This window comes from Mesocricetus auratus, unplaced genomic scaffold (assembly GCF_017639785.1).
Source record: "Mesocricetus auratus isolate SY011 unplaced genomic scaffold, BCM_Maur_2.0 Super-Scaffold_100026, whole genome shotgun sequence".
NCBI classification, from domain to species: domain Eukaryota; kingdom Metazoa; phylum Chordata; class Mammalia; order Rodentia; family Cricetidae; genus Mesocricetus; species Mesocricetus auratus.
The window spans coordinates 9,042,264-9,330,621 of record NW_024429207.1 but is presented as its reverse complement, the minus strand read 5'-3'; the positions used below and the strand labels follow the sequence as shown (position 1 = coordinate 9,330,621).

The 288,358-nt window shown below is 41.9% G+C and overlaps 1 protein-coding gene, 1 long non-coding RNA gene, 1 other non-coding gene and 1 pseudogene across 12 annotated transcripts; 3 read left to right on the top strand and 1 right to left on the bottom strand.

Annotated features, from left to right (window-relative positions):
• Positions 1 to 25,112: 25,112 nt before the first annotated feature.
• On the top strand, positions 25,113 to 26,397 carry LOC121134116. The gene is made up of 2 exons (XR_005871137.1): positions 25,113 to 25,297; positions 26,219 to 26,397. It is a non-coding gene; the product is annotated as an uncharacterized LOC121134116 (long non-coding RNA).
• A 40,042-nt stretch (positions 26,398 to 66,439) lies between these two features.
• LOC121134197 lies at positions 66,440 to 66,541 on the bottom strand. The gene has a single exon (XR_005871237.1). It is a non-coding gene; the product is annotated as a U6 spliceosomal RNA (small nuclear RNA).
• Positions 66,542 to 140,445: 73,904 nt separating this feature from the next.
• LOC101827115 lies at positions 140,446 to 141,440 on the top strand (annotated as a pseudogene).
• Positions 141,441 to 168,402: 26,962 nt separating this feature from the next.
• Fat1 (FAT atypical cadherin 1) lies at positions 168,403 to 284,158 on the top strand. 10 transcript variants are annotated; one of them, XR_005871179.1, is made up of 31 exons: positions 168,406 to 168,760; positions 183,924 to 187,209; positions 220,985 to 221,299; positions 239,975 to 240,036; positions 241,882 to 242,211; positions 242,517 to 242,727; positions 244,150 to 244,218; positions 245,065 to 245,204; positions 249,907 to 250,182; positions 250,321 to 250,531; positions 255,392 to 259,459; positions 260,088 to 260,284; positions 261,941 to 262,094; positions 262,623 to 262,856; positions 263,968 to 264,357; positions 265,739 to 265,953; positions 266,243 to 266,380; positions 267,477 to 267,620; positions 268,143 to 268,340; positions 268,697 to 269,498; positions 270,091 to 270,222; positions 271,504 to 271,661; positions 272,264 to 272,726; positions 273,625 to 273,778; positions 273,942 to 274,052; positions 275,670 to 276,301; positions 276,997 to 277,134; positions 277,650 to 277,702; positions 279,592 to 279,651; positions 281,774 to 281,809; positions 282,701 to 282,747. XR_005871179.1 is itself a non-coding variant. In XM_040731891.1 (31 exons), exons 3-31 carry the CDS (start codon positions 183,942 to 183,944, stop codon positions 283,327 to 283,329), a joined length of 13,935 nt encoding a protein of 4,644 aa, XP_040587825.1. In that variant the 5' UTR covers positions 168,408 to 168,760; positions 169,370 to 169,459; positions 183,924 to 183,941; the 3' UTR covers positions 283,330 to 284,158. The 10 variants fall into 10 exon arrangements, 9 of the variants coding, with proteins under 9 accessions (XP_040587830.1, XP_040587825.1, XP_040587823.1 ...); XM_040731891.1 differs by lacking the exon at positions 277,650 to 277,702 and adding an exon at positions 169,370 to 169,459 and having other exon boundaries at positions 168,408 to 168,760; positions 282,701 to 284,158; XM_040731889.1 differs by lacking the exon at positions 277,650 to 277,702 and having other exon boundaries at positions 168,408 to 168,760; positions 282,701 to 284,158.
• Positions 284,159 to 288,358: the final 4,200 nt, after the last annotated feature.

The window sequence follows — 288,358 nt, the reverse complement described above, 5'->3', positions numbered from 1 at the left end:
GCCAATTGGCAGGAAGGACCAATTGGATGATTCTCAAGCTTTACTCTGTAACTGAAGCTGTATAGTTCTCTGAGAACGGAGTTGTCCCTTCTTGTAAGGCTTCTTCAGATTCAAAGGTGTGATGAGCTGGATCAGGGTTTGTGTATGCCTGTGAGCTCAGCAACTGGGGTGCAGAGGAATGAGTATAGCAAGATCAAGGTTGGCTTGAGCAACTTAGTTAACGCTGTCTGAAAAATAAATGAAGAGGAGGCTCAGCAAGATAGCTCAGCAGTTGTAAGCATTGTCCCCACAGCCGGGACATACAAAGTTAACTTTGCTGCTAACTAGCTATGTGACTCAGGTGAAGTCAGGCACTTGGATCTCTTGAGTGTTGTTGATTGGGCCTCTTGAAAACTGAAAGCTATACTGAATCAACACTTCTTGGCTCACACTGAGAACATAGTATAATTAAGAAATAAAAAGAACTGGAAGGATTTCTGTGTGTACATGCGCACACACACACAAGCAGGCACACTGAAGTGAGCACACACACATATATATATCCATCATCTTCCACAGTGCCTGTCACAAGGCTTCAGGAAGGAAAAAGATGAAGAGTTGGCAGCCAATCTCCTAAAAAGTTTGGGACATGGTTTTTACATCTCATCCTCATTGTCATTTCCACCACTTCTTAGTAGATGGCCTCCAGATTACACCAAACTACCTGAACAGAGAGAGAGAGAGAGAGAGAGAGAGAGAGAGAGAGAGAGAGAGAGAGAGAGAGAGAGAGAGAGATGATTAGGACTCATTGGATTTGCAAAACATATCTAATGACTTGTTTCCAGAGCCAGGTTACCTTCACCTCAAAGTAATATAATTAGGGAAATTACAGGTCTCCTTGTGAGATGTTTTAAGATTGAGGTAAACTAAGGGAGGGACACCATAAGAAAATGAAAAGTTTGTGATTAAAAGGGGGGCTTGTGGGTAAGCACAGAGGGAGAAGGTTTACATGTAAAATTCATGACAGCCTGTTAATTGTACAAATTTGTATGTTTTTAGGATTCCATACTTTTAAGTGTGTGACATTACGACAGGCTTCATCTTATTGTTTTACTGTGTAATTTGGCAAGAGAATGCTCACACCAAAACAAACAACTCTGCATGAAAGTGCTTTAATGACACTGCAGCAGTTTCCCTTTGCAAACATATAATCAACGACACTAGTCTTGCAGATGAGGTAACTTCCTACGCCACTTACACTTTGACTCCACTCTAACCAGATTCTGGAAATCACTGTAAGAACCCCAAAAAGACAACTTGGAATAATCCTGTGTGATAATCCACTTGGACTTCACATTCCACCTCTTACCTCATGCTCACACAACAAACTTTGTTTCACTCACTCATAAAAGAATTGTAAAGTAAAAATGGGCTGCCCTTGGAAATAGAGCATTCATATAAAAAGCAGAAGAGTAAAATATTCCTTCAGTAAACACTGAGAGCCTATATTATGGCAGGAACTGGATTAAGCAGTAGAAATACCCAAATCGAATAGCACAGAGCCTTGAGAAGGAAGGCGCGTGTGCTTCAGCAAAAATTATAGGCAAATAAATCACCATCTCCATGGAAGGAAGCTGTCCTCAGATGGCAATGTGGAGGCATCTAGGAGCAGCCTTTTTAAATTCAAGAAGTGGGCAAAGAAGATCTTCCCAAATGCATAATCCTGAAATAACTTTTGAAGACTATGTAGAAGTCAACAAGCTACCAAAGGAAGGGGTGGGGGAGAAAAGAGAATAAGACATTTTTAATGGGAAAAAGCAACAGATGCAGTATTTTCATTGTAAAGACAGTAGACTAGTAGGATAATGGAAACTCGCTAGGGAGAGGGGCGAGGTGTCCATCCAGTTGCATGAAACTCTCGGGTCCCAGGCTAAGGAATTAGGACTTGCTTGAGCAAGCTATAAGGAGATGATTCTTTAAAGGAGGCAATTGTATAACTGGGCAAATACTTTGCATCAGTGGTTCTGGCAGAGACCAATTTGTGTGATTAGAAACAAGGAGTTGAATGAGGTGGCTAATGGAATTGTTCAAGAAAAAGTGTGAGATTTTGGCAAAAAAAAAAAAAGATGCTCCAAGAGAGGAGAGGTGAGATGCTGATTGGGAACTCTTTAGGAGGTGAGATGTAAAGGCACTCATGACTAGGCAAATGTGAGAGGTGAGATAACAGGAAAAATAAGGATATCATCCAGGATTCTGGCTTAATCGGTTGTTGAGTAGTGGTACTAAATAAGAGTCATCCGTTTTCTGGAACTTAAACGTGGTATCATATCTCATCATTAATATATGCAATTATTATTTGTGAGTTGAAAATAAAGTACATACAATACACAGTGGGGATAACATTAGAGGCAATAGCTGCAAGGAAATAGAAGAGCACTGAATTAAAACGTCAATAAAGGAAGAGCCTTGGGATAGGAAATAATTTAGCTAACATAGGAAGTGGGGAGAAAATTTAAACAGATACATTAGCTCTAACTTCTACACAGACCCTGTTTTAACTAGGAAAATGATTAACATGTACATAAAACATGAAAATCCAAAATGAATGAACATCAGCAGAGCAGTGGGGGACACTAAGAACTCGGTGGGTAATGGAAGAAGCCATGGAAGAAAATTTACAGAAGGCTGACATTACAGGGTGTTCCTCTGGGCAGCAATCAGGAAAAGACTAAGGCATCTATCTGGTCAGCTTGCAAAGTCCCAAGATTGACACTGAAGATACTCCAAGAACACAGCTGCCAACTCAATCTACATTTAAGATCATCATCAGTAAAATCTGACCACAGCATAGAAGTGTCCTTAGAGAAGAACAACAAATGTAATCTGGAAATTCAGCACATTGGCCTGACAAGATGGCTCAGCAAGTAAAGGCTATTGCCAGCAAGCCTGATGACTTCAGTTAAATCCCAGAACCCACACAATGGAAGAAGAGAACCAACTCCAAGTCCCTTCATTTTCACACAGGCACTGAGGCAAGTACACACACACACACACACACACACACACACACACACACACACACAGAAAATATAATGGTAGGAATAATGAAAATCCCAATATAATGAGTGGGTGATGAAGCAAAGAAATGTAGAAGGCTAAATATATACTTTAAAAGAGAGGAATGAAAATGAAGTTAGATTACTATTGAAGAGTGCCAATGTCTTTGTAAGAGTTCCAGAACAAAAGAAATTGGAAAATGGAGTTGGGAAAAATCATTAGATGACTAAGAAAATTTCCCCAGAGCTAAATAGAAAAACCCAACAAGTGCCAAGTTCAGTGAAAGGATACAGAAGCACACATGTGCATCTCATTGGTCAGTGTAAGGAGGATGAAGGGCTCTTCTCAATGGTGGAAAGGAAAAGCAGGTCATTTATGAAGGGTTGGGGATCTAAACAGTTCTCAATTTCCCAACAAAACTCTAAGGAAAAATAATTTCCAACCAATCATTCTAAACCTGGCCAGACTATCAAGTAAATACAAGAGTAATATTTTCAGGTATGTGAAATTTCTCAAAAAGTGACAACTAAGAAGTAGGCACAGGGACCAACCAGGCCAGAAGGGAGCAGCCCTGACAGAAACCCTCTTTTAAAGAAAGGGAAATTAGCAGTGACGGTATTGAAGAGAAAGATTTCCACACGCTAGAAAAGCTTACAAGAAACCAAACGCATTAGCAGTCCCAGGGACTAGAAGCACAATACCATCACCTCCAGGTATGTTTGGCTGTGTCTCCCAGAAGTTCATGAGCTGCAAACTTAGTGCCCATGCTCACATTGCTAGTAGATGCAGATTCAACCTTCAAGAGGTAATTAGGGTTAGAGAAGGCAATGAGGTTAGGACCCCTGTGATGAGAATAATGGCAAGAAGAAAAGAGACCTGAATGTGTGTGTGTTCCTCTACTCTTGACACATGATGCCTCGTGCTAAAATACAATGCTACCAACCTCCAGAGTGGTGACCAATCTCTTTATGTGGTACTCAGCTAGGATGTATCGTGGTGGCAAAAGGAAACAGGATAGGCCCTCTCCTACCCCACTCCTTGGTGCAGGAGAAATGAGCTCCTAACACCAACAATAGGAGAGAAGATCAACCCCGGTGTGATTAAAACAGTTAGCCCAAGAAAGCGCAGTGCACACCAGTGTCATTGGAGAAGCAGCCCTGTGTAGAGAGAACAGCAGGAGCCATGGTAGGCAGGTTTTGTGGCATCACAATAGTGCAGTGATCCTTGATCCCGAGGGAGAGGGCATTGCACTTGTTTGTACAGTATGCACAGGTTGGAAAAGAACTGAAATCATTGTTCACACTTAGACAAGAAAGGCAGCTGGTTCCCGTGTTAGGGGCTGTCTTTTGGCTAAGAGACCTTATCCATTGGGTCAGGGATTGGGAGGGAGGAATTCATAATTAAGCTGTTGGTGGCCTTCCTGGTCCCACCAATGTTCAGCCAGAACATAACTGTGGGCCTTAAAGCCTGACACTATAGTGTTCAGGAAGAAAAATTAATTACATTGTACCTATGGCTTTGCCATGATTAGCATTTACCTCCCATGGTATATCAGGGTTATCTAGCCTGCAGGAGGTAGGAAGTAACAGAAAATATGGCCTGTGTGGAGGAAATGAGTTTTGACCCCAATTGAAATTGGATAAAGGAGACAAGTAACTGCATCAGCATGTTATTTAGAAAGACAAACGTAAGTGCCCAAAACTCAGCTAAACCCTGGAACTTAAAGAGGAGACAATTGGGAGCTGTGATTTCTCATACCCATGTGGGATTTTTAATCTAATTTTACAGCATTAATGAACCCAAAGTGTGGCTTATAAGAGAGACCACTGAGACTTTCTTTTTAGTATATAAAAGGGTAGCTCTGGGAGTAAAGACACAGAGCAGTAGTCGTTACTAGCCTCTACTGTCAGCCACCTACCTAGACATCTCTAAGCCTGAGATGCATCAATTCTGAAGAGGGATGGCAAGTGTACATCTTATCCCATGACCCTTCAGTGAAAAGCAAATAACATATAAATAAAAGACTTAGCACACATTGAGCATGCGGCTGAAATTAGGGAATGGACAGCTTTGGTTTTCTCAGTGGAGAAGTGTATTCATCCGTTTTCTGTTACTGTAACAAAATGCCTGGAACAACCTATATAAAGGAAGAAAAGGGTTTGTTGGCTCAGGTTTAAGGGGTCTCCACTTGCCCCCATTGCTCTGAGACAGGGATGAGTCACCGCATTGCAGAAATCTATGACAGAACGGTGAGCCGTTTCGTCTCATGGCAGCCCAGGACACATGATGAGAGAGGAGGGAGCACGGGGGTCACGGTTCTCCTCCGAAGGTTGTGCATACCTTTAGTGACCTAACTTCCTTCCACTGGACTCCACCTCTCAAAAGATTCCTCTAGCTCCCAGTAATTTCAGCCCTTGGGAACGAAGGCTTTGCAAGCATGCACCTTTGGGAGGGACTACAGCTCCAAACCCCAGGAAGCAAGTCTTACAGCAAGGGATGGGTGAGAGTTTGAGGAATGAGAAAATCACCAAGAAGAGCTGTGAGAGGCATGGAATCGAAGCCAGAAAACTCTCAGTGGAGGTCTGGCTGAGGTGAGACAAGAATTCACTGCAGCTCCAGATGCCTGGGCATGTCTGCATCGCTCGCAGGTGAAGGATCCAGAATTTGGATAGGTCTTGGGCTGGATTTTTGCTTAGCAGAGAGAATAGTAAGCAAGAGTGATGGAATTGATGGGCTGGAGAATTCAGGTTGGAAATCTGGCCTGCTGAGATCCTCTGGGCTTAGAGGCTTCCTACAACAGAGGATAGCTGGGAATTAAGTGACAGCATGACCAGAGAAGAAAATGGGCCAGTTCAGGAAGGAGACCAGACAGGAAGGGGCATATGGGATTTTCTGAATTTCATAACTCACTGATGAAGAGAAACTCATACCGTAAAGAATAAACTGTTTTCTTTCATATTCTCAACTAAGAAAGATAAGAGATGGGAAAGAAAACCTGACTTCTGTTTAATATTTAGTATTTATCTGGATTGTGACGTATCTTCTACATAATAATTTCAATTACTGCCTCACAGCAACTGTGCACAGTGGGAGACAGCGTTTGTTTTATTTAGTTAAGACACAGGCCTTATTAGGTCAAGCTAGCCTTGCACATGTGATCCGATTGCCATAGCTTCCAAGCTCAGGGATTATGGGTACATGCCATTGTACCCAACTGAAAATAATCCTGTTCTCTGAAGAGTAAATTGTGACTCAGTTGACTGACTCCAAAGTTAAGGTGAGTTCCATAACTTCAGCTGAAGGTGTGCTCTAAGGGTAGCTGGTCCCACAGCAGCTAGGGGTGGGCACTTGGATAGAATTTCATTTTCTGGTACTCTAGCTCCTAAACTATTGATGGACTGGGCTAATTCCCTAAGATGCTTTCAGAATGAATGCACCATATTTTAAGTAACAAAATCTGTGAACATCATCTTCTGATTCGTCAGTGGAGATGACAGCATCTACTCACTACATTACATCCTTGGGGAATCATTGTGAAGAATGGAAAACATAAAGCACATAAATGTGGGGAAGGAGAGGATTAAAATCATAGGGGAGACAGGAGACTGGGACTTAGATAACACCCAGTGAACATCTACCTGCCTTTCACTTACTAAACACAAACTTTGGGCAGCTCATCAACCCTTTCTTTGACCCCAGGTTCCTTATTTGAAAATGGAATTAGAAGTGAGACTGCCTTAGAGAACTTTGAGAACTAGCTGAATGAACATTATTAGATGGTGAGAATTGGGAGTTTAGACACAGAAATAATAAAAAACAAAGAAAGCATCATGGTACCACCACATCAGCACAGGGATGCTATATTTAGGTTTTCCTGGAGGAAAATGAAATATTTTCTTCTTTGGACTATTGTGGTACAATCTAATGTTCCAGAAGCTGACCTTTATCCTTAAACAACATGCCTTCCCTCCCAAAACACCAAATCCTTCTCCTGTCTTGCACTACACATCTCCGGCCCAGTAACACAACTCCTGGTGCTGAAGGAAACCCTGGGATCAGAAACCCAAACTCCCAGGCAAAGCACTCCAGCTTTCTCTACTCCTCCCTCTTTAATCTCGCTGAGGGTCCTCCTAGCTCACTGAAAAAAAATCTGCCTTATACTTTTTCCCTGCTGTACCCAAGAGAATGCTACCAGAGGATATCATAAGGGAATCAGGGCTATTCTGAAAAAGATGAAGAATTCAGTTACAGAAAGTAGAGTAGAACTTCACTTGTGGACAGCTAGGTGAAGGTCTCCACCACGGAGTTCATATGACCCAGTGCTCAGAAGAAAAATACCCATGAGTAGATGGATGGGTGTAGGGGACTATGAACGTGGATAGATGAGTGTTGAGGCCTGAGAATTTGGATAGGTGGGTGTTGGAGACTGGAAATTTAGATAGGTAGGTCTTGGGGTCTGTGAACTTGAATAGGTAGGTGTTACAGACTAGAAACTTGGATAGGTGGGTGTTGGGGCCTGGGAAATCGGATAAGTGGATTTGGGGAACTGGGAGCTCGGATAGAAAGTATTTAGAAGACCACGAGAAACAAAAATAAACCACAGTGGGCACTAACCTGTAATGGCGAGGGCAGGGGAACCCTAACATGTGACAGACAAATCCAGTAAGTGAGGAAAAACCAAAGAATAAATGGGCCGTGCAGAGGGGAAAAGTTCTCAAGACAGAAATCTTCGAGCCAAAGTCTTCCTGTAGCCATTATCTAATTCATACATCCTCTGAGGGCTGATGTGCGATGCAGCTAATACACCCTCTCGGTTACTAGTGAGTACGTCCTAGGTAAGGATAAGCGACTTAGATGCTATGGAAACAAGAAGACAGGTAGAAGGAGGAGTGACAGGAAGGTGAGGGGTTAGTCACAGGGCAAGAAGCATCCTTCTGACACTGCCCACCACAATTCTGCAAGGCATATGCATCCCATTCTCTAATCACAGACAAACCAATGCTCGCGCTTCCTAGAAGCCTGTTTGCTGCTTCCTAGAAGCCTGTTGTCTCCCATGAGATGACCGCCTCCATCCAGTGTTGTTAAATGTCTAAAGTTTACCCAGTAAAGAGACATGAACCTTGAGTCAACAGTCCCACGTGGAGTTTATTGGTAAATGGGAAAGAAAGAGGGGTGAGAGGGAACCAACCGGGCAGAGCAGAGAGAGAGAGAGAGGGTAGTGGCCACGGAGCTTAAAAAAGGGGGAGTCGCCCGACGGTGGTGGCGCATGCCTTTAATCCCAGCACTCAGGAGACAGAAACAGGCGGATCTCTGTGAGTTCGAGGCCGGGCTGGACCGGCAGCCTCCAAAACAATACAGAGAAACTCTGTCTCGTAAAAACCAAAAAAAAAAAGGGGGGAGGGGATGTCGCACATGCGCACTGAGTCCTGTAATGAGAGAGATAGTGATGATGTAGTGTGCCCCACTGGTCGTCAGGGGCCGGGGTTAGTATAATGCCCGAGTTCCCTGCATCCAGCACCTTCAAAGCCACCATCTTGGCTAGAGTGAAATAGTGTGAAAAGCAGGCTAAAACATAGGATAGAATAGAGGGCAGACACAGAAGACCATTGTGAAAGCCATACTTGAATCTTAAGTGTGTAAATGAATGAATTTTCAACTTGAGATATTCATAAATGTTGTACATCTTGAAAGAATTATAAACTACTAGAGCTATAATCCTGCTTCAGAAATCTATTTTGATAAATAGTTTGGGATATTTGAAAATATATTACCTTTAAATTGGGTTAAAAGTATTTTCCGATCCTTAACCAAGATTATTTTATTTGTGACAGAGGAAATCCACCCAGTGTAGAAAGGGAGTGGTTTTGCCTGGATCCCCAGCAATGAGCATTGTAAATACTGATCTGTAGAGTGCTTGCTGCTAACTGAAGTCTCGGGGCATCTGTTTGGTTGTTGAGTTCCTTAATTGCTAAAATCTTGTTTTGAATCAGGTGGAATATGTGTTTGTTGCCCTGTGGTTCTATTTGTCTGTTTTCCTTTCGATTTTTTCCCAAAGAAAATGCAGGATATTTGTGTCGGAAGTTCAACACGAAATGATTTTAAGGTAAGAAATCCGATGAACAATTCGTCTAGTGAATGCCGAGCTGAGCTTTATTAATGGAACCGCACTGTATGCAGGGAGGTCCCCATATATGTTACCTCCTCCAAGATGCATGGAATGCTCATTGCGGGTTTTGCAATTGTGTTCTAACAATTGTGTCTAGTTTCAGAGATTCATTTTCTAGCACTCACATCCTTGATCATTATAATTGCATTCCGTATCTCCAAGACTGCCAGATTCATAATAAAAATAGGGGGAGTGTGTCTAGAGACTCTTAAAAAAAAACGATGGAAGAAAGCCCAGAAGCAATGTGCCTCTTAGGATGCCTCCTGAGCCTAACTGCTGTGTAATCAGGGCCACAACCAAATGGCAGTAAGACTTGAAAAATCGACCTGATGTGAGAAGGCATGTCAAATGGAGTATTCCTTTGTCATCTAGAGAACATTGATCGTTTTCCCTTGTTGGGATGCCATAAAGGTCTCCTCTCTTCTTCACACATGAACTCTCCATTTGGAAGAAAATGGCTTCACCCTTTAGAACTTCACCTTTTAGGTTGTAAATCACAGTGACTGAAGAGGAGTCCTGGTCCTCTCTGCATGCCCAGACTAGATTTTATCAGGAAACATTTCATCACATTCTTTTCCTGTCATTAGAGTCAATTATCGTGTATATTTATGCATTCCTTTGTATGAAAGTACAGTTTGGGCCTGAAAAGAGTCTGAGCAAAAGGGCATTTTTAATTAGACAGCCCCTGTGCCTCCTGACTCATAAGTGGCTACATCAAATTACATAGATCTGTCCAGCTCACAAAAGCCCGTCTCTGGTACTTGGCAAGACTCAGATAATAAGGCTGACGAGTCAACGGCATTCCATGCGACCTCACTCATTTCCAGCCAAACACCCAGCTGAGCTTGGCTCCCACGGATTATTATCGGTAATGATGGTTAAGGCAAAAATTGTATGGGCGCAGCACCCTGAGCTTCCATTTTGGCAGTTGGAGTAATCTTGTTGTGACTCGTAAACTTTGCATTCAGTATGCAGGGTGAGTTGGTTTTTTTTTCTTTGCATAAATTATATTCAGAGTCAAATGGCATGTTGTAAATCTAATGGTTTCATGGGTGTCAGCTCGAAGTTTGAACTGAGCCTTCCAAAAGAGAAAAAAAATGAAGTGAGCATTTCTAAATTTCCAGGTAAAAGAAAAAGTAAATGTGTTCCTTCACAATCGAAGGAAGAACTTTCTGGTGGCTTTCAAAACCTGTATGTTGTGAGGACTTTTTTTTTTTCCTTCAGCTACAGTATATGAACCGTCTTCTTCAAAGGAGTGTGTCTACTCTTTGAGACAGAGCCCACCTACTAATATTGAAGCTGAAAGGGACTCTGAAAAAAAAACTCAACTCTTGTCACACTTCCTGGCAGTTAGGGAGTGTGGACACATGGCTCCTCCTGAGGAACTTCACACTCCCTGACTTTGAACCAGCGACTGATGACCTGAAGGAGCAGAGCCGGTTTAAATCAGAAGGGGGAAGGCTAACAAGGAGCAAACGGCTGCTTCATGGCATCTGTCCTCAAAGGCAGCCATTTCTTTCAGTATCCCATCTTGGGAACACTAGCAACACAAACCATATTGTGTATTTTGATTAGAGTTGGTTGCAAAACTTTTTTGGACCTCCCTGACTGCAGACCTGGAACACACAGGAAGGGGCTGTGTCTGTGAGCTCCCCTAAACCTCTGTTCTTGCCAGATAAAGGCGAATCCCCAGAAACTGTTGTCTGCATCTTCAATAGCTCAAACATCCCCCTGTAAAGAAATGTTGCTATGAGTTGGGTACAGTGTTGCGCTCTTCATCATCAGGTGTCTCTCAGTAACAGAATCTTAGTTACACTTTTCTGTAAACTCTAATAAACATATCATTTCATCACTGTTAGTAGCACATGTCTGTGAAGACAGCGACTTCATTTAAAGCCCAACTGAAGAAAAGTTACTTTTTAATCTAGAAGCATTCCAATTATAATGAGAGCCAAAACAAGAGTGGCAGCTGCTCCTATTTGCATTCAGCCGCAGGAAGTAAGAGAGTATCTTCTCTTCCCTCTCAGGGGCCCCCATAACTGAGGGCATAAGACTAGGCTGACGATAGGCAGGTTAGCAAAAGAAAAGACACACAAGCTTATCATCATGACACAGAGTGCTATAGGAAACTGAGCATCCAATAACCCAATGAGATTCAGAGGTTTATACACGTTCCTTATTAGGGACCAGGAAGGAACGGCTGTAAGAAATTTTAGAGGAAGAATAGATCCATTTCCAAAGGAAGGTATGTGGACCTAAGTAGAAGAGAATAAATCTGGGATAAGGCTCGCTGGGGCTCTGTGTACTAGGTTCATTCCACTCTTCTACAAGCTTGTTGTCTTTGTGTTGTGAGCTTATGAGGAGGGTACTCACAACAGTTGCTCTTCTTCCGTCCAAAAGCAGAATTATGTTGAGAAATAACAATATAAGGAAATTTGAAAATCACTAAAAGGGGTAAGATGTGCTATCCAAAGCTGGTATATTTGGTACCATTTACACAACATGATTTGCATGGTAATATTATAAAATTAAGCTCTCATTTGTAACTCAAAAAGATCAAAATTTAATGTTTTCAGCAGAAAATATCAAAGGATATCTTTGTGACTTTATCTGAGGGAGTGTTTATAAAGTACAAACAACACTGAGATAGGCATTGTTACTGAGGTGCACTGGAAAACAAGGAAATGAAATTTAACACAAGAAATACTATATTTATCTCATCAGATTGACAACACATAATTTATACTACAAACTATCAATAAACATATTGATCAAGAGGAATTGGTAGAGGCAAACTGACAGAAGTACTCTAGTAATGCCTACTGAAATAGAAGACGCCAAAACTCAAGGAATCTGCTTCCCATTACGTTACCTAAAGAAACTTTTCCAGATATACACAAGGAGAAAGATCAAAAGTGGCTATTGCAGCAACCTTTTTTAATAGTCAAAATTGAAAAAATGCATGCTCAACAAGTGAAAATCAATCAATAATAATAATTTACAAATGGAATATTACATATTAATAACAAAATAAACTAGAGGCACACACATATATAAACTAGAGCATTGCTGTATCTCAAAAATAACGATTCTTCTCAGCCTGGACTCTTAGCGGAGGGACTAGACCCTGCCCTGAACGAAATGACAGACTCTGGAGATTCCAGAGCCTCACCCACCCTGAAGAATGGAGTGGGGATTGGGTGGGGGCTGGGAGGGACTGGGAGGGGGTCGGGGGAGGAGGGGAGGAAAAGGGAGCTGGGATTGATATGTGAAGCAAGCTTGTTTCTAATTTAAATTTAAAAAAGAAACAAACATGCACTGGTGTATGTAGTATAATAACTGTAAACATACAAAATTTGAGTGACATGCAAAAGAATACTACATGTTCTTTATAATCTGTGTTCACATAATAGAAGTTGAAAGCGTCGAACTGATCATCAACTTCTTCACAGTTTGGACAGGAAATAGAATAGGAAAAGGCACACAAGTACATGACCCTATTAGTCAGAGTCTTGCTACTTTAAACTTAAAAAATATTACATCCAAAATGGAACAAAACCTGTCACTGATTTTTAAGAACGATACCTACATGTTAGCCTTGAACTCACAGTCTTCCAGGGCCAGACACTCATGTGCTGGACTTATATGCATGTTCTAAAAAAGCATGGCTAAAATCAACCTTTTAAGGGAAAGAAATTCCAAAAACCAAAGAAGAGAAGGACAGTGTAAGCTTGTCTCATCTGTGAGTCAACCTAGAGAGTTGTATTTTTTACTATAGGTAGTCTAAAATACCTATGGAATTTTTCAAACCTAGCAAGTCATGAATTTGGCTTCTTAAGAATTCTTTAACTTGATTTTTATCTGCCTTTTTACAAATGTTTCTTTGGTTTACCTGGATTCTGACTGCTCCTAAAGACGTTGATGGAAGAAATTTCAACGTCCTAAAGGTTGCAATTTTTGAGTCAAAGATGTCTTAAGACAGTCTTACTTATTCCTCATTTAAAAAAACCTTTGAAAGACTCTTTTGAAGTTTTCACTCTACTCATTATGCACAGTGTACATTAGACAAGGATGCAATTAGAAAGCTGGTAGCTGCTTTCAGATCATAGCTCTGCTATTCCTAAAAGCAACTCTTGTCACATAAAGATGGTCTCAGTCATTCTCAGTGCAGCCATTCAGACAGCAGCCCAGGTCACATTTAAGTACACAAATACATTTGGAAAATGATGTTGTAGAATCCATGCCTTTTTGCAAAGTCAACATGATGCTGATGCGTGACAATGTTAATAGGAGAATGACATTTGGGTTTTGCCACTAACTGCCTCTCTAAGCTCTTCTGTTTAACAACAAAGTCTCATATTTTTCTACTAAAAACAATTGCAGCAAAAAAATTGCAATGAAAAAAAGAACAAACAAACAACTGCACTGATGTTAATAATAACTCAGTGTATCCAGCAGGATTCCCACAGTTACTCAAGATCAACAGAGTCAACTCGCAACTAAGCCTCTAAGACAAGCCATACATATGTCACCTAAAGCTAACAATGAAATGCCAACTCATTGCAAAGTCTCCCAAATTTGAATACATTTCATTAATATTACCAACAGTTTCCAAGATAAAATCGGAAAGATAACCAATAATGAGTTCCTGGAGACCAGAGGCCACATTCAGTTCTCAGTACTAGGACCAGATTCTTAGGGTTCAATTTTCTGGGTTCTGGGAAGTAAGAAACCATACGAAAGATGATTTTCTAAGCAATTCTAGAGAGCTAGGTTGACACTCAGATAAGAATTAAGTACATCACCTATGAGTATAGTTTTGAGACACAAAAGAACTGTAGTAGAAGAACCAACAGGTTGCATAATAATAAGACACGTTGAGGGGGGATAACATCAAATGATCCATGGGCAGTAATCCTGAGCAGTAGCTGGTTATTCAAATAGTAAACCAATGTACCAGAGAAGGAGTAACCTTCTAAAAGTCTGTTTGCATATCTTTGGTATTTTAGCCACACACTATCAACAACATATTCATTTTAAATTTTAAGTTTTCATTTGGATGTTTTTCTTCCAATAAGGTGTTTTTTCCTAAAGAAATAAGAATGTAAAAGAAAAGGAAGATGAAGATTTGGGACTACTGAGAACAGAGAACAAAAGATGTCAAATACTGAATCAAATGATTTTTTTGATTCAGAAAACAAACAGGGACAATAAAGCCAGAATTTTAGGACAATGGAACAATGACTCTTAGGTTACTGATGTCATAGTTTACATTTGTGATAAGCAACAGAAGCAAGAATTATCAAGGAAGAAGTCTACAAGGTAACATTTTTGCAGTCACATTAAAGTACCTGAAAGTCATCAATAGAGCCTCCCTGGTCCTCACTCTACTCCCCTCTCCAATCTCTTCTCTTCATTTCCTCAAATACATCTCTCCCAAATTAGGGTCCTGTACTTCCTGCTTCCTTTACCTACAGTTGTATCCACATAATGCTTTAAGTGACTAACACTTTACATCCAGGCTTCAGCACACAATGTCACTGCTGCAGTGAGCACCTTTATAAATACTCACTGTCACTAAAATAACTCAATAAAGAACCCTTTGTCTTCTTTGTAACATGCAACGTTTTATGAAAGTATGTGACTTACACATTTTTCTTATTTTTTAACCTTTGTTCACTAAGAATTGCTAAAATTTCAGGAGTTATATTGGCCTTTCTAGAAACCATTCTTGGCACATCATAAGCTCTAAACGTGTTCATAGATGAATAAATATGCAATAAAATAATTTACTGTGAATAAATTAATAAGTGAAAGGTTGAAACTCTGTGTGATAATCCCAAACATCATTTTAGAAAGCATACTCTTTAACACGAGAAGAGTAGCACATATGATGAAGTATACATTGCACTAAGGACGCAGCGTCCTTTAATTGCTTTCTTTCCAGAGACCTCAGAAAGATGTACAGTCTGTATGGGTTTGCTAAGAGTAACAATGGATACAATGATAGATGTATTAAAGTTCAGAAACAGAAATCATCACAGATACATTAAGCAAAGAGGCATTTGAAGCCTAGATATCAGTTGCCACAAACTCATCAAAATGACTAAAGGAATGGGAGTCTATACTGAGCTTCCAGCCATAGCATGTATCGTACTACTAAGTAAACATTTTAGAAGAACCATTATTTTATCAGTTTCTAGAAAGGAAACTATTAGGGCATTGATGGTAGAATCTGTGGGTTCAAGAACGCATTATCAAAACTGTATTCCAGGGATCAGGAAACCATCATAATCTCAGCCATTACTGGTGGTTGCATGCTGGCTGTCCGACTTAGTATTAACTATCAACATGACCTAACCTAGAATCACCTAAACGGAGTCTCGATTGAATAACTGCCTTTATCATTTTTGTCTGTGGATGTGTCTTGTGTGGGGTTATCTTGATTGCAAAAGGATACAAGAGGCCCCAGAGCACTGGGTGTAATTTCATGGGTAGACAGTTCTGAGCTATAAAACAAAGATAGCAAAATATGAGCCTGAGAGAGTGTCAGCAAGCAGTCCTCCTCCATGATTACTACTTCAGACTCCTGCTTTTTCCTCAACAATGATCTGTCACCTGCAAGTGTAAGCCAAATAAACACTTTGTCCCCTGAGTTGCCTTTGGCTAAAATGCCTTATCACAGAAACTGAAAGTAGAACACTAGAACATTGACCTGTCAAGTTCAGTCACCTCTGATGTAAGAGCCTCTCAACACCCACAGATTTCTAAAACCAAGCATCATCGTTTCTGGTTTCTGTTCCCATAGCAATGATGCACAACCAACAAAACATATGGCACCCAACAATAACCTAATCGTTCTTTTTGCTTACTCTGTGTGTACGCTGCATGATTCTGCTCAATGCTGGTTGGGGACTAGCTGGTCTACGGCAGTTGAGATGATGTATGTGTTTTTCCTGTGGCCAGTGCAGGCTGGGTTCCAAAAGCAAAAACAAATCTAAAAATGTGCAGGATTTTTTGAGGTCTAGGCACAGGACAGGCGCACTATCAGCCCACACCATTCTGTGAACTAAAGCAAGTCCCACAGACAGGCCACAATTAAAGAGTGGAAAACACCCCCCCATCCCTGTTGGGAACAACTGGAAAATCACATTGGAAAAGGAGTATCTATTCATTAAAGCCATCAAATGGACAGGCCACCACATACACCAAGAACTCAGAAGTGGCCACACAACATGAGAATTTTTCTTATTATTGTATTCTACATGATTTTACCCTTCCAAATACTATATGATTATTGCAAAGTCACATAAACCTGATTTGAATTCAAAACCATAGGTGTCAGATACCTTACAGAATGCAGCTTTTATCTTCAAGTTTTCATAGCACACCATAGAAGATTCTCTAGAAGATGGCAGAGGACCTTAAGTGAAAACTGATCATATTCAAAATAACAGCTAATACCTGTCAAGCACTCACTAGGCACTTCAAAACCTACTAAGCAACTTACAATCCTTGTCCCCCTACAACAAAACTCTTTTTCTATCCTCTCCCCTGTGAATTCTGCCTTGACTCCCTGGGAGAACTACATATTAACTCTCCATTTCTGAATATTACTGACCTAGACCTTGCTCACTTATTCCAGAAATCTCCAGTCTTTAAAAAATATTGGAAACAATACTGGTTAAGACCCACAAGATCTGTACTGTCTCGCAGACATTCTCTTTCCACTGTCTGTAGTTTTGAAATGCATCCAAGAGCATCCCTTCAGGCCTTTAGAGTAATTTGCCTTCCTGAGCATCCAGGGGAAGATGAAATTAGTCTGATTGTGTCTGATCTGTCATGCTAGCCGTTTGTTGACCAAATCAGTGCACTGCCTGGAATTCCAGCAGCAACTGGAAATGTGCATCTAACATGAATTAGCTTGCACCAAGTTACATCTTGGGAGCATGCCTAGAATTGTTGGAGCCTTGATATTTGCCTTTTTTGTTGAAAGCAGATGTTCACCACGGCACCCTTCACAGTGAGCTGACAAACCAGCTTGCCTGACAATTTTATAGCGTGATTTTTGTGGTTTCACTCTCTTGGAGTATTAATTCTGACTTTATAACAAATAGCTTTCCCTGTCTACTCATTAGCAGCCCTTTGTCTCTTCCTGGTAAGTGCATTTATCTTGTTTTTTTTTCTAAGTAGTACACATTATTTTCTCATATCCCCTTCCTTAAGTCATATAGCTATATAATTGACTATAATAATAATCCTAGGCCTAATGTATACTCATAAAGCAATTTTTGCTTTTCCATCCTTTCTACCATGAGTTTAGATTTATTTCCTATGAGGGGAAATGATGTTCTTTTATGTGTCCTTTGATTTGTATTTGAATACCAAAAAAAGAAAAGACAATAAACTTGAGAAATCAAAACGCCCAGTTTCTGGTTGAAATAGTTCAGCTAACTCTACAAAAATTGTAACTCCACACAAATATTGAAGTTGCTTCTTTAATCAAGACTTCACAAGATAATAGTTGGAGCTGGATTCCAGAAATCCCCCAAATAATTATTTTCTGATTATGATCTTACAAGTACAAAGAAGAACTCTGTCAAAGAAACTCAGGGGACAACATGGTAAAAGCAGAATTCTAAAGGCCAAGGGAAGATTGCTACTGTCCTCAGTACATGCAAATAAACTTGCATGCATATGTGTGCCCTCTCTCTCTCTCTCTCTCTCTCTCTCTCTCTCTCTCGTGTATGTACACACACATTAATTTTATATATACTCATACAGACACATACACTCTCTCTTCAAGCAGGCCACTTTTGCTGCTGCTGATTTCTTTCAACAGCATCAGTTTAGCTGGTTCAGCAGCATAAAAGCTTAGATGGCGCTGTGTTGCTCTAGCTGCTCTGAGAAGATGAAGACATCCTGAATGAGTTAAAGCACTGAACCCAGGCACTAGGTCCTGTCAAGTAACTTTTCTACTGACCTTGGTTTTTTTCCCACACATTTTCGGTTATTAAACATTGCATGGTTTTAAAGCAAAATATTTAAATTTAAATTATTCTTCTGTATTCTACACTTAATTTTAATATTCAGCTACCACGTGTGAATGCTTTCTTTGTAGTTGTCATTTTGGAGGTTATTTTATCATGAATACAAACCCACATGCTCTGAACATGTGATGCCATCGATGTGCACGCTACTAAAGGGAACACAAATATGACAGCCAGAGTTAATCTCTCTCTGAAACAGCAATGTGCATCATCTCTCTTCTATACCAATTAAAGAACTGAAGAACACGGGACAAACAGAAATGATACGCAAAAACAGCAGTCTTATCTGTTCTTATTTCAGCCATCCCCTGCATCATCAACATGACCACCTTCAGCTCCAACTCACCTCTGAGAGCCCCATAGAGCACTATCTATCCTAAAGCATTATGGGGAGGAGAATTGATATCTTCCATAAATAATCTCTCAGGGAGAAAACACAAGAATGTCTCTGTTATGGCAGAGGGAAGATAATTTACTGAGGGCGGGAGCTCATATAAAATAAGGGAAAACACAAGAGAAATGAAGCAGGCAGCGGTGGGCAGAGTCACATAGTAGAAATGCTAAAGGGTGCCAGTTTGGTCTCTGTGTGCATGGGAGGCTGAGTCTTGGGCTTGTCGCATGAAAGCTGAACTCCAGACTGATAAAATCATGAAAGGCAACATGATTCTAGATAATAGCAGAGAGAGAATAAAAATGGCTTTGCACCTTCTGGGGACTCATTTTCTAGAAAAGGTGGAAAGCTATTCCCGACAAAGACAAAGACAAAGTCCTCTATATGAGACTGCGGACTTTCTGGATTCTAGATATACTTGTGTGAGTTTCAAACTAAATACCAACAAACGCACATGAAAAAATTACCTTGAAATCAACAGGCATTGAAAACTTAGACTTTGAAGCTCTTTGGGTATCAGATTGTTGGAAGCAAATTTTTTCAAACCTGTTTTGAGGCCTAATAAGCGGGACAGAGTGATGTGTGTCTGTTGTCTCATCTACTCTAAGATCATTTAATTTGAGAGTTTGAGACTCAACATAGTAAGAGCTTGTCTCAAAATAGGCGAAAAGGAGGAAAGGAGGGAGGGAGGAGAGGCAGGAGTTGGGGAAGAAGGGAAAGGAGGAGGGGAAAGAAAAACGGGGAAGAGTGGGAGGAAGGGTGAGAAGAAGAGAGGGGAGAGAAAGAAACAAAAGAAAATATTGAAATTTCTGGAGGTTTGTTTTGAAAATAAAAATAAATAAACTGTTAAAGACACAAGAAAATTTGTAAAAAGTTTGGACACAAGATTTTTCCAAAGACAGATTGAAGAATATACAGTCCTAAATATATTGAGATCAGTGAACTGATGGGTGAAAAAATTCTTAGGAATTATTCGGAATACAGAAAAATATTTATAGAGATAGAAGCAAAAAAAAGAGGCTTAAACAGAGGAAGGATAGAATCAAGAAGTCTAAACAAACCTAACTACAGGAAGAGAACAAACTGGTAGTCAGCTCAAGAACAATAGTGATAACAAAACCTACAACATCTTCCCAGTAAGAAATAAATAAAAGCCCAAATTCAATGCCTTAAGATAATCAGTAAACAAAGAGAAAAATGTTTCAATCTAGAATTGTATTATCTCCCTCAAATACTTGTTATTAATAAAGTGATTCTTTGTGAGACTATTAACCAGTAGTAAAAACAGCCCAGTTGAAATGAGAAAAGTCTATGGATGGGAACCCTACATAAGAGAATATCCAAGTACTCAATAAGAATACATGAAGCTGTTCAAGAGCCTTTAGGCAGCAGAATACAAATACATGCTGTGTGGAGTCCTTCTGCATCCCTATCAGACTGGCCAAACCTAACAAAGTAGACAATGCCAAGTGTTGGCAAGAGTGAGAACACAATTTAAACTCTTGTTTATTGCATCTACAAATGTAAATTCCTGTAGCAAATTTGGAATGCTGTTTGGCTGCATCTACTACAGCTAAACATGTATATATGCCTCCTGTGAACCAGTAATTTCACGCCTACCAATATACCCCACAGCATACAAGGCTTATGTTCTCTACAAGAAATACACAAAGAAGTTCTTAGCAGATTTATTCATAAAGCCTGCAAACTATGAGCCATCCCAAATTCATAAACGACATAGAAGTAAATTATGGATGATCATACAATGCAACACTGTAGAACAATGGAAACAGACTGAGCTACAACCACATGCCACAGCAAGAATGAACCTTACAAAAGTTGAACAAAGGAGGCTGTAGTAGTCTTCCCTCATCCTCAGGGGTACGTTCCAGGACATTCCACAGATGTTAGAAATAGGAATAATACCAAACATTCTGCTTTCTCCTGTGTATATACAACTGTGACAAACATAAAATTATAAATTAAGGACAATAAGAGATTTTCAACAATAATTAAGAAAAATTATGTATTTCAGTAAAAGCTATGATGGGTGAGTCTCTCTCACAGTTCCTCTCTCCTTCCTTCACAAAGTGTTACATTTACTGTTTTATATTATGAGACACAGTTGACTACAGTTAACCAAAGTCACAGACAGTGAAACACTACTGTCCAAAAAGTACTGTGCATAGGTAACAATTTCATTACTATGAAGGTGATAAACTAATTTATACAAATAGACACCCAAATAGTACTTTGTGGAAGAAAACAATGGGAGAAAACAGAAGTCTGAAAAGGTGTTTGACATTTTTATACTTTGATGTAGGAGTCTGCATTTCTTTATTTGTGTAAGTATATCTATTTGCACACGTGAAATTTATTTGGCTGAATATCTTCAATGTGTACCTTACTATATTTGAGTTTTATATTAATAACCATATTGTTTGAAACAACACATGGTATTTTTAGATTTGTCTTATTCACAGATCATTGTTTTAGAATTTCAGACATGAATACATTGTATTTATTTTATTTACACCACCTCAATTTCTCCTGTGCTCCTACCACCATCACTTCTATCACAAAACTCTGAGGGCCATATCTTCTTTCATAATTTTATATGCATATGTACATACTGGCACACACACACACACACATGCGCACACACACACAAAATCTACTGAGTCAGATTAGTGCTGCTTGCATACACATGGTCTTAGGGCTGTCCACTTAGGCTTGGGTGATCAGTGATGGGCTTTATCCCTAAGGAAAGCCGATTCTTCCTCCCTCAGCAGCCATTGATTGAATGTGGCTCTTGCTAGACACGGGGACCTTGTGAACCTTTCCTCTGGCCATGTTAGAATGTTGATTGGTGTGGTCTGATGTAAAACGTGTATAGGAAATCATGTTGTTGAGATCTCAAGACTATAAAATCCCTAACACATAGAGAAGACGCTGTCTCAAAGCAGTCCTTCTGGTCCTTCTGGTCCTCTGGCTCTTACAATTTTTTGCGCTTTCTTCCACAGTGTTTCCTGAAGTTTGAGTAAGGGGACTAGATGATAGATGTCCCATTTGGGGTTGAGCACTCCACAGCTGCTTGTTGTTGTACATGGTGGGAAGATATATTGTTGTGATTGGTTTAATAAAGAGCTGAACAGGAGGTATAGGTGGATTTAAATGCAGGGAAAGAAAGGAAGAGGAGGCAGAAGAAGCCAGGAGACATGGAGGGGAAGGAAGAGATACAAGATGGAAGAGAGGTAATGCCACATGACAGAAACAAAAATTAATATAAGTGGATTGATTTAAGTTATAAGAATTCATTATTAACAAGCCTAAGCTATAGGCCAAGCTTTCTTAATTAATGAGAAGTCTCTATGTCATTATTTGGGAGCTGACTGATAGGACAGAAAAAAAAATTCATTGCAGTCACTTGTTCTAAATACTTTGACCAGCTGTGATTCTGTGTAATTGTTTTTCTTTGTGGCAAAAAGTTTATTTTATGATAAGTGAGAACAGCTTTTGTCTATGGGTAAGGATAAGTATTTAGGAGGAAATTACATACTATATCAATTTAACAAAATTGTAATAATATGTTTTCCTTTAGGGTCTATTTCCTCTCTATCCATGACTTCTTGGCTAGGTTTACAGTACTAGGCATGTGTTTTCTTCTGTTGACTGGATTTTAAGTCTACCAGACAGCTAGCTGTTGGTTAAATCTAATATATTAGTGCCATTGTGGCATTGGGCGCATCTTGCCAGGACATTCATTACCATATTTCAAAAGACTTACAAATGGGTGGAACTAATAACTTTTCTCCCCTGGCAGCTTACATAGCACTTTATGACACAATGAGAGCTAGGTCCCAGGGAGGAGGCTTTCAGATCAGTAACAGCTTGGTTTTTCCAAGCCCTGTGAGTGAAGTGCCTAGTGTTTCAGGAATGGAGTCTTATCTCCAAGTTCTGGAAAGCAATCAACAGCAATGCAATATTTTCACATTTCTAAGGAGAAAATACCATGGATTTGTGTGAAAAATACGACAATAATCTAAAGAAAGTTTAAAAAAATCATAAAAATGAATCAAAGATTCAGTGGTTAAAGACATAAATGGAAGCAAAGACCTCAAATTATGTAAATAAATATTGTTTCTATAAAACTGATCCAAATTTGTAAACTGGTAAAATTATAATAAGCTGGCACAAAATTTACCATGGGGTGATCTGAATTAAAATTTTTTGTAATCTTAGTATTGTCTTACAAAGAGATTAATGTATTACACATAATAAATTAATGAATTTTGATTAAATGATAATCACTAGACTGAAAGAAATAAAAAACTTAATTATCAAACAAAACTCAATTAATGTTGGTTAAAAGAGCATAAAAGATGAAGGAGATTTTGAAAGCCCACAAGAGACTAGAAACAAGTCCCAAACTGTCCATAATGGAAACAAATGCAAATAAATTTAATGTGGCAGTTAAATCAACTGGGAAAGAGTCAAGCATCTAATGACATTCAAATCTTCAAATACTAAAAGAAAAATACATATCATTAAAATAATAAACTAAAGATCATTTAAGCCAATGATAGAAAAAATAAACATAAAATAAAAATAAAAATTAGCCTTTTGGCTCAGATCAAATGTAAAAGACTCTCTTGAGAAAGAAAAGGTCATTATAATATAATATATATATTATTTCTGTAGCATGTATCCTACAACAATGTGAACATATATGTAGATACTATATATGTATCAAACAACAGTGTGAATATATGTGTATATAATGTGCGTATACATATATTACATGTATATTATATACACATACATATATATTATATTATAAAGACTACAAAATGCTAGAGCTTTGGCTTGTACTTTCTAACTCCGGGTAACACCCTCAGTCCCTGACAACTAGAACATTTCAACATGGTCTTGGATATTAGGTAATACTTGCTGTTTGAGAACCAGACTGATTCAACCTAAAAATAATGTATTTTCAACATGAAGTGAGAAATACAGCCTCGCCACAGTTGAGGGCTAAACTTCCAATTTACAAGCACAAAAAAAAAATGTCTTGTGGGTTATTTGTGTGGGGGCAAGGGTTGTTTGTTTTTCATAAAAGTTGAACAGCTTGCAAACCTGATCAGGAAAAAATGGGGGATAATTTACTTCCATTCCTGGAGCCTCAGAAGGCAGCTAGAGATCCCCACCCAGAAGAAAAGCTAAGAAATAGATTCTGAGGGCACTGAATCTTCTGCTATATAATTCCCCTGACAGTAAATGAGAAAGCTTCCGAAACTGCTAAGAAGTTCCCAAAGACCCTTTTTTTTTCCTGTGGCACCATCCAGAGGAAACCTAGGGAGAGGAGAAAACAGTGTCTATTACATTACAACCCGGGTAGAAGCCAACAGGGAAAGGCATCAGCTTTTATGGGTGAAGTGATGCTGTATGTCCAACATCTGAGGAGAGATAAAAGGGGACATAATCTAGAGCAGCTAAGCACTTCTCCCAAACAACAGACACACAAGGGAGAGTCCTCAACGTGCCTAGATTTTATCCTAGTTCTCAAATATTAATAGATCCACTTGTGTAATCATGATTGATTGCCCAATAACTAATGCTGTGTCTATGAAAATTAATTTTTTATCATCTATAGCTCACATAAGGTGATTGTGTATCTTCTTACTATTATCAGAGGAAACACAGCTAATCACTGGAGTGTTTAACTGTAGAAAAGGAATGTACTGGAATACTGGTGGAAGTTATTGCTCATAGGAAACAGACCTAATAGGAAACAAGGTGAAAAGGATGTATGTAAGCTAAAAGCACCTGTTTCTAGTCACACCACTTTCCAGGAATTCACTGATTACCCATGCCATTGAAAAGAGGATGTTTGTTTGTCTTCTATGTTACTGAGCTGGTCTCTTCACAGATGCACTCATCTGCATTAAGCCTTTTTCATTCATTCATTTATTCAACAAACACTAGTTCTGTACCATTTGCTAGGTACTGAGGAAGCAGTCAAGAACCTCCACCCTCACAGGGATTACAATACATTAGGAAAGGCGAGAAGCAGGCCAGCAAGTATAGCTCGGGTTTCATGCTTCCTACTACCACTAATTAAATAATGTGTATAATGGAGGGATGGGCAGCTACTGCGTAGCACTACTATTTTTTTTTAAAGCACATATATAGGGATTAGCATATTAGCATGGGAAAGGCATTCTTACAAAAATGGAGTCACATGTACAAAAAAAGAAGACACATAAACATGGAAAGATGTGAGAAGCTGTTGTGTACCAGTGTCCTCTGAGATATTCCAAAAATATTTCATCCTGCATGGAAGCTCATTAAGGTAGAAGCTAAACAACTCAAAATAGCTTCAGGAAGTCCCTAAAACTGACCAGATTCACTAGACCCCTCCCTCCCAGGAATAAACAATAGATTGCTGAGAGTGCCTCTCAGGTGAGACTTCATCCAGCTGAGCTGTTTGGAAGAGGCTCAAACCATCTGAGCTACCTGAGCTGCTGCAGACTGTAGAGTGTGCTCCAGGTTCCCAGCTTTTGTGAATGGTCACCCATTCAGGGGTGGACTTTGGTGATACAGCTATGTTTGAGTCATTTCTCCTCCTATAAATAACTCATCGCCTGCAGTCCTGTAAGTAACACCAATAAAACTCATTGGTTAACCAACTTACTTTGGTGGTATCTGTATGTTGGTCTGGCATGGGCATCCATGGGTAAATAGATGTGTGTGTTACATCTCCCCAACAAAAGTCTTGTCACATATCAGAAAGATAGAGCTGAGGCAATAGATTTATGATGAATGGGGTAAGAATTAGAATGTTAGATATTGGCCACAGGAGCTTTGAAAGATAAGCTCCTCCTCCAGTCTGGAAACCAAAATCTCCCCACAATGTGGACCACGTTCCTCTCTGAAAGCTCTCTCAGAGTCCCTTTATGCCTCTCCAGAGGTGGGTGAGGGAACTGTGAAGACCTTTCATTCTCCTCTGCAGGCATGAAGCTAGAAGCTGTGCCTCGCCCACAATTTCTTCAGTTGCCTTGGCACTACTTTTTCTACAGCATTCTACATATGAGCATCGGCTATACTTTCCTCCATTGTTTCCCTACAACTTCTCCATCCATGCCTCAGGCCGAACAGCCTGCCTGTCTGCATGCCTTCCTGCCTGCCTTCCTTCCTTCCTTCCTTCCTTCCTGTATGCTCTTCTCCAAACCCTGAATTCCAACTATAATTTGCATATATTAATTAACCAAATTCTTAAATTATTGGGAATAAAAGAAATTTGGAAGCCAGGAGTGGTAACTGAGACCTGGAATCCCAGCACCTGTGAGATGCCAGCACCGGGAAGGTTGCAGCAGAACATTGCTGTAAGTTTGAGGACCTGGGCCACATAGTAAGTGAGTCCCTGGGGCAGCAAAGGGGAGATGCTGTTTCAAAAAAAAGATATTTCGAAGCTTTATTTTCTTCTCACTAAACCCTGGCTTCAAAGGGTCTATGTTGCTTCAGGTGCCAAGAATTGAGCTTTGTGAGTTAAACTGCCTTAAATCTTTGTTCTAGGCAGACTTGTCCTCTCATCCATGGAGCAAGATCACTCAGGGCTTGGCCATAGGTGGAAAGCTGGAAGAGAACATGGCATCACAGAAGAAATTGCACTGACGTAGTGTCTTAAATGTTGCCCCCAGACCTACCTGTAACTTTCCTTGGTATTATAAATGAGTAAAGAAAGCTCTCATGGCTCCTGTCTCACCAGGCTGTTCTTTCTTTGAGCCCGGGATCCCAGCCTGCACTTGGTCACAGATTTCCATGCTATTGTTGTATCATAACTGTTTTTAAATTTTTGCAACCAGAGGAGGATGTCAACATCTTTCTTCACAGGAAAAGAGATGATTGTAATGGGGTACTTTTATTTAGGAGCAGAGCAGAATGGCTTGTCTGTTTCCATGAGTCACACACAAATGAGAAATTTAAGACTACATAAGCAAATATTTTCATTACTCAAAGAAGACATATTTTCCTTGCAGGAGTTCAGCTTACAGATTTAGAGAGTCATAAAAGAGCTACTGGTATTATTTACATCACTAACACAGATATTCCCACTTTAAAAGGTGGCATTCATAATTATTAGAAGCCTGACTTCCCTATCTTCTTTAATGAATCGCATAATACTCTCATGATTTACATGTGTCTGCATGCAGCAAGTCGGGGACTCATGTATCTTATGGCTGGTTCTCTTAGTGTAAATCAGGAAATCATCCTCCAGCTCACACAAATTACTGGGCTAAGCAATGAGACTCTAACAGATTGGCAAAGAAGTGATGCCAAAAGGCATCTCCTACAAGAGATAAACAACTAGTAAATATAAGAGGAATTTTTTGTACTACAAAGAGAAAACAAAAAGACCCATGATATGGGCTATTTATGATAATTAAGAAAAACTTGAAATGACAAAGCCCAATTATAATAAAGTTGAATGAAAGCATAAGATTTCTATATTGTTGGTAACACTATAAATCAATGCAGCAGCTTTACAAAACAATTTGGAAACATACTTTAAGATCTTATGATATTCATACATCTCGGCCAGTTACTGCCAACCTTGGGAATGTGTTTTAATGAAATTAGCTGAAATCAATTAAGGTACTAAGACACTAATTTAGAGTTGGCAGAGGCTTTCTTGAAAGGGCCAGATACTAAATATTTTAAGCTTTCTGTCACATCTATTCAAGTATGGTGTAAAAACAATAAATGGTGCATAAATCAGTGTGTATGATTGTGTTACATTGATTTAATTGGTGTGTTTGTTTATTTTTTATTTTTATTAGCCTTTGTGGAGACAGGGTCTCGCTATGTAGCCAGCTTCCCTCAAATTCACAATCTTACCTCAGCTTTCATGATATTAGTATTATAGGCAAGAGTTACCAGGTTTAACCCAATAAATTTGTATTTGCAAAACTACAAGACTTGATGAATGACTCAAACCCAACAATATGAGATTATTTATCAGTGACAAATAAGTAAAGGGAGGAAAATCTAAAAGATTCAAAATCAGAAAAGAAGTAGTTTTATAAATTATGGCAATCAACACAATGGTTTGTTAAGTAGCCATTTAGAAAGGAATAATTGTGAAAATGTCAATAGAGTGGGAATTACAAAAACAAAACAAGATTCAAGTTTTATATATTAAATGAGATTATAAATATATAAAACACTCTGTTACTGCAGAAGAAAACAAAAGGAAAGGGGAATATACAAAACATAAAATAATGTTTTGCCATAAAAGGAACTATTTTGACATTCTTGTTTTCCTTGCTATTCAGAGTGACTTGAGTGTAGTATGGTCATTGAGTGCTGATAAATACATTGAATTGCTGTGCTCACAGAACACCTGATTTTCATTAGAAAAAGTGCAGGAGAAGTGAGGTAGAGGATCCCAGGACTTCTACGGTTCTAGGGTGAGCACACGCAGTTTTGTGTCACTGGTGAGCTACTAGCCTTCATCCATCATCTTGCAATGTAAATTGGCAATATTGACCAGAGATAATAAGATGAAAAAATATTTGCATGATTTAAACGAGTCAATATTCACTGCCATCAAATTAACTCAAAGATCTATGGAATTAATGGCAAATTATCCTTGTCACCACAAACAAAGATGGTCCAGGTAGTGTGCATTAAGTCCTTGCTAGTAGCCCTTTTTAAAATAAAATTGATATAAATCAGGAATGGTGTCCATTCATAAAGTCACATTCATAAATGTATATGCCACCACGTGCTACTTAATACAATAACCCCTTCATCCTCTCGACACTCATCCCCTGAAACCACAATAATACTGAAGCTAGCAGATATTTTACCCTATACTGTGCATACATATCTGTGATATGGTTTAATCTATGAATTAACACAGTAATTCACAAAAAAATAACTAACAATGAAAGAGAACAACAGTTGACTCACTCTCCAAGATAAATATTAAGGGGCTGTATTAGTCAGGGTTCCCCAGTGGAACAGAACCAATAGAATGAATAAATACTACAAAGAGCAGCTATTAGACTGGCTCATATGGTAGGTTCCAGATAGCCAAATGATGGCCACGTGTATGCTGCAGAGGCTTGGAAACCTGTTAGCTGATTAATCCACTTCAGTAGTTTCAACCTAGCATTCAAGAAGTGGGATTTTCTTGAAGTACCACTGTTCTTACATTCACTTTGGAAGGCCAACAAAGCTGGATTCTGATGGTAGCAAAGGCTAGCAGCAGCAACAGCAGAATGGACAAAGACAGACTCACTAGTTGGAAGTGAAGGCAGGCAAGCATGACCTTTTTATACCTATCTAGACTGCAGTTGGAAGATGCTGTCTACTCCATAGGAGAAAGATTCATCTTCAGTTAATCCTTTCTGGACGTGACATCATAGATATGACTAGATGATGCCTGGTCCAAACCAAGTTGACAAGCCATCTTAAGCATCACAGTGGCCAACAGGTGATTAATAGGCACAGTGTGATAATACTGAGCAAGCGGAGAATTGACATCCTGGGTGAGATAAAGCAGGATGCTATGGATCAGGGCATAATGGGTGTACAGGTTTGAATGAGAATTGCCACCATAGGCTCATATATTTAGTTAGTGGACTGTTTAGGAAGCATTAGGAGGTGTGGCTTAATTGGAAGACGTATGTCAATGATGGTGGGCTTTGAAGTGTCAAAAACCCATGCCCAGTCCAGTCCACCTCTTTTCCTGGCCCTGCCTATTAATCAGTATGTAAGCTCTCACCTACTGATTCAGTACCAAGTGTGCTTGCCTGCTGACAAGGTTCCTGGTGTGATGGTCATGGACTTTACCCTCTGAAACTGTAAGCCAGATCCTCATCAAAAGGCTTACTTTAAAGTAGCCCTGCAGCTCATGCTGGAGAGGAGGTAGGACAAGAGGAACACCCCTCCACTGCTGGTCGGAGTGCACACTTGTACAGCAGCCACCTTAGAAGTCAGTGGGGTGCTTTCTCAGAAAACTGGAAATTAATCTGCCATAAGACCCAGCTATACCACTCTTGGGCATATACCCAAAGGATGCTCAATCATACCACAAGGACACTTGCTCAACTGTGTTCATAGCAACTTTATTTGTAATAGCCAAAACCTGAAAACAACCTAGATGTCCCTAAGTGGAGGAATAGATAAAGAAAAGTTTAGTATTACATTTACACTAAAGTATAATAGGACCTTGGGAGGGGGTATAAAGGCAGGCCTAACTTTCTTATTAGAGTCTGCACCATGCTCTGCCACTCACTGACGCCCAGTGCCTGAGTTGGTGCTGTGTATTCTCACCCCTTCCCCCAAGAGGTGCCTGAGCAGAGTAACCTACAACATCTGGTACCTAAACATGAGACTCATGGATCCCATGCTGGCACGGGTCTCGGCCCGCTTAAATCAGGGTGGTTTTTTTTTTTCATTGCCATGGCTGTTTTTTTTGTTTGGGCCTGAATCTTTGCCTGTTGTTGCGGGTGGTACATCATTGCACCCTTGCGGTGCATTTCAGCACACCCCCTTCAGGGACTTGTTCGGTGAGTTGGTCCCTGCATGCTTCATGTTTTTGGTCCTCATGAAGGTGAGCGTGGAGACCCTCCTTCTTTTCTGTCTTTTCCTTTGTGTCTGTCTGGTACCCCTGGTGCACTAGGTAGGAACATCTATTTCACTTAGGTCTGACACACTTGCTGTGTTTGTTCTAGTCTGTCTTTGTCTGTTTTAAACATTGTTGAAGACAAACATGGTATGTACTTACTCATAAGTAGATGCTACAATTCACAGACCCAGAGAGACTAGTTAACAAAGGGAGTTCATGGGGGGAATGACCGAATATCCCTGGGAAGGAGAAATAGAAGAGATTTCATGGGTGGACTGAGGGTGGGTGGGGATGGGAACCTGAGCAATTGGTTCTAGGGATGGAGGGAGCGTACTAAAAGAAGCTCCTAGAAAGGTGGGACGTTTCTGTGGTCAGGTAAAAACCTGGCTCAAGGGAATCTCAAAGGAATCTACAAGGATGACCCCAGCTAACACTCCTAGAAGTAGTGAATGTGTAGCCAGAACTGGCCATCTCCTGGGATCAGATTGGTGCCTAGTCCAATTATCATGAAAGAGGCTTCATCCAGCAACTGATAGAAACAGATGCAGACCCACAACCAAACAGTAAGCCTAGTTCCTGGAATCCTACAGAAGAGGACAGTCAAGGACACCACAAGAAAACTCTCAGAATCTTCCTGGTAGCATGAGTTGCAATAGGTCTTAATAATAAAAGCCCAGAGTCAGATATTAGGGGGCGAAACGTGAAAGATCAGAGAAGCAGAGCAGCCAGTCACTAGAGTTCTTACCTCTATGACATTCTCAGACTGAAAAATGAAAACTGGTCTCCTGCCTCCTCCTGCCTTATCACTTCCTCTGTCTGGCCAGCCATATCATGTCCTGTCTGTATGCACAGACCTCCAGACTTCTATGGTTAACTAGTCGCTAGCTCCGCCCTCTAATCGTCAGGCAAGCTTTATTTGTCAAAGTATAAACAAGATATCACTACAAACCTGGGTTCATAGGGCCTCACAGAGACTGAACTGACAGCCAGGGAGCCTGCTCAGGACTGCATGTATGTTATAGTTGTATAGCTTGGTCTTTCTAACAGTGGAGATAGGGGCCATCTCCAACTCTTTTTAGAGGCTTTTAGAACCCTACTCCTCCTACTGGGCCACCTTACCCACCCTAATACGTGGAGAGGTGCTTAGTCTTACTACAACTTGATATGCCATTTTTTTGATACTCATGTGAGACCTACCATTTCCTAAAAAGAAAAGGAAGAGGAGTGGGTTTTGAGGATACGAACAAAAGGGTGGGAGGAGCTGGGAAGACAACCAGCTAGGATTTGGTGTGTGTGTGTGTGTGTGTGTGTGTGTGTGTGTGTGTGTGTGTGTATCAGTCATGATGTCTCTTCATAGCAGTTGTAACCCCTAACTAAGACAATGAGCTACTTAAAAATATTGACTGATTTATAGAATATTCCACTTAAAATCTCTCACACTGCAGTTGACCACGGATAACAAAACTTTGGAAAGAGAAACCTGAGCTAAGGGGAAACTGCTACTCTCTATTTGTGGCACTCCATTTTTCTACAGAACTCGGTGTAAGAACATACAAGAGACTATAAGAATTCTTGATTTTCTGTCACATATTAAAATCTATACAACCAGTCTAAATCTATTGTTTAATGGTTAAGAATGCATATATGGGTTTAGACAAGCTATGATCAAATTCCAACATTTACTTACCAAGTATGTGAACTTTGGCAAATGTATAAAGTGCTATATGTCTGTTTCCTCCTTTGCCTAACAGATATGTTAGCAAACTTATCTTCTAGACTTGTTGTAAAGGTTAAATAAGCTACAGCATGTACACTCTTCAGAACGTGGCTTAGTGTGCCCTATGACATGAAGAACTCCACCACTTTTGCAAATATTCAGTAATCTGTTACTATAGTCTACTCTGTCTCCCTGTTTCTTTTTTCCAAACACCATGGCACATAGAATTCACCACAATACTCTGTTTACATTAGTTTTTCCTCGGGCATCACATTAAAATTTAATTCAACTTCCTAAGTAGACAATGATGATTCAATATCACATCTCACAAATTCCACACCAGTATAAGAAACTCAGTAGGAGAACATCAGGTTTGCTCCAGTAATAATCTTAATTTCCTGTTCTTCCACAATGCAATACAGACAGTCAGCCCAGTCAGTATCTATAAAACCCTGCCAATTAGATAGCAAAAGCCATCTTAGGCTTTCAGGGGCACTATGTGAGAGATGGAAGGTCTTCTCCAGATCACCTTTAAGATGGAACTAGAAAAGTTGTCTTGGGATTTATACTAACTTACACTGTGAAAGTAAAAATTTTACCAAGCAGCACAATGGACATCCCATTTCCTATCATAAGCTGTACTAGGCTTCAGTGTGATTTTTCAACAGCTGTTGTCAACGCTTACTTTTACTACCCAAGTGTTGTAAATTGAACAAACTCTTATATATATATATATATATATCAGTCACAGACCAAAGAAATTGAGAAGTCATGACAGGTAAATAATACAGATAAGTGGGTAATAGCATGCTTTATTTGATGTCATTCGTCATAGTAAACATGTTTCTATTTCTCTGGCCTATCCTAACCTGCAGTTTACACTTGCTGATACTCCTGTAGAGTATAAAATAAAAGTTTTTCAGCTGTGTCTATCAGTATTCTGCAAATGGTGTGTATGTGTGTGTGTGTGTGTGAGAGAGAGAGAGAGAGAGAGAGAGAGAGAGAGAGAGAGAGAGAGAGAGAGAGAGAATATCCATGGAATTGTTGGATAGTCCATCTGACCCCATACTTGTAATTCTCATGCCTCAGCATCCTGAGAGCGGGTATCCCAGATGAGTACCACCAACCCCAGCTTCTCACATGGTGATGATGTCAGGAAGGCCTCAGGACCCTCCTCAGAAGATAGATGACCTGATGAGCTCAGCAGTAAGTCTCATTTGGAATGTCAGTCACAAGAATTTGGTAAAGATATTTCCAAATACAGACCCAGAGACAGACACAGTAAGAGGTTTTGGAATATGAATCAAACACCAGTGACTCTCGTCATAGTCAAAAGGTTGTGGGTATGTTCATTGGTGGATCGTTTGCCTAGCTTGTGTAATGCCTGGGACTGCTAAATAAGGAAACATTTTTTAAAAAGATATTTCCATAGAAAGCATAACAAACTCCTAAGCCCCAGTCTTGGAATCTGCAAGGAGAAATCCAAAATTGGGCCCAGGAATCTGAATATTATCAGACATCCAAGATGTCTTTAATAAAGTGTATCACTGACCACACTTTTATAAAGATCAGGTCAGCAGTGCTCCCATTTCCACAGACTCTTCTCACAGTACCGCCAGCATGGACTCCTGTGTGGACAACACTTTGTAATAGATGATTGTGATAGAGTCCACAAAAGCCTGGATAAAAGGGAGTCAGGCATTTATTGGAGAATTACTCACAAATGGCAAAGCAGGGTAGAGAACCGCTGAGGTCTTCTGCCCTTAGACGCTGCAAGCTGCCATGAGCTCAGTGACCACTACCCGAGAGAGAGAGAGAGAGAGAGAGAGAGAGAGAGAGAGAGAGAGAGAGAGAGAGAGAGAGAGAGAGAGAGAGAGCTTATTTCCAGTCCCCACATAGCACCTGAAACTCTCAGAAGGGGGTCAGTACCTCAAAGACTATTGGTTGAAAGAGTTCCCACAGCAACAATTTGGGGTTAGGGTCTAGCATAGGCCTTGCTGACCATTCTGTGATCCAAACACCTAGACCAGTACTTCTCAACTTGTAGGTCATGACCCCTTTGGCAGGCCAGGGACTATGTCACAGGGGTCACCTAAGACCATCAAAAACAGATTTACATTATGATTCATAACAGTAGCAAAATTACAGTTACGAAGTAGCAATGAAAATGCTTTAATGGTTGGGGGGTCACCACACCATGAGGAACTGTGTTAAAGAATAGAAGCATTAGGAAGGCTGAGAACCACTGACTTAGACTTTCCAAGACTTTGTCATCTTATGACTTGCCGGTTGCCTCGTTTCTCCACACAGCAACCTATGTTCTCTCTTATTACAGTTTCTGTGGGACATGTCATGCTTCCAGCTTCGAGAATGGAAGCCTATTGTCTTAATGGGTGAGCAAAGTGGGCCCATTCATTAATCACAGACTAATCCAAAAGGAAATGTGACACCTGACCTAAGTCCGACCAATAGGAGCCAGGAAAGCTCACTTCTGGAATTGTGACTTAGATATCACGGATGCATACAGACTCTTTTTCCTGCTGAAACAAATGGTGAGGACCTGTCCACCCTTGTGGGAAGCTTGCAGTGTAAGATTCTAATCCATATTGGGGAAATAAGGCTGAGAAGAGAGAGTTCCAGGCCTTGTGACAGAATCTAATCCCTGGATAAAGTCTCTCTTTTTACAAAGAACATCAGTGTTGCAAGCTCCAAATTCCTGTTCTTACTTTCTTGAGTCTGTTTTCTTTATGTATAACCCAAAGCACTTTAACTGACACAGCTGTGAAGTGAGAATATTTCATAGAAATCCTATTGTTTTGATGTCTTCTAAAAAAGAAAAAAAGCAATGATCTGTAACATTTTTTAACTTAAATAATTAGATTGATTTAAGTGACATCAAAACATCTGGAAAATGGTGTGGACACAAATTCACTAGAGAGCCATATTTTTTGCTAACTAATTGAGAAATTAATCACTGGCAAGTCTTTGGTAAATGTCTCCTGAATAGCTTTTAATTTACATGAGAGTTAAAAGAGGGGAAATGGTGAGTAATTTACTAGCATGTTCTATGATTCTCTAAGGACAACCGGATTCTTGAATTCTGGTATCTTTCAACTTCTGGTCATGACCTGGAAAAAAATGAGAAGATAAGGGGCAGCTACTGCCCATCTGAACTGTCTGAGTCACAGAGCTCAACATTAACGATGCCCTCTTTAAGAAAAAAGAGTTATCCAAGAGATCTTCCAAGAGGAATAAAGTGGGCTCTATCCCCTTCAATTTTAATATATGTCTTTTTGGTTCAACTCTATCTAAGTCTAATGTCTCTTACTATATATTCCTGAGGAACTGAAGAGACGACTCGGTTGCGAAGAGCACATACCTGTTGGGAGATATTTAATCACACTGTGAACCCTGAGTTTTCCTGTATATTAATTAAAGAAAATCAACCTTTTTTTGACTGAGTCAGGAGGCAGAGCCAGCAACTAGTTGACAGAAAGTAAAAGAGAGACAGAATGAGACTAAAAGATGGATGGAGATGAACAGGAAGTAGTAAGGAGGGATTTTGAACGGTGCAATCATTTTTGATTTGGCAGAACAGTAAGATTGTAAGGAGAGATCTTACATACCTGTGACCACACCCAAACAGGCTTAGTCAGTGCTACCAGTACATAAGATCTCTCCCTACTTAGGATGCTCTCTTTTGGTGCAAAAAAGAAGGTCAGCTAGTTGCTCCTCAACTTCTCTGAGCTAGCAAGTTTTCACCCCATCCTCTGACCCCCAAGTCTTATTGATAAATACAATGGTAGAGATTTAGTTAAAACTACATTTGTTGGCAGAAAGCAGACCTAGTGGGATGCAAAATCCCCTCTGGGCTGCCCCAAAGATGGATGGAGATGAACAAGAATAATTGCTGAGCCACAATTATTGTCTAAAATAGCAGTATATTCAGGTGCCAGAGATTAAACAACACATACTACTTTTACAAAAGACCTGAGGAGTTCATATACTAGCACTCACATCCGACAGTTGACCATTGCCTATAACTGCTCCAGGGGGATCTGAAGTTTTCAGGCTCCGCCTACATGCACATATCCACAAAGATGCACATGGAAGTGATTACAAATGGAATATATCTTTTATTAAAAGTGGATAACATTTAGAAATAAACAGCACATTCTGATTTTTCAGATTGTATACCATGTTGAACAGATTTAATCTATGTTCTTGGAAAATAACAATGAATTAAAGATAATAATCATGCTTCCACACATGTAAATTAATATATGATTATTTATTCTGTGATATATTCTGATCTATCCCATTGAATTCATCAGAATTGCAAGTACCCAGATTTAAAATCATCAATAAAAAAAATCTATTGGATAAAATGGCGAGACAGAGCCAGGCACACAGGTAGATCCTATAAAAACTTACATTTTCACCTCTGTAAATCATAATTTCAGTGTTTGCAGCATTTTGAGTGCAGACACCATAGGCAGTAATAACTGGCTTAAATGCCTTTACGGTACAGTTGTTTGCAACAATGCCTTCATTCATAAGTCTCAGAGGATGAAATGACAGCCACAAGTGCCTTGAAAGAATGAGTACCCCTCTTTACATTGTCCCACAGGTTAACTCCCAGGGTGCTCTCAGCCTCACAACAGTAATGGGAGATGGAAGCATTATACTCAACATGATTACATAAGGCCCAAGGAACCACAGACACTTCCGGGTTTTCTCATCAGGGGATCCATATTCAAACTGTGGTGTGAAACCGTTCTTTGTGTTGCAGTGACTTTGTCAGATTAGTTTTAAAAGTTTTTAAATGTCTTATTTGGTTATTGGTCAGACTAAAGGTAAATAAAAAAAGATGGAAAGCCAGAACAGCAGAATTAAAGTCCAGTTATGCTAGGAAAAGCTGCAATGGGGAAGACCATAAGTTAAGATGTTTTTTTGGTTTCGCATAACAGGAAACCAACCCAAACTGGCTTAAAGGTAGATGGAATATCACAGCTATGCACTTAGGAAGTCCAGAGGTGGATACAGCCTTAAACATGTATAAATCCAGGAGTAAATGTGCTCAGAACTCCACTTCTGTTTCTTTCAACTATGCTTATCTCTACTTGTCGTATTGTAGGCAGACTCCGCCTATGTGTTTGTTGTCACACAAAAATGACCTCACTAATCCCCATTTGCGCCACAACCTATCACAGTGGAATTGGAAATCCCCATTAGAATTAGAATCAATCTTTGAAGAAAGGCAATCATTTATGTCCATCCCTGAATCAATATTTGGCAGTACTATTGCTAGACTTGGTTATGTGTTCACTCATGATGGCTGGTGTAGCCACTTTCTTTCTGTGTCTCTGTTTGGATTTCCTGCTTGGCACTATTCTGCCTGGCCATTGGCCAAAACAGCTTTATTCATCAACCAATAAAAGCAACACATATTTGCGACACACAGAATGACATCCCACATCATAGGTCAGTCCGGCTTACATTTCCATCTGGACCACTAAGAAGGAAAAGGTAGGAGGAGGAGGATGGGAAATGATGATACACAGAAGTAAACTATAGCTCTGCTGATCATTATTGACCACTTTGTACAGTCTCCACAAAACATAGGCCTTAAATTAAAGATTATTAGAGTAAAAAGATGGACCCTCCAGGCTCCTGGTAAGTTTATATTTGTGGAAACTGTAAGCACATCAGTCATCATTGAAAGATCACTCCCTGAAGGAAAGCAAGGGGGGCAATTTGTATGCCATGCTTCCCATGTAGACTGATAACTTCTGACTTTCTGAAAATGTTAAGATCGTGTACATAATAAAGTTATGAGTTTGGAGAGTGTAATGCTTAAGTAGAAGATAACTTAGGTGATTGACTTCATATTCCAAGCTTAGGAAGAAAGGCTACTTAAATTTGATAATGTGGAGCAAAAATTTCCCTCCCAGGAGATTTTATCACCACTGTTTAATTTCTGACTAAGGTTCTCATTGATGTACTGGCACAATTTAAAAACAGTCTTCCTATTTTAAATTCCATTTAAGAATGGAAATTACAAAGAATGGCATTTCAGTATCAGTATTACCCCTCAACTACCTCTCTTCGATAAACACAAACGCTCAGGATGCTTAGTCTCATAACCAAGTGGTTTATTATTGTTTTCTGTGATGGAGTTTAAGACCTGATTTCACTACGTAATCAAGTCTGTCCTAAGGTCATGAGTTTCCAGCCTCATTCTCCCAGGTACTGGGGTTATGGGCAGGCATCACCACACCCAATAGATTGTTCTAGTCATCTTTAAAACCTCTTTGGACAGAGAAGTATTTCTTGACACATTTTCCAAATTTATGCAAAAATAGCCTGTGGGAAAACACTGTGATATTATTGGAACTAACGCAGTTCCAACCAGCCAAAGAGGGGAAAGAAAGGGGCTATTCTTGAAGCACTTTCTATAAATTTTAACAAAATTATACATTCAGAATTTACACACAGGCTCAAATATTCACACTAAACAGAACTTTTTTGGCTGGCAAAACAGGACTTCTTATTTTTGACAAGGTGGAGGGGAAAATAAAAGAAATCCAGAACCTAAAAATAGTAATTCTTCTTGCCAAACAAAGGTTGGAATCTGTGTCTTCTGGCTGCTGTGTGGCCTTCATGTCGTTGTGAAGAATTTATCCAGAAGGAAAAAATGAGTTAGAGACCAAAAAATAACTATAGAAACCATTAAAAACAAAACATAATACTTGACTATAAATTTAAAGTTACCATTATCACATGTGCCACATGACAGAGAAAACATGAGCTAAAAATTAGGATGGAAAATATAACAATAATTTTACAGAAGGTGAAAGTCTCAGAAATGGGTTATAATTTTGGTTGAATTTAGAACATGGCCAGAATCACCAATCTCTATGAAAGGCATTTCTTCAGTGAGGGTCCTGGCCAATAAGATACAATTTATTTCACAGCCTTTCAAATCCACTTCCTGAGGTCTTTAGAGCACTTTCTATTATTTCTAGGAAATAACAGAAAACTGTCTTTGAATGTTCACTCTGTCTTCACTACACAGGATGAAGGGATCCACACAATTGCTTTCAACCCTTTGTTTCTGCCCTAAACCCGAGCTGAAATTACAGGGCAGTCATTTCTCTTTGTATTGAAGCTTACTCTCCCACCCATAAATCCCTTCTTGGTACCTGATATTATCAATTCACTGAACCTGTTTTGCAATATAAACTTTCCCTTCCCTTTAACTCTCCTTGGTATAGGAGCTTAAAATAACTGTTTTTAGCACAGTTTTAAAATATGACTTGCCTGACACTGCCTTGCAAGCACGTTCTTAATAAACAGTGTCACGTTTTTATGTAAGCAGAAACAGGAATCCAGTATTCTGTTTTGGTTGGAATATGAAAGGTGCCCCCACAGGATCAAGTATTCAGTGCTTGGTCTGCTGCTATTTTGGGAAATTGCAATCTCTAGGAAGCAAGGACCTACGGAAGCAAGCAGATCAGTAGGTGAGTATTTTTGAAGGCCATACATGGTCTCTAGTCTTTGTCCCTGCCGCCCCCATCTCCCCATCCTCCTGCCCCTGCCTCTAGCCCCCCCCCAACACTTTATGTCTACCACAAACTGAGAAGTCCTACAACAGTTTCCATTGTCCTGGTGTTCTACCTCACCAGGGAGCCATACTCAATGGAACAAACACAATGGCCTGCAGTCTGGGAAACCATGAGCAAAATGCATCATCCCTCCTTTCAGTCCAGGCATTCTGCCCGAGGAACAAGAAGAGGAACTGGCCTGGTTTGGTTTCTGGTGCTAGGATGATGACCATGACCAAAAGCAACTTGTGGAGGAAAGAGTTCATTTGATTTACATGTCCTGATCACAGATTGAGGAAAGCCTAGGCAGGAACTCAAGCAGAGCCAGGAACCATGGAGGAAATCTACTTACTAGCTTGCTCAGCTCTTTTTCCTATGTATCCCAGGAGCACTTGAATAGGCATGGCAGCACCCACAGTGGGTTGCCCCCCACATCAATTAGCAATTAAGAAAACAACACACAGACATATCCACAGGCCAGTGCAGCAGAGGAAATTCTTCATTTGAGGTTCCCCTATCTTACCTGGTGATACTAGCTTGTGTCAATTTAACAAGAAATAGCCAACACAGATTCCATTTGTCACTGAACCTATTTAGTCTAGAAAATATCTTCTCACTGAGCTTTATTTAAAGCTCAAAATTTTAGTTAACTTCTTTACTATTCGTGATGTTTTCTAATCAAGTAAGAATTCCATATACCCTTATATACTAGCCAGGCAAACTAAAATATAACTAGAGTAGATTATAAAACATTAATAGCAATTCAACAAGGTGTTCACAGCAAAGCATTTTGATCTTTGATTTCAACTTATCTGGGGATGTACTTTCAAGATTGTAACATACAATAAAATGGGTGTAAAAGACGCTGTGACTCAGTTTTACTACAGGGTGGTAGACCAGTTCTACCAATGTCATTTAGAAGCTAATCCCGTGCTACCTGGGCAAGAAATTATCTTCCATGTCTGGGCTACAAGAGACTCCAGTTGGTCTGGGCACATCTAAGAAACTGTTAAATCTGGGCACAAAGATTCCCAAGACTCTTGGGAAAACTACCTCACTTTGAAGCCCAGCTTACTCTTAGAACAAAAAGTGGAGAGAGTAATTTGTCTTACTAGATCTTTACCCTCAAACACTATGTATTTTGGAGTTCTAAAGGACATTGGTTGTGAAGGGCAGTGGAGCAGTTGCCTAGAACTGTGGGGGCATCTGAGGAAGAGGCCTGCTGGAATAGCTGCTGAGAAAAATTCCGGTCTGGCGTCAATGCCAAAAATTATTGCATTTCTCCAAAGCTACCAAGAGTCATTTTTCTTCTGGCTCCTGTGACCATGTAATTGATTAGATTTCCCTCTTCTTATTGACTGTTAAGAGGACTAGAATCCACTTCTGTTACTGGCACTCTTACAGACCTGGTACCATAAAAAAGTCGGCAGATAAAAATTAACCAAAGAGTTGAATTAAGGGGAATGGTGGATCTTTTGTTGTATTTCTGAGCTTTATTCTTTATAGAAGTCAAAAGTGAAGTAGAAAGAGCAATCCAGAGTGATGTAACTATAATGCCAGATCCCAAAGGGCTTGTGTTAAGCACCAAAGAGCATGAGTACCCACCAGAAAAGCTGCCATGGATATGGAAGGCAGAAAATAAGTCCACAACCAAGAGAGGAAAGAAAATGGGAGGATCTCTTGCATGATGCAGAGATATCAAAGATCTACATACCTTTAGCCTAAAGAAAAATGAAAACGAAACCAATCTTACAGAAACAGCACCCCCAAAGTGTCCCTTTAAATTTTAAAGAGAAAAATACTGAGAAATTATGAAGTCCAAATCCATCTACCTGTTTAATTCGGAACATGTAAAGCAGAGAATTTTATTTCAATTTGTCCAGCCACAGAGCTGGACATCATCTAGAAGTTAATATATTTCCTTCAAAAAGAACCTGACTTCACATGAACCACATAAGAGGGGGAGGAGCTAAAACATAAGATAGAAACAGCAAAGACAACAGAAAAGAAACTCAAAGATGATAGATGTTGAAATTCTTAAATACAGAATAAAACAGAACTGTATTTCTCACCTTAACAAAATAAGAGATTTGATAATAGGAGTCCAAACATGATAGCATTTTTTAATTATCAAGTGTAGTTTTTAAATTATAAACTCAGGACTGGAGAGATGTCTCAGTGGCTAAGATTTCTTCTTGTTACTCTACAAGACTCCAGTTTGGTTCTCAACACCCATGTCAGAAACCTCCTATAACTCTTACACCAGGTACTCCAGCACTGTTTTCTGGCCTCTGTGGCCTTGTGCATATGTGTGACATGCATTCATACATCCTTAAAAAGAGATTGAACACTCAGTAAATGGATTACATAGAATATATAGATGAAAAAATAAAACACCAACTCCCTATCTCATCCCCTTTATGCACCCCAGGGAGGATAAGGCCTTCCATGGGGGATCTTCAAAGTCTGTCACATCATTTGGAACAGGGCCAAGGCCCTCCCCCAGTGTGTTTAGGCTGAAAGAGTATCCCTGTATGTGGAATGGGCTCCCAAAATCCATTCCTACACTAGGGATAAATACTGATCAACTGCCAGTGGCCCCATAGATTATCCAGGCCTCCAAACTGACACCCATTTTCAGGGGGCCTAGATTGGTCCTATGCTGGTTTCCTAGATGTCAGTCTGGGGTCCATGAACTCCCCATTGTGCAGGACAGCAAACATGTTTCTGTGGGTTTCTCAAGCCTGGTCTTGACCCCTTTGCTCATCACTCCTCCCTCTCTGCAACTGGATTCCAGGAGTTGTGCTCAGTGTTTAGCTTTTGGTGTCTGCTTCTACTTCCATCTGCTACTGGATAAAGGCTCTAGGATGGCATATAAGGTAGTCATCAATCTCATTATAGGGGAGGGGTATTTAAAGTAACCTCTCCACTATTGCTTAGATTGTTAGTTGTGGTCATCCTTGTAGATCTCTGGACATTTCCCTAGTGCCAGATTTCTCTTTTAACCTATAATGGCTCCCTCTATTATCGTATCTCTTTTCTTGCTCTCCTCTATTCTTCCTCAAACTCAATCTTCCTGCTCCCTCATGTCCTACTTCCCCCTCCTCTTCTCCACTTCTCCTTCTCCTAACTCTCTCTCCCCTTCCCCCATGTTCCCAATTTGCTCAGGAGATACCAAATCTAGTGCTTTCCATATTTGCATGGGTGTAGGCTGTCCATTGCAGCAGGGGCAATTTACTATGGGCCACACCCCTGAAGAAAATGGACTCTCCTTCTGGAAGTCTTCATGTGCCAGTAGCCCCTCAGATAGGAGTGGGGCCGCCTGCACCTCTCTCCAGTCCACAGTGAAAGGTTGACTGGCTTGATCATATTTGGGCAATCATAGCTATTGTGAATTCATGTATGCAACAGCCATACCATGTCCAAAAGATGCTATTTCTCAACATCCCTCCTTGTACTCTGACTCTTGCAATCTGTCTGTTCTTACCGAACACTTTGAAACTGCTAGGAGAGAAGGTAGCTACAAGTGACACCATACAGTCACAATTAAAGACTTTCTCAATAGGACTCCATTCACTTAGGAATTAATATCAACAAGGGACAAATGAAAAGTCATGAAAATAAAAGTGTCTGTATGACAAAGGAAACAGTCAACTGAATGATGCAACACAAAGTGAGAGAAAGCCTTCACCAGCTTCACGTCTAACAGAAGGTGAATATCTAGAATCTCCCCACACCTCTCCCACGAGGTCAGAAAAGTACTAAGTAGAAAGGTTGACATACTCTTTCTTATTTGCTTTTTGTTGTCCTGTGACCTCTGAATTCTCCCTGACCTTTGCCCCATGCCGAGTATCCCTTCCACCTGCTCCCAGAGCACTGCCCTTTCTCTTCTGTATTCTTCTACGATGCTCAATGTTGAACTGTGTGGTCCCGCCACACCTCACACATTCTTAGAATATATGAACTTTCTAACCAGTTTCTGTGTCCTCGGAGTCTATTCCTGATATAGAGTTCAATGTGTTCTAAATGATGTGTAGCCATTGGTCCAGGTGAAACATCCCCCTTCTGGAGGCAAGCGAGAGATGTAATAAGACTTAGAAAGCCCATGGAACAAGACTCTGGAAGCTCAGGAAAACACACAAGGGCCCTCGCTGGGGTGCCATAAGCAGTAGACAGTTTCTGGGGGCAGGGATAGTCTCTTTGGTGGAGCCGCTTGCAAGTTGTGCAGGGAGCTCAAGGGATGCAGCTTTTGAGGGTCATTGCTCAGACTGGGGTGGACTTTTCAGGAATAAATCACCCATGCTCATGTAGGTTTATGTCTCACCACGCTTCTGTAAGTAACCCCAATAAATGCATAGGTCCACCAAGCTGGTTGGGCAGAATTCCTTCCTTGGGCTTTTACTAGTGCTCTGTCTGGGGTGAACACATATTTGTTCACAACTCTGCAGGAATAGTTATTCAACATAGAATTTTTAAATCCCAGCTCTCATGCTCATTCACTCTCATGTACACATGCGTGTGCACACATATACACATGTGCACACATGTGTGTGTGCATGCACACACACACTCCTACTATTAAAAGGCTGTTGCTACAAAACTTGGAATGCTGCTGGTTTTCATAGACAAAGTAAGATGAAAATGCATTTAACTGGAAGCAAAATTCAAAAAGTCTAAAGAGCAGCACAAAATGTTATAGTCAAGAGAAGAGAACTATGCTTTAACGTTCACATCCATTATGCTCGTACTCCTATCTTGCTTTCAATAATTATTTCACTAAAAACTCATTTTTGCTTTTAGAATGACTTCGGAATAATCTCTCACCACCCCTTCTTTGGGAGGGCTGTTGAGAATGTGTAGAACCCCCACTTTCCTATCTTAACTCCCCTGGGGGCTTCCCAGTTTTTCACAGCCAGATGTCTTCTGCCTTCTTGGATTCACACCACATTAATGTTCCCATCAGCTGGTGCCATCATTCAGTCCACAGTTTCCCCTGCAATGAGCATGTACCAGATTCCACGTTAAATGAAAGCAGAATATAAGGAAAGCCACTGATATTCTGACATGTGATTTTGATGCCAAGAACAATTAGAAAAAATAAATGCCACAGTGACTATTCCTGTTATCCAACATGAACCCTGTGTACAGCAGTGTAACCAGTTACGTCTGTATTTTATTACTTTTCTAATAAGTCTTCACTTTGACATAGTTCAAAGTTTGAAAAAGTTGTAAAAGTATTATGCAACTTAATGGATACTACACTATTCTTGTATATTGTATGGTTAGATCTGCTTCATGTTTGATTCCCCCCTCCAAATAGATATCAAAATCATCTGAGATGAAGTTGTAGTACTAATACCCCCTTACATATTTTTTTTTGTTTTTTCAAGACAGGGTTTCCCTGTATCGTTTTGCAGGCTGTCCTGGAACTCGCTCTGTAGACCAGGCTAGCCTCGAACTCACAGAGATCCACCTGTCTCTGCCTCCTGAGTGCTGGGATTAAAGGCGTGTGCCACCAATGCCCGGCCATCCCCTTACTTTTAAATACTTCCAGCCTGTGTCTCTTAGGAGCACAATGTTATCTTACATAACTGCAGCACAATTATTAAAAACTAGAAGTGTAATACAGATCTATTATTATTGATTATCCATATTTGAAATTCAGCAGTTGCCCAAATAATGTTCATTGTAGCACTCCCTCAAGTCCAGGGTCTAATTAAGTCAAGGGAAAATATTGCATGTGATGATGTGATGGCAATGTCTGGTTGTCTTGTTCATTTAGAAATAGCTATTTTACATTTCTTTGAGGTTCACCATAGTGTTTTAGTTTGTCTGTTTGCTTGATTTTAGCAAAGGCAGTTATTTTGTATAATACCCCTCACATTTAGTTTTTCTGTTTTTCATAAGTAGATTAAGGATATGCACAAGGGCAGATTTGTCCCAGAGGGATACATATTAACTTAGGAGACAGCTGTTTTCAATTTGGAGCATTACCAGGTAGAGATGTATATATTTAATCATATCAGAAAATCAAGAGATGAAAACGCAAGTGGATGTTTATAAAAGCATACAAAACATGAGCCAAATCTGATAAACCCATAACATACGGACAGCAAACACCACAGGCGATGGTTAATAGGTATGGCTAACCTGACAGAATCACCTAGGCCCCAAGTCTCTAGGCACAGCTGTAAAGGATTATCTATACCAGATTAACCTGGGAGCAAGCCTGTGAAGGTTTATCTTGAGTGGGTTAAATACGATAGGAAGAGTGACCCTGAGTGGGCAGCACCATTGCTATGGGCTGGAATCCTGGACTTAATCAACAGGAAAATGTGAGCTAAGTATAAACAAGCATTACTTCCCACTCCCTAACTGCAGAAGAAATGTGACCAGGTGCCTCAAACTACTACCTGCAGGAGTTCCCTGCCATGATCCACGGTACCCTCAATGCGAGCCAAAAGAAACCCTTTCTCTCTTAAGTTGCCTTTGTTGGGGGAGTTTTGTCACAGCAACTGGAAAACTAACTGATACAAAAATACCACACCCTTTGACAAAAAGCAAGAAAATATGTGACATGTTAAAAATAGAACGAAAGAAATTGCTACAGGGAACTTGAGAAATTTGGAACATGTTTCAGAGAGAGAATAATAAATTCAAGTGATAAATCTTAATCATCTTACATTTTCTTCCAGGACATCACTGATAATTATGTTAATAAATCACAACTGCTCACGACAATAGAAAATTTGATCTGCCTCTGGAAAAATAGGAAAAGAACTTCTGTGTTAGTTTCCTTTAGCTCAACAGGTTTAAACTTCAAAGGGGTTGAAGACTATGTTCTTACACCATAACCTCTACAAACAAAACAAAAATACATGTAGATAGTGTGGGTGAGATGTCTAAGTGTATAGAGTGCTTGCTACCCATGACCTCGGTTCCAATCCCAGAAGCACACTGGAAGAAGAGATCCAATTCCAACCAATTGTCCTCGGACCTCTAAAGGCATGTTGTATCTCGGACCTCTAAAGGCATGTTGTATCTTGGACCTCTAAAGGCATGTTGTATCATGTGGGCAAACCCCCATCACACACACAAACAGGTAAGTTTAAAAAGTTTAAAAAACAGAGTTTCAAATACATGCAAGTAATTTTATGAAAACGCCATGAGTACATTTACATATGTCTGATTAACAGTCTAAATATACATAGATTAGCAATCTACACAACAGACTTTTTTGTCTCATGTCACCCTGTTTAGACATTTTTGTCTTCCTGGTCTTTTACTTGTATAGTACCGTTTCTGATTTTGTGTTCTTATGGTGTATGTGTATTTCCTGTACTTTCTCTTGATTATTTTCTTATTCTGATTTGTTTTCTTTTTTGTTCACCTGTTTGTTTTCTAAAGAAGAGAAAAAGAGGGCACAGAGTTGGCTGGAAGGGAAGGTGGTGACGGTTTGGAGGACTTGGGGGAGAAGTAACAGTGAGTGAGTGAGTGAGTGAGTGAGTGATGAGAATACATTGTGTGAAAAAACCATTTATTTTTAATTAAAAATAAAATAAATAAAAGTTTGCACATATATTCAAAGCAGAAAGTGTGATGTTCGTTTTCGTAATAAAGGTCACAGTCAGCAAAACACTGACTCAGCTCCAGTCCTCACTTGTTGCCCCTCCCCATTGAAAGTTTCCGTGTTTAACAGGCAGCATTCGGATTGTAGAATGCTACTCTGAAATCTCCTGCAGTAGTTTCACCCCATCCCTGCAATTGGATACGGCACAATGCTATTTAGAGTGAAGCAGAAGGGAAATTCAAGACATTACAATGTGCAAACTATAATTTCAGCATCAATTTTCAGAAATTGTTCTTTTAGAGAAAAAAAAAGTAACTTCCCTAGAAGGTTCAGCGTTGTGCTATTTTTATGCCTCTCCCTAGGCATGCAAACTAAAAAGCCTGAATCCGCACTGAGAAATGAGTTTCTGTTTTGTTCTCTTGAGAGCTCAGTTTGCTTCCCACTCATGTGTGAAGGATCTACCACCAACACACATTGCTCCCTCTTTGGGCATGGTGCTGTGATGGCAGAATATCGAGTTACACCTTGTTCCCTTTGCCCTCATCATTCTTAGAGACTCTTCAGGCTAACTCCTGTGCAACGCAGCATTTTAAACTGTACTTGTGTTGATGGCTTTGGTGTCTCGGTGAAGAATGCCTGATAGAAGCAACAGAAAGAAAGAAAGAAAGAAAGAAAGAAAGAAAGAAAGAAAGAAAGAAAGAAAGAAAGAAAGACTTATCTTAGCTCATGGTTACAAGGGCTCAGTTTGTCACGGCCAAGAAGATAATAGAGAGCAGAGCAGATGATGGAGGCTGGAGCGTGTGATGGAGCAGAAATTGAGACAGGAGCCAAGGAGCCAAATGCAACCTTCAACGTCATATCCTTAGGAACAAACTTCCATTAGCTACTCCCTGCTTTTTAAAAGATTGATGGGCTCCCACAATGTGAGCTGAGGATCATACACTCAAAGGTGAGGCTGTAGAGAAGACTTCAGATTCAACCTGGCACACCCCATCACCTCAGCTGACTCCTTGTTCCTAGGAGTTGTAAAAATAAACATGAATGGCTATGTAAAACTGCTGCTATAAAATATTATGGTATTCCCAAAGACTCTGTGTGAGAAATCATTTCAAACACGCTTGTAGAAACAGCACAATGAATGTCACCTGCTTGCGTGAGAACCTCAGATCCATCCCCAAAGCACGTGTAAAACCCCAGGTGTGCAGTCACCTGCTTGCATTCCAGCACTGAGGATATGAAAGCCATGGATTCCTGGGGCTTGTTGGGCAGCTTGCCTTGCTTCCAGGCAAACTCTAGGCAAGCAAAATACTCCTCTCAAAAAACAGGGCAAGTTGCTTCTGAATATTAACACCCAAGAATGACCTCTGACTTCCATTATTCAACTTACATCCATGCACACACACACACACACACACACACACACACACCATTATGATTCCTTTTCCAATCAGAATTATTATCAAGAACACAAGAACAATCAAAGCTGGCAGAGATGCAGGAGTGAAGGGACCCTTCTTCACTGCTGGTGGGAACACAAACTAGCTTATCCACTATGGGAATCAGGTGGGAAATTCCCTAAATAACTAAAAATTATTTAGTGATTCGATTATCACGTGATTCAACTACACTACTCCTGGGTCTGTATCAATCAGATTCTAAATCAGCAAACCATAGAGATCGCGCGTGCGCATTTTTATCATCATGTTTTAGGATTCCACCAGTGGATGACGGCAAGAAGTGGAACATTATTCAACCACAAAGAAAACTGGTTTTGTCACTTGTGGGTAAAGGGAAGGTGCTAGAGGTCACCGTGTTAAATGTGATAAGCCAGACTCAGAAGGACAAACTACATTTTCTCTCATATTGAGAATCCAGATTTATTTAGAAGAAAAAAAATAAAGAAAAGACATAAAAGTAGGAGAATTAGTCGAGCGTTGGTGGCACATGCCTTTAATCCCGGCACTCAGGAGGCAGAGGCAGGCGGATCGCTGTGAGTTTGAAGCCAGCCTGGTCTACAGAGCGAGTTCCGGGACAGCCTCCAAAACAACGCAGAGAAACCCTGCCTCGAAAAACAAAACCAAAACAAAAAAAGTAGGAGAACTTTATAGAAGATGGTCAGGAGGAAGGATGAGGGGGGCGAATAAGGCGGGGGCGAATAAGATCAAATTAAATATATATGCACCTTGAAAATAGCTCTAGGAAGTCCATTATTTTATACAACTAATGCACACTAAGAAAGAAGAAAGAAATGCAGCATTGGGCGGGGCGGGGCTGTTCCAGGGGCTGTGGTGGAAATATCTGTGTACATGTTCCTGGTCGAGACTCCTGGACTTTTAATTCGAAAAGAAATAGATTTTGAAAATAAAGTAGTCCTTTCTTGGAAATCCTCGAACGCCCTTCCAGCCTTAGGCTTCTGCCACTAGTATAACAACAGGTATAAATCACAAAGGTTTCCCAAGGTGAGGCGGTGGCTGCTGGGCAGGAAGTTCCAGGCATGTGTCTGTGTTTTCCTCTTTGCCTCTCAGGGCAAAGGAAGGATCCCAGACCTCCACCCATTCACTTTCCCTTTCCACCGGGTTTCCTAGTTCTCCCAGCTGAGCATTCCCTTGCTCCCCTACAAGTGCTCCCCTACAGCTGAAAGCTGAGGTGGCCATGGCCTTAGCTTTACAGCCCCTGGCTTCTGAGAAGATAAGAAAGCATTGCCGCTGCTTCTCCGCCATACCAAATGACTTTATCGCATGGAAGAAGTGAGTGGATTCCTCAAAGGCACTTAGTAAATCATTGGCAGAGGAAGCAGTAACTGACTTTTGGACCCTGCCTGCCCTTCACATTCATGAGAGAGCGGACTGAATCCACAGCCAAACCATTTTCCAGGGGGACCGCCCGGGCAGGACCAGCTAGTCCCAATGGAGGGCGGCTTACTGGAGCCCCACAGACACCTTACCAAGGAGCCTGCTTAGCTAGGAAGGCTCACGAGAAAGCTTTGATTTTTCTATCTGTGGCAAAACCAGGAAGTTGACAGTGTAGCAGTTGCGTCTCCTGCCTAGGGGAGATGAAGCGAAGGGTAAAGGCCCTAGCAGCAGCTGCGAGGTCTTAAAAGAAAACGACAATGGGAAGCACTTTGGCTGTTTTCTCCTTTTGATTTCATGTTTTAATAAAGAAATGCTGATGCTCCTATTGGGGGAAATGAGTTTTCTTGAGGGAGGAGGGAGAAAGGGAGAGAGGGAGAGATTACTCAGGTTATGAACTTTGACTAGTTCCCATACTGTAGCAGAGACTAATTGGAAAGAAAATTAAATTGCATGCGGCATGCAGGGAGATAAAATAACTAAGTCCTGCACCTGGGAGCATAGTTGAATGGCGGAACTTGAGCATAGCCTCGGGCTTGATCTCACTCCCACACTCCCAAACAGACACCCAAACACTGGATGTCTGCATTAAAATCTGTGATTCTGGGAGGTCAGCTGTGTCGAATGGAAATGATGATGACATGCTCTCCCTGCAACAGCCTGCTCTGCCCGGTCATGAAAATAGCACTTAGCTTAAACACCCCGTGTGACAGCAAATCTTTGTGCCTCGAATCTAAGGAACACCTTATAGCTGCTAGTTATAGCAGTGCTTTTCAACCTGTGGGTCATGACCCCTTTGGGAATTGAGCAACTCTTTCACGGGGTTTATATATCTTATATGTACATCCCAAATCATAATAGTAGAAAAACCGCAGTTACGAGGTAGCAACAAAATAATTTTGGGGCTGGGGGTTGCCACAACATGAGGAACTGTATTAAAAGGTCCCAGTATTAGGAAGGTGGAGAACCACTGTGCTGTATGATAAGAACAATCCTAGCTTTTCCAATCAAAACGTAAGCCTATGAAATCAGTGAAAGACAGCAGCTGGTTGAACTTCTGGTCTGAACTCCAAGGGAAAGAAAGAAAACTTAAGACAATGAAGGACGGCTTTGAAGTTCCTGTTTCATTATTAACCTAAGGGACAGCTTGGATCTCTAGCATATTTTAACTAATCCAGGTTCTTAAGAAGGTTTGGATGCGGTTCAGGCATGGCAAGCCCTCTAAGCTTAACATTTCCACAGCTGACAAGATTTGCTGCTTGGTGAGTCAGGCATTAGAAATGTCTACAGAATGGGGCAGAAAAAAAAAAGCTCTTTCCTTGTCCCAGCCTCCTGGGTGACACAGATCTTGGAGGACCTGATTTGTAATAAAGAGACTGTTTCAGTGTTGTTGTGGCTATCATCCTGAAGCCAAGTTCTGAGCAAAATTAAGCAAGCAAAAGTCACCAGGCAGAGGGAGCCTCCAGCCGTCTGGATCAATTCTCTTTCACCAAACCCTTCCATGGAGGTCAGGTTATAACAAGAAAAGTAAAACATCGAAGAGAGTTTGGTGGATGTGTTCTAGTATGCTAAGGCAAGTGAAAATCATGCAGCAGTCAAGAATTAGTAAAATTGTATGTGTCAACATGAAAAATAATCTGGACACATCATTAAGAAAACAGGGATAAGTTCAGATTTGTGAGAACAGAAGCCATCTGTGTGCAAAATACTATGCTGTGTGTGTGTGTGTGTGTGTGTGTGTGTGTGCAGAGCATCACACTCACTGTGTAGGAGTCTGCACTAGTGATACTTATCCCATGTTGAGCAGGACCAGTCCTTGTGGAGGGTGTTCCCACGCTTTGTGAAATGCTTCTTGGGGCTCTGGACTAATCCACAAAGAACCAGTAGCAAGAGTTTTCCATGACTCCCGATAGCTCCCCAAGATGTGACTATCAAAATTTCTCTCGATATTGTCTAATGGCCCTTGAGAGGCAAAAGCTTGCCCTTTTGAGACCCCTCGCTCTGAGGACTGAAGCTGGGGGAGGAGGAGTTGTTTTTATTTTCTTTCTCCTTTCCTCTGGAGTCCTTGACTTATTTTTTTGTCTTCATGTTTGAGTTCCCCATGAACATTCTTAGATTAAAAAAAGAAAATTAGTTTGCAGATGTTTTGAAGGGAAAAGGTTTACAGATCCACCCCATAATTCGTTATGAAACCTGAAAAAACTGAACTGTATATCTGTAAAACAAAATTTCTCAGTAAATTCGTGCTGCCATTTTGATGGATTTCATGGCTACATGTAGTATATTTACTCTAAAGAGCTTAAGGCTGTGTGGAGAAAAAAAAAGTCAGAATACGTATTCTTTTTATAGCCCCCCCAAAAAATAACAGCAGCAGAAATGTTGGGGATGATGGGGGAAGTGGCAGCCAAAATCAAGATATTTAGCTAAAGCAACTGGTATTCAAATCCAAGATTATGGGGGTTTCAGGGGGGGTTGTTTGTTTGTTTGTTTGTTTGTTTGTTGGGTTTTGTTTTTTGTTTTTTTGCCCTGGCAGAGGCAGCTCTTAGTAGAATGCCCTACATGTGAGGTGTCCCTGCAGTCTCCTTCCACCATTTCCTCTAGAATTGGTTCATTTGCCTGTTTACTGGGCCTATGATGGACAGCTTTCAGAGACTGAATTCTTTGGGAAAGGAGAGGCCTTGACAGTTGTGATACAGATTAAACTGCATAATTCAGCTATGGAAGACTTCTTGCGGGCCAGCTTGTTAAAGACCAATGTGTCTGGTTCTGGCTATAGCTTAAGAACAACGCCTGCAAGATTATCCCACCACCGCAGCATCCTGGGAGTCCAAGGGCAAGGCCAGCCGCCCCCCACACACACACACATGCACACACACAGATGAAGAGGCATGAAACCCCAGGAGTCCTCTGTGTTGTCTCACTGTGGGAAGAGAAACTCCCTAGGACAGGAAAAACTCTTCAGAGTGAAAGGGGACAAACTAAGGGTAGAGCAAACAACATCAAGGAGGGGTTAGAGAATGTAGGGAGGGAAGAGAGGAACGGAGGAGGGAAAGAAAAAAACAAGGCAGAGGCAGGGCAAGAAACACATAAATACCAAAAGAGAACATGGACAACGTCTCAGACAGCTTTTGCTCAGCAGGGCAGCCGGAGTGAGAACTTAGGGCAGAGAGGAAGATGGACTGAGGAAGAACCCAGAGAAAGGGTGTTTCCTTAAGCACACAGTCGTGGTCGGTGGTGGGGACGGCTTCGTGAAGGATTGTTCCTGGGGCTCAGAGATACGCGTAAGTGTTTCTGCCCTCTCTAAAGGTAGTCTTTGTCCTCCTTAAGTTACCATAGTTTAATTTCACCGTGTTTACCCATGACTCAGCCTTACTGTCACATGTTTCCTGCTTCTGCTCCTGGAGGGTTGGTCCCTAGCTGTGCAGGGCTTCTGGCTCTACGCCCTTTCTGAGAGAGTAAGTTCCCTTCCCAACTCCATAAAAGATAATGTCATAGATGCGCGCTCTGTGTGTGGCCCTGGAGCCCCTCCAGCCACAGTATAAAAACAGCAGCCAGAAACTGGAAACAAAAATGGATAATAAACTTCAGGGTTGGTGTTAGGACTCAAGATGGCTGCATCCTCCTGGGACAGAGAGGGATGAACGAATGCTAAGGGGCCCCAAAGGGAATAAGACATCATTTGCTCACACTGCTCGTCTTTGGGCCAAAAGCATAAGGCAGCTACAGGGCTGAGTTTTGAAAATGCTTTTCCTGCCATTTAGAAAAGCATCCCCATTAAGAATTAACCATTAAAAAATAAATAAAATCCCCATCTTTCTAGTATTATGAGTGGCAATATTTAAGTGATTTCCCTAAGGCTGAGATATTAAAAATTATGAACTAGCAACCAGCAGGCTTCCTTCTGTATAACCTTTCAGAGCAGTGGCTCCTAATCTGGAAATTGGCACTGCATGAGATGTTTTATCTAAGAGTTACATGGAAATTCGGGGTTCACTGCCTGTGAAGCTGCACAGGCTGCTGGGAATATCAAGCACCTCTGATTCTGCTTCATGTCGTATGAATGTAATATGATATCACTGGCTAGCTCAAGGATTTTTTATTTACATAAAGGGAGAGGGGGAGAAAAAGAGGAGAAAGAAAAGAACAGCTCTAGACCTAAATTCTTAATGGGCCTTAGATTTCTCAACTGTAAATTGGGTACACCCCTCTTCCCATGACCACCAGGATAATCTACATAAGCATTCAAGTTTCATAGTGTAGAATAAGGAATGTTTCTTGAGTATATACTTATATCCTAGAGACTATTCTAGTTATTTTTTAAGGATTCATTTTTAACTTACGAACATTATCCCCCGGTGTAGTGTAAGGAAATCGAGGCATAGATGAGTTTATATCGAATACCCAAGTAGCCTGCGTGCTTCAACAATGCTGCTTCCAGAAGACACGAGTTATTAAATGAAAATTTCAATGTCCGTCATAGGTTACCTCCCTGAGTTATTGGTCAGAGAGACCTCAAAACAATATGGGTTTGTTACCAATGTGCTTGGCTGCTTAGCTTCCTCTCTACTGAATAGTTTTCAAAGTCCTGAAAAGTGCTATGTAGGCTACTGGCACGCAAAAACATCAGTGTCCTTACCCAGTGCTAGACCCTGAAGGCTATAATACCAACTTGGCAGATGTAATAGCGGCATGACAATTATAGGTGTACCCAACTACTTTGGAATGCATTTGAGGGCCATTACTCAAGAGGGGGTTCAAGTCTGATACTGTAAAACTTGGTCAAAGGCTTGTGGCTGGGAAAGTCATAGGCCCTACCTTAAGTCTACTACTGTTGTTTTGCTAAGTGCTCATGTGGTCAAATTGCGTTCTAAATGTGTACGCTTTTACCCCTAGACTACTGCTGTTCTCAGCTTTGGTGGGAGAAGCTTCCCTTTGCAGTAGTGTTTAATGGAGAGCCTGAAACGTGATCAATAAGTGACTTTTCAGTGTCCACCCCTCAAGAAGGGTGCTGTGAGTGAGTGACCACACACTTGAGTGCAAGCAGCATATGGTTTTTATTTTAATAGAATTCTATGCTATCAGTGCAAATCCAATGTTACACTTAATGCCAAGGTACACTTACATGCCATCATATTCATCCAATATAAAATATATCTTTAGATTTGTAAGTGCACTCCAAAATCTTTTACTTGACCACTGACCTGATTTGAACTCTTGTTAATTTTTGCATTTGTTTATGTGCAACTATACCCAAATGTATCTTATCAAGCATAAGAAATGTTTTATACTTCCTTTGAGATTTAAGCCAAATCAAATGACTATATGCAACACAAATAAGGAATAAAAAACTGTCACATAATCTTTGCACAATATGGACTTTAGCACAAAATTATGCAAGCACATGATAATTCTGCTCCTTATCCTTAGAGATAGTCCTTACAAATCTTCTTGGAAAAAGTTTTTTGAAAATAATGTACTTGTAACTACAGCCAATTAGAATCCAATTAGCTTCAGTGCACGGCCATTTTCAATTGTCCAACAGCAAGTTATTCATTTTATGGATTAACAATATTCCTTGTTCTACTACTTTCTCATTTTATGCTTCCCTGCACCTCTTCCTTTAGCCTTGTACCTGTTCATTAACATGTGAAGATAAGAGACTGAAAAAAAATAGCAGTTGAGAGAGAACTCAATGGAGCTCTTGAACCTGTTAAGAGTCCTTACGCAACTTTACTCATAGAAAGTGGATAATTCAACGACTACAAGAAGTTTCACATATCACAATGAAATATTGATTCATCTGAAACCCTTAAAGCTAGAAACATCCTTGGATACCACCAATTGCTACAGGCATACTTACCTGTGATGTAAAATGGGACCCAGACAGGGTAAGTGACTTGCCAGTGTCACTGAGTTAGAGGCTATCACAGTTATGATTCGAGAATGGACTCTGTGTCTCAGAATAGTCTTTCTGTGTCTCCAATGTACTTTTTATTCACACACATGTTTTTCAAGAGCATTTTTGTTTCTTTGCTTTATCATTCCAGTGAGGAACTGAGTGGTTTCATGAAAAGCAAACACAGTAATAATTTCAATGAATCAAACTGAATGACCATCTTGACAACCTTTCTCACCAGTAAGATCAGTATTTAACTGCTGAATTTAACATCTTTTCAGTCTCTGTAACAAATAGGGGAAACATCATACAAGGTTGCCAATGGATTACTAGTGAGTGATTAGTACACAGGTAAACTATTTGAGTGATTGTTTGTTTTGAGATAGGAAAGGGAAGGTAGGAAAGAAAAAGTGAGCAAAAATAGCAAGTAGATATTAATTTTATTATAAAGACTCAATTCATACTTCATTGCCATAATATTTTAGTAACATAGTTGAAAACTACTTTCATTCCTGGCTTCTTAGTGATTTTCAAGAAGCTCTACCATATATAACCATGACTTCCCTGACTTCCTTGAAATTAAAAAGACTGTCTAATAAATTACAGACTGATGATCCGACTGATATGCTTACAAACTATTATTTATATGAATATTCAACTTCACAACAAAATTAGTTTCCCAAGGCCAGCCATTGATTTATTTCTGCATTAGAGGGTGTATGTAAATAATTCAATATTTTAAAAAATGCTTGCAAAGTTCAAGAAAGATAAATGATTAAGATAATTTAATGTAGTTTATACTTAGAATTAGACAAGCAAATACAGACTACCCCATATATTATACCTGCAGTTCAGTGATAATACTTTTCCAGTGTATTTTCCTTCGTGGCCTGTCCTTGATCTATTTATTCACTTTTAAAGCTTAGAAATTCAATCCACTAGGATCTATAATTTTAGCAAATATTTTACAAGTAAAAATCTCTACATTTGCCTTCAGTTGCCAATTTTAGCAACATTTACTCAAACATATGCCTTGAAAACTTAACAGCAACTATTTCTTATCATACATATGAAAAGTACCATTAAAAATTAAAAAACTACAATTTCTTACAAATAACAGTAAATTAATTAGAGGCTCAGACAAGAATATTCAAAAAACCTTTTCCTAATATTTTCTGTACATTTGATTTTACTACACAAATGTCTTCTTTAAAAGATACCAGTGTTGCTATGCAAATGATTCTTTTTCCTGATTTCTTAAGCTCCCTCAAATTTGCATATAAGCTAAATAGATGAGCACTTTGAATAAGAAGAAACATAAATGCAGAAACAATTACAGTAACACTTTGAGTGTTTATCTTTGAAAAATACAATGTCTAAATATTTAAATATTTAGGCATTGTTCGCATAAGTTCAAAGTCTGGTATTTACATAGTTTAGTAAGATATATTTGAGAACATTTATGTTAGACATTCTGTGGGAATTGTTCTTCTAGAGCTCATCTCTGATGTGCACAAAGGAGCAATATTTTGAAACAGAATAGGTACTGGCCATGTCCAGAGTCACACTGCTGAGGATATCTCCTGCATTGCTTGTTTATTCTCACAGCTCCATGAGATAATTCGTCTTATCCAACTTGTGTTTCTGAAGAATGAAGTTGACCAATTTACCAAGATCTAATACTTAATATATGACTAACTGGGATATGAGGCATCTCTTTCCACGGCTAATATAAAGGCAGAGGGAATGAATGCTCTGTGCACCTTTTGATGGTTCCACTAAAGTAGATCTGCAACAAACAAAATAACTGGAGAAGAGGTTGACATGCACAAGGGGTGTCATGGAAGTGTGAGTACCTAACAATCTAAAGAGATTTAGAAGCTTGTATATGCTTCCTAGGGGACAAGGAACCAGACTAATAACAGCAATCCCAAGAAAAAGTAAAAGATGCTTAGGTGAGATGTATTGGACCAAAGAAGAGATGGTACGTGTCAGAGTCTAAGTCAGTGGTTCTCAACCTGTAGGTCATGACCTCTTTGGGGGTTGAAAGACACTTTCATTGGTGTCACCTAAGACCATCCTGCATATCAGATATTTACCTTACTATTCATAACAGTAGCAAAATTCAGTTATGAAGTAGCAACAAAACTAATTTTATGGTTCTTCATGTTCAGTACAACATGACGAACCCTATTAAAGATTGAAGCATTAGGAAGGTTGAGACTCACTAGTGAGTAATTTCTAGGTACACTGTACTTTCCAGTGTTCATTCCTATGATAGGAGGCGATCTTCACCCATGGACAAGACAGCTGGGGATTGAGCAATTCCTGGAGGATCTGGCCTTCGGGTAGAAAGAACAGAGACCTCTCATCCCTACACCACTGTTCCCTATGAATTTTCAGTTTTAAGTCAAATGGTTTTTTTTTTGGTTTTGGTTTTGGTTTTTGGTTTTTGGTTTTTACGAAACAAGGTTTCTCTGTGTTGTTTTGGAGGCTGTCGGTCCAGCCCAGCCTCAAACTCACAGAGATCCACCTGCCTCTGCCTCCCGAGTGCTGGGATTAAAGGTGTGCACCACCACCACCCGGCTTAAGTCAAATGTTTTATGGTATCATTTCCTGAGTCCCAAAAGAAGATAACAAACTTCCTTTGACAGTAAACATATAGTCTCAGTCTAAAGGTCACTGCCTAAGTACAATCTGAAGACCAAAATTCTTAGGCTTTGCAAACTAGAGGAAGGAAATGGAAGGGCTTGTTTTCTACAGAATGGGGGTGGGGGGGACAACTGTCTCCTAAAATGGCAAGATTTTCAAATAAGAGTTTCCGTGTTAGTAATTTGGTTTTTAGCTTCACAATGTAATCTTTGAAGTCAAGAACTCAGTCAGCTAATAAAATTTCATAAGCACAATACTAAGAAAAAAATGGTTAAGCTGATTAATTCAATGAGGTAAGTCAAGCTTTTCAAATTAAGCAAGTTCAATATTTCAAATTAAATGGTCAAAGAAGAAGGGGAATCAATTGTGTCAAATGCTGGATGTAAGTCAAGCAAGATGAGGGCTAAACATTGAATGCTGGGACTTAGCAGCATGGAAGTCACAAGACTTTGTTCTGGTGTTCCTGTGGAGAACAGAGATCAGAATGACATTGGGGAGGGGGTGGAAAAGAAGCTCTCTCTGTCTCTCTCTCTCTGTCTCTCTCTGTCTCTCTCTGTCTCTCTCTCTCTGTCTCTCTCTGTCTCTCTCCCCCCTCTCTCTCTCACACACACTCTCTTTCTGTCTGTCTCTCTCTCTCTGTCTCTCTGTCTCTCTGTGTCTCTCTGTCTCTCTCTCCCCCCCTCTCTCTCTCTCTCTCACACACACACACACTCTCTCTCTCTGTCTCTCTGTCTCTGTCTCTGTCTCTGTCTCTGTCTCTGTCTCTCTCTCTCTCTCTCTCTCTCTCTCTCTCTCTCTCTCTCTCTCTCTCTCTCCAGTCTTTCAAGGAGTTTCAGTAGTCAAGGAAGTCAAGGGAAAACTAACAGTAGAAGTAGAACAAAGCCTAGAGAAATGCATTAGTTTGTGTGTGCTACACTGTGAACCGTGAATGTCCAGTCAAACCCCATGTGTGAAAATCTTGGTTCTCAGATGCCACTGTGAGTGAGTCAGTGGAGCATTTTATACGTGGAGTCCAACGGAGGTCTTTAGGCATCAGGGAACCATGCCTCTTAAGACTGTCAGGACTTACTCTCTGCCATTCTTTCTTAGTTTTTTGGCAAGTTAGTCATTTTCCCCACCTAGTCACTCTTTTTTTTTAACTAATGAGTTTATTGAACTTAATTACTGAACATTTTTAAGGAGATACTTACAGGAGTTTGGATATTGTGGTGGTTAGAATCAAAATAGCTCCTATAGTCTCATAGGCTATTAGGCTATGTGGCCTTGTTGGATAGCTGTGGTCTTGTTGGAGGAAGAGTGTCATAGTTATTTCCTGCTGCCTGCTGATCTGGATGTAGAACTCTCAACTCTTACTGTAGCACCACATCTCCCTGCATGCCACCATGTCCCACCATGACAACAACGAATTCAACCTTCTGAAACTGTAAGCCAAGCCCCAGGAAATGTTTTCCTTTATAAGAGTTGCCATAGTAATGTTGTCTCTTCACAGCAAGAGAAACTCTAAATAAGGCAGAGACCCAAAAGCAGCCACACAGAAATGCCTCCACCAACTATCTGCAATGGCTCTCCCATAGCTGCATATGTGAACCCCAACTTCTTTCTGCTTTTCCACTGCCCATATACTCTGGCATTACATTACATTTCTGAGTTTACAAAGTTGATAGCACTCAAGGTATATTCCCACCTTTTTTCTCTCTTTTTTATTAATTTATATTTTACATTCCCCCGTCCTCCTTCCCTCCAACTCCCTCCACTCCCCCCTCCTTCCATCTTCTCAATGGAGAGGGTACGGCCTCCCATAGTAAGTCTACTAAGTCGGTCCTGTCACCTCTCCACCCCCACACCCCTGTGTCTAGGCTGGGCAAGGTATCTCCCCATATAGAATGGGCTCCACTAAGTCAGTTTGTACATCAGTGTTAGATCTTGGACCCACTACCAGCGGCATCATATATTGTCTAAGTCACACCATTGTCACCCATATTAAGGGAGTCTAGTTTGGTCTTATGCAGATTCCCCATTTGTCAAACCTGAGTTAGTGATCCCTTACTAGATTGAGTCAGCTGATTCTGTGGGTTTCCCCATCATGGTCTTGACTCCTTTGTTCATATTATCACTCCTCCCTCACTCTGATTGTACTCCAGGAGCTTGATCCATTGGTTAATTGTGGATTTCTGCATCTGCTTCCATCTGTTTCTGGAAGAGGTTTCAAGCTCCTCTGGGGTTATGGATTGTAGGCTGGGTATCTTTTGCTTTATTTCTGGTATCCACTTATGAGTAAGTACATACTATATTTGTCTTTCTAGTTTTGGGTTACCTTTTGTAATTCTGCACATTTGCTTGTGAAATTTACCACCTAGTCACTTTAAACATGTGCCCCCACCATAATCAAGTGCCTTACCAAAGTTTCAAACCATGGTGACCATCTAATCATGACTAGAAACTCTAACAACACTGTAGGCTTTCAAACCTTTTCGCTTCATAAGTTAATGATCTTAAGTATTTTGTTTCAGAAGTGGAAAGCTGACTAACAGCTTAAAAGTGTAAGAAATTGCCTTTTTAATGAGAATGAACCATGGAGAAGGAAAATTAAAGATGCAGCGAGAGGTGGTGACTGTTGAACATCATGGTATACAATGATTCTCCAGTTTCCCTATCAAATTACCACATGCCTACTGGCCCAAGATAACACAGGGTGATGTTCTCAAATTTTCTGTAAATCCATAATATTTCAAGAGGCTTGGCTGATTCCTCTGTTTAAGATATCGGAATGCCAAAATCAAGGTGCTTCTGACTCTGTACTCTCAAGTGAACAAACCACTGCCAATCTCACTCAGGCTGTTGGTGGAGTTCTAGTTCTCGTGGATCCTCACTTCCAAGCTGATGGACTTCCAGGAGGCTTCCTCAGCTCCTTGCCATGTTTCTCTTCATGTTAACCAGCAGCAGCATGCCAGTCCCTTTACCAAACCTTCCTGGTGCCTATATAAGCTCTCCTTTCCAGCAGAGAGAATTCTCTAAGGTTTAAAATGATAAGATCAAACCCATATACATAGTCCAAGACACTCTCACAAAAGCACATGGGAAACAAAGCCATTAGAAATAAGTAAAACCTGGGAAAGGGGTAGATGAGGTTTGGGAATGGAGAAGGTATAAAACAAGTGGGTTAGGTAATGTATTATGTACTGTCCTTATCATTCTACAGAAGCCTAACAAGAACAAATGAAAGGAGGAGAGAGGCGTGTTCTGGTTCACAGTTCAAGAGGACACGCCCATCATTGAAGGGAAGTGGCAGCTGGAGCAGTGGGAGCTTGCATCTCCTGCATCACCAATGCCAAACAAAAGGCAAAGAGAATTAAAGTCAGAAGTGGCATTGGGCTATACCCTGCTAATGGCCAGAGTTCTCTAAGACACTCCATCTAAGGCCTCACACTCTCTCAAAACAGCTACATGGGCACCAAGGGCTCATATACATAATATTTATTCTCTAAATCACAGCAGGAAGTAAGCGTATTAAATGTAATGTCACATCCAGGAAGGATGCAGATTTACCTGATGCTCAACCCCAAGAATTTCAGGAGAACTTAGGAGAGTCAGAACAGGAGATAAGTTTGTTAGTAGCTAGAACAAGAATAGGGGGGTAGCAGTGTGAAGGGATATTGAAGACTTGGAAATGGAAGGAATATATCAAATGTGGTGAAGAAAGAAATCTAAGCTGGGACAGTCTGGATACTTCCAGAAATGAGGGTAGTGACGGCAGAGAATAGATTCTGTGGAGTTTGGGCATAGCTATCAGGTCAATATTTAACATGCTGTGTTTGGAAGAATGATGAGGTACATGTCAGCGAAGCAGAGATGAGAGCTGCGATATCTAGCTGAGATATTGACGAGGCTCAGACATGCAAACTAGGACACTTCTGAGATGGTAGAAACTGTTCAGAACTGGGAAAGAAAACAGAGACACTTTCTAAGCTGTATGACTGATAGAGCTACCAAACAGACATCAGAAAACAGACTGTGGCCATGGACACTAGATGACAATAATAGATAATGGGAAGTTCCACCCAGTGAACACTTACTCAGGGAAGGCTAACTTAGTCACTTTCATCCTTTGCTGTAAAATGGCAGTGCTAGAATTGAAACCCAGTGGTTTTGAACACCCAATGTCGGGCTTCTTCTCCTCCATACAAGAGTTAACTGAAGAAGAAAAAAATGGATAGAACCCATTTCCTTCATACTGTGACTCTCCCATTCATCTCTTTAAAAAAAACAAATTCCATTAGTAAGACATCACCAGTTTGAGATATTATTGACAAACATCAAAGGGGCTAATTGAAATTCTGTGTACTCAATCAGTAGTGAATAAAGTCACAAATGTACAAGCTGGAATACCCAGCTATCATTTCTACCCCACATGTATTCTGGGCTCTGATTCTACATAGTGTTTTTGTGGGGGGTGTTTTGGTTTTGGTTTGGGGGTTTTGGGGGTAGTTTTTGTTTTGTTTTGTTTTTTGTTTGTTTGTTTTTTGGCAAGAAGAGGGAAATGACGAAATGACATAGTCAATGCTTTCAGTCCTGAATTCCATCCACCAGCCATTTCGTGTTCTCACAGCAGCCTGCATCAGGCATAATAATAAGCAATCACTTTGACACAGAAAGCATAAAAGTTTTGCTTTCTGTGGTCCTAAGAAGTGTCACAGGCAGAAAAATGGTTTGTTTTGATTTCCTAGGGATGGGCACTAACTACTAAGCCATTATTCATAAAAAAGCACGAAATTGGAATTGGGAACTTGCAAAGCCCATGCCAGCTGTGACATCACAATTTCAAACCTTCTGAGTGTGGGCAGCCTAACTGATTCCTCACTGATTTCGCCAGCTGGCTTTCATCATGCAGCCAGCGCCCTCCTTCATGTTCGGCTGCTACCCCCCACGCTCCCGCTCCCCGGTCCTTTTCTCCTTCTGTAGCAATGCCTGCCAGCAAGAATCTCACCAGTTTGCTTCTGTGTTCATGTTCTCTGCCCCTACCCATCTCAAGGGCAGATGTTTGTCTGACATAATACTGTTTCAGTCTTGTTGATGTATGGGAAACACATGGAGCTCAATACATTTGCCAAACAGAATGTTGACTGCTTTATAGTGTGTGTGTGTGTGTGTGTGTGTGTGTGTGTGTGTTTTAGCTACTAACCTACCTGCATTTGATGATCTCACCTGATAGCCCTAGTTTCTTACAACAATCTTTAGAGTATTTTACCCCTCACCCACAAGCATCTCAGAGGCCATGGCTAAATTAGTTTCATGTGATGGGCAGAGGCCTCTCCCATCACCCAGACGAAAGTGGTACCTCTGTACCATATCTGTCTATAAGACTCATGAATCTTGGTCACTCTTGAGTACACATTGGAAATTTGCTATATCCCACTAATTTGAGAATGCAAACTGCCTCTGTAGGAGTCTATTCTGTCATCATTATTTTTTGGTCAGTGGAGAAAGAAAAGCAGAAGGGTGTGATGATAATGCAGACAGCCAATTGTCTAAATGACCAGCTTAATCTAAAATTGATTGTAAAATCTTACACATACTATTAATGCTTTTCCTAAGAACGAACTCATTTCCTAGGTATTGTGTTTGTATTATATAACCGTAAACTCTGCTCTTCCAGTAGTCTAGCATTTCTGTTCTCTCCTAATTCATGTAATCTAATTTCCAGATAAAACTAATACCATAGCAATTAAAAAGAAAACACAAATTAAAATCCACAATGCTCTACCAAGTGCATGATTGCAATGTATTATTTATAATGTCCTGTAGCTTGCAAAGCACTAATGTATATTGCCATCATCAGAGCTGTTTGCCATCTTCTGAGTAAGCTAATATTCACATTTTACAGCTGACAAACCAAAGTGAGGGGAGTTAAGAAAAGTACCCAACCTTGTATCACGGTGTTATATAAAACTGTATTAATTAACAGTAGCCAACCATTTTTAACCTGTAATTTCACAGGGCTGGAGTTGGTAAGTGATAACCAGAACCCAGGTCTGAGTTTCTTCATCTCACACCTCTATGCTTGGATTCTAAGTAAACGTGATTTTTTAACGCTACAATAAAAATAAGAATTAGATGAGTGCTATAAAGCACTTAAAATAATATTGCTGGCAAGTTGTGGCTTCAAATGAACTTCCAAATAAACTGGATTATAGAGCTGTGAATTAAACCTTCCATGTTCACAAGGTAGGTAGTAACAGCAAAGGAAGTAAAACAAAAATATAGCAGTATATAGGCTTCATAAAGCAGCCAAAATTCTGAGTTCAAGTAGGATAGAAGCAGCAAAATTCATGACTCACTCTCTCATAGAAATGGCACCTACATAATGGGATTTGGGCCCCTAGATCTGCAAATAGAATGTCCGCATTGTGTGGAGAAGAGGCATAGTTACTGAGTTGCTGAAAAATTGAGTTTATTAGTTGTTTTTATGTTGGCCTTCTAGTATCCATGATTTGCACCTTTAGTAGTAAAAAGCAGTAAACTAAAGGTTAGTTTTATTTCAATTCCTGAGATGTGCCATTGTTTTACAATTGCACTACTGCAGTTTTCTGTTATTGTAATTCACTCATCAACTTGGAAAGTAGGTACACACAGGAAGGATGTATAAAACTCGTAAATGAGACGCATAAATACGGTAATACACATGAGGTATTCTTCCTGCACAGCCTGGGCTACAATGATATGATTGAGATTCAACTGTTTCTGGAAGACAAAAACAGAATCTCTTCTATGTCACTGCCCAGTAACGGTTTTAAGTCTAATGCTAAGTCTTTATAAAAAAGATGACGTCATTTCACATCCCTGAGACAGAAACAGCCATTAAGCAATTTAAGTTAAATTTAATAATGAACAAAGTGGGTGGTGTTTAAGGGAATTCTCTGTTGTCTTTGAATGATCACTGCTACTTTTAAAATTGAAGACAGAAAACTAGAAAACAGCCTGTCTAGGTTCATTCTCATTTTTGCAAAGGGAGCACAGCTCACCATTAGACAAAAGCAAAGGAATGTCACTTTATCCTCAGGTGTGAAAGCTTATCTGTCAGCTCCCTGCATTAACAGTTTCCTTCATCACAACTTGTTCCAACTGAGCAGGTAGTAATAACCCAAATTGAGTTGTTAGGGCCCATTTTCTCTCCTTGCCCCACAAACACAGGGAAGAGAACTTTCTGCGCGTCATGGAGTCAGAGCGAGAGGTTTGATGCATGTCATTACGGAACACTGCAGTGCTAGATTAAACATCAGCATCCCTCCTAAGAATGAGCAACTAACCTTGGAAGAAAGAACAAAGAAATGCTTTAAGGTCAAAGCAAATTTAAAAATAAGAGCCCTTGGAGGTAACGAAACAAGTAGTTGAACTGGCAAGTCTGATAGTCGCAAGAGACCTTGAACTTTGGCTTCAGTTCTGAATAGGGTCTGGGGTACTTGCAAACCACCATAGCCTGGAAGACTATTGTAACAATAGCGGGATAAAGTAATAGATGGCCAGAAAGATACTGTATAGCCATAGACAAATTTATTCTCCATTTTAGTTATCCATGATCAAAAAAGAGAGAACGCAGTACGAGAGTTCAGGGCTGGAAAAAATCAAGTTGCTCAGAGAGTTTATGTGAACTTGGAACCTGAAATATCATTGATTTTGCGTCCCTGAACATCACAAATCAATTTCATTTTTGATTAAACAATGCACACAAGGAATAAAAGAACACAAAACGCTAGTGAACTGGTTGATGATTTTCACGAGCAAAACAAAAACAGCACTGGCAGCAAGCTGTGAGCCTTTCAGGGGCTAACTTCTCACCTCTGTACCCCTCAGTGAGTTGTCATTATCTGTCAAAAAAAGTTTGTGACTTTCCACTCCCTTTCCTTGTGCAGGAACTATGTTAATCTTCTCTGTACCATTCCAATTTTAGTATATGTGCTGCTGAAGTAAGCATGTGACCTTACTCATACATATATATATATAGGTATATGTATATGTATATGTATGTATATATAGGCAATTTTATACATAGATACAATGTATTTAGGTAATATCAACCCCTTCCAACTATTCCCAGATCCCCATGCACCGACACCATCTCCTCCTCTTCCTCCTCTCTCTCCTTTTCTTCCACTTTTTCTCCCTTCTTCTATAGTCTGCCTTAAATGAATTAGAACCATCCACATGTATATGAGTCTATATGTGTATGGCTGTGTATTGTAGAATAGACAACCTACCATAGGCCATGCCCACAAGGATAACTGACTCTCCCCTCCCTTTGTAGCCCTTATCTTCCCAAAGATCCTCAGTTAGGGTTGGAACCTAAGGATCTGCTCCGAAATCTATGATGGGGTATTAACTGGGTTGATACAACAGATCTTACACAGGCAACCACAGCTGCCGTGAGTTCATTGGCACAATGGACCCATCGTATCCAGAAGACATGGCTACTTCTGAAGCATGTTATCAGTGAAAGTGCACAGTATTAACTCTCTTGAACCAGGCTTCTTCCTCTATATTTTCTTCACTACATGCATCAAAGTGGCTCGTATCTGTTCTCATTGTGATTTAGTTTGCCACTGAGCAAACATATCATAAAATTTTTGGCCATTGTACTGTTGATTTGGGCTCATTTCAGGTATGGGTCTAGTGTCTATGCTTTGATGAATGCATTCATGCTTATCTCTTGTTCTCATGAAAGGGACTGATGATGGGTTGTGGGAAACACAAACACCTTTGTAAGTTAGTGCTCTACCAACATACTCTCAGTCAGCAAGGTAAAGAGATCCTCCTCATTCTATAGCCTAGCTAAAGCCCAGTGCTTTTCACCTGTTCTATGTTAGTTGCTTTGATAAATAGCGGATATTTTCAATTTATACTATAATCCTGCTTGATAGTGCATCCAGATATCTGGAATAAGCAAAACAGATACTTACTGAAGAAACATGTTCTTCACTCAGTCAACAACTGGAAGAAACCTAAAGGAATTATTTTTGTGCCAGAGTATTGTCAGATGAATATATATATATATATATATTTATATAATAAACAGTGATGGGTTGGTAAATTGGAACTTTGAGGTATGGCAACTAACCTTTCCTGTGGCATTAGCTAATTGCCACAGTCTTTAGTGAATGCTACTGTTTGCAGGCTGCCAGGAGGACTTTTCTGAACACAAATGTGAGAAGAGATGTGAGCTCTCAGGAACCCTGTGAACTGGCTCCCGATCACACGTGACAATGCCAATGCTCAATAGTTTAGCCTGAGAAAAGCTACATGAAGTCATCAAGTTCACCATCGTGGTGGATGAAATGGTTAGTCTCCACCGTCAATGGACTGCGATTGGGGATACTTAGGAACTAGAAAAGCATAGTTCTGGGCATGTCTTTGGAGGTGTTTCCAGAGACAACTAACATGTAGAACAGCTGGAAGGGAACCGTATGAATGCACATAGCCCCTTCCAGTAGGTTTGGGGCCTGATAGAATATAAGTACAAAAGACAGAGCAAGCCCCCTTCTCCCTGAGCAAGTGAGTCTCTGAGCACTTAAGTACCTGAGACTCTGCTGTCTTCAGACCTCTAATGTGAATTCCCACCAGCAACTCCCAGGAAGCTGTCAGGCCTTCAGCCTCACACTGCTGGGACATCATGGTTTGTTCCGGGTCCTCTAGCTTCTTGAACTGAGTAGAAACTCAGGAGGGTCTCTGAATTACCAAACATGTTAGCAGCCATTGTTACACTAATCAGTCTCCAATGAATCTGTGTGTGCATGTGGTGTGTGTGTGTGTGTGTGTGTGTGTGTGTGTGTGTGTGTGTGTGTGTTCTGTTCCTCTAGAGAACCCTGACCATGTGCATCCCTGGGAACTGGGGATTAGTCACCAGTCCAATCAGGCACAGTTACAAAAGATCAGCCATACAGACAAAGTGCAATGAACCGCCACAACACAAACTACACTTTCTCATTACAACTCAATAAAGATAGGAACCAGTAACAACAGAAAGGACTGAAATCACAGCCTTCGAAATTGTGAACTGATATCATTTCCCCTTAAGTGTTGCTTCTGCTCTATCAGAAAAAAGTTTACTAAATATCAGACTGAACAAAGTGGAATCTACCATGAATGTAATTTATTCTTCTCTGCTTGGAGATGCTGGAGATCAAACTAGCCTCATGAGTGCTAGATACTCACCACTGAGATACACCATCCCCTCATCCAAGATTCTATGATTTTGACCCCTTGGCGGCTTTGTTATGATATGCCTGTATTGATATGCCTGTGTTATTTTATATAATCTGACTATCCTTTGAATGATGACTCATATATATACTATAACTACTTCTCAAAACAAAATATAAATTAATATTTTAAGCTGGAAGTCTTGGTATTGACTTTAGAAAGGAGAGTAAGAACAAAACATATAACATTGGATAAAAGAATCTATTTTCCTAGGAGAGATCCTACCATTATTATTTTGCTAGTGGCCATGGTATCAAACTGCCCTCTGAGCACTTATCTTTTTTATATGCATAGACTAGTGTAGCTCTCAACACTTACCAGGAAAACTTCTTTATGGTGTAATGATGATTAATACAGAGACTCATATCTGGCCAAAGTGCAGAGAATAATAGACTACGGAAGTGTTCAGCCTAAAGTAGGATATCTATATCACCTCCCCTCCTCCCAGGGCTCAGGGATCATCACAGTAGAGAGTAGAAAGACTGTAAGAGCCCGAGGTTGCAGGGGACCATGTGAAACACATTCTTTGGTACATGATAGAGCCACAGTGTATAAGAACTCACAACAGCTGTGGCTCCATGTACAAGATCTACACAAGTCACCCAGGTTCCCAACATGGATTGAGGGTATGGGAGGACAATGTAGTCCCACCCTTAGTTAATGAGCTGTAGGCAGCTGATAGCTACTCAGGGAGGAATAGTTGATTTTCCTCAGGGAAGTGGCCACTGCCAGATTTGCCCATGCGCCAGCAAATAGCCTTACACCCTTAGTACCCATGTACTAATAGCACTGAAAGGACTGACTCGGTATGTTAAAAGAGTGTGCATGAAGTTGGAAGGAAGACGTGATAGGGGAGTATTGGAAGAATTAGAAGGGGGTGGGACATAGATTTATTAGAAAACATATTATATACAAGTATGAAATTCTCAAACAATAGAAAGAGGATCTTTTCCTTTGCTCAGTTATCCTCATTTCTCCTTTTATCATATTTTTCCCATGTTGTTAATAAAAGCAGTTCTGTTTTCTCAGAAGCACCCTACAGATAGTTTTGGTGCAGCATACTTCCTTGAAAGATTAAACGGTAAAGTTCATGGTCCCTGCCTAATCACAGGAAAAGTGAAGTTACAACTTCTCTAAACATGTCACCTTTTTTAGTTCAAGTAATTCAGTTGTCTCACACCTCTAGATCCATTATTTTCATTCTTTTGTTCACTCAATACATATTTAAATTATATGAACTTTGTGCTCATATGGTCATTGAAGATACAATAAAAATACAGGGAGTGGAGAGATAACTAAGTCATTTAAGAGCCCTGACTGCTTTTCTAAAGGACCTGGGTTTGATTCCCAGCACCTACATGCTGAGTCACAACTGTCTGTAATTCCAATTCCAGGCAGGAGTCTAATGTCCTCTTCTACACTCATTCGGCACCACATACAAATTGTAAACATACAAATATGCAAGCAAAAATATACATACAATACAATAAATAACTAAATGTTCTTTCAAAAAAGAAAGACATGTAATTCTAACTATCAGTTCACTTTGTAGCAAGAAAACACATTCATACATAATGTGTCAAGTAAATATTTATCTAATTAACTAGACATACGACATGTCCCATAAATTCCTTTGTTTTCATGAAAATATGCAATATAGAAAAACAGTACATGTATTCTATTAAAATTGGTACTAAATCTGTACTTACACAGAACTCAGCAGTGTCTTCATACAAAACAACTGATCCCTTTAGTTTCAAAATATAACTTAGCCCAGAATAAATCTGAAACCTGTGCTGGCTTAAAACAAGTGGAGAAAATGTTTCCTTTATAGAACATACATTACAACAGCTTTTTGAAATACGATCAGCTAACTTTATAAGTAAAAATGAAGTGCCCAGAAAAACAAATGATCCATTCTACTCAGAAATGGACTGCGCCTTTGTGACAGTTGTTAGATGGTGGCATAATCCCTCTAGCAAAAACACCAAAGGGTTGCTCTTCCCTCCAAAAGGAAAAAAAAATCAGCTTGCACATAGTGTTTAGTCGACTATGACCTATTTGTGTAGCGTAATTCCCAAGATATTCAGCTCACAAATGGGACCACTTGCTGGATCTGCTGGTTGGAGCCAGTCTTTTAAATGTTGAAGAAGGAAGGCCTCTGGGGGGTTTATATAAAAGAGAGAGACAGAATCCAATCCTTCATAGTATGCTGGCAGCCTGCCAAGGTGTGCTAGAGGAATTCAAAAACACAGATCCTGGAATGCAAACCCATCTGGGGAGCTGGCCCGTGACAGAGGAGAAATCTTGGGGAGCTGCTGTTGCCACCGGCCGGGTACACTGCTCACACTGACACTGAACCACCCGGTAGGGAGCAGATACTGCATCGTTGTCATTTTGACTACAAGACATCCTTGTTTCAGACACTGGGAGGGAGGAACAGGGCTGAAAAATGGTCTATCTCTTGCCTAGAAACATAAGCAAATGATTTATCTTAATTATTTTTAGATTGCAATATGTTGCCTCATATGTCAAATGTACATTAAAGAGCAATTAGCTGAAATGTCAGCATTAAACGATTCACTACTTAGCATTTCAAAGTCGAAGCAAAAACTGATGAAAGCAAGAATCAGTGTACACCAGTGTGAAAAGATGAAAAGTTTCGGTAACTGTAGACACTTGTCTCTGATCTGAATTTGGGATGAACACGTCTCAAATGAGGCCCAGTAACAAAGCATGAGTGTGTAGTGTGTGTGTGTGTGCGTGCATTCCTGCAACTGTGGGCACATGCATATACTCACACATAGACAGCACACTCCACTGTCATCCCCAAATTAAGACCCATAAGTCAAATGTGGTCCACCACCTATTTTTATACAGATGTTTTATGGATACGTGGCCATGCCCATTCATTTATGAATTGTAATGTGTTCAGACTATTATGATAGAGTGGAATAGTTGTCATAGAGTCCACATGTTTTATATACCATAAAACATTTTTCCTTTCCATAGAAAAACGAAGAGTGGGGATGTTTGCTTATAAAACGAAGCTTGGAAAGTGCTTATTATTCTACCAGGTTCACTCTTGACACAAATGCAAGTGCTTCACAGAAGGAGAGTCCTCACCAGACTAGAGACTAGTGGTAAGACTGCTTAATATGGGATTAAAGGCTGTGAGAAGACTGTTAGGAACAGTTTCTAACCCTCACGAAGAGTCCAGATGTGTTTATTCGTATCATGCTAGAATATACCATGAATCCAAGGCACTGGGTAGACTATTAGAAGAGTGTTGTATTGGAAGGGACTAGGGAGTGGAAAGTCCAGTAAATAACAATAGACAGCCTTCCAGAAGAAAAGAGTAATAATCTTGAAGGAAAGAAACACAAAGTACCATAATAAATTCCCCCAAATGATGTTTTTCAATGAAATGAAAAACTATTGAGTATTTGTGAGACACTAATATACATTTCATTTCACTTAATCCTTGAAAATAAGAGATAAAAGGGAAATACTGAAAAATGAACAAATGATGGGCCAAGTAATTGCATGTGTAAGAAAGCATAAAGACACAGGTTACAAAGCACAGTAAACACCAAGTCCAAGAGACAGGAGCAATGATACTAACGTTAATTGCTGCCTTAGTTAGGGTTGCTGTTGCTGTAAAGAGACACTAAGACCATGCAACTCTTACAAAGAAACCATTTGATTGGGGTGGCTTACAGTTTCAGAGGTTCAGTCCATTATGATCATGGAGAGAAACATAGCGGCATACAGGCAGATGTGGTTCTGGAGCTGAGAGCTACAGCTTGACTCAGCAGCAACAAGAAGTCAACTGACTGTCACACTGAGAGATGCTTGAGAAAAACAGACCTCGGAGCTCTCCCCCACAGTGACACACTTCCCCCAACAAGGCCACACCTCCTAATAGTGCCACTCCCTTTGGGGGCCATTTTCTTTCAAACCACCACAATTGCCCTCACCATTTTTGTCAACATTGCACCAGAGGTGCCAGCTACTGCAATAATTCAAAAATGAAAATACATCTAAATAAAAAGCAGGAAGGAAATCTCTACTTATGGATGACAAAATTGTCCATGTGAAAAAATGGAAATTCCCCCCTCCCAAAAAAGTCACTGGAACTAATAAATTATTTCAGAGAGGTTTTAAGAAAAAACATGACCAGTAAACAAAAGCCAATTATAGTCATATATGTTGATGATAAGCAACTGGAAGCTAAAATCTAATAAGTAAAATATTAAAAAATATGACACACTCCAGGATAAACATCTGCACAGCAAATGTCAGCTGAGAGCAATCTCCAGGCTTCTCAGATATTATACTGTAGAAGCAGGATGACATTGGCATCAAGATAAATATGTAGACCAACGGAGCAGAGTAGAAGGAAAAACAGACCACCATGGACAACCATTTTAGGAGGATGTTAAGGCAACTTAGTAGAGGAAGGTCTTTATAATGAACAGTTTCAGAACAAGTCATAACGCACATGCAATGAAAGACTTTAATCATACATTGTACCATGTTAAAATTAACATAAAATATTGTGGATCTAAGAGGAAAACCAAAACCTATAAAACTTCTAGAAGAAGCATCAATTAGAAAAAAATCTTTGTAACTTTAGACAAAACTTCATTGGGTCTGTTGTTGTTGTTTGTTTTGTTTTTGCTTTTTCTTTGTTTGTTAGTTTTTGAATCATAGTTTCTTTGTATAGCTTTGGCTATCCTGGAATTTGCTCTGTAGACAAGATTGGTCCCGAACCAGGCTGCTCTCAACTCGGAGATCCTATTGCCTCTGTCTCCTGTGTGGCATGCACCACCACCATCTGGCATACTTTAGAAAAATTTTCTTACAAAAACGCATACATACACACACTGACCAATGTGATCATACTGAAATTAAATTTAAAAGTCTTTGAACTTATGAAAGATGCCAATGATTAAGCATAAAAACAAGCTTAAAAATATTTGCAGGGCTGTGTCAGAGAGAGAACTCATACCTAAACTATGTGAAGAATTCTAAAAGTCCAATAAGAAAGTAAACAGTTGAAAAAAATTACAAAAACTTTCCACAGATGCCTCATCAGAAATGTATAGGTGGCATAATAATCATATGAATAAAAGCGTTCTTAGTAATTAAGAAAATGCTGTTATTTTTACATTAAAACTCCATTGAGAGACTAGTCATATCAATTGATATGAATAAAATTGGAAAGATTGGGCATTTTAACTAATTATAAGGGTGCAGAGGACCTGAAACTCACACATAATTTGTGGGAATGTAAATGTTTCTATTACTTTGAAAAACTTGGTTGTTGGTTTTTTTTGTTTTGGTTTGTTTTGTTTTTTGTTTTTGTTTTGTTGTTGTTGTTGATGTTGTTTTTTCCTAACAAGTTCAACTATCTTATCATTTGACCCTAGGAATTTCTCAACAAGAAATAAAACCACAGGTTCATATAAAGACTTATACCCAAATATTCTTAGCAAGTTTTCAGTAAGGTCTCCAAAGATGGAGGTCAAGTAAATTTCCACCAGTGGTTTGTTGGATAATCAGTGGCCTTTCCATTAAGTGGCATATAACACAGAAACAAGACTTAGTGAATTACTGATAGTGGTGGTTTGAATGATAACTGTCTCCCACAGGCTCACATATTTGAACACTGTGGTCCCTGGTTAGTAGTGTTGTTTGGAAAGGATTTGGAACATTTGAAATGGGAAGTTTGCTAGAGGAAGAATTTCACAGAAGGCTGGCTTTGAGGGTGTGCCTTGTCCCTTTTCCAGTTAGCTCTCTCTGTTTGCTGTTGAAGGTAAGAGCTATCAGCTTTATCTGCTTCTTACTTCAGCCACCTGTTGTCATGCCTTCCCTGCCATTTTGGACTAACTCTCTGGAACTGTAAGCCCAAACAAACTTACCCTTCCATAAGCCACTTTGGGTCGTGGAATTTGAATCACAGAGTCAAAAAGTACTGAAAACACTCAGCAAGTATTAACTTCACTATCATTGTGTTAAGGGAAAGGAGTTCAACAAAACAGAGTACACTCTTGCTCATTCTAATTACATAAAACTCTGTAAAATGCTAAGATGCACTGAAATTCACTAATCAGTGGGTCCTCAGAAGAGGACAAGCCAAGAAGTGAATGAGAGCTGCCAGGGAAGGACTTGGGAAAGACAAGAGGAAGTTTTGTGGGTAAAGTATCTTCACACTTATTTGGTGGTGCCTTATGTATTTCACAATGAATCAAGCTGGATAATTTATAGATGAGCATCTTAATGACAGTGTGTGCACAGTGTACATTACCCCTAAATGAGGCAGCTCTAAAGGAGAATATTTGAAGACGTACATCACAAAAATCAATTTCATTTGGAGCCAAGTTGATTCCAACATACATCAATATTTATTGACCCTTCAGGCAATTTTTTGGATCTTACTATAGTTAACCACCATAGCATACCATATGAAACAGGAACTACTGACTTCACCTGATAAATAAGAAAACCAAGTTGAGTGTTCAGTAATTCCCGAGGTGACACGCAGCAGCATGTAGCAACTTGCTTTTGAATTCTGAGCCCCAACACAATCTCCAACAGGCTCTGCCTTGACAATAATCTCATTTTAAGGAACAATTATCAAGTAATACATTAACTTAATACCCATCTTAAGTTGCACTAACCTCTCAAGCCACCTAAAGCACACTTAATTACTAACATTTACAAATCAAACCTACTTCATACAAGTATTTGCCATCATATAAAAGTCCTACCTAGAGTGTTTTAGGAAATGAATGGCTTTGGTTTTCTTGCCCTAAATACTAAAATACAACTAGATGTTTATGTACAAGAGACTGAAGTCAGAACCCTGTCCTATGCCACATATAAAAATTAACTCAAAGTGGACTGAATCTAAATAAAAGAGCTGAAACTACAAATCACTTATTAAACAAAGATTTGATCTTCATCGCTTTAAATTTGACAATGAGCCCCTCACTGTGGCACCACCTTAAGCCTACTTTATAGGACTGTTTCTCATGGTCTGACATCCTGCTGTATAGGAAGGTGCTAGGATGAAATTTGTTAGTACTTATAGTTACTTAGCAAAAAAAATGACTGCTATGTGAGCCAATGTGCCCTTTTCTTTAAAGGATGCTGTTGTTTCTTTTAAAAGACAATCTTTTTTTCGATTTTTTAAGACAATCTTCCTTTAAAAGAAATTGGTGAGCCATTCAGAATGATTATGATTCAATTACCTTTGACTTAAAGGGGTATTCAAAATATAAGGTTTATACTGTCTCTTATTTTGCCGTTCAATCTGTCACATCAGTCACAGAACCACAAACTGAAATTCTATGTCAAATGAGTTATTACTTCCAAATCACAGAAAGTTTGCAAATTGCACCATGTGTTCCCACATTATTTTATTTAAATAAATGAAATCTTCTAAAAACTCTGCCAAGCTCACCATGGTGTTTAGGATTATGGATTTCCATGGATTTCATTAACTGACAATTTTGCAAAGGAACAAAAACATGATTTGTTTCCCTACTTTACAAGAAAAGGGACAAGAATAGACACACAGTGTTTATTTTTTTCACTCTTTATGGTTTACTTAAATATATCTAACATCTCTCAACAGAATTCTTTTATATTCAGTTTGAAAGCTTCAGTCTTTCTAGAATCCAACAATATTTATTTACTTTCATCAAGACCACCTCCTGGGATACTAGTTCTGATCCCTATGGATAGAGTTCTAAACTCTAGAATATTCCAAAAAGATGCCCTCTTTGACTAACAGATTAAGCCAGAGACAGCAGCCCTATTTCCCAGTCCTTTCATTTTCTGTTAGTTTTGACTGTCACACTTTGTGATTATGGTCTATGACTACACCCTCTATGGCATCTAAAAAACCCCACTAGACAATAAGTACTGGTTGCATTCCTATCAGACAGGTGTGTTTGTATGAGTATCTATATTTTGTGACACTGAAATAGACACAGAACTTAAGTGACACAGCTATAAGTCTGCAAATAGGCATGGATTCAGATACATGCATGAATACAGCTGCCTCTACCTGTAATTTGACAGACCAAGAGCAGAATTTATATTTCCTAAATTAGACAAAAAGCACAGCCATCATGGCCAACCTCTCTTCAAGTGTAGGAATTTGCTCCTTAGTGTCCCTGACTGTGGCTGGAATACTTCTAATCACAGTGCACATGATCTCAAACAATACATTGTACTTTCTTGGGCAACTAAAATTTATAAGAAGTTAATCATTGTAGCTAGGGTAAAAAAGATTTCCATGCAATCTACCCACTGGCCTTAGATCAATCAGCTGAGGCTAAAATGTCTGTTTTTTTAATGGGAAAAGGAAAGAAGCATACTAATGGGGGAAAGTATTTTTTAAAAAAAAGCATGTAGTTCAGTGATATGACCACTGGGCAAACTAATTATTAGTGGGTTGTGAATTAATTTGAGCAGGTTCTTCAAGAGACTAATAATGAGATGAACATATTTTGTTCAACTGGCTGTGTCAGTTTCTGGGCACAGGACCTCATGTATAAGTAAAATTATTTGACTAGTCAAGGGTTACAAGGTGACATGCTTTCTAGAGACAGAAGCACATCAATGAATAGATGACAAGAAAGAACACTGGTGACAGTAACAAACCAAAGAATCACATGTTCACATTAGGCTTGAAAATAATCCCGCCCAACAAACACACCCTCATTCTCAATCTGGATCTCAGGTTGATGGTTTCTTCCCTTAGGCTAGATAGTCTTTCAACACAACACCAATAACATATACAAGTTTGAGGTCAAGTGGTCCCTTACCACGTTGTTTTCTGGAAAGCCTGCTGCTTTCTGTCTGTATTCTGAGACATGATGTTATTCTTCTTTCCCAGCATTCTCTCTGCTCAGTAAACCCTGCCTAACTATTGGCTGTTTAGCTTTTAATTAAACCAACCACAGTTAACATATCTTCACACAGTGTAAAGGAATATTCCACAACACACCCTCACAATAAACACATATATACACACACATACATGCATACACACACAATGTTTGTATGACAAATTGTTATGCTCTCAAGTCAGTGAGTAGTCTATAAATGTTAGCTCCTGTGTTTTATGACCATTTTATTTATTTGTTAAATTCATTGTGAAAAACAGTAAATGTAGACAACTCTTATTTATCAGGAAAAATATAGAAATTATTTTTTAAGAAGTCTGGTGGGCTTCCGGTAACACTGTACTTTGGAGAACTGAATGACACAAGGTCATTCTCTGCCCTGAGCAGATCAACCCTTGTGTAAAAGACAATTTATTGTAGCTCAGTTTTCCAATCTAGAAGTCTGATGCTTATCATGCTTAAAACATAGAATTGATGTGAGAACACACACTGAGATTGTATTCACTTTATAAAGTATAAATAATTATATAATAGGAGATGTAATTACATTTATTGACAATCTCAGATTCTGAGATGTAGTAGTTGTAAAAGGCCAGTGTTACTACTGCAAAGGTAGAAAAAGAAAAATACATTTTAAAAAATAATATGTCCTTAAAGATAACAGAGAGCTTTGGAAACTATAGAGTAGAATAAAGCTAAAACTCCAGTTAGACAGAAAACTTCTGAAAGGAACTGGTCATGAACAGCCATTTTTCCCCTAGGGACAGTTGGTGAGTCTAGGCCACTTACACACAGAGGTTGGTCCAATCCCAGATCATTATCATGAAAAACAAAACCCAGGAAAACATTTAACTACAACAGAAAGATAGAGGACACATTACAAGCCTGGAGAGCCTCATACCTTGAATTTCCACCTCCTGGAACATTTATGGGGTTTGTAGGTTCTGCAATAGGTTGTCAATCTAAGCCAGAAGTTCCTAAAAGTCAAGGTAAGATTCCCTGCCACCTCTTAGCATTCAAGAAGTTCATTTGTCAAGAAAGAGGTTCCCTCAATCCCATGAACAAGACATTTGCTAGTTTCCTTTAAGACTCTTAGTTGGCTCTTGAAGGTGCCTGGGAAAGGTGGCTGGTGAGCTTATCTGGGAACTTTCAAGACACAGACTTGCAACTTTCAGTATTTGAGGAATGAAAAAGATTATTAATGAACTTTCAGTCAAATACCATGAGGACTGCTATTGTGCTTTGGCTGTGAAGTGTAGTCAAAGAGGCTCATGTGCTAGCTTATTGATTCCTAGCTGCTGACTCTGTTGAGAGGTGATTGGATCATGAGGACACCAAATCCTCTGTTGACAAGCCTCTACTTACCCAGGCTGGAAGAAGTGCCCTGGGCATGCCTTTGAAGCCTATATCTTGTCTTCATCCATTGCTCTCTGCTTCCTGGTTGTCTAGAAGGGAGAACCCTTCCCTGTCAAATGCTTCCAATGCCAGGATGTTAGGAACACACTTATGAAACTGTGAACTGAAACAAATGTTTCTTCACCTAAGTTATCTCAGTATCTTATCTGAGTGGAGGAAAGGTTGACCAATCTGACTGCATTCAAAGAACAACAGCCAGTAAGGTAGAGAGTGAACCAATGCTACCATTCAGGTGTAACTCGTTTCAATCTCTGACAACGTCAGTAGTGATCACCATGCACCTTATCTCTCTGTCTGCACATTGGTGGAAGACTAAGTCGTATGGAACTTTGTGACTGCTTTGCTTAACGTGTACACTGTAAGTCAAAACTTACTAGCTGTGATGGTCAAAATTCATTGGCAATTTGACAGGTATCACCTAGGAGATGGGCCCTGTAAGGCATTATGTTGAGTAGATTTAATGATGACGTTGGCACATTTTAGCTGTGAGGAAGACTATTCCCTGAACAGGGACCTCAGAATACATAAAATAGAGAATGCAAGCTGAATACAGCCATACATTCATGCTCTCTGCTCCCTGACTATGTATGTCATACAATCAGTTGCTCCAAACTCCTACTGCTCTGTGATCCAGAGTAAACCTTCTATTCTCTAAGTTGCTTTTGTTAGGGCAAAAGCAAAAGCAATTATGACACTAGGTATAAATGGATCAAAGAAATATGACCATGATCAAGTAGGAAAACTAGGAAAATCAATAAATTCCCATGGACAATTTAAATATTAGAGTTAGTAAATTCTTATACAGAATGCATAACAATGAATGAAGGAATATACAAACAGAAGCACAAAGATATACACATCACAAAGGTGACATTACACTCTATTGCAGGATTATTTAAAATTACTAAACTGGAAACCAGGTGAATAAATGGACTGTGATGCATTCAAACAATAAAATGCATTCAGCAATAACAAGCACTGTAAAGCTACTCATAATGATGTATATGAATCTAGTAAGTGAAATACCAAATGAGGAGAAAGTCAAGTTCAAAAATTCAAAGATGATTTTTATAAAATCAAATTAAGTTTACCATTTAGGTTGGGAGTCTAGATCAGTGATAGAACATGAAGCTAAATGTATAAAGATCTGGGACCACTAAAAGGGACAGGAATTTAGAAATAAGGATAATTGTCATAGCATGGATGAGAGAATTGCCTAGGATGAAAGAGGAGCAGAGTGAACCATGTTGGGGATGCTGGTGGGGAGGGTGTCTGACTGTTTAATATAAGTTTTCCTTGAGAATTTGATCCATGAATAGTGTATTTCTATCATTTGCATCAGCACCCACTCCAACTCCTCCTGTACCCCTTCACTTCCTCCCAAACTGATGGCCTTTTCTTCTATGTTATTCATGTTACATATCTATTTACATATGTTACATTTAAATACAGCCTGCTGAATCCATTCAGTGTCACTCGTAAATTCATGTGTTTAGGACTGATCACTTAGGGATGGATAATCTATCAGGGGCTCATCCCTAGGGAAACTGACTCTCCCTATCTTGTCTAGGAGTGAAACCTTCTGAGATTTTACGAAACCACACTGACAGGTCAATTGGCATTGTCCTTATGCAGGTTTTTGTTTTTGTTTTTAGCTAACCACAATGTTGAGATTTCAAGAGTACAGTTTTCCTATTATTGTCTAGAAAACATTATCTAGTCTCATCCTCTGGCTCTTACAATTTTTCTGCTCCCTTTTCTGTGGTATTCCCTGTGCCTTAGGTAGAGGGTTTCCATTGTACAGGTTGTGCATGGCCACCTCACCGCCAGTTATTTTCTGCATTGTGGTTTTTTGGTCTTTACTGGAAAAGAAAAAAAGAATATCTTTGATGAGGCCTAAGAGCTACACTTATCTGCAGGTATAAGAAAAAGTATTTAGAATGCAGTTAGAAATTATATTGTTTAATAAAATGGCAGAACTAGAGTACCTTCTGGAGTCTATGATGTCTCCATTGGAAGTTGGGTAGGTTTACCATGCCAGGCAGGAATTCCCTCTTTCAGAGTGGACCTTAAGTTCACTAGACAGCCATTGGTTGCTCCCAAAATGAAAGTGCCACTGTTGCAGCATTGTGCATAGTTGCTAGACCAGACATTACTGCAGTTCACAGAACTTAAAGATTCCTAGGACTCTCAATAACTTAGCTTTTCCCTCTTGATAGTTGCACTGCAGTAGTGTTTCTGAGAGCCTCTGGAATGTACTTCCAAGCCAGTTCCTGTCTAACTCCTCCGAGTCCTTCATGCGAAGTGTGTGTTTTCCACAGAAATCGGGTCTTGCTTTTCAAGTTCCGAGAAGCGATGCAACTGTGTCTTACGAGACAGGGTTTCTCTGTATTGTTTCGGAGGCTATCGGTCCAGCCCGGCCTCGAACTCACAGAGATCTGCCTGCCTCTGCCTCCCGAATGCTGGGATTAAAGGCGTGCGCCACCACCGCCCGGCTGCAACTGTTTCTTGATGATCTTGGAGAATACCACAGTAAAAACCGAAAACTTGTCCCTCTGCCTGTATTCAACATGAAATTCAATACAGAGTGTAATGGCATCTTGCCTTGAGTTTTGTTTTTTAACTAAAAAGTAACCCATTTACTTGTCCACAGAAATCCCCAAGCTAATCATATAAAGCACATCACCACACAGCCTATCTACTGACAACCTGAGAGTATTCTGGGAACAAGTTCAGCTGGTCCAGTTTTCCACAGACAGCATCAGAGACCTCATTCTACCACAGTCTGTCATTCTCCCTATCACAGTCTTGCCTCCCTCTTAGTTCTTGGTTGTTATTAGTTTTAAATTGCACACAATTCTTCCTTTCCCAACGAGTACTTCCAGTAGCAAAGCATTTCTTTGTGCAGGTGCTCCTTCAAAACACTCAAAAAAATTGAGGGAAACCCCCACTCACATGCTCGTGTGCTTGGTAAGATCTGGAGCGTGGGCAGCAAGACGTGTTCTCCACAGTGTTTTCTCAGCCATTTTGTCTGGCAGATCCTCAGCTATAATCCTCAGCTAATAGGCTCCAACTGAAACCCAGTCATTCGGAACATCATAAAAGGATGCTGCTGCCCCCCGTTGTAGCTGGCTTCCTCTGAATCTGTAAGACCTTGTTGATATTCCATCGGAAATCCCTTCTGGGGGCCTTAGAAGGATTTCCAGGGTCAAAACTTCACTTAGTCACTCTGGTATGACAGCATGGTTATAGAGGAGATGCGTGGTCACTGTGGCGATTGTTGAATTGTATACCCGGAGACAACACATACACACATATAAAAGAGATCCATGCAGCTGGGCAAACTGGCACACACCTGTAATTCCCCATATTTGGGAAGTAGAGATAAGAGCATGCCAGCCCAGGTGGCATAACAAGACCCTGTCTCAGACAGTAGCAGAAGCAACAACAGATATTTAGTCAAAACAATCAGAATGGCAGCCCCTTCCTAGTGTTATTACCATGGTACATCTTTTTCCAGAAAGCCCCTAATGTACTTCAAAAATTATGTACTGCATCTTTAATTCAAAATATTAACACATGTGCTTCCATGAAACAATACACAGTATGTTTATGAGTCATTTTTCTTTGTCAGAGTGACCAAAATGTCTTACTTATGTATTGTGGAATCTGCATTTTATTAGTAGGGTCCTCGTCAGGAATTTCTTAGAAAAAAAACCCAGTGCCCTGCCTCTTTTTGTTCTAAAGTTGAAGATCATTTATGAGCCCATGGATTTAAAGGTCATCAAATCTAAGACCACGCAAATGAGCACAGCGAGGCAGACATTTTCCCAGAACAAGTAGATGCGATGAGATCAGGTTCTCACAAGCAAGAAGGGGCTCCAGGAACACGCACGTGGTTGTACCTTCCCTGCCAGATAAAAACAGTTTTTAAAGCCAGATTCCATCCTGAACTGAAGTTTAAGGAATCTTACCAATGTGCACTTGTTCATGACTGGGTAATCAGGGTAATTTTTCCGTCCATTGCAAAAGCACTGCAGTTTAGGATCTAAATGCCGAAACCATTGTACTTCCCTGTCGCCGCCACAGGGACACGTCTGGGACAACAGTCGCTCCTTCATCTGTCACTCCGTGGGAGGATCGTTAGCCCAGTTCATAAACAGCAGTTATTATCAGTTCCTTTTCTTCCTTCTGGATAAAAAGGAATCATTTATCTGGGTCGTCAATCTTAAAAGTTTTCAAATGTCAAGCTTAGGAAGTCACGCCTCATTGAGGGGAAAAAGGCATACTGTGAGAGCTTTCCCTGTGTCTCAAAAGTCCTGTTTCACCATGAGTCAGAGCAAAATGGCTGTGGACTGTCGAGCAGTCTCTAATGCTTGACATTTCATGGGCTTCTGGAAGACAGAGGGCCAGGGATAGATGGTTTCCAGAATGTTTGCCAGTTACATTTGCAACATTAGAGAAACAGTTTTGACAGCATTCCTAGAAATGTCCTCTGGAAACGAGTCTAAATTTAGAAGAAATAGTTTTGCTAGCCTGTTAAACAGTAGCTTTACAATAATGAGTTGCATATAAATCTCCCAGTTTGGGTTAATCACAACTAATTATGAAAGAAAATGCACCCTTTACATGTCCACCCACTGAATTCGCAATGTGCACCACTGTCAATTTTTTAAATCCAATTTTAAAAAGCCACTTAGATTTAACTTCTGCCTGATTGTTCTGATGCCAACACTTCATCTTACCAAAATGCTAAATGCCTAGTTTTGGAAATTATCTCTTTATAACAGTCATTTGGATTTGCAAGTTATATTAAAAATGTGATATTTAGAAAGATTTTTGCAACTGTGGAGTCATCTCTGTAAGCACTACTTTATGCAATTGGATAATCCATGTTATAGCAAAAATTAATTACAAACAAGTGTGAGAGACACAGAACGCATTAAAATCTCAGTCAACAGACAGCTTAAACAGCTGCTTCTGGGTGCAAAGTTCCAGTGAATATAAGATTTTTGTTGTTTTATCGAAGCAAAGTAACTGCAAAGTCCATGTTTAATGTCACAATTAATGATTAATTTCTAAATGAAAAATCTTTCCTGTTCCCTCCTTTCTGTTCCCCTCCCCGCTTCAGTAGCTCTTTAACTTTGAAGTGGTCGATCTATAAAGCCAAGGGGGAGAAAAGCACAAAGCCTCCTTCGAGTGCCAAACTTCCTTCTGGAAGATTTCTTTTGTTCCACGCAGGACAATCCATCCTTACCCCTCATTAGTTCTAATAAACTCAGACAGGTGGCTGGCTTTCTCAAAAGACTTGCTTTAAAACTGCAACAAAACTTATGTCCACACACATCAGATGAAGAGCAGAATTTAGCTACCTTCTGTTGAACTCAATTAGTATGGGCTGCCAGCTTCGATTATTGGAAGGAGAAGAAAAGAAAAGGAAAACTTCTTTAATAGTCAGATGCACTTGCCTTGAATTGCTCTGGTCAGCAAGCTGACTTACAGGCTGTCTAATCTACTGTCCTTACAAATAAAGTTTTATTGGAACACAGCAAAGCTTGTTTGTTTGCATATTTTCTAAGGATGCCTCCTGCTACAGTTACAGCATTGAGCAGCTACTGACATAATTCAAATGGCCTACAAAGTGTAATATATGCACTGGATGGACTTTTACAGGTTTGCCAACTCCTGAGGACATGTACACCTCCACCCTTCCTATTTTCACTTCTGTGGAAGTAGCCAACATTGTGGGGAAAGAAAATGTGGCACAATTGATAGTAACATCTTGTTGGTGGTAATGACATTCACTTACTCCTAATTTTAAAAAAGAAAAGGCAAATAATTTCATCCAGGACTTTTAAAAGATACACTTGTATGCAAATTGACATGGTTTTAGTTTTGCTATGGCCTCAGAGGGCATTTAAAAATTCTCCCAGTTGAAAATCACATCATACTCAGCTAAGGAAATTTGTTGCTTTGATACGTGTGGTTTTCTCTTTAATTGCTGCAGGGATTCGAATTGCAGGTGAAATCAGACGTTAAAATTCTGAGCCTTTTGCAAACTTGTCATTATGCATGCTATAGGCAAGTTAGTAATTTAGTTATGCCAATGATTGCGATAAGATACATCATTGCTGCATTATAATGCATAAACAGGTTTTATGTTCTTCTGCATAACATTAGAAACTCAAATTTATGGAGTCACGGGGATGTTATCATCATCCAGTTTTTAAATAAGGTAGCGAATGGTGATTTATGTCACATTTAAAGAACTTTCCTTGTCAAGGTGCTCACTGATCCATGGCATATAATTTGGATAAATGATAGGAGACTTGGATGAGGTCATTAGGGATTGTTTGCATTCATGGTTTCTTAAAAAGTTGTTTGTTGCTGCTGTTATTAATCTCAGGTGGCACTCACATATTCTTTCTCAATAAATTATGGTTGTTTGGAATATCCACTCAAACAGTATTCACATCAATACTTTTAAAATTATATATCTGCGAAGACCTAGGCGTTGTGTATTGTGTGACAAAACAACAGACAAAAAGTTTCGAGTGTCCTAGGTAATGAAAGCAATTTCATTTCAGAAGAAGCCTTGCTCAAAAGCAATGTTCTTTTTTTTTTTTTTTCAACCTGCATCTGTTTGGATTGGATATAACTACTGGCTCAGAAACAAAAGGAGCAAAGGAGCATATTACCTGCACACACTGGGGCTGTATCTCCCCAAGTCCACATTGGCATTTCCTTACCAAATAAATGTCAGGAGGACAAAATAAAGTGGGACTCATAAAGGCAATGTTAGGCAGCTATAATGTGTTTGCCTTATTTGGCTCTAAATTCAAATGAACAGTTAAAAATATATCCATGACCTTTAAGAGATATTTACAGATTCAGCCTTTCCTGGATGCACGACGAAAGAACTGCTGTTAACTTTTGAACACTACCAAGGACCGTTGGTGTCGCAATTCTGCTGTGTCTATGTTGTTATTGTGAGTGACTCTTTGGCCTTGCGGATTCTGCTGAAGTCTTGAAGATGAAGTGGGTGATACTGGGGATTTGCTTCAGTACAGTAAAGGCAACCAAACACAATGGTGCCTGCTCACAGCCTGCTTACGTGGTATTCATCAGAAGATAAATATTAACAGCAAGGCCTGGTGGAGCATGTCGGCTATCCCAGCACCCAAGAAGTTAGACTCAGTGGTTGTGAGTTCAAAGCCAGCCTGGGCTACAGAAGAAGAGAACTTGTGTCAAAAGAGGAAAGAGGGGAAGGAAATGAAGACAAGACTGAGAGGAAAGGAGGGAGGATGGAGAGTAGAGAAGAGGCAAGGAAGAGAGGATGAAAACTTACAATTAAAAAGAAGGGGCTTGAGCAGGAGAAATGACTCGGTGATTGAGAACACTACTGCACTTCCAGGGGATCCAGCTCAGTTCCCAGCACCCATGCAGTGGCTCACAATCATCTTTAACTGCAGCTCAAGGGATCTGATGCTGTCTGCTGTCTTTGCCAACACTGCACACACACACACACACACACACACACACACACACACACACACACACACCAAGCACAGATGTGCATGCAGGCCAAATATCCATAAAATAGAAATAAATAAAGTCTCAAAACATGTTAAGGTAATAAAGGATGTGGAAATAGCTCCTGTAAGTAAAGTGCTTGTACAAGGCCCTGGGTTCAATCCTCAGAATCTATAGAAGTAACTATCCCAGAACAGGCAGATTCCTGGGACTTGATGACCAGCTGGCATAGCCCACTTGATGAGTTCTATGCAGTCTCAGGACAAGTTGAATGCATCCATGGGATAATACCCAAAACTTTCCTCTGGAGCCCCTACACATGTATGCACATGTGCACACATGTACACACACACACACACAAAGAGAAAGAATGAGGGAAAATAATGTAAGCAAGATGGTCATGAAATTGGAATGTCATTAAGTGACAGGTACATTGGGGCTCCATATGCAATCTCTACTTTTGTACATATTTAAATTCTCCACAATAAAAAGTTTAAAATATATGTGTGATACAATATAGAACAAAGACTTTTTTGTCACTAATGCCACCAGTTATGGCTAAAAAGGAATAGCCAAAGAAAAGATTGTAGCTATAGAATTAACTTCAATACTAGCTCAAAAGAAAAATTGAGCTACGAGGTTAATAGCAATAATAGGGAATGAAAATCAAAATATAAATTTTGCTTAAAGCTCAAAAAGTAGAGACTAGCCAAACCAAATGATATGGGACTATAATCCTAACTGTTCAAGAGGCTGAGGCAGGAGGACCACAAGTTCAAGGCCAGGCTGGGTTGCAGACTGGGTATAAACCAACCTGGCCAATCTAATGAGATGATGTCACACAGTTCAAAGGTAAAAACAAGGTTGGAGTATAACTCAGCTGTAGAAAGCTTGGAAGCGTGCCTGGGGCTCTATGGGTGTGGTAGAAGGAGGAAATGAGGTTCAAGGTGCAGGCTTATCTTTTTCATCCAGTATGACTTTGTATTTTGCCTTGGAAACTCCAAATCCTTCACATAACTTTTGTTCAAATAGAACTTGTCCACACGTGTGTGCCCGTGTGTGTGTGTGTGTGTGTGTGTGTGCACACTCAGGCACATGCATGCACATGCACTTATGTGCCTGTAGTTAGCTAGAGTTCAAGTTCAGATGGACTCAGCTCTATGTCTTCATTTTCCTGTTCTTCCTCAAGAGGGAGAGAGCGTCAAAGCCGCCAAAAGTGACTTAATGTCGTTCTTTGCACCACTTCCCATGCTTAAGTGTTCTTCTCAAACATATGAAGTTTTTTAACCACACTCCTCTTTGAAACAGATTGTTTAGACTTACCTACTGTGTAGGCTCTCATTTGCCTCAGACAGTTGCAGGGTGTGGGGTCTGTAATGAGCCATACACACACACACACACACACACACACACACACACACCACCACCACCACCACCACCACCACCACCACCACCACCACCAAAAATGATTTTAAAAAAAACACCTTGGCATTAACAATTCAACTTTTGTTCGACACTGTCAACTGCGCTAAAAGGGAATCTTTTAAATTCTCTCCTGAAACTGAACTATGAACCACGTGTGGTGATATGTACCTGTAATCCCAGAACTCAGGAGGCAGAGCAGGAGAATGGCTGCTGGACCTCTACCATCCGTCTCCAGAGTGCATTCCAGGCCAGCTAGAGCTACACAGAGAGAAAATGTCTCCAAGTAAATAAATAGTATAAATTGAATTATGGCAGATTGAACACATGCAAAGCAATAAGAAGCCCATGGACTTTGCCCCAGAAGGAAATGAACAGGAATACAGTTTTATCATGCTTTTCTTTTCCAGTTATTTATCCCCTCTTGTGAGTACAGTTTTTGGACGTCTCTATTAATTGTCTGACCATAACTTTTATTAAGTTGTAAATGCCCTTCCATAAAGAAACCGTGTGAGTTAACCCAAGCGCAAACCCTTGCATCACGCAGCTGGGCCACCATCTGCTCCCCTCTTCTACCTCTGACACCAGTCAGGTCCCCGTTCTCCTTTCACTCCGTCGGAATTTCCCAGAAATGCTGGAGGCCTGCCTTCCCTCCTCCGAAATCTCTCCCCGTGCTGTTTTCCACAAGAATCCTGAAGTGACTCTTTTCACAAACCTGCCACCATGTCCCCACCCTGAGGCACCTGAGGCAGCAGACACTCTACCTCATCTGCAGGCTCCTCCGCAGGAGACATGCCAAATCCTATCCCAGGAGCCGCCATATTTCTTGCCTCTCTGAAGGCTCATATCCCTCTCTCCCTGAAGTGCCATATAGTAGTACACACTCACGCATGCATTCACACACATTCGCATAAGCTCTGCTTCACATATACATGGTAACCCTTTGATGTCTAGCACAGAAACAACATCCACTGGTCCAGGAGATTGTTTCCATCATCCACAGAACATGCCCGTGCTTGCTGATACATCTCACTACTTGGTAATTTGCTGGTTAAATGTCAGCTTGCTATTTTATGAGTTCGGTAATCCCAGCAGCTGTATTTACCTTTATGTCTCTAGTCCCCAGCCAGCATGCGGTGCACAGGAAACCTTCAGTAAGTGTTTGTTGACTGAATACATGAATAATTGAATGTTGTAGTTTAGGAAACCCCTTGCTGATACATTCTGCAATGGCTTAATCAATTATTTGATGAATGTCACGTCTTCTGTGTATTAACTCTATGTGGGATTCAAACTAAGCAAGGAATGGTTAAGCATCCAGACTTTGGGAGGGAAAATAACTAACATGCATGTGTTGTTACAGTGTTCCAAAAACAAAGCAGAGAAACGTAAGTCATGTATGAAAAGCAAACAAGTTGTTCCACAAATTGTATGAGGAATAAGAGATTTCATGAAGAATTTGTCAAGCTTTTTAGTGAAAAATGGAAGAAAATTACAGTCATTTCATCTTCTTAAAAGATTCATTTCTTTTTATTTTATGAGTGTTAGCCTGTGTGTGTGTATATATGTGTGTGTGTGTGTGTGTGTGTGTGTGTGTATGAGCCATGTGTGTACAGTACCTATGAAGACCAGAAGAGGGCATCAGATCCCCTGAATCTGAAGTTACATGCAGTTATGAGCCCATGTAAGTACAGGGAACTCAACCTGGATCCTCTGCAAGTACAACAAATGCTATTAACTGCCCAGTCCTCTTTTTCAGTCCCATATGGAAAAAAAATGAACCTTAAAAAAAACCTAAAAATATACCAAATGAAGTGACTATTTTTGAGTGAATCACTTACTACTTATATACTAATAAACAACTTGAAATGGAGAGGTGTGGTGGGGATCATTGTTCCACAGGGTTTGGTCTGGTACTAGCTGTCTCTCTAGCTTTGTGCTTGTGATAAGGCAGAATAGGATAATCAACAGTGTATGATGGAACAAAACTGCTTACCTCATTAAAGCCAGCAAACGCAGAGAAACTTCAGGGAATTGGGTGCCAGTATCTCCTCCAAGGGTATACTCAATGACTGGATTCCCTCCCAGTAAGCCCCACCTCTTGAAGATATTAAGGTTCTAATTTTGCAATATTTCTATTAATTGGGGTCCCCACCTCTAAAACATGAACCTGGGGAACACACATTCACCCACAAATAGTACTTTTTACTTCCCTTTCAGCTAATGTTCAAAATTGTCATTCTTAAAATGAGAAATAGGATGATTAAAAAAATACCACGTTTGGACTGTAGCAATGGCTCAGTGGTTAAGAGCACTGTCTGCTCTTGCACAGGACTACAGCTGAGGTTTTCAGTCCCTAGCAACCACGTGGCACTTTACAACTGTCTGTAACTCTGATTCAAGGCACCTATTGCCCTCTTCAGACTCCCTTGACCACTGTGTGCATGCAATACACACACGTACACACAAGCAAGCTCTCATGAACATAAAACAAATGAGCAACTCTTGAAGAATAGTAAGAATGCTGCTTTCCAATTGTCTTATTTTACAGGGAAAAAGAATTAGAACCCAAGTCGTCTTCCTCCAACTCTACAATGTGTTTCCACCATAATATTCTGCCTCAGATTCTGAAAGCTAAGGACTGTGATTCCATGAGGCACCTCACGCTGGGATGGTACCTAACAGCAATGTAGAGACAGTGTGGAACAAGGGATATCACCTTTTTAATTAAAGCAGAGCATCTCAAGGGCCCACGGTGGGTGCTGACATGGTGTGACTTCTTTTCAGTGCTAAGAATGTCAAAGTGACAAATGCAATGAGATACAGGTAATTGTGGTATAACTACAGATGTCTACAGATTGTGCTTTGAGTTGTTGTCAGTCTAGACACTGACCCTAAAATGTGAATGGAGAAAAGAAATTGAAAGGCAAAATCTTGCTGATACATGACTGACGTACTACTATAAACTCACTTCAAAATTTCCTCTTTTTTGTATTGCTATATTTTATGTGCTATTTATAGGGGAAAATAAAGATGAATACAAAACTATATATTACATGAGACAATAAAATCACTTCAAAACTATTTGAAGTGCAAATAATACGTAATGTTTTATGTGTCTCTCTCCAGACTTTTAAGCATTTGACATATTACAGGTTCATCCTTACAGAAAATAAGGGGTGATTTTATATAATACAATTTTAGCTAAGGTTTGCATTGGTAAATGAACCTGATATAAGTATAATTTGTTCAATCATTCAAAGATATTATTTAGTATCTCCCATGCATAAGACACAGAGTTGTATTAACAAAGTAAGCACCATACATCTGAAACCACGTGACTATTGTGATTAGATAGGCTCTTTCTGCCTGCCATGCTTATGAGCTACTTTTATATTTATGAATAATATTTGAACTCCTTTCCACATCCAGCAATTGCAAAACTATGTGTTTTTGTCTTTTTCACCATGTGTCACAGTAAATGAGGTGGAGAGAAGGTCTAGCATCACCCTAATGGGATGCCTGAGGCCAAAAGTCCCCATTTATCTCTCTCAGGTGGTTGGATGTTTCGAGGGATATGATAAAGACAGGAGAGACAAACATCTTCCTAGCCAATCACAATCAACCACTGTGGAGCTTCCCCCAGGACCCCAGAGCTGTTTGATTCCTATTTAAATGATAGTTTGAAAATTGGGAAACCATCAAAAACTCTGTTTAACTGGCCAAGTCACATCTAGGCTCATCATCTGTTCATCTCGACTCCAGATAAGATGAAAACTGCAAGACAGCAAACCAAATAGGCTTCTTTTCTGGAATTTGACCCAAATGGTGACAAACTTTGGAATAAAAGTACTGAAGTGCTGGTATATTGCCCTTGCACTGAGGGTAAAAAGGATACAATATTAACTGCTGAGAAGAAACATGGAAGGTGGTGACTTATCACCTGTTTGATGTGAGAAACGCCTGTCTTGTCCTTGAAAACATCTCTATTCTGTTGCTGAGTATGTTGTTTTTCTTTTTCCTGGAAATCTGGAAAAATGTTGTGACTCACTTACAATTTTTGCCCCTGATGACTGTTTCCAGACTTTAGATCTGATAATTAGTAAAATGTTAACTATAAATCTAGGGCTTAACCTAGAGTCACCAATAGGTAAAGCTTTGTGGAATAAGCTTTTGAAAAGAAAAGGGAATCATAATAGCAACATTCATATTACAAAAACCAAAAAGAAGAGAACGTTGCAGCCAGGCCTAAAGGCGAAGTGGGAAACCCCTGAGTGGGGGATCTCGGGTCAAAGCCAGGCTGCTATACACAGAAAGGCTTGTCTCACCACAGCAATGAACGCATTCTAGCCAGAGCAGATCAGGGAAAACTATCAAAATAAGGGACAGTTTTTCAAGGTCAAAATGCTTTTAAAATACATTATGTTTTTCCTTTTCTTACTTTCGAGGGGCCATGGTAGGGGAAACAGGAGTTTGAGAGAGGCAAGGAGGGCACAAATGGGAAAGGTATATCGTCTCTTTTTGTTTGTTTGTTTGTTTGTTTTGTTTTTTCGAGACAGGGTTTCTCTGTGGCTTTGGAGGCTGTCCTGGAACTCACTTGGTAGTCCAGGCTGGTCTCGAACTCACAGAGATCCCCTGCCTCTGCCTCCCGAGTGCCGGGATTAAAGGCGTGCGCCACCAGGCTCGCTCCCTGGAAAGCAGTTTGGCTTTCAGGTAGTGACCACGCTTTGCAGAAACCCAACTGTCCTCCTAAGACGCTCAGCTCAGGATTAAGTCCACAGTCACACCACTGTCCGGCACCTCACTACCTCAGATAATGAGAATCAAGTGAATTCAGTCTAAAGCTGCATCCCAGCCTTTGCCCAGCTGTGCTGTCCTGGAGGTGTTTAATCTCTTTGTGTTTTGTTTTCATTGGGAATAAAAGAGAGGTGACAGCAGGACCTCCTCAGGTGGCTTTGGAGAGGAAAGGCTACTCTGGTATAGTGCATAGTAGACTGGCAGCTGGTTAAAAAAAATAAGAGTGATAATAGGAGACACATTTACAAGAGTTGATAGAAGGACAGCCAGTCACAGCAATCTGCTCCTGTGCTCTGATCACACACACACACACACACACACACACACACACACATACACGCACGCACGCACGCACGTACTTTAAGTTTTAAAGGTATTGTAGAAATCCCTAAACGTATTTCCGTAGTATTTGTTCTAGCATGCTGTTCGTTTTCTTTAGAGAAATGATACGATGCAGGCTTTTTGGGACTCACGGAGAGTGTGCTCCACACAGTGTGACTGTCTCAAGACCACACTGGAAGAAATAGAGCCATTTAGCACACTGTTGTCCTCAGTTACTGTTCTAAGGAAAAGAGCTGGCTATATTTAATTGCCAGATGTAGGCTAAGCGTTTCAGTTAGAAATGCCACCTGTGACACTATAATGTTTATAAAATTGCTATCAGACCTCCCTAGAAATCAGTTTTAAGCTTGTACAAGATCTCAGAGCAACAGAATCATGACATGTGGAGCCAATGAAGAAAAAACTGTGAACCTGGAGGGTTAAATGAATAAATCCAGGCTACATTGGCCCAATTTCCACAGTCAATCAGATTTTGCCATTTTAGAATCAATGTACTTTTCTACCATTATTAAAACAATAAGTAACACCCACAAAGAAAAGCAAAGAGTGTGCCTTAAAAATCTAGTTTTATAAAACAAGAAATAAAATATTGTTATTTGCAAAGTTCTGGCAACTATTTGGCTCACATGATTCTTGATGCTGGAGATTCTGATACTTCCCGGAGGAGAATTTAATCGATTTATAAAATAAATTAATGCTCCATTACCCCTCCCTCCCATCTCCCAACAATTGGTCGTGTATTCAAGTCAAGTCATAGACAGAAGATACAACGGAATCAGGCAAATCCGGGCCTCACATTTCTGAGCTTCTATTCCTTCTCTCAAATAATTGCGATACTGCTCCCTCCCTCATAGCCCTTATCTGAGGACTAAATGCAATTAGGTCCGTGAATGCCCATCTCAGATCATATGTAGCATTCAACAGGATAAAGAGGAGAAGCAGAAGCAGTAAAATCTGCAACTGTGAAGTGCGTGAATTAAACAGTCCGTGGCATCAGGAATGATGGCTTCATTCATCATCCTCACAAGCGGTTTGGTGCTGCCAGTGAATCAAATAATGTGTGTAGAAAGATGGCCTCATTAGGGACACTCTTGCTAGCAATATGGAAATAATTGCAGTCTGCTGACAAAGCATAATTGACTGGTTCCGCTGTTACTTAATTCTTTAATTCTTATTTTTCTGGACTTTGCTTTTTGCCTTATTGATTGATAGCTATTTTTTGGTTCCTTTTCTTATCGCGACAACCAAATGCAAAACCAAAAGCAATTTAAGAGGAAGGGTTTATTTGGCATCACTAGTTGAGTGGGGGGAAACAGTCCATACTGAGGTGGTGGGGAAGGCATGGTGAGAGCTGGAAGTATGGTGGTGGGTCCACTCCAAAGAGGCTGAGCGATGACATGGCCGCCTCATGTCTCAGAGATCGAGCAGGAGATCACTGGGGCCAGAAGTAGCCATGGGGCTATGAACGTCAGTTCCCAATCCCCAGATACTCACCTCCTCCAACCACCTACCACCTCCCAAGACTTCCCAACCTCCCAGTACAGTGTCACTGATGGGGACCAAGTGTTCAAATGCGTGTATCTGTGGAGGTCAATTCATATTGAAATTTAACAAGCTCCTTTCCATATATATATATATATATATATATATATATATATATATATATATATACCATCACCCTCAAAGCAGTTATATGCTCAGGACCCAAAGGCCATTTCCCTTTCTTCCTATATGGCATTCAGCTAATAGTTTAATTTTTAGAAGGAGAGTTGTGATCTCTCCATTTCATGGATTTCCAAACACACTTCCTTAAAATTTAGTGTTCTTGGAATTTGATAAAACAGCAGAATCAGTTTTCTCCGTACTTCGCCAGGCAAGCAAAGAATTCTCTGACCTTCTTCTAAATTAGTTCATAAGAAGCTCCTGGGAGAGATGCTGTCCCCACAACCTGAAAATAAAATGTTCCTATCTCTGCAGACATGCAGACATAGAGAAGAATCTGAACAAATATTTTGATGATACCCTCAAGTTTATGACCAATCATGACCATTTTATGTAGCCTGTGACCAATCATAACCCATTGATTCAATCACATTTCTGCACAGGATCTGCTAATCATCCAATTTAGTATGGAAGAACTCCTGTCTTTGCATCTGCACTTCTGAAGACCTGTGTCACATGAAACACAATACTCTGCTCATGTTTATATGTAGTCTATAACAATAAGGAAAGACCTCTTCAATAAATTAACAATGATCATGAAAGACATTAATATTTTCCCTTATATGAATTTTAAGGGGACATCATAGTGTACTTCCTCTCCCACACTAAGAAACAATAACACATGGAAAGCATACTTACATTATTTTTCACACAGTTAATATTGTAGTGCCCAAATTCTGAAACCCCGAAATCACTAAGAGGCCCATTTCGATACAAAAGCAAAGAGTCTTTTATTGTAGTTGTTTAACGAGATAACCCCATTAGCTCCAGCCCTTCATCCCTCCACCACAGCGGATGACTGGAGAAAAGACCCTGAGAGGCAGGGATCTTATAGGGCAGCGTAAGGGTAGTGTCTAGGTGTACGCAACAGTCTCAGGATTGGTTTGCTTCCAGGCTTGGGTGACCTGCCCTGTGTTGTTCCGGCAGTCGCTATGCTCTGCATGTCACTGTTGGGCACTTATACATAAATCACACCCAGAGCCCTAAAGCACAGCCCTGCCAGCTAACTTCTACTTGGTTCCTTGCCACAAGGGTATCTGACCTCCTAGTAAGTAGGACAGGAGGAGCAAAGTCAGGTGAGCACATGTTAGCCTGTCATGGCTGCTAAAACAGGGGGCTGGTCCCTTCAAATATTAGTATAGTATGAACCCATTTTGAAGTTGAGCAATGCTAAACCTAGGATTCAACATCTCTGGGAGACTAATAAGACCAGCATCCCATATTTCTATGTAAATCACAGACTAAATGCTTCCTTAAGTCTCACCCACCTTAAGGAATGAGAGACTTAAACATAAGCCTTTAATGAAAAGATGGTGGAGTAGGTGGTAGGGATCATTCCACTTACAGGAAAGTTTCCATCAACCACATGTTCTTCAGCACAGCATGGACCCATGTCTAAATTCTAGAAGAAGGAGCTACACGAAAAACAAGAGTAAAACGCAAAAGACCCATCTGATACACAACCCCCAAGAACAGATGAACTAGGAAACAGCAAGGCTTTGTCATTTCTGCAGGAGCACAGCTCAAGTTAGACATCAGAATTATGGATGCAGGCGCCTGAGGGTTAGCAGCTGGACCAGTATCTGCCATCCTCCATGAGAAGCTCTTTGGGCAGGGGCAATCCCTCCAGTGTGCCACTCAGTCAAACTCCTTCGGCAGAGTAAAGCATCATAAAGAGGAAAAACCACTGAAGGAACAAGACTGAAACATATCCTGGAATTTCCACGTAGAGCATTCCCCAAGTCAATACATAAGATCTGAACTGGCTAGGGTTTCCACAGAGTATGCCAAGGAGCCAGGGAAACACTTCTGATTCTGTTACGACAGTCATATTCTTTTCTCTAGGCATGATGGAAAACAGTGAAGGAGGATCAAGTGAACATCTTATTTCAGGAGACTGTAGCTCAACTTTTTAAAACCATTTCCTTGATAGTAAACCATAGCTTCTGCAGTGGATGTGAGCGGTAGAGGGCTTGCCTTGTGTGCACAAGGTTCTGAAGCCCATTCCAACATGGCAAATAATAATAATAAGTGGCTCAAATGGCTCAAATATCCAAAAGTAATCTTGTCTCTATGCCAGAGAGAAGTATTTTATAGTCCAACCAAAGAAAGTAAGTCCAAGGACTACAACAGGCTGCATTTCTTTCAAATTGCCCTTTCCAGGTGCTGTCAAAGCAGACAGGGAGGGTGAAGACATGTGCCTCCCACCTGTAATCCCAAAACTTGAGGTGGAGGCTAGATGATAGAAGCATGATCCATGCCAGTCTGGCCAAAGTGAGTTCCAGGCCAACCAAGACTGCAAAGTGAGATCCTGTTTCAAAAAGTAAACACTAAACAAAATTAAAAAAACCAAAAAGCAGTTTTGTCATGAACATAAACACAAGACATAAATACATGGGCTCATGGTTTCAGATGCCAGCTGAAACTCATAGCTGTTAAACAGTGAACAAATCCTATAACTTCCTGTGTCTCACTGTCCTCACTTATAAAATGATGATGACAAATATAAAATGTCTCGTGGTGGTTTGGTGAGGGTTTAAAAAACTGAATGTACTTAATGTACTTAAAGCAATGCCAGATACCTGTCAGAACTTAGCCAAGGGGAAATGAACTAATATGTAACTGAATATGATTGTTCTGTAGATGTTTATAGAGTACACATAAATGCAAAACTCTTGATACTAACAATATAGGAGAGAATAAAACATGCATGATTACCTTTCCTAAGGTGTGGATATTTTAAACATTCTCAATACCCAAACACTCATAGATAACGCATTTAAAAACCGGGCCGTGGTGGCACATGCCTTTAATCCCAGCATTTGGGAGGTCAAGGCAGGGGGATCTCTGAGTTTAGACCAGTCTGCTCTACAGAGTTAGTTCCAGGACAGTCAAAGCCACACAAAGAAACCTTGTCTTAAAAAACCCAAAATAACAACAACAACAATAATAGTAACAACAACAACAAGTTTCCACTCTGGGACTGAAAAGAAGGTTCAGCAGTTTAAAGTGCTGCTGGATTCCCAGCTCCCATGTTGGGCAGCTCACAATCCCCTATAAGGCTAGCTCCAGATCTGATGCATTATCTGATATCAATGGGCATCTGTATGCATATACACAGTACAGAATACACCACACGCGCGCGAGTGCATGCTCACACACACACACACACACACACACACACACACGATCAGCTCATAGTTTCTCAGCGCTGCAAACACTAATAATAATAATTAGAATTCTGCCCTAATTTATACACTTTTTGTAAACACTGAAATAAATGTTTCCAACACTATATTTTAAGGAATTTATGCATGGTTCATCAGAGCAACTAAGTATCTATAACATGTTAACACACAAATAGTCTTCACATTGTGATAAAATAAAACAATGGTTAATTCATTTTAGAAATCAGATAAAGTGACGTTTCCTGCCATTCTGATTTTCATGAGTTGATAATAAACTTAGTCTTTGGAAAAGTACAAATAACCTTAAAGTATTAAACTATACTCAGAGAATAGTGCTGTACAGTAAGTAAATCTCACTTTGGAAGATAAATTTGAAGTAGTACTAACTCACTGGAATTGAGGGGGAAAAAGAATCTGTGAGTTTCCACCATTCAGATAATCTTAAAAGTTTCGAGACATAATAAATCTCAAAATATGAATTGTAGCATGAATTCCAGTTTATTTTAATAATAAAAAAACAGAGATAAGCAGGGCAGTGGTGGTGCACATCTTTAATCCCAGCACTCGAGAGGCAGAGGCAGGCGGATCTCTGTGAGTTCTAGACTAGCCTGGTCTACAAGAGTTCCAGGACAGCCTCCAAAGCCACAGTGAAATCCTGTCTCAAAAAAGAAAAAGAAAAAAAAAAAACCAGAGACAGATATTGGGGTTAATGCAGAAGATCAGAGAAGCAAAGTGGCCAGCCACTAACTTTTACCTTTACCTCAGACCCAAATGGTCCATCCTCATGAATCCTGCATCCGTCTGACCCAAACCTCATACTGCAATGAAAATGCCCGACTCCTCCCACCTTACATTCCTCTCTAGTGCTGGGATTAAACGCATGGTATCCCAAGTACTGAGATCACCTTTGTGTGAGTTCTGTTTCTTTTAGACTGGTCCAGTTTCCTGTAATTCAGGGTGGCCTCAAACTACTGGAGATCTGTCTGCCTTTGTTTCCTGAGAGCTGTGATTAAAGGTGTGTACCACTACTGCCTGGCCTCTATGGCTGTGACTAGCTTTGCACTCTGGTCTTCAGGCAAGCTTTATTTGCGATACCATAAACAAAATAGCACCACAGTGAATGACCAATGTTAAGATAATTTCCACCCCTGACAACCTAGATCAACATCTTCAAAACTGATCGTGCTACATCACCTAGAAGCTCAGTGACTTGGCCATCATTTTCTGACTGGAGCAGACATCTCCTCAGACTCTAAAATATGTATGTGACAATTTTAATACATGTGGCTTTATTGAAAATGCATCTACGTACTATTAAATAGGAAACATGTTCATTTAAAGACTATCTGTGTTTGCAATACTGAAGTCTGAGGTGCTGCATTTCTCTTGGGGCCTCTCCCAACACACTACATCAGCACTTCCTCAGGAGTTGACCCTCTGTGAGATCTTGAGTGTTCTCACTGGGAAGGGGCAAAGGATACCAGGGAAGCCTTTACATTTCATTTTCCAAGAACTCAGGGATAAATTGAAAGTTTAGTTCATTTAAGTCCTGTCTATGCTATCAACAACTCTCTCTCTCTCTCTCTCCTCTCTCTCTCTCTCTCTCTCTCTCTCTCTCCTCTCTCTCTCTCTCTCTCTCTCTCTCTCTCTCTCTCGGTTTCTTTGTTTTCTTTTTATTGGCCTCCTTGTTATGGATTTAGCTATTCAAAGTAATACAAAGTGCTATCAAATTCCTTCTGGAAAAACTGAGCTCAGAAGTCATACTTGGATAGATTATATTACAGCCAATTAAAATTCTTCCCCAGTACCAGGGGTGTAGCTCAGTGGCTGGAGTGCTTAACTAGCATTCTTGAGACCCTGGTTTTGACCCTCACCACTTTTGGGGAAGAAAACAATTCTTCCCCAAGATCAGGTAATCAATATGTTTATCCTGGTCTTACTATGGCTCCTGGTTCTGCTAAACATGGAAGCAGACTGTGTCTGACAGTCTCCTGGCCTCCACATATGTAAATACAGTGTTCTACTCTGTGGAAACTTTCGGGAAGAAACTAATCTCTGTACTGTGTGGTTATATATGAGAACTACTACATTTAAACTACAGAACTACTGTCAAGCAAATTGTTCATTCCTTAAACCAAACCATTCCTATTGCCTGAAAAGCCATTTTAAAAGAAATGTCCTGGATTGGTGAGGTCATAAGCAAACAGGAATTCTGTGTACTTCAAGATGTCAACTACCACAATCTTTCAGAAGTAGTACATACCTGCACATTTCACTAGGGCTTGGCACCCGACAGACCCAAGTCCTGCTTCCGCTTGTCTTACATAGCGATTGTATGACTTTGGGCCAGGATTAGCTCTTTTAAAGCTTATATCCATCATCTCTAAATAGATATAACGATAGTAATGAATTTATACTGTTAAGAAGACGGAGATACAGAGTTAAACACACATTATTGCTTTTGTTTTGGTTTTGATTGTTTGGAGTTATGTTTGTTTTTCGTTTGTTTGTTTGTTTGTTTGTTTTTGTTTTGCACTCTCATCCCATCACTGTGTATCCCAGACTGACCTGGAATGATGGTTTCTCCTGCCACATCCTCCCAGGGCCAGGTACCATGCTGAACTTGATTATCCCTTTTAGTACTGTGACTTGCCAGTCTAAAGCATTTGCTTCTAACCAGGAATTCCACTTTTAGAAATTCAGCCTTAGGAAATAATTACTGACCTCCACAATGATTTAACTACTGGAACATTGCAGAATTCCAGAGTTCTAATTCTGAACACCAGTGTGTGCCTTGAGTCCTCCAGCCAGAGACAGTTTGAGGTACAAACTGTCTCCATAGCGACCCTAGACCAGATGTGCTATACCTTAGCCTTTCTAAATGAAATAAAGGGCTTAGAAGTGTGATTTTGAGAATATGACTCTTTTGATGACGTAATGATTTTAATTATGAGAACGATAACTATGAGGAATGCTGGGAATTTAGGGAACAGAAACATGTTTAAAGTAATCTTGAAAGTTTTATGTAAGCTGTAAGTTGGAGGGGCTTTCTCATCTCCAGTGAAGAAATGCTCTCCGATGACAACAATAAATTAATACGATCAGCCCCAGGGCAATGTTTACTTGGTGAGACTCCCTAAGCCCTCTGTATTAAAACCCACTAGCTTGTTTGATAAACACACAGATTCCTATGTCTAGAAAAGCTGCTAACTCAGAGAGTCCTGGACAGGGAAGCACAAGCCTCCACTTTTCTTAAAGCTCCAGGAGTTGGGCAGGCTAAAATCAAGTTCCTTTTAACCGAGATGAGGGTTCGGAGTCCACCCAGGAAAGCAGCCATGGTTCTGCCCAGAGATGGCTTGGCTGAGTTTGGAAAGAAAAGCTAAGCAGGAGATGATATCTTCAAAGGAAAGTCTAAGACTCCATTATTTTAGCTCACTTTTCTGGCTCGTAAGAATATACCAGGTCATTTTAAATGTGCCATCCACATCTGTGTCTGTTTCTAATCACGGGCATTTAAAGGATTTCATTGCTGGGTTTTATCACAAAGAACATACACACAGCCATTCCATTCTTTGACGGGCACTTTCTTATAAACTCTTACATCCCTGACAAAGCACAACAGCTGTCCAGCCTAGCTCTTGCAAGGGTCGCATTTCTCTCCACTCCGTTCATTGGAGTAAGCCTTGAATTTATTGTCACAGATGAAAGCAGCTGAAAGATGGGCTTTCGGAGGCAAATACCGCCTGCTCGAAGGCAAATGTCCTGTAGAAAAAAAAGGAATCTCATGAGATTTCTTCCTGGATTGTCAATTGCTTCTCAGTTAGGTTGAAGAATGTGATTGTTTACTAACTTTCACATCAGCTTTCAAAAAGTCCAATTGCAAAAATAAGGCATGGGCAGCATTTCAGTTGCCTGAAATCTAGGATCCTGTCGATAGCAAGAAGAAACAGAACTGCTCCTCCATGGCAAATCCCATAGACAGTGCCTCATAAATCAAGTGTTTAAGGATGACAAATGACAGCAGCTCAAGAAACTTCTGGGAGATGACCAAGAAGGATGTAGTAGTTCCAGAATACATGAAGCTTCTTTTTGTGTGTATATGTTTGTGTTCATGCATGTGCAGATACACAGATGTGTGTGGTTGCATGTGTGTGTGTGTGGATAAAAGTCAAAGTCAAAGAACAACGTCAGGAGGTATCTGCCTTGTTTTTGGTCACAGAGTTTTTATTTAGGATCTGGGGCTTGCTCATTAAGCCAAGCTGGTAGCTGGTGAGTCACATGGGTCTGCCTGTCTCCAACAATGCAGTACTGGGATTCCAAGTGTGTACCACCATGTCCAGAATTTTTAGACATGGATTCTGGGATATTGAACTCAAGTGTTCATGCTTATAAAACAAGCACTTTCCAAATTGAGCCCAACCCTTGTAAATTTTCATAATTGATTATTGATATTATATGTGTATATGTAGATATACATACATCATGTAATTGATATATGTTCAATATTGTATGTCTTAGTCTATGAATAAGGATGTGTGTACATATCTTATTATTCCACATCTGTTAAATGGAGATGACAGCTCAGTTGGTAAAGCACCTAGTGCACAAGGTCCTCAGTTTGATCCCCATCACCCACATGACAAAGCAGACATGGTGGCAGGTACAGCACTGGGAGGTAGAAACAGGAGGATCATTGAGAATACCTAACCGTCCAGCCTGCCAAGTCACTAAGTCCCAGGGATGACCTTTTCCCAAATAATACGAAGGATGGAACCTGAGGAACCACATCCACTGTTGACATCTAACCTCACACTCCGGCACACACACACAGGCTTGCACACACATACATATGTACCTAATCACATGCACCTGCACACACACACAGGGGTTCACATTAATTATAAAAATAAAATTTATTAATCAAAGTATTTCTTTTAAATTATAATATCTAAAAACCTGTAAGTCTGAAATATGAATCTGCATTTCTTATTCATGGTTAACTAGGAACAGACAAGTTCTATCCATCTATCTTACATCTGGTCTTTTCTTTTTTTTTTTTTTTTTTCATCTGCATGCTTCCGCAAACTCCTCACATGTAAACAGGCAAGACCTTCTGATGGGATTTCTCAGCAATGGAATTTCCTCTCTTCCCAGTAACCTATCCTGTCCACATACTTTTCAGGCTGCCATCCCCAATGTTTTATAAAGGACAATAAGTTTCTGTCCAGTGTTTACTTCTCTCTTCCACAAGGGTAGGAGGCCAGATTTTTAGCCTAAGCGAGTAGAGTTACTGCCAGGGGTCAGAGAAGTAGAGGAAAAGGACGATCCCCCACAAGACCATGAACCTAGGAACACTGGGCAGAGGGCCTGAGAGGGTGGGAGATGGGAGCTGGAGTTAAGAAGTCGGGTGGCATGTCCTTAGTGCTGGCTGAGAAACGACAGCCAAAGCTGGACAGAGAGTTCCTTCAACCTCAGACCCCTAGTACCTGCGCGCAGAGCTCTGTGCAATCACCCAAGGAGGTGGGGAAGGAACATTTGCCCTGTGTTCCTACCCCATAGTCTGGGCACTCTGTGCAAGATGGTTTGTTCTCAAAGACTTCATTGGCCTAATAACCTACAGTCTTCATTTATTAATTTAAAATGGAATGAATTTTAGTGTTCAGTGTGAAATGTAAGAATTATATATATATATATTTACACTGACATACATACATTTTCTATAAATACTTCATTAGAGCCTGTCTTGATTTAATTAAGAAGAATATCTGTTGCCAAACACAAAATAGGAACTGAAATAGTAGCCCAAGAGGTAAGGAATGAAGAAGGACAAGCCAAAGGTGTATGCACAAGCTTACTTAACTGATTTAGGCTTACCCAGTGCCTGCCTCTTGCTGATGGAAACAGTCAATATACATACATATATATGTATGTATGTATATATATATATATGTATAAAATTAGGCATGGCTGAGAACACAGTTCATTGACCTGAATTCTACCTAGCATTGAACGGGTGTGACTGATAGATACCTCTACTCTCCTGGATTGCTACATCCACTAACTCAGAAACCTACGACAAACACCCACATAATCAGAGACTGTATGATAGTTATCTGGAGACTCTTGTATCTTTGTCCTTCCCGCTTACCTCTGTACCTCCAGCCACCTCATTAATATTTACCCAATCCCAAGCCAGGATTCCTACTGAACTTTTCTTTTTTTATCCTTTTCCTCCTCCCTCCTCCCCCTCAAGAAATTAATTCTCACGGTTTCATTTATAATCTTTATATCCCAAGTACCCTAACCTGAGTCTTCCTCCAGGAACTCTGTCTTGCATTCAAGAGCCTAATATTCAATTTACACTTCACACACATTCTTGTTCATCCAGCAGTTGCATCAAACATCTACTGCTCACCCTCCACTGAAGGCTGTGCTCTCCTGCTGAGAATATGAAAATGCTGCCACAATCACCTAGATTAGAAAGCCAGGAATTAGGCTGGCCTTTTCAGTTCCATTCACATGGGCTCTCTCTCTCCTGTCATTAGTCCTGCCATTCTAAAATAACAAATAACTCTCCGTTCTATGGCTTTTAGCTTCTTTCTCAGGGCAAAAAAAATCATCTTTTTCCTTCACTGAAGCTTCCAACTGGTGTTGCCCTGTTTTGTTCTGTTTTCTTTAACTTCCAGTGTAAAGATCCAGAATGTTCTTTTGAGAAATGTAAACCTCACCAAGCCAATGTCCTACATAATGCTCTACGATAATGTGGCACTGCTTTCCGGTTACTCACAGGTCCAAATGTGAAATCCCCAGTGTTTCATGAAAAAGGGACTACACTTATCAGAACATTGGATAAAAAGGAGGTGGTGAAGCTGAATACACAGAAATGTGGATAAAAACAGAGAGCGCCAGGGTAGAGGGCTGGAGAAAATGGGAGAGTAGGCATCCAATGGCACAGAGTTACAATTAGAGAAAATAACCAGTGTAGGGAACTATTGAAATGAACACCATGAGGGTGATGTTATTCTGTTTCACCAATGGCTGAAGATGTAGGAAGAGAATCAATTGCTAAGTGCTAATGTTGATAAAGGCCCATTGTAGATGTGGCAATTTGATGTAACTATTTCATTATATGTATTGACATCCAAACATCATGTCATAAACCTTAACTATGCGCAATGATAAAAAAATAAAATATAATGTGGATACACAAAATGATAGTATTTTGTTTTCCAAAACCAGGAAGTCCTTTTATCCATAGCACTTGAATAAATGTGGAAATCTTGTGGTGATGGAAATAAATCAGACACAGAAAAATAAATGTTATACAATTTTGAATATTTTGCATGGACTCTAAAGCAACCATACCCATAGAAACAGGGAATAGAATTGTGGGAAGAAGCAGAATTGGAGGGGAAATGGGAAGATGTTGATCAAAGAGTATGAAGTCTCAGTTAGACAGAAGACACAAGTTCAGGAGATTAATTGTACAGCATGATGATTGCAGTTAATGATGTGCTGCAACCAGAAAAATTACTTTAAGACAAAAAAAGATAAGTATGTAAGATGTTAGGTATGCTAGTTTCCTTTTTTATCATTTCACAACACACACACACACACACAGACACACACACACATATATATATATATACAAACATCATGTCATATACTGTAAATATATACAGTCTTTCTTTAATGACAGTACCTTAATAAAATATGGCACGTTTGGGAAATGTGGTTTCCCCAGGTCTCAGGCTAGTAACATCCCTACAAATGGCTAACTTCTTTTCCAAATCCCCATATCCATCTATCATTTTAACAGAACCTAGAGTCTGTTAGTACAGCAATATGAATGGCTAAAATAGAATAGATATATGACCTAGATTTGCACAGTAAAAGTCTTAGGTTTGCTACTGCTGAGAGATGGTTCAGTGGTAAAGAACACTTGCTGTTGTGGCAGAGGACCCAAGTCTGGTACCCAGGACCCATGTCAAGCAGCTCAAAATCCCCAGTAACTCCAGCCCTAAGGGACCCAATTCCCTCTTCTACTCTCCATGGATACCTATACAGACATCCAGACACATACACACATGCACATAAATAAAAATAAATCTTTTTTTAAAGTCTACTGGAAGTCTCCTAGTGATTTTTTCCAAATGATTGATCTGATTTTTTTGTTTTGATTTGTTTTGTTTTTAGTGATGCTAGGGATTGGGCCCTTCCAACCCCAGAGAATATTGTTTAAGGAAAAAATTCAGTTGGTATATCTTAGTCCTTTGACCCATTGTCTTTACATCATCTCTCTATTTGGGTTTTTGGGTGATGTCTAAATATATAGTAGAAACAAGTTTTAGGGTTAAGGAAAAAAATGATATTACCATGGTGGAACAAATCCTGATGTATTAAAAGGAGAGCCTCGTAACTCTATAAAGCTCATGGTCTTGTTCATACTTTGTGTCTCCTGCAGTGTCAGACACAAATAGAAACAGTAACTGTGGAGTGAATGAATTAACATGTGGATGAAAAAAGGAAAGGGAGAAAAGGAAGACATGACTGACAGTGATAACCACGAACATGAGCTTCCTTCCAACCTAAGTTTCTTCCTTCCTTGAAACCTTGTGTGTTTTAAAGGTTCTGTGAGTCTGTAACTGTAAATACCAGTCTGTGGACATCTAATATTCTCTCATTAATTACCTCATGTGAAATTTAAGATGGTTCAAAATAAATGAATTTCATAAATAGGGAAGAACGTGGGTCATTAATATTCATGCTCAAATTAGTTATTATCAAATTGGATTTTCTATTCATAGTTTGCTTACAGGACCTTGGGATAGTGGGACCAGGACTGCAGACAGATGTTCACAGGGAAAGCAAAATCAGTTGTGAGAATGGAGTTGATGGGCAAAGTCTATTCTGCAATATACAAAGTGTCCCAGTAGTGTTATCTTTCCTACCCTCCGACTGGACAGCTCTCCAAAGGCCTCTGGGCATAATTTTGTTATTCTCCTTTACATCTGAAACTGTCCCAATATTGACACAGCCACAGAGAGGCAGTATCATTTGTGTTAACTGAAATAGAGAGTTAAGCCCACGTGAACCCTGACATGGGACAGGGATGGTGGTGACGTAAGCTCTAGTCGAAGCACTCTTGCTTGCAGTCAGCCTCAGCAGTGATTGAGCCATATAGAAACTTCACATTATGATTATAGTCAGAAATACACTTCTCAGATTTCGAGAAGCCCTGGACTACTGTGCCTGCATGGTCAGGCTTGGACCAAGACCAGTTTCTTGGCTTGTAGACGCTTATCTTCTTGATGCACCTGTGACTGGTGAAAAGAGAGACAAGGGACTTCTTTGGATTCTCTTTCAGAAGCCACCATGTGCTTATTGAGAATTGAACTTGAGACCTATGGAGGAGCAGGCAGTGTCCTTAACTACTGAGCCATCTCTCCAGACCCTTGGATTCTCTTTCATAAAAGCAGGAATTCCATTTCTGAGCCCTATTCTTATGCCCTAGTCACCTGCAAGTTGTTCCACCTTCTACATCTGTGATATATGTGGTAGAATGTTAATATATGGATGATGGATGGGGAGGACAGGAGACTTTTGAGGCTATAACCATCAACCTGTGGGTTGCAACCCCTTTGGCAGTTGCATATCAGATACCTACATTGCAATTTACAACATTAGCAAAATTACAGCTATGAAGTAGAAATGAAATGATTTTATGGTTGTGGTCACCAGAACATGAAGAACTATATTAAAGAGTCACAGCATTTGGCAAGGTTCAGAACCCCTGGACTATAAACATATGGACAGGGGGGAAATGAAAAACACAAAGGTATTGTCTCCTGAAGGATATTATTTAACACTTTTACAAAGTCAAGGAAAGAACGAAGCATCACATGAAATTTCAAGGAAAAGCGGGTGCTCATGAACTTCTTTAACAATGTGTGCCATTGCCTGGAATCCCAACTCAGGAGGCTGAAGCAGGGGGATTGTAAGTTGGAGTCCAGTCTGGGCTAAATTGCATAGCCCTGTCTCAAAAAGGAAACAGACAATAAAAGCAACAGCGACAGACCAGAACTCACTTGTCACAGAGTAGGTAAATAATTGGAAAGAACCAAGAAAGGAAAAAAATGATATGTGCCTTTTCTAGCCCTTTGATGCTTAATGTTTACATTTTCAAAAAGTCAAAATATATAAAAAGCAAACACTACTCTGTTCCAATAGCTAAAAGTTGCCAGTGTCTCAAAGAACACATTGAGGAGTTGACAGTTGACACAGCATTGCTCTAGGCATCAGACATCAGCCAAAGTCAATAAGACATAAATTAATGGGAATTAGAGATTTTTGAAAGTACTTCTGTTTGGCTTTAATGAACGGAAAATTCTGAATTCAGATAATTGAATTTTAAAAGATGTGCTGTTTCTCTTGTTGTTTGTTCTTGCTAATGAAAGGAATCTCACCAATGTTCTTCATGTCTTGAGTGGATGCAGCCCTTAGCATACCATGTTAAATACTGCGGTCTGTGACTCAAAAGAGACGTGTAGGAACAACTCTCTCTTCAACAATTGAAGCACTGTGGGTAGGAAAGGGGACAGGAACAGACAAGACAAGCGAGGGATGACATTTCTGTTCTTTCGGGGGAAAATAAACAGTTTAGATTAGGTAGGGACAAAGATTGAGAATGTACTGAAGGATGAATAGAAGACCAAAAGAGGCTGGGATAAACATGTGCTCAGAGAGGAAAATTCACCAGTAACCCAGCCCCAGCACATCCTCGGGAGGTGTCAGATCGCCAACAGGCAAAGCCTCAGAAAACTCTTTCCTGTGCCTTTGCCTGAAGGCGATTGTAAAACCCTGGGGTGGGGGAAGGGATAAGGATGCTGGGTTGTACACATGTAGCCATCAAGAGAGTTGCAGCTGGCTTCTCCATGTGTAGCCACCAAGAAAAAAAGGCAATAAAAAATCTCCTAAGGGTAGTTTGCAAATGCTTTTCCGCTTTCCCACCCGAAGCATGCACAGTCTACGTTGACTTCCAAGAGGGGTTCCAACAACTGAAGAAGATACTCATTGATGGAGTCACTTCAGCAACAGACAGAGTAGGTGTAAGATCATCAACACATGTTAGGTCCAGAATAAGGTATGGGCACTATACTTTCAAAACACTAACTCAAGAAACAGTACATCCTAAGAAAGTCATAGGCTTGTGTAAATAGAAGACCCAAGGAAAGGCCAGCGCTCTCTTTCTCTCTCTCTCTCTCTCTCTCTCTCTCTCTCTCTCTCTCTCTCTCTCTCTCTCTCTCTCTCTCTCTTCAGATCAGATTCTGGCTCTAGCAAGGAGCACAAGTCTGCTTGGTCCCAATGAGCCAGTTTCCTTAGATAAGCATTGGACACATGACCAGGCTCTGAGGGAGTAAAAAGAATTTACCAGCAATGAAGTTTCTCCATGCCAGGAAGCAGGCTGTCTTCCCCCATTTCCCCAAACTCCTCTTGGTCTAACCCAGCCCCTTAGGAACGTTAGTCTCATGTCTACTGCCCTCCCTAGTAACCTTTCTCTTCTGTAACCTAAGAAATGGGCGAGAAACTTAATAAAACTAAGGTTAGGCAGCAGGTCTTGGGCAGGAGGTAGCTAAAGCAGTTGCCATTTCATTTGCCTTGTCATCTTTCCCAAGAAGAAGAGTGATTAAGTCATATGGCATTAGATTGGGCATGCACCTTAAACAATGGTGCAAAGTTCAGCAGAGTCATTGTAATTATTAGTCTCATCTATGAGGCATTTCCTGGTCGCTTGAGCCAAAGTTGGCCTTTCCCTAGTAATTACACCTCAGGATTTTAAAACTACTTTTACTGCAGCCCTTAATGAGTAGAAATAAAATGATTCATTTTGCATGTCTGTCTTCTCTCTCAAGGCTTTTTGAATTATAAGACGTCCATGCGAGATCTTATGTCTTTTACATATCCCCTGTGTCTCTGAGTCTGTAAGTGTAAGTACTTGTTTGGCATTTTCCATGTATGTATGTATGTATGTATGTATGTATGTATGTATATGTATGTATGTATAATCAATGATATAGCTATGTATGCTTTGCAATCAGAACCAATATATTGGAAAACTTCCTGAAAGTGACCCTGTCACATTTTTGTCCTCAAATATTGGAATACCTCCAAATTAGAAAACAAAGGAATTTTCAGCAACCTCAGCCACAAGGGAAATGCCATTTAAAATTTCACTGAGATTCTGCTTCATCCCTGTCACAATCACTGTCATCAAGGAAGTAAATGATATCAAATGCTGATGGGGGCTCAATTATTTTTCATTATGTGAACTAGTGAAACCATTATATAAGTCAGTTTGGAAATCTCTCTCACACACACACACACAGAAAGAGAGAGAGAAAGAGAGGGGGGGGAGGAGAGAGAGAGAGCTAACAAATACTCCACCTATGCCACTCATGGATTTTATTGTAGATAGCTTTAACTATCAACATAAGATAGCCTAGAGTTACATGAGCCTCAATCAAAGGATTTCCCAGGTCAGAATGTTGGGAATACATCTATGGAGGATTTTCTTGTTTGTTAATTGGAGTAGAAGGGCCCAGTCAACTGTAGGCAGCATTATTCCCTAAGCAGGTGGTCCTAGACTACAGAAGACTAGCTAAGCAGGAGCCTTGCATAAGCCAGCAAGCTGCAATATAGCACACAGTTTGTTTCAATTCCTGCTTGAGTTTCTTCCCTAACTTCCCTCAGTGATGGATTCTGGAAGTGCAAATGCAGTAAATCTTTTCCGGCTTTAAGTGACCTTTGGTCCCTGTTTTATCACAGCGACTGGAAATGAACTAGAACAGCTATATACTCAATGGTTCTAACTCAGACACCACAGAGGCACTTGGACATCCATGTTTATTGCTGCACTTTTCACAGTTGCTAAGAAATTCAGCCCAGATGCCTATCGATAGATGAATAGTAAAGAAAATGGGAAATGTGGGGGGGGGGGAGAAAGAAGGATGGAAGGGTGAGAAGGAGGTCAAGAAGCAAGAGAGGGAGGAAGGATGGGAAGGAGGGAGGGAGAAAAGGAAGGAGGGAAGGAAGGAAGGAAGGAAGGAAGGAAGGAAGGAAGGAAGGAAGGAAGGAAGGAAGGAAAGAATAATCCTCCAAACAAGTCTAAAAATGGAAAGGTAAGCAGCTTAGGAGTGGTTTAAAGCCAATCGTGGTCCCCAAGGGCAGTATCTGAGTGTTTCGTCTAGAATGAGAGAATGTGATGATGAGGATGATATGAGGAGGAGGAGGAGGAGGAGGAGGAGGAGGAGGAGGAGGAGGAGGAGGAGGAGGAGGAGGGAGAACTGTTAGTAAGGTAGGACTGCACAGCTTGGGATTCAGAGCCTGGTGGAATATCAAGGGGAGAGCTGTGGGTTGCCTGAAGGAGAAGGTAGAATCTAAGGTTAGAGCAAGCCTGAAAGGATGCTGATGGGAGGCCGGGTGTGGACAGTGAGGAGAGGAAGCCGCTCCTATCTAAGCTACTGGGGGAAAGTCGTCACTCTGCAAAGCAGCACTCCGAACCCTTTCCTGAATGCATCTCAGGGTCTTGGTTCCCATTATTTTCTCTAACCTCCTTTCACTTCGCTGGTTTAATACATCTGTTGACTTGTGACCTTAAAGAGCTGTTGGGGGCTGGAGAGATGGCTCAGCGGTTAAAGGCTAGGCTCACAACCAAAAATATAAGAGCTGTTGGGGGGGAGCCTTATTTGGAGCCACTGGACGACAGAGGTGGCCAGATACCTGCCTGCTGCTTCCCAGTGAGTATTTCTTTCCTGGTGCTGCTAGTCTGAAGAATTAAGCAAAGAACTACAGAGGAGAGCAAAGGAGGGCCTTCCAGAGAGCAGCGATTCACAAAGGAAGATTCCAGCAAATGCAAAGCCTGGTACAGAAAGCGCACAAGGGGGAGGCAGCCAGAGGCAGGGAGCACAATCACCTGGGCTCAAGGCGCACAGAAGACATAAAAACCATAGTCCTGGGGTCTGCTTGAAAGAGGGTGGTACTGGGTCCCCCGCACCTGGGTTTGTGTCTACCAGAGAGAAAGACTGAAATGGGCGTGAGGAAGGGCAAGAAACTCGCAAGAGTCCTGTGCCCACATCCGTCCTACACACTTAACTATAACTCAATAGCAGTGCTTTTAGTCCGAGTTTCAAGGGTTAAATATGTTTCATTTTATTCTTTTAAAGTCTATAAATAAAATTATAAGTCTATTGTAGCAATATCTACTCATTCTGACCAAAAACACATCATTATTTCATTGTGGAAGATAGGAATCTGCAACTATTTTTGTGTGAAGTAAACCTGTTAGTAAAAATAATTATAGATAAAGCCCTCTGTCTTTGACAGGATGGATCTGGCATTTAATTCTGAAGCCCCTCAGCAGAGATCAGAGCGCCCTGTTTTCTCTGGGTTTGTAGCTCTTATTCATCCCAAGAGAATGCTAATGGCGGTATTTTTATATGTCAATTTGCCTCTATATGTCAATTTGCCTCTATATGTCAATTTGCCTCGTGCAAATGATTGTCTTCTAAAACCTCCCTAACAGTTTCCCCCATTCCCATCAACCTCCAGAGGAATTTATTGTCTGCACAGAACTGTTCTTGTTTTGGTTTCTGCAAATCACTGGGCGGTATCAACAAATGCTTGCCTGATGATTTCGCTCGCACAAGCTTGCTGGAAAATAATGCCTGTCGTCTTCCTAATGTTCCAACGGATTGACATGTTCTTGCTGGGGCCTTTCCACCTGCGTTTAATCTTTGTGCTCTTTCAAAGATGAGGAAAATCATTTCTACATATCAAGTATGGCAAGCATGTTAATCTGAGACAGAACACCTATGTCCTTCTTTTCTTCTTTGCACACATGAAAATATGAAATCATTTTGAATATTGAAAACAAAGTAGCCTAAGCTATCAAATCTAAAAAGTTTCAGACTCTAATTCACTGCACTCAGGTATGTAGTATTATGTGGGTTGACCCTCTGAATGCTTGCCTTAATGGTTGCTTATCGTGCTAATTCTGTTTGGTTTTGTTGGTGATGGGAAACAAAATATATATTTGGTATGTGGGTTCCATCTGAAAATTATTAATGAAAACAGGTTTAAAAAAAGAAACGGAGAACACATTATTCTTGTTCCTAAGATGCTCACAGCGTAGTTATATAAAGAGGATATTAGTAATAGACACTAATCACATTTGGCAATAATATATTAAATGTTTTATGTTACTGAGATCAAGTGCATACTTAATTTAATATGTAAGTGTGCAGTATGTCTTCATGTGTGTGTGTTTGTGTGTACATATGTATGCAGCTATCTCCTGCTAGAGAATCCGTAATAGTGTAAGAGTCAGTGGAGATAAGAGACAGAGAAACAGCCTTCAGTGTGTGAGGTAGCCAGTCAGACAGGCGCTAGCCAGTTGGAGGTCACTGAGCATGGCCCCTTCCCTCATAATTACCAGTTTGTGAAGCGAGAACCTGAAACTTCAGGACTCTGATTATGGGTCAAAACATGGACTCTCAAGAGTCGGATGGCTTCCCCTAGGAGACATGACTTTGTAAACTGCCAGGGAGAGCATAAGCTTTGTGTCCAGCAAAAGCCTTTCTGGTGTTGTTCTCTCCCTGGAGGTTTCATTTAAATGGGTCTGGTATTCACCGGCACAGGAAAAGAACCTTCTGGAAAGCTGTCTGCTCCAGAAACTTTTAGAAATATTATGAATATTTAGGTCTTCAGAGTGGCCTCTGGCTATTGTCTGAACTCACCCCCATGAGTGTGGCTCCTCCACAGGGGCTCCTCCAATCATCACCCACTGTCACCTCAGGAGTGCCTCATGCTGTTCCACAGTAAGCCCTCCTTGCCTTCAACGTGACACTCCTTGTCTCCTCTGAACTCATTTGACAGGCATCAACAAGACTGGAATGCTACAGGGAGGCCACAGTAAGATACTGGTAACAGGTGTTGTACAATTATTCAGAAATAGCCAATTTAATAAAGATGCAAATGGATTCACCATTTGTAAATAAGAAGGGTATGTGGTTGGCAGACAAATTACACGAAACTGGAGAGGTTTTAAGAATCTTTCAAGATTTTGGAAGCAGTTTAAGTATGATAAAAGAGGCGAATGACAAGGATGGAGAAAACAAAAGGTGGTGTTTCAACATGGAAGAGGCCTCATTTCTAGGAGAGCTGAGGACCCCTCAGAGCAAATGGGGGGGGGAGAGACTATAAAATCAAGAGAGGGGAAATAAATGCCAATGACACCATTTCCTGAAACTCATACACTGTGGTAAAGCCATTTGCTCTGGCCTGACATGATCATCACCACCACCAAGGAGATCGTGTGGTGACCTGCAGAATACCATAGCCCTACAGTTACGGAAGTGACTAAGCAAGACCACAGTTACGGCTTGTTCTACAATAATACAGTGGAGCTGTTAACAGTCCCTCATAGAAGGGAAAGAGAGTCACCAGACCCCTCACCCGAGAGTGCTCCTGTCACTCCCTCCTGCATCCCAGCTACACATGGTCCTGGGAGATGCCCGAGTTCATAGGATGTGGAAAGCTGCCCGAGGGCAGGGCTCCAGTAACACGGTTTGCATGAGCTGACACCCGTGTTAGGGTGGGACTTTCTGCAATGCCGAAGTTTTGAGCTACCCAAGTGCCTGTAATAAATCTCTCACCCATACTCCTATAGCTAAATACAATGCACTCACTAATTCGCCAAGCAAGACTTGAATAAAAACCACTGCCCTACTTGGTAAAAACAGATGTTTCTTCATGACTCCTCAGAAAAAGTTATATAACGTTACAGCGAAAGGATCTTGTATAAGAAGGACATAAAGGGTATATTCAGATAGAATCTCTGAGTTGGAAACAATTTGATTGTGTATATGGGGGGGCATTTTTAATCTTCTCAACACCATATTACTCTTAGTAGAGAAAGTGGCAAATCACCAAGATCTGCTTTTCTAGATAAATTTACCTACTTCATATAAGCCCACTTAGACTGATCAGATGTTATAAAGTGTGACTTTAAATGAATTACTGATGCCGTTCATTTCTTTACCAGTGCATAAGCCAGCTAAGCTACCATAGCATTGCCATAAATATTAAGGAACAAAGCTATGCACTTCTCCTTTAGATTACTGTCTGAGGTGAGTAGTCTTTATAAGAAGATAATTCTACCTCTGCAAACTCATTAAGGACCAGCGTGGCAACATATCTCTAACTCGTGGCATCACTAGTAGCTTCAAAACAGAATTTTCCTTTCAAAGGAAATCTGATGAAAATAAACCCCTCCCTTCCATTCCACACTCCTTTAACGTGTCCCAGGAACACATTTCTTAGCCAAGGGCTTGGAGGTGTAATCACATCCCATCCCAGCCACAGCTCCATTTGTCAGGAAGAAAAGACAAGCAAATGTGGGTGGCAAGCAAACAAAAATCTTTGCCCCAGTGTCTTTAAAAAGAAACTCTTAATTGTAGTTTGTGTCTAGAACACACGCTCCCAAAATTAGATTTCAGAAGTGGCTTTTCTCTTGAGGAACTCCCTCCAAGAGATGAGCCAGCTGAGAGAGGAGAGCTCAGTGACATGCTTGTTTCCCAATGCTGAACTGTAGATAAGATCCCCTCTATGGAAGAACAGATAAAAGCCCGATAGATCATAGACGCGTATTAATTATTTACATAAGTAATGCTTACTATGCCTCACTTATGTGCTCTGAATCTTACCCGGGTGCAATTAATTAGAAATGAGATCAAAGCTACATGCTCCTTTTGATGTCCTATTTATATAACTTATTTCTGTCAGAAGAAAATAATCACAATGTCATGTGCCATGTGAATACAAGCAAGTCCTTTCAAACATTGTTTTGAGTTTCTTAGCTTTTTCTCACAGAGGAGATGTCCTGTGATGTGACATCTTGTCTCTTCTCGCTGCCTCCTATTCTATACACACACTTGGTGGTCTTTCTAATGTACAAGTCCTCTGGCTTACTTTTTGCTTTATTGACGTGGCTTTCCCGGGCTTTGTGGTGTTCACTCCTTGCTCTTAGGATTCGAGTCTTTTCTTAGGTAAACAGCCCATAAGAGTTATGGTGGCACTATTGACTAATATATTCAAGTTGCAATTTTAGTGATTTTCACTTATATCCTTGTCTTGTACTTTGATAAGAATGAGGTTGCACATTTCAAAATCGATTTAGACCAATTATTGGGTATTGGGAAAACCAGTTATTTCCAAGTCAGTAACCAGTTAATAACCTACAAAATGTTCTAAAAATGACCAGTTGTATATTATCAGCAAAAAATGTTCTTTTAGTAGTCTTCATAGTATTAGTTTTCACTGTGGCCCTGCTAAGTCAAGTATCACTGCTCTTTGTAAAGTCCTGGCACATTCTCGCTCACCTGGTAGTGATTCCTTATTCCAAGGTTTTAAAGAGATTTCAATTTGATGATTGAGCCAAAGGGTAGAAAGGAATGACTGAAGTGGCAGCAATAAAAGATCACACCAGTAATCATTGGGGGAAAAGTCTATTACTTTAAGGGTTAGGAAAATTATCTTAAAGTCTTTTTCCCCTCAAGACAGAGAAAAGTATATTTCAATATTAGCAAGAATTGGGATTTGATGAGGAAAAGGCAAATGGCATACTCTCGTACAGGTATCATTAATTTAATTTTGGCCCTTTTCAGCCAAAGAAAATCAGATCAGATTTTACATTCTCATTAAGTCCAAGAGAATCTAAAGGTGGCATTAGCTAACTATGCTACACTGCTACAACAGAGACCTGATATGATGGGAGAGATTTCTGTAGCTCACTGACTGGAGATGGAGTAGATTTGTTTAGGGGATCACTCTGGAATCTCTGGGTATCAGGGTTTGTTTGGTGGGTGACTTTGGAGTTGTCCTAATTCTCTTGATTTGGAACAGATAATTAGATACAGGAGTGTTGATGGTATCAGGGGGCACTTTTTTTTCCCAAAGATACTGAAGCAGGTAAGAACAGGGGGAATGCTTAGAAGCTCCAAGGGCAAGTTCTATACAAAATTTGGAGTTTTATGTCACATTGTAAATGCTTTGGGGGTCATTTGCATTATGTGGGCTTTGTCATGCATGCTCTGTCCCATTCATACAATTTCATAAATTGCATGCCTCATTAACATCTCCACCTGATGAGTAAGCCAAAAGAGAACTCATATCAAAGGGGTCACATGCATGCTATAGCCCCGCTACAGAATAAACTGTTCTGAAGGGAGCTAATCCCATCCTAGAAGATATGATCCATTGCTGAAGGACCACAGGAATTCATTTGGGAGGGTGTGCTCCCATAACCTAGCTATGTTCTTTTAGCCCCTTCTTTGTTAATGCTGCCAACACATATAGGGTGTGATGTTTGACTTTAGTTATCTGCTTGGCATAACCTAGACTTAACTTAGAGGAGAATCTAATGAAGGATTGTCTACATTAGGCTGGGTGTTGGAATGTCTGCAAGAGACTGTTTTAATTATGCTAATGGATGTGGAAAGATCCAGCCCACTGTGGGCAGCACCATCCTCTATGAAGGGAGTTCTGGAACTGGAGATGGATGGAAAAAGGAGCCAAGCACAAGCAAGCAAGTAGGAATGCATGCATTTATTTCCCTCTGATCCTCACTGTGGATAGGACGTGACCAGTCATTTCTAGTCCCTTCTACCTTGACATCTCTGCAATAATGGGCAGTAACCTGAAACTGTGAGTCAAAATAAACCTTTTTCCCTCTAGGTTGCTTTTGGTCAGGATATTTTATCTCAGAAAATCATAAAACCAGGACACAGATCATTACTGGGAACCACATTTCCAACACATGAACCATCAGAAAAGAAACATTACCAAACCTCAGAACTCTCTCACCCCAGAGGCAAACTTTTCGGTCTCAGATTTTTATACTTTTAAATTTTACAGAGGGTTGTAAAGAGCTCCTATCTTTGCATGTTACATAAATATCTATCACATTTGAAATGAAAACAGAATGGTTAAAGTGTTTGTTTGGTTCTTTTTACAAAAACAGCACATTAGCTTCTTATTTATTGTTGTAACAAACCAAATCAACTTTAAAGTCTAAAAACAGTGACACAGTATTTGTTTACATCTCTGGAAACCAGAAGTCTAAACTCCCACTGTTGGCAAGACTACATTCCTTCTGGAGGCTGCAGGGAGAGCCATTGCCTTGCCTTTTCCAGCTTCACAGGCCAGTCACAGGACGTTGACTCTGACCCCTATACTCAGTCATCTTCTGGATCGGTCATTTTTCTAGTTGCTGTAGAGAGAACACTGCAAAAGCAGCTTCAGCAGGAAAGGGTCTATTTGAGCTCAAAAGTACAGTTCATCATGGCAGCAGAACAGCAGCACAGTGCCATGAATGTAAACCAGCTGGCCAGATAGCATCCTCCGGGCTTGACTATTTCCCTTTTTGGTCAAGATCTCCAACCCATAGTATCACCTACACAATGCAGGCAATTTCTCCTCATTTTGCCCATTCGGACAGTTCCTTACAGACATGCTGAGAGGTTTGTTCCCTAGGTGACTCAAGATCCTGTCAAGTCACCGTCAATATTAATGATTTTTATTAACGTCAATATTAACAATGTTTCCTATCCCTTTACTATAGCCCCTTCCTCTGCTTCTGGCATGCCCATGTCCCTCCAGAAGAACACTGGTTCTTACATTGTGCCTTCTGCAGTAACCTGGGCTATCTTCTTTCTCAGAATCCTTAACTAACTCTCATCTGCCAAATTCCTATGTCCTATAATGTATAGAAGTTATGGATTCCAGATGTGGAAATCTTTGAGATGTCATATTTCTATCACAAGCATCAGTAAAAATCATTCATGGTAACAGAAACAGAGCAGATATTCATGGAAAAAATAACAATTCTGCAAAACACAAACTAAAATTTAATGTGAAGCGTGACATTGTTTTATATTCTGCAAATTTCAATACTCAGATTCATAGATAATAGCTATGCTCGCATATCTATTTCTGCCTTCAATTGGCCTTCATGGGTTACTTTATTTAAAATAATGAGGAAAAGATATCTCTATGTTATCACATTTTTGCTTTTTAAAATTATTTTAAATGTTTTTATATAGTTATGGGCATGCTTATTTAATTTTGCAACAAAACTTGATTGTGGAAAATTTTTAAATTATTTTCATTGATTCTTCGATAATTCCGTGCAATGCATTTTTATCATATTCGCCCCATCTCCTCTCTTATTCATCCCCAACTTCTCAACTTCCTAATTTTTTTGTCTTAACCCATTTAATCCAAATTATGCTACCCATATATTCTTGGGTGTGGTGCAGTCCACTAGAGGGTGGCCAGTCTTCCAGGGCCTAAATCCTTAACGTTAACTTACAGTCTGTTCTGGTTACATTTTGGACCAACATGACACAAGCCAGAGTCATCTGGGAAAAGGAATGTCAACTGAGAGAATGTCTCCCTCAGATTGCCTGTAGGCAAGCCTGTGGGGACTTCCTTGATTAATAGTTGATATTAATAGTGGGATAGTCTAGCCCACTACGAGTAGAGGCACACCACCACCACTACCACCACCAGCAGCAGCACCACCCCATCCTGATCCCAAATGGCAAGAAAGCAGGCTCAGCAAGCCACGGAGAGCAAACCAGTAATTAGCACTCCTCCATGGCCTCTGCTTCAGTTTCTGCCTCCTGGTTCCTCCTTGAGTTCCTGCCCTGACTTCCTGACTGTGATATGAAACTGTGAGCTGGAAAAGACCCTATCTCCACAAGTGCTTTTGCTCATGGTGTTTTAGCACGGCAATAGAAACCCTAACTAACAGACACTCACCCTCTCTGAACGGCCCTCAGTTGTCCACCGTTCCTTGTTTAGATATGGAGGCTAATACTGTCTCTCTCTCTCCACGCGGGAATATTGACTGTTTTGTTCTTGGGCAGGTCTCATGCAGGTGGCCACAGCTGTTGTGAGTGCATGAGGGCAGCAGTCTTGTCATGTCCGAAAGACACTCTTTCACTTTTGCCCTCACCGACCTCGGGCTCTTGTAATCTTTCTGCCCCCTCTTCCTCTGTCTGCCTGGGGGGAACAGTAACAAAACAGCTCGTTTCTGACTGAGCACTCCCTGACACTTGATTCTCTATACTTGGACCAGTTGTAAGTTTCTGCATTAGCCACCACCCACTGCACCAAGGAACTTGTCTGATGAGGTCTGAGAGGTCTGATAGCTTCACTAAACTGTGTCGTACAGAGATACAAATTTAGAAGGCAGTTTGATCCCATGTCCTTTTGGCAGAATACTACAATACATTCAACTCCTTCCTACTTGGGACCTTTGAGCATGCCAGTCATGTGTTCCTGTCCAGACTGACAGTAACAGGCATGTGTTTCCTCCCGTGGAGCAGGCATTAAGTCCAATCCAGAAAGTAATTGAACGTGGTAAATTTTTAAAGGTTATTGCAGTGTAAAACCTGTGACAATATCATTGAACTTTTCATAATCTTGTCACATGGAAATTTGCTGGTTCCTGTTGCAATTTAAATGTATCTTTTCTGCATAGGCATCATATATTCATCATTTGGAAATTGATTTACTAAGTTGTGTGTACGTTTGGAATTTTAGGAAGCATATTATGTGATAGTTTAAAGATTCATCAATACCACTACCCTGTCCATCAAAACAGTCTTTAGCTCTTGGGACACTGCCAAGCTTATCTTGGTAGATACAAGGCTTCCACTTCTAATTTTCTTTTTGGTGCTTGAATTTTATTTCTGGCTACAAACACTGTCAGTTATTTTTCTTGAAGTAACAGACTTACTGTATTCATTTTCAAGTCAACATCTGCCCCTACCCAGTGTGAATAACTATAGTGTGCCTGTTCTTTGCTTATTTGTTATTTTTGAAGAGGAAATGAAATGACATTTAAAAATAAAAACTCAGTGAATTCTCCATTCTTAGCCCACTCGCACAGTTCTCCTATCCCAATTGTAATCCTTCCCGTTACCATGGTCTGTGTGTGTTTCTCATCACATTATATACACTGTCAAAAAGTCATTGGGATGGTTTAAATGAGAATGGCGTTCACTGGCTGGTATGTCTTAATGCTTGCTCTGCAGTTGGTGGAACCATTTGGGAAGGATTAGAAGGTGTGACCTTGTTGGAGGAGCTGTCACTCAAGATGCATTTTCAAGATTCAAAAGTCCACCCCAGGCCCATCCACTGTCTCGGTGTCTGACTCATTCTCTCTCTCTCTCTCTCTCTCTCTCTCTCTCTCTCTCTCTCTCTCTCTCTCTCTCTCTCTCTCTCTCTGTATCTGTGTGTGTGTGTGTGTGTGTGTGTGTGTGTGTGTGTGTGTGTGTGTGTCTCTGTGTCTGTCTCTTTCTCCCTCTCTCGCTCTGGCTCTAGCTCTCTGTCTCCCCATTGTTATTTCAACATGCATGCTCTCAGCTACTGCTTGAGAAGCATGCTTGACTGTCTGCGGCCATGTTCCCTACCATGACAGTCATGGACTGACCCTCTGAAACTGTAAGCAAATTCCCGGGAAACTTGTCCCTCAGTAAGTTGCCACCCCTCGGCTGGTGGTCCTGTGGTGCAAACCACAGGAAGAAGGCAGGACCCCTGGAGTGGGAAGACGACAACAGGGGTGGGGAGTCACCTTTTCTACTATGTGGGACCAGACTAAATCAAACCATTGGACAGTGTTAATGAAAAAGCAAAAACTCCATATGCTTCCGCCGGAGCCCCCTCCTCACTGGAGAGGAGAGCCTTCCCTGTAGTGGCAGGAACACGGGGCTTTTTGCTGTTGGCTTGTTACTTTAGTGTGTGTTGATTGTACGACATGCTGATTTCCCTTGTAACATTTTCACATATGCATAAATGTACTTTGATCATTTTTACTTCACCGTGTGCCCTCAACACCCCTTCCCCTGATTGCCTTCCTCTTCCCTGGGAGTGCACCTGCTACTGTCATGTCATTTCATGCACCCCATCCCAGGCACACATGTAAATAAACCATGTCGTACTCATCTTTCTGTTTCTGGCTAACTTTGTTTGCATGGTGATCTCCCTGTAGACAAGCAAAAACAAAAGTTAAATTCTCACTTCATGTTTCTTATTTGTAAATGTTGAGGGGTAAGAAATCTACCTCACAACTGTATTTTGGCAGGTTACATGAGAAAGTCTATGTGATGCACTTACTGCAGGCTACGCAACAAAAGCACCTGAAAAATTGTTGTAAATCATTAGGTAGACAGGTGACGCTACTGGTTAGGAACTGAAGGTAAAGCTCCTGAATTATGTCTGGTTTTCTTGTCCCAGAAATCTCATTCAGTGATCGAGTCAAAGCATAATAGACAAAAACCCTTCATACATTACCAAATAATTGGATAAACAATGGGAAATTTCCCAAGTTCAAAGTCCTATACCTCCTCCCCAACTTGCCTGACTCCTCTGTCTTTGTAACCATGCAGACTAGCCCCTCCCCATGAATGTACAGAGGTCTCTTTTATTTGAGATCAACAAACCATCCAGCAATCTCTTTCCATTGAGTTGGGAACTGCCCAACAGGATGGGCCAGTTGAGAAACGAATAAATGCAATGGGGATTCGGCCAAGTGTTCCCTTACATGATGTGGCGTTCTCTGAGAAGGCAAATGCTAGTGTTGGCCAGTTACTGACTGCCAGAATTTGTGTGTGAGTGTATGAGAGAGAGAGAGAGAGAGAGAGAGAGACAGACAGACAGACAGACAGACAGACAGACAGACAGACAGACAGAGACAGAGAGACAGAGACAGAGAGAGACAGAGAGAGAGACTCTGTATGTGTATGTGAAGGTCAGAGGACAGCTTTGCAAGAGTTGGTTCTTTCTTTCTACCATGTCAATCCTGAGATCAAACATCAGGCTTGGCAACCATGTGCCATTAGCAATGAGCCAATCTGCTGGCCTTGTTTCTGATGTTTTGGAAAATGGTAGCTCAGGTTGCTCCCAAACTTACAAATCTAGCCCCTGAACAAACTGGTCTAGGACAGTCCTACAGGACAGATAGATCCTCCTCCAACCCACAGGCAGCTCTTTGCCTTTTTTGTCTGTGTAAACAGGCAATATCAACCACCCGTCCAATAATTGCCAAACACTGAAAACCTCGGAGACAAAGATGGTTTTCTTCTCAGTTGCTTAGTTCACATCCAGTTCACCCATGGCACACTGAATGTTTTGATTAAGAGGACAGAGGTTCTTCATGAACATGACTGCAGGGATCTGAGGCCATTTTCCATACAGACTCCTGGCAGGGACAGAGGGCAAGGGTATGCAGAGGACACAAATGAAAGCCTGTCATTCTGCTGATTACAGGGAGCATACAGGGAGGGTACAGCCAATGTGGAACCTCACAGCCTGCCAAAAGCCCATCTGCACACATCAAAGGGAAGATGGGACTCACGGGGGCCAGGGGCTAAGCAGGCTGCTGTGATACTGCAGGAAGAAAACGCGGTCGGTCCTGGTTCTGCACTGACCATCTTCGGGATGGATCAATAGTGCATGGAGTTCTGTCAATCCTGCAGTGACTCACACTGATCTTTAAAGGTAAGAAAACATTACTCCTTCTGGTGTGGTGCCTTGAAAAAACAACCTGCACCATAAAAGTTTTAAAATGTTTTCTCCCTAGAAAAGGAAAATAAGAAAACTTGCCTGAAAGTAGAAAAGAAGTGTTCTTCTTGACTGACACGGGACAACTAGGAGTGGAACACAAACTGCATTCAAACACTAGCATCCTCCGTGTCTTTTTGTAACCCACTTTCCTGGATGCTCTAGCCCCGTTTGTGTGTGTGATTAAAAGTTTGAGACAGAGCTGTGGCCAGACCTACCACACACACACACACACACACACACACACACACACACACGCACGCACGCACGCACGCACGCACGCACGCGCTCAGGAGGTTTGCAGATTTGACTATTGACACCTGCTGCTGCAGAGAAGCTCTGAGGAGTCCACATGTACCAGCATCCTGGCATATGCAGCATGGTTGAAACACTAGAAAATAACAGCACATTAAATACTTAAAACCTCACTCCCTCCCTGAGTCACCTCCCCCTTCTTAAGGTTGTTGAAGTATGCCAACAACAGCCAAAATATAGCTTGTTACCATTTAAACCACTTGTGTAATAATATTTATTCACCATTCCATAAGTCAGTAAATAAAAGCAAACAGATTATAAAATCAAAGCGCATGAAAGCAGAAATGGAGAGCCAAAGCACATTAGAAGCATAAATAACTTAGAAGTGTTTACAACTTCTCATATTTTTCCGCAAAATTTAAGAGTCATGCTTCATAATAAGTACAAACCTCAGGTTTGATTTCCCTTCTGCTAATATCACCTTTACCCTTCTGTCTCATGTGCAGAATACACCAAAACTATTCACAAACACTGCAACAGATTTTTCAGGCCCCTCCCCTCTCACCTAGGCTGAGTATTTTCAAATTTTCTCTTTCCCTGAAACATGTTGAAATGAGAAAACTAGTCCAAGTAAGACATGAAAAACAAGATTCAAACAAAAGCCTGAATTGGCCAGACAGATTATCCTTATGTTTCTCCCTACACTGCTTTGCACTCTGGGAAGGTGAATCCAGCCATTTCGAGCCCTTCTCCAGCTCCCACATGCCCATCTCTTGGCTTGTAGCTCAGAACTCTTACTTCGTTCAGCTCATTGCTGTCAAAACCATACAGTACACAACTCATGCAGAGAGAGTGGGGAAGTGCTTCATTTTCATCACACCCAAACCGGAAACACCAAGTGTGAATGACATTTTCATCTACAGTAAAGATCATCTCAACATGCAATTATTTTGAATTACTTTGAATTTGAAAACTTTTTCCTTTTCTTTTGAAACACTTTACCATCTTTAACCACACTGTGAAAACTTCTGAGGCAGCAGAAACCATAGCCAGACATCTTGCTACGTACAAACTAATAATCAACTAATTCCATCCTGCATCCTAGTTATCTAGATAACTTAAAGGAAGACGCCCCCCCCACTAAACCCAATGCTCCCTTTGCCCTGGGAACACAGTGGACAACCCCATGAACACTAGCCATTATTATGAGAATCATATTTATTCTGTTAAAATGCTACCACTCTCCCATTTCTTCCAGGCTCAAAGGAAGGGTGTTTGCTAAACTGGTCAACAAAATCCACTTTGTTGTCTTTAATAAGACACAAAACATAAAGCAGAGGAAATTTCAAGTTCACCTGCCAATAGAAATTCACCTTGGCAAATGTGCTTAATGTCAAGGAACAATCAAAGGGGTAAACGTTAGTAATCCATGCTGATCTTCAGTTTTTCGGCAACATTTGGCTACCCTCTGTCTGACAGAAACATGCAAATGCCTATCTCAAAGCACCAATCTATGAGAAAATTTACATTCTCTTTCATGACCTGGCACATGTTATACTGTGAATTTCATATGCTGCAAATGAAAAAAAAAGATAATTTTACCCTGGAAGAATATTTGTCTCTCAGTCAGATGACATCAAACGTTTTTAATATTCCTTTGACATAGACCATATACCTCATGAATAATTAAGTAATGATTCACAATTGGCCAGTTTTTCTTCATTTTTCCCCCAACCTTGCAGACATCAAAGGACTGTTGTATAGGTAAGAGGAGAGGTTGATGCAAAGATCAATCAAACTCATCTTATCACTCCGTGTCTGGCTTCGCTAAGGAGAAATGCCTTCTTAAGCCATGATGAGAGGAAGCCCAAAATGCAGCTTCAAAGTCTTAAACAGAGCCTTGCTCACTCCATCCCATTATTCTAATTCTGCTGCACCTGTCCACTCATCTGTGGTAGAATCTGTGTGCAGTTATGCAAATATGTCCCCAGGGCTGGCCAAAACTGAGTCCTCCTTCTGACTAACACTATACAAGTGGTGGCCAGGGCTACCCAGTGGGGAAAACATTGCTTCTATGCAGCCATACAGCTTTCCAAGCACATACCGAAACCGAGACAGTTTGATTTGTGATATAATCTGTAGTTCATGCTCTTTAGTAAATATTTTGTTGAATGAGTTGGTTTCCAATAGCATAAAAACTAAGAGAAAACAACCATTAACACAAGCCCTGGTCCTGGGCGTCCATTCCCTTCTTATTAAAGTCAACAAGTGCTAAGTAAAGGATGGACTTGAATTCAATTATGGTGAATACTAAAACAAAGCATATTTCAGAAATGTGTTGCAGATACTCATTTAGTATTAATTATGGCATGTTTGGCCTTCAAAAGTCATGCTCTTAGAATTTAATTATTTCTTGAAACTTTAGAGTCTGATTTAATTTCCCTTGTTTTCTTACTTTAATCCATTGTTCTTAATAAAAGATGTGTTCAACTTTGACCAATAGGATTAAGTTACCCTAGTTCAAATTTAAGCCAGCCTCTGGGTCACGTTTTGCTAGAATGCCTACAGGGACTGACTTTGGCACATGGTTGCCAGAATATGGGCACTGTTCTTGGACTAGAGCAAAAGCTGGTTGGCACCAGCTTCAATTCGTATTCCTTTGAGTAGACAGTTGGTCCCCTCCATCTGGGATTGTCCTACAGATTAAATGTTGCTGAGTTTCAGAAAAAGGATACCCTAAAGTATGGTGCCTTTGCATGCTCAGTACTTTGAACTAAAGGAGCTTGGGAAGCCCCAGACACGAAGTCTCTCTCTTTGGACCTTATCCTGCTTCCATCTCCTGCTGGTTCCTCTTTTCCCTCCAAAGCGAATCATACAAAACAGAATTCTTCTTCTCTGAGCCAGATCAGACACACTAGAATTATTCTTTCACAAAACAAGCCATAAGACCTGTAGCAATCACCTTATTCCACTGTCTCTTCTTCCTGGAAAACCCTCATTTGAGAGGGGTGCTACTCAATATCCAGGAGGAAGAATGCTGTGTAGAGAGACCAAGAGAATCTAGGCGTATAGAACTTGCTAGGAGTCTCCCTCAGTCCATCATCTTATCGTATGCTACTGTCCAGTTACATTTCTACATGACTGTCCACTCTTTAGTTAATTGTAAATGTGGATGTGTTAACTCATTAGCTTCTGGATTCCTAAAATTAACACACTATTCCTACAGAGCTTATCATGTTTTCCAGAATTTGTGTTCCATGTTCTGCCATAGGAAGAATTTGAACATTAGAAATAGGTTAGGGTGGACTTCTGATCTTGTTGATCAAGAAATGGGCTGGTATTTTATTGTACGCTGCATGTTCTTTATTCCAGTTTCAAGGAAAGAGGGAATTATGTTCTTCATTTTTCTGTCCTGATGAACTCACGTTCGTTTAAAGAAAGCAAAATAACCCCCCAAGTAAGGCATGAAGGGAAAAATAACAACACAGGTGCCTATCTTAGGTCCTTGCGCTTTCTCCATCTTTTCTGACCATTTTCCTTGGGTATATGTTTCTAAAAATCCCCATTGATTACATGAATTTGCTGTATGTCCTCTTGCACAGGAGCACCAGCCACAATTCTTATGATAGATAAGGAAGGGCATCCCTCATTGTCTTGTCTCTGTCGTATCATTCAAGTGCAATCACTTCATTCATATAAAGTGCTTAGGACGGTGCCTGGTACTAGAAGGAACGCATTTAACAAACATGTCTTTTATTTATTAATGTTGTTCTGTTGTTGCCCCAACCCATGAGAGACAACTAGAGAAGTGAACCTCTATCTATCCTCAGTAATAGTGAAACTAAGGAAGCGGGAGAGCAGGAGATACAATAACATGCACTCAGTACCTTTGCAACCATGTGTAGAGATCTCGGAGAAAGCCTTCTCTATACATACCATACGTTATGAGTATTTTATGCTGTATATGGGGATATAAGCACACACATAAAGGTCACTGAAGACTCAAAACAAACTCTTTGTTCAATTATGAAAAGGTATTTCAGTGTTGGTGTTTTTCAGGGCAGATGAGCCTGTGGGCAAACCCAGGAAAGAAAGTTATAGTGAAGAAAAATGTATGATGGTGGGAGGGGGAAACATATGTAAATTTATAAATAAGCATATTTTCCTAGTCTGTTGTGGTGTCTTTCAGAATAAAGAGAGGACTAACCTGGGCAGATCACATTTCAGTACCAATCATTTTGTGTCTCCCATGAAAATCTGTCCTAAATTCTAAATATAGCTCCATTGTTTTCCTGTAAGACAGTTTATTGAACCATACATTCTAACAAGTGTAAATCTATGTTCAGTCATTTCATCAGTAAAGTGACATCTTATTTTCTATTTTCTACCACATCAATGTAAAATATCTTTCAGTACCAGCTTGAAAGTGTCTAATACTCGGTCAACTGCTAGGAGAAGCTTCTATTTCGCAATAGGACCTCAAATACTTGAATCTCTCTGATTGCCCTTGATTTGAAACTCAAGCTGAATTTTGCATTGCTGTGTTGCAATGTTTCCTGGAGCCAGCATCGGATAGCACTGGAGAGCCCTGACACATTGGACTAAGGATGATGGAATAAGCAGATACTGCAGTACCTGTTTGTAATCTCAGCACTCAGGAGGCAGAGGCCAGACAGCTGTGAGGTTGAGGCCAGTCTGGACTACAGAAAGGGCGAATGGAGCAAAGCATTCACTGCAAAAACATGGAGACTTGAGTTCAAATCCCCAGAACCCACATAAAAGCCAAAACCAGGACCACATGTTTGTAATCCCAATGCTTCAACCGCAGGATGGCAGAAGCCCAAAGAATCCTCAGAAGCTTGTGGGAAAGCTAGTTCAACATATGCAACAGAAGAAAGAGATTCTGTCTCAAACAAGGTGGAGTATGATGCTGAGGTTGTCCTCTGAGTGCTATAATGCATATCATTGCATGTGTATGCCAACACACACACACAATCAAACGTTCACACTTTGTCTCCCACACACATAGGAAGATAGTGACACTAACACAGATACAAGCAAATACTAACATACACACAGGCAAACATTCACACACACACACAAATGTAAACATTCACACACATATAAACACAGTCACACACAGAGGCAAAGATTCACACACACACACACACACACATAGGTATACACTTATACACACAGGAAAACATACATGAAAACTAGCCCCACATAACAAATAAATAAATAAATGGCAGAAATCCAAAGACATTAGGAGTCTTCAAAGTGTCAAGCATCAGGACGACACAGCAGTGTTGGTTGAATAGAAAGCATGAGAGCACAGAACTACGTGACTCTACAGCTTTGTTTTTGTCCACTATACTTTTACTTAGTAGTTAATTCTTGACGGATAATAAACTTGATAGAAGAGGCTTTCATTCTGTTAACTTTCCTGGGAGCATGCAGTTGAGCTTGGAGAGGTCATGTACAAAAGTTAGTCTGAAACAGCTCATAGAAATGAGGGCTCACTCCTTCTAGTTCCATCCCTCAAGCCTCACCTGCATGGGTATCTAGTGGAAAGTGAGAGAGTGGATCCATTTCTCTCCTAGTCAAGTCTTTACCATGGCTTGGAGTACTCAGGTGTGTTTGTCTTCAGTAAGAACAGGGAATTTTTTAAATGCCCCCTTTTATTTCAGTGAATCTCCTATTAATTAAATAAAACTGCATTTAGTTGCCCACAAACACCAGAGCCACTCAGCAGATATTCTAACACTAACTACTATTCCACAAGGAGGTTTCTTGGTCAATGTGTTGTAAGGTCCCAAATTAGATCAACACAATGTTCAGTTGATATTTCAGTATGAGTCTCTTTGCTTGGACTTTCTTCTTGCGTAGATATTTTATTTCCACAAAAACATATCCTGTGTGGAGCAAGAATTTTCTAAGTAAATGAGATGCAAATCTTTCGGGTTTTGTGTCAATCCTTTCAAAAAGTAAAATAAAAATAAATGGCATACATGCAAAAGACTCTGTGGTGGTTTGAAAGAAAATGGCTTCCCAAGGGAGTGGCACTGTTAGGAGGCGTGGCCTGTTTGAGGAGGTGTGTCACTGTGGGGGCTGGCCAGGGAGTGAAGCTGTAACGTTGTAGCCTGACTTGCCTTGGAAAACCCAAGATGCTAGAGGTACCAAAGATGTGGGATACCTGCTGAGGAGAGCTGCTAACTGGGCGTGGAGCCAGCCCAAGAGAAAGTGTGATGCAGAGCTCAACAGAGTTGGAGGCTGATGAGCATTTCGATGGAGAATTTGGGGCTTGTCCAGCTGGCGTTTGGTCTTGCTTTGGTTCAGTGTTTGCTCACTATGCCTCCTTTCCTACGTTTTTGGAATGATAATGTATATCCTGTGCCACTGTATGTTGGAAGTATGTGATCTGCTTTTTGATTTTGATTTTTACAGGAGGATTACAGTTAAGAGGTTGACATGTGTCTCGGAAGAGACTTTGGACTTTGAAACAAATTTGAGACTGTGATAGACTCTGGGGACTTTTGAAATTAAACTGAGTGCATTTTTGCAATATGGTATGGCTACAAGTCTTTGGGGGCCAGGGAGGGGAATGTGATGGCTTGAAAAAAATGACCCCCAAAGGAAGTGGCACTGTTAGAAGGTGTGGCCTTGTTTGAGGAAGTGTCTCACTGTGGGGGCAGGCTTTGAGGTCTCTTTTGCTCCTCTGGCTTCACTCAGTGCAACAGTCAGTTGACCTCTCAGTGTGACACGCCTTTAATCTCAGCAGTCAGGAGGGACAGGCTGACAGATCTAGGTGAGTTCGAGGCCAGCCTGATCTACAAAGTGAGTTCCAAAACAGCCAGGACTGTTACACAGAGAAACCCTGTCTTGACATCAAGCCCCTCAAAATAAAAAAAAAAAAGTTTCTGTGGTCATGGTGTCTCTTCACAGCAATGAAAACCCGAACTAAGACACTACACACACACATACAATGGAGAATATTCCTCCTCTTTGTCTACCTACAGAAATCTCAGAGGAAGCAGGGCAAAAGAGCGAGCTGGTGAGATTTCAAGAGAGATTATGAAGCAGGCGGCCTGCAGGCTTGAGGGCAGAATGTGGGTCCCCTAAAACACAGGGGGAACATATTTAAGGAACAAATTAAATCAATATCAGGAGGAGGAGTGGGTTACTAAGCAATAACACTTTACATTTAAATCTCTAAGCTGGGGAAGATTACCTCCCACCTGGTTACCAACCTGCTGCTCGTTCACACAACTAAGCAGGCTCGGGAAGCGGTGCCTCTGGCCCGGCCCATGAGTCCCGCCAACAGATCTGAGCCTGGGTCCGACAGCTGAGCAATGGGCTCCATCTCCCACACCCAGCTGCTGCGAGTCAGGCAATGGTTTCTTGGTGATTCGCTCGCGAGTCAGGCAATGGTTTCTTTGGTGATTCGCTCGTGCTTCTTTGCATCACAGGCATTCCGCCTCTAATAGATCCATCACACATATTTTACTGCACTCAAGCTTAGTAAAACGTGCATGGGCTGGAAAAAGATTGTTCTTTGTAAAAGGTAAAGAAGCGCCATGGAAATGACTCCGTGGATAAAGACACTTGCTATAGAGGCTGATGGCCAAAGTTCCATTCCTAGATCATACCTTTTGGAAGGAGGAAACGGAGTCGAAAGGTATTTTATGATAGCCACACATGCACTATGGCATGGCCCCCTCCCGCAACCCGCAAGCATGCACTAAAATAAAAAAAATTAAGTGTAAAAATGCAAAACAAAAGGCAAAGAAAAGGGTGTCCACTGCGCGCCTTGTTTTCTGACAGACTATGATACAGACCTTCATTCGTTTGCCAAGCCAAAGCTATGCTACAGAAACAAGTGAGAATGTGCTAATGCTTCGCTCCCCCACTATCTGTGTTACTCTCCCTAGGCGTTTACAGCGCAGCCTCAGATGAGACCTGGGTTCCCGCAAATAACCCCACCACAGGAAGGTCATCGTCAGGACACACTACACTAGCTGCGGCTTCTTAAAGTTGTCCCCTTCAGTGGCTCCAAGTAGGAAGCTTGGCCAGGAAGGACAGGAAAGGACCACGCTGATCTTCAGAGGAGGAAGAAGAGAGGCTCCCTTCCACAAAGACAGCTTCCTCAGCTCTGCAGCCTTCTCTCCTACTGCCCCCACCACACACCCAATAGCAAGCCCATCTGCTGGCCTCATGTGCCGGCAGCTGTGTTAGGAACAGAATATTAACATTCTTAATGTCAGGAGGTTGTGAAATTTTGCTTTTGTGACAAGAAGTCTTCAGGGCCATAATTAACAGACCAGGGAATTTCAGCCCAAATATTATAACTTCTTTAAAACTATGCCCATCTGCTGGCCTTATGTCCTCAATTGAGCAGAGTCTGGAAAGCAGCAGGGGGAGAGAGAAAGAAAAATCATAAAAACTTCTTTTCAGTATATGCCAGGAAAACAGGGGATATTGAGACAACAGTGTAAATGGTGAGGTGTGTTCTGTTCATGGTCCATGAAGGAAGAAAGAGGGACTATTATAACTGAGCTTCTGTGATAAGAATTTTCCAGTAAAATTGGGGTTGTAGATGTGGGGAGCACGGGTTTAAGACTGTATAATTACAGAGCTCACACTTTCTGTTCTCCCCTCCATTCTCTCCCATTCTTTGCCAGCCTTTCCCCAAACTTGAAAACCAACTTTATTTTGCTCATGTGTTTAAGCCTTGTACTGATGCTTTTATTGGCCAAAGTAGGAAGATAGCCAACAGCATGCAAAACTCTTCTAGTCCCTTCTTCCCACCTGTACATCTTACCCCCACCCCCGCCCCCAAACCAAGAACACTCTAGAAGCATTATCAAGCATAAGGCAGACTCTAAGGATATAAAGATGCACAGACATAGTCTCTGTCTTAGTAACAAAACACACAATGGGCACACAAAGCTCATTCCATCCAAGGGTTGGATGCTACAATCAAGAAGGACTCAGGGCACCCAGAGCAGAAGAACCAGCAAGGTAGGTCAGGATGAGTAAGACAGACCAAGTTTTCTAGGGAACATGAAGGTAGAAGGGAAGCTGAAAAGGTACAAAGGGGCAAAGTGGGAAAGCCAGAGGCAGGAAGAAGCTGATCCCACAGTAAGAGTGTGTTAGCAATGCTTCAGGATTGCTTGAGATTGGAACTCCAGCTCCAGAGCCCTAACACTGAGCAGAGGGACCTTAAAGCTAGAGAGGGCCTTAAAATGCTGTTACATGACTCAGACTGTACCTTTTAGAAAATCAATCATTTTGGTGGCCATAGTTGCCACTTAGGTAGATGCTGCTGGATGCAGTATGAAGCACAAATTTTTTAAATTAATTTTATTTTGAAGATTTTTTTCATAATCTTACTCTTATATCATGCTTGTGGGGTTTTGCCTGCACTTTTGTTTGTGCACCATGCATGTGCCTGGTGCTCAGAGGCCAGAAGAAGCCAGTAAATATCCTGGACCTAGAGTTACAGATGGTTGTGAACTGTCATGAGAGTTATGGATGGTTGTGAACTACCATGTGGGTACAGGTCTCTGAGCCCTCTCTCCAGCTCCTAATTTATCTTCTTAATTAAGATGTAATTACATCATTTCCCCCTTCCTCTTCTCCCTCCGACTCATCCTATACCCCTTCCCTCCTAAGTTCATGGCCTTTCTGTTTTGTTATTATTGACACAAAGAAATACACAAATAAGACCTGCTAAGTCTGTTTAGGATTGTTTGAATGTATGTGTTTTTGTTTTTAAGGCTGACCATTTAGTATTGGATAACCAATTAGAGGGCTCATCCCCAAAGAAGACAAATTCTCCTACTCTTGGTCGATAATTGTCTTTCGGTAGAGGACTCACCAGTCTGGAAAAACAGTTATCTGGCTAGAATAAGTCCAGTGGAGCAGAAAATACAGACTAGGGAGTGAAACACTAACTATTTACTGGTTAAGTGTAGTGGACTTTGAGATCCTTGCTTACACCAGCTGTTTCAGAAGAAAGGGGTGAACTAGATCTGCTGCAGCGAGGGGAAGAGAAAGCTGAGCTTAGTTCTCTGCATTTCAAATGGAAGGAGTAGTATGCATGGGGCCAGGAAAGTTGCGGATAAACTTCCGAAGGAGGTTGAGGGAGGGGGTTGCAAATGTATAACTTATCTACACGGGGGGGGGAACGCATGAGGGCAGATAACAGGAACTAAGAGCACACACTAAGTGGGGAGAGGCACAGCGAGAAACACGAGCTTGCTTGCTTCCGTCACTCCACAGCGCCTAATATTGTGGTCAGCTAGTTGAAGGGTCTCACACAACAGCTGCTTAGTCATAGCTTAAGATGCACTTATAATCAAACTACAAAAGGTAACCCGTGAGGCAACTTTTCCCTAAAAGATTAATCGAAGCGTGTTGGCTGACTGAATCATTCATTTATTCAACAAATCCTAACCAAGCACTATATTTAAAATGAGCAGCTGAAGACTGAAGAATGGTAGGGGCATAAAGGTTATTGAGATACCTAGGTGTTGAACTTCCTAGTGACTTTGAACAGTTTTTCTCCACTGGGGTGATTTTGACCGCAAGAGACACTTGAAACTGTCTCAAGACATTTCTTTACCATAATGCGTAGGAAGTGAAAATAGCACCTGTAGAAGTTCAAAGTATTATTAACCGTCCGACTTTAGGATGAACACCATGGGGGAAAAAGAATTATTCGTCTCCACAATGCCAATAATGGCGATGTTGGCAAACCTTGGTATGTATTCAAGATTATGAGCCCGAGGGAACTGCCGTATCCGTTTTCGTCTTCTCCCTGTCCAGTCTGCTTCCGGTTTCCCAGTGTCCATTAATGACAGGATCAGTGCTTCCCGGGACATTTGACTTCAGAACTGACAGCTGTTCTGATTGGTCTATTGTCATTTGCTATAGTAAAAAAAATCATACTCCAGATAAGATGTTTACTATCACAAATGAAATTAGGTGGTTTATTAAATCATCGTCAAGCCAGTAATTTTCCGTCCTGAAACTTTTACGTATATCTTATTAAATGGGAGAAGGAACTAAATACGTTTTGGCTAAGTGACGCAGTGTGTATGAAGCTTCAGTAGAAACGCTTTAAAGATGAAATATCCCATGGAACTTTCATAGCAAAGGAAGTCTGTTTTGAATATGTTGCTTCTCTCAGAACATCTTCACATATTGCTGTGGTTAGTTACTAAAGATAAACATAAAATATTAATCAGCCACCTACAATGCTGCTTGCTGTTCAATGCTACTGGGAGTTCAACAACTGAATTATGCTTATTCTAATGCACTGTAAATTGGAAAAACGGTTTGGTAAAGGCTTATAATTTTCATGCTCATACAACTTAAAACAGAACAACATGCTTTTTAGTTTAACATCCTTCAATGTTCCTTCTCTTTCACTTCATCAGGGTACTCAGATCTAAATAGGTGGCATGGTGCAAACACTGCTTTCCCCAAAGGGTATGTTTTTAGCAAATAATGTAAGCATTAGAACTGTAGGCTGCTGGAAAAAATACATGCATGGGAACTGCTTCAAATATGTTTTTATTTCTGATTTGCACGAGCAACCATTCTTTTTAGCAGAGAGATGCTATCACTAAAGGAAGGGTAGGGGCTTCCATATAAGATTTGAGCCGTTGTTTATTATATGAAAGTGTCATTCAACAATTGACACACACACACAAAAATCAAAGGATATGAACTAACCAAAGACCTTTAAAAAGTATGACATGAAGATTAAGGGTGTTTCCTAGGTGGTGGGTCTCTTGTACAGTCTGTGAAGTCCTGGGTTTCATCCACAGGAGAAGAAAACGAAGAAAGTGGAAAAGGCCAACAAGCATCATGTTCATTGTCATTGAGGAAACCGGGCCTTTTAAAACAGTGGTCTAGTTGGGAACAAGACAAAACACAAAGAACCAACTGTTTGCTGTTTTTAATGTTAAAGTGGTTTCTTGTCACTTGAAATCTCATCTGCTGAAATAGTTTTAAACATGACTTCTGGTTTTTGTTGTTGTTTAGTTGGTTGATTGTTTTTGTTTTTTAACCTGCAAGTACCTGCCTATGTGTAAGCTTTTCTGCAATGTTTGTTCATGAAACACTTGTGTTACATGTGAGGCTTGGTATTACGCCCCACTGGGAATTTAGCAATTTGAACTTTCTCATGCATGCCAAGATGTGGTTTACAAGGTCAAAAATGTATTCTGTATAGTCCAACAGGGCAATAATCTTAAAAGTCAGTTAGGAAATAGAAGTTCTTCAAGACCCCTAAATGATAACTGACCCTAAAGTTCATCTAGATTGTTCTCCAGTCACATTACAGATTTAAATTCACTTGAAGCAGAGGAATCTATAGTAGATGCTTATTAAATATTTGATCGGTAAATGGACATGGACTTTGAAGATGTGTAGCTCTTTCATGATATCTAATACTTAAGATATTATATTCATTCATTCATTCAGTCGGTTCTCTTGAAATTTTAGGAAACTGTTTTTGACACTTAACCCCAAACCAGGTGAAAGGCAATCATAAATAATTTATCTGGAGATATAAAAGTCATCTAACACATACCAAAACCAAACTTTGCTAAAGCTTTAGAGTTTCAACAGACTTCAAATATCTAACTTGTTTGCGTCTCAAAAATTAACAATAGCCACTACATCACCTGTGGAAGCTAAATGGCTTGGCAGTCCCTTCCTATGAGTATGAAGGTTGAGCGTATTTAAAATCCTGCTCAACAACTGTTTGAGAGTCTTCTTCATCAGATTACTCTTTCTTTCTAATTCTCTACTCTTGTGGCTGACAAATGGTAACGATAAGACTACTATATTGTTGCCGGGCGGCGGTGGCGCACGCCTTTAATCCCAGCACTCAGGAGGCAGAGGCAGGCGGATCTCTGTGAGTTCGAGGCTGGGCTGGACCGATAGCCTCCAAAACAATACAGAGAAACCCTGTCTCATAAACACCAAAAAAAAAAAAAAGACTACCATATTGTTACTAGACATAAATAAGTTAAACAATGCACATGAAAGAGTAAGTGTATGTTGATTTATTCATAGATTAATAGAATATTGAAGTTAGATGAACCTCAGTTATCCATTCTGTTTAGAAATGAGAAAATTAAGCCACATAGTTTGTCACTGACAAATTCAAAATCAAAGCCTGTTCCCAGCTAAATATTGTGTCCTGCAAGGCATAAGTTAAGCTAGCTTTGAAGTAATTAATAGTAAATTTTATGCCAAAGAAAACAGCATAAAGTTCTATCTATACACGCATGCATATGACACGCTAAATAGTAACACTCACCAATCTTTTTCTTATGTCTGAAGAGGAATTTTAGTGGGACGACGGGCTGACATGTTAAACTTTACTGAAAATGTTCAGATGGTAGAAATTGTGAGCCCTTGAAATCCACCCCAAGGTATAGGAGTAGTGGGTGGAGAGATGGTACCAGCACCTCTGCCTCTTCTTTTTTTGATTTTAAGGTCCTGAGTGATTCCACTCTGGGAATTGTTCTGTTGATGTGAGAAGAACTTGCATGTTTTAATATTTAGCCTTCATGTTAGTTAGCTTTCCGTCACAATAGTGAAATACCTTAGGGCGTTAGAACATACAGGTTTACTTTGGTTCACAATCCTGGTGGTTGCAGAGTCTGAGAGTAAGCAGCCCCATTCTTTTCTCTGGCCAGGGCTCATCAGGCTTGGTGGGAGAGTGTAATGGAGCAAGCCACGCTTTCCCGAGGAAGGAAGCAAAGACAGAAACATGTGGAATTCCCACAGTCCTTCAGACATATGCCCCTGAGTGACCTATGAACCTTCCTGCAGCACACTTCAATTCCCAGTTGTTCCACCCCAGTGACCAAACATTTACCCTTTATACTTTGGGATCATTCAACACCCAACAATGACAACCTGTTATTCTGAATATGCTCAAACATCACAAAAGGCAGAATATATGATGAAGAAAGGCATTCGTTCCTGGTCATCTTGAACACTAGCAACATTTTGTCTATATTTTCTATTCTATATACACTCACACATGCAGACATGTACTGTGCATACATATGCCTGCTCTCTCTCTCTCTCTCTCTCTCTCTCTCTCTCTCTCTCTCTCTCTCTCTCTCTCTCTCTGTGTGTGTGTGTGTGTGTGTGTGTGTGTGTGTTTTCTGGATTTTTAAAAGTAAACCTTAGCTATCCTTTTATTGTTTATATTCCTATTCTTTTTTATCTATCTGCCACATAAAGACTTTTAAAAACATAATTATAGTGCTATTATCACACTTGAAAACATTAGAAACGAATCCTTAATATTATCTAATACTTAAATTATACTCAAATTTCTTGTTTTCACTTTAAAAAAAGATACACTAACCAAGAAGCTATTTGCAATTGATACCTGCTGGCAAAGGGGAAACCTATTTTTCACAATGAAGTGTCACTGAGTATATCAGCCAAGCTCCAGGGCAGGTCTAATGTCCATTAGTAATTGATTAACACAAAATGAACTCCATAGGGTTTTTTTGGGGGGAGTGTTTTGTTTTCTTTTGTTTGGGCATTTTTGTCACATTTGTTTTATTTTTGTTTTGAATTGTGTGTGTGTGTGTGTGTTGGTGTATATTGAAAGAGAGATAGAAAGAAAATAAAGTTGGTGAACAGGAAAGTGGAAAGACCTGGGAGGAGTTGAGGGAGGGGAAAACATCATCAAAATGCAGTATGAAAAGAATTAAATAAAAAATAGAAAGAATAATTTCTTTTTCCCTTTTATTGAAAGTTGTTGTTGTTTTCTCATATAAGATATACTGATTAAAGTTTTACCTCCCTCTGCTCCTCCCAGTTCCTCTCCACCTTCCCTCCCATCTAGATTCACCCCTTCTCTGTCTCTTGTTAGGAAACAAACAGGTGTCTAAGGCTTAAGAAAAAAATGTAATAAGACAAAACAAAAACTAACACATCCGAATAAGACACAACAACACACAAACAGAAGGAAAAGAGCTCAAGAAAAGGCACAAGAAACAGATAGATGCAGAGACCCACTCATTTGCATACTCAGGAAGTCCCTAAAAACACTAAACTGGAAGCCACAACACATACACCAAGGACCTGTATGATGAGAGAGAAAAATACATAAGTAAAACAAAAATGAAAAATAAGATAAAATGTAATAAAGAAAATAAAAGGCCCTGACATGACATGACATGACGAGACATGGAACCTCCAAAGATGCCATTGAGTTTACTTTCTCTTGGCCATCTACTGTTGGACACGCAGCCTATCCTTAAGAGTGCTTTATCCCCACTTTGAGATTGCCTTGAAGAAAACTAAGCTTTCATTTGTAGATAGTTATCAGTGGGAGATAACTTCTGGTTTATGGATAAGATATGTGTCCACTTCTTTCAGCTCTAGGACCCCATCAGATGTAAAACTGTGTAGAGCCTGTGCATGCTGCCCCAGTCTCCATGAATTCATATGAGCTTTGATTATGATAATTTACAGGGTCTTGTTTTCTTGTTGTCTTCTATCTGCTATGGTTCTTATACTCTTTCTACCTCCTCTTCTGCAGGGTGCCCTGAGCTCTAAGGTGAGAGATTTGATGGAGACATTCCATTTAAGGGTAAGGGTTTAGAGGTTGCTCATTTTCTGCATAATATCTGTCTATGGGTCTCTGTATTTTTTCCTATCTACCATCTACTGCAGGAGGAAGCTTCTCTGATGATGGCTGAGCAAGGCATTAATCTGTAAGTGTAGTAGAATGTCATTAGGAGTGCTACCTTTTTTTTCTTTTTCTTTTTTTTTTTGTTCTTTGGTTGGTTGGTTTGGATTGTTTGTTCGATTTTAGTACAGTAGCATTTGGTTTTATTCTGGGTCCCTAGGCTATCTACTCACAATTTTTTGGCCACCCACACAGTGTAGAGTATGGGTTCTGTCTTTTAGTGTGGACATTAAGTCAACTTAGATATTGATTGGTTACTCCTATGAGCTTTGTGCCATTGCTGTACTAGTATATCTTACAGGCAGGACATTGTGTAGATCACAAGGTTTGTTTGGTGTTTATATTTTTCCTTGAGTAGTGTGCAGAGTACCTTCCTATACTATAGATGCTTGCACATAGGCTGAAGGCACTAAATAGGCACCAGCTTGACTTCTCCATGTTCAATGAGCTTGCCATCAGTTGATGAAAAGCAACCTATAGTCTTGGTAACAGCCTGAGTTGTTTGGGGGTTCCCATTGCAACAATACATTTGGCCAACAATTCAATGAAATGTAACCCAATCCCCAAAACTGGCAGTTTCATTTGGTAATAAGAAATGTCCAGGCCTTCGCCTCCCCGCGGGTCTTTCCCGCCTCTCCTCAGCCCAGAGCTTAGGAGGCTGTCTCTTGGCGCTCTCCAGGGACGCCACCTCAGTCCCGGGTTCGCCCTCGTCGCCGGCCGGCGACGGAAACTTCCCTTCCCTCCAGGTGACGAGCAGCAGGTGACATAAAGATGTCTGTTGAAGACAAGTCTGTAATACCAGATACTCTGGAGGATGAAGTGGGAAGGTTGTAAGTTCAAGCCTTTGCAGGGTACAGGCAATGGGCCACTTTTGCTCGAATGTGGTATCTCTTAGATGGCAAGATGCAGCCCCCTGGCAAACTCGCAGCTATAGCGTCCAAGCAGCTTCAAGGTCTGTGCAAACCAGTGTGTACCATCAGCTGAGTGACCGTGGAGATCATGTTGTCATAATAAACACAAGACACATTGCATTTTCCGGAAACAAGTGGGAGCAGAAAGCGTACTCCTCACACACTGGCTACCCGGGTGGGTTTCGACAAGTAACAGCTGCACAGCTTCACCTGAAGGACCCAGTGGCGACTGTGAAATTAGCTACTTACGGCATGCTGCCCAAAAACCTGCACAGAAGGACAATGATGCAAAGGCTGCATCTTTTTCCAGACGAGGATATTCCAGAAGATACTCTTAAGAATTTAGTGGAAGAGCTTCCTCAGCCACGGAAAGTGCCTAAACGACTGGATGAGTACACCCAAGAAGAAATAGAGGCTTTCCCAAGAGTGTGGACTCCACCTGAAGATTATCGGCTGTAGGAAAACGGGAATGGTGAACCAACAGCAAGAGACCGATGCTTCCTGGGGAACTGCCATGACCCAAGACAGAGAGAACGGCATGCCCTCCCTGTGGGAACACTCAAAGGCAGAACCCAGTAGCATATTGCAGTAGAGCGTACCACACGCTACTTTACACAAGTGTCTTATGGAACCTGATTTAAGTGCTGGAAATGTTAATAAACCTGCTTACTAAGTTAAAAAAAAAAGAAATGTCCAGCTGGAGCTCTGTCTCCCCATTACTCAGCAATTTCCAGATTGCCTTCATATATGTATATGTTTCACAATGCTTCTACTGTATTATATTTTCACACTACCCCTCAGATGGCCCTTAATTTTTAGCTGTAAAGAAAGCATGATTTCGCCAATAACAAAAGCTTGGCCAGTCTGTGGTAGCCTTAGTAGACAGAGGAGGAAAGACAATGATACATTTTTTTAGTTGTGTATCTGCTTTGTGGGGATGTGGGATGCGCACACACACCACAGCATCCTGGTGGAGGTCAGAGGACGGTTTGTGGTTGATGATCCTTTTCTTCCACAGATGGATCCTGGAGATTTTTAGGTCATCAGTCTTGGTAGAAAGTTGCTTTAGCCAGTGAACCGTCTCACCAGCCATAAGCATTTTTCCTTTCCTGAGGTGCTGGAGAGTAAGCTCAGGGTCTAAGACATGCCTAAGCATGCTCTCTACCACTGAGTGGCAGTGAGCTCCTTTCTTTTTATTTTTAAGATTTATTTTTAATGTGTGTGTGTGCCACATGTGTACCGTTGCTCACAGATACCTGGAAAGGGCATTGGACTGTCTAAAGCTGGAGTTACAGGCAGTTGTGAGCTGCCTGGTGTAGGCACTAGGAACTAAACTTGGGTCATCTAGAAGAGAAACAAGTACTCTTACCCACCAAGCCATTGTTCCAACTCCCAGTCTACCTCTTAAATGAGTATTTTAAAATTAGTTTGTTTGAATCAAAATCTAAACATGATTTTAAAACTGCATAGTTGACATTTTCTGAGTCCCTCTAAATATTTGTTTTTTTTCCCTATGGCCATTCCCAAGTTGCCCTGTCTTGTTGCTGAAAAATGTGTGATTTGATCTTCAGGATTCCCCTTATTTAGCAGACTGCATCTTCAGGGAATTAATCAATGTGTTTCTCTATCCCTTATAGTTCCAATAAACTGATAAGTCTGTGGATTCCAGTTCAATTTTCAGGCATTCATACTTCATAGGCAGTCCTTGCCATCTGGTTGTCTACTCCACTTTTAGAGATCAGGGTCATCAGTGAGTTCCAGTGTTATCAGACAGCTCTGTTCATATAAAGTTTTCTGCTTACACCATTGCCTAATGGTTGGAAGATTTTCTTTTCTTTTTTTTCTTTTTTTGGCTTATGCTTTACTGTACTAGAGCTTTAGAAGTGAACAGTCTCCATGGCCACCTTCATTTCTGTTTCTACCTTTATTATGTGGAATTCCAGAAAAAGGAGGGTTCTGCTCACCCACTACTCAGTCAGAGAGAAAATTGGAACAGACAAGTAGAGCCTTTTTATGACTTAGAATGTTTTACTTTCAGTTAATTTTTTTTAGACCACCACCATAAACTACCTTTTACATGTTTGATATGTAGCATTCCATGGTATTTCTTCCTTTTATTGTTGAAATAGCTCCTTTGGAGCTTGGCATGGTGGTGCACACCTTTAATCCCAGCACTCCAGAGGCAGAGGTAGGCAGATCTCTTATGAGTTCAAAGCTGGCCTAGTCTACAAAGAACTTCCCAGTACAGCCAGGGCTGTTACACACAGAAACCCTGCCTCAACTCACCACCACAAAAACAAAAAGAAAAAGAAAAAAAGGAGGGAGGGAGGGAAAGAAGGAATGAAGGAAGAAAGGAAGGAAGGAAGGAAGGAAGGAAGGAAGGAAGGAAGGGAGGGAGGGAGGGAGGGAGGGAGGGAGGGAGGGAAGGAGGGACATTTGGTCAGCCAGTGTCTCCCAGGTTCACATTGGATCCTTTTAACCTGTCCTGACTTTGGCAGCCTCTTTATTTCCTGACTCAATAAGATGACCCAGAATAAAATTATAGTGTTCACTGCAGACTTGGGAGTACCAGACCCAGTTTATATGCTTCCCTGAAATTGTTTGGCCACAGATTTTTGTTCAGTGTTAGCAATATTCCAAGAAGGCCAAATGGCGCCAACCGTAGCCACAGAGATTTTTGATTGAGAATCTTAAGAATCATTAAGTTTTATGACCACCTTTGAAATGGAGAACAGTGGATTGCTGTAGAACACCCCCAGTTGGCTGTAGGCTAGCCAGTCCCGCCGAAGCAGATGCTGTCTGTCCTCTTGTGTTGCTGGGGCACAACCCCACAGCACCTCAGTCTACATGTTTTATCCTTCCACCTGGAGTTTTTGGATCACCACTAAATCACACCCGCTCGTTAGTATGCCTCCAGGCACCAGGCTGTAGACTGTAGGGAAGGGTGACATAAGTTGCACCTGCTGACAATTCACCATGGTACATTATGGCTCTATTATTTACACTGCCTGAAGGACCATGGAAGAGAACTAGGAACCAAGGCCAACTTTGGATGGTGAGGGAAAGGAGCAAAGAAGAGCCTGGAAGTGTATTTATCATTATGATGTTGTTGCAAGACACAGCACAGTGCAACGGAATGCATTACTCCGTGCAATGGTTCAGCTGGTGTCTCCCATGGACAGATAGTCAAGAGAGGTTCCCAGAACTAAAGCTAGCTGATGACACGCTGCCTTGGATTTGCTCCCTTTCCTCATTTTTCTCTTCACGGCATTAAATAGTTAGAATGTGTGTTTTAATAGAAAAATATATTGATATACCTTATAGGTAATGGTAGATAAATTAATTTTCAAGATCACATACAGAGGCCATAGAAATAGAATAATAGTAAAAAGGCTTTGAGTGACGTTGAAGAGGCTCTGGCTTTGATCTCAACAACAATAACAACAACAAGAACAACACACATATCTTTGCAACAATTTCAGCTTTTAACACACCAGCTTAGGCATTGCGCTTCCATCGTCTATAGCTTAAATGGAAAGTTATGGTATATACTCCTTTTGAAAAGTTTATCATTGTGTATGTGTGTTCATGTATGTGTGGGCAGGGCAGGTGCACACATGCCATAGCATCCATGTGGAGGTTAGAGGACAACTTAAGGTGCAGTTTCTCACCTTTTACCGTGTTCAAGATGGCTCTCTTGTTCTCCACTGCCTACCCAAGACTACCCGGACCACAAGCTTCCAGGCATTCTCTCGTCTCCACCTCTCGTCCCATTCAAAGAGTGCTAGGATTACACATGTACACAACTGTGTCCAGCTTCACCTGGGTTCTTGGGATCTGAACCCAAGTGCTTTTCCCACTCGCCATCCCCCCCAGCCAGTGAGCACTCTTAATAGAGGTTCTCAACATAGCTATGAGAAAATACTTTGCATATGGCAATTTTTAAATGGCATTCCAAATTCAAGGCACAGTAAGAAAACTTTGTAATTACCTTTCTCTCTTTTAACAGAAGCATGTAAATTTAGAATCATGCATAAAATCAATGTACAGGTAATCTTATCACTTTTTATGATTTGCAGCTTGCCTCGTTTTTTGGCACTTTCTTATAGTTTCATGAGGTAGGTAAAATGGGTAATGGCCATCACTACATGACCAGTAAAGGAGTGGTTTTCTCAGTATATGTACATTTGGGGGATTGTGATCTCCTGGAGAGAGTAGCAAGTCTTTGATAGTCAAATCTCTCAGCTTCATATTTGGAAGGTTCAGTTTTAGTGGGATCTGAGGTAAAACTATCATTTTCTAAAGCTTTCTGGATTGTTCTGAGTGGGTTTCAGCAGCAACACTGGATAAGAAAAGTACGTGTGTTGACATTATCACACTTACCTCCCTTTTACCCTTCTCTTGGTTCTGCTTGAAAAAAATACAAAAAGAAGAGGAGGGGAGGCTGATCTTCACATGTAAGTTCTCAAAGCCTATCTAAGCACCGTTCCAGAACTGGAATCAAATCTTGTGACTGCGTGGATCATGTGTGCAAAGAGAACTAATTAGCTGGTACTGTATGTTTATCGCCTCCACACAATTGTGCATAAGCTTAACACAAGTACAGAGCCGGTCTGCAAATAGCTCTAGCCTCGTACGTCTATTATTTTATTTTCTTTAAGACTCTTGAGGCCTCAGACTTACCCCTAATGGGCTTGATGTTGAGTCATCAGTGAAACTTTCCAAGGTAAGTCTCAGTATTAGTCTGATTTTTTTTTAATGATGTGACATAACACCTGACCTAATGTACCTTTAGGTGTAGATGAAACATGCATTTTGGCCCACATGTTCATAGGCTTCTGTCCATCATGGCTGGGAGGATATGGCACAGCAAGTCATCTCATATAATGAAAGGCAAAAGGCAGAGAGAGAGAAACTATATTCACCCCCCATACACACACACACACACACACACACACACACACACACACACACACACACACCACCTTTAATGCATCCAGAGCCACCATCCTATGGAATGTTGCTTCCCTAGGTTAAGGAGATAGATGGGTTCTATCTCTCTCAGTTAATCCTCTCTGGAAATATACTCACCAACATACCCAGAATATGCTTTACTGACATCCAAGGTGCTTACCAATCCAATCAGCCTGACATTCACAATTGACCACCACAGTTTCTTTGTGCTATGGACCAATCCCTCCCTATGGAGACACATACTAAGACACTCTCCTGGACGCAACCTACATCTGCAGAGTCTTGACATCTCTTCCTCAATATAAGATCAACTCTGCTACACATTCCTCAGAAATCTTTTTCTCAGTCCTCTACAAAGCACAATCATTTCCTGACTTTGAATTTATCATCCTCACCTTTCAATAATTTCTCAGCATACATACCCCCAAATAATACTTGACATTTTCTAAAACTGATATAAGCTATATTATAGCCTTCCACAGTGCACTTTTTGGCCCCTTGACATTATTTCTAAGTTTTATGTGTTGATATTCATAGCCTTTGTTTCATTAATTTTAACCATTGCTCTTTAGTCCACAGCCTGGATATTTCACAATATATATTTGTTCATACTTTTCCTTGGACATCTAGGTTTATTCCCAGATGTCACAGCTTAATAGTTTTGCAATTGAAAGAGATGCATTAGTTATATCTCAGAAGCTTGGAACATAAAGCATTCCTTTTCTCAGTGGTACAGGGATCTGGACATAGCTCTACTTCAAGCCTAGGGCAGCGAACAGGGGAATTCTAGACAATCTCTGAACATTATACTTTGCCTTACTTTGCAGTAATGTTTATCAAACACAGAGTTTTATATACACTGGAAAATGCTTTTTCACCAAGCAAGCCCCGAGTCCTCTGCATTCCTTTTTCTGCTCTTTGAGTCAGAACTAGAGTCTCCTGAACTGTTCTCTGCCCTTTTTTCTAGGATGGTCAGAGGGAGTAGAGGAGTAAGAAAACCTAAACAAAATAAAATAATAAAATGCCGTGGTGAGTTTCCTGTGATATGCCCACTAGTACAGTAAGCAGTGTTCGGAGTGCTCCAACACTGCTTCATGACCTTTGGTTTGGCTTGCAGAGCAATAGTTCAGTGGAGACAGGGCAGTTGCAACGTTCTCCATCTTTTTTTTAATAATTATTATTTTTTAATTTAGGTTAGAAACAATCTTGTTTCACATGTCAATGCCAGTTCCCTTTTCCTCCCCTCCTCCCCCACTCCTCACCAGGTCCCCCAGTCTCCTACCCAATCTCCATTCCAATCTCCAGGGAGGGTGAGGCCCTCCATCGTGGATCTCCAGTAACTGTCATTTCACCTGGGACAGGGCCTAGGCCCTTCCCCAAGAGTCCCAGCTGAGAGAACCTCCCATATTGTGGCATGGGCACTCAAAGTCTATTTGTATGCCAGGAATAAATACTACTGAAGGCCCCATAGATTACCTAGGCCTCCTCACTGACACCCACATTCAGGGGGTCTGGGTCAGTTCCATGCTTTCCACACAGCCATCAATCTGGAGTCCAAGAGTTCCCCCTTGTTCAGGTCAACTGTGTCTGTGGGTTAAACCAGCCTACTCTTAACTCTTTTGCCCATCAGTTCTCTCTTTCTGACACTGGATTCCAGGAGTTCAGTTCAGTGTTTGCCTGTGGGTATCTGCCTCTGCTTTCATTAGTCGCTGGATGAAGGTTCTGTTTCCTAGACTCTCTGGCAGTGGGATTGTATGATGGCACTCCCCTGATTCATGTCTAAAATCCATAAATGAGTGATTACATACCATGTTTCTCTTTTTGTGACTGGGTTACCTCACTCAGTATGGTTTCTTCTAGTGCCATCCATTTGCCTGCAAATTTCAAGATTCCAATTGTTTTTTTTCTGCTGAATAGTACTCCATTGTGTAAATGCACCACATTTTCTTTTTCTTATTTTAATTTTAAATAGCTTGTTTTACATGTCAATCCCAGTTTCCTCTCCCTCCCCTCCTCCCGCACCCCCCATTCCCCCCAGCCTCCCACCCTATTGTCAATTCCTTCCACATAGGGGATCTCTAGAGTCTGTCATTTCACTCAAGTTAGGGTCCAGGCACTCCTCTAAGAGTTCAGGCTGAGAGAGCATCCCTCTTTGTGCTATTGTACCACATTTTCTTATCCACTCTTCAATTGAGTGGCATCTAGGTTGCTTCCAGGTTCTGACTATTACAAATAATGCTATAAACATAGCGGAACAGATATCCTTGTCATATGAATGTGCATCTTTTGGGTATATGCCTAAGAGTGCAATTGTTGGGTCTTGTGGTAGACTGATTTCCATTTTTCTGAGGAATCCCCATACTGATTTCCAAAGTGGCTATACAAGTTGGCACTCCCACCAGCACTGGAGGAGTGTTCCCCTTTCACCACAACCTCTCCAGCATAAACAGTCTTTGGAGTTTTTTATTTTAGCCATTTTGACAGGAGTGAGATGGTATCTCAGAGTTGTTTTGATTTGCATTTCTCGGATGGCTAAGGATGTTGAGCACTTTCTCAAGTGTCCCTCAACCATTTTAGTCTTCTCTATTGAAAATTCTCTATTTAGTTCTGTACCCCATTTTTTGATTGGATCCTTTGGTGTTTTGGAGACTTGCTTCTTGAGTTCTTTGTAAATTTTGGAGACCAGCCCTCTGTCAGATGTGGGGTTAGTGAATATCTTTTCCCAATCTGTAGGCTGCCTTTTTGTCTTGTTGACTGTGTCCTTTGCCTGAAGTTTCTCAGTTTCAGGAGGTCCCATTTATTAATTGTAGATCTTAGTGTCTGTGCTACTAGAGTTATGTTCAGGAAGCTGTCTCCTGTACCAATTCGTTCAAGGGTGCCTCCCACTTTTTCTTCTAACAGGTTCAGTGTAGCTGGATTTATGTTGAGGTCTGTGATCCATTTGGGCTTAAGTTTTGTGCATGGCAATAGACATGGAGCTATCTGCATTTTTCTACATGCCAGCATCCAGTTATACCAGCACCATTTGTTGAAGATGCTTTCTTTTTTCCATTGTATATTTTTAGCTTTTTTGTCGAAAATCAGATGTTCATACATGTATGGGTTAATATCAGAGTGTTCAATTTGGTTCCATTGGTCTACTTGTCTATTTTTGTGCCAATACCAAGCTGTTTTCAGGACTATAGCTCTAAAATAGAGCTTGAAGTCAGGGATGGTGATGCCTCCAGATGCTGCTTTGTTGAATAAGGTTGTTTTGGCTATCCTGGGTCTTTTGTTTTTCCATACAAAGTTGACTATTTTTCTTGCAAGGTCTGTGAAGAATTGTGCTGGGATTTTAGTGGGAATTGCATTAAATCTGTATATTGCTTTCAGGTATGTTGATCCTACCTATCCAAGAGCATGGGAGATCTTTCCACCTTCTGGTGTCTTCTTTAATTTCTTTCTTTAAAACTCAAAGTTCTTGTAATACAGGTCTTTCTCTTGTTTGGTTAGCATTACCCCAAGGTAGTTTATGTTGTTTGTGGCCATTGTAAAGGGCGATGTTTCTCTGATTTCTTTCTCGTCCCTTTTATCATCTGTATATAGTAGGCCTACTGATTTTCTTGAGTTGATCTTGTATTCTGCCACCTCGCTGAAAGTATTTATCAGCTGCAGGAGTTCCCTAGTAGAGTTTTTTTTTGGGTCACTTATGTAAACTATCATATCATCTGCAAATAGTGAAAGTTTGACCTCTTCCTTTCCAATTTGTATTTCCTTGATCTCCTTTTGTTGTCCTATAGCTCTAGCAATATGTAACTTCAAGTACAATATTGAAGTGGTATGGAGAGAGTGGACAGCCTTGTCTTGTTCCTGATCTTAGAGGAATTGCATTGAGTTTCTGTCCATTTAGTTTGATGTTGGCTGCTGGTTTGCTGTATATAGCTTTTATTATATTGAGGTAAGTTCCTGTTATCCCAGGCCTTTATCATGAACGGGTGTTGGATTTTGTCAAAGGCTTTTCTCAGCATCCAGTGAGGTAATCATGTGATTTTTGTTTCTCAGCTTGTTTATATGGTGGATTACATTGATAGATTTTCATATGTTGAACCAACCCTGCATGCCTGGGATGAAGCCTACTTGATCATGGTGGATGAGTTTTCTGATGTGTTCTCCATCTTTTAACACTTATTTTTATGTATGTGTGTTGGAACCCCCATTATGCTGACTCTGCCCCCTGACAATGGGTGGGACACGCATATGGCATTCAGGCAGATGCTTAGGCAGCTCAAAGGGCCCTGTGTTTCGTGGCCACATCGTGGCTATGTCATGAGTTATGGGGCTGTGTAAGGACTCAGTACTCATGTGCAAGCTTTGCCTTTTAAGCGAGCACCTCCACATGCTCGCTCTCTTTCTCCCTCTCCGCCCACCCTCTTTCTCTCCCTCCCTCCCTCCCTCTCTCCCTCCCTCCCTTCTCTGCCCCTCTTCTCTGCTTCTTTCTTTCTCTCTTCCGGTTGGCCAACACCCCCTTCTCTTCTTCCCTTTCCTGTCAATAAATTTCACATGGGTTTGTTGACTCGTGGTTCATGCTTCATTGCCTGCCACTGCAGCAAAAGAACAACAATGTGTATGGGTGTTTTTCCCTACTTGCATTCCTGTGTACCACATCCATGCAGAAGAGTGTACTTGATCCCCTGGGGCTGGAGTTATGAGTTGCCACGTGGGTGTTGGGAAGCGAACATGGGTCTGCTGGAAGGATAGACGGTGCTCTTAATTACTGAGCTATCTCTCCACTCCCTACCCCAAAAGTCTTCGTCATAAATTTTAGAAATGTATCTTATTGTTTAACTGCACTATGAAGAAATATTCGTCTATTAATAGTTTGAAATTTTGAGGCCTTCCTTGTGACATAATAAACTTTAATTATTACAAATGTTTGTGTATTGGAAAGAAATGCTGATTACATCTCTCTACCTTCTTTCATTTGCTTTTATATCAGCATACCTTGCGGTGTTGTACTTAACCAGTAACTACCCACTTGTCAGGACTAACAATGTGCATTGATATTTCACTGAGCACTGAAACCAGTAGCATGAGTGTACAACAGGAAATTACAGGTCTTCCTGTTCTTCAACCCACCCCCAGAGAGCTGCATCTACATGCCTCCATAAAACGCTTCTCCTTCCACCCTAAGAGAGACATGAAAAGTTTCCAAAAGTCATACATTAATTAGGGTTCTTCAGAGACAGAACCAATGGCCTATAGAGCTATAGCTATAGAAGGGAAATTTGTAAAAGGAACTTGGTAAACACCACCATAGACTATGTGTAAGCAGGAGAACCCGAGAAAGGCCCCACTGCAACCCTCTGGTTCAGAAACTCAACTGGAAGAGGGTCCAGCAATCTCCCAGCAGCCCTTAGGTGGCTCTGATGCCTGAGAAAGTTTGATATCTACAAACATAAAAGAAAAAAGGATAACAGTAATTAACTTCCCAAGATAAGTAAAATGAAGACATATGTGTTCTTTAAAGTTTCTCAGGTTGGCAAACAGAGAGACATTAAACAGTGGGGTTCTTCCTACATTGTAAAAGGTCACAATAAAGACATGCCTGCAATTTGTATAATCTATTGCACATGAAAAACATCAAGAGGTATTGCATTGACATATTTGTAAATAATTCTGATTTATGAGATAAATAAGGGCATTGGTATTGATTTATAGGGAGGCTCTCCTTTGATTTATGTTTTTGTTTTATTACTACTGACCTCTGCATGATCCTATTTTGGGAGGAAGTTCTTTGAATCACAGTACTACAATATTAGTCTCTAAATGAGCACTTCTATTGGAGTTCATTTTCTGGCTAATTTGCATCTAAATGGCCCCATCTGAACACTGATAACAGGGCTAAAGATAGTTTAAACAGTCACATCTATGGAAGAAAGCTTATTAGTGTTCAGCTCCAAGAGCTAGTTGTGTAATGCCAAAAGATCAAGTTTCCTATGTAAAAGTTTTCTAATCTCTGCCTTTTAAAGATATAAAGTGTACTTTTAGGTTATTGCTCAAATAGAATTTGAATATATTGTATAAGATTTACAAGGGATGGTTGTTGTAATTTAAGAAAAGCAGCATTCGAGAGAAAGAGGCTATGTGACAAGGCTCAAGCAGAGGGGTTCTTGTTTTTGTTTTTTAATTAGGGAAAGGGATCATAAAAAGGGGAGAGGGGAGGGGGGAGACCATCCCACTGGGCCAGGAGCAGCAGGATAGAGGAAAGAGGGTCAGAGAGACGGGGAGAGGGAGGAGGGAGAGAATGAAAGAGAGAGAGGAGGAGGAGGAGGATGGGAGGTGGGCAGGGCCTTTTTAAAAGGGAATGTGCACAGGTGGTGCTCTTAATGGCTGCAGCCGAGGAAGCATCCTGTCAGAACTCCAAGGACAGGCCAGTACAGATGCCTGGATACTAATAGTGGTGAAAGCTGAAACAATTATTTGAAGGTTTGCTATGCCCTTACACATTTTATTTGGAGGAAAACTTATTCTGTGAATTTTGAAATCAGAAACTGAGCTAAGAACTGTTAAGTACCTTAACTAATGCTACAAGTAGCAGCCTAGTCCAGTCCTGCCTGACTTCAAAGCCCATGTTCTTGCTAACTAAAGCTTGTATTCTGTGGTCTAGCAAAAATTTTTTCTTAAGAAGTTTCTAGAGAAAAAAAAGGGAGATTTAGCTCATGGAAAATGCAGTAAAACTTACCTAAAGCAAAGGTCAGCCTGCGCTTAAAGTTAATTGGTAGCCAATTTCAGGAGATGCATAAAAACATAGGTTATTTAGGTTTTTCAAGGCTTTTTTTTTTTTTTACATTTGGTGAGGCAATCTTGTCCAAAAAATGAATTAGGGCAGCATGCCAAGCCATGATAGTGATCACAGTGGCACAATTAGTTATGAAAATGCTGCTTAATGAACATAGAACATATTCATGGCCACTTTCCTGGATCCTGGGCCAGCCTCGTTCCTTCTCAAGACGCATCAGTATCAGAGTCACCGTGTCCTTCACATCCATCCTGAAGGGACAGCACGTGTGGAGGAGGCTCTCTGCAATCTTCAAGCTATGATGGTCTACCTCAGCTCTCATTTAAAAACCTGTCAGTGGTTACTTGCACATACTTAGGTTTAAAATAAAATTCAAATAAAACAAGGCTGATTCTGGAGGAGAACTGAAATGATCTTTCATAAGAACATGGAACTTAATGAAAGCTCTAGAACATTCTGGAGATGGACAGAATTGCCTTCACTTGAATTGGAAGACTAATGTCTACTCAAATTATCCCTCCAACAGAATAACTTGGAATACACAAAACACACATAAGAATAAAGTACTGAAAAATAATCCCCCACTAGAAAATATCTAGACTTAAAGAAAATCTGAAATGTTCCCACAATTTAACTTGGCCAAAACATATATATGCAGTCAAGTGACTATAACATAAAATTTTACTTAGAACATCTCAGAGTTAGAACATTTCTCAGAAAATGGGTATCTTTAAATTATTTATCTTTATTCCAGCCTCTCAAATTTAGAGCATTCCTTCATCATTGCTTCATAATTAATAGGCCAGAAATGACAAACCTACAACAAGCTCAGACAAGAAAAATCAAAACCTGAATAGAGGTAATCTGGTTATCTAAGGTTTCTGTAGTCAAAGTACTCAGTTCCCTTCCAGAACTTGCATTTCATATCCAAGCAATAAGATACCAGGAAGCCAGTGCCAGATGAATACTTGCAAACTCATTTTATGGCTGACTATTTAATCAAAATGCGCTTTATCCCAGAGAATCTTTAATAGATATGATGAAGGCTTTTTAAAAAAGGAAAATATGAGATCATTTTTAAAGTGAATAAACAGTAGCACTTATCAAACTGATGCTTGCGTAAGGTCTTGTCAGGTTATCTGCATAGGTACTATACTCATGAAGTAGACATGATAGCTTGATTCCCAAGAAGGCCTTGACTCCTGGTTGCTGACCATAGGTGATAGAAGCAATTCTAAGGTACTACACTAATTTAGCAGGTCCCTCCCAACAAAACCATATTTTTTCTCAGAGTTTCGTTTCAGTCATTTTTGAGATGTATAGGACTTCAGAGAAGTCATAGCATCTCCCCAACACAATCATGTTACCCTGTGTGATAAATCAAGACTAACACTCTTGGCTTGTCAGTTGGCTACAAAGTCCTGAAAGGCAGAAGTAGCCATGAACCCCAGAGGCACCCCTTCAAGTGGTGAATCCTATTGGAAAATAAGAAGCTGTCCCATTTTTATTGCCATTGCTTCAGACATCCACAAAAAACACAGTGAGCTCTTATCTCTTCACTGAGCCAGCAAGCTCCTTCTTGAACTTGAACTGCTATCCCATATTACTTTTGTGGCTATTGTTGTGACTTACGTCATTAACACAAGATGAACTTACGTTGGCTGCTTCTTTTTTTCCATCCCTCTTCATTAGCCACTTGTGAGAGGACATGGGCTTAGGAGTTACAGGACGGTCTCATGAGCACAGCTCTCTTCAGCGGCTTCCCTCAGTTCGTTAATCTGCAATAAAAGTAACCTACCTAGGACATTGTTGAAATAGCCTTGAGTCACTTAACGTGGTGCTGTAACAATCCACCAAAACACACCCCAATGTAAATGTGTGCAAAGGGAAAACCTTTTCCCCCGGTCTTCCAGTTTTACTCCTAATTTCCTCCTTTGCCGTAGTACTGGCAAAATCCATCAGCTTGTTATTTGACTCTGATTGTGCTATTTTCCAAAATGGTATAAGAAAGTAGAACAAGAAGTCAGGATTTGTATCCCCTGTCTCCAGTTCTACCAGGCACCCTCAGCTTTTCTTCTTTGTAGCTAAGTAAGGGAAGATCACCAAAAAAACAAAGAACAAAAAAAACAAAACAAACAAAAAAACAACAACAACAACAAAAAACCACTCTCTACTTAAACCCTTTGCTCCGGTCTCCAGAGACTGATCAGTGTCAGGGGGGCTCCCGTCTTCCAAATGGAAGATGGGGAGGGAGGCCTATTTCTTTCCTGTGACATTACTGCACACTGGTCATACCCTTGAGTGCTGTGTCACTGCTGTCTGAAGGTGCTAGGCTGGGTCTCTTCTTGCTTTGAGCCCTTCCTTCCAGGATGCACTCAAAACTGAACTGCTATAAATATCAAAATGGCATGTTATCACCTGAGAGTCCCTCATGATGATGGCTTTCATACTTCGGTGTTTCTCAGAATCGCAAGAAGAGTTTATTAAGACCGATTTCTGACCTTGCCCCTGAAGTTTTGGATCTGGCGTTCTTTGGTGAGGCTGGCACATTTGTGGTTCTAACACATTCTTAGAAAGTGCTGACTCTGCTGGTGTGAGAGCACACCTAAGAATCAATTAGAAAGTTCTGCTCTGTATAGACACCTTTGTTTACAAGGAATAGAGCCAAGTAGCCGGTGACTCAAGTTGCCAGGAAACCACTCCCAACACTTGAAAGCAGCTGGTTTGAGAAATAATTAATAGGACTGCTTCTATCAGTTAGGGCCACAACTGGAAACAGATGGCATACTTCAAATAGGGCAAATTCCTACAACCAATCAGTAAGTGTACAAACCTCTCTAAGCCCTGCCATTTTGTACTAAAGACACGGGTAAAATAATTCAAATCCCCCATCTCCACACGCAGTCACTCAAAGCAACAGACACAAGGTCGGTTTTTGAGGTTACAACCATCTGGCCATGAGCTAAAAGGCTCAGCAGTGAGCAAACTGTACACACTGCAACTCGGAGTTTTCCTTCCCAAAAGAAGCCCATGGCCTTGCCTTCTGCATGGTTCTAATTCATCATCACTCACGTCTTCACTTAAAGCATCCAGTAGTGCTTTTCTGTGATGGATCAGACTTTTTACCTTAGCAGCCCTACTTCATTCTGTCCATCTATGGCCTATTTCTATACGACCTACCATAACAGCTCTTCTCTCATCAACGCATGTACAGAAGGTTTATCTTTCCATTTCTGGGTGAGAGGTTGTAGGCATTCTGGTTACCTTCTGTTTCTTCAAGTTCCCGTCAAAAGCACATGAAACCGATGCACTGAGATGAGTCTTCATTTCCTGCACCAGTCTCCTTTCAAGTTATCACCATCCTTTTTGTTTGTTTGTTTGTTTGTTGTTTTCGAGACAGGGTTTCTCTGTTTTTTTTTGGAGGTTGTCCTGTGTAAAGAGAAGCTTTTTCCTTGAGAGAAGCCTTTCCGCCAGCCTGGTTCTAGATCCGCATCAGTCCCAAATAAACACACAGGAGGCTATATTAATTATGAAGCTGTTGGCCTTGCTTGTTTCTTACTGGCTAGCTCTGACTTAAGTAATTACCCCATAATTGTTAATCTAAGTATTTCTCTTACCAGAGAATGGTTCCGGGCTTCCTACCCCCATGGCATTACATCTTGACTCTCTTGTGTTTCTCCTTCCCAGAATCCTCCTGGACTCCTAGCCCCACCTATCTAGATTCCTATTGGCCAGACAGTGCTTTATTGGCATATACACAGGACTTCCCCAACAGTCCTGGAACTCGCTCAGTAGACCAGGCTGGCTTCGAACTCACAGAGATCCCCCTGCCTCTGCCTCCCGAGTGCTGGGATTAAAGGCATGCTCCACCACCGCCCGGCATCACCATCCCTTTAAAAAAGGATTCCTCTACTTCTCATGTATCCTCACCTAAACCACACAGTGTTTAGTTTTCTGCTTCTGAGCCAGTTCTCTCCCATTTCTACCTCTTACCCCGTATTACTTTCCTAGGATCCCCTCGTACGCTCACAGGCACCATGGTCGGTTCACAGATGGACTTTGTGATTTGCATAATTTCCTGTTGCTGAGCATTTGTGTGATTTCTTGCAGCTGTGCTCTGGCATATATCTTATAGCATTGTTTCTGGCTACATGGATTTATTCTTAGAAAGTAATACTAAATTGTTTTTAGAGTAGTTTTATTAATGTACAGTTCCACCGGTATTATATAACCATTTTTCTTTTCCATGTCTTTGCCACCTTTGGTATGAGCCGACATTTTCTTTCTTTTTTTGTGATAAGGTTTCTCTGTGTAGTCCTGGATGGCCTGAAACTCACTACGTAGACCAAGATGACTCCTAACTTACAGAGATACACCTGCCTCTGCTTCCCAGATGCTGAGATCAAAGGCCTATACCACGGGGTGGCATCTAACATCGTTTTTTGATTCAAGGTGTTACTGAGTTGTCCAGACTTGCCTCAAACCATAATCCTCCTGCCCCTACTTGACAAAGTACTGGGATTACAAACGTGTGACACCACACCTGGTTGGTGTAGGTGATTGTAGCCAGTTTGCTAATGCTATTAATAAGAAAGGGCATTGAGGGCTCAGTGGTTAAGAGCACTGACTGCTCTTCCAGAGGACCCGGGTTCAATTTCCACCACCCCCATGGCAGCTCACAACTGTTTATAATTCCAGGGTCTGACACTCTGACACAGACACACATACAGGAACAACAATGCACATAAAACAAAAATAAATAAAAATTTTAAAAGTTACTGATATTCTTTGAAGATTTATTTATTTATTACATATACAGTGTCCTGCCTACATGCCAGCCGAGGGCACCAGATTGAATTGTAGATGGTTGTGAGCCACCATGTGGTTGCTGGGAATTGAACTCAGGACCTCTGGAAGAGCAGTCAGTGCTCTTAACCTCTGAGCCATCTCTCCAGCCCCAAGGTATTGATAATTTAACCTTCATTGTTATTTTAAAATCAATTCTATTTCTCCAGTGACTAATGAAATCAGTTACCCCTTCATGCTCACAGTGCCAGTGCTGTGTAACAGTGTCCTTCAGAATTAAACATTCCCTTCTTCCGGGACCTCCGTAAGCAGGAAGGTAGACAAATCAAAAGAGCTACAGGAAGTCCCCCAAACTGACAAGATTCACCAGCCCCCAGATACCCTCTCAGACAACAAAACTACTGAGAGTCACTCCCACACAAGCCAAACTGTGAAGAATCTGACAGCAGACCGGCTTAGCTGTCTGGGAGAAGCGGAAACCAGCCTAGGTGTCTGGGAGAAGCAGAAACCAGCCTAGGTGTCTGGGAGAGATTTAGGACCAGTCACTTGGAAAGGACACTCTCCAACACCTGGGCTGCCTGCAGCCTCCGAGGTGTGCTCCAGCTCCTGTGGCTGTCACCCATGTTGGGGTACTCTTTGGTGATGCAGCTGTCTTTGAGTCATTTGTGCTCCTGTATGTAACCCCTCATGTGGATTTTTGTAAGTAATCCCAATAAAACTCATTGGTTTGCCAAGTTGTACTTTGGTCTGTCATGGGCTTCCTCTCTGGGGTGAATAAATGTGTGTGCGTCTGTGTGTGTGGGTTCCCCAGGAAAAGTTTTGTCAAACAACAGTTGTTTTTATACAGTTGCTGTACCCATTACCCCTACTGAGGCATCTTAACACAACAAAATACTTTCTCTCACAGCTCTGTAGGCTCTGTAGGGCAGAAACCCCAAATCAAGGGGCATTGGCAGGGCTGCACTTCCTAGGAAGGCTCACAGTAAGTTTTCTGCCTCCTCATCCTCTTTGTACCTTGTCATGGCTCCAGGCATTCCTTAGATTGTGACTGTATGACTCAGCCTCTGCTACTGGCTTAACATGCCTTTCTCCTCCAAGTGTCTCTCCTGAGGACTTTTTACAAGCTTTAACAATTACTTAGAAGACCCAAGTCAAGTCAGATTTTTGTTGTTGTTGTTTTATATTTTTAATTTGATTAATTAACTTTTTTTCTGAGACAGGGTTTCTCTGTGCAGTCCTGGATGTCCTGGAACTCAGTGTAGACAGGGATGGCCTTAAACTCAGACATCTGCTTGCCTCTGCCTCCTGAGTGCTGAGATTAAGGGCATCCACCACTTGTCTGACATCATATATTCTTCTTTTTTTTTTTTTTTTTTGGTTTTATGAGACAGGGTTTCTCTGTATTGTTTTGGAGGCTGTTGGTCCAGCCTGTCCTCGAACTCACAGAGATCTGCCTGCCTCTGCCTCCCGAGTGCTGGGATTAAAGGCGTGTGCCACCACCGCCCGGCCCTGATATCATATATTCTAATAATGATTAGGATATAGACAATGTCTTCAGGAACATGGTTGATGCACTACATACACAATACTTCCTTCTCTTGAATTTTGGATTCCTAATTGTTCCCATTTTCCTATCAAATTTTTCTTTACTGTTTTATTTGGTTTTTTTTCTTATTAATTTATAGGACTTCTTTTTTTTTAATTAAGCATGTACGTTTAGAATCAATCCTATGCATAACTATTCTCCCTCTCTGAGTTTTTCCATTGTTACTTACAATGATGTCTTTTGACAGAGTCCCATGTTTTCATGTCATTGAAACTGTAAATCTTTACTTTCACATTTAGATCTTTTTTCTTTGTTTTGTGGCTCTGGGATCAATCTCAGCCTCACACACACTAAGCAACTATTCTATCACTGAGCTACTGGTCACCTTTGCTTCCAGCATTTTATATCGTTCATAGTAAATACTTAAAAAATTACTTTCTGCCGGGCGTTGGTGGCGCACGCCTTTAATCCCAGCACTCAGGAGGCAGAGACAGGTGGATCACTGTGAGTTCAAGACCAGCCTGGTCTACCGAGCGAGTTCCAGGACAGCCTCCAAAGCCATAGAGAAACCCTGTCTCAAAAAACCAAAAAAAAAAATTACTTTCTTATATTCTTTCCTAAATTTTAATGATTGGATTTTAGCTTTATCTTTTAATTCACCAAGAAAATTGTGTGTGTGTGTGTGTGTGTGTGTGTGTGTGTGTGTGTGTGTGTGTGTGAGATTTGGTAAAGGATGTCTTTTTTCCTTTTTCCATGGATAGGGTTAATGTATTCCTCTTTATCCTTATTTGATCAATGTCTTCAGCAGCTGCAGTTATTTTATAATAAGGTGACTACACATTTAAGTATAAAAACATGGTCTGACATGACAAAAGGACTCAGGTCATAACATGCAATCATGTGTGCTTAGAAGTCTGTCCTAGGCAGGTCTGACTATAAACACAAGTAACTTAGGGCACTCATGCATGCATGCATTCATTCATTCATTCATTCATTCTGTACTATTCATCAGGAGCACACTCACTCAATCAAACATAACATCATCGAATGCAGTGGTGCCAAGAAACACTAAGTTAGGGTTTAACTTTCATTCACCGGATGGATGAGTTGCATTGTCCTATGTGTGTCCTATATGGTTCAGGAAACTATGGGCACAGTGGTTCATCTCAAGTCTCTTCAGTCCATTGTACAAATTAGCCCCTTTTATGATGGTCAATGAGACCCATATTTTCATGTCTAGTAAATCGCACAAATACATAAAAAACAAATTTATTAAGGTCCCAGAATAATCCAGTTTTGAAAAATGCATTGCTCTGTTTTGTGCAAGGAAGGAAATAAGTGTGGAACGTAAGTCAACCCATCATTTCTGGGGCTTCAGGGCTTCCTTTAGAAAAGTCACATTTAGAAGAGGAAATATGTGTATGATTTGTTTTTGTACCGTGTTCACTTTTTTTCAAAGATAATTGTTTTTGGAATAATTATTTGTTGCTTTAGGAAGTCTCTAGATCAGCACTGTCCTAAATAGTAATCATTACTGCATGTGGCCACTTAAATTCCAATAAAAAGAAATTTATTAAGATAAAAATTCAGTTCCTCATTTTATATTTGCCGCATGTCGAATATTCAATAGCACTATGCAGTGTAGCATAGATGGGACATTTCTAGAAGGATATAAGATTCTCCTGGATAGGGAACTGGAGAGGTGGCTCAGTGGTTGAGAGCCCTGGCTGTTCTTCCGAGGACCCAGATTCAATTCCCAGGATCCACATGGAAGCTTACAGTTGTCTGTAACCCCAGTTCCAGGGGATCCAATGCCTTCACACCAATGCACATAAAATAAAATTAAATAAAAACTTTTAAAAAAGATTCTCCTGGATAACCCTGATGAAGATATTCTAACCAGTCTAGTCCATGGTACTACTGTTCATACTGTCCTCTGTCGTGTGTGTGTGTGTGTGTGTGTGTGTGTGTGTGCATGCGTGGCAGGTGCACAAACACACATGGAGATGGATGTCGAAGCCAGACATAGGGTGTCTCCTTTGAGGGCTCCCCACTTTATTTATGGAACCCAAAGCTGGTGGACTGATCTAGTCTGTCCTGCCAGTTTATGTGGGAAATCCCCTTTCTCTGACTCCAGAGTGGCAGTCACATATCTGCAGGACTTCCATGTGATGCCTGGGGATTCGAACTCGGGAGTCATGTTTCCATGGCCAGCTCTCTAACTACTGAGCCATTTCTCCAGCCCTCATCCATTATTGATTATTTTTCTCACAGTATTATTGGGAGGAAATCTTTTTTTTTCTAAAAATTTTGTCTGAGGAATAACCCCCTCAGCTAAAAATCGGGTAGCCAAAAGCATCCCACATTGTTTCTAAAATGAGAATTTGGGGAACAGCTGGACTGAGTAAGATGGCCCAGGCTCCCTCAGGAGGCTGCATTTAAGGTGTCTACTGGGATTAGAGTCCACTTTTAAACTCTATGTGTGGCTGAAGCTGATTCCATTTTCTCATTTCCCACCATCTGTGAGGTAATATATAACCAGGCCAGTCTGCCTTCAGCAAGAATCCCATACATAGGTTTAGCTAGAATCCCAACTCACCCTGAGTCACATATTAATGATGTACCACTCAGTTTTATTTCCAGGTGAGCTCCATCTCTTTCCCATACTGCAAAGTCCAGTGCAATAGTCCCTCCAACTGTCTCAAGAGTCAGGATACAGTCTGCTTTACCATTCTAAGAAATATTGAATTCTTTTCGCTTTAACACTCCTGGAGCAACTATCAAGCAGAGAGGAAAATTAAAGGGACAATTACTTATCTTTTGTCATTCATTTACTTTCCAGGCATAGGAGAAAAATAAAAATGCCTTTTACAAACTGCTTCACAGAAAAGGGATGGGGTAGCTGCATGAGCTCAGTTGTCTTTCCCTCCTAAGTATACAAATCCACACAGCCAGCTTACAGAGAATCCTATCTCCAATGACAACACTATTATTAAAGGACAAAGCCTGGGCAGAGGGGGCTTCAGTGAATACAGGCTGATATGGGTTTTTGGCCTGCTATTTGATATTGGCAATGGGAGCTACCAACAAATTCAAATTCCAAATGTCATGGATTTGCTGACAGTGGATGCTTCCAGCTGATTAGCTTAGCCTCTGGTAATTACTGGATATCCGGATTTAGTTAATATTCATTGGAATAATCACTTCTGAGCAATCCTTGAGAACCTATTGGAAAATATCCTAGAAAATTTGGGGAGCTCTTGAGAAGAAAAATCAGGAATGGTTAAACAAGTGAAATTTCATGGTCTTACTTTGCTTGCCATTGTGGTAGAAGAGGAGTCAGCTTGCTATCCTAAATCACTTTATGGAGAACTTGTTTTCTCATTGTGAAGGCCTGATAACTCCCAAATGGATGGTATGATGATAGGAGAATCATCTTTAAAGTGTCACAAGGTTAAATCACATCATAGTGGTAAGTGTTAATCCAATAGCTCCTTTGCAAAGGAGGAAGACACCAGGAAGATACCAGAAGTCCCCCCTCCCTCCCTCCCTCTTTCCCTTCCTCCCAAGAAGAAGTAAAGTACCACTGCAGGACAGAGCAAGGACATATCATCTCTAAATCAGGAAGAGTGGCCTCAACAGAAATAACACTGCTGGCATCCTGTTCTCAAACTTTAGAACTGTAGGAAAACAAATCCCTATGATTTAAGACACTCTGTTTGTATTTTGTTATAGAGCCTGAGTAGGTTACTTGTCTCACTGCTTTAAAGACAACAACAAAAACCTGACAGAAGGGACTTTAAAAACAAGAGATTTTATTTTGGCTTACAGTTTCAGGACATACAGTTCACCGTACAGGGACAGTATGGAAGCAGGACCAGGAGGCAGACGGTTTCCTGGTACCCACGGTCAGGAGGCAGAAAGTGATGCCTGCTTCTGTTCATCTCACTTTCTCCTTTTTTATCCAGTCTGGAACCCCATCCATGAATAATACCACCCACATTTAGTGTGGGCTTTCACACTCCAATTAACATAATTTGGATAATCCCTCACAGATGGGCAGAAAGACTTGTTTCCATGGTGATTCTATATCACCTCAAGCTACCAGTCAAGATTAACTATCATAAATACCCAAGCAAACCAACATTCTTACAGCCGAAGGAAAACTTTAAGAGTCTTTCCATTTTTTTAATCATTGGAATTAGTCTCATTTCCTATTAATAAACAAGTGGAAGAAGTATTGCTATTTCATTTGTTTATTATTTTATTTAAATAATTGTTTTTTTTTGTAAAGGGATTTTTAGTTGTCATAGATCATGCCAGATTTAAGCAACTCAAATGGAGATAAAAGCCTGTTTAAATAATATGGAAATATATGCTCTCTCATGTGAAGTCCTGGAAGAGGTGTAAGTGATTTGGTGACTCTGGGAAACCCCCACCCTGCCCTCTTCTGTCCTGTTTTAGGTCTCATCCTCAGGAAACAAGATACCCAAAACAGTCCTTCGTATGATATCCTAACCTGACAATGTCCATATTATCTATATCTATACAACCCCCCCAGGTTCCAGCATGTTTCCTCTAGCATCTCATTGGCTACAACTGATTACAGGCCTGTGGTGAGGAGTGCAGAGCTCCTATCATTCCTTTAGATATGCCATCTGTTAGAGAATAGACATGGAGGACATCACAATACCCCATTTCACAAGTGAGGTCCTGAGAGTTTCTGTACAAGATTTGTTTAAAAGTGATACCAAGATAAGAGATGGGATCTAGAAGCACAAATGTGCCGTTGGGGAATAATCCTAGGGTAAAACTACCTGCCATATAGTATTAGCTATTTTTCTGTCACCTTGACAAGACACCACGACCCAGCAATTCACAGAAGAGATTATTTAGGCTTACAGGTCCAGAGGGGTAGAGTTCATCATGGCACGGTGGGTGGAGTACCATGCTGAGAGCTCACACACTGAGCTGTAAACATAAATCAGATGGAGTGAACTAGAAATGGCTTTAAACTTTCAGAGCTCTCCCCCAATGATACACATCCTCCAACAAGGCCACATCTCCTACACCTCCCCAGACAGGACCACCAACTGGGAACCAAAAAGTTCAAATACATGAACCTATACGGAAACTTCTCATTCAAACTACCACATACCTACCGAGAGAGAGAGAGAGAGAGAGAGAGAGAGAGAGAGAGAGAGAGAGAGAGAGAGAGAGAGAGAGGAGAGAGGGAGAGAGACAGAGACAGAGAGAGACAGAGAGGGAGGGAGAGAGAGAGGGAGAGAGACAGAGACAGAGACAGAGAGAGACAGAGAGGGAGGGAGAGAGAGGGAGAGGGAGAGAGAGAGAGAGAATTATTCTGCTTACTCACTTAATTAAAAAAAAGAAAGGAACACCAGAAAATACAGACTAAGAACATGAAATGAAAAATAAAAAATTAAAATGCTAGTGGTGATGGTCCTTGTCAGAATTCACTGAAAATCATGGGGATTTTTTATTGTTGTTGTTGTTCAGCCTGAACAAGTTAAAAGCCAGATGGTGATTCTGAATTTAAAAACAACGTGCGTAAGTGTATGCATATCTACCTAGGAAAATAAGTAATCCAAACAAATAATGGATGCATTACACATATACTGCTAAACACAATCAGGGACTTTCCGCTCGTGAGGAATTATTTACCCACATTCAGCAGAGCTACTGCTGGGAAGGAGCATGTCTCTCTGGCTATGACTTGATAAGCTTTTTTTAACCCCCTTCCAGGCTGGATTTCAAATTACGACGTTGCTGATCCTTAATGTAAAGCAGCCACGGTTCATAAAGAGTGCAGATGAGGAGCGGACTCCAAGAAGCTACGCTGCATGACAGTTGACAATAATGTTGGCTTTGCAGCCAGCCAGCTGAAGGTTTTAGTCCCAAAGATTGAATTATTGTATCTACCAGATACTTCTATATTTCAGTTTCTCATCTGTGAAACAAGGGTAGGGGATTAATGACTAATGCCTTCTAGAATTTTGTATTAGGGACTTTTCAGAACCGATTTAAGGAAAGAAAGATTTATTTTAGCACAAGGTTCCAGGACATTGCTGTATATCATGACATGGCAGAACAGGTCAGTCCATTCAGTGGAATAGAGTGGCTGAGCCCGTATCCTGGTGTCAACACAGAGTAAAGCCAGAACCAGGGGCTGGGCTGTGGTGCTCAAAGGGCTGCCCCTAGTGGCTTGCTCCCTTTAGCCAGGTTGTATCTAATACCTTTTCCACAGCCTCCCAAAACAGCACCACTAACCACAGAAGAACTTAAAACAGAAGTCTACGGGAGCATTTTAAAGTCTAACCATAAAAGACTTTGTAAGAATTAATGGATTATATGTGTGTGTGTGTATGTATGTATGTATGTATGTATGTATGTATGTATGTATGTATGTATATGTGTGTGCATGTATATATATGAGAATATACAAGAATATATGTATATAATACAAACATATATTCTCATTATATTTTTCACATTGTGTGCATCTTGAATACTACCATAGTAAAGTTGCTCTGAGATAAATACAATGTTGCTGATTGTTGCTGATGCTGCAAAGCTTCAGAGCTGACCTGGGAGTGGCAAGGTGAATTTCAGGAGAATGACACTGTTTCACTATGTATTTTTCAATAAACTGAAGATATATTCTGTATTTTTTTAACCAAATAGCCACCAACAAATGATTGGCAATGCCTCCATGTATTTTCCTGACTGAATGCTTATGGCCTCTAAAATTTCATCAGATTATCATTAAGATATACTTTTAAGAAAGTCCTACTTCCTCTGAATTGGGAAGGGAGGGGAAACATCAATACACCAACAGGTCTGGAGTTTAGTGCAGCTCACCAGGTTGAGCAGTTGTGTGGCCCAAGGTCTCTTTTGAAGAGCACAAACAGACCCCAAAGGAGAGCTGGATTTGAATGCAAAGGATAAAATAATGTTTGAGGACATGGGGAGACATTTCCTGCCATCCCCAGATGTGTGTGTGTGCTTGCGCGCGTGTGTGCGTGCGTGCGTGCGTGTATGTGTGTGTGTGGCAGGGGTGAAGAAGGGACAAAGGGAGTAGGACAGACCTGAAATCCGCATAGACTAAACTACAGGGTGGGAGCCAAAAGTTAGTCAGGCTTAAGGAGAAGTCTTTGATTCTACGGCTATTCCTAAAAGCAACGTAGAACGCTGTCTTGTTTAAAATTACAATTTGCCCTGTATTCTGTACTCAGCAAGGATATATAACAGCTAAAAGGCCGCGTTAATATTCTTAATCACTTAAACATACCTCGCCTATTAGGATTCTTGAGTCTTACATAATTTGATTTAACATGTTGTTGGTACTTGAGAAATATTTGCTGAATGGGTGAATCCTTTCATGATTCTGGCCCCCTCCCCCATACTTTAGAAGTGACTCAGTACTTGGGATTTAATGCATGAGACAGCCTAAAAAAAGTCAAAAAATTTAAAGATAGATAACACGGTATTTCTATCGTAATCGATATACTTTTAAATTTATGGTGACTGGAACAGAAACCACTAGCCAAATGTGAGTATTGAACTTGTGATAGACAGTTAGGAAGTTGAATGTTAATTTAGTTTCATTTAAATCCAAGAAGCCACACATGGCTAGCTCACATATACTACATGGGTCAGGTCAAAGGGTTTTGTTCAAAAACCTCTTTTGAAACGAGCTATTTTTAAGAACTACTACTATCAATAAAACGCAAATTTCTCTGTGTTCTTTTAAAATCGAAAGGTCTTGGCTTGCCTAAGCAACTCTAAAGTCTGGTATATCAAGCCAAATTGACTGGTGCGAGTTACAGCGCCTCGGGAGAGTTCGCGTCGTTTTGAGGACTTGTTATATGTGGTCAATTTCGAACATCAACTATGGTCCGAAAAGGAGTGCTGAGCATGCGTAGTTGCCACATTGAAGTATAGAAGTGGGCTGGGCATTGACAGGCTTGCTTGACAAAACAGTCTTCCCTTGGATTGCTTCCCCACCCCTCGCAGGAATCTGGCGCTTTGCGGCTGCTCCTGGGTATGCCGGAGACTCTACTCTATCCCTCTTTTTTTTTTTCCCCCTAGCCTCCCAAAGCCTCCCCATTCCTTACAAGAAACCCCAGACTGCAAAAGAAAATATGGGGCTCAGGAGAGCAAGTGAAGCGATAGGAAGTACCTTTTAGGTGCTCGCTAGATACTAAGATGCTCAGTAAGAGCATGTTGTCTGCACGAATGGATGTTATCCGTGTGGCAAACAGATGAGACCCAGTAAGGTTTGCTTTTAGTGTACAGTTTTTATCATGTGAAGCAGACATTGGTCCTATACTTCAGGCGGGGGAGTTCACTGGAGCTTGGAGCAGTCCTCAAGCTTCTGCACACACACAGCACTCAGCCCCCATCATCCCTTTCCTTACTGTTTGACACCCCTTTGCTCTTAACCTCTCAAAGCTATACAGACCAATACATTTACGTAAACGGATGAAAATATGTTGATAGAAACTGACTCCAGCCCCCCCCCTCCTTTCCGGGCTCCTTACAGTTTACTCGCAATATTTTGAGGCAGTGTCAATTTACATAAATGGCTCCCTTAGAATTTCATTCTGTTCAGGAGATGCATTTTGGGAGTTCGGTGGCATTAAAAAAAAAAAATCCCAAAGCAGATATTTTCTCGGAGCCTGGACGCTTATATAAAAGCGACGCGTTCATTTATAATGTACGCTTCAACAGGGTTTGCATTTTTATAAATCTATGTGGTTTCGAGGTGTAGACCACTGATTTGTGTATTAGCCACCACTATCACTACAGATCACTAGTAACACACGTTAAAAATTGGCTCCGCCCCCGTCTCTTCCCCCTACCCCTCGGAATCTATGATTCAGACTAGGTCTACAGACAGGCATATTTGCAAAGGATTTGGAGATTAAAAAATACGACTCTGTGATTTTCAACACAAAGACCACAAGCAGCGATAGACAACAAGAATTATTTAAAAAAATCACATCTCAAGAAGTTGGAGGACGACGAAGTCCGAGTCGTCCAGTAAGCCTGCAGAGACTGATTGCGCTTCCGCCCTGTGAAAACCCGGGCAGGCGACACGTTGCGACGAGTTTCAGCTGCAGAAGGGGAAGAGCATCACCTGCAGTCCGAGGCGTGGGAAACGCTGCCCAACCGGGTTAGGAAGCCCCGGAGGTAAGCGCAACGGGGAAGGGGGGCTGCCCTGGCGGGCTGATCCGGTGCTGAGTGCGAGGTAGCCTGCGCTCGGCGGAGCTCCAGGACTCGGCGGGGAGGAGAGGGTTGGGCATTTCCTCGTGGGGACGTCAGCGACCAGGGAGATCACAGCAGCCGGGGAGCGGGCAGCAGCCTGGTCGCCCGCAGCTACAACTGGCTGGGAGGCCGACTGAAGCCGGAGAACCCCTTCAAGAGCCCGGGAGCCGGGGGCGAGGCGGAGCCTTGACGTCACCTCCCTTCCCCCAGCCGCTCCTGGAGGGAGGAGTGGGGAAAAAGAGGCAGAGATCCGCCGCAGTTGCCGGCCGTAACTCCTCAACTCGGCAGCTGGCTGCCTGGACATGTCCTGACAAACTTGGCTTCTCCTCGAGACCTTCTCTTCTCTCTCCAGACCTCGTGCAGCGCGCTCTCTCTCCACCTCTTTTGGTGCTCAAACTTTCCCCGGGTCAGAAGCCACTGGAAATGAGACCACCTGAGTCCCGACAGCACTGGAGGCTCGCACTCTGGTTGGGGATATGCTGAAGATTGATCCAAGGGAGGCAAAGTTGGTGCTTCGAGCCCGGCTCCTAACAGAAATCCAAACGGCGTGGGATTTACCCAACTGCCGGGGACTGTAAGGAAGAGCATCGAGGACCGGGCTGCTGTGGTGAGTTCTTTGTTCAGTGCATGCCTTGTAGAATTTAAGTTTAAACGTAAATGAGATAACGTGTGTGTGTGTGTGGGGGGGGTGTTTCGCTCTAAGTGAGTGGGGAAATTCATGGGGGAATCTTGCAGGGTCTGCGCTCAGGGAACTGGATTCCCTTTAAGGGGCGCAGGAATGTAAGACAAGCTTGCTCAGCTTTTGGAATTCACAAAATACACACGGAGCGCTGTTCAAAAGAACTTGAGAAGCGAAGCCGTTTGTGCATTATTTTCAGTGTAACTTGTTACAGAAATGGTGCCCAGGGAGGGCGCGTTGGGGACTGGGTGATCTGCAGTGGCGCAGCGCCCTCTAGTCCGAGCATCCAGCAAGGCGCGCTCCCAGCTCTTAGCTAGCTCAGTGCAGACCTCGAACTTGGACCTGCCTGGCACTCTAACGACGGGGACCAGACAGAGCTCCATTGCTTCCACCCCAGCCTTCATTTGCACCGGTCCACACTTAATACATTTCCAAAACTCGGCTTGGGTGGACTGGGTGCAGCGGCCGTGCTGGGGGAAATGTTTCTAGGGGGAACAGTCCCCCTTCCACCTAATTTCCATGATGCTCCGGGGACAGGGTCAAGGAAGATGGACTATTTAGAGGATGTCCGTGGAACTTGAACTGCACTTCTCTTCATATGAAGGCAATTCGCTCGAAGCCAAAAAGGTATCTCTCCATTTCGTTTCGTTGGTGACTAAAGACTTAGCAAAATGTGGCAGCCTAGGAGACTGCATCTGTGGCTTTCAGTGTGTCCTGTAACGACCAAGTGCGACTTCTTCCAGGCAGTGAGGTTTATCAGTGAGCCTGGATAGTTAGGATTCTTAAGAAGATATTTTTGTTCCTAGTAAACAAGACATATATATATATATAATATGAATATGGTAATTGTCTCATGAATTCCTTTGTACCTTTTAGAAAATCCTGCGATTTAATGTTATGGAATGGTGTGTTTTTATACTATTTATTTTTTCTTCCCTCTCCTAGCATCACTACCCCAGGCCCTCTCACATCCCCTCCCCCAACGGCTGGCTTTCTTGTGTGGCTGTGTTTTGTTGAGAGTTAAAATTCCGTGAGGGTCGCAAACCGGTTGAACTTGGAGATCAGGTCGTTCACTTTCGCAGCATTCCGGGTACGGAAGGGACCGTAACTCGGCGAGCACTTTGCGCCGTTGTAGCGCGGCCAGACGAGGGTTTGGGTTATGATGATGTTCGTATTTGCTGGGTGTTGTGAATTTGTGTTTGCTACAAACAGTGAGCAGCGGGGAATGGAATCAGCACACTCATTCTGCAGGCACTACTTTTTCTTCCTAAGCGTAACCTGCTAGGCACCATTATTATTCTTACTGTTACTTTCAGCCACCTTCCTTTAAGGTGGCTTAAGAAGTGGCATTAACTTTGAGCCAAAGAATTGCTCCCTTAACTAGTCTCACTAGCCCCCGGCTGCCGTGCAGTTCGCCCTGCAGTCTCTTCCACCCGCTCCTAGGGAACTCTGATCCCTTCGTGGCCGCGGCGTTAAAATGTTCGAGCCCCACAAACTTTCCGAGGTCAAGTCCTTCCTCTTCTCGGGGCTGCGTCCCAAAGCGAGGCTGACTTCGGCTGACTCTCCATTGCGCTACGGCCGGTACCTGGAGCTCTGCCCACGCCGGGGATGGACTCGCAGCCCTAGGATGCGCTGGCTGGGCGCTCGGGCGCCAGAGGGAGTTCTGCAAGTGGGGCGCCTGTTAGCCAGGAATCTCCCATTCTCCCTGGAGAACTTGTAGCTGTGGGGTCGGGATCTCAGAACGCGGGACTCTTGGGGCGGAATTAAGCTCTGAGAATGCGCCCAGGGAGTCTCAGCTGCCTTTGTCCTAATCTAATAGGCTCGGGGGTGGAGGGATGGGGGGGGCGCCTGCCCCGGAGGTCCACGAGGGTCTGAGGTCCAACCAAGTCTGCATTAACAGGTCTCGGGAAAACTTACGCACTCCCCTTGCGCCCCCCACCCCCGCCCCCGGTCCTAATGTGGATTTCAGGAGGAAGTAAATTCCGACCTAACTGCATTCCTTTCCAGACCCTCAGTAGTTTTTCACTCCGGTGGCTGCAGACTCGGAGCGAGGCATTCAAATGCCGATTTGGGGATTTCCTGGAGGTTGGGAAAAGTCTAAAGAGATGCTTGGTGGCGGGAGGGGGAAGGGTGTCCCTTACGCCTGAGGTGTTTTCTCCGCCCTTTCTTTACTGTCTTTTTTTGGGGGGGGTAAATAAATGTTTCCCCTCTCCTAGCAGGGAACATCCAATAAAAGCCCGCGCTGCTGCAGAGCTCGACTTTCTAGAACAGTCCCCAGACTGCTCCTCTGGCAGTCCTGCGAGCTCCTCGAGGGCGCTCGCCTTGCGGCACGCCGGACGCCGATCACGGTAGTCCCCGGGCGCGTCTGACCCGGGGCGGGGCGGTCTCGAGCTGCACTCGCTCAATCCCCGAGCGAGTCTCGGCGCTGGAGAAACGAGAGCCGGCGCAGGCAGGCGTGGCCGCGGGCGGAGGGATACACACCGCGGGGAACTGGGCACGCTGGCCAGGCTGGACGCGGCGGGGCTTGGACGGCCGGCGGCGCCATGCGGACGTGCGAGCCCAGTGCGGCTCCCGGCACAGCGGTCTCCCGCCCCCGGGCGCGCTGAGCACCCGGGCTGTGCGCCCGACCGCAGCGCTGCTACTTGGAGCCAACTTTGTAGTAAGTTTGCTGAGTGTGGAGTTGAGCCCGGGGCCCCGGGTGGGTGTCCTCCCTCCCACGCTTTTCCCCGGCTGCACCGTGGCGGGGGCTGGAGCCGGTCTCCTTGCCCCGGTTCGCAGAGTTGAGTGGCGGACCGCCGCTCCAGGATGCGGAGGCGGAGGGGTGGAGGAGGGAGCGGAGGGACGTGCGGGGAATGGTGATTGCGGAGTCGGGGACGGGCGCTGCGGTTCCGGGACCAGCGGGGTATTCCACGCAGCGCCAGACTGTCTGACCCGGGTGCACGAGTACCCGCTCCTGGTTCGACTCCTGTCGGTCTCGGCTTTGGAGCGTTTCTCAAGAACTGAGATGAAAGCAGAGTCGATCACTTGAGCGTGGGATCTTTGAAATGGAGTCGCAGAGTTTCTGAGATGTTGTGTGCCCGGAGCAGTGCAGCGCCGAGGTTGAATGCGGCTCTTTTGACTAGGCTAAGCCTCGGGGAATTGTGCGTCCGGGAACTTGTCTTGTCTGTTTTCTGCAAGATAAACTTGTCAGGTCTTTATAAAGAGGGTCTGCTTCACAGTCCTCACCACGCTTTCTTTTAGGAAGCTAACTTTCGTTGTCTTTAAGACTCCCACCCCCCCACTGATGGGAATTGCAGGGCCTTGGAAACAAGGAGACAATTGTGTGCTATAGCAAAGTAAATTTGCAAATATTTCCTATGTAGTTAATTTTTTTTCATGTGCCTGCACTATGGTTTCATTAAGTGGCTTTTGTTAAGCAACTCCCGAGTGCCTGGTAGAGATTTAAAAAAAAAAAACTGGGAATTTGCAGAGACAGTTTCAATTAGAAAAGATTTATAAGACACGTACTTTGTAAAAATTGACTTCTGATGCTTCGTGTATTCTATATTTAATAGTTTGAGGACATGTTTTTATGTATTAATACTAAGGACTGGTGATGTTCTTCACATCAGTCTGAGAGTTGTAGCTATGTTATCCAATCACATCTCCATTTGTTGCCTGTAGTTTGTGTTCTATTGGTTCACTCTAGGTTATTTCTAGTGTCTTGGGATCACTGTTCTGATCAAGCAGTTAGAACTTGCCCTCTCTCCTTGTTCAAAAGTTTAAGACACAGATATTTAAACCATGATTTAGAAAAATGATGCTACTCCCAGTATTTTTCAAGCTTAGTACAAGTTTCGTTTAAAAGTTTTCCCTCGTGTGCTCATTTCTTGAAAACTTAGCATCTTAAATGAGCCAGGGTCTTCTCTACACCCCCACTGTGTAGGGAAGTAAGGTTGTTGGGGGGCCCTTCATAAAGTCATTTGGGCCACCTGTGAATTCATTTTTGAGGGTAAGTAGTCTCTAGATGTGTCTTTATTGAGTTCCCATCATGTATCAGTAGACCGGTGAGTTAAACTCATGCTCACAAGGCGTGTTCCAAGTAACAAGGTTTTTATTTGAATAGCTCCGCCTTCCAGGGGTACATCTTCAGATTCAGCTCTTGGGCCCCCGGTGGAGAAGTCATTTCCTTACATGTTAGGACTGGAAGGAGCCGAGGTATCCTCTGTTTAATGTTCTCAGGAAGTTTCCTGGGACTGCTTGTTTTCCACCCAGGTCTGGCTGATTTAACATAGACTCTGAAACAAATCAAATTGGCACACTATTGCATTCAGTGCTGTCTAGGTGGCTGGTTTCTGGCCTGAAGGACCTGAGTTAATACAGGAAGCTGCGGAGGAAGACTCTGCATTCTCATCTTCATGACTGGGAATTTACAGCAGCAAAGTATTCTTTTCAGCAGATCGTGTGGAAGGTGAAATCAAGGGCTGTCTTGGAAGTCTTGTTCTTAGACCCTGGAAAGGTGTTTTCCAACAGTGACATACATAATTTAAGATAAAAAACTTGCTACAATAGTTTAAAATATGAATTTTAATTTTATGGATGTTTTGCCTGTTTGTGTGTCCTGTGCCTTGTGTGTTTCTGGTGCCCACAGAGGCCACAAGAAATCCTGTGGAAATGGAGTGACAGGTAGGTGGTATTGAGTTGCTATGAGGGTGCTGGGAATCGAACCTGGGTCCTTGGGAAGAGCAGCCAATGCTCTAAACCACTGAGGCATTTCCAATCCTTTCCTCCACTTAAAAAAAAGCTGACCTTTTCCATTTAAGTGCTTCTGAGATTCTTGCTTCATTCCAAGAGATGATTGTATATGTGGAGATAAATACATTAAGTACTTACATGTTTTGCATAAACCCTTTGGAAATTCAGTCATTATTTAACTTTTGTCCTTCACAGAGTATTAAAACATACAACCTTGGGACAAAGCGTCTCTAAGACACTGATGTGGCATCACCTGGAGCCAGTTCTGAAGGGTTTTGAAGTGGTGGTCTCATTTTAGGCCCGCTAGGAATTAAGAGTCATTTAAAGGGCCGCCATCTGTAATGCTGTTGCTGGCCTGCTAGTCGTGCCTGAATTTTCTGCTTAGGGAAACGGAAACATTTTTGTATTAGCCCTTTGCGTGTCCTCCCTGCCCCCCCCCCAGTTAATCTTGCCTTCTATTCTCCATTCTTGGTCCTGTATGCTCCAGTCCATTCGTCGGTCTAGCAGCTGTGGGTCTTCTCTGCAAATATCAGGGCTTAGGCACAGTGTAAACAGGTGAACAAGACAGGTTTCCTGTCCTTAAAGAGCTAAAGTCCTGTGAGGGAGAAGGGTAAGTCAGTTCAGTGTAGGAAGAGGTCTGTTATGGTCAAAATAGTACATCATAACGCTTGAGCAAGTTCAGGCAGTGGGGGGGCGCACCTGAAGGAGGTGGGTTAGAATGGGTTCCTCTTGTAGAGGGGGCTGGGGGAGACCAGGGCTAGGGAAAGTAGTGCCTGCATTTCATGACTTGATTGTGACTAGAGAGAGGAGACCATAGCTGTAGGGAAAGCTCCCATGCCTTACTACTGAACTTGCTTCTCACCAGGTTCACTGGCTGTCTTCTTTTGTCCTGGGTGGAACACTGAACAATGAATGACCTTGGCGGAAGTTGGCTTGTGAAGACTGAAGGATAGGTTTTTTTTTTTTTTTGTGGGGCAAAGGTTAAGGACAAGAAAACAAGGAAATGCTGAAGAGAAAGGTGAAGCCACCAAGGTGTATTAGAAGAGTTACATTTGCATCCTCCTTCAGATGGGAGGAGGCGTGGTTGTCACATTCTGTTAGAGCCCTCAGCCAATGCTCAGAGTCCTGGGCTCAAGACAGTGTGGCCTCTGAGCAAGTGCCCTTAGTTTGAAGTAGCTGACACTGGGGGCTTACATTAGATAAGTAGGTAGATTTCAGATTATCAGAATTCTTCGTGAAAATACCTAATTAGGAATATAGCAGGGCAGGCTCAGTGGTGAGTGCCTGCTTCTCTTGCAGAAGATCTGAGTTCTGTTCCCAGCGCCCACATCGGTGGCTCGTAACAGCTTACATATAACACAGCTGTAGGGGATGAGAGGCCTCACATGCATGTACTCCACCCCCGAAACACACACACACACACACACACACACAGAGTTTAAGATGAAGTGAATCTTAAAGAGTAGAATAAACTGAACTAGCAGGTGAAGGGGGAAATAATCTATTCAAATGAGGGTATAAAGTCAGGAAGAAGTTTGAGTAGCCTCAATGGGATGGGGGTGAGAAAACAGGTTTTTTTAAGGTAGTTAAAATACTGTGTCTGAAGGAAGTGCACGAGTGAACCCGGTAGGTGGTAAGGGCTCAGGTGGGGGGAGGGCTCTGAGAATTAAAATGAAAATTGACAAGCCTGGGTGGTGTTTTATGAATGGAGGTTTGACAGGAATAAAAGGTCATCTAAACTCTGAGTTTGAGGGGGTGAGGAGGAAGGAGGGGTGGGGAGCATGGCAGAAAGCTGTAAAGACGGTATTTCAACCCCAGCGTCTCAAAGAAATGGAGTCCCTAGGATTAAGCAACCTGGCTTCACTCAGTTGATGCCAGAAGCTGGGGCTGGATTTCAATCTGTGTCCTCTGGGGCTAGGTTCATTCCATGTCCTCTGGCCCCTTCCTTTGTGTTTGATTCCTTAGCTTGCTGATCTGAGTGACGTAGGGGGGGATAAAGACTCTCGTCTGGAATGTAGGAAAGTGCAGTGGGCAGTCAGGGTGTTACACTGCAGTGGGGAACCATTGGGAAGACGTCCGACTTAACAGACGGTACGGGAAGACTGTTCTCTAGGTACCTAGAGGCTGGACTCTAGTGTGGGTGTTTCTGTTGGAAGATCCAAGGATGAGGTCTTTAAGGCGGCAGTCCATGTTTTGTGTAGAAAGACAACTGGGATGTTATGTTTGCCATACTGTACTCTGACATGACTGAGGTATAGAGCATCAGTAGAGAGAATCAGGAAAGTATACTGTCTCTTAAGTTGTTTTTTAAATGTGCTTTTCTGTTTTAGGCATGTGGACAATGGAAGGACACAGGGTATTGGTTAGGGAGGTGGGTGACGCGAAGCATGTTGCGTGCTTGTGTGTGTGTGTGTGTGTGAGAGAGAGAGAGAGAGAGAGAGAGAGAGAGAGAGAGATCCGGGAAGGGGAACACAGAAGAAGGTCGTTTGGTTCGACGTTAGCTTGTGATGCCTGAAGAAGCTGTGTGTGTTGCCGGGAAGGATGTGAAGGAGTTCTGTAAGGCATTTGAGGATAGCAGTGGGGGGGGGGATGTGAAAAGAAGTCAAAGTGCTGAGAAAGCACTTTTGATGGAGATCTTTGCCAGTATAAAGGAAAAACAAGGGTGTTAGTTTAAAGGAAATGCGGGGTTGAGAGCGTGTATTTTTAGGGCCGGGAGGAACCTGTGTTTATAGACTCAGCAGAAGATCACAGCAGGAAGGGTTGCTAAGGTCTGAGCCCTAGAGCTGGAGAGGATGTAGTTGGTCCCCTGTCTTGGGTTTGGGAAAGGAGAATGGGACTAATGATTCTCCAGGGGAGGAAGGAAGGAAGGTGAGGGACTCTCGCCCTGACCTTACTCTCATGGAACGTTCACCTTCCTGACCTGCCATTTAGTGAAGCACCCGCACAGGCTTCTGAGTGCGCAGGGAGCATAGTCTGGCTCTTACCATGCTAATTTGGGAGTGGAAGAAGTAGCCATGGTAATTGCCGTTTACGGTTCCAAAGCATCGTGTAAATTATTCCTGTCTGCAGAGAAAATCACATTAGGTGATAGGGAGTTAAATCACAAGAGGCGAACAGTCTGTTTCTGTGGGCAAAGTTTGTCCCAGAACGTGGGTGTGACAAGCAGAGAGTGAGCAGCATAAACTTCATGGCCCCAGCCAGGAAGAGGGAGTTCAGGGATGCCTTGTCAGCTGAGACACCTGTGCCTCCCCCCACTTAGTGTCCTGACTTGTGTCAGCTAGAAAAACCTGCTTCGTAATTCTAACAGCCGTGCTCCCGCAGATTCATGTACATAGTAAACTATATTTTATATAGAGATCATCAGAAACCATGTTTACCTTTCTTAGAGTGAGAAGACTTTTAACTTTTATTTTGGGGTCAGTGAAATGGCCCAGCGGGTTTGATTTCTGGAGCCCACGTGGTCGAAGGAGAGAACTAAACCCTGCAAGGTATCCTCTGACTTCCGTGTACATCCTGTCTCGTGCACTTAGCGTCTGCAGGCACTCACGCACGTGCACTTGAGCGCTCATGCAGACGAGTAAATGTGTTTTTGCGTTTGTTTTGTTTGGAGCAGGTAAGTCAGGGACTGCTGGAGTTTTCCACTCTGAGGAGGGCTGCATCCCTGCACTGCATGTCAGATATTGGGAGAGACTGTCCTCAGATTGGAATCAGTTGTTGATCCTTGCAAGGAAATATTTAAGAGAAGTCCTGCTGCAGTAGTCATAGTGTTTGCCTCTCCGGTTAAAATGAAGGAAATAGAGAGTTGCCAAAAGTAATTTAGTGAGAAATAGCAAGCTTGAAACTGCCTTTCTAGCTCCAGGTCCCCTCTCCCTTTACTGAAAATTCTGTTATGATGGTTAAAAAACAAAACAAAATTGGAGTGTACCCAGAAAACAGGGTCTGCTTGTGAGTTCTTTGTTGTTAAGAATAGAAGACACTATGATCACTGCCCTGCTTAATTTATTTTAAAAATAGACTTTAGTGCCTTTTGGGTTTCCCATTGTAATTATTTCTGGAAACCACCAATTATTATAACTGAGAAACAGTCTTCTATTTTTTGGGGGGCAGGGCAGAGATACCTTTTTGCTCCTAAATAATCTTACAGGTCATTAACTATTTTACCTAGAACAAAGTATTTTTTGTTTGTTTGTTTTTACGAGACAGGGTTTCTCTGTATTGTTTTGGAGGCTGTCGGTCCAGCCTGGCCTCGAACTCACAGAGATCCGCCTGCCTCTGCCTCCCGAGTGCTGGGATTAAAGGCGTGCGCCACTACTGCCCGGCCCAAAGTATTTATTTAAATAAGCCACTTGCATTCAAATTTTCTGACAACTTGTGACATTGCTTTGAAAATATGATATTCTTTACCATTTAGAGATCCTTAGAAATAACAAAAAAACTTTAAGGATGATATTAAGGCAGTGTTGACTTAGTGGCTGTGCTAGGGCTTAGTAGGTGTGAAGCATTGGGTCCAATCTTCACCAGTAAACAGAAAGTGACAGTAAAATGAACATTAAACCCTAAGCTTGCTGATGCAGAAGACCGGAGTTTGGGGGCGGGGCACAGCACATAGTTATTAACTTTAATCTCACAATGCGTTCCTAATATGTAGAGGATAAAAATGCCCACTTGTGTTTGTGTGCTTGTGTGTGAATGGTGACCTCTTTCAATTGTAAGTCTTGGCATTGAACAGAATTTATGAGTTTGGGGTTGCTGCCATGTCTTTGAAACATGGTAACTGCTTCTAAATTTTAGGCGGAAATAGGTGATTCAGGAAAAAAGTCCACTTTTTAGGAGATTTTATTAATATTGTAGGAATTAGTAGTTATGTTCTATGCACAGACGCTGTGTGCCTTTGTTGAAGGATGTGCATGGGAAGCAACTGGAGCATATTACATGAGGCCTCCAGGGAAGAAATACAAGGACATTAATATCTACCCAGAAAAGTTGTTTTTTCTTGTTCGTGTATGGGTTTTAGAAATCTATACTAAAGATGTTTAAGGTGACCCCAGGCTCCTGTGCCCTGAAGGCTAAGTTCAGTATACACGTTCTGTTTTCATTTTGGAAAATAGAAATTAGAAGTCAGGACTTAATTATGAGTTTATGCCCTGTGACCACCCTCTAAGTATCAGAGGATAGCCCTGGGCTGAGGTGATTTTTGGACCTTAATTTTTCTAACTGTGAAACTTAGATTAACACACTTGTAGACAAAATGGTGGTTCCTCTCCCCTTCTGTGTAATTGTTTGTCTGCATATAGTAACAGCTATGGTTTGATTACAATGTTTTATAGAGAAACCCAAGTCCACAGTTCTTTGTTAATATTTCTGTGGGGTCAGTAATGCCCCCTAAAAAGTGATTTTGTTAAATTATATGATTGTATTTAGTGATTTCACCTAGTTACAATGAGTGGCATTCGCTTAGCAAATTCAGAGTATAAAGAAAACAAATCCATCCGGGTGGTGGTGGTACACACCTTTTATCCCAGCACTCAGGAGGCAGAGGTAGGCAGATCTCTGTGACTTCAAGGCCATCCTGGTCTAAAGTGAGTTCCAGGATAGCTAGGACTTAAAAACAAAACCAACCAACCAAACAAACAAACAGGAAAGAGAAGAAATTGGTTGTAAATGCTGGTCATTGGGGTCCAGGAAGTCACTGCCTGTGAAGTGTGCTATAGAGCTTGAGAGTTATGGAGAGAGAGAGGTCTGGGGATCCTGAGAGGATACTTCAGGGGCTCTCTTCATGGGGAGAAGACAGCTGTTATGTTTATCAGTTGGGATTTCTCTTATGACTGAGGAGTTGGGAGGGGACCCCAGGGTCTCTCTAAGTTGCTGGGAAGGGCATCATGGCAGAGGCTGGCAGACTTGGGGCATGCCCAAGTCTGGATGTTAGGCCTCAAGCACAAAAAAGATTGGTTTCTGGAGTTTCTTGTCACCCTGTTTCTAGTTCTTAGTTTCCTCACCTACCTCAGTTGTTAATTTGAGCACTCAAAAAGATTGGTTTCTGGAGTTTCTTGTCACCCTGTTTCTAGTTCTTAAGTTTCCTCACCTACCTCAGTTGTTAATTTGACTCCTTTGCCTTCCTTTCTTCTATTCCTTCAGGCTCCATCATTACCTGGCTGCCCTCCCCATCATAGCTTTAAAAGCTGTCCTTATTGCTGTGATGTCTCAGATTAGTGCCTCCAGGCTGGAACCCTCCTACTTAATGACATCTGCCTGCCTGAAGGCTTCATTTGCGCAAGCTTAGCCTCTGTGTGTTAGTTACCTGTCTGCTGCTGTGAGGAATGGTTTAATTTGGTTCTTGGTTTCTGTCTTTGGTCACTCCGCCCTGTTCTTTGGCTCCATGATGGGAACTTGTGGAGAAGGTCTGTTTACCTGGTGGTGACTAGGAAGCTGAGAGGTGGGGTGTGGGGAGAGAGGGAAAGGAGCTGAGAGTCCCAGTAGTCCCTTTCAAGGTCATGCCTTCCGTGACCTGACTGGGTTCCTTTAGATGATTCCATCATTGCTCAAGGGTGCCACAGGCTAACTACCAAGCCTTGATGTGTGGGCCTTTGGGGGACATCTATGGTAATCTGAACTGCCAACCCCATTTCAGGTCATCCCTTTTTTCTCCTGCCCTGCTAGCAAAGCTACTGTCTGCCTTGCTCAGGTCTGGTCTTGAAATCGTTGATACTTTTATGTTCCTTCCTGTCTCTCCCCTTCAGTTCATCAGAGAATCTTGTAACTCATGACCACTTCTCCCCACCTCCTGCATTAATCATAAGGGTTCAAGCTCCCTGCCTCTCACCTGTCTAGCAGCCTGGGATTGGGGATACCCTCCCCACATTGGCTTCGACCCATGCTGCCCACATTTCTCAACACAGATTCCAGAGGGATCCCTTGTCACAGTCACTGATCACACATCCCTGCTCCAAATCCTCCTGCAGTTTCTCATTTTATTAGGAGTAAAACCTAGGGCCATAAAATCTGGCTGAGTAAATACATATGGATGGTAAGAATGGACAGATTCACCCCAGAATTCTGAGTTGGGGGGGTCTATTCTCCTCCTGAGAAACTTGTGGCTTTCCTATTGGACTCCTTCCAGAGAGCGTGATAAGAAAAGCAGGAAAGGGAGTGACCTCGCTCTGGAGAAAAGTGACAAGATCTCAGATGAGTTGTCGATGATGTCAGCGTCAGCACTGGGATGTCATGTGTGTCACTGGTATGATGTGTGGACAACGACACTGGTCTTCTTCAAGACAGTCCCAATCTAATCATCAAACATGATGAACTCCAGTGCGTGACAATGCTGGCTCCTTAGTCACGCGGTCATGTGAGATGCTAATGCAGAGACTGCAAATATTCTCTAAATGTAAGAGGATTTTACAATAAAACCGTGATTTTTTTTCTCTTCCACCCTCTGTCCCTGCCCTCTTTTCCTGCCCCACTGTGCTCCAGCCCTACTATGCTCCAGCCCCAGGGCTCTCTCAGTTTTGTTTTTCCCTCATCCCACTGTGTCCTAGAGAACCCAGGCTTTGCTGCCCAGAAATGCCACTCATGCTCAACTTGAAAAATACACTTGGAAATGAGGTTCTCCTCTCCCCGGGCCGGTGTGCAGTCTCTAGCTATGGGCTGCCCTAGAAGCCCTTACCCATCATCCACTGGGCTCTTCCTCCCTTTATAGCCTGTTTGTCTTACCTGAAAGTGTGCCATCCGTCAGGTGTGGGAAGTCTGGATCACCTTCATTTCCCCAGCTCCTAGAGCTGTACCTGCCTCTCAGTAGGTGTCCATTACATATTTCTTGAAGGACTTCAATAATTAAAAGAGCAAGCAGATGGTAAACATAATTAAACTAAAAATTGATGCAGTGCAGGACAAATGAATCTGTCTCCCTGTGTTTATTCCTTCTCCCTCCAAATGTTACCGAAGTGAGCTTTGTCAGGAATTGGTGAGAATCTGTCAAGAAGTTTGTTCAGTGTGAAGCATCCCCATATACATAAGCATGGTCCCCCCGGTTTGGCAAACAATGAGTGGGATCAGCTTAGTTTTGCTAGGTCCATTTCTGTAGATATCTTTACATATCAGTGTGTTGAACGTCACTTTATTTTTGATGGCTGTGTAATATTTTATCTGTAAAACTAAGCAAACACGCAGAAGCAGTTACAGTAGAATCTTGATGTGATTGTTGACGGTGAAGTGGATCATAGTAACATTTTCTCCTAAAACCTAATGTGTTTGTTGAAGGACAACACCTGCTCAGCATCATTTCTTTAGATAATCTTTTTTTTTTCTATAGATGGTCTCTAAAGCATTTTCCTAACACACATTTTTATATTCCTAGTTCAAATGTGTTTGGGTTATGATCGTTGCCTTTCTCAAATCTTTACATGCAGGAAATGGTAATATTTCATAGTCTGATCTTAATGCCTGTGATTGAACTGAATGGAACTTTTATTTTTGTTTTGTGAAGATTACAGAATTTTTTTTAATAAAAATTCACATTTCCCCAAATACGAGAACTGGTGAGCAGATTGAGATTTTTGTAGAGGTAGTTTTGGGAGGAGTTTTTATTTTGCTAAATAACCCTCGTTCCCCTTAGAGGTGAGAGATCTGTGTGATGTCCTGACTTGTCTGTTGAGGAGGTGGATAGCTGTACAGTTGCTGAGGGTGCCCAACTCGAACTTGACTCAGTATCAATTAAACTTCTGATTGCTTTAGGCATATCAGTTCCCTTCCTTTCTCCCCCTCTAATAAAATGACTAATGGGGCAAGTTGGCAGTGGCTGAGTTAAGCTACTGTAAATTAATGTTGCCGTACAAATTTTGCTGGGCTGTCAAGCCAGCCCTCCAGTCTGCTGTTTCTTTCCCCTTTGCTAGCACTTACAATTTATGCATGTTAAGCCGGCAGTTACTTTGCAAGGGTGCATTTCTGGACTGAGCTGTCAGTGCTAGGAGTTTGTGAAAATGCATATTTTTTCCCCTCAGGATGAATTTGTTGGCATGATAAAGAACAGCTGGTCAGAAAAAAAAAATCCTTTCTCAGATCTCAACCCGGTGGACATGGCCCACCTTCCCACTTGTTAAAGGCCGCCTTTTGTTCAGGCATCCTGTCTTCCTCCGCAGCTCCCTCTGCCCTTCCTGCAGTTCTGCCTCCTTGCCACCTTGATTCCAAGCTTTGATGATTTAGTTTTTTTGTGTATGCATATCTCGTCTTTTATTGGGGACCCCCGGGTGACCGGTTGTTCAGGGTTTTGAAGATACCAGACCCTTGAACAAGGGGTTATTGACAGCAGTGACGATAAAACTAGAATGTTCAGGGTGAGATTTGCCTCTCTGCCTTGGAAGGAACTGTTAAGCTATCCAGGTTTTCATGTTCGAAAATGACCTTTTACTGTCTGCTTGCAGTGTTTTAGAAATTACTTGAGTACAGATTTCATGGCAGTGATTACTGTAATTCCTTCAAATAGTTTTATAGTACTAAATGAGACAGTAAAGACATGTTATAGGGAGTGAACTTAATTATTTTTATGAAGAAATAATTTCAGGATAAATTTTCAAGTGGGATTGCAAGCTGCCATTATACAAGAGCCTGTAAAAGCACCGTTTAGGACTTTTTCTTAGAAGCTTTGCATGTTTACAGTACTTTGTTCGAACAAATCTGTAAGCTTCCCTGGCTTAGTGACACATGCCTGTCACTCTAGCAGTGGGAGATCGAGTCAAGAGAATCAGGAGTTCAAGTCCATCCTCAACTAAATAATGAGTCTGAGGCCAGCCTAGGTGATGTGAAGCCCTGTCTCAGAGAATTTCTCCTTCCCTCCCATGAAAATGAGTTTATAAGATTTTTGAAAATACAATTCCTGGTGTGTAAGAAAAGATATATAATATCCTGTCTTTTCAAAAGCAGATGTTTGTGTTTGCCCTGAAGACCTAAGTGTAACAATAAAATTGGGGGCTGTGGAGAGATAGGTCAATAGTTAAGAGCACTACTCTTGCAGAGGACTTGGGTTCAAATCCCAGCACCTGCATAGCTACTAACAACCATCTGTAAGTCCATTTCCAGGGAATCCGACCTCCTCCTCCGGCCTCTTTAGGCACTGCATGCATGAACACATATAATACTCTTGTTCACAGATGTAACACTTATACACCTGAAGACAATACTAGCAAGAAAAAGATTGCCGTTGACCATATTTCTAGATGTGTTAGATTGTTGATGTTTGTATTGGGAAGCATTTAGTCATATTCCGTATAGGTGGGAAATGCTGCCTTAAATATATAAGGCTTACATTTGTAATTGATTCATGTTTTATTTCCCCAAGTAACACTTCTTACTTCTTCTGTTACAGGTGGCCAGGAGTTAAACAATGGGGAGACACTTGGCCTTGCTTCTGCTTCTGCTCCTCTTTCTCCAGCATTTTGGAGATAGTGATGGAAGCCAAAGACTTGAACCCACCCCGCCTCTACAGTTTACACACTTCCAGTACAATGTCACTGTGCATGAAAACTCTGCAGCAAAAACCTACGTTGGCCACCCTAGAAAGATGGGCATCTACATCTTAGACTCCTCATGGGAAATAAGGTACAAAATCATCTCAGGAGACAGCGAAAACCTGTTCAAAGCGGAAGAGTATGTTCTTGGAGACTTTTGCTTTCTAAGAATAAGGACCAAAGGAGGAAACACAGCTATCCTTAATAGAGAAGTGCGAGACCATTACACACTGATAATCAAAGCCGTTGAAAAGAACACCAATGCCGAGGCCAGAACAAAGGTCAGGGTGCAAGTGCTGGATACAAACGACTTGAGGCCATTGTTCTCGCCCACCTCTTACAGTGTTTCCTTGCCCGAAAACACAGCCATAAGGACCAGTATTGCAAGAGTCAGTGCCACGGACGCGGATATCGGAACCAACGGTGAATTTTACTACAGTTTTAAAGACCGAACCGACATGTTTGCTATCCACCCAACCAGTGGCGTGGTTGTTTTGACTGGCAGGCTTGATTTCCTAGAGACCCAGCTCTATGAGCTGGAGATCCGGGCTGTGGACCGGGGAATGAAATTGTACGGTAGCAGTGGGATCAGCAGCATGGCCAAGCTGACGATTCACGTGGAACAGGCCAATGAGTGTGCGCCCGTGATAACGGCGGTGACATTATCACCCTCTGAGCTGGAGAAGGACCCAACATACGCTATTGTCACTGTGGAGGACTGTGATCAGGGTGCCAATGGGGAGATTGCGTCTTTAAGCATTGTGGCTGGCGACCTTCTTCAGCAGTTCAAAACAGTGAGGTCTTTCCCAGGGAGTAAAACATTCAAAGTCAAAGCCGTCGGGGCCATCGATTGGGATAGTCATCCTTATGGCTACAACCTGACACTACAGGCTAAAGACAAAGGGACTCCTCCCCAGTTTTCCCCCGTGAAAGTCATCCATGTCATTTCTCCCCAGTTCAGAGCTGGGCCGGTCAAGTTTGAAACGGATGTTTACAGAGCTGAGGTCAGTGAGTTTGCTCCTCCACATACACCCGTGGTCCTAATCAAAGCCATCCCTAGCTATTCCCACCTGAGGTATGTTTTTAAAAGCACCCCTGCAAGAGCTAAATTCAGTTTAAATCCCAACACGGGACTCATTTCCATTTTAGAACCCATTAAAAGGCAACACACATCCCACTTTGACCTTGAAGTGATGACAAGTGACAGAAAAGCCTCCACCAGAGTCGTGGTGAGCGTTGTAGGTACGAACAGCAATCCCCCTGAGTTTACACAGACCTCGTACAAAGCCTCCTTCGATGAGAATGCACCCGTTGGTACGACAGTGATGAGGGTGAGCGCAGTAGACCCAGATGAGGGTGAAAATGGCTACGTGACTTACAGTATTGCAAACTTAAATCATGTGCCGTTTGTCATTGACCACTTTACCGGTTCCGTGAGTACCTCTGAGGACCTGGACTATGAGCTCATGCCTCGAGTTTACACGCTAAGGATTCGCGCTTCCGACTGGGGTTTGCCCTACCGCCGGGAAGTTGAGGTCCTTGCCACGATCACTCTCAACAATCTGAATGACAACACCCCCTTGTTTGAGAAGATAAACTGTGAAGGGACAATTCCCAGAGACCTAGGTGTGGGGGAGCAGATAACCACAGTTTCTGCTATTGATGCTGACGAGCTTCAGTTGGTGCGCTACCAGATTGAAGCTGGTAATGAGTTGGATTTGTTTGGCTTAAACCCCAGCTCTGGGGTACTGTCATTAAAGCACTCACTAATGGATGGCTTGGGTGCAAAGGTTTCTTTTCACAGTTTGAGAATTACAGCTACAGATGGAGAAAATTTTGCCACACCGTTATACATCAACCTGACGGTGGCTGCCAGCCGCAAGCCAGTGAACTTGCAGTGCGAAGAGACTGGTGTTGCCAAAATGCTGGCAGAGAAACTTCTGCAGGCGAATAAATTACACAACCAGGGGGAGGTGGAGGATATTTTCTTCGATTCTCACTCGGTCAACGCCCACGCCCCACAGTTCAGGAGTGCTCTTCCAACTGGAATTGAGGTAAAGGAGAACCTCCCTGTGGGTGCCAACATAGCTTTCATGAATGCCACTGACCTGGACTCGGGCTTCAATGGAAAACTTGTCTATGCTATTTCTGGAGGAAATGATGACAGTTGCTTTACTATTGACATGGAATCAGGAATGCTTCAAGTCTTATCTCCACTTGACCGGGAAGTCACAGACAAATACACCCTGAACATTACTGTGTATGACCTCGGTATACCTCAGAGGGCTGCGTGGCGTCTTCTGGATGTCACAGTTCTGGATGCTAATGATAATCCCCCCGAGTTTTTACAGGAGAGTTACTTTGTTGAAGTGAGTGAAGACAAGGAGGTAAATAGTGAGATCATCCAGGTGGAAGCCACCGATAAGGATCTGGGCCCCAGTGGACATGTGACATACTCCATCCTCACAGACACAGATAAGTTTTCAATTGACAGCGCGACTGGTGTGGTGAGAATCATCCAACCTTTGGATCGTGAAGTACAGCCTGTGCATTACTTGAAGATTGAGGCCAGGGACCAGGCCACAGAAGAACCTCGGTTGTTCTCCACTGTGCTGTTGAAAGTGTCACTAGACGATGTTAATGACAATCCACCTAAGTTCATTCCACCTAACTACTCTGTGAAGGTTCGAGAAGATTTGCCGGAAGGAACCATAATCATGTGGTTAGAAGCCTATGACCCTGATGTAGGTCAGTCCAGTCAGGTGAGATACAGTCTCCTGGACCATGGAGAAGGCCACTTTGATGTGGATAAACTCAGTGGAGCTGTGCGAATTGTTCAGCAGCTGGACTTTGAGAAGAAGCAAGTGTATAATCTCACCATAAGGGCCAAAGACAAAGGGAAGCCAGTGTCCCTGTCTTCCACTTGCTATGTGGAAGTTGAGGTCGTTGATATGAACGAGAACTTACACACTCCAGTGTTCTCCAGCTTCGTGGAAAAGGGTGTAGTGAAAGAAGATGTCCCTACCGGCTCATCAGTGATGACCGTGTCAGCTCACGATGAGGACACTGGGAGAGATGGAGAGATCCGGTATTCCATTAGAGATGGTTCCGGTGTTGGTGTCTTCAGGATAGATGAAGTAACAGGCAAGTACTGTTGTCGCTTTCGCTGAATAGTCTCCTCTAGCTTCATGCCTTCACTGCATAATTCCCAGTTGGTTTCTGTCAGGACTCAGCATTGAAGTACATATACATGCTTTTTGTCCTTGTGGGGCTTTGAAGATGGAGTAAGCCACTAGGCTCTACCCAAAGGAACTGAAGGGTGAAGTGTATAGAAGATGAGTAAAAGAGAATTGAAATCATTACCACCGATACTCATCTTTTAAGTCTGTACTGTATTATCAAGACCATCATTGTGGTTTTGTAGTAATTTTGAAGCTCATTCCGGCTAAGGTGTTGCATGGTGTTAGGTTTGCATGCTAATACAGTAACATCAGTACCATTTGGCATGCTGTCTAGGAGGCGTTGCACACATGCAAAATTATGCAGTGTACCCAGAGATTTTATGCCTGCTCTACCCCCTCCAGGATTTGAGAGGCCATTGTAGGGTAATGGAATGTTGAACTAAAGAGACCTGGCTTGCAGCTGCCTTCTTCAGTCATGATCTTGGACAAGTGAAACACTTCTTAAAATTAACTTCTTTTTATCTATAAGAGGAAGACATTCAGCTTGTTGTTGTTGTTGTTATGATGTTGGGGATTGAACCTAGGACCTTCTGCATGTTAGGCAAGCACTCTGGACACAGCTTGGTATATCCTCAAGGCTTATGTGAGGAAGTAGTAAAGTAAGTGTTGGATTTACTAATTGTTTTTGAAATGGTGGCAGTGTTTTGCTATAGTGTGCTATAGTATCTTCCGGGATACAGTCCTAAAGCTGCAATCTCCAGGGCAGCTGGTTTGGTAATACCCCACGCATAAAACAGTAACAAAAAAAGCCCTTAGGATTTTAGCCATAAATCACCCTAGATGCTGTACTGTCATCTAAGGGTGTATAGCATGTGAGAATACAGACTTTTTAAAAATTATGTTCTATTAATTCAAGGGGTTTTCCCCTGATTGATTATATTTCACTAGCATCCCTCATGTAGACGTCTCCGAATTAGTTTAAGACAGAGGAAAATGGCAGAATCAATAGTGTTTGGTAATCTGTTTTCTGAAGGATAGACTCATTTTGGGGGTGTGTGTGTCCTGCTGTCCAGTATAAATTAGAATTTTTGGCCCAGTAATGACATAGAAAAATACTCAAAATTTAAGGTTGAAATTCCTACCCTTTTTTTCCTCAGCATAAATTTCAAAGCCTATAAGTAGCTGTTAGAAGTTAAAGTTGACTCAGAAAATATAGTTTCAGCCTTAATTTGCATTCTCTTCGTGACTTACATTATGAACACTGCCTTTTAACTGTTTTTTTTAAAAGTGAAAATAGCTTTTATTGCTGTTCAGAAGGATCACTTGGAAACTGGTATTTGTCACCTATAAATTTAAGGGGTGGGGTTGTTCCTGCTGCCAAATGGGGAGAAGGAGGAGACAAGTAGGCAAACAGGGTGGCATCCTGAAATAGACCCATATAGCTCTGTAGCAGCCAGGTGGGGCCTAGAGTTTTCCAGTGGTAATTTAGTGGGAGGGGAGCCTGGGGAAGCACTGGGATTCTGGGCAGTGACATTGGTTAGCGTTCGAGAGACTGTTTCCTGGGTCTATAATGATATTTAAAGGTAAGGGAAAAGCTGAGAAGTTCTAAGTCTCTATTCTGTGGTTCTTGTTTTACAGAGGACTATACTCCCTGTGTGATAGATGCTTCTGAAATTGTTTAAGTGACACGCTAGTTAGACATTTGGACCATTGTATTTAAAGATGTAAGTTGGGCAGCAGAATTATCTGACCTAGTTGTTTTATAGCTTTCCAACCAGGACAGTTGGTTTTAAGTGCTGTTTCTTCAGGAAAAATTTGTATTTTTTTGGGTGGTATAGCTGGTGAAGTGCTTGACATGCAAACAGGAAGCCTTAAGTTTGGATCCCTGCCACCCTTGTAAAACAGCTGGGCATGGGAGCCTTTGTCTGTAATCCCTGGCCTCAGGAGTCAGACACAGGCAGAGCTCTTTCTCTGGCCAGCCTAGGCAAGTGGGTGGGCTCCAGGTTCAGTGAGGGACCCTGTCCCCAAAAATAAGATGAAGGGCTTTCAAGATAGCTCATAGGTAAGGACTCTACACCAAGCCTGAAAACCAGAGTTCAGTCCCTGGAACTCACATGGTAGGAGAGGTGTGACCTCTGTAAGTTGTCCTCTGCCCTCCAAGTGGGTACTGTAGTGTGATTCTTCTTCTCCCCCCAAAATTAATGTATGTTAAAAAAAAAAGGTAGAGATTGAGAAACACCCAGTTGCCTCTACCCGCGTGCATACGCATCTGTGCCTGTACCTGCATTCCTGTGCACACACACCCACAGCTAATACTAGCAAGCTGGTTTTTTAAGTTTGACCAGTACAGAAGTACAGAAAGATTTCTGTCTACTGAAGAAAAGCAGGGGCAGCTGGGGGAGCCTGGGAACCTCACAGAAGACAATCCTAACGTGCAGGTAAACTGGAGGCAGACTGGCTGAAGTCAGGCTAGCACTTGGCTCCTTGCCCATTTCCACAGTGTTTACTTACATTGGTGCATTTGTTTGATGTTGCGCTGAGTGATCAGGGCCTGTGCAGGGCCACCATGATGGCTAGTTTCTGTCCACTTGACACCAGCTAGAGCCACCTGGGAGGAGGGACCCTCAGTCGAAGATAGGCCTCCATCTGATAGGCCTCCATCTGATTGGCCTGTGGGTATATATGCTGCGGGGGGGGGGGGGGCATTTGCTTGATTGTTGGTAGATGTGGGAGAGCCCCGCCCACTATGGGTGTCCGCAGCTGGGCCGGTGGTCCAGCGTTGTGGAAGAAAGCAGGCCAGGCGGAGCAAGTCGTAGGAAGCAAGCCAGAGCAGTGCTCCTTCATGGTCTCTCCCTTAGTTCCTCCCTCCAGGTTCCTGTTGACTTCCCTCAGTGTTGGAGTGTAAAATGAATTACATCCTATCTCCAAGTTGCTTTTGGTCAGTGTTTTGTCGTAGCAGCAGGGAAGCCAGCTAGGACAGCTGTTTTTGACTCTGGAGACCAGGGACCTGTCTACTTACCAATCTGCTTCTTGCCCTTGGCTTTCAGCTGCTGACACTGATTGAGTAACCTGAGCAGATTTTTGTGGCGGCTTAACTATTTCAACACTACCAAGTATGCATTTCTCTATGTACTTTTCACAGGCCAGGGAGCGGTTCAGTAGCCTGACTCGAATTCTTACCCTGTTTAAGACTCTTCTCTTTATCTGCTTCCGTTTCAAGCACCCACAAAAATAGTGACTAGAAAATTCTATGGACTCCCTAAAGTGTGCCAGCCAATAAATACACAGCTGTATTAGTTGCGAGTTTCATACATATTTTGCTAATTGCTTTGCAGGGGGTAATATGTAGTTGAAGTGTGGGAGTGGCAGCCATCTGCCTATCTGACCCCCTCTGTGGATGTTTTTCTCAGCAGCTTCTGGGGTTCAGCTATTCTAAGGGGTCCTGGCCTTGGTGATCGCTCTGCCACTTGAGGTTTGCAAGGGTAGAGCACTGTGTGGAAAAACTACTTGGGAAGCCAGTGTTCTCCAAGTACCAACTTCCAGAGCTCTAATTACGGCTCTTGAAGTCAGTGAGGGGCCTGGGCGAGTGGTCCAGTAGGGAAAGCGTTGCCGTTTGCCCTTTGCCTCCCCAGCACCTATGCTAGTCAGTCCAGTCGGGGCGGAGCTGGTCCCCAGCCCAGTGGCAGGGTGGCTAAGAGGTGGGCAGATCCTTGAAGCTCATTGGAACGTGCCTGGTAGGAGGAGAGAACAGACTCCATAAGTTGTCCTTCGACCTCCCCATGGGTACTGTGGGATGGTTCCTCTTCTCCCCTGACAAAATACATATGTGTTAAAAAAAGAAAGGTAATTGAGGAACACGCCTAATGGTCTCCACCCACATGCTTGTACATCTGCATATATGCCTGTGTTCACATGGGTGAAGATGAAGAGGGCTGAGGAAAAACTTGACTCTAACTCTGAAGTGTACCAGCTTGTGAGTGACCACCAGCACACACCTGTGTTTGCAAGGGCTCCTATGTATGCACACGCACTCAAATATCATTGCTGAGGATTCTAAGGAAAGATTGATGGAAATGCTTCTTGGGGTGTCTTTGAAGCATGTCTGAGTGCATGCTTAGTTTTTGGTCCAGGGACATTACACTGCACTTTACCTCTCTTTTTTTATTTTTTTGCATTGTGCTTCTGGTTGCTTTGTTGTAAGCTTCTCTTTTTTACCTTTCTGGAATAAATCCTTTAGCTCTCCTTCCCCCACCATGTCTGTTATTGCCTGAGGAGCAGGATCTTACATCATTTTCTTAATTTTGGAAACTAAGTCAGTTGACAGAAATGCTCAGCCCACATTGTGTTTTGTTGTTGTTTGTTTGGTTGGCTTTGTTTTGTTTTTATTTTAATTGTTAGAGGACATGTTGAAGGCAATGCTTCGTTGAGTCTTTTCCCCAGGGTGGGTGGGGTAATGGATGCCTGTGGGTACCACAATTCCTCTTCATGCTGGGATAGTTTGGTTCAGTATTTGGTTGTTGCTGGAGATGCATCTCAGAGTGTTTCCTGTTCTAACTGCATCTTTGGGGAGCCCATATTTTTCATTAAGATAAGAGCAAATTGTAAGCTTACTAATGATGTGTTACTTGCAGACTCAACTGTGTTTTCAGAATTGAAATTTATGTTTCCATGGAAAACTTGGAATGATTAATATGGAAATCTAGCTGTTGTGACAAGAGAAATCCTCATCTAAGAGATGTGGGAGGGAAAGGGCTACATCTCTCCCCCCCACCCTTCCCCCTCCAGTACCTACTTACCTACAGATGTAGGCAAACATCTGTATTCTCAGGCCTTTTATTGTGGTGAAATTTTGATACAGGGTCTCACTGAGACTACAGACTTCCACCACTAGGCCTGTCTGAGCCGAACTGCTTTTCTCTGACAGGGAAATGGGGTGGTGTTCTCTTTATGGGAACATCTTAGTCACTGATTTTCGTATTGTTTCTCTGGAGGTTGGCCCCTGGCCTTCCACTGTGACGTGGACGCTGGGTGAGTGCATTTCTGTGGTGGAAGCAGAAAGAATTCTAGTCCAGGCCAACCTGACTGCTGACTTCATTGAGAGGGAGAATGTCCTGGAAGTCTGAATACATTCATATTATGCAGTTTCCATTCCAGTTGTAAGAATGTCTTTTCCTAACGTAAGGAAGGCTATCGTGCACACATACTAGGCCTCCTTATTTTTTCCTAGTCCCGACAGGCCACAATGAGGAGGGTCCTCCTGGGCCATGACTGCAGACTCTGCAGAAGTGGCTGGGAGCTGGGTGGCCCTTGGAGGTGTGGTTAACCGCCGAGTCTGCACAGTGGAAAGGGCCAAGCAGAGCTGCTCAGTAGGGTGGTGACTGCAGTGGGAGCAGTTAGTTCCCCTCATTGGAACTGGGTCTGAAATTTCTGGTGACAAGAACTTAAACGAGATACTGGTGGGAGGCCCTGGTAAGGAGTTGAGAAATTTGCTGGTGAAAGGGTTTTTGTGTTGCTGTCTCCTCCCTTAAGTGGCAGCAGCTGCTGTGTCCCTGTCTGTGTTGTTTCACTCCCTCCCTCCCCCCTCGCTTTTTAGCCTTCTAGCAAAGTTGAGGGGAAAGAAGTTTACTTCCCAGCCAGCCCCACTGAGATGGAAAGAAAGTCAGGCTGTGGCAGGAATCATCTCTGATGCTATGCAGTTGCTGTTCGGTTGAGGCAGGCCAGGCAGCCTCTCCTGGGGCCAGAAAGGCTCCTGAGGCAGGAGGATTTTACTTTTTAAAGGTGAAAGTAAAATCCAATTAGCAATCCAGGCAACTCCCTGTTGTTTTGAAAGGAAGCAAGAGTTGCTTTTCTTTGGTTATTGGTGTGGTACTTAGCCAAGTCGGATGATGTAGTGCTCAGGGGCAGGCAGCATTGTCCTTCAAGGTTGTATACAATGAAGCAGCACTTACCACTCCTTCAGGTTCAGATGAAGTGTGTGTGTGTGTGTGTGTGTGTGTGTGTGTGTGTGTGTGTGTGTGTGTGTTGTGGGCGCACTGTGTGAGCACTCATGTGCACTCATCAAGCGTGTATGTGGGGGGGACATTTGGAGCTGGAGGGTATCAGGTAGAAGAGACCTTAGAACAGGGTTTGTAGCTCTACTTTCCATGGTAGGGATAATGATAGCAAGCATGAGTGTAGTAAAACTCAGCCAGTTCCAAGTTTGAAGCCAGCCTGGGCTATGTACATAGCAAAACCCTGTCCCCCAAACAAAACAGAAAATAAACGCCAACCACTTTCTGAAGTGGTTGTTGTAAGCCCTTCATGTGAATTAATGTATTAATTTGTACAACCACCCGATGCTTTGCCTGTATCTCAGGTAAGCTAACATTTATGGAGAGGTTAAGGAACTTGCCCAAGGTGGACTGGGCAACAGAACTTTGGATGGCTTCTCACTTTCCAGCTGGGGCACCCAGAGGGATGCTGGGAGGAAGCCCTTGTAGGCTTGAATGCTACTCTTGAGACTTGGTCTTGGAGGACCCTTGAATGTGTCTTCCGCATAGTTTCCTCTGAATCACATACTGTGTTTTAGCACCATGGTTGACATGTGCCTCACCCGTGTTTGCAATTAACTATCAGTAAAAGTCCCGCCCCCCCTGGAATATTGGGCGCAACAGTACCCTGAACCTTCTCCTATGGAAACAATGCTTTAGGTCAGTGGTTCTCAACCTGTGGGTCTCGACCCCATTGGAAGGCAAAGGACTCTTTCTTAGGGGTCGCGAAGACCATTGGAAAGCACAGATAATTAGATTATGATCCATTAACAGTAATAAAATTACAGTTGTAAAGTAGCAATGAAAATAGTTTTAGGAGGAACTGTATTAAACGGCTGCATCATTGGGAAGGTTGAAGACCGCTGCTGTAGTCACTAGGCTCCTTCAGACCCAGTGTACCCTGCTGGGGAGCTGAAGCTTTGCATTGAGTTCCTTGTGGTCATTGTCCTCTGACATTGCTCTCCTGAAACGCTGGCTCCCATAGCTGTCCCCACCAGCCATCTGACACTTGGTAAGAAAACCAGTCTTCCACTGCCCTGTCAGGGAGCTATTTTTAATGTTCTAAGAAGGTCAAAGGTTTAGATATTCATAATTTGATGAGTGATCCATGTGTATAAAGATGGAATGTTCAGTGAATGTTTGGTCTTTTTTTTTGTTACCCACCTCCGCCAATTATGAAAATAGATTTTTATGCCCTAGGTGTCTGTCCATGTTGGATTTTTCTCCCATCATAACCATTTAATGGCTTTTGTTTTGGTCATGAAGTGTTTTAGCCCTGGCAAGCTGGATTGGTCAAGTTTTCAGTATTTCAGCTTATATTTTGCTTATTGTATTACTTTGCAATTAACTTTACAGCATCTGTTGATTTATTCGTAACATACCGTTGGCCATAAATGTTGCATGTCCACCATATAAGACCTAGTGCCACGAGTCTTTCATGGCTTCGTTGCTGGGAATAAATGGCATTGAGAAGATTGCCATTCAAGGACACATGCCTCTGCTTGCTGGCTTGGCAGCTCTCCAGTTCAATAGCGATGATGCAAAGCAGGAAACATGTATGAACGTGAAGGGCCAGTCTCATCGTTTAGCTCAGCTTGCCTTCCTAATCTCACGATAGCTGATACTGCATTGAACCCGTTTCATGGCCGATGAACTAACTTATGCAATGGGATTCTGTAAAAACTGTCTTTTTTTTTCTCCTTAGGAGAGGTTACCAAATGTAAATTTCCAGTAATTGATTTTCCCCCAAAACTAGTAGTTACCCTGTCTATTTCAGTAATTCCTTAATGCTTTTTGGTTGGTGATAATTTGTCCCATAGTCTTGCCACTAGCTAGTTTCTCCCACCCCGCCCCCTTCATCCTCATTGCCTGTATGTAGTTATAGTGGCTGTTTACTGAGTACTTGCAATGCGTGACACCTGTTATAAATAGCCTTTTACATAGGCTGTTGCCTGTGTAGCTGTGTCATGGTAATCCATGAGTAAATTTAGATGCTGCCCTCTGGTACTGAGGTTTTTAGTAAATGATACACGTGATGCTGGGCAGAGATTAGGCACATTGATTTCTGCCATTGCATCTTGCAATATTCTTTCTTGATTTAAAAAAAAAATTGCGGTTTTCCTGTCCTGACTCTCCAGTAGAGTTGTTCAGCTGTCATGGACCTTTCCTTCCCCCTTCTGTGCCCGTGCATAAAGTCCCAGCTCTGTGGTCAGCCTGCAGTGCCTGGTAACCTTGCTCCCTGCTGTGTTCTGTCTCTGCCCCTCGCTGGTCCCCTGCTTCCCCCTTTGATCTGTCTGGAAGCCAGTGCCTTCCTCCTGTCTCCACCCCTGCCCATGGCAGTCCCAGCTTCCAGTGGGCCATGGCTTCCAGTCTCCCTGGTTTATTTGGTGTACTTCTACCACTTGATCAGCTTTTATTCCTGTCCCACATAGTTCTGCTTACCAACACTTTCTTCACAAGCCCTCCACCCCCCCCCCCCATGGGATTGACTGCTGTTTTCTTGTAGATTGCTCATTGTGGGGAATTCTAAATCTTTTTCCGGTGCCGCCGCCGCCTCCTCCTCCTCCTCCTCCTCCTCCTCCTTTTAAATTTTGTGTGTGTATGTGTGTGTGTGTCCGTCCGTCCGTCCTTGGAGGTCACAAGAGCACATTGAATTCCCTAGATCTGGAGTTGTAGGTAGTTGTGAGCTACCCTGTGGGTGCTGGGAACAGAACCTGGGTCCTTTGGAAGAGCAGTGAGTGTTCTTAACCACCGAGCCATTGTTGGATTCTGATAATTGACAGTCTCTCACTCTACATCATTGGCTAGGTTGGCCTGATAATGCATTTGATGCTTCTCTGGAGCAGCTGCCTAGCACTGAGTCATCCTGCTGTTCTGTGGTCAAGGGAATGGTGTACTCGGTGCTGGGATCCGGCTCTTCCAGTTCTGTCTTTTTGGACTTAAGGTTAGAGTTCAACTTTAATCATCTGTCTCCTGTCTGCTAAGCACCCTGGCCAATGTAGCAGCACATAGTTACTGGGTCAACAAGCAAATCAACTGACATAATAATTATGGTTATGAAGCTTGAGCAAAATTCCTGCATCCCTGCTACCTAGGTCTAAACCTCTAACAAGCAGCGGTGCACTGTGTGTTTGGTTGCCACGGAAACTTTTTCAAAGATGTTTATTCTTTCTTCAGAGGTAGAGCAGGTTGCTTATAGCATCATGGGTTCACCCTGGGCTGAAGTTGTATTCATGGACCTTCAGTGTCCTTAGAGCCTGGCTTTAAGTCCCTCTGTTATATTTCTCAAAGTTGCCATGTAGAGGGACCAAGAGGGGAAGGGTACCTGATCATTGGAATGATGTGTTCCAGCCTGCTAAGTAGTCTTCATTACATGACACTTAATCCAATGCTGCTTTGCTTTTAATGCAGTAGTTTTCTTATTTCTCTTTTATAAATGAACCAGAGAAAACTCTTTGATGGAAAAGTATGTCCTTGTGTTTAAGATTATTCAATAGAAAATCATCTTCAAAAGTATGTCCTTGTGTTTAAGATTATTCAATAGAAAATCATCTTATGTTGTGTCAAGTAAAATACCCCCCTTTGTTTTACCTTGTAAGATGGTGCTGCCTCCCCGTTGGGGTGGCACAGCTACATAAGGAAACATTACAGTATTTTTGTTTAAGGTAAGCAGCTCTCTGGGATAGCATCAGGTCCTTAGATGTATCACCTTGCCATGAGTATTCCTTTATTTCTTGGGGTAAGCTGTCAGAAAACTCACACTTCAGTAGTAAAGTTAGTTTTCTTGAAGACTCAGGGTTTATGTCCTTGGACTTGCAAATCAAGGGTGTGTAGGATTTAATAAACAATGTTAGATTTGGGAATTGTCTTTTATTTAGGACAAAAGAAAGAAATGAATGTGCTTCTTTTGAGAGGCTATTGTTCATTACAAAAGAGAGCCACCCTTGGGAAAAGATGGAGTCAAGGTGCCCATGGCAGCAGTCTGATCTGTGGTTTACAGCCGTTAACACGAATTATTATCACTTTAGTCTTGAAGCCTCTTAACATTAGGCCATTTCAGGTATCTATAGTTTGCTTATGCTAGTGCCTGGCTTTCAGTTGCTATTCGATGGCAGTCATCTTTGGATAAACCAAACCAGTGTTTACATGGCACTTTTCATCTTGGGATTTGTTGCTCAGCTGACAATGTTTAATCCGTTTAAATGAGGGTGAGCTGGCTGTATAAATGCCAGGCTAACTTGCTTGATTGAGGCAACAGAATGGAAGTCATCATTTCAGATCCAAATGTCTTTGAAGATCTTTGAAGGTGTGGTGATACATGCCAGGGCTTGAAGGGATGAGGTAGGAAAGTTGCAGATTCAAAGACAGTTGGCTATATTAAAAAAAAAAAAAACTCCAACAAAAGAAAAACATGCTTACAATACTCTGATAACATGCCCTGTACATGCCTTTAGTCTCAGCACTTGGGAGGCAGGGGCAGGTTGGTGTCTGTGAGTTTGAGGTTAGTGTGGTCTACAGAGTGAGTTCCAGGACAGCCAGGGCTGTTACACAGAGAAAACTTATCTCACCTGTCGTCCCCCCCCCCCAAAGGAGAGAGATACTGGGATAACATATAACATAGATGCTGATTAGGCAAGCATAGATAGATAGATCGATAGATAGATAGATAGATAGATCGATAGATCGATAGATCGATCATTTGTGTTGGGTTTTAATTACCTGTGTTATTGGTGCCAGAAAGATCTAATTAACCATCACAGATACAGATTATAACATTGTGGCTTAAGACCAATGAATTTTTTTATCTGACCTAACCCCAGCTTCCTATCTTATTTACACTTATTCCTTCATATCCTCCTCCCTCCCTCCCTCCCTCCCTCCCTCCCTCCCTCCCTCTCTCCCTCCCTCCCTCCCTCCCTCCCTCCCTCCCTCCCTCCCAAGGCCACCAATGTTGCCACTAGGATGTTGACTGCCCTTTTTGACTTAACCTTGTGCAAATCCTCAACTGCAGTGAGTTTGAAGTCCAGTGGCCGTTGTAAGCAGGATGGTGTCATGTCACAGCACACTGCCCATCCTTTGACTCTCACAATCTTTCTGCCCCCTCTTCTAAGTGAACCTTGGTGGAGGGAGTTGATGTAGATGTCCCATGAGCACTGAGTAGTTGCCCTCTCTTCTTGGTAGAGAGAGTTGACATAGATGCCCCATTCAGAGCCCAGCACTGAGTAGTCACTTATTCTCAGCACTCTGACAAAATGAGTCTGCATAGCTGCTCTCTGCTGCAGAAAGAGGCTTTTCTGGCAAAGTCTAAGAGTTGCACTGGTCCATGGGTTTTGAGAACATTTGCATTCAACAAAACAGCAGTAATAGGTTCCGCCCTGGAGCCTCTGATCTCCTGAACCTTTGACTTTTGGCCAAGTTTATAGTACCAGTCATGAATTCCTTCCTGTGGAGCCGGCTTCAGATCTAATCAGAGAGTGATTATCTACCCCCATAACCTTCATGCCAATATTGCACTATAGGCACATCGTGCATTCAGAGTCCAACACTGGTCAAGACCATTGCTGTCTTGTCCCCCGCATATCACCTTCCAGCACTATAAAACCAGCCAGCAGGGAGGAAATTTTCAGGTCAGTTCCAACCCAATTTCTGTGTCTCATAATCAAAGTGTGTTTTGTCTTTAGCAATAGGGTCTTAGCATTTAGTTCTCATGAACAACCAAGACCAATGGCAATAGCCTGTATTGATTTGGAGATGTCTGGATCCTCTCCCACCAGTAACTTGTGGGGAGGTAGCTCATACCCAATCCTGAGAGTTTCACTTAATAACCCATGTTAATCCATATAGGGTACCTGTGTTCAAATTACTGTTTTAAAATTAGCTTATATACTAGTGGGTTCCCTTAAGGGATTTTCACACATCCTTGACTTAGCCCACCCTCTTCCGCTCAAGGCCAAAGGTTTATGAATTTTTTTCTACATATGGTGCATTTTTATAACTATTTGAATGCATTTTAAAAATTTGCTTTGCCTTCCTTCTAGAAAATGGTGCTTGTGGGGGCAGAGGCTGTTCTGTTTCATGCCTAGAGGCACACAGCAAGCCTTCATTGACTGTAAAAAGTTAACATCAGATTGGGTATCATAAAATGGTAAAGGCAAACACCTAAATAAATATTAATGGAAAGACCCACACATGTTTGTTCTGTGGCTTGGCATGTTCTTTTTAGCTGGTGACCACTTTCCTTAACTTGAAAAGCATTCTTTGGCTGACACACCAAGATAAGAATTAGAACAAGAAAATAGTTCAGCCCATGATGCTGACTTCTTTTGGTTTATATTTTCCCTTTTCTAGAAACAGCTTCATTTGTCATGTTGAATACCAAAGCCAGAATGAAGAGTCATAGATTCTAAGGCTCCTTCTCAAGAGTGTTCACATATCTGGGTGGGAAATATTTTCCTGGGGTTGCAGAATGCTGATAGTGACTTACAATCCTCTGCAGAGTGTTTGCACAGCCATTTCCATGATATGTCATTCATTTGACCAAGTCTTGAGCTCCAGTCCAATTTGGAAAGTAGTGGGTTCTATTTTGCTTGGCATTGATATTGAATTTCTTAACACCGCAGTGATACACTGGATTAAATTGAGCACATGCAGATACATAATTTTTTAAAAGCCAGGGCTGGCGAGATGGGTCATTGGGTAATGGCACTTGTTTGTACCTGAGTTCTGTCCCTGAACCCACCCATACAAAGGTAAAAGAGAACACTGACTCCACATAGTTGTCCCCCGACTTCCACATGCTCCTCTTAACCCCCTTGATGGATGCAAATACCCAATCCCAATCTGAATGTTTCTGTCGAGGGATGCCATAGACTTAGAAGCAAACTCCGGAAAAGCCTGACTGAATAATGGGAGATTTAATGGCCAGAGCTCCTCCGCATCCCACGTGACCCCAGTTTCTTTGATATACTGGGCATTGAGACCAGAGCCTTGCCTATGTGCTAGGCAAGTGCTCTACTGAGGAGCTCTATCTCTAGCCTTATTTCTACCTTTTATCTTGAGATAAACGTTACCAGATTTCTCAGTCTTAATGCCTGGTTTGGCCTCTCGGTCACTAATACACGTATCTAGACCCGTGTAAGGAATGCCTGTGCTCAAATATGCTCAAATATACAGGCTAGAGATGGCGAGAGAAGGGAGCAGATTACGTGTGCCTCTGGGCCTGGTGTGACATTCATGAGGCATTCAGACCCAAATGCAGATGGCCATTCCAGACTAGATCACACTCCTGATGCCTAGGGCACCAGAGTCAAACGCCCAATGCCCTAACCCAGTCTCAAACCCATGTGGACTTAATGCCTGGCTACTGGTCAATCAGTGTTTTATTCATCAGCCAATAAGAGAAACATATAAACAGGAGGACATCCCCTATCAAACCTCAGTCTCCTGAATAGCTGGGATTATAAACCATAATCCATATGAAAACAAAAAACATTAAAAACCCTTATTTTACTGACTGTATCTGAATAAACTTTTATTCTTTGTCTACTCCCTTGCTGTCTGGGCCTCCAGTGACAAACTTTTCACCTGTATGTACATACACTTGGAAGTGTCTAGTTGCTCCTTGGGAAGACTGAGGGATGGGAGACCTTCCCTCTGTATCTCCATGGAATCCTTTCTGAAGAGATGGATCCAGAAATGGTTTCAGAAAGGTGGAGCAGGGCAAGTGGAGTCCAGATTATGTTGAAGACTCCGAATGGCGTAAGTGTAGGAAAATCCAAAGCTGTGCCGACACTGTCCTAAACAGTCATACCCCAGCCTTTATTGGCAGACAAACCATTCTCCAAACAACTGCCTTGTCCATCAGTCAAGTCACCGTTTGTGCCATAGGTATTTTCTTCGCTAGGCTCCCCTGGGCCCAGCCGCTGTGCAGTTTGGGGCTTTGCTTTTTGTGTTGACTTGTCTGTCCTCAGCCCAAGCTATTCTTGTTCACAGGATGGCTCCAGGGCTCAAGAAAAGACACCACAATCCCAGGGGTCCTACATTGTCTCCTCTTGCACGTTCAGCTGGCTTATTAGTAAGCTGATTGAAAACCAAGCAGCTAAAACAGACTGCCTGTTGGTGGGAAGGGATCCCGGGAAGGTTTATGTTCCTGTTTCAGGCTGCCATAGGTAGTTTTATCTGATGTTTTTTCCTCTTTGAGATTTTTTTTGGGGGGGATGTTGGTGGAGAGAGCCTTAAGTGCTGAAGAAATTACAGGCTTTTGAAAATGTTTTATGAAAATAACCGGTGTCTTAAACTTTTACCTAACGCAGTCAGCTCACTTCTGGTTTTTTTAATACCGCCAAAGCACGAAACCACATTAAAATACATCTTCAAGATATTTTTAATATATTTCCATTTAAACTAGAGCCTAATCCACACGTGTGGTATTTCTGCTTCAATTTCAGCATAAATGGAAATGTCGTAAAAATAACTAGAAGATACATTTTAATACCACGTTAATGGTAGGCAAAATTAGTCTAACTTCCGTTAGAGCCACGGTGGGATACAAATGCTGCAGAATAAATACCAAGGATGCTCTGAGAGGGGGAAACAAGCCCTAGCATTCCAGCGATTGTGCTATTCACCTAGCTTCGACAGCATTTCTGTCTGGACATTTTGAGATTGGGGGATTTGGATACATTGGTCTGGTAAAAGAAACGTGTAGCCATCTTGAACAGAGTATTTTAGGGAAGTGATAACCCGTAGTTGCTATATGGCCAGAGGACAGCTTGTGGGTTTGGCTCTTTGCTTCCACTCTGTGGGTCTCTGGGATTGAAGTCAGGCTTGCTGGGATGCGCTGAGCCGCCTTCTTCTTTTTTTTCCCATTAAATTGCAGTGTTTTGTTTTAAATAATACATGTAGCCCATCTCACATTGACTACTTCACTTCCGGTTCCACTGAGCCCCAGTACAGGTTAACACGGGGTGTAGCTGCTGTATAGGTGATTGGTGTCAGTTTAAATCTGGGGAGTGGGTGATTGGATGCTGGTATGAAAAGCATTTATGATGTGTATGACTTAGAGGTAGGTTTGACCAAGTCACTCATTTAGATGAGCTGTGATCTATAGTTCATTCTCCCTGATGCTTCCGGGGTATCAGAGGATTTGCTTTTTGGACTATTACTGTCATAGTCACTAGCATGGAAAAGAACGGTAATGGTTGGTTCAGAGAAACCATGTTTATTTCTTAAGTATCTGTACTCCTTTTAAAAACACCTTTCATTCTAGTGAACACTGCTGTCCAACACCTTTCTGGAGGCGGAGCCTAGCCGTGTTGCCCGGGCTTCTCTCTCTGAATCTAGCTGGCGCTTCCTGGTTCCTGCACTAGCCCAGGCTTCCCATCCCTTTGTATGTAGAGCATTGTAATAACGTTATTTACTGGTAGAGGACCTGATAGAGGAAGAGGGCATACAATCATTAGTAACTATGGAAATGGCTGCTGAGATCTGAAAGCTAATAAAATAGTGAGGAAAACATTACCTGTTTCTTGAACTTCTATTGAGACCTTTGGTAACCTGGTGCTTTCTCTCACTTTCCTGTGGGTAATAAAGGATGGCCACCATCTAAGTCAGGCCTTGCCTCTCAGGTGAGCCTTGGTGGAATTCCCCGTGACTGGCTGCTAAACCCTTGTGAGAAAAGGGTTGGTGGACAGTGCCCAGTGCTGCTCCCTGCCCTGTGCCGAGTCCCTAGCAAAGACAGTGCACTTCTGTGGCAGAAATGTCGTTGTCCAGGGGTGCTGATGGCGAAATATTGGCATCCGGCGTGACGTTAAAACCTAACAGTGACAACGTAATTCTTGCCAAGGTAACCCAGTTAAGCTAGCCTCAGCTAGATGGGAGCTCATTTTGTAATTTTTTGACTTCGGCGCTATCTTAATGGATTTGTGTGTGTGTGTGTGTGGGGAGAAACTCACCAATTAATTCACACCTAAACGTTGTTTCTAATTAAAAGCTATCCAGAAGTAGCTTTTGTAAAGTTCTGAGTAAGTAAACGTCTATTATTGTATTGAAATTACTCCACTCAAATGGCTTTTGGGGGTTGATGTGTAAATCTAACAACTTCACCTGTGAGCACATAGGTAATTTTGCAAATGATTTATTTAGTCTAGGGCTGCCATTTTGAAGTGAACTGAAAATCTTAAGTTGTTAATTAGCAGGGTCCTGTGGGCTTGCAAAATTGTTAACTTGTGTAATTAATTTAAAAACGAACTTTAAAAAAAAAACTTCTCTCTGGAAACCAGAGGCGTTAATGGAAAATAGTTGTGACTCTGTCAACTTGCTGTCTGTGTGGTTTTAGCGTTCTGTTTGTTCAGCTACGTTAACGAGGCCACATTTTCAGGGCTTGTGGAATTTTCTGTGTATATTTGAGGGTAGACACAACGGCTGACTTTTCTGTTTATCCTTACATGGTAAGTACTTTACATGTCATTGATTTTAAATGAACATGAGCAACTCACATCGATGTCATCTTGTCCCCGCTGTCCTGGTATCTTACAAATCTACCTGTTTCCAGTTGGGCTTGGGAAGTTTCACATCAAAAGTTGTGAATGAAGCTTAAGTAAATATGTTTATTTTGTGCTGGCTGCTGACCAGGAAATCCACAGCAGCCGAAAACTGTGTTTTTTTTTTCCTTAACTCCTGCTGGGTGAACCGTCATTGTGACAGGTAAATCTCATTCCTCAATAAAGCTTGAACACCCTCCCACTTCATTTCGTCAGGGCTGGTGAATGTAGGAATTGTCTTGCTAGGAACCCTATTGATTAGGTCACTGCCTGTTCTGCAGAAAACGGAGCTGCCCAGGGGCCATCTCCCTGCAGGGGATTTGCTAAAGCCCCTCTGAAAGGGGCCCCTGGGGTCTCACCATTACCTTATGAACGGGAATCAGTTTAGGCAGCGAGTACGCATTAAGGACCCATTAACTTCTACAGGCTTGTCTTTGAGTTGGAAAGCACTTGGGAGCAAAGGAATAATAAAAGGAAATTATTGCCAAAGCGAGCGAAGGTGCCTCTTGCCATCTCTCAGTGGGTGCGTCTGTTGAATTGCAAATTCGTTTCCTGCTGGGGTATCTGCCTGGCTTCTGAAGTCCCCTTTAAAGGTCTTGAAAGGGGGAATTTAAAAATGATTGCATAATGTTGATTCTTTTCTTCAAGAGTGGATTCCCATAGCATTGGGACAAAATTAGGAAAGAACTACTATTATTTTTAAGATGATTTTTATATTCCATAGAAGAAAACAAGGCGGGGAGGAGGGTCGGCGGAGGGTATTGTAGAACTCTGGGAAAAATGTAGAGGACCCTCTGAAGCTTAGGAGAAAACCCCTCAAGACAGCAACTATGAGCTCATGCATTTCAGTTCTCCAGAGAGCCAAAGACAGCTGTGCAGCTCCGCGGCCCATCAGTCTGTAGAGAACCCTTTCTGGTTTGCAAACCTTCTTAAAGAATATATATGATTTGGGGGCAGTCGCCTACGCCACCCTAGAGCTTACAGTGCGTATAGTGTGATTTTTGTACGGGTCCGTTATTCCCTTGTTTGTTTCTTCATTGACCTAGCCTACATTCTGGGAAATGAAGTTCCTAGGACTTGAAGGAATTTAAAACAAATCACCACATTTCTAGCCTGCAGCTTACTCATGCTAGCCCATCTTGTTAGCTATGAGTTTTTAGACTTTATCCAGAAAGTCAAACTGGTAACCAGTTAGGCCAGAGGGCACTGTCCAGTATTGAAATGGCTCTGATTCTGGTTTTGCTTGAAAATCTAATATGCTTTTAATAAACCAACCTTTGGGGCGATACTCTGATTTAACTTTGACTCTTTTCATATTTTTGTCCTCCAGTGACATCATATGGTTCATTTCTTAATATTAAATTATTGGTGTTTTAAAAGCCAGTGTCTTCCAGTTGCCTGCCGAAAGTTGTGTGATTGAAATCCATCTTTCCTGGCTTGCATACTGCTAGCTCTGTAATTTTAAGAATGTATAGTTTTAGTTGCCACGGGACTTTTTAAATTAAGGGAAAACAATGACTTTACTTTTAAAACCCCAACTGTACATTCTTCCTTCTCTAAGTGACCCTTATAAAATAATCCCCCTTTCTGTGTCTCCTTCACAGGATGAGGTGAGACAGATCAGATTTGTAGTCAGGCAACAAGCAATTGTTAGCTCTTCTCAGGTTGAAAGGTTGGGAAAGGTTGTGGTGATAGCTCCGTTGACAGAGTCCTTGGATCTGAGTTGCACCCCCAGAACCCCTATTAAACAGCTGGGTGAAGTTTAATAGCTAAACCAGTCAAAGTGGGAGACTTTGACTGGTCAGTCACTGGGGCTTCTGGGCCACCAGCCTAGCCTACTTAGGGAGCTTCCAGCCTGTGACAGCCTGTGTCTCAAGACAAACAAAGAGCACAGACAAGAAAACTGAGATGGTTGGGGGCAGCAGCCAGGATTGCCCTCCAGTCCCCGTGCATGTGAATGGGCATTTCCTACACCCGTGTGCTCAGGCATTGACATCCGCCCTGCCTCCCCTCCATTTAGGAAAGATTGGAGAACATAACAACAAAGGGTTCTGTTCAAAGCACGGCTGAAAAAGTAGGAATCATTCAAAGTCACTGGTTTAGACAGTGGGGCCGTCTAATTTAGGGGTTAAATATACACATGTTATTTGCATGTAAGGCAGAGTGGTGTACTGGGACACACAAGGCCCAGATGTTAACATAGAGTTGCATGAACTGGGGTGATAGTGAGCCCTTGGGAAAAAGAGCAGAGTCAGGAACTCAGAAAAGTTTATTCTTTGCGTCATGTTGCATTTTTATGCAATTCTGGATGATTCATGAAAACTGCACTGTAGAATGTAGCTTACCAGTAAAATTATAAAGATGGGAGGAAGTATGTGTGTCAGGAGGTCTCTAGAGAAGTGTACAAATTGTTAAGGTAGCTACTTAAACTTTCTGCTTTGGGGGTGCGACTCATCTAGGTGCCGAACCAGTGTTGCTTTTATTCATCTGGAAGTAAGGAATCCGTTTCTTTTCTAAGACAGTGGTTGTCTGCTTCCGTGGGACCCTTGGCTGATGATAGCTCTTCAGGACCATATTTCCAAATGCTTCCTGTTGGGCATTTGTGTCCTCATTGGGGGTTGTCATAGGTGGCTCAGAGAGCCAGACAGCTTGGAAGGACTCCTAGCCTTGTGCATTTATTTACTTCAAATGCAGGGGAAAAGTCTGAGTGGAGTAAACAATAAGCCTTGCCTTTCAGTAGCCTAAGAATGGATGATGGCTTTATATGAATGAGTTATATTACAGTTACAGAATTGGCGAAAATAATTTTTTAAAGGTAATTTACTGGGTAAATTCTCCAAAAAGTTCTAGAAAGGAACCTCTAAATTATATGCAAAGGAGAAGTTAATCAGAGTAAAATGTGTTGATTGAACATTCCATATCAGAGACTAAAGGACAACTAAGGCCCCCTTCCTCCCCTAATTGTAAAGATCCGAATTTAAGAATATGAAGATTTTTTTTTAGTTGAAATAGGAATTGCTGGGCCCTTTATGGTCTAACTAACATCAGAGTATAGATTAAACTGTTCTTTCACAGCGGCGGTCACCTGACATGGTCTGATTGCAGTTCTAAAGGGCTCTCTGCTATCAGAATATTTAAGGCCATAGATAATGCCCCCGTTTGGGTCAGTTCATTCCTTCATGAAATTTAGCGTTTTTTCTCCCTCCTCTTGCCTTTTTGAATTGTATCGTTTGCTGGAGACCCTTGCAGTGCCCTTGAAGTGCCCTCCTTCCTTAATGAAAGAAAGGTGAGGCTCTTCAGAGGGGTGGGAGATAAGAGCGGAATGTGTTCCTTGGTTACAGCTGTCATCTTGGCTTTGGATCTGTGCTGTGTGGGCTTCACCTTTCTGGCCCAAGGGATTATAGAGGCTACTGGTTGACTTTTTCCCCCTTTTGGACACAGTGTTTCATGCACAACTGGGATTGGCTGCTTAATTCCTGAATTCATGGCTTGGCTTTGGATATAAACGGAGCTGGCAGCTTCGGAAGTGATTGACCTTTCTTCCAGTTAGTCTAAAGCAAACGCCAAATATTAAATCAAAGCCATGTCTGTGTTTAATGAGAGGTCACCATTTTGTTTACAGTTGTTACATTCTTGTTGAATTGTTTCCCTGCTCCCATTGTTTGCCTGAAAGTGTCTGTGGGCTGCCCTTAGCGCTGTTGTCTCTCCCCTCTTAGCCCTAAGTTAATGATTAACAGCTGGCTGTTTCCTTGTGCAAGGCTATTGATTGCTTTGGGAAATGCATGGTGACGGTTTCAAGCTTCCTGAAGGAGTGTGGAAGGCATTTCTACTGATGTGGGCCAAGTGTCGGCTCCCCTCCTCAGCTTCGGAATGCTCAGGTGTAGAAGGCACATTTTTCAAGGGATGAAGCCCAGAGCAGCAGTGAGTCTTGTGAGAGAGCCAACAGGGGATTTGTAAAATCATGTTCTCACACAGTTAATCTTGGCGCCCCCCACCCCCCCACACAAACCATGGTTTCAGACATGCAGGCATAGGTGAACCGTACTGTGGAGCCTCATGCTGTCCTCAGAGTTGGGGAGACATCTAGATTAGATAACATAAGACAGAGTGAACCTTATCCTCAAATACACAATTCATAATCATTTCGGTGAGCAGGTGAGATTCCTGTGTAAAGAAGGGTTTCTTACAGACATCACATGCTTGAATACAGTAAACAAATTCTGTCTTATTCCCTTGAGGAGGTGGCATGTGCTTATAGTTCTAGGTAGGCCTTTAATTTTCTTATTCACTTATTTGCGTTAATGAGTCATGGAATGCCTATGTATTATGTCATTGGAATTAATGAAATAACTGTCCTATTGTGCTATCACTATTAAAAACCAGAAAACCCTGTTTCCTTATATTTTTATGCAATATTTTGTGGTCTGGTTTTTTTTTTGTCTATGAAGATTTTAGGGGTGCCATTGAGAGAACTTAACCATTTCCAGATATTTACCCCTATGGATATCTCCAATCCCTCCCAAAATGAATAATTACAGAGAACAGGAAGAATGAAGAACCAAATCTAAAAGTCATTGGTTCTTGGTGGCCTCCCCCCCGTACCTGGAAGACCTTGCTTATTGAGTTAGCCCCGAGCCCTGTAGGTCTTTGGAAATGCGAATGGAGTGGGGAGGAAGTGTAGGGGGTATGGGTTGAGGGGGCAGGGGTGCGACCTGCACAAGGGACAAGAACATCAGAAGCAACACCATCACCTTTCCAAAGTGAAGGAAGAATTGGGAGAATTTCAAGGGTGAAATTGCAGAGGAAGAAAGGATCGGAGATCGGAGCAGCTATTCTCAACCTGTGGGGTCTTGAGCCCTTGAGGGGGTGGTCGAATGTCAGATGTCCTGCATATCAGACATTTATGTCAAAATTCACAACATTAGGAAAGTTATAGTTACGGAGTGACAACAAAATAATTTTATGACTGTGGAGGGGTCACCACAACATGAGGGTTGATGTGTCAGGAAGGTTGAAAAACGCCAGCTTAAGGAAAGGCTCTTGTTTTGTGTTCTGAGTAAGTAGCATTTATGGACACCCTCCTCCAGCAAGACCTTGTTTAGACGCCGCGGACTTCAGTGGACGAGACAGACCCAAGGCACACAGCGCTGAGTTCTTCATGAAGCTTGTTTTCTAGGAAGGAAGCCAGGTGAGAGCCACACTGCTACCTTGTACAAGCTCCCCACACTCCTCCTTGAGCTCAGGTATTGTGGGGACAATAAGCAGAGTTGAGCTCAGGTATTGTGGGGACAATAAGCAGAGCTGTAGCGTGATGGTGTTGTTCAGTGCCCCTACAGAATGAATGAGTGGTCGGGGAAGGGTTCCTAGGGAGGAGTTAAAAGCTGGGACTCCAGTGAGCTTATGTGAAGAGACAGCTGTTTGTAGATACTTTCTGGCCAGGAGGAGTAGTAGCCTCATCGTACAGGCCTGCTTGTAGGTCTGAAAGTTTGGCATGAGGTTGGACCAGCCTGAGTCCTGAGGCTGCAGTGTGAGACTGAAGGTAAGGTGAGGCAGAGTACCCCAGTCAGTTCCGGGGAGGGCAAAGGCAGGGGCATTGCTCCTTTTAGTTTAGATAATGTAACAAACCAGTTTATCTCTTTGGCAGTTTTCTTTTGGATATAAGCCTTGCAAGTAAGATTGCTGGTTTAGCTTCTTAAAATGAAATCATTAAAAGCACGTATTTTTCTTCTGAGAGACATGTTTTTAATTTGTGAAATGCTGTCTTCATGCATAGAATTCATAAAAGCCATGTTAGAAGCAAGTGCAGTTTTTAGTAGCAGAAGGTAAGACAATATGTAGAGGGACGGGTGTGTGAGTCACATTCCTGCATTCCCACAACCCTGGGTTCTCTTAGTTTTTAGAGACAGGGTTTCTCTACTTTGGAGCCTGTTCTGGAACTCGCTCAGTAGACCAGGCTGGCCTAGAACTCAGAGCCCCCCCTTTCTCTGCCTCCCGAGTGCTGGGCTAAAGGCTACTCAGCCACCACCTGCCCAGCCTGAGTTTTCTTTCAGCTCTTCCAGAAGAGTTCCTGTGATGTCTCCTTTATGTGATGCTAATAACTCCATTTGGCAGCTAAGAATTACATTTACATAGGGATAAGATGTTTACCTTAAGGATGAGTTTAACAGACTTGGTTAGTTTGAAACTTAGCAGTGACTAAATTAGATGGAAATAAATAGAAACGAGAGTGTTGGAGGCAGAGTTGATCCTGGTCTGCTGTTCTTTCATGCTCGAGGTATTTGTAATGCGATTTCTTCCAGTTTTGGTTTTCGTTTCCTATCTGGTTAGACTTTATTATGTCTTATAAAAACTAACTGTATTTTATTGGGATTGGGGAAACATTTCGCCTTTGTTTTGTCAACACGGATGTACGCTGTGCACACGTCACATTTATGCATGGGTTGAAGTAACATTCTGAAATTCCCTGGCTCTGTTGTGTTTTCTCTGTTCAGAGCTTCAGGAGAGCAGGGGCGATGGCTTGGGGGCAGAATTTTTCTTCTATAGGCGTGGAGTAGGAGTCCGCAGCACCCATGTAAAAAGTGGGGTCCTGTGGCAGTGCCTGTGAACCCTGTGCTGGGGGGTGGAAGCAGAAGGACCCCAGGGAGTCATTGACTAGCCAGTCCAGTCTTGAAAAGTATCGTAGGACTGAAGACATGGCGGGTAAGAGCATTGCTGCTCTACCTGAGTTGAGTTCCTATCACCCACATCAGGGAGGCTCACAACCACCTGTAATTATACTTCCAAGGCACATGATGCCTTCTTCTTGTCTCTGTAGGCACCAGGCATGCATGTGGTAGTATACACACATGAGTACAAGCACTCTCACATACAAGTACAAATAAAAATAAATACAACTTTATAAAATGTGTGGTGGAAGGCAGCAGAGGAAGACACTCCGTGGAGACCTCTGGCCTCCATACATCATGCAGGCCACAGGTATGGGCACCCACACACTTACATGTGCACACTCATTTTTTTTTATTTAAGTAACTGTTAGTATGTAAGTAACACCTTGGCCTTTTAGGCACAGCCAACCTGTATTCCACAGGCCACTTGTGTCTTGGTCCCAGGGTCGTATGTAGATCATGTCACAGTGTCAAAAAGGTGGCCATTCCTTGCAAGTGATTCCAGCAGCCGCGTTTCAAACCCTGTTTTCATAATAATGTGTTTTTATTAGGCAGTTGTTTTTTTCTAGAAAGTTAGTAGATGTTGGGCGTGGAGGCCAGTAACTTCTGTCACTCACAGGAGGTTGATGAGGCCAGTCTGGGTGACACTGACATTTTTTTTTTTTTTCTGAAATAGTCAAATTGTACTCCCTTGATTAATGACAGGGAGTCTGTGAGAGTCAGGGCCTCTCACTGAGCCTGTAAGGGTAGGACTAGCTAGTCACCAAGCCCAGGGATCCTCCTATGTCTGCTGCCCCAGCACAGGGATTATAGGCACACACAGTATGCAGTTGTTGGGATCTGAACCCAGGTCTTCATGATTACTTGGCAAGGACCTTACCAATTGAGCCACCTTCCTAGACCCACCAATCTGTTCTTAAATTGTCTCTTCATGTCTTAAGAATTGTATTCCTCCAAAGCAGTACAGAGAAGCCCTATCTTGAACCACCCCCCCAAAAAGAAAGAATTGTATTCTTCCTCTCGAAACTGATGAGCCAGCACCAACCTTCTCCTCTGTAACGGAGTTCCCTGTTTCTGAGAACATCACGATTTGCTTCGCATCTGCTTAAAATAGTGTCCTCTAGATAATTTGCATCTGCACACCCCGGTTGCTGCTCAGAAATCGTGGTCCTGAGGGTTTGTGAGTGTATATTGCCTGCTCTAGATTTCTTCATTCTTGATTATTTAATAATTTTAGAGTCCATTAGTACACTATCTTTTGTCGTTAAAATATCAGATTAGAAATCCTCGGTTATATAAATATGTCATTTACCTAAGAAAATATGAGATGAGAAGACAGGTAGTGTCTGGGCTGCGATAGTGCACGCCTTTGCCTTTAATCCCAACACTCGGGAGGCAGAGGCAGGTGGATCTCTGTGAGTTCGAGGCCAGCTTGGTCTACAGAGTTGAGTTCCAGGACAGCCAGGGCTATACAGAGAAACCCTGTCTGGAAAAATAAACAAAACAGACAAACAAACAAAAAACAACACATAGTGGATTCCTAAAGACCCCTTTGTTTTAACAAAGGTTCCTACGTCTGTGTAATCAAGCCTTATACTGAATTGAGATCTTTATGTAGAGACAGTTGATGTAATTTGAGGTGTTTGCCACCATAAAATATGGTAATCAAGGTTTGTACCAAGTAATCGATTGTGCCTGTGAAGTAGTACATGGGTAGGTTAGGTTGATCTAAAAGTTTTTTAATTCTTAGAGATTTGGTATTATTTGACAGCAAAAATTAGTGTTTTGGATATTAACGGTATGCGAATGGATCCCATAAATTGCCTCTGTTCAGCGTGTAAATAACAGAAATTTTCAAATTGAAAAATTGCTTTATTAAAGTAAAATTTCATTTTAAAAATTCTTACTACACATTTGGTCAAAAACTAGTAAAAAAAGAAAGAAAAGGAAACAGAAAACAGCTGCTTGGGAGTGGGAGAGGAAGGTAGGAGTTGATACAGGTTCCGTATCACAAATGGAATAAAGCGAATGGAAGCTTTATTTGCTTGGTTGGCATGCAGCTTGTGTGGAACACACCTTGCTTCTCGTACAGCTGAGTTGCATAGGGATCTTCGGTTTTATTTTAAGATCAGTTGCCGTCCTTTTCTGCATTTAAATTTTGTTGTGTAGGAGTCCCAGCAAGCTCAGAGAAAGGGAAGCCTTCTCTGTCCTGCCCAGTTCTGGTCCCTTCCAGCTTATGCATTCTAGGACTCCAGAGACAACTGGCCGTTTTGGCAGGAGCTGTGTGTGTGTGTGTGTGTGTGTGTGTGTGTGTGTGTGTGTGTGTGTGTGTGTGTGTGTGTGTGTGTGCGCGCGCAGATGGTGACCTGGAGCTCATTCCATTCCTTCTTTAGCAAGGCGCACAGGAGGCTGGCACAGGACTGGTTGTTTCAACTGACATTTCACCCACTGAATGGCGCTTTGTCTTCGTACTGAAACCTACTTTTCCATACACACGCTGTGAGCTGTTGTTAGTCCTTTTAGGAAAACCAGCAAGCGACTCTTCACTTTTGCCTTTGGCTTTTACATTCTTGAGAGTTCTTACCTTGTGTTGATAAGATCTCCAATTAACCCTTTGTGCAACAGTGGTTGGTTTTTTTTTTAATAGTATGGTATAATACATGTCTGTAGAGATATTTCTTTTGCACAAATAGAAAATATTAGCAATTGAGCAAATAGCACCTACTTACTCACTGCTCTAACCTCCCACCGTCTTTTTTCCCTGTTCATTTCTCACAGGCTGTGATTATTTATAAGATCATGTGATCCCATATTGCCCCATGAAATTCAGTCAGGAAACTCTTACCTCAGATAAAACTTTATTTGTGAGAGAGCTGTTACTGTACCTAGTTGATAAAATACAGCGTTACCTTTCTCAAACAGTTTTCCTGCTGTGCTGTTGAATTAATTTTCACTTAGTTATTTCTCACAAGACTCAGTTTTCCTCTTTCTTAATTCCTTGAATACCTGGTACCATGCCTGGTACATGGTAAGAATTTTATGTTTGTCTCATGGATTAAACCAGGCAGTCGTCAGTAATGTGAAGTTCTAGATTATTCCTAGCAAATTCCAAGCTACAACAAACAACATGAAATGTGGTTGATGAAGAAGATAAACCGTGCAGTAGTTTTCAAGTATCTGTTAGGTCAGTGTTGAGAACTGCATTGGAACTAGCAAGGAATCTATTGACATTTCTTTCTCAAGGCGTTTTCCTTAAACTGTCACTTTTGGTCTGCTATAAACGTTTATAATTAGCTTATGATTGAGAACTCCGTGGTCCTTCCTGCTTAGTATGTTAACATTAATAGTATATTCACAGTTAATCTCTTGATATCTGTCCTCATAATTACTACAATATGCTGTTTTAGTATGAGTATGGTCTGCACAGCATAGGGAGATGCTGTGGTAGGTACAGTAACGTTGTGATGGGGTGGAGTCTGGGTGAGTTCTCTTTAGTAGATGCATTGTGTCGCCTAGCACCCGAGCCTCCTTGATGTGCTCCTCTGATGGTTGGGCTCCTCATTTTAACAGTGTTGCTTCTGGGTCATCCTCAAGTGGTGACAGATTTCAGAGTGTGTGATTTCCCCTGCAACCACTGATGACTTGATAAAGATCACCTGCCCAAGTCGATGGCAACAGCACCCTGGTGTCTTACACACGCCTTTAATCCTATCTCTCAGGAGGCAAAGGCCAGGTGGATCCCTGTGATTTTGGGGCCTGCCTGGTCTAGATAATGAGTTACAAGATGGCCAGAACTACATAGTGAGTGAGTGAGTGAGTGAGTGAAATGCATTCACTATCCTACAAGGGGAGAACGTATTCACTGAAATAATTGCCTGAAGCTTTCAGCAAACATCTACAAATGTCACCATTAGTTTGAGTTTAGCCAAAGTCAATCTTAATATGTGTTGATGTTTGAATAACTTTCCATACCCAAGGATGAACCTCCTTACAAAGAGAGTTTAACCCTGCGAGCCCTCATCAGAAGCATCAAGACTCAGCAGTATCGGTGATTCTGGTGTGGAAATCAGAGCCCAATCACTTCTCCATAAGGCTAGAAAGCATGAGTCTGCAGAGTTGCCCTGGGAGTGACTGCAGATTAAAGCAATCTCCAGACTTGAAACATGATACCCCAAATCAGATTATGTGCTTAATTAATGCGAGACTGGTAAGCTTCTCTTCTAAGAGCTTGCTTAGATTACTTTAAAGCTACCTCAACACTTTCTAATGGAAGTTTAGAGATACATATTCTTTAATTAAGGGTGAAGAAGCCAGACTAAATAGTAATAATAAAAAACAAACTTGACCATTGCTACTTAAAAAAAACCCTCCTTTGAGTTATTAATTACGAAGATGCTAGACAATAAAATACAGAAATCGTAGACCTAAAACATTGTAGTAAGTTCCTACAAATATACTTTGAAATGTTAATTGTTGAAGATGTTAGAATGTACATTGTTAAACATCTAATCACAAGTGGCTGGCACACCTGACTGCTAAGGTTGCCATTATTAACATGGATTTCCTCTGCTCCCAGGTATAAGTGGCTTTTTATAAAATGAGAGTCATGACACGTTACTGATTTTGAAAAATTGAGACAGGGTTGTTCGTCAGTAGCATGTCTTCAGCACAAGGGGAGAGGTAGGGATTAGATGTAGTTGACTGTGTTCTTAGATACAGAAGGGTTTCTCTGTAGGGTGTCAGTTCTCTGCCGAGCACTTTGTCTGCCCTATAAGAGGTAGGAGATGGCTTTAGATCATGTGTTTACTTTTACTTATTTTAACTGTGTTCCTCCTTCTCTCCTTGTTTCTTTTCCTTGTCTTCCCTTTCTGTTTTGTTTTTGTTATTTGACCTGCTCGCACTGGAACCAAGGGTGGTGTCAAACCAAGAGTGGCAGTTTCCTTTCTTTTTGGTCAGTAGCATGACTTTGTGAAACAATGGCTGAAGCAGGTATGGGTATCTTGTGTGTGTGTGTGTGTGTGTGTGTGTGTGTGTGTGTGTGTGTGTGTGTGCGTGTGTAGTCATAAGTTAAACAATACTAATTTATTATATATAATATAATATAATATAATGTCTTATATGTTGTATATATACACACACGCACCCCTAATGTGATTGATCACTGTTCTAAAAGAATTCAAGGGTTTCTTCTTATTAAATAATGGTGTGTGTGTGAAACTGGTGGTTATTTTAAAGAGGAATCAGATTTCAAAAATTTCACTCCTTTAAAAGGCTCAAAGGCATGTGACAGTTGATCGTGGTATTCTGATGGTATAGATCAGAGCAAACCTTTAATCACATTGATTGTTTTGTATCTTTAATAAAAAGACACTAAGACATGAGTTGGAGATTGGGGTTGGGTGGGTGTGGCATCCTGAGACTCAAACTCAAGACTCTGTGCTCCCTGGCAAGTGCTCTCACCAGGCTGTATCTCCAGCCCCTCCCAGTTTTAGAGGCAGGTAGTGTAAAGTTGCAGATTGAAGTTATTTTTGAGTAGGAGTAACCAAGGAGTCAGAAATAACAAGCTTTTTGTCAAAAACTCTGTCTCTAGGACCTATTAACGGCCATGGTCCGTTGAATAAAATCGGCAAACCTTCAACAAGAGAGCTATTCTGTGGGTATGGAAATTTGAATGGCTTAAATTATTTTTGGCGATGGCAACTTGACTTTGCTTTACAAAGGTTACTATGTTGAAACTGGGGCCACTGTGTCAGTTGGTGAAAGTGGTGGATGTTGAGGACAGGGTTTAAAGTAACCTTGGTGGTAGCCAGAATGAGCCAGGCTTAGAAAGCTTTATTTACTTTAAAGTGTTTACTTGAGCAAGTAGTATTATGTGCCATAAGCCTGGAAAAATCAGACCAGGGGACAACTACATGCTTAGTTAAATATCTCTTGGGTCCTTTTGGAAGGAAGGTCTGCCACAACTATGCTTTTCTTTTTCTTAATTGTTAAAATTAATTTTCTTTCATATGGTATATTTTGGTTATTTTCTTTCCCTTCCCCAATTCCAAGATCCTACCTCCTTACCCACCCAACTTAATCTTTTCTCTTTCTCCCCCACAGAAGACACAGACCAGAGAGAGAGAGAGAGAGAGAGAGAGAGAGAGAGAGAGAGAGAGAGAGAGAGAGAGAGTCAATTAAGTTAATAAAACAATAAGACAAAATAAACAAAAACATCTACAAAAAACCACGGAGTTCGTTTTGTGTTGGCCAACTACTCTTGGGCACAGGGCCTGTCCTGGAGTGTGGTTGGTACACTTGGTGACACCCCATAGGAGAAAACTCGTTTTCCCTTTGCTAGCAGGTATTGGTTAGAAGAACCTTCTTGTGTGGGGTTGGGACTCCATGTCAACTTGCCTTTCTCAGTGCAGAGATTTGGTCTGGTTTGAACCTGTGTAGGTCCTGTGCATGCTGGCACAGTGTCTGTGTGTACAGCTGTGTATCAGGCCTGCTGTGTCTGGAAGACACTGTTTCCTTGGCATCATCCATCAACTCTGGCTCTTAACATCTTTCCTCCTCTTCCTCCGCATAGATCCCTAAGTCTCGAGGGGAGGGGTTTGATAAAGATATCCCAGTTGCCGCTGAGTGCTCTTTTAGAAATCACATGGCCTTTCTTTCCCTTCAGTGCAGCAGTGATTCCAATAGATGCATATTTAAAGTTAGTTTCCATAGTGACATCTGGTGGTGCCTTTGCAATCCCATCAAGCACGTTAGGAATGATAAATATTCTTAGCGAATAGTTTCATGTTTCCAGCTTTTCTTCAGAGTGTCGAGCTTATTAACAACTGTTTTGAAAATGTCTTCGTTGTATTCTCAATGTTAGGAAGTTGGGCACTCAGGACTTCTGAAATACTTCATTAAAGTAAAGGAACAATCCCCGATTATGCTACACTGCTGGGCAGTTGGTAGACCAGGCATGTCTGATCCTGTCTTCTGTGCTCAGCATGACCATCGTACCACATTCCTCATGAAATAAGAATCCTGTGATTTCCTTCTTCCTCCCCATTCTTCCTGGATTTGTTTTTTTTTTTTTTTCTCCCTGCATCTGGCTAGAGGGAATTTTCTAGAAGGCAGTGTTGCCTTTTCCTTTGACACCCTGGCCTTATCTGTCCTCTAGTTACACACTGTTATTGCTATCTAAAAAGGTGAAAGAGGGAACCAGGCATGGTGGCATGCACCTAAAATCCCAGCACCTGGGAGACAGAAGCGGAGATTCATCTCCTAGCAACCATTCTGTTTTTGTTTTAAAAGCAAAGAAATGAAAGGCAGAAAATTACAACTACAAACAGAGATCTCGGGGTGGGTGGGGAGGATAGGTTGTTGAAGACAGAATGTAAATTCTAGGAGAATCTGGAGATAAAGATATGTGTTTAATAAAATCAGTAAAGACTGTAGATTTCCTTAGTTCTTTATTTCTCCCAGGAGGAAGGAGTTTGTATCTTGCAATACAAAAGAACTTGTTACAGATTATCAACAACTGAAAGTTGATTCATAGGCAAGAGAATTAAATTAAGAACAGGAGTGGAAGTTGAAGAATTGAGTGACATTGTCTGATTCACACCCAGCCATGGCCTGAAGGCTTTAGTTTTCCTTTTGTTTTCCCCTGTGCTGGTCCTAAGTTTAGGAACTACCGGTTGTAGGAATAAGGGCTCATAGTGACTGGAAGAGTACACATTATTTCTAGTCGTTCTTGGAGATGGCCTGCACATGGGTTCTTTTAGAAATAAGACCTTCTCTAAAGCATGGAATGAATCCCTGTCAACCCTGATTTGATTGAGGAGGTGTGTCCGTATTATGCCTCTCATAGCCTGTGACTTCATGCCCTAGGAAAGTGGGCACCTCGCTCCTTAATCTTAGTCATTTGAGTAGCATTTGACACAACCCTGTTTTTCTTTTATATCTGAGCAGAACCATGCGTTTCATGTTCAACCTTTATTTACATCCAGCCGTTTCCCTCCTCACCAGAACTGGGAGTTCATGGTAGGGGTTCACCTTGAGAGAAACACGGCCCCTCCTCCCCTCTTGCCCAGGTGATTGGGGAAGACCCCGTTCTCAGCAGAAGGCTACACTCATGCGACTAGGGGAGGAAACATGAAGGACAGTAGATACCAGTTTTTCATCATAACATCCTTGTATTTTATAGTATCCTCTTAAGGCTGATGTATTTGAATGAATATATCATTTTCACCCAAATACTGACATTTAAAAGTGCATGGGATATGAAGCCTGTCTGGTCTTCAGGGTTACCACACGAAGTCTGTTTTTTTTTTTTTTTTTTTTTTTTTTTTAGCCCCGGTTGTTCTCAGAATAGACCTGACCAGGATGCTTGCTGGCGCCCAGTTCATGACTGCTGCCCTTTACTGTGGCTCTGGGAAAGTTCCTCATCTCTTGAGTTTTCCATCGTGAAGTAGGGACAATGGCAGCTCTAGTGTAGGCAGGCCAGAAAAGATGAGACAGGACAATGCAGGACTGCCATGATGCTGGCATAGAGTAAACCCAGAGTAAATGGCTTATATAATTGTCATTGCTTTATGAGCTTATAATTACATTGAAAGGACTACGATTAAAGAAAAGGGGGGAATAGCAGCATGAAATATTTGATGGTTAGAAGTGAAAGGCAGGGGGTAAAATCTGTCTGTTTGAAATTTTCTAATAATACTTCACTTGTCCAATGAATTTAATTGCATTTTAATGGAGTAGCAGCACGGGAGAGAAGCATATGCCTCTTCGTTTTGTTAATATGTAATGCGGTAGTGGAGACAGCCCGTGTCCCTGACTTCCTTGGGTAAAGTGAAGGCTTCAATGAACAAGGGAAAATAGAAAAGATACTATTTGTTGCAGATACAAACAGTTACAATGTAGTCATTTAATTGTTGACTTATTGAATTTGTATAGATTGGGTTAGAGGAAAAGAAGAACCATTTTAGCCTGTAATCAGTTGTTAATTGTAAGTGGCTGTAAACATTCATCTTAAGGTAGTTCACTTTACGTTTGGCTATTCAGTGTGCTGTGACTTCTTCTGATACCACCCCCAAAAAGCAAGCACTGAAATTTAAATAATCCCAAATACAGGCACTTTATTAACCATAGTTAATAACCTCACAGTGCCTGAAAAATTGTGAGTAGGTATTAAGTGCGCGCGCGCGCACACACACACACACACACACACACACACACACACACACACACACCTACCTATAGAAGGTAATGTATAGTTGATTAGTTCAACTAAACCACTCTACAATGTATCCACATTTCAGAACATTGTGTTGCATACAGCTAACAGTTTATTTGCTAATTTAAATACATAACCAGGGTTAGTGGTTGAGATAAATAGTGTTACTGCTGGATATAGATGACCTCGGTTTTTGCTTTTGCATTTTGCATTGGATGGGGACCCTTACTGCTTGTGAAGCTGGAGAATTTCTGAAGGGTAGGCAGGTGCATGGTGTTGAATGTTGAAGGTGTCCTCAGTTCACAGCGATCTGTCATCCTAGGAGTCAAGAGGCAAAATTGTGCCATTAAGTGAAAGGCCAAGTTTGCTTAAGACAGTTGATATTTCCATGTCTAATCACTTTGTTCGGGGAGGATTCTGGAAGCAAAGTTTTAATAGACGGAACCAAAATAACAGCAACCCTCTTCCTCTGCTCAGCAGTGCTACACTTTCCCTCTTACTGGTTCTCTCTATAAAAAATATTTTCTAGTTGGGGTCCCGAGAGAAGACTCTGTACTCCAAGGCCAGCCAAGATACTGGGTGGTTTAACTCTTGGAGTAGTGACTGTGCTTTATATGAGAAGCCAGAAATATCACGAATAGCCAGGGACGACACATGGTTCTGCAGTTTTAGAATACAACAAGGAGAATTTATGTTTTTATAACGTACTGTTTGCTTAAGATGGTTAAAAATATTAAGAAGTTTAGTGTGGAAGAGATCTGAGCAATCTCTTATGATTGAGTTGCAAAAATTTCCCATTTTCTTTTCTTAGCAGTTTTTGAAGGTTTAAAATTTAACTTGGAGGAATGTTACCCCGGTCTCTGTCCTGGGCTGTGGTCTAATGGGTGGAACTGAGCCCTGACTCTGGTGTCTTTGGTTTCCTGCTTAATCCCCATGAAAGCCAACACATTTAAATCAGCCATAAATTTTATCTTTGGGAAGCAGGGTAATTTTTAGACCATGAGATGATCTCTTTGTGCCCACTTTCAGACTCAGATCATACATTTTTAAAGTGGTCTGCTTGACACTGGTAGTTGTAAATACTTCTGTAGTCCGTATTGTATGCTACACATTTGACAATTGCGTAGGTATTAACTCGTCTCATCAATCTTCAGGGGTCATGCAGTTATCTCCATTCTGTAGGAAGAGAAACTGAGGCAAAGGGTTAGGTAGCTTGTTGAAGTTCATGCCTCTAGTAAGTGGCATCTTGTGCATGTCATTAACTTTTTGTTTTGCCTGTTTCTTTTAGGTGTTATAGAGACTTCAGATCGACTGGACAGGGAATCAACTTCCCACTACTGGCTCACAGTCTATGCCGCGGATCAGGGTGTGGTACCCCTGTCATCCTTCATAGAGGTCTACATAGAGGTGGAGGATGTCAATGACAACGCCCCGCAGACATCAGAGCCTGTGTACTATCCAGAAATAATAGAAAATTCACCCAAGGATGTATCCGTGGTCCAGATTGAGGCATTCGACCCCGATTCTAGCTCCAGTGACAAGCTGACATACAAAATTACAAGTGGAAATCCACAAGGATTCTTCTCAATACATCCGAAAACAGGTATGTCAGTGCTTTTAAATGGACTGTGTATGTATGAGTATAGTTTCTCCGGTTTGGCACTCCCCTTACTTTTTTAGTTGTTCAGAATAAGCCTTTATTTTTGGTTGAAATTTAATCCAAACATATGTTTACCTCTTTGGGCTCAGCAGTCCTCAGCCTGCTTGTTACAAACCCCAAAAGACCATTGGAAAACACAGATATTTATATCACAATTCATAACAGTAGTGAAATTTCAGTTATGAAGCAGCAGTGAAAATAATTTTATGGTTGAGGGTCACCACGACACGAGAAACTAACTGCATTAAAGGGTCGCAGCATTAGGAAGCTTGAGAATCACCGATCTAGCTGGTTTATGATTTTGCTCCACAGTAAAAGCTTTGCACTCTGGGTCAAATGCAGTTTTCATTATTTCAGTAGTAGTTCAATGATGGCATAATAAACCCCGAGCAAATTTTGCTGCTGCGTATCTGATTTTTTATAATGGTGCTTTATTTGGGAAGAATATTAGATTTTATTTCACAATTCATTGCTTTGTAAGAACTGTTATAAGTTCTTTCCAGTGCTGTGACTGTAGGTAACAGAATTGAGGCTAAACCACTATAGGGTTGGAAGCCATCACCTTCATGAACCAGTACCCCAGACATTTCCTTCATCATTCTCTTCTCTGAGTCTGGGACCTCACATGGGCTGGAGAGACAGACAGCTCACTGGTTCAAAAGCATGTGCTCCTCTTGCAGAAGACCCATGTTCAGTTCCCAGCTCCCACTTTGAGTGGCTCTCAATCTTCTGTAACTCCAACTCCAGGTTATTAATGCCTCTGGCCTCTGTGGCACCTGCAGACACAGGCACAAACTCATACACAGATAAACACACATATGCTCATAAAAAAGAGAATTGTGTGTGACCCTCTTCTTCTTAGAAGGTTGGCTCCATGACCAGCCGTCTTCCTTGATCCTGGGAGCCCACACTCTCTGCTGTTCCACGCTGGATACTGTGTTGGATTCTTTTCTTGGTTCTTAGGCCTCAGTATTTCCCACACTAAAAAGAGTTGATCAATGCAATTATCATTTGCATTTGCATAGTGAGCAGCTTGGCTCTGTTTGAGCCAACTTTACATGTTGAGTGCCGGACTATTTTGTTTCATTATTAATCAGTAAAAACACAGCTACTGTATGACACTGAAAGAGCAGTTTCCTTGTAGAATGATGAAATGGCTTAGCCTGTCAGTTACTGGCCTTAAAACTAGTTCGGGCTTCTTCCATCTTTGTGTGTGTAACTATCCTGATACTGTTGTCTTCCCTTTGTTTGAGTGTCACAAGTTAAAAGCTCTATCTCTGTTATCTTGTCCCCTCCACGTGTCATTCTTATTTCTTTCTTTGCTTCATTGAGCTTAAAATGAAGCAAATCTTAAGGGGATAGGCGCCTGAGTTCTTAGTTGGTGGAGGAAATGCCTGTATGGAACTACCCATGGAGGTCATGAAGGTGTACTGTTCTTTTTTTTTGGGGGGGGGGGGTTTGAGACAGGGTTGCTCTGTACTGTTTTGGAGGCTGTCCTGGAACTAGCTCTGTAGACCAGGCTGGCCTCGAACTTACAGAGATCCACCTGTCTCTGCCTCCCGAGTGCTGGGATTAAAGGCGTGTGCCACCAACGCCCGGCTAGGTGTACTGTTCTTTGTCCCTTGAAAAATGTGTTTAAGTTCTGGTGATGTGATTTAGTGACCAAGCAGCTAGATTCTATCTGTGTGTGTGTGTGTGTGTGTGTGTGTGTGTGTGTTTTGTGTGTGTGTGTGTGTGTGTGTGTGCGCGCGCGCGCGCTCGTGCATAAATTGTTAGCTTGTAAAACTCTTGTCAGCATATTTCAGCCTAACATTACAAAGACTATCTTTTCTTTAATAGTTGAGTGACTTCAAGATTTGCTTTGAGTGCTTCCTCATAAGACTTTTGTTTAGGGATAATTATACTCTAATTTGGAGGAGAAAATTCTGGTCCAGTTTGAATTCTTAGAAACCTAACTAATCGATCCTGAAAAAAACCTGAAGTATATGAAAGACATATTGATAGGACCTGAGAGTGTTCTGTTTTTAGGAGCATTGGAGGTAGCATGACGGACCTGGAGCCTAAGAAGTAGGTTAGCATCATAGCTGGACCTTGCTGAGTTGCAGGCAGCCTCTAGCAAAAAAGCTTGTTTTAGCAGTGTGATATGTACTGTCGCTAGATAGGTGGTAATTAGGTTCCACTGTTGTGAAATCAAATGAAAGGTATCCAGAAACTAAGAGTCAGAAACTTAGAACATACTGCCAGCTATAAAAGAGGAAATGTGTAAGTTTAAAATAATTTAATTTAAAGGAATTAAGAGTGCCCAAACTGAAGGGGTGGTTCCCAGTATCGAAAGAGAGAAAAGTCTAAAGGAGAAAAAACCTTGATGACTTAAGAATTCAAATAATTCTGCTTAAAACCGTTTAATGAATTAGATTTCTAAAATGTTTCAATCTTACGCCTTCAGTCCCTCTTTTAGATTAGAGTAAGTCCCCTGTGAAGAGACAGGAAAGCAAGTGATAAATGTCTTTCCATTATTGAAGCAAATACTTCTTGGTCTGGACCTAACTAACAGGAGAAAGAAAGTTAAAACTGTCTAGGTTAGGGTGCAGGAATAATGACGCGGGTGTCATGTCTCCTGGAATGAGCCTGTGTCCAGCCTTGCCTTCCCTTCCGGTCTCTCCTCTGTGGCTCTTAGGAAACGATGCCTGCAGACTCCTGCACTCTTCCTTATCTTCTGTATGAATACACACCCTCTAGGAGTTCAGTGTGAGCTCTCACCCCTGGGTGCGAAGCACAGGTATCCTGATGGTAAGATAGTAGGAGAAAATGCACGGTCTCCAAACAGGTTTTTTTTTTACAGCTTGAAGGCAGATAGGAGTCGGGGGAGAGAGTAAGTATAGTGTACGGCTCTAGTTGCTGAGAAGCATGTTACAAACTATGTTTAGGAAAGAGAGTTGCACAAGCCACAGTGTCTTTAAAGATCCAAAAATAGTCCTGGCTTAGCAAGCATATTGTTAAGAAAATATAGTAAGTACAGTATCGTGAGCTATGTCTCCAAGTGGTTCTGTTCTCCCAACTTAGCAGGAGATATAAGCATGCGCCTCACAGCTCAAGGGATATTACAACGGGAACCTCATCCCTGGAGACCCTGTAGCAGACCCCAAGTTGTAAGAGGTGGTTTGTTAAAATGGGGACTGGATTGTGGGAGCTGGTGAAAAAGTTCTTGTGATTTATTGACCCGGAACACCACCTGGAGACCTTAAATCAGGTCCTTAGTAATTAACGACCGAAGGAGAAAAATCGCTGGACCGGAACTCTGAGATGTGGCGGTAGTTAGGCTTTCCTCCTAGGACCAGGGAGGAAACAGACATTAGGGGGGTGGCTTTAGGATTAGCGATGAGCGATCTACATTGTTAATAAGGCTAGTCCTTTGTGGAAAATACACTACAGCCTGTTTCTCTTGCATGCTTCAGTTGCATGTTTAATGTATACGAGACAACCAAGGCTTTAGTGGATTAATACAGTTGCACATGCTCTTTGGATAAACAAATGTAGGGTGAAGTGCACATTTGCTTCCCTGTAGACCACAGAAAACCCACCAGCCAAAGTGTCTGTTTGGACTTGAAGTGTTTTCTGTCTCTGCACTGGGAATGTGGCTCCTTGAGGGGTTGCTTTACAAGCATGCCATTTGGAGGTCTGAAGGAGCCCAGGGAAGGGTGTGTGTATGTGTGTGAGGTATCGTGACACAGCCCGTAATGAAGGTGTGTACAGGAACTGGGGACAGATTGATGGTGTGCGGACAGTCAGGAAATAGCCCCTGGAAGTGATTTTGAAGGTGGGGAAGCAGATGGAGTAATTAGTATCTAAGAGATAGAGTTAGGTGAGTGACTGGCAGCCTGGACACTGGCATACCTGAGTAAGGACTAAAGATAGTGTTTGTGTTGCCTTCATGAATATGGACTTATTTTCCCAGCGCTTGTAAAAGTGCTTAGGACATTTCGTAGACATTTAAATGACCTCCCTATAGTCATTTTGTAAATGATGGCAACATCTATTTTTTGTTGTTGTTGTTGTTATTGTTGACAATTTTTTTTAAAAAAATAAGCTTTCTGGAACGGAGTTCCATAATTTATTCAAATTTTGGTGTCCAAGTGGCAAGTTTGAATGAGCTTTTTCTTTTAGTGTCTTCCAGTGTTTAATTATGGTGCTGAGGCTGTCTTTCTACATCCGAGACATGTGTTGTAAGTAGGCTCTGATGAGATTTCTCATTTAGGGCACAGAGGCAAAGGCTTAATTCATTTTCCTCCCCTAACAGAGACACTTTTGTTAACAGCAGCGATTTCAGTAACTTTTTGTTTGGATATATCAAATATCAGTTCGGGTCAGCCTGCTTCTTTTAACATAAATTGTGCCTCTGCTCAAGGCAGGAGAGAGACAGGAGCACAGATATTTTATTGTTTGGAGCCTTGACACTGCCTGCTCACGCAAGCGAAGCATCACAGCGCTGTGGTATGCCAAGGACAGAGGAGGGGCCCCAGACAAAAGAGACCAGTGTGAGCTTTACATGCCTTCTTATCCTCCAGTAACCCCCGAGCCCGACTCCACCTGTGCAAGCGCCGTCACGTGACCAGCTGTGAGGCGTGACACACAATTTACAGATAAGTTTGAAGGTTACTCTTGAGGCATGAGCCCACTTCAGAAAAGACCCAAGTCTTCCGTCTCAGTGTGTGCTTGTTATCTCCCAGGGTTTTGATACAAAAGTGAACCCTTTTTCATTACTTTTGAGATGCTCCCTTGAGGTACAATTAGCATGCAGTAAATGGCACATACTGAAAACTGCAGCTCAGTAAGTCCTGGTACTTGTCTGTACCCAGGAAGCCAGCACCTTGTCAACAGTGGGCGTGTCCTTCGCTACAAAGGATTTCCTCTTGGTGTTCTGTAGTCCCTATCACTGACTACCCCCATCTCTAGATGACTGCTGATCTGCCCCTCTCATTATATTAGTTGTATATAATATATTTGCCCTTAGAATTTCACATAGATGGTCTGACATGGTGTATACCTTTTGGGGACAAGAGTTCCACACTTAGCATATTTGTTTGAGAGTCATGTATGATGTAGCTCCTGATGAACCTTAAGTCCTTCTTTGTATCCTTGTGCAGATACTGTTTATTAATCCAGTAATTTATGGGCATTTGGCTGTTACCATGTTTGGTTGTAGGTAATAATGCCACCATTAACATGGATAAAACTCTTTAGGAGATCATATAGTTCCCTATCTCCTGGACTTTAGGTAAGAATGAGTGTTCTGAAAACCATGGAGACTGAAAGCTGACCAAGACTTTTTTGTCTGACATCTAATGCCTTGTAAATTGTTACTTCATCTGTTTTATTTGGTTTTGCTATCTTTAGAGTCTAACTCTGACCCCTTGGTGCAGATATGAAAACCCAGTCTCTGCTTTCTTTTTTTTTTTAATATTAAAAATACTTATTCAGTTTTAGATTTACAATAAATATGCATATACTCTTCCCCCCAAAAACTTCATTGAAGGAGTAGTAGAGATAATTGCAACCAAGGGTGTGTGTGTGTGTGTGTGTGTGTGTTTAGAAAATCAACAGTGAACTTGCCGATTAATTTTAGGTATAAACGTGTTAGTATCATATGTTCCTAGCTTTGGTAGGGAACTAAATGAGAGTTTACTTTCTGTTTCTCCAAACTGTGCCATCGAGGACACCCAGAATGGGCTGCCCTCCAGTTCTGGCTAGTCTGTGCTGCTCAATGATCGTTAATCACCAGCATTCTGTGCCTACCCACACTGGGACGTAGATGTGTGTTAATGTCTGTACACATGCCCGGAGATCACACAAGCTTCTGGAATATATTACTTACTTTAGGAAGCAGGGGATTCGCATGGTGCAGAATTCAGAGGGCACAGCAAGGTTGTCCAAGAAAAGCCTTTTCTAATTGTCGCTGATGTTTTTTATGAACTAATTCCATTGTGTATCTCAGTTGTCTTTGAGAGGTAAGTTTCAAGGAGACAGCTAAAGAGAGACCAGCAAACCTTGGTTTTTCTTTCTTTTTGTTTTTCTAGTTTATTGTTTACTTATACTTCCTAACCCTTCTTTCTGCCTTCTCTTAGCTTCATATTAACCCGTCATCGGGAGTATAAGACACACTCTTTTCTATGCTTTGTACTTTATTTTACAATCAACTTTCCAGTCCTTAAATCTTTTAAGTCTTTATAGAAACCTTGTGAGAAGGGTAAAGACTCAAAACACTTTCCTTGCATTTTCCCCACTTTACAAATAATTACAGGACTTCAGAGAGGTCAGGACCACCCAGGGGCTCAAGCCACAGGCATGAATTTCCTAGCTGCTGCTGCTTGTTAGAGTGCCTTTGATGTGTGAGTGTGGTTGCAGCCATTGTCATGTATCTTAAAGAATGCTGTATCATAAAATAGTTACTTTTAGATTGATGGTGTTTCTGTGGCACTTTTCAGATTAAAGCCATAAAGCTCTTAAATGACACTAGACATTTAAGCTTGGCACCATTAACTGTACTGCAGGAATCACTGGACTCTTTTGTTTAAGGTTTTCAGGTAGGCAGGCTGTCCAGTGTCTGTCACATCCATCCAGCTCTGTGGTTTTTGTTTGTTTGTTTTTTGTTTTTAAGCACAGTCAGCCATCTAGAAATTAAGGCACAAGCCCAATGACTCAAGGAACTTTGAAGTTTGTTTCAGTATCTTAAAATGTTGTGTTCAGCCATTCATAATTTAAAGTGCATACAAGTTGAGCAGTGGTCCCCTGCTTCTGATATGCTATTTAACAGTGGAAATAGTTAAGGTTTGATTTTTTTTTTTTTGAACAGGGGAAGGAAATAGCCATTTAAATTGAACTCTTTCTGGAAGAAGAAACAGGCAGCTTTTCCCATTGCTGCAAGCAAGAACACATAGAAGGGTGTACTGAATGTCGCCTCTCAGGTTCTTCCTCATTTAAATTACAACAGTTACACTGTTCTTTATCAAGATCACAATTTTGAGATTTAGCAAGTTCATGGTAGATGCTTAGAAGTGGATGGTAAACTCTTAGCTAGTTCTTTTCTCGTTCAAGAAAGAAATATTGTTTCTCACTTGAAGATAAATATGCCTGGATTTTGGAGATCTTTGTCCTTGCTTGGTATATCTTACTAAAAATAACTAGAGCTGCAAATACCAACTCAATGGTTAGCTCTTGGTGCTTGGTGGGCTTTCACTGTTGTCTCCACCATTCTTCTGAAAACCTTATCTGGGCCTGAGTTGGTCATGCTCAAATGGCAACATTAAAATTTCTTGTGCTTTTTATGAGACTATCGCGCTGCCTACTGCGCTAAGGAGGTAAGTTCTTGTGCTTTTTAGAGACCATGGATTTACTGTTCCTTATTATTTCCTTGTGAACATGTAGAACAGTGCATTTAATATAGAACTGTTGATGCTAGATATAAGCCATGGTGTGATTGTTCAATAGAAGATTATAGATAGATTTAGTAGAGGTAGGATATTTATGTTTAGTAATCTGTAAAGCATTCTAAAAGCACAAACCCCCTACAGTGGCTAGTAGATGGACTGGGTGGGTACCTGTCCATGTTCCAACCCCATGCTCCTTCGGTAGTGAGTCTTGTATTACTGAGTAATGAGGTAATAAGTAAGTGTCGTTTTATTGTGGCTGGAAAGGAGACCTAACAGAGTGCAATAGGAAGCAGCTACAGCTGCAAACAACTTCCAAGTGTTTCCGGTGGCATTGGATAGCTCCAGAAGGGAAGGAAGTGGAGGGCTGCTCACACCACAATGGCAGGAATTCATTAACAAACGGCAGCAACAAAAAGTTTACCTGTGTGTATTTTCAAGGACTGTAGATCATTTTCATAGCCATTTCTTATGCTAGTTTTTCTTTTGTAATGGAATGTCTTGTCTCCAAGGTCTTAAAAAAGTCAGATTTTATTCTTTGCCCTTTCTGCACAGGTCAAATCTGGTTTCTGGGCATCCTTGGGATCAGTTGGATAAAGGAGAATTCTGCTTTTTTCTATGTCACTGAATGTTAGGGATTAAAATTACATGTAAGATTTCGCACTTAAAATACTTACCTTAATTCGGTTGAGTATCTTCCCTCCCTCCCTCCCTCTCCCCCTCCTCTACAGAATAACTTTTGTAGTATACTGAGAACAATTAATTCTCTGTGAATTCGATTTGCCTTGGTCTGATGTTGTGTTTTGAAACCACCAATTTCCAAGAGGCTGTAGAAGCAGAAGGGAAGCCGGCGATAGTGACCTCAGCCACTCCCCGTGTGACTTTAGAATGGCCATTTGATTAGTTTTATTGGTGTTTTCTGTGGAGCTGTGGAAGTTCGAGTTAAATGAATGCTGAGCTGCTTTCCAGCCTTCACAGCCTATGAATAGAATTCCATTTTTGGCTCCAAGCCTAATCCCGGCGGCACCAGTGCCACAGTGACAGACAATAACTGCTCAGATGGCCACAGCTGCCAAAGAGCTCCCGGCCGACCGGCTGGAGTTAGATGTGGTCTGAGTACACACACCACCTAAATGAAGACAGTAGATGCGGCAGAGGCTCCCGGCGAGCCGTTGGAAGTTCTGTGGGTGTGGATGCCTAGTGATGGCTATAGGGAGAGTCGAACATTTGCTCAGGGTCTGCCTTAGAGGCTGTCTGTGACTCTAGCCCAGCAAGTTGGGAGTAGTGCTGTCCTGCCTCCCTGTTGGTCTGAGCTGAACACGGACTCACTCTGACTTTGCATTGTTGGTTCTGATCTTGCCTATTGGTTCTTCTGTTCCTGGCTCAAGTCCTTACGGGCCGGGACCTCTCTGTGTGCAGTTATTGTCTCCATGACAGAACCAAGCACAACGCTGAGTGTGGGAATGCTAACTCAATCCCTGCTTTCCAGTTCACTGCTAAAGGGTTTAAAACTCAGTCAGTTGGAGGTTCTGCTTTTCATGTGCCCTCTTCAGCATCCGTTACTTGTCTGTCTTCCACCTATCTTCTGTGAACTTCACGGCTGCTACAAATGGCTTCCTTCTGAGGCCACTTTTTATTTTATTGGGCCTGCTTGGTACAGATATGCAGGCTAGAATGTTCTCAGAGAAGATGCTTGCACTGTCATATTTCACATGGGCTTTGGCAGTTACTGTTTGCTGTATGCATATCTCACAGGGCTTTTACTTTTAATATGTCATTCTAAAGCACAACGATTTTTCCCTCATTATTGTCCCTATGGCCGTAGTTTCCGAGGTCCTTGACAGTGTAAGTAATGCTAAGTGTGTCTCAACATTTTACCGTGGAAACAAGGGACTTGCTTAGCAGCCCAGGGTTTGGGGTGCATAAGGTTCTATCTAAAACACCGATTCTAAATGCTGCCGTTTTGTTCTAATCATTGACATTGTTTTGAAGTAAAAAATATGGGTATCAATGTATAAGAGGAACCGAGAAAAGGCTAAAATGGAAAAGATGGGTTTGTGAATGTAGGGAACGTGTTATGACTAGAGAGAATGTATTGCTGCCTGGTTAGTTTTGGGGATAATATCTTGATTAATCTCATTGTGCCTTATGCGTTGCTTGTTAAGTGAACTCTTGAGAACATTGGAAAATTGTTTTGCTTCTATCTTGGTCCTTGGCTGAAACAATTTCATAGGCACTAAGGGAGTATTTATAATTATTGTTATTAGTGTTACTGAAAAAAATAGCAAGTCTCTCCTCCTCCTCCCCCTTCATTTTTCTCCTCCTCCCCCTTCATTTTCCTCCTCCTCCTCCTCCTCCTCCTCCTCCTCCTCCTCCTCCTCCTCCTCCTCCTCCTCCTCCTCCTCCTCCTCCTCCTCCTCCTCCTCCTCCTCCTCCTCCTCCTCCTCCTCCTCCTCCTCCTCCTCCTCCTCCTCCTCCTCCTCAAGGGTTCTCTTATCAGTTGTACCTTAGTATAAAGCTGTTAATTTTTAAAGTGAATGAATTTTCTACAACAGATCAGAACAAAGCAGATAAAGTCTGAAGAGCGCTGCCTGCTGGCCACTTTACCTCTGAAGTCATTCTATAGCTTTGGCACATCACCTAAAATTGTGTCTCTGGCTGCAGGGCCTTCCCTGTGTCCCTCAGTGTCATAACTCCTCATACGAGGTCACTTCCAATTGAATTTAGAGTCTCCTCAAACTCAAGATGCTGTCATCCAGAGGGCCTTAGTCTCAGCTTCAGAGATCTTTGTTCTAGGGAGGCCACGTTTCCACATGGCAGATACACCTTTTGGCTGGGGCCTGTCATTCAACTCACTGTAGAAAGCATTTACCCAAAGTAAGAAAAAAGATACTGTGAGGCTGACATTTGTATAGTGCTATAGATCCAGGAAATTTGGTTTGTGCAGTGAGAGACTGTTTTATAATATAATACATTTCATTTTGAGTTGCTTCAACTAGCCAGATAAAGTTGTCTCCCATATGCCTCGGTGGTAAAAAAGAAAGTTTTATTTATGTTTTATCAGTGGCTGCATAGTTGACACTTTAAAGATGTTTTACTTGGATCTTTTTGATCTAAAATTAACTTTCACCCAGTAAATTGTTCTCCTATGTCTTTTGTTTCCAGCCTTAAGATGTTTTTTAGGCTGCAGTTTCTTCAAGTAAAAATATTTGTTAAAAACTAAAGATCACTACTATAAAGAATTGTATAATGTAGTGAAACTCTTTTTCTTGCCCCTCCCAGCCTATCCCTCCACCAGCTCTTTCCTTTCCCTTGACAACTTTGGCGTGTAAACTTTTCTGTACACATTTTGTGTATACACATTGCGTTTTTACAGGAGGCTCGCACTAACATTTGCCTTTTTGTTCTTGCGGCTCTCTTTGTCTAAAAGTGGCTCTACTGATGTACGTTTTTCCAGCCTACCTATTGGCATACCTTAGACTGATTGTTTTGATTTTCCTTAATGTTTCAGATTCTTAAAATGTTTAGCATGAAACCAAAGGAAGCACCCAATGATTGTGCTAAGAAGGAAGCCAGGCATTGTGGATCACACCTGTAATGCCAATATTCTGGAGGCTGAGACAAGAGGAACACAAGACGCTGGCCAGCCTAGGCTAGTGATACCCAGGCCCCCCAAACAAAAGGAAACCAGTTCCTACCACCACCAACAAAAAGTGCTGCTTTTCCTGTGGTCAACGCAACTTCCTCTAATCTGTGATAGGACCACAAAGCATAAGACATCTCTTTATTGGAGCCTAATGTTGAGCTGAGCCCAGACAGCTACAGACAGATGGCTTATATGGTTAAAAAAGGAACATGGGTACCGTGTGTTCATTGTAACCTCACCTGTCACTTCTAGTTCAGTTAGGGAGGGACCAGTCATGGCCTCACCTTCCCTTGTTCTTAAGCATTTTGTTGAGTCACTAGGAGGGGTGTTCTTCTGGTTTTTGTCCTAATCAAGCACAGCTGTTACGAGGCATAGCAGTTAGCCAGGGAGGGTCTGGGCCTCAGGAGTGGCTGTAGGCAAGGTCATCTGGAAGTCACTAAGTCTTCCCTTGCTTGTTGGCTGTGGATTCTTCTAAGGTCCCCGGAGCTGTCCTCATTGAAACAAGCCTTCCAAAGAAGTCTGTAGCTTTAGCAAAACCTTGGTTCAGTATTCCTAGTAGCCTGAATGCAGTTCCCTCAGGGCACCTTTGTAATGTTCAGAGCAGCTGGGATGCCTTGATAGCAGCTTTGTTGGTCCCCTAAGTAGGTGTAACTTGCTTCTAGGCACAACTGAAGGATCTGTGGTAGCTGTCAACCAAAAGGTCATCTCCCCTGGTCATTCTACAGCTTGCCTTGTTTGACAGAAAAGTAAGCTTGAGAAGGTGCTTGTAACTGAAGACCCACCACTAATATTCTAAACATCATTAATGCTCTCACATTAGCTCCTAGATGTATACTTCAGGCCTCCCTGCCTCTGATCCGCCTTTCAGGACAAGTGCTTTGGGTGTCTTTCAGAGGACACATTTGGGGAGACCGTTTTGGCAAACACATTGAATAAAATTCAGGCAGACCCTGAATGTGGGTGTCAGTGAGGAGGCCTAGGTAATCTATTGAGCCTTGGGCAGTAGATCAGTATTTATCCCGGGTATACAAATGGACTTTGGACTCCCATCCAACAATGTGAGATGAACTCTCACCCTGAACTCTTGGGGGAGGGTCTAGGCCCTACCCTGGAAGAAATGGCAAACTATGGACACCCCCATGGAGGGCCTCACCCTCCCTGGGGAAATGAGGGGATATTGGGGGGGTTGGGGGGAGGGAAACAGAGAGGGACCCCTAGAACTGACTTGTGAAGCAACCTTGTTTCTAATTTAAATTTAAAAATTAATATTAAAAATAAAAAAAATCAGGCAGAACCACTGGGTGTTTGAGCTGGTAAATACTAGGGCAGCATGTCTATTGTTTCTGAACTTTTAGAAAGAAGCCTTGAGAGCCGGGCGTTGGTGGCGCACGCCTTTAATCCCAGCACTCGGGAGGCAGAGGCAGGCGGATCTCTGTGAGTTCGAGGCCAGCCTGGTCTACAAAGTGAGTTCCAGGACAGCCTCCAAAGCTACAGAGAAACCCTGTCTCAAAAAACCAAAAAAGAAAAGAAAGAAAGAAAGAAAGAAAGAAAGAAAGAAAGAAAGAAAGAAAGAAAGAAAGAAGCCATGAAATGCCATAAGACTATACTGGTAGACAAATTAATATTCAGAAGTTGGGGTTGAACACAAAGACGCCATTTTTAGGTATCGGACAAAGCTGTAAAGTAGTAAGTGGTAAACTAGGACTCTTCATCTCCAACTGAGTCCTGTGAAATGAGCACTAATGGGGGATATGAGGAGTGGAGCATGGCAGAGTGGTTAGCTCTCACACTGGAACAGTAGAAAACTTTGCATTTGTAAGGCAGATGTTTATAGGATTTGGAATTTGATAATGGATGTATTTGCTTCAAATTGTAGCTTTAGATCCTTAACCACAAACATATTTTAAATATTGTAGATTCATGTTGAAATGAGAGACTATTTAAAGGAGCAGAAATGACCAGTGGCTTTTTCAAAGTTACTTAAATTCAGTCTGAAAATCAGCTTTTCCAGTTAGCCTCACCACATTCCAGTTGCTCAGTGATTGTGGAGCTGGGGGCTGCTGTTTCAGACGGTAACAATTTGAGAAACGCTCAGGCTAAGAGAAACTGCTTTGGACAGTGCATTTTGAAAACAAAGGCCACAACAGCTCATATATTAGTGTGAAAGGCAAAAAACAGGCTGAAGGCTGAAGAAGTGCAAAGGGAAATAAACTAATGGATTAGTTGTAGGAACTGTAGGTTAAGTGAATTGCTGCCACTCCCCCCCCCCCCATCTTTACCCCTTCCTGGTTTTATTCCCAAAGTAGAACACTAGGAAAATGATTAAAAGTCAGGTTTCTGCCAGGCAGGGTTAAGCACCGCACACACTCAGGATCTTGTCCTAAAGCTTTACAGTTTTTAAATTTCACTTACTACAGGTGGCAAGTACACAGCTCTTCATTGCAGTCGGACCTTAGTCCTTATTCAGAGATCTTGGGTTATCTTTTCTCTGACTGTTTTCTTGTGTTGTGTGTATGATACTGTTGTATTTGTTCAAGCTTCCTTCCTTTTTTCCTTTCTTCCTTTTCTGTGTGTGTGTGTGTGTGCGCGCACGCGTGCGCGCGCACACGAGCACACCTATTTATCACAGGTGTATGCAATATATTTGTGCAAACCCATGTGGAATCTGGAGGTGGATGTTTAGTGTCCCTCCCCTGACCCCTTTCTCATTCTCTATTTTTTGACGTAGGGTCTTTCACTGAGCCTTGGGCTCACAGTTTTTGCTAGGCTGGCTGGCTAGCATGTTCCCGGGATCTGCCAGTCCCCTCCAGTGCTGAGGTTACAAGTGTGCCTGTTTTGCCATCTGTTAGTGGGTTTTGGCAATACTAACTCAGGTCTTCACGATTGCAAAGAAGTCACTTTACCCACAGAGCCATCTCCCCAACTCCGCATTTTCCTGTTTTTATTTGATTTGGTTTGGTCCCTCCCCCAACCCCTAAGATAGGGTTTCTCTGTGTAGTTCTGGCTGTCCTGGAACTCATTCTGTAGATCAGCTGGCTTTGAATTTATGGAGATCTGCCAACTTCTGCCTCCCAAGTGCTGGGATTAAAGGCGAGCACCACTACTGCCCGACTTCCTGCTTTTAATGTAGAGTTTAGACACTGATGGTCTGAGTTTCTAAATTGCCAACTTGCCAAGTAATTTTTGAATAAGAATTAATCTTTGGAATATGTTAAAAAAATAAAAACACGAGATGTTACCCAGTAGGTGATGTATTTAAAGATCAAAGAGTAATCCCTGGGCATTTAATAAGGCCTATAGCCTTTATGATAGTCACTGGCTATATCAGCTGGACTTAAAAGAGCTAGCTGTTCCAAACCTGGATAGATTTTTTAAAAGTCTAATTTAGATCAGGACTCTGTTGGCCATTCTGGCCTTTTATACAAGCTGGCTTGGGCTGGTTGGTATTAGATGGCCATACTTAGATGTTCGGTGCATTGCTATAGAAAAGAAAGGGTGAGTACAGCCAGCAATTGATCATCCAATCAAACTGCAATGCTCTTGGACACAAGTGTTCTCAGCAAGTGTTTTCTGCGTGCGCACCACTTAGCTGTGTCAAGTTCTAGTTTCTACCCTTGTTTCTTGGAGACGTGATTCTTCGTTAGTCATGGCTGGATTCTGAGTGAACAGTAGAAAATAATAAATTAAATGAGTTGAATAAATGTGTAGCCACAGCTCCGTCTTTACCCAGTAAGCCTTTGATAGGCACCTATGTGTTCTGTCTACTTCTTGAAGACCTTTTGTTGAGAGTGATGGCCCTAGGTAAGACATGTAACATTAGATTAATATTGAAGCATTATGGCGCATTGAACAATCTGTCTTAAGTTTCTAAACTTTGGAAGTAATGTGAAAGACTGGAAGTGAATTTTAAATTATCAGTAAGGTTTGGTGTGATCTTTTAGTTTCACATACGTTTATTTATTTTATTTTATTTTGTTTGTTTGTTTTTGAGACAGGGTTTCTCTGTATTATTTTGGAGCCTGTCCTGAAACTCGCTCTGTAGACCAGGCTAGACTCACACTCACAGAGATCTGCCTGCCTCTGCCTCCCAAGTGCTGGGACTAAAGGCGTGTGCCAACAATGCCCAGCTTCACAAACTTTTATGAAGTAAATTTGTATATAGTAACTACTGGGAAGGTAGGAAATTTACTTATTCTTCCAGCCTGCCCTGTAGGATTTGTATAGAGAATGTAGTGTTTTTCTAAATCAGGGAAGGAGTTTCTAGTCTTTGTCCTTTTTTCTTTTCCTATTTTTAACTTCAAGGTACTTGCAGAAAATGCTAAGATACACAGTTACAAAAGGAAGCGCTTGCCTGTGCTTGTTTTCTGCTTTTATCTTCTCTCTCGGGTTGCTGGCTCACTTATTTTTGGACCTACTAAAATAAATAATGATTAATCATGGCCACTTGTCCCTTAAGTTTTGAGGAAGTCATAGTTAAGACTTTATAAAGAATCGAGATGCTGTGACACAGCAAGTTTTGTGTTTGATGTGATGGGAAGTTAAAATCCTCATCTGGGTCACAAGAGAACTGAATTCTAGCTGTGACCTCATTAATGAGTTACTGGTGACCTCGGAGAAAACTTCCTTTTAGCTTAGACACCTGACCTTGAGCATTTTTGTGCCGTTTCTGTTAAAGTGTGTGCCTTTCTGGAATTCAGGGAAAGCACGGCATACATACAAAATTGTTTTGAAGGAAGGGAATGTATAATGCTGTTTCTTAGGCTATTTAATGCCACTCAGATACTGACTGCAAGGTTAGTCACCCCAGTGAACAGTCAGGTTTGAAGCAGGTGTTTGTCAAGTGGGGAAGGGGTTGGGCGGGACTCAGCAGGAAAGAAACTTATAATGTCAGAACAGCGAGAAATGAGTATTCATGTAGAGTAAGTGCAAGGGTCAGGGTGCAGGATGCTGGATTAGGCACCCCAGGGTGTTGATATCTCGGTGTGCTTAAAGTCTACCCCAGGAAGGGGGAACACACCTCTGAGAAGCTCCCAGTTTTCCCGCTGGGTGAAGGAATTTTATTTTCTCTAGAGTTCATTTTGTAGGAAAATTCTGTAGTAAACACTACTTTGCTCTTCTGAGAGAAGTCTCTGTCTCCTCACACTGTGGCCTCTCCTGGTGAAGGGAGAAACCTCAGGCCACCTTTCATAGACTCTAGGAAGGCTTCATTGGAATTATTATACATGCTGTGTACAAAAAATATAACACACACATGCAGAGTTTCTTAGGAGACCTTGTCTGTGGGTTGTAGTCTACATTTGGATCAGTGGGAACATCCCTTGGTGAGGGGTGTGACCCATGTGTATCATCTCCATCCTTGGGCCATTAGCCCCAGGGAACAGTTGACTGCAGGACAGGAGTTTAAAGTAAGAGGGGTTGGGAGTAAATTGAATAGACCTTTCAACTCACTGCATTTAACTGGAATGTCTGTTCCCTGAGTTACATTGGGAGGGGTGGGTGGGGCAAGGGAGTGGGGGGTTGGGAGTGTTTAACTGGAAGCCCGGAGGATGTTCGAGTAATTGTAAACCTAAGCCTGTGAAGGGGTGTCCTGTACTGGGTTCCAGATTGAATTGGCAATACAGATAGTTAAATCCCTCCTTAGCGGTTTATTGTAGAAGTATAAAGGGAAATTTTGTTGGGTGCGCTTGGTGAATGACTGAGTTGGTGCCAGACAGAAGTTCGTCCTGTGAGCATGCCATCTTACTAGTGGTGGTGACTGTTTGATGGGAGCATTAGGACAATTAGGTGGGACAAATAAAAATGGTCTCCTGACCTTTTTGAACTGTTTTAAACCTATAGTTTGGGGGCATCCATGGTGGTAAACTTTTCATGGAAACAGGACTAACAAGGTCTATGACACTGAAAGGGAAACTCAGTGCTACACTGGACAATGCTGTCATGTTGTTACAGACCTGGAAGAATCTTCCTTGAGCCCCTTCTGTCTGTAGCCATAGTTTGGAGAAAAGCCCAGTGTCTAGCTATAACATAGGTATGTCAAAAGGACAGTACTGCAAGTCATTGCATCCAGTGACAGTTAGCCCAGTAGGTATAAGAGCAAAGAGCATCGAGTTACTAAAAATACACATCTTGTATTTACAAACTTAGAGAGACATTTTGAGTAGTTTTTAATTGCTTCTGTGAAAGTAGTTAGGGCTCTAGGAGAAAATTGTTAAGGAAAGCCGGTTTTCTGTTTAAGGTGACTTTTTGTTAGTTGTTTGAGAATTTCCTACAATGTTTTTTGATCACACTCCTTTCCAAGCCCTCTCAGATCTACCCTTATCCTCCTACTCCCAGCTTCATGTCCTCATTCTAAAAGTACCCCACCGCATCCAGTCTGTGCTGTCCATTGGTGTTTGGGTATGGGGCCGCCGCTGGAACATGGTCTATTCATGAAGGGTTGCCCACTTAAAAAACTCACTTTGCCTCCCCCAGAAGCCATGAGCTACCAATAGCTCTGTGGGTGGAAAGTGCTAGGGGCTCATGGGCCCTTCCTTGTTCCGTCCTGGAGTGTCAACAGTCTTGGTTGTGTGTGGACAATCATAGCTGTAGAGCTAGTTCCTGAATTACTTGAACTGCTCCAGCATCCACCCGGCTGAGTAGACTTTACCTGGTTCTCAGGTGTAGTGCTTACTCCATTTTGAAGCACCTGTTCCTGCTGATGGCACTTGTACAGGGGGCTTTAGCACAGTGGTTCTCAATCTGTGGATTGACGGTCAAATGACCCTTTCACGGGAATCACTTAAGAACATTGGAAGACCCATTTATATTATGGTTCATAACAGAAGCAAAATTTACAGTTGTGAAGTAGCAGTGAAAATAATATGATTGGGGTCAGCACAACATGAGGAACTGTGTTAAAGGGTCACAGCATTAGGAAGGTCGAGAACCACTGCTTTAGTGGTTGGTGAAATCCACCTTGAAGCACACAAATGTCTTAACAGTTTTCTAAATCTAGCTTATACCATGTTCAGGAGTCATTCAGATTAAAGTTCTCGAGTGAGGTAGATGCTTTTTATCCCAGTTTGATAATCAAAGAAATGAGGAATGCAAGATTTCTTTCTCTTTTATTATAAGCCAAGCAGCTTTTGTTTGAACAATGTTACCTGAAAGATTATATGACTTGTTTAGATAATAATTCTCATTTGAAGATAAATGATTAAAAGATAGTAAGTTATAGTAATGTTTTCTAATGGTTTCTTTTTAGTACAGTTATAGAAGAGAATAGGCCATTTCCTAACTTCTGGAGCAGGTAATAGAGATATAGGTAAAGATGAAATTCTGGGTAACTTCATCTGTCTTTAAAAATCTATCCTGGCAGAATGTCTTAGGACCAGAAAATGCAGTAGATTCGAACCTTTCCCTTTTCATAATAGTTCTGGCTATTGCCCAGTGTTTCCAAGAAGAAAGCAAGACAGTGCGACGAATTCCCATGGTTTATAAATAAAATAACCAGGCATGGTGTAAGTGATGAGGTATTGTTAGGATCAATAAACTTGTACCGTTTTGCAGGCCTCATCACAACCACGTCGAGGAAGCTGGACCGGGAGCAGCAGGATGAGCACATACTAGAAGTGAGTCTTCCTTTGTAAATACTTCCAAGGTGTTCACATCCTAAACACCCCAGAACACTCGCACTTCTGTCCTTCATAGCTGCTAATATTTTGTAGTGAATACCACCCCCCACACACACACCTCAACCCATCCTCAGAGATGACCTCTGTCATAGCTGCCTTTCTGAATTTTGTACTTAGCCCTCACACACACTTAGAAATGCATTGGTAACCAGTGTCATTTGAATCTCCCTTTTGCTTACAGAAGTAATATTTTTCTCTGTACCTTCCACAGATTTCTTTTTCCTCAGTTATGCCTCTAAGATATGTTTTTATGTAGAGATCAAATTAAACCGTTTAAACTGTGTTCTGTTTATTTCCAGACGGGCTTACCCCGAAATCATTGCATTAGTCATGCAGTTTTACACTTGAATTTGTTTGTAACCTAAAGACGTTTTCTAAAAATAGCAGAAGTAAAAATAGGTTGAAACCAAACATTGCTTCTTCTAAAATGTTCGGGATAATTTAAGATGTTTCTGCACTTAATTTCTTTACCCTGTTGTGGCTGGAGACCAGTTTAAGGGTACAGTATGCAGAATGAGGATGGGGAGGGGTTGTGACTTGAAGGAGACAGGTAGATTGTAGTGTGGAGATGGGTAGGGGCAGCTAAGAAGGGCCAGCTTCGGAGACAGGGAGTAGCAGATCAGGCCCGTGCCTCTGTGGCTGTTTCTCGTCATGTGCCGGGCATGTTCACTCGAAGAGCCAGGCCTGGGCGTCGGGTGCTGTGTTATTTGTGAGCGGTCTGTGGAATGTGCTCAAACCCTAACCATGTAGTTTGTAGAGAAAATTCTAAATGATGACATGCCGTTTCTTTAAAAAAAAAAAAGGATCTTATAACTGGTATTAATAATGGTGTCTGCTTAATTTATTCTTTGGGCAAAGTATCCTGTTATCACTAAAATATTAATATTTCTTTTTAAGCCTATGTGTTTGTGTATGCGCCTGCATGCTCATATGTGCTCGTGTATGCGTGTGTGGGTTTCCAGCTGGTTTTGAAAATCATAGTGTTTTCCCACTAGTAATTCTGCATTTTCATTTATAGATTGTGTAGCTCTCTTGCATTCATTTTGTTTATTACAGAGCAGGGTTTTGCACGTGCATTCAGTCACCACAGAAATTGACGTAGGGCAGGTACGGATGCTAGAGAAAGGAAGCATGTAGAATGCCAAGAATCGCGGGTTACTGCACGCTCATTGGGAGCTCCTCCCCCATCTGGTTGTAGCTGCAGCATTCTAAATCCCAAAGTGGATTTTCCTTAGAGGACTTAAAAAAAGTACTGGGCATGCCTTTTTTTTTTTTTTTTTTTTTTTTTTTTTTTGGTTTTTCGAGACAGGGTTTCTCTGTGGCTTTGGAGGCTGTCCTGGAACTCGCTTGGTAGTCCAGGCTGGTCTCGAACTTACAGAGATCCGCCTACCTCTGCCTCCCGAGTGATGGGATTAAAGGCGTGGGCCACCAACGCCCGGCTCTGGGCATGCCTTTAATGAGCCTAAAAATACTCAGTCTTTGCTCGTTTAACAGTTTGGTAAAGTTGATTTTACCATTGCTGTAAGGAAGAGAGAGAGACTGGTTAGAAATGCGTGAGAAGTGACAACTGTATCCTCACCACTGTTTGGTCCCCACTTTCTGTCTTGTAAAGGCCGGAGAGTTTGGCTGACCATAATTACTGAAGCAGTGTCAGAATGAGCAGAGGTGGAACAGACCTTGGTGTTGTTCGAGCTCTAGACTTTTCCACAAACACTACCTTTGCCTTGGGAAGGGCTTCGCTTTTTCTGTTCCTTAAAGACATCTCTTCGTTTTGAAACTCAGGTGACTGTGACAGACAACGGTACGCCCCCCAGATCCACCATTGCAAGAGTAATCGTGAAAATCCTTGATGAGAATGACAACAAGCCCCAGTTCCTGCAGAAATTTTACAAAATCAGGCTCCCAGAGCGAGAAAAAGCAGACGGAGAGAGAAGCTCGAAGCGGGAGCCCCTGTACCGCGTCATAGCTGCGGATAAGGATGAAGGGCCCAATGCTGAGCTCTCCTACAGCATCGAGGAAGGGAACGAGCATGGCAGGTTTTCCATCGAACCCAAAACCGGAGTGGTTTCATCCAAAAAGTTCTCCGCAGCTGGGGAATACGATATTCTTTCAGTGAGTTGGATTTCTCTCTTGCCTTTCTTGGACAATAGTCACGTGGTTGTTTCTCTCTGTGGAGAAAAGTGCCTTCAGTGTTGAGATCTAATAGACAGAGCTTGAAGGCGTTTGGAAAGTGTGGGTTTTTGTGAGTATGGCCACACAGCCCTTACTCTTGTCACCAAGTATTACGCATACATTGTATTCAGATACAACTTTGGGATGTTTGAAACCAACTTAGTAGACGTCAAAGCAGTCTAGGCTTTGGTTAGGAGATGCCACTGGGGATCGCTCTTTTCATCCCTTCTGTTCGTATTTTATAGATTAAGGCAACTGACAACGGCCACCCTCAGAAGTCATCAACCACCAGACTCCACATTGAGTGGATCTCCAAACCCAAGCCATCTTTGGAGCCTATTTCATTTGAAGAGTCGGTTTTCACATTCACCGTCATGGAAAGTGATCCGGTGGCTCACATGATTGGGGTGATAGGGGTGGAGCCCCCTGGCATGCCTCTGTGGTTTGACATCATTGGTAAGCGTCGTTCATGGCTTCTGTCTGCCTTGTGTGGGTTTCACTGAGAACCTCGTGTGGTTTTTCTGACTTTTGTTCACATTAGAATGTTAATTTGGGGAAAGATCCAAAGGTGAAGGATTTTCTTAAACTATAATGGCTTGACAGCAGTCAGAAAAGAAAAAGGAATCTCACACCATCTGTTAAAGTTACTGAAAGTCAGTACTCCTGGCTCTACAGAGAAGAGTCCGAGTACCGGCTGCTCTTCCAGGAGCCCTAAGTGACAGCGTGCAACCCTCTGTAGCTCCAGTTCCAGGGGATCTGATGCCCTCTTCTGGCCTCCACAGTCACCGCGTGCACATAGGGCGCAGACTGACAGACAGTGGGGAAATATCCACATGCATAATTTAGAAAGAACAAATGAAAAATATGCATTCTAAAACCATTAAGTCAAGTAACATTTTTACAAAAAAAATATTTTGGGGGGACATACACAGGGAGTTTCAGGAACCTGATATACATGCCATGTTATTATTTGTCATGATATGAAATTTATAGTGCCGCAATAGCTTCTTAGTATTATTTACCTTATTTTCCAGGAAGCTTCGCGCTCCTAGAAGGTAATGCTTAAGTCAGCATTTTTGCTATTTGATGAGCTCACACTTAGAATAGATTATATTAGGACTTTATACCTCACACGATCCTCTGCACTTCCTACTCCCTCTCAGACAAACACTACCCTCTGCTACTGCACTACACACTTAATGCTTGTTTTTAATGTTTCATTTTGAGACAGGATTGTTGTTAAGTTGCTCAAGGTGGCTTCCGATTCGTCACTCTTTCTACCTCGGCCTCCTGAGTAACTGGGATCATAAGCTGGGCTACAATACCTAGCCTTAGGCCTTTAAATTTTTTTTCACACTTTTTTTGTTGTTGTTGTCTTTTTTTGAGAGAGGGTTTCTCTGTGTAGCCCTGGCTGTGCTAGAATTCCCTCTGTAGACCAGGCTGGTCTCACACTCAGCAATCAGCCTGCCTCTGTCTCATGAGTGCTGGATTTAAAGGCATGTGCCACCACCAAGGACTCTCCACAATATAATAATGACAAGGATACTTAATGCATCAAAAGTCTGCTTGTTTGCAGCCACCGTCTCCGGCTGGAACTTAACCACTCCCTCTTTCCCTCCCGCCTCTTGGCCATGTGGCCTCCCAGTATGTGAAGAGTTATCTCCGAAACCTGTTGTTCTTGAAGGGGAAAATGATGAATGTCCTCGCTAACCATAATCATGATGTTTTCTTTCCTTTAACTCTTCTCCCGCTTCCAGATTAACCAGCTTCTGTACCGTATCAGACTTGCTTTCAGTTCCTTACTGTTGGGGACCGGTTTGACTGACTGTTCTTCTCCTGTTGCTTTCCACGCTTGCTTGCTTCCTTTGGCTGTGCCAGGAGACACACTTGCTAGAGAAGTCTTTTACGTCTTTCAGATGACTTGTGACCTGAACTGTACAGCAGAAGGTATCTGCTGTGATCACATAATTCACCACGTGATTATGAGATCAGAAATCAAAGCATGGATTTTTGTTCCCAGAGTCGATCCCCAACCCAACCCAATTCTTCTCCTAGTGTGTGCATGGCCACCCATCCCAGCCACAAACGTGTTGACTCTTAGTGTCGCTCGCTGCATCAGTAGTTTCAGGTTTGAGACGCATGTCTAGTGTGTGTGTCTCTCACTGTGTGTATGTGTTTTATTTACGTATGTGTATACTTTAAGTATGTCATTAAGCCTTATTTTCATTCGTTTCTTTTCATGTTGGTATGGGTGCCTGAAGTTCCATTTGTTTGAACAGAGTTTTATGTAGAATGTAATTGGGGGGAACAACTGGATAATACTCATGGGGACAGAGACCTGCTCCTGGAAAGTAGCTTTAAGGAGTCTGTAATAGATCTGCTTCAAGGTAAATGAAACTGTTTCTTTCAGAGTTCACATTTGTTTCAGAATAGTAGTACAATCTTTTTTTTTTTTTTGCATTGAGGTTTTCATAGTCATGCACAAATTTTTACAATGCCTGAAAAAATCCAAAGTAATTGATAGGTAGTGATAGCAGGTTCCTTTGCTTGTGGAGTTGCTTTTTCTCAGTTCTTGACCTCCTTGACATTAAGGTCCAGTGTTTCCCTGAAAGCACTCTTAAGAGCTGCCACTCTTTCCCCGCGTTTGGAGATCCTAGCTCCTTGGTGTCACTTTGATCATTGTATTGAAAGTCTGTTTTCATGGCCATTGAGTATTGGAAAGCTATAAAACACATGGCAGATCTTTATCCTGTGATTTGTTCCAGTACTTATGTCTCTCCTAATTCCAACTAGGTGGCAACTATGACAGTCACTTTGATGTCGACAAGGGCACGGGCACCATCATTGTTGCCAAACCCCTTGATGCAGAACAGAAATCCAGCTATAACCTCACAGTAGAGGCGACAGATGGAACCACCACTATCCTCACTCAGGTAAGTGACCGCTGGCAATGCGTTTGTCAGGGGGCACTGAGGAAATGCCCTCACATCAGGATGCACAGATCACATGCATACGCAGTTGTATGGTGACGTAGTTTACACATGCACGCACCTAGAGTCCTTATTTAGGGACAGAAGATGCAAATCCTGAGGGGTTTTGCCTTCTGTTTAGCAGTCTCATAAAAATGTCACTAGGAGAATTTAATCCAAACCATACTCTTAGAACTTTTCCACCAAAGTCTTAGTCTTTACTTACCTTAATCTGTGTTGGTAGAGTTTTATCACAGGATGAGTTCTACATATCAATTTCTTGAAGCTCTTTAATATTTTGAACTGCTCACAGGTTCCCTCCCTCCTACCCCTTCTTTCTTCCATCCTGTTTTTTTCATTTGAACTAAACCCAGACTTGTGTAAAAATGGCTGTGAGTGAGGCTGTACCAACTTTTATTTGTTGCTGTCTGATTGTCAATAGCTGGCTAGATTTCTGGTTTTCAAACTTTAATGTTAAAATCCTGTAAGTTAATTGAATTCTCTTTTTTAAATGAATTCTTTGATTCTTAATAGTGGCTGTCTGAAATGATGTTCCTGGATGACTAGTTATGGGTTTTAGGAGGAAATCCACCGTCCCTCCGTCCCTCCCTCCCTCCCTCCCTCCAGAGTTATTGTCTTGGAAGCTGTGTAGAGACTAAGATGCTTCTGAATTCTGTCTTTAGATTGTGTTCTCTGAAATCTTAAATGACACAGATCATCCCCTCTGTCATTTAGTCATATCAATGATTAACAATTCCAGTCTGGGATGTATTTCCAGTTAATAAATGACTAGAGAGTTTAAAGGTCGCTGTAAAAGTATTTTATTCCTTTCTCCACATACTTGTGATTTAATGTATGTAAGATTGGTATTGTATGCTGCAGTTATGCTTTTGGGGTCCTTTTGAGTTGCCGCGTGGAAGGAAGATGTAGTGCCATACCGTAGTCTCCATTTCCGTCATTGCACATCTCTTTGGGGTAACCAGCCACATACATTCGTTTTTTCTTTGAAAGGAAGCCTTGATGTCAAACTGTAGAGAACGAAAGTGAGAACTAAAATATCAGAACTCACAGTGAACTTTAGCAGTCTCTCTTGGAGGAAGATTTAAACAGTGTCACTGTGTACACTCTATTTCAGACGACTAAATGTAGCAAGAGGAATGCAGTAAGCTGTGGAAAAGGCTCTCCTTAGCAGCCATTCTCGTGACTACAACTGTGTACCCACATGGTGTTTTTATCTCATTAGGAAATAATTAGCAACGCACCTCTTCCCCTCAAAACTGTGTTTTTAGTATGGTTGGGCGCTTAGTATGAAGCTTTAGTGTACATTATTACTAAAATTCCCCCGAAACACAGGAGATGAATTAGCGTCCGTTTCTCCTATAATTCAGGGCAGTGTTTATAGTTCTGTAACTTACTGCGATGCCTGCTCAGAGAGTCCTGACGGTGTCCCAAGGGATCGCTGGCATGGGAAGGTTGGCAGAATATAAGACAATGGTGACAGAGGCCAGGCTGACCCGTGATACTGGGGACAAAGGGAACAGGCAGTAATTAGGTTTAGGTTTCTGCCTGCGACCGTGCGCAGGGAGATAGAGATCTGGGACAGAGTGGAATGGGTCCTGTGGAGAGGCCCATGGGCACCTGAGCTACACTGATAAGGCCTGGAACACTGGGCAGATGCAGGTTTGTTGGTGAAATTCAAGACCCATGTAGCAGCTTCGTGCGTTCAAGTGAGTAGCCCAGGTGCTGGATGCGGGAGGGACAGGGCGGTGGCTTTGGTCAGACGTGTGGAGCAGGGAGAGGGGGCAGTGTGGATGCCACTGTTCTGCCATAAAACATCGTCCTTCCACGTAGAATATGCTTGGCACCAGGTTGAATTGTTTTTCTTTCTCTCCTTAGGGTCTCCAGATAACTTACAAATGCAGCTACTCTTTATTTTATTTTATTTTGTTTTGTTTTGATAAGACAGGATGGGGTGGTGTTGCACTGAAGCAGCTTCCTCCAAGTTTTCTTGCAGTTTCCCTGGAATGTGATTTTTGCGTTCTGGGCAGGCAGCCTGGTTGGAGCCCTGTCTCCACCTCTCGGTCCTGGGCAGGGACAACCCTCAGACTGCCTCTGCTTCCATTGCCTCAGCTGGAAAGCGAGCATGGTGGAGAGTGCTCGCCACCTTCCCAGTTCTTCGGAGGAGCTGGCTCGCTCTTCATGCGCTTACCACCTGTCTTCAGGACATGCTCCTGTGACATCGATGTCACACAAGATCACTGTGCATGCTCCTGACACCACACCCCTGAAACTTCACTTACATTCCTGTCTCTGGTCCCTGTAACTCATCTGGGGCTACTTGCCCCAAAACTGGTCAACATGACTGAGAAGAGGAGATGAAAATGCATTTCCTCTGGTGAAAGGGTGTGAAGTGTAGAGGGTAGCTAAGTCTCCATCCTTACAACTGTGGAGTATATAGGATAGCTAAGTCTCCATCCTTACAACTGTGGAGTATATAGGATAGCTAAGTCTCCATCCTTACAACTGTGGAGTATATAGGGTAGCTAAGTCTCCATCCTTACAACTGTGCAGTATATAGGGTAGTAAGTCTCCATCCTTACAACTGTGAAGTGTAGAATATAGCTAAGTCTCCATCCTTACAACTGTGGAGTATATAGGATAGCTAAGTCTCCATCCTTACAACTGTGAAGTGTAGAATATAGCTAAGTCTCCATCCTTACAACTGTGGAGTATATAGGGTAGCTAAGTCTCCATCCTTACAACTGTGGAGTATATAGGATAGCTAAGTCTCCATCCTTACAACTGTGGAGTATATAGGGTAGCTAAGTCTCCATCCTTACAACTGTGGAGTATATAGGGTAGCTAAGTCTCCATCCTTACAACTGTGGAGTATATAGGGTAGCTAAGTCTCCATCCTTACAACTGTGGAGTATATAGGATAGCGAAGTCTCCATCCTTACAACTGTGAAGTGTAGAGTATAGCTAAGTCCCCACCCTTAGAAGTTTAGGCTGGGCAGCTTCAATTCCTTATTCCTCCCAATCCTTTGTTCTTTTGGGTCCAAGTCTTTCCAGTCTCTAGAGATAGGTATGCATTCTCACCTTTGACCTTCCTGGCTGAGCATCTTTCCTTGCTTTAGAAAGTCCCAGGAAACGTCTGGACTTAAACAAAACAAACAAAAACTCACCTTATGGTGTGCTAGCAGATTTTAGGTGTTGTGGGACTATGACTTTGCCCATGGAGAATGAAAAATGTGGTCACCGGTGCGTGCTTGCTTCTTACCTTCAGACCTTGTGGGTGAAGCTGGCCAGGGCTCAGTCAGTATGTGTCTCATGAATTGCCTTGTCAAAATGGGCGGCTCACTCTTTTCAGCCTTTTGTTTGAGAGTGGTTGGCTGAATGGAGAACAGCATCAAACTTCTCTGCCTAGTTTCCATTCCATGGCCAACTCAAGTTTTAGACTTGAAAATAGAGCATGATTTGATTTGTAGAAGAATGCCCCTTTGCAGCTGTGCCTCCTGGGTGCTCTTTCGTCTTTGAAAGTGAGCCATCAGTAGTTTCAAATGGTTAAATACCTTTCCCATAAAACTGTGTGTGTGTGTGTGTGTGTGTGTGTGTGTGTGTGTGTGTGTGTGTGTGTGTGTGTGTGTGTGTGGTTTGGCGATTGAATTTAGTATTCACATAGAATTGAGCATGAAAATGCATCTGTTAATGCTGGGGATCCTGGATGAAAAGTCTGTCTTTGTGTGGGTGCAGAAGTGTGGTCTACAGGTACATGACATCCCTAGAACTCTGGCTCCTTGTTACTCTTCAGTTAACAAATCCCCATGTTCTATAAAAGCTAGGCTTTTCTTATTCATAAACTGTAAGCCGTATTTTATGATTGGTGCTGATTTTTAACTCTGCCCTATCCATCTAAATTGCTTCATTCCAAAAATTAATCATCTGTCAGGGTAAATATTTTTGTTTCTAATTATGACTAAGTTTTCTGATGTCTTCCTTTTTGCTCTAAAGCTTTCATTTATGTCACTATGTTTGACAAGAGTTTTTCTTTACAACCTACTTAATTGCCTTTAGGAAAGGAATATAATCTATTTACATAGATTTTGAAGTCACAGAAATATAATTTAAGAACATTGTTTTGGCAGTACTGGGGGTCTAACCCTCAGCTCATGCATGCTAGGAAGTACCCAATCACTGCATACTCAGTGATTTCTGATTGCTCCTTTTGTATTAAAATCTTCTGGGGAACTTGGAGTCTCAGCTTAGAATGAGAAACTTAGATAGCAACTCTCTCACTGGCCTAAATCTAACATAGGAAATGGGTACACTGTAGTCCTGGCAAAGTAAATTCTGGTACCTTCCCTAAATCATCTCCAAAGGTCTCTTGTAGAGACCTGCAGAGAAATTAGCCTGCATTGCATAAGGAATTTTCAGCTGTGACCAGAATCCTATCTGGTTGTTGTTAAATATTAAGTAAATAATGTACCAAAGATAAAAAGCTGTAGCAGGTTTCTTTGATTCTAGACTTGTGTTGCTTTTATGTCTCATATTAATATTTAATTTGGTCCAATGACATTTTTCAATTATGCATGTATTTTTAATTTGAATATTAAAATAGCATAATTATGAAGGCATCTTATTTGAGTCTTTTTGTCACTCCTTCCAGGTTCTCATCAAAGTAATAGATACAAATGACCACCGCCCTCAGTTTTCTACATCAAAATATGAAGTCACTGTTCCGGAAGACACAGAGCCGGAAACGGAGATTTTGCAAATCAGTGCCGTGGATAAGGATGAGAAAAACAAACTGATCTACACTCTGCAGAGCAGCATCGACCCAGTGAGTCTCAAGAAGTTCCGCCTGGATCCTGCAACTGGCGCTCTCTACACGTCTGAGAAGCTTGACCACGAGGCCATTCACCAGCACGTGCTCACGGTCATGGTACGGCACCTGCTTATCCTGATGCTACCCTTCTCGACGGGAAGGTTTCCTGTGATGAGGAGGGATGGTGATACCTCTTTATTTCTATTCCACAGGAAAGAGAACCCCAGTAGAATGACGGTGTGTTGATTCTTTCAGGTACGGGACCAGGATGTGCCCGTGAAACGCAACTTTGCCAGGATCGTTGTTAACGTCAGTGACATGAATGACCATGCCCCGTGGTTCACCAGTTCCTCCTATGAAGGCCGGGTTTATGAATCGGCAGCTGTTGGCTCAGTTGTATTGCAGGTTACAGCTCTGGACAAAGACAAAGGAAAAAACGCTGAAGTGCTGTACTCAATTGAATCAGGTATTTTTGAAGCAATGGAGTCTTGTCTTTCTGCTTGAAAAATGTATCTTGCATTTTCAAAAATTACTTCTAGGTACTGAAGCATTTCTATGTACCACTGCAGAAATTTATTAAAATTAAAAAAAAATCTCAAAGGAACAAAGATAAAGTCCTGTAAGCTTGAGTGACAAGAATTCTGCAGATTAACCAGTGTTAATGTAAATTAAGACTGATAAATCCTGCAGGGATTTTCTAGTTCATAATTTCTGGACTTATTTTAGGCAGTCAATTTTAGGCTCTGAACTCAGTCAGGAAAATATTGGCTTAGTAATTCAACATTCTAATGAGTATTTTCTCTGGCTCAGAGTAAGAAATGTCGTGGCAGTGTGATGACTCACCCGTCTTGGGCCAGTTCTTGGAGAAAAAGGGGTACCCTCCTGCCTACGCCTTGCCGCCCCACATTCCACGCCCCTGTGCCATGAGTTAGGTCTCATGCGTAGGATTGAGTTGTTGAAACAGGCAACAGAGTGGTTGGTTCTGGAAAGAAGAGTGTTTGGAAGGAGCCTCTGGCATTGGCTAGAGGTAGCCTGAGCCAGGAAGGTAAACTGAGCCTGGGCTTAGGAGCTCCAGAATAAAATCAGGAAAGACCCCCCCCCCCAACACACACACACAGTTGAGGGTCATCAGAGTCATCACAGCAACGTGACAGGCTTTGCTCTTTCTTTGCTGCTCTTCACTCATCCCGTGGACTGAAGTAACTCCATTCATGTGCTAGATACTGTGCAAGAAATCACGTGGATGAGTTGAGAAAGATTCTACTGTAGAGCACATGCTCCCACAGCTAGGAATTCCTAACCCTGGTCAATACCCAGTCAGTGATGAGTGTGGAGAGGACTTCAGTCTCCTACAGTCCTCATAGCCACTGTTAGTATAAGAAATGGAGCCAGTTTAATTCTTTGCAATGATTTTAGAGTATTTTAATCTACTCATACATGGTCTCTCCTAGGCTTGAATCCATAGAGCTTGTAGATTATAGATTTATAGATCACAGACTCTAAATCTGAGAGATTTTGACATAAATACTTATTAGTGTGCTTTAAGTGTTGACTAAATTATTCTTATTCCCTTACACATTGGAAAACTTATTTGTTTATTTTAAAAGAACTGGATTGACTTCATTATTCACAAATAAGATTTTATGTACTGCCTGCGATTAGAGTGTGCATTGCTAGTGCCTTGGGTAGAGATAAAGAATTCTTGTCCCCCACTGCTTGAGAAACTTAGCAGTTAGAAAAACAGTACATTCCATTCGTGCGTGCCCAAGCATCTCAATGAACTGACTTTGTCATGGACAAACTGACTGGGTTTATGTAGGAGAAAATGTTCAACTTTCCCTTGGCGTTCACATAATTTTCAACAACTGGGTGGTTAAAATATGATTGTTGGTGCCTGAGTGAAGGCATGTGCATTCTTTGAGTATTTGTAATGACTGATTGGATTAGTAATTTGGTATTCTAAGAATGGAACTCTGTCTCTCCCCAAAGAACAGACTAAGCAATGGACCGTTCCCATGTGGAATAGGATTTTTAAGACAGTTTTCATAATACAATATTATGTTTAAAGAATACATTCATAGGAAGCCACCACCATGAAAGTGCAGTAGGATTTGTGTGTGCCTGTGTCTGTGTGCATGCATAGCACCTACTGGGATAGAATGAACTGTAAAATCTTCATACTGCCTTTCATCTGACACTTTGTTTATAATCAGCTGCTTTTAACTTGTGTCCAATTGCACTTACTAAAGTTCAGAAAAGCTGGTTTTAAATTTTACTTGTAATACTACATGTTTAATTAGGGGAGTTATTGAACCAAAAGTTTAGTCTGACTTGAAGTCTTCAGGGAAAGGAGTTTAATGAAAAGGTATTTCCAGTGGCAACTGAATTACACACCAGAGGCACATAAGTACCGTACCCTGGGCTGGATGGTGTTGGCTTGTCAAAAAAGTAGATGAGAGTGTTATTTCACTACTGTTGTCACCCCTGGAGAGAGATAGCACTTGGTGAATGTATTAATTGGTTAGAATAGGTTTTTGTTCCTCCAACTCCTATGGTAATCACCATTGAAACTTGGTAGAGGTTTCTGCTCTGTCAGCAAGTCCTTACTGAACACAGACTATATCACATGTCTCTCTTTTGTGCTATATAGGAAATAGTCGTGGCTTCAGGGCAACATTGGCTTGTTAGTGCAGATAATTTTCCTGTTGAAATGCAAAGAATGATTTAAAGTTGTATTGTTCCAGCTAATGCAAATGAGTCAACCCCACCCTAGATAGTACAAAACTTCTGCTCACCTCCTTATTTCCATTCACAGGGAGCAGACATGTATTTCAGGGCTTGGGAAATGAACCTGTTACCCAGCAGTCCAAAGCCTGCATTGCCTTTCGTATATCTGAAGCCATGTTGCCCTCTGTATATCTGAAGCTTTGTTCCTCGTTACATACACGTGCAAAACCCAAATACTGAATCACTAGCTGGGCTCCCAGTGAGCGTTTTTGTTTTTGTTTTGTTTTTTCTATGTCAGTGACAAGCTCAGGGTTCTCTGAATTCAATGCCGGATCTCCCAGCTGGTGAAGAATAATTTTGAATTTTACACAGCTGATAAATAGCAGGAATGTTTTACATAGTATAAAGAAAGTTCAGGAGCTGGTTGTGGTGGTACATGTCTTTAACTGTAGCCCTTGGGAGACTGAGGAGGAGGCCAGCCTGAGCTACTACATTGTTTGTTCTTGATGATCCTGAGCTACACAAAAACAAAAGACAAACTAAAAATGAATAGGAAAAAAGAAAGCACTTAAAATGGAAAACTACAATAAAGAATAAAGTAGCCACACTGGACAGCTAAGTTAAGACAGGTCTTCAGGCAGGGGCATTTGGGTAAATTCCAAGTAAATAGGTGGATGGAGAAATTCTGGGAGTAGCTAGGGAAGACTGCTTTGGGAGAGAACATGGTGAATGTAAGGGGCCTGGAGTGAGAGAAGAGCAGAGGGGATACTTGGATCACAGTCGTGCATCATAACACAGTCTGTCTCTGTAACATTAAAAATGTTCATTCCTCTCTTCATCTGAGTATGAGACTTCACTGGCCAATAGGATTTCATTATGGAAAAAAAGGACAAATACATGCAGAGGGGTGGATATAAATGTAGCCAGATGGGCTGTTTTCCAAAACAGGCTTAATAAGAAAGACTTGGGTTGGGGGTGATCTGGGCCGTTAAAGTCAGTTGCCAAAAATGTGAGCAGCTGCACCTGTCAGGCCAGGCAATCGATGCAGCTTTGGAAGGTGAGAGTAATGGCTGTTTGGACAAGGAAAGGACCCGAGTTTTGATGTTTGCCTAAGGCACAGTGACAACCTGGGATCATGGATGCTCCTCAGTACAGACAGGCCGGAAATCAGTGTCTGAGCAGCCTGGCAGAGACCTGGGCCAAGGTTCAGCCCAGGCCTTCAGGGTCTGGAGAAACCTCAGCTTCCACCCCGCTTCAAACCAAGGCATCGCCTTGGGGCTTGGACCCAGAGCCAGGCCGTCTTAATGAGAACCAGGCTATGTCTGGGCTCAGAAAAAAATGTTATGGATTTTTGGAAAATGTATTTAATGAAGGAAATGAACACTGTAGAGGAAGTGCTTGCTCCTAATGTGCAGAAAGAGGTGCTCGTTAGTTAATCCTCTGGTTTATAGATCACGCTAAGTACTCCTGCTCTAAGGAGTTCGCTGGTGGCAAACCCAGAGGAAGAGGAGTGTGTAAGGAAACAGCTGAATGGCAGTTGGACTTAGTTTTGCCATAAAGTGTGCATTTGGGAAGAATGAATTCCGTGCTGGGCTGGTTTCTAGGAATGGTATGGATTCACTCAGGGGTGGAACCCAAAGAGCGCGTCCTACCTCTCCCCCCCCGCACACACATACACACTGTGTCCTGGCTCCATCCAGAACATCTCGGGAGCTGCTGGTCTCTTTAGAACTCTCTGAGCTGTGGGGTGTTGGGAAGTTGAGGGAACTCGATCTCCGGTAGGATAGCCTGGAAAGATCCAAAGAAACGCCAGTAAAGCCATCTGTCCTAGCAGTTTGCTTCTCAGCTGCATAAGCACTGTTGATGGTTTGAGGCAAATAACTACTTGTTGTGGAGGCTCTCATGTGCCACATAAGCTGTTTTTGTCTCTTGGCCACTGTCATCTACGTGGCAGTAGCACTTCCTCCATTCAAGTTGTGACAGCCAAGCTACCAGATGTCTCCCTGGAAGCAAAATTCCTCCTACTCGAGAGTCACTGCCTAGAAGATAAGTCAACTCAGAAAAGGTTCAGAAGAGAGTATTCGTTGAAATCTTCCAAACTAGTCAAGTAGGGTAGGCTGCAGAAAATTGTTTTTCAGTTCTCTAACTACTTACAAGGTTTTCTTCAAGCGGGGTATAAATTTTCTTAGTGAATTGAAAACATCCCGTGTAAGTGGTAAGTGATTTAAAAAAAAAATGATGCATTCTGCAGGATTTCGAGGCACTGTTGGAAAATCCTTAACTGAATTGCCTTGCAAGAGGAGAGCCATGTGTTTTTACAGCACATTTTTCAGTTCAGCAGAGAGAATTTTGGCTGTAGGTACAGAACAGTATTTTTTTCTATTTCATGGTTTTCGTATTTGACAGCCAAAATTCTGAACAGTTTAAACGAGTAAAAATGAAGTAAGTTGAAGGTTTCCTTCACTTGTTGATATCTCCTGCTTTTCTATTTAATTCAGGGAGTAAGTTTTAAATACCTCTTTCCGTTTTTCTGCTATTTCTGTCATTTTTGGGTTTTTCTCTAATAGATTTCTTTTTTTTTTTTCCCTTGCCCTTCCAGGAAACATTGGAAATTCTTTTACAATCGACCCCATCTTGGGCTCTATAAAAACTGCCAGAGAATTAGATCGAAGTAACCAAGTGGAGTATGATTTAATAGTCAAAGCTACAGATCGAGGCAATCCACCCATGAGTGAAATGACCTCTGTGCATGTCGCTGTCACTGTGGCTGATAATGCCTCCCCAAAGTTCACGTCCAAGGAATATTCCGTTGAAATCAGCGAAGCCGTCGGCATTGGGACTTTCGTTGGGATGGTCTCTGCTCACAGTCAGTCATCAGTGATGTATGAGATCAAAGACGGGAACATAGGCGACGCCTTTGACATCAATCCACATTCCGGAAGCATCGTCACCCAGAAAGCCTTGGATTTTGAAACCCTGTCCATTTATACACTGACAGTACAAGGGACCAACATGGCCGGCTTGTCGGCCAATACAACTGTTATAGTGCATATGCAGGATGAGAACGACAACCCACCAGTTTTCACACGGACAGAGTATTCAGGATTCGTTAGCGAGTCAGCTTCAGTCAGCAGTGTGGTTCTGACAGATAGAAATGTGCCACTAGTGATTCGAGCAACGGATGCCGACAGGGAATCCAATGCTCTGCTCGTTTATCAGATCGTTGAGCCGTCTGTGCACAACTATTTTGCTATTGATGCTACCACCGGTGCTATTCACACGGTACTGAGTCTGGACTATGAAGAAACCCATGTTTTTCACTTCACTGTTCAAGTGCACGACATGGGCACTCCACGTCTGTTTGCTGAGTGTGCAGCCAACGTGACTATTCATGTAATTGACATCAATGACTGCCCTCCTGTCTTCTCTAAGCCATTGTATGAAGCATCTCTCTTGTTGCCAACATACAAAGGAGTGAAAATCATCACCGTGAATGCCACAGATGCCGATTCCAGGCCATTCTCACAGCTAATATACTCCATCACCGAAGGCAACATTGGAGAGAAGTTCTCAATGGACTACAAGACGGGCACAATAACAATACAAAACACAACCCAGCTGCGAAGCCGCTATGAGCTAACCATCCGAGCCTCTGACGGCAGGTTTGCAAGCATGACCTCTGTGAAAATCAATGTGAAAGAAAGCAGAGAGAGTCCACTCAAGTTTACCCAAGATTTCTACTCTGCCGTTGTGAAAGAGAACACCACAGAAACCAAAACATTAGCTGTCATTACTGCTGTAGGGAACCCGATCAATGAGCCTTTGTTTTATCGCATCCTCAACCCGGATCGCAGATTTAAAGTCAGCCACACTTCGGGCGTGCTGTCAACCACTGGGGTACCATTTGATCGAGAGCAGCAGGAAGCGTTTGATGTGGTGGTGGAGGTGACAAAGGAACATGAGCCGTCAGCAGTGGCCCATGTTGTGGTGAAAGTCACCATAGAAGACCAAAATGATAACGCGCCGGTGTTTGTCAACCTTCCCTACTATGCTGTCGTGAAGGTGGATGCCGAGGTGGGCCACGTCATTCGCTATGTCACTGCCATCGACAGAGACAGTGGCAGAAACGGTGAGGTACACTACTATCTTAAGGAGCACCATGACCACTTTCAGATCGGCCCCTCTGGCGACATTTCTCTGAAAAAGCAATTTGAGCATGACACGTTAAATAAAGAGTACCTTGTCACGGTGGTTGCCAAGGATGGGGGAAGCCCAGCTTTCTCTGCTGAAGTTCTAGTTCCCATCTCTGTCATGAACAAAGCCATGCCTGTGTTTGAAAAGGCTTTCTACAGTGCAGAGATTCCAGAGAACATCCAGATGCACAGCCCAGTGGTCCACGTCCAAGCCAACAGCCCAGAAGGATTGAAAGTGTTCTACAGCATCGCAGACGGAGACCCTTTTAGTCAGTTTACTATTAACTTCAACACTGGGGTGATAAATGTCATAGCACCGCTGGATTTTGAGTCCCACCCAGCCTATAAACTGAGCATACGGGCAACTGACTCCCTTACTGGCGCTCACGCTGAAGTGTTTGTTGACATCATCGTGGAAGACATCAATGATAACCCTCCTGTGTTTGTGCAGCAGTCTTACGCCACAACCCTGTCGGAAGCAGCTGTCATTGGAACACCTGTCCTTCAAGTGAAAGCAACAGATTCTGATTCAGAACCCAACAGAGGAATTTCCTACCAGATGTTTGGAAATCATAGCAAAGGTCACGATCACTTTCACATAGATAGTAACACTGGGCTCATTTCACTAGTGAGGGCTTTGGATTATGAACAGTTCCAGCAGCACAAGGTTTTTATAAGGGCTGTTGATGGAGGAATGCCCCCACTGAGCAGTGATGTGATTGTCACCGTGGATGTCACTGACCTCAATGATAATCCACCTCTGTTTGAACAACAGATTTATGAAGCCAAAATTAGTGAGCACGCAGCCCATGGGCATTTTGTGATGTGCGTGAAAGCCTGCGATGCAGACAGTTCAGACCTAGACAAGCTAGAATATTCTATTCTGTCTGGCAATGATCATAAAAGCTTTGTCATCGACAGTGAAACGGGGATTATCACGCTCTCAAACCTGCGCCGACACACCCTGAAGCCGTTTTACAATCTCAATGTTTCTGTGTCTGATGGGGTTTTTCGAAGTTCGGCTCAGGTGCATGTGACTGTGATGGGAGGCAATTTGCACAGTCCTGTTTTCCTTCAGAACGAATATGAAGCGGAACTGGCTGAGAATGCTCCCTTACATACCCTGGTGGTCCAGGTGAAGGCAATGGACAGGGATTCTGGAATTTACAGTCACATAACTTACCATATTGTAAATGACTTTGCTAAAGACAGGTTTTATGTGAACGACAGAGGGCAGATATTCACTTTGGAAAAGCTCGATCGAGAGACCCCCGCAGAAAAAGTCATCTCTATCCGTTTAATGGCAAAGGATACTGGAGGGAAAGTTGCTTTCTGCACCGTAAATGTCATTCTTACCGATGACAATGATAACGCACCCCAGTTTCGCTCGACCAAGTATGAAGTGAACATTGGATCCAGCGCTGCCAAAGGGACGTCAGTCGTTAAAGTCTTTGCAAGTGATGCTGATGAGGGCTCCAATGCTGATGTCACCTACGCCATCGAGGCAGATTCTGAAAGTGTGAAGGAGAATTTGGAAATTAACAAACTGACTGGCCTAATTACCACAAAGGAAAGTTTAGTCGGCTTAGAGAATGAATTCTTCACTTTCTTCGTTAGAGCTGTGGATAACGGGTCTCCGCCCAGAGAATCTGTTGTTCCCGTCTATGTTAGGATACTTCCACCGGAAATGCAGCTTCCAAGGTTCTCAGAGCCCTTTTATACCTATGCCATTTCAGAAGACATGCCCATTGGGACAGAAATTGACCTCATTCGGGTAGAACACAGCAGGGCCGTTCTTTACACCCTAGTCAAAGGCAACACTCCCGAGAGTAACAGAGATGAGTTCTTTGTGATTGACAAGCAGAGTGGGAGACTGAAACTGGAGAAGAGTCTTGACCATGAGACCACTAAGTGGTATCAGTTTTCCATCCTGGCCAGGTGCACTGTGGATGACTATGAGGTGGTGGCTTCAATAGATGTTAGTATCCAAGTGAAAGATGTAAATGATAACAGCCCAGTTTTGGAGTCCAATCCATATGAGGCGTTTATTGTTGAGAACCTGCCAGGGGGAAGTAGAGTCATCCAGATCAGGGCGTCGGACCTAGACTCAGGAACCAACGGCCAAGTCATGTACAGTCTAGATCAGTCCCAAGGTGCAGACATCATCGAATCTTTTGCCATTAACATGGAAACCGGCTGGATTACAACCCTGAAGGAGCTGGACCACGAAGAGAGAGCCAGTTACCAGATTAAAGTCATTGCATCGGATCACGGGGAAAAGGTTCAGCTGTCTTCCACGGCCATTGTGGATGTCACTGTCACTGACGTCAATGACAGCCCGCCACGATTCACAGCTGAGATTTACAAAGGGACGGTGAGTGAGGACGACCCTCCAGGTGGAGTGATCGCCATCTTAAGCACCACTGATGCCGACTCTGAGGAGATTAACAGACAAGTGACATACTACATAACAGGTAAAACGCTCGACACGAATGGTTAAGTAGACACTAAATCTATATTATGTGGAATATGGTAGGTATGAATTTATGGATTTGGGAAGTTGATGTGATTTTAGTCAAGCATGTCTAAAATTGGTAGAAATAACATGTAAGCTGAATTTAAAAGTCTTGAGGCAAAAATGTTTCAGCCAAGACTCCTATAACTTATTCTGTTAAGTTGGTTTATTGCAAGCTAAATTATTGCTCTTTCCATTTGATAAACTTTAATCTCCTATTTGAATTGATGCTGCTACTTTGTTATTATAAAAAGGAAAGCTAATATGTAGTAATATGTATAGCACACACCTATAATCCCAGCTCAAAGGAAACTGAGGGCAGAGGATTCTATAATTTAGAGGCTAGCCTGGCCTAGCCCAAACTACATATGGAATTCAGTCCAGCTTATGATACAAAACGAGAGGAACAAAAACAAAAGAAAAGCTAACATGTATCAAGTTGAATTATACTTTCAAGCGTTTTAATCCTTTTTAGGCCTTAATGTCATACTTTTTTTTTTTTGTATAGTTTTTTTTTCCCCCTCCTGGTTATTTAATTCACTTTCTAACTCAACCTTGACCGTCATCTTCCTCCTTTAATTTACTAGGAGGGGATGCTCTGGGACAATTTGCTGTTGAAAATATACAAAATGAATGGAAGGTCTATGTGAAGAAACCCCTGGACAGGGAACAAAAGGACAGTTACCTTCTGACCATCACAGCAACCGACGGGACCTTCTCTTCCAAAGCCAGGGTTGAAGTGAAAGTCCTCGACGCCAATGACAACAGTCCAGTGTGTGAGAAGGTAGGTGTGCTTCCCTCGGGACTGGACATCATCAGTAGGAGTCGCTTTCATCCTTCCCATAGGGGCAGCCATTGAGGCGCTGTGATTCACACATGTTCTGTGTTGTAGTTGCTTATTGCTGAGGTGGTGGAGAGTTGAATGCAGAGGGCTTGGGAAAGCGTCAAGACTACTTGGCATGCTAAGTTGGCCAAGAACTTTGCTCTAAAATACTGCAAAATGTGGGTCTCTTAGACTAGTTCCTGACTCTAAAAAATGGTCTCTAAACTTTTATGGAGACAGACAGTCTCTTCATTTGAGGATGCAGTTGTTTGGGGGATGGGGAAACATCTGGCCAGCAGCTTTCCCTGCACGGCACAGGTGTGCTGTAACAGACCGTTCCGAGGCATTGGCTGTTCACACCAGAGAAACCAAGAGGTCAGTGGAATGACCTGCTACTGCTGGATTCAGTTTAACTGGGGCCATGAGACCATAGCTGGAGCTGAGCCATGAAAAACTGCCCACTATGTTTAGCCTTCAGAAGGTAGCACTCTGCTGACCGGGAGTAGAAACGGAAAGCCTTGCAGTGTGAAGAGTGAAGGCAGGTGTGGGGATGCCAGCTTTATTTGCAGGGATGTGGTAGCAGCCATGGAAGAGGATCCAGGCATCGGGCGCACAGCTGGTATCCCAGCACTTTTGGCTGAGGGAGGAGAATTTTCACAAGTTCTCAGGGAATTAAGCACAAAATTCATCATCAGAGGAAGTGCAACTTCTAAGGAATGAGCTCTTAATTCCAAAATGTATTTGTATTTTTGGATGACCGTATTTGATGACAGTGATGGGGTATGCATCTTTTTTTAGAGCGCGCACACACACACACACACACACACACACACACACACACCCATATAAAACATTTTCCCCATTCATATTTTTTAAATATCATACCACTCCACCTTAGGTAGTAATATAATTGGGAACACAACCACTTAAATAATCACTGTTACAAAATACCCAGTTTTGTGAACTGCAAAATATATCTCTCAGTATTAAGCTCTTACTAAGAAGTAATGCAACGGAAGCATAATCTCTTTCCCTTATGTTCTATTTATGGCATGGCTAACGTGATAATTGGAACTGGAACCAAGTGTCCAACTGTGTGAGGACTTCGGCAGATGTGAAGAAAGAGGAAACCAGGCAGGGTAGCAAACGTGCCTGAGCCTTACCTATCCCGTTTTCCCCCCTTCCCGCAAAGAGCATTTCTAACTACAGTTATTTAGTTCTGTGTGGAACAGTTGGTTGCACACAGTGAACCCCTGTGCTTCAAACTAAGTAGATATAATGTAAGAGCTATGTATTTCCTCTGGCTACCACTTCCCATTTCCTCATGCGTATTTGAATCAAGTATGAAACTGTCCAGCACATCATATTTTGTATCCTGTGGATTCAATGTCAGGCCAGACCCTTGGATATGGGCCGGTTCTGTTACGAGGCTCTTGTCCCTGCTTTTGCGTCTGTTTTATAGGAGCGATCACTTTAAAAGCTCTGCGAGTATTAGCTTCAGTCATTTCCCACGTTTTCCATGGCCAAAATGAAATGATTTCTTTTCCATCATTCCCTTGGCAGTCACTGCGCACCTTCAGCGCTTCTGTTAAAGCAGTGTTGTTTAATGTCTTGTAGACTTTATATTCTGACACCATTCCTGAAGACGCCCTTCCTGGGAAGCTGGTCATGCAGGTCTCTGCCACAGATGCAGATATCCGGTCCAACGCGGAGATTACTTATACTTTATTTGGTTCAGGTGCAGAAAAGTTCAAACTAAATCCAGACACAGGTAAGGATAGAAGGTGGGGCTAATTTAATTAGGCATTTCCTATATGTGGGTGACATGAGGTCCTGCACAAAGCAGGAAATTATATTTTTCTCTTTTAAAATTGGTTCTGTGGAAATGGCGTCTTAGAAATCTAAACAGCAACTTAAAGTGTAAAAGTTGGGATAAGGTAAAAAAATAAGCAGCCATACATAGTATCATCTACTTGCACTAAGGACTTCAAGATTTGGAAGTTAATACAATTTCTTGGAAAAAAAATTAAGTGTCTCAAAGTTTCTGCTTTACTTATATAGTGTGTTTATTAAACTTGTGGACCTCCATTTATAATTGGAATTTTCTATAATGAAAGTGATCTATATTTTCTTCCTCTCTAAACTTTTTAATTTGATAAGGTAGTTGTTGATATTATTTTTCTCCAAATGAGAATTGTGGTTCAGATTTTGTAGTTATAGGAGAAAAAAAAGATGATGGATAATCGTCTCTCATATCCGAAATCTCCAGTGGCCCCCATTCATTTCTCTTTGATTCTAGGTGAATTGAGAACATTAGACCCCCTTGATCGTGAGGAGCAAGCCGTTTATAATCTCCTTGTCAAGGCCACCGATGGAGGGGGACGATCCTGTCAAGCTACTGTTGTGCTCACGGTGGAAGACATGAATGATAATGCCCCTGAATTCACTGCTGATCCATACACCATCACCGTGTTTGAAAACACAGAGCCTGGGACACTGTTGACCAGAGTGCAGGCCACTGATGCAGATGCAGGTACCGTTGAGTCAAGGAGATGTTCTTCCGCTGGGCCGTGCAGAAGGCTTCGGGACCCCCCATGGTGCAACACACTCCAGTGGAATGTGTTTGACCATCTTCTGTTCTCATGCATTTTGTAGAGCTCAGTATTGTAGTAACAGTAACTGAGTTGTTTTCCGTGAATGCTTGAAGTCTTGACGATTACACCCTGTGTAGCTGTGCTATCTCTGAGGTTGTGGTCATTATCTTCGCTAACTGATTGGTCCCAGTTCTGGGGATTGCACTCATGGCCTTCATAGGCCTGGCTTAGGTTTTTGCTGACTTCCTCCTCAGCCCCTTGAGGTGCTTTTTGTGAGCAAATCAGTACGGCCATAAAGATGCTAGTGTCACAGGAACATAAGCGAGCAGGTGCTATAGTGATAAAGTTTCACCAATTTTCAAAAGTATTTGTGAAGAAAATAAGTATATGCATTCAAACATTCTGATAATAGAGAATGAAGTATCTTCTTGAGTCATTACCATTGAATTTTTAAGTCACATTTTAAATAATTCTTTGTCACTGAGGCTGAATGTCAAACAGATTTTATTTTAGTTACGTTTAGATTCCAGCATGGAGGGGATGGGGGCTAAAGAGCCCCCTCCCTATTCCTAGCTAAGGAGCTGTTGACAGTTTATGGCTTCTGATGGAGGGGGGTCAGTTTTCTTTAAGGCTGTGGCCCCGGGTGCCTCCATACCCATGAGTAAGAGGCATCACAAGTTAGACATGGTGAATTATTTTTTAAAAAAGAAAGAAAAGAGCATATGAAGATGGGAAGGAACCTAGGAGGAGCCAGAAGTGGGGGGTGAATATTATCAAAATACATATTATGCACATATGAAATTGTCAAGGAATTAATAAAAAAAATATTACATTGAAAAAGTCTCGGCTACTATCCGTGCAGTATAAGTGAAAGCCTAAAAAGTCAGACATCTGTGGATCTTATTTCCAGTCTATACATTTGTAATTCAGGGTGTGTTTTTTAGATCATCTACACATATCTGTTTGCATTTTATCAATTTAAAAAGTCCCACGTTTTAAAATTTTTACATTTCTTGCTGTGAAACCTGATAGAATTTCATGCTTTGACAGGACTGAATCGAAAGATCTCCTACTCACTGATCGACTCTGCTGATGGCCAGTTCTCCATTAATGAGGCGTCTGGAATTATCCAATTAGAAAAGCATTTGGATAGAGAACAGCAGGCAGTGTATACTCTCACTGTGAAAGCCGTGGACCAAGGATTGCCCAGGAAGTTGACAGCTACCGGCACTGTGGTTGTGTCGGTTTTGGATATAAATGACAACCCACCTGTGTTTGAGTACCGTGAGTACGGTGCCACCGTGTCTGAGGACATTCTCATCGGAACAGAAGTTCTCCAGGTGTATGCAGCAAGTCGGGATATTGAAGCCAATGCAGAAATCACCTACTCAATAATAAGTGGAAATGAACATGGAAAATTCAGCATAGATTCTAAAACAGGTAACTTTCCCTGTGAACGAGAAAGCCCTCCTCATTCCATACTGAAGTCTGGATCTGTCTCTCACTTCACTTCATGCTAAGGGATGGGTCACAAGTGGCCAGTCAGTGGACGCTCTAACGAGATAAAACTCAAATTTTCTTTCTATTATTTAAAGTGGGATTGAAAGTGGTTTGGGAAACTTCCTACTCTGATTCTACATAGTATCTATGTTCTGGCATATCCATTGTAAATTGCCAGCCAGTGTAGGAAACTTTTGACTCTCACCTACTCTAGTGATAATGTACAGTGTCCCAGGTTTGCCAGAGTAGGATGCTCAGTGCTAGTAAACCTTGTGTAATTACTCACTTTATCCCAGTATCAAAGGCATATGGAGTGGCTGTCCCAGTCACAGTCTTTTTGACCTCTTAGATCTTAGTTCCTATACAAGAAATCTGTTAGTTTTTAAAGTTAACTTCTTTACCATGCTAGTGGCCTCACTAATTGAAGGACTGGATTTTTACAGAGACAGCACTACTACAGCCCAGAGTCAACCACTCCTACTAACTCCTGCTTTGTGAATAGTGGTGTAGTTGTGTTAGCCTGTGGTCTGAAATACCTATTAACTCTCAGGACATTCTAAAATGTTACTCTTTGAACTGCACCTAGTTTAATGTCGTGTGTGGCTGTTTCTGATGAAGAATAGGTGTCTAATGATGTTATTCTACAATGTATTTCTAATGCCTATTTTGTACTAATATTTCAAGTAGGATAGACTAGGTTGAGCCAAAGAGAAGTGTTATAAGTGTTAAATCAATAATAGATTTTTTTTATTTCATTATTTATTGAAATGGGACCTTGGTATGTTGTCCAGGCTGATCTCAAATATACAGTCTTCCTGTTGCAGCCGCCTAGCTGCTAGTATTAGAAGCATGTGTATGTGTCCCATCATTCAAAGAGGGGATGTTTATTAATATGAATTGGAGAGTTTTCTTAGACACTTCTTTTTTTAAAAGACATGCATGGCAATGATAACAATAAAAAAGAAACCAAAAGACACTGAATTGAATTTTAAAAAAAGTTTATTAAACTGAAGTTTGTAGGAAACTAGCTCAAAGAAGGAATAAGACTACCATCATTTTTAAAGCATTGTAGCCATTTAAAGCAGAGGTACATTATTGACCAGGACAGGAAATTATACGTCACTAGGAATATAAGGAAAATAAATGAGGATGTTGGATGGGTAAAAATTCTAATTTTAAATTATTTAATTAAACCATAAAATGTACAAAGTTTTTGGTTTGGTTGTTCTGAAATAAAAACTAAATATATTTAAAGGTACTGATGGTGCACTAAGAAAAAATGGAATCAGAATCCTGGAAGTAATTCTGTCTCTCCATACAGGGGCCATATTTGTCATTGAGAACCTGGATTATGAAAGTTCCCATGAATATTACCTGACCGTGGAAGCCACTGACGGAGGCACGCCCTCCTTAAGTGATGTGGCGACTGTGAGCATCAACGTCACAGACATCAATGATAACACCCCAGTGTTCAGCCAAGACACCTACACCACGGTGGTCGGGGAAGACGCGGCTCTTGAGCAGTCTGTCATTACAGTGCGTACTTTCCCTCACAGCTTGCCCCGTCTGCACCTTAGAGGAGCAGTCAGTAAAATCATTCTAGGTCTGCTACCTGCTCTGGTTAAAATATGTTAGGTCGCTGCGGTTGTTCAGCCAGAGGACGGAGTTCAGTGCTAGAGCACTTACCTAGTCCCTGTGAGGCCATGAGAGTCCTCACCGCTGCTAATTAAGACGGTCCTTGATGAGCCCACTATTGGCTTTAAGTAACTGCTGTTTCTTCCGTCCCTTCCTTGGCCGTTACCTAAATGAGAGTGATATTTTCTAGATTATGGCTGATGACGCTGATGGACCTTCCAACAGTCACATCCACTACTCGATTATAGAAGGTAACCAAGGAAGTCCATTTACAATTGACCCCGTCAGAGGAGAAGTGAAAGTAACCAAGCCCCTAGACCGGGAAACGGTAAGAAAAGGAGGAAGGGGGGGTTTAAACTGTCAGCAAGGCACTAAAACATTGTGCTCATATCTGCATGCTATTCATATCTGCATGCTATAATGTGAAGTACCAAAAAGGAACCTTCATCTTAGAAAATGACATGCTAACAAGTATTTGAAAGTCGATTAAAGTTTCAGCTCTTCAGATGTTCCCCTGAGTTACTTAAGAATCTGTGAAGCATGACTGTTAGGCAGAGTAAAGTGTGGCGGGTTGCTGTTATTGCTGCTGCTGCTGCTGCTGTTTTTAGTGCAGGATCTTGCTGTATAGTTCAGGCTGGCCTCACACAATACTCTTGCCTCAACTTTCTGAGTGCTGGAATCACAGGTCCCTTTTGCCATACCTAACTGACATTTAGTAATTGTAACTAAAGAACCTGGCTCTTTTAACATACTCGTATCCACTATGAGATGACAGAGGTGACCTGTGGAGTTCTCAAGGAAACACCTAGCTAGACTGACGTCCTACAGAATAGTACTCTGAGACTTGGCCAGCTTCCTGGCTTCTCCCAATGCTTACTCTAAAGCTACCATAACAGGAGGGAAGCTGTTTCACTTGACATGATTTCTTTTACAAGAGGCCACACATATTACCTTGAGGGATTTAGACGACTAAGTGTAATCCAAGTGTGAAATTGAAGGTGCCGGTGACCTGGCATATCTTGAGGTGTTAGAAAGGAGTGTGCACACAGGGTGAGAGGCAGCTCTTTCTGGATCAGCAAGATTTAGCCTCTTGGGAAGGTGACACCTATGGTATTACCAAAGTAACAGCATGTGGGCTAGGTCAGCGGTTTCCTCTTAGCATTTGCATAGTTTGTCTTTTTATTTCTAACAGAACTGTAAGATTTTTTTTAAGATCCAGCACTTTAATGAGACCCAAATGGGAGACATCGGAGAATCTGCTTCTTATTGAAAGCTATTTCTGTTGAGAAAATAATCCGCTTACTCACTGGCTGGGAGTTTTCATTTTAATCTTAGTGAATTGCCTCGACAAAGGCTTGGCAAATGAGGTCAGCGATTCCCAGTCGATTGGGCCTATACAAATGAATGGATGTTCTGTCTTAAAGATCTCAGGTTATACACTTACGGTGCAAGCTTCTGACAACGGCAATCCACCCAGAGTCAACACGACCACAGTGAATATCGATGTGTCTGACGTCAACGACAATGCGCCTCTCTTCTCCAGAGACAACTACAGTGTCATCATCCAGGTGAGTGGGGAGTTGAGGGGGGATGGGGACTCCTACATCTTTCACTGACCCCAGATCCTCATTTGACATAGCTTTCCTTCCCAAAGAGCATGTTTTTAAAAACTGGGGAAGATGAATTTAGAGGATTCCCTCTTAGTATAGAAGAGGTGTTGGCAAGACACAGGTCGGCTTTCATCAACTCCTTTTTGTGCTTTGTTCTCGCTGTCCTGGGATGAACTAGGAAGAGCTTTCCATAGTCACATCTTCTGATGCTTTGCTTTTCCTCCCCTCCTTGTCCTCTCCCCTGCTACTCCTCTCCTAACCCCGCGGATCCTCCCTCTCTCCACCCCTCTAGGACATCGTCCCTCCTTCTCGCTCAACATGCTCGCACTCATGCCTCCACCTCTCTCCCCTCTTCCTTGGTTCATCAGCAGTAAGGTTGTATCGTCTGTGTCTGTATGTTAATCAGAAAGCCCCACGTGTCCCTTAGCCATATAGGCGTGGCTGTGTTGAGAGCTTTTTGTTCTGTGTGACATTATGCAGGAAAACAAGCCAGTGGGTTTCAGCGTCCTGAAGCTAGTAGTTACGGACAAGGACTCTTCTCACAATGGCCCCCCCTTCTTCTTTACTATTGTCAATGGCAATGAGGACAACACCTTTGAAGTGAACCAGCACGGGGTCCTCCTGACGGCGGCTGCCATCAAGAGGAAAGAGAAGGACCATTACCTTCTGCATGTTAAGGTATTACAGCCTTTTCTTCGTGCTTTCACCGGGATTTGTAGAGAACAGCTGCAGGTGGTCATCTTTGTATATTTAGACAGCTTGCCTACATGTTATGGGGAAACAAAAGGGAATATAATCTGGTTTTTTTGAGTGCACTTCCAGTTTTGTCTCAGTAGCACTGAGGCTACTTTTTCATAGGCAGGGCTGGAACTTAGTGTCCACATGAGTAAGTAACAGAACAGTTCTTCTTCCTTGGCAGGCTTCTGTTGACAAATGGCTATCAAACGGTTGATAAGCTTGTAGAACATAAGCCAAACACGTGGATTTTTATCAGGAAGTTGTAATAATGACAGAGGTGACTCTTGTTTTTGTAGGTGGCTGATAATGGAAAACCTCAGCTGTCCTCGTTGACACATATTGACATTAGGGTTATAGAGGAAAGCATCCATCCTCCGGCCATCTTACCACTAGAGATTTTCATCACTGCTTTTGGAGAGGAATACTCGGGTGGGGTCATAGGGAAGATCCATGCAACTGACCAGGACGTGTACGACACACTGACATACAGTCTGGATCCCCACATGGACGGCCTGTTCTCTGTTTCCAGCGCGGGGGGTAAGCTGATTGCACACAGAAAACTGGATATAGGCCAGTACATTCTTAATGTCAGCGTAACAGATGGGAAATTTACAACGGTGGCTGACATCACCGTGCATATCCAACAAGTGACCCAGGAGATGCTGAACCACACCATTGCCATTCGCTTCGCCAACCTCACCCCAGAGGAATTCGTCGGTGACTACTGGCGGAACTTCCAGCGAGCTTTACGGAACATCCTGGGTGTTAGGAAGAATGACATACAGATCATCAGCTTGCAGCCCTCCGAGCCACACTCGCATCTAGATGTCTTACTCTTTGTAGAGAAATCAGGTAGTACGCAGGTTTCAACAAAACAGCTTCTGCACAAGATCAATTCTTCCGTGACCGACATTGAGGAGATCATTGGCGTGAGGATACTGGACGTGTTCCAGAAGCTCTGTGCAGGGCTGGACTGTCCGTGGAAGTTCTGTGACGAGAAGGTGTCTGTGGATGAAAGCATTATGTCCACTCACAGCACAGCCAGGCTGAGCTTTGTGACTCCCCGACACCATAGGACAGCTGTGTGTCTCTGCAAAGGTAAGAGCACGTTAGTGTGTGGAAGTGACCGGTAAAGAGTCAGGGACACTAGAGAGATGGCTTAGAGGGTTCAGGCTTGATTTCTAACACCCACATAGTAGCTTACCTTCCGGGATGCCCTCTTCTGGCCTTTATGGGCACCAGGTACACACACAGGTGCACATACAGATATGCAGGCCAAACACCCTTGTATTAAACAGTGTCTGTGTATGTTTTGTTGTTGTTTTAATTAGAAAGAGAATGTTTCTTGGCCAGGTCTGATAGTAGAGGGCTATCCTATGATCGCAACTACTTGGAAGGATTTAAGTTCAAAGCCACTCTAGGCTATCTGGTAAGTCCAGGTCAACCTGGGCAACATAATGATATCCCATCTCACGATAGAACAATGAAAAAAGGACTCCAGATAAATGTAAGCCAGGTAAGCCAGTGGAAGTGTGCTAGTCTAGCAGACAGGAGGCATGAGGTTCAACCCTCCAGTGCCACAAAAATAAACAGAGAAGTAAGTACAAAGAACGGTAGTGATCTTGTTTTTTTTTCCTTCATTACTCTTGTTTTCTTTCCTTTTTATTTCCTTTCCTTTTTCTAAACACAGATGGGAAGTGCCCACCTGTCCACCATGGGTGCGAAGACAATCCATGCCCTGCAGGAACTGAGTGTGTTCTTGACCCCAGAGACGAGAAGTACAGCTGTGTGTGTCCCGGGGGCGGGTTTGGTAAATGTCCAGGTGAGCACTCCTGTGACCAAGTGTGAATTCATGTAAATCCATCACTGACACTGTTTCGATAATTGTGCAGGTGGTTTGTCACATCAAGCTAAATGTAGAGGTGAACAGAGAGGGTGGGAACTCCCTGAGCTGTCGCTGAGCCCCCCTCTCCCCCCCATCAGTGGCTGTATGACCTCCAGCTTCATTTTTCCCCTTTTTTCTCTCTAATCCTCTTTTTTTTCCATTCCTTTTTTTCTCTAATCCTGTTTCTCCCAGAGCCCTCAACTTCTTGCTTTATTCCTCTGCTTAGCTTATTAAGGACATGTTCCCAGCCCATTGTGTGTAATCCTCACTCTTTTTAATAGCTGGACCAGGATTTAGTCACCATTCTTTCCATTCTTTATGTACAGAGGCTGTAATGTGTCTTTCCCACTAAAAGTCCTTTTAAGTTCATTTTTCCACGCTGGTGCTTTCTCCCCCTCTGTTTCATGATATTCTGAAGCTAGAATCTGCTGTGAAAAATTAAATACATTAAAAATGCTGTTATATATACTGTTATTAGCTTCCAAAAGAGTTGAACTATTCCCATTTCTTCCAAGGCATATAAGAAGGTCTCATGTCTGATTCTCTTACCTATTGAACGCTTTCAATTAAAAACCCTATTTCCTCTTTAGTGGGCTTGGAATACTGAAGTTTTGAACTTCTCTGGCTGCTGATGAGAGGGTTCACTGCTAATTAGTTGGTGTTAGCATTTCCTGTTTTGTGACTTGCCTCTTGGGCTGTCTGTTTCTGAATGTGTATAACTCTTTATAAATTGTGAATATTAACATGCTTCCTATTATAATTTACCCTCCCTTGTTATTGGTCCTTTATTTCATTAAATGTGCCTTTTGTCATTTTGAAATTGAATTTTTATTTAGGCAATTCTGTGAAAGTTAATTTTCATTTCTGGAGGCCAATACGATTTTCATCTTTTTTGAAGAATGGGGATTCTTTGTGTTTTTACTCCATAGGTTTTGCCAAATCACCTTGGGGCGACATCACTATTTTCTGAAATTGCCTCATAATAAGTTATACAGAACAGTTTTATATTTAGTCTGTTATTGTTTTAGAACCTGCTTCTCGGTGATATAGTGCTCTCATTCTCTTCCGCATGGAAAGTCCGTTGTGCTGTGCCTACTGAAACCAAGAGACATTTTATTTTTCATATTGCTCTAATCTTAAAAACAGACATCAGCCTCTGGGGTTTTAATAGTATGCTTAAGTTTGGTGCTGATAGGATTTTTCTTCTGTAATCCATAGGGAGTTCATCCATAACCTTTACCGGAAACAGCTTTGTGAAATACCGTCTGATGGAGAACGAAAACAAATTAGAGATGAAATTGAGCATGAGGCTGAGAACCTATTCTTCCCATGCAGTTGTCATGTATGCGCGAGGGACTGACTACAGTATCCTGGAGGTGTGTATTCATGCATCCTTTTACCGCAGATCGCGGGGCACCGCATGAATGTAAATTCTGTCTTGTGTTCTGATTGTCCCATTTAAAAACAAAGAAAGACGGGTTTGTGCCATGTCTCAAGGTTTCGGGGCCTGGATGACTGTTGACATTTGGGTGGCATCAGAAGTTCTTCCTGCTACCCAGTAGCCTAGAAACTTACCTCTGATGTTCTTTAACAGGTATTTTTTTTTGTATATGTAACAGCTAACATTCAAGTGCTAATATTACCATAGTTGATAGAGATCCCACATGATATTTTGTGTGTGTGTGTGTATGTATGTATGTGTGTGTGTATGCTGCCTGTGTTCAATTAACAGTTAATTATTAGTCATTTCCATATTATTTTTGAATGTGCAATTGGCATTTGGGATCCCCCTACCCCCTAGATGATCCATTTTTGTCATTTGTATAAAAAGATAAATGATTTGTGCTCTTCAGCACCTAATCAAAAGTTTATTTTCTTTTCACCCTCATTTGCCAAACACACCCTTCCTATAGATGTCGCACAGACTAACATTGAAGATTGTATGCGATTAGTGTGAACTGTATTTATTCTGTTGTAGATTCATGCTGGAAGACTGCAGTACAAATTTGACTGTGGAAGTGGCCCTGGGATTGTCTCTGTTCAAAGCATTCAAGTCAATGATGGGCAGTGGCATGCAGTGTCCCTTGAAGTGGAGGGCAATTATGCCAAATTGGTTCTAGATGAAGTTCATACTGCATCAGGCACAGCCCCAGGCGCCCTGAAAACCCTGAACCTGGATAACTATGTGTTTTTTGGTGGCCACCTCCGCCAGCCAGGAGGGAAACACGGAAGAAGCACCCAAATTGCCAATGGTTTCCGGGGCTGCATGGACTCTATTTATTTGAATGGGCAGGAGCTGCCTTTGACTAACAAACCAAGAGCCTACGCGCACATCGAAGAATGGGTAGATGTATCTCATGGATGCCTATTAACAGCCACGGAAGACTGCTCTAGTAACCCTTGTCAAAATGGAGGCACTTGTAACCCCTCACCTACTGGAGGTAGGCATCTTAAGGCTGTAGTTGCTCAGATGTTACCCATGTGTCCATTTAAAAGCAGTGTTTTCTCAAGTAGAGTTAGTGTGCCTCCTTTTACTCAAGGATGTCATCACTTCATGTGTTCAGCACAGATAGTGTAGTCAGAGTTAAGAAGCATGGCTGTAACCTTAGGCTAGTCTGAGGAGCCAGTGTTTTTTTTTTTTTTACCATGTTCTTTTTTTCTCCTGCTGCAGTGACCATGACCAAAGATAAACTAGGGCCATGTCCAGCCTTTAAGGGAACAGAGACCAACTGTCTTGCCACGTTCCCTAAAGGCATATCGTTGGAAATTATACTTGTGGGTGTAAACACGTTGTTGAATGGTATTGCTTATGTGTATGTTTACCAGTGTTCCGTACATTTGACCCACTAGCCTAATGTAATTATCATTAACTAAATCTAGTCACAAATATTTCCTCACTTCTCTTTTAGCTTATGCAGGATAAACATGCTAAATTTTAAAATCCAAAATCTTAAAATACTACACAATTCAGAACTGTCTGACTGCCAATATATTTTTCAAATTTCCAGGGTTTAGGACATTTGGGGATATCAGATTTCCAGTTTAGAAGTGTTCTCCCAATAAAATCTATTTTTAAAAAATCCTGAAATCTAAAATACTCTTAAAGTCAAATCATTTCAGGTCCCAGCATTTCGGATAAGAGATATTCGATCCACGGGCAGTGGAAAGAAGGCTTACCCATACGGATATCTCTTCACTCAGAGAGAATGGGAATTTTGCTACCTTTCATAGCTGTTGGGGAACTGTTCCTTCGCGTAAATGTAAAGGTAAAAGCAAGTGAAACACTGCCTGGTTAATGCGTGACTGGATTTTTTGTTGTTGTTCTTTTCCACCGTGTAGGTTATTACTGCAAGTGCAGTGCGTTATACATAGGGATATACTGTGAGGTGAGCATCAACCCGTGCTCCTCCAACCCCTGCCTCTACGGCGGAACGTGCGTGGTGGACAACGGAGGCTTTGTTTGCCAGTGTAGGGGGCTGTACACTGGCCAGAGGTATGCTTGCTTTGCTTAGCGAATTGTGAGGCTAAATATTGAAAGCATGGGGTTATTCTGCATAGGAGAGGTCACTGAGTTCTTCACTTGTTAATGCTGTTTGGTGTCTTTATTTGCAGTGAACTCATGAGGGTTTTTTTTGCATGTTCTTTTCCTTATTTAGATGTCAGCTTAGTCCATACTGCAAAGATGAACCCTGTAAAAATGGTGGAACATGTTTTGACAGTTTGGATGGTGCTGTCTGTCAATGTGACTCAGGCTTTAGGGGAGAAAGGTAAATAGTTTCTTTCAAGCTTCATATCGGCTGCACCTTTCCACAGTGCGGACCCAATATTGACACAACTTCATTAGTTTACACACATCGCTTCCAAGTGTGGTGATTCTCATTGGCATTATGACTTCCAGATGAAAAGTCTTTGAGGCAAAAGGATGTATCAAAAAGATTGATACTGAGTTGGAAAACCCTACCCTATGCCATAGAGCTGTCATGTATAGATGAAGACTGTGTGGGCCTTTGCAGGTTTGCAAATAATTGTAAACTGTTATGATGTTTTCTAAAGCAGGCGCCTGTGACATGGTGTCATCTATCCTTAGAAGCTACTAATGACGATTTCTCCATGTCTTGTACCAGTGTTGATCCAGCATCTAAACCTTGCTGGTTTTCTCTCTTGTAACCCTCAGTATAAGCCTAAGAGATGGCTATAATTTAAATATTTAGACATTTAGAGTTCTTGAAAAAATACGCATCTTTATAGCTTAAGGAAAAGTGCGCAAGAAACTCTACTTTCAGATGCAGTTTTATATTTGACAAGTCATTTCTCAGTTCTCTTTTTAGAAGTTAATGGAGTCAGGGGAGGTGACATCCTCCTTTAATCCCAGCACTCAGTAGGCAGAAGCAGGTGGATCTCTGTGGCCTACATAGTGAGTTCCAGGTTAGGTTAGCCAAGGTTGTGTAGTAAGACCGTGTCTCCCACAGAACATTTGGATAAGCTTCCCTCGGTCTCATGCTGCCAGTGTGGCCTGCCTGTAATTATTCTGTATCATTTTCCTCTTGGCAATCATAATCCTGAATTTTACCATTAGTTATGTGGCCTCAGTTCATTAGTTGATTTTTTTCCCAATCCTAATCAGTAAATATTCCTATATATTTGACCAAAAAAATGCCAGTTTTTATTCTAGTTGCTCATGATTTGCAAATAGATTTTTTCCCCAGAAGTGAGGAGTAATGTACACAACCATCCCACATGCCCCTGTTTAGAAAGCAGAAAGGACGGGTTGTGGTCTGCTCCGTGAGGGTGACGTGCCCGGGTTGTGGTCTGCTCCGTGAGGGTGACGTGCCCGGGTTGTGGTCTGCTCCGTGAGGGTGACGTGCCCGGGTTGTGGTCTGCTCCGTGAGGGTGACGTGCCCAGGAGGATGATGCATTTTAAAATGGATAGTGTGTTTCTATCCCCTCATGAGTCTTACAGGACTGCCATAATCGCAAGCAGGACCGTTTTCACTGAATTTCAATCTGGCCTATGAGAACAGTTTGCAGCACTGTAATTAACATGCACCTCATCCTCCCTGTTTCTAAAAGATAGACTGTCAGACCTTGAGACAGACCATGTTTTAGCTTATTGAATTGATTTAGTTATGTGTTAATTCTGGAAAAACGCAGCTAGATATTGGCTTGGTATGGTTACCTCTCGAATATGCACTCAATGTGTGGCGGAATGATCATTCTACAAAAGGCCTTTTGCTCAGGTCCCGTTTCTGATGTTTTCTGATTGTTTCACATTTTGGCATCTCTTACGAAGGAGTAGTGTTGTCTAGTGTTCTTCTGAAGGACTGTAGGACTGGTGTGATCTGATGCCTCCTGCAGAGATCTCTCATCCTTCTCCTCCTTGGCAGATGTCAGAGTGATGTCGATGAATGTGCCGGGAACCCCTGTCGGAACGGGGCCCTTTGTGAGAACACACATGGCTCCTATCATTGTAACTGCAGCCAGGAGTACAGAGGGAAGAACTGTGAAGACGCCACTCCCAACCAGTATGTGTCCACTCCGTGGAACATCGGCCTGGCCGAAGGAATAGGAATCATCGTGTTCATAGCCGGGATATTCTTGCTGGTGGTGGTGTTTGTCCTCTGCCGGAAGATGATCAACCGGAAGAAGAAACCCCAGGCTGAGCCTGAGGACAAACGTTTGGGACCAACGACGGCTTTCTTACAGAGGCCTTACTTTGATTCTAAGCTGAACAAGAACATTTACTCTGACATACCACCCCAGGTGCCTGTCCGGCCTATTTCCTACACTCCAAGCATTCCAAGTGACTCTAGAAACAATCTTGACCGAAATTCCTTTGAGGGCTCGGCCATCCCAGAGCATCCAGAATTTAGTACTTTTAACCCCGAGTCTATGCATGGGCACCGAAAAGCTGTGGCCGTGTGCAGCGTAGCTCCAAATTTGCCTCCACCACCACCTTCCAACTCTCCTTCAGACAGTGACTCCATACAGAAGCCTAGCTGGGACTTTGACTATGACGGTAAGAACACGTTTTCCATGTCTCCAGAATGCCACTGGAAAGGCATTGAGGTTGCTGACTCTGCTATATTTATGGGGCCGACGATAATGCCTTCCAACCTGAAATAGTGACGAATCTTCCAGTTCTTGTCTGGTATTGGGAGTTGGCGTTTATCTTAATAAATTAGACCTAATCTTGTTCTACGTAATATTCTGGAAAGATCATTTCACTTTTATAACCGATACACATTCTCAGGTATGATTTATAGCAGGGAGTAATGTGTCATTTTATGCTAATTATTTTATTAATTTACTAATATTTATGGTTTTTTATAATTATTATATAATAATGGGTCATTTTATGCTAATTTTTTATTACAGCCAGACAAGGTGCTTGAGTTCATATGAGCAGTATTTGTATTAGCGGCTTAGGACACACCTGAAGCTTTAGGAAAAAGCTATAATATGTCATTTTAGGACGAATTTTAATTCATCACCGGTTACCCTTTCTAGGCTTCTCTATGGAGAAAGTCTGATTTGTTGAGTCTCCTGAGATTATCTGTAGGGCTTTTTATTGTTTGGTTTCTAGGATGCTTCTCTAGCTCCCTCTTCTCCATTCTGTCGCTCGAGCACTAAGCTCAGCCAGGCCCTTGCTCCTAAACTGTGAACCAGAGGGAACTCAGAGCTCACTGCTTGCCTGCCGTGTCTTCCTTTCAGCCAAAGTGGTGGATCTCGATCCTTGTCTTTCCAAGAAGCCCCTGGAGGAGAAGCCCTCGCAGCCCTACAGTGCCCGCGAGAGCCTGTCCGAGGTGCAGTCCCTCAGCTCCTTCCAGTCAGAGTCCTGTGACGACAATGGTGAGTGTTGGGTGGTGATTTGCTGTGGCCACTGGGCAGTGCTGCTGATGCTCATTGTTGATTAGAGATGCAGATGCACACCGGGTCCCTAAGGAAGTATGAAAATGTCCCATGTTTCCCTTGGCATAAATGTAGACCAGGGATAAATACTTGCATGAGCCCATGCTGGGGAAAATAAAGTTAGTTCAGTCACAGACAGGGGCCTGGGTCCAGTCCTTACAGTTGCAAAAACAGCGATGTGCTTACTGGAGTGCTATTCTACCTATAGCAATAGGAAAGAAGAAATAGTTAATTTCACCTGTTCGGCAACCCTTGTACTTTGTGTATGTGTGTGCATAACAGGGTTACGGAAGCTTTTGTGTTCTATTGCTTATTTATTGAGACCATGCATTGCACACGCGCGCATGTGCACCCTCTGAGAAAGGATGTGTAGAAGTCTGAAATGTTCACTTGCCGTCACACCTTTGGTATTACAAGGTTTTATTTGTCTCCTCCCCACCCCACCGCTGCCCCAGCTCCCATTTGGATCAGAGCACACTGACTGAGAGCAGAGTTTAAGAGATGGCTAGTAAGTCGGATTATATTTCTAATGAAGAAGGTTTGGCAGCGGGATCCAGGGCCCAGTTGTGTTTATCTGGTTTTCCCAGGATGGATTGCACTAATAATAGACAGCCTCGCTGTATTAGCACATGTACGGAAAGTTATCAGTACCGTGATAGTGATTTTTCTACTGGAAATGATTGGATCTCAGAATGCATAGGATCAATTTCAATTTGTTTCCTTGTGTAAAAATGCAATGGGTTTACATATTAAGAATATTTTGTCATTGTAAAGAAATTTGCTAAAAGCTGTCAGTTTCAAAATAACGTAGTCCATGACCAGAGTAAAATAATTTATAAGGAATCATGTCTATGGGTCCCTGGGTCTGCTTGTGTGTAAAACTTCGCAGGGCCTTACCCTCATTAAAGGTTATATTTTCTATGTCTTGACGATTTCAAGCATGGTTAACATTATTTAAAGCACACCCTTGTTTACTCCTGGGTGGAGAATATGGATGTATTGTTGCTTATGAAACCAACAAGAGCAAAACAGGGTTATTTCTTTGATTAGTTTAGTTTTCACAAGTTTGCATTGCCAGATTATATGACTTATACTTCATCCCCTAAATGCTGTTCAAAAATATTTTTGAAAATTCTGTCAGTTTTTTCTTTTCTAGTCCTTTTTTTTTTAAACCTCATTCTTAACAATATTCAAATGCTTTTGAGAAGTCATTGCCAAAATAGTCATGAAACTTAATTTTTAGCTGAAGCAATGTGAGGAGAGATCTGCACTGTTATTGGTGGAATGTTTCTACATCAACATTATCACATGACATCAATCATTTTTAGTCATAAATTTCTAGTCTGTGCTTAACATTTCCTTAGTAGTCTTCTAAACCATTGTAGTAGTTAACTTACACTTAGCAGCTCAAGAGGTCAGTTTCTTGCGTGGTTCTGTAGTTTAGGAGTCCGCCTTGTCTCAGGGCTGTAGGCGGGTGTATAGGAGTCCACTGTGTCCGGGGGTTGAAGGCTGGTCACAGCAGGGCTGCATCTCCACAGGCTCCCTTGGTTTCCTTGTTTGTCCAGTGCCTAGAAGTCATTCGCCTTCTTGCTAATTAAGGCTTTTAGCTTTCACAGTTCATTTTGATCCCCATTCAGTACCTGTCATGAAAATGCCAAGCTCCAACCACAGCTGGCATGGCTCCCTTCTACAGGCCAGTCTGGTTCACTCAGCCCACTCGGCTAATTCAGGAAGCTTCCTCCTTAATGACAGCAGGAAGGCTGTTTGTTTGTTTGTTTCTCCATGTATTGGGTAAAATAATCATTAGATCTCAGGATTAGAATGAACCAACGGTTTACATGCCCATTTGTGTCGACATTGGTACTTTAAAATAATCTCACACAAATGGAAAAGGAGTCCACATAGTATCTGTGAGATGAGAAATACCCGCTAAGCAAAAGTTACACAACCCGTTTATGTTGCGGTTATGTTATAAGCACATATGTCTCCCTAGATTACTTTATTTCCAGGCAATGTACTGGTTCCTTGAACATGTAGTCTTTTGTTCAGGAGATGTAGATTTGAATTGTTTTTTCCCCTGATATGATCCATAGTTATAATTGTAGAAAAATACATAGCCAAAGCTTTTTTCACCTAACAGCCACTAAAACTTGACTGTTTCATTCACTTGACTGATAGTAACATGTCTATATCTTGATTAGAAAAGAAATTCCCTGAGACACATAACTAGCAGGGAGAGTGCAGAGGTCATGCATAACTATCTAATGGTATCAAAGCATTATTGCACAGTTTTAAATTAGGGGAGAAATTTACATTAAATTAAGAAATCTTATTTAATGCACTGCTTTCTACTAAATAAGGATTTTCTAATGGATTCCTTTTGTGCCCTCTTACAAGCTTCCATAGTGACTGTAATACACCTTGTCAACACTGTCGTTGACACGGTGACTAAAGAAGGTATAAGTGCTTGTGTTTTGTGTTTGTGACTTGAAGTGAGTACAGTGGGGTAACGTGTGTCTGCCCATTGTCCTGTCATTAAAGTAGTTCATGTTGGGGTGGGGGGTTAGTGGCTTTTGGGGAAGTATACATTCTCAGTGTAAATGCATATGAAAATTTTCTTTTTCTTTTTTTTTTGTGACTTGTTTTAAATGTTTGTGGGGACTCCTAAAGAAAACTTGGGGCTGGTTCCCAGCACCGATTTCTGACTGAGTAGGTCTGTGCTGGCCCTGAGAGCTCTTGTTTTTAATAAGTTTCCAGTCAGTTTGGATCTAGAAATGTTCTGATGTAGGAATCATCACTCAGGAAGTACTTGAGTAGACCATCAGGAGCAAACACAGTGTTGGGCTGGGGTGGGAGGTGGCCCACGGATAAAGCGCTGGCCACACAGGTGGCAGTGTGAAGACCAGTTCAGGTCCCCAGGCTTGATCAAGGCCTGCTGGTGATTCCTGCCTGGGAAGGCGGAGACAGGGAATCCTCAGAGCAAGCTGCCTCCAAGACTCTAAGCGAGATGATAAGCGAGCTCTGGGTATGGTTGAGAGGCCCCGCTGAAGGCAAAAGAGAAGCAAAGCATGTGTCCCAACATCAGCCCTGGGTTTCCGCATGCACACAAATGTGCATATGAGCACGCACATACACACTCATACACACGCAAGGCAAACGGGACCCAAGCATCTGTAGCAGTAAACACAGGATTCTCCCACAAGGGCATGTCAGCAGGCACCTTTTAAGTGGAAGAGACAAGGATTCCTGCCACATTTGAAGGGAGAGGAGCAGGGCAAGGGCCTCACTCACATCAATGGCTACAGTTACTAAGGGAACTTAGTTTTTCTTACAAGTACTGTGTTTTCACTTTTTAAGTCAGGACGTTATCTGTATTTTGTCTACCCAATTTTAGTTGAAACACGATGACATTCCAATGTTAAATATTGATAGTTTAAAGAAGCAGAAATTTAAACAGTTCTTCAATGTAATTTCTACTGATTCTTTTTTCTTATCTAAGGTGAATTTAAAGTTGAAAACTCACATAAGTTCCAAGGTTTATCGAATGCATAGTCCATAACAAAGGTTGCCAGTCCTCATTTATAAAGAAATTCACTACATTATACTAAATGAGTGAACATCTCCATAGATACTTTTCCTAAATATTCACTTTACTCATACTTTTGAAACCTGTCTTTTCCACTTTTATTTAAACTCCTACCAGAGATGTCAGTCAGCTACTAACTCATCACAATTAGTCCACTGTCTTGGTTTTGAAAGGATGTTACAGAGGGCACAGAGAGTATTTCCCCTGTAGAAAGAGAGACCGTAGTTCTGCCATGACGGCCGCACTGACAGTGATGATGGCTTACGTGAAGGGTCGTATTTGATCCACGCTATCTCGATTAATTATACCATGATCCGTGGGCTTCACCTCATTTCATGTAGAAAGCCAATGTGAAGCCTGTCCAGGCTAAGCATCACGTGCTCCTGAGACCAGAGCTCTGTCTGTAGTACAGTCACTGGGAGACAGGATAGCTACAGATTTTGTGGGGAGAGGCCAAACAATAAATGTAGCTGGTTAAGGAGTTCCCTAGGGAAAGGTTAACAGTGTGAGTCTAAAATCCTAGTGCCAAGTGCATAAGGTCTTGGGAGATGGTCAGTGTCCGGCTGTGAGCATGTAGCGTCGGTTTCCCTGAACCTGTGCTTTTGGTGCTTGTGATGTGCTGTAAAGTGTGTGCATTGTGTGGCTTCATGTGTTTCTAGGTTATCACTTAAAGTAGCCAGTCAATATATTCTGCATTGGTGCCTGGAAGTGTATAATTTCCCGAAGAAACTTCTGTTTCCAGGATTCGTAGCAAAGTCTCTAGTTTATCATCACTCATCATTCTTTTTCCGTGTCCGCGTCCCATTCAGTTTGTGCAACGTGAATCTCTCATTTGCGCTCATTAGAGAGAATGAGGTAAAGACAGTGTGTCTGGCTGGCTGGGTCTTTACGAACACATTATATTGTACGGTGTGCTGATCTGTGTTGCCGTTTCCGCCGTCTATCTATTTTAATTATCACTGTTTTCTTTTCTTCCTACTCTGCCAACAAAAGAATCTTTGGCTGCTCCTGACCTCAGCAAACCAAGAGGTGACTCATGCATGCCAGCTGTGCATTAATAACCACTAAAAATCCTTGGGAAAGATTGACCCGGTGCCAACTTGCTTCACTGGGGTGCTTGGTGCTATAGCAATATCTAAGGCCATGGTTGTGCATTGCCTTGTAAGATGGGGCGCCTAACCTTCTCTTAGCTGTCGAAGAATTGTTTTGAATCCTAAGGGAAAAAGAAAAACACCTACCCTTAAGTTAAGACTTGATTTTTCTTTAAAATATATATTTTTTCCATACTATCCAGTATGATCCTCAGTCCTTTTAAATGTAACAAAGATTGATGTAACTGTTCTATTTAACACTTATTTGGTTATATTTTTTTGTGTGATTTAGGGACATGGCTTGATACATAGTCTGTATTAATTCATCCTAGCTAATAAAAACGTAACTATTACCTGAGTTTAACTATGTTAAAGGCTATTTTTATTACCTTTAGATTTGCCTTAATTTAGTATTTTTTGGATGGCAGGCAGCACAGAGCCCCACTAGAGACCTTGGCTTCGAAAGCTTCTTACTAACGCTCTATTCTGCCTTCGTATAGAGCAGGGCCACCAGTTTCAGAAGGGAGGCTGAAGAGTGGTTAGGACTGTCCGTAGAAAGCTGCATGTGTTTTAAACGGTATAGCTGCTTCTGTTGGAACTCTGTTGCCTTGAATGTCAGATAAGAACCAAAACCGCAAGTCCACGTTCCGGAAATAGAGTCACTGTGTCGGGGTGGGGCTGTGTCTTCAAGGCAAAGGGTTTGCAGAGAGATGCGCTTGGAATGAATGCACATATATTTCTTTGTCTTGCCTCTGACACACTGAGCTCTTTCCCCAGGCACAGAAGCTAAAACAAATGAACTGAAATCTTGTTTTTCTTCTTTACCAAGGGTACCACTGGGACACATCAGACTGGATGCCGAGTGTTCCCCTGCCAGACATACAAGAGTTCCCCAATTATGAAGTCATTGACGAGCACACACCCCTGTACTCGGCAGATCCAAATGCCATTGATACTGACTATTACCCTGGGGGTTATGACATTGAAAGTGATTTCCCACCCCCTCCAGAGGACTTCCCTGCGCCTGACGAGCTGCCACCATTGCCTCCAGAATTCAGCGACCAGTTCGAGTCCATACACCCACCCAGAGACATGCCTGCTGCAGGTAGCTTGGGATCTTCCTCCAGAAGTCGGCAGAGGTTCAACCTGAATCAGTATCTGCCCAGTTTCTACCCCGTCGATATGTCTGAACCTCAAAAACAAGGCACTGGTGAGAACAGTATGTGTAGAGAACCCTACGCCCCCTACCCTCCAGGGTATCAAAGGAACTTCGAAGCCCCCACTATGGAAAACATGCCCATGTCTGTGTACACCTCCACAGCATCCTGCTCCGATGTGTCAGCATGCTGTGAAGTGGAATCCGAGGTCATGATGAGTGACTACGAGAGTGGCGATGATGGCCACTTTGAAGAAGTGACAATTCCGCCACTGGATTCCCAGCAGCATACAGAGGTGTGACACTCAGACTCCTCCCCAAAGTGCCTGGACCTTAACGAACCTAGAGATGGTATCGATGATCTCCGCGTTGTTCTTTGCAGCGGTCTTACGCGCTTCTCAGTGAGCTGCCGTGGGCGTGGCTGCATGGAATCACACGCCTCTTGACTTGCTAGCCATTTCCGGTGTCCTAACCGACTGTACTTGATGGGGTTCTCATCGCCAGTGCCATTTCTGAGCGTCTTTTCGTATCTAGATGTGTGTCTGTTAAAATAATGAAACCGAAATCAGTCCTGTCATCCTGTTAGCATGATTCATGTATTTATATAGATTCGATTATTTTAATTTTGCTTTTTGTGTGTGTGTGTGTGTAAATTTTCTGTACAGATTTGATTTTTTTTTTCTTCTTTCATAGTTTTAACTACGTTTTGAGAACGCATTGTGCATTTGTTTTCCTCTGGATCTGGGTGGTGTTAGTGTCGTCCGTCGCCTAGCACCCTGATTTTCTAATGTAACCAGGGTTTCACTGTGTTCCTTCCCACTGAAGTATGACATTTCATTAACGCATTTCAGTCCAGCCATTTATTTCTAGCTGTACATACAAAGTGAGGAAGACCTGTTACTGGACATGTCTTAAATGGGTTGCTGTATTAGGATTGTAAACATTTTTCATTATTGGAAAGTGTAAAGGGGACCTTCTGCATACCTGTTTAGAACCAAAACCACCATGACACAGTTTTTATAGTGTCTGTATATTTGTGATGCAATGGTCTTGTAAAGGTTTTTACTGAAAACTATCATTAGCCAGCCTTTCTTACTGACAATAAATTATTAATAAAATACTTTAGCTTTACTGCCTGGTTTTCTTCTGAATTTATATCGCTGTTCATGGTTTGCCTGATAAACTGAAATAGATGTGAAGTCACCAGTTGACAAAGCCAAGCCAAGCCAGGCCATACTTAGGTGTGTAGCCACTAGGTGGCAGTATGTGGCTGGTAATTTTTTTTTGTTTAAGAACCTTGGCATGTTCTTAATCTCTCCTATTCCAGCTTCCCTACTGCTGGGATTATAGTTGCCTACAAACATGCCCAGTTGTAAAACACATCTATTATAAATATTTATATACATACATACATATATACACCCATGCATGTATATAGATATGTGTTCTATGTACATATATATCTCATCCAAAAAAAATTCCCCCTTGTACATCTTTAATTGACTAGTACTTTTTCTAGCCATAACTTGAAAACCTTTGTCAAGGTCGTATATCTATCCATAGCAGACTGTTTTGGACCACCAGCCCCCAAATCACGACACAGAAGCTGTATTATTAGTTATGAGCACTTGGCCTTATGCTTGTCCTACAGCTCTTATAACTTAATTTGACCTGTGTCTCTTCATCTACGTTTTGCCCGGGGGATCTTTGCCTTTCTCTCATTCTGTATGTCCTACTTTTCCTGCTGTCATTTGAATGGAATCCGATGGGCGAGGAGCGTGGATGCCGGGGGAGCAAGTGTTCCAAGTGGAGGATGCTTACTCGTCAAACATGTAAGAAAGCTGGGGGAGATAAACCACAGAGTGCGGTGGGATCGCCTCTTCCCTCCCCTGCTGCAGGCCTGTAGCGTTTGCCACCTTGTGGAATGCTGAGCCGCCTGGGATAGAGGACCATCGATTCAAGACACTGCCCTTCTGAAGTCTTTCACACTGGCATTCCTGGTGATACTCTGTTCGTAACAGCAGTAGGGAGGATGGGAATGGACCAGTAGAAATGACAACCTCTTCAGCATTCCATAAAGACTTCGGGAATAAAACCAACCCATTTAAAAGCAGCCATCCCCTAATTACTATTCTCTTTTGGTTTAGAAAAATACATGGTTTTGCACATATTTAATGTGCAAATCAGCCCGAATCAGCCCACCTTCCAGAAGCAGTTGTCATTTCATTGTGTGCTGAGTAAACTTTGTGGGTGCCTCACTTACATGTGATATACCTAAGATGAGACTTGAACCAAACCTTGCGTCCTACTTGTTCCCTTCAGAGAGTGAGGGCATTTCCCAAATACTGTCTTAAGGAGCTGCAAAGCAGTTCTTTGCAAAAGTTAGCCATTCACCTATCTGCTACTTTGAAGACATTTCTTTCTTTATTGTGCGTTTCAGCATTAACAACCTTAAATATTAATTTTTGCTTCTCTTTGGGACAGATTTCTAGAAATGCGGACCATTTTTGTTCCTAGAACATTGCTTATAACATGAAACTCCGGGATTCCAACAGTGTAAAGCTAGGGCTTCACCGGGCATCCTGCTGCAAATCCCTTGACACTGGCAGGCTACTGTGATTGTGATGTTCTAGTAATACTTTCTCCCTTCTCTTTGCATGAGGATGCAACCCAGTGGAGCCAAGTATCTCTGCAATAGTCCTCAGCCAGAGAATCCTACTCTGTTCCCAGGACAATCCTACCCTCTGTACTCCCACTAAAAAGAAAACTTATTTCAATGAAAATAAAATGTAGGCAGAAATGTGACATAAGCTTTAATTTTGATTCAATTTTCAGGAACTTGTGTAAAGGCACGTTTGGGGTTTGTCAACCATGAGACCTCACAGCAAACTATCCTGACTATCCACCCCACCTGTTTTGAGATAACCGTATCCTGGTGAACTTCAGTCTCTGCTTTCATTGCTGACAATGGGGAATATTATATCTGAATTCGGGCTACTGAGATTTGTCGGGAACTCTGAAGGTCACGGTGGACTGTTTGCTCCATTGCAGATTCAGTCAATGTAGCTTCTGATTGCTCTTCAGCAGACATTAGGTTCAATTTCAATTAGTGCTCCAGCTGAGGGGAGAGTTGTTTGTCAGAATTTAATTTCCTCACTAGCAGTTCACAGCCTCTGCTGTGAACGGAATGAACCACTGGAACAGAATGGGAATGCAAAGCTCCCCCCCCCACCACCACGACCAAGAAAACTCCAGCCCTTATGAACACTTATGCACTTAATGCCCTTATTGCTGAGCTGGGTGGACGACATGTAAGAGGCTACCTTTCCAAATGATGCTAGACCTGGAGGAAGAGAACATGATATATTTCAATGAAGATGTCATGAGGCTGAATATATCTTGTAAAGAGCTAATAGTATACTTGTATGTGGAAGAAATGGTTAATAGGAGCTATTTTTTTCCTAGATTGTAGCCATTATCCATTTATCTCAAGGGGTAAGATGAAATTGCCAAAGTACCTAATGGCTATCACTTCAATTCATTTTAATGTTTATGGGCTCTAAGCAATAGTTCTGATGCAAGAATGCATGTCTCCTGAGCATGTGTTGACCTCCAGTCAAACACCTAAGAGCATAGTTCTACTTTTTAAACCCACAATGTCGACCTACTGCAACTGAGGGCTGCAGCTGCATATTTACACGTTGTTCTAGTGATTGGTGTTAATATTTTTTTGTCTCAAACGGGATTTTTATGTTCTTTTTTAATTATAGATATTAAACATAGGCATTGTTTTGTACACATAGTAAATAATTAGTATTCAAGCAAATTCATATTCTATCTCACAGGTGTTACTAAGGTATGTGTGTGTGTTTGTGTATGTGTGTTTGTGTGTGTGGTTTGTGCTCTACACAGTGTATTTGTGTAACCATAGTATGTGATGATCGGAGTACAACTTTGTAGAAACAGTTCTCTCGTTACACGATCATGTAGATCACAGACATCAAACTCAGGTCACCAGGCTTGCCCAGCGAGTGCTATTACCTGATGAACTATCTTACGGACCCCCATCTGGAAGTTATTTAAAACTACCAGCACCAGTGTTAATGTTACATCTTATGAATTCTCCCACCCCAATGGAGTCTAGACCTTATAATAAGGGAAATGCCGAAGCATGCTAAAGTAAAAATTGGTCTCAGAAGGACTTTATTTTTAAGAAATGGAGCAAGTGTTTGTGGAAAGCCTACATTTCCAGCTCTAGAAAGAACAAGGCAGAGAGATCCTCTGCCTCCAGAGTGCTCACTGTCTGCAAGGCAGCTGATCAAACACTGTGAGTCTAGGGAACCTGCATCTCAAAAGATGTACAAACACTGATTTCCTCTGTAAGGGCAAATGAAGTCTTATTACGCACACCGTTCTCCAGATTCTGGTAAGGGATATTTTGACATCTGCATGTTACTATGGCCTGTACTTGGCTTTCTTGAGTTGCCTTCTGATACCAAGGGCTAGGTCAAGCACCATCTAACTCTCCAGCTCTCTCCAGCACACTCTGCAGTTGATGCAGGTTACTCCGCAAGACTCGAAGCAGTCTTGATTCCCTTTGCTGTTGTCAATGTTGCTTCCCTCCTGCCAAGGTTTTCCCATATTCCCTTCTCTGGCTTCTTTCCACTTGGATGACTAACAGGACCACTTTCTTGAAATTGAAGCCATCAATGGGTATAACTCATAAATATGTCTTAATAAGTATTTCTTTCAACTGAGTTGTAAACTTCAGATCTCTGCAAAAAAGTTCCTCCCTCTGAATGCTCTTCAAAAAAAAAAGTCCTCTAGAGGAATGGTTTCATGAGGATGTCTTTCCTAACAGTTTCATTAAGACACATTGATGGAGCTGGCTAGATGACTTACCTGATGCAAGAGTTTTCTGCTGGTTTGATCACCAGGACCTACATGGTAGAAGGGGAAAACCTAGGAATTGTCCACTGACCTTCAGATTTGTATATATGTAATTAGTTTTAAATGTACATATAAAGGAATGCGTAACACAGCAGCGGATGCCCCCAACTACTGTATTGCCAATTCCCACCATTACAAATACTGGATTCTGCAAGTGACTGTTGGTGGCCAGACATGGCAGTGCATGACTGTAACCCTTGCACTATGAAGAGGCAAGAGAACAGAAGCACATTCCAGGCTAGCCTCATCTTCAAAGCAGCCTAGGCCAGGCCTACCAGTGCTACTTTGCCAGATCCTGTCTCAAACCAAACCAAATAAAATCATATAAACTATTTGGTGCAAGACATCAATTTTCACATGACTAGAGCCCAAGATTCAATT

Coding starts and splice junctions, on each gene's coding strand:
- Fat1 (XM_040731889.1), top strand. CDS start 183,942: ATGGGGAGACACTTGGCCTTGCTTCTGCTTCTGCTCCTCTTTCTCCAG. Junction 269,499..270,090: donor AGCTGTGTGTCTCTGCAAAG/GTAAGAGCACGT, acceptor TTCTAAACACAG/ATGGGAAGTGCCCACCTGTC. Junction 272,727..273,624: donor TAACCCCTCACCTACTGGAG/GTAGGCATCTTA, acceptor TCCACCGTGTAG/GTTATTACTGCAAGTGCAGT.